At 48.2% G+C, this 258,964-nt stretch overlaps 8 protein-coding genes and 1 long non-coding RNA gene across 23 annotated transcripts; 3 read left to right on the plus strand and 6 right to left on the minus strand.

The window, feature by feature from the left end:
• Positions 1 to 7,219: 7,219 nt before the first annotated feature.
• SLC4A1 (solute carrier family 4 member 1 (Diego blood group)) lies at positions 7,220 to 21,862 on the minus strand. The gene is made up of 20 exons (XM_024553875.4): positions 21,696 to 21,862; positions 18,916 to 18,998; positions 18,704 to 18,794; positions 17,666 to 17,730; positions 16,656 to 16,836; positions 16,420 to 16,555; positions 15,871 to 15,994; positions 15,664 to 15,748; positions 15,330 to 15,514; positions 14,624 to 14,834; positions 14,174 to 14,386; positions 13,866 to 14,014; positions 13,550 to 13,744; positions 12,637 to 12,810; positions 12,128 to 12,217; positions 11,480 to 11,646; positions 10,706 to 10,959; positions 9,662 to 9,831; positions 9,394 to 9,570; positions 7,220 to 8,707 (listed from the first exon to the last, which is right to left on the minus strand). Exons 2-20 carry the CDS (start codon positions 18,928 to 18,930, stop codon positions 8,627 to 8,629), a joined length of 2,763 nt encoding a protein of 920 aa, XP_024409643.2. The 5' UTR covers positions 18,931 to 18,998; positions 21,696 to 21,862; the 3' UTR covers positions 7,220 to 8,626.
• An 18,983-nt stretch (positions 21,863 to 40,845) lies between these two features.
• On the plus strand, positions 40,846 to 49,750 carry RUNDC3A (RUN domain containing 3A). Of its 5 annotated transcripts, none has more exons than XM_053911467.2 (11): positions 40,846 to 41,206; positions 44,570 to 44,685; positions 45,030 to 45,178; positions 45,360 to 45,445; positions 46,231 to 46,320; positions 46,429 to 46,509; positions 46,671 to 46,836; positions 46,947 to 47,104; positions 47,804 to 47,941; positions 48,050 to 48,156; positions 49,169 to 49,750. In XM_053911467.2, the coding sequence occupies exons 1-11, from the start codon at positions 41,100 to 41,102 to the stop codon at positions 49,309 to 49,311; spliced, it is 1,341 nt and encodes a 446-aa protein (XP_053767442.1). In that variant the 5' UTR covers positions 40,846 to 41,099; the 3' UTR covers positions 49,312 to 49,750. The 5 variants fall into 5 exon arrangements, with proteins under 5 accessions (XP_053767442.1, XP_053767440.1, XP_053767441.1 ...); XM_053911465.2 differs by having other exon boundaries at positions 45,042 to 45,178; XM_053911466.2 differs by having other exon boundaries at positions 45,045 to 45,178.
• A 680-nt stretch (positions 49,751 to 50,430) lies between these two features.
• On the minus strand, positions 50,431 to 54,748 carry SLC25A39 (solute carrier family 25 member 39). 4 transcript variants are annotated; one of them, XM_053911473.1, is made up of 12 exons: positions 54,590 to 54,748; positions 53,616 to 53,715; positions 53,447 to 53,506; positions 53,279 to 53,323; positions 52,919 to 53,028; positions 52,489 to 52,556; positions 52,211 to 52,335; positions 51,858 to 52,031; positions 51,407 to 51,516; positions 51,152 to 51,233; positions 50,991 to 51,071; positions 50,431 to 50,898 (listed from the first exon to the last, which is right to left on the minus strand). In XM_053911473.1, the coding sequence occupies exons 2-12, from the start codon at positions 53,698 to 53,700 to the stop codon at positions 50,783 to 50,785; spliced, it is 1,056 nt and encodes a 351-aa protein (XP_053767448.1). In that variant the 5' UTR covers positions 53,701 to 53,715; positions 54,590 to 54,748; the 3' UTR covers positions 50,431 to 50,782. The 4 variants fall into 4 exon arrangements, with proteins under 4 accessions (XP_053767448.1, XP_053767446.1, XP_053767447.1 ...); XM_053911471.1 differs by having other exon boundaries at positions 52,919 to 53,052; XM_053911472.1 differs by having other exon boundaries at positions 53,447 to 53,524.
• A 4,712-nt stretch (positions 54,749 to 59,460) lies between these two features.
• LOC123479041 (uncharacterized) lies at positions 59,461 to 70,954 on the minus strand. The gene is made up of 4 exons (XR_006654501.2): positions 70,268 to 70,954; positions 69,505 to 69,794; positions 62,754 to 62,890; positions 59,461 to 61,927 (listed from the first exon to the last, which is right to left on the minus strand). It is a non-coding gene; the product is annotated as an uncharacterized lncRNA (long non-coding RNA).
• On the plus strand, positions 69,976 to 76,541 carry GRN (granulin precursor). 2 transcript variants are annotated; one of them, XM_045190004.3, is made up of 14 exons: positions 70,042 to 70,059; positions 72,196 to 72,293; positions 72,547 to 72,691; positions 72,811 to 72,936; positions 73,051 to 73,135; positions 73,591 to 73,703; positions 73,798 to 73,933; positions 74,054 to 74,148; positions 74,384 to 74,507; positions 74,789 to 74,886; positions 74,977 to 75,222; positions 75,450 to 75,683; positions 75,773 to 76,003; positions 76,090 to 76,541. In XM_045190004.3, the coding sequence occupies exons 3-14, from the start codon at positions 72,554 to 72,556 to the stop codon at positions 76,225 to 76,227; spliced, it is 1,764 nt and encodes a 587-aa protein (XP_045045939.2). In that variant the 5' UTR covers positions 70,042 to 70,059; positions 72,196 to 72,293; positions 72,547 to 72,553; the 3' UTR covers positions 76,228 to 76,541. The 2 variants fall into 2 exon arrangements, with proteins under 2 accessions (XP_024409644.2, XP_045045939.2); XM_024553876.3 differs by lacking the exon at positions 72,196 to 72,293 and having other exon boundaries at positions 69,976 to 70,059.
• Positions 76,542 to 76,641: 100 nt separating this feature from the next.
• On the minus strand, positions 76,642 to 86,652 carry FAM171A2 (family with sequence similarity 171 member A2). Of its 2 annotated transcripts, XM_053911982.1 has the most exons (8): positions 86,401 to 86,652; positions 82,696 to 82,923; positions 82,375 to 82,467; positions 79,964 to 80,122; positions 79,706 to 79,885; positions 79,495 to 79,611; positions 79,242 to 79,368; positions 76,642 to 78,648 (listed from the first exon to the last, which is right to left on the minus strand). In XM_053911982.1, the coding sequence occupies exons 1-8, from the start codon at positions 86,516 to 86,518 to the stop codon at positions 77,169 to 77,171; spliced, it is 2,502 nt and encodes an 833-aa protein (XP_053767957.1). In that variant the 5' UTR covers positions 86,519 to 86,652; the 3' UTR covers positions 76,642 to 77,168. The 2 variants fall into 2 exon arrangements, with proteins under 2 accessions (XP_053767957.1, XP_053767958.1); XM_053911983.2 differs by lacking the exon at positions 82,375 to 82,467 and having other exon boundaries at positions 76,652 to 78,648; positions 86,401 to 86,642.
• A 2,849-nt stretch (positions 86,653 to 89,501) lies between these two features.
• On the minus strand, positions 89,502 to 102,067 carry ITGA2B (integrin subunit alpha 2b). The gene is made up of 30 exons (XM_024553878.3): positions 101,791 to 102,067; positions 100,135 to 100,256; positions 99,949 to 100,046; positions 99,693 to 99,858; positions 99,369 to 99,418; positions 99,247 to 99,292; positions 99,022 to 99,150; positions 98,644 to 98,691; positions 98,459 to 98,502; positions 98,248 to 98,301; positions 98,054 to 98,106; positions 97,689 to 97,900; positions 95,590 to 95,772; positions 95,289 to 95,334; positions 95,103 to 95,207; positions 94,965 to 95,020; positions 94,720 to 94,871; positions 94,449 to 94,574; positions 94,008 to 94,075; positions 93,703 to 93,850; positions 93,061 to 93,150; positions 92,702 to 92,781; positions 92,344 to 92,424; positions 92,124 to 92,220; positions 91,872 to 92,024; positions 91,626 to 91,751; positions 91,254 to 91,367; positions 90,827 to 90,928; positions 90,510 to 90,626; positions 89,502 to 89,740 (listed from the first exon to the last, which is right to left on the minus strand). The coding sequence occupies exons 1-30, from the start codon at positions 101,979 to 101,981 to the stop codon at positions 89,684 to 89,686; spliced, it is 3,114 nt and encodes a 1,037-aa protein (XP_024409646.3). The 5' UTR covers positions 101,982 to 102,067; the 3' UTR covers positions 89,502 to 89,683.
• Positions 102,068 to 105,986: 3,919 nt separating this feature from the next.
• GPATCH8 (G-patch domain containing 8) lies at positions 105,987 to 179,067 on the minus strand. Of its 6 annotated transcripts, none has more exons than XM_045190011.2 (10): positions 178,859 to 178,880; positions 161,877 to 161,951; positions 155,944 to 155,961; positions 153,602 to 153,674; positions 138,365 to 138,409; positions 136,298 to 136,365; positions 135,542 to 135,628; positions 128,527 to 128,670; positions 114,782 to 114,912; positions 105,987 to 112,079 (listed from the first exon to the last, which is right to left on the minus strand). In XM_045190011.2, the coding sequence occupies exons 6-10, from the start codon at positions 136,322 to 136,324 to the stop codon at positions 108,188 to 108,190; spliced, it is 4,281 nt and encodes a 1,426-aa protein (XP_045045946.2). In that variant the 5' UTR covers positions 136,325 to 136,365; positions 138,365 to 138,409; positions 153,602 to 153,674; positions 155,944 to 155,961; positions 161,877 to 161,951; positions 178,859 to 178,880; the 3' UTR covers positions 105,987 to 108,187. The 6 variants fall into 6 exon arrangements, with proteins under 6 accessions (XP_045045946.2, XP_045045945.2, XP_045045944.2 ...); XM_045190010.2 differs by lacking the exon at positions 178,859 to 178,880 and adding an exon at positions 160,839 to 160,873 and having other exon boundaries at positions 161,877 to 161,957; XM_045190009.3 differs by lacking the exon at positions 138,365 to 138,409 and having other exon boundaries at positions 178,859 to 179,067.
• Positions 179,068 to 208,933: 29,866 nt separating this feature from the next.
• FZD2 (frizzled class receptor 2) lies at positions 208,934 to 212,092 on the plus strand. Its single transcript, XM_024553990.3, has one exon. It carries the CDS (start codon positions 209,293 to 209,295, stop codon positions 211,003 to 211,005), a length of 1,713 nt encoding a protein of 570 aa, XP_024409758.3. The 5' UTR covers positions 208,934 to 209,292; the 3' UTR covers positions 211,006 to 212,092.
• Positions 212,093 to 258,964: the final 46,872 nt, after the last annotated feature.

The following is a 258,964-nucleotide window of genomic DNA, read 5'->3' on the forward strand; positions in this document are numbered from 1 at the left end:
TGACTTCATCTGTGATTTACGAGTTATCTAAAAGTGGTTTGCTTAGTTTCCAAATATTTAGAAGTTTTCCAGGCATTTTTCTGATATTGATTTCTAATTTAATTCTGTTGTGAACATAGAGTACACTTCCTAGGATCTCATTTCTTTTACATTTGCTAAGGTTTGTTTTATGGCCCACAGTATGTTCTATTTTGATGAGTGATTCATGTGCAGTTGAAGAGAATGTGTATTTTGCTATTGTTGGTTGGAATGGTCTATGAATATAAAGTAGGCCAAGTAGGTTGATAGTGCTCTTCAGGTATTCTATAGTCTTAATAATTTTTTGTCTACTTGTTCTATGGATTATTGAGACAGTGACTGCAGTTTCCTGCTCATTGTGGATTTATCTATATATGTTTTCAGTTCCGTTAGTTTTGGCTTTATGCACTTGAAACTCTGTTAAAAGTGATATATGCCCTACTAAAAAATATATGTAAATTAGTGTTACATATAAATAAATCTGGAGGAGCATGCTGTAACTTATGAACAGCGGTTACTGGGGGGGCGTGGTTATTGGAGGCTTCTATTCTGTGTGTTAAATATTTCCATAATTGTAAGTGTTTCATAACATAAATACATCCTTTTTGAAACTTGAACATATAAAGATATGTTTTATAGGAAAGAGAGAGATGTTTGCATGCCTATGTATGTGTCCCCTCAGCCTGCAAAGCATTCTCTGGTTCATCTTGGAAAAGGTCAGCTGGACACTCTCTCCCTGTCCTGTTCTTGCCAAGCTCCCGGACCATGGTGCCCACCTCCTGCTTCTGCTTCCTTACCAGCCCTTCCTGCCTCACCTTCTGTCACCTGGCCTTGGGCCCAGGTGCCTGGGATAGAAACAACTTTCTCTTTAAAAAAAAAAAAAATTTATCCTCACCCGAGGACATGTTTTCATTGCTTTATAGGAGGGTGAGGAGAGAGAGGGAAAAAAGAGAGAGAAACATTGATTGCTTGCCTTCTACTATGCACCCCTATCAGGGATCGAACCCACAAACCAGGCATTTGCCCTGATAAGGAATTGAACCAGCGACCCTTCAGTCTACAGGATGACGCTCCAACCAACTGAGCTGCACCAGCCAGGGCTCGCTCTTTCTTTGTTTCTTTTAAAAAAGATTTTATTTATATTTATTTTTAGAGAGAGGGGAAGGGAGGGTGAAAGACAGGGAAAGAAACATCAATGTGAGATGTCTACCTCACTGGGGACCAACCAGGGACCAAACCTGCAATCCAGGCATGTGCCCTGACGCGGAATCGAACTAGCGACCTTTCACTTCGCAGCATGACGCCCAACCAACGGGGCCACATCGGTCAGGGCAAGAAACAACTTTCTGAAGTCACCGTGCAGCCTGCCAACCCAGCAGGCTTTCCACCACGTCGTTTGACTTCGCTGAGCAATTTCACCTACTTTATCCTCAGGATATTTCTTGGATGTTTTCCATTTCCCAAACCCTTATTCCCTCAAGTCATTCCCCTCTCTTGTCACTGGGCTGGCTCTTACTTTACCCTCAGGAGTCAAAGCAAATGTCTCTGTCTCCAGGAATCCTTGCCTAACCCTCTCCCCCTTCTGCTCCCACCACTCCCTGCAGAAGAGTAATTAGTCTTGTTGAACACCTGACTCCCATGCTGACTAGTGGTCCTATGACAATAGGGACTTATGTCCACCTGTCTGCTATTGACTCACTTACATGATGATTCCCATTTTGCCTCCTTGCAGCCAATCCCTCCTGTATACAGCTCCCAAGTGAATCACTTCACGTCCCTCCCCAGTTCAAGAACCTGCAATGTCTCCCCAGTGCCTACTAAATCAAGTCCAGACTCTGGCTCTTGAGTATATCTAATTACATCGACAGGAAAGATTTCTGTTCAGTGAGGCAGACAAAGTTAAGAGCAAGATGACAAAATGGGAGAACATTTTTGTGAGGCCTAAGATCAACAAAGGACAGCATCTTCCAGGATCTCTTGTAAATCAACATCCAAAAGGCATCAACCTCAATTAAAATACGACCAAATAATACGAAAAGACTGTATAAGAGTAAATCTGAAAGAATAATCAGCAATGCAGAGATGCTTAAACTCTTTAGTGATCAGAGAAATGCGAGTTAAACAATAATGAGATGATACCTGGGTCAGATTAGCAAAGATCAGACTTCTGGATAATGTCACTCATATGAGAATATAGGAATATGCTGCCCTGCCCAGGGGAGCATAGACTGGTACAGGCACTGTAGGAAAAGGTATGGCTGTATCTCGTCAAATTGAGACAGAAATATTTATATCCTATGACCTAGTAAATCTACTCCTGGATCCTAGGTGTATAACCCAAAGACATTCTCACCAGGTCCATATGAGGACGGCACTGCAGCATTGTTTGCGGGAGGGGAGCGGGGGCAGTGGGGCCACTCCCTGGAGGCGTGGAGAGGCCAAAGGTGGGGGATGCCCCACAGAGAACCACGCAGCAGTTAAAGCAACTCCACGTTCACAGAGCAACCTGGTTGGCTAAAGCCGTAGGGCTGGGGGAAAAGAGGACCAACAGAGTAAGGCCTACACCACAATGGTGATAATGTATAGAAATACACAGGAACGCACACATCACAAACCAACTGTGAGGAGACATTTTGAGAAATTTGATTATAAATTGAATATTAGATATTATACTAATTGTGTTGGGTGAGATGGTGGTATTGCAGTTAGGTAAAAAAATGTTCAGCATTGGAGGGGATGCATAGCTGAAAATTATACAGGTAAAATGGCATGATGTAAGGGAAGGACTTCAACATATTTAGTTCAGTGAAAAGAAAAATGAGAAAGATGAAACAAATACATAGTTTAGACAAAGATTTAAGCAAAACTTCAAGGTAAAATCTTGGTAATTATTGAGTCTGAGAGTTGAGTATATCGGGGTTTATTGTACTATTGTTTCTACTTTGGTGTATGTATTAAACTTTTATAATAAATTTCAAACAATATCAATGATAAATATTTTCAAGAACATGTTCACACAAGAAGATGAACATTAGAAGCCTTCTGGCCAAGATGGAGGTGAAGGTAGACACACTGTGCCTCCTCGCACAACCAAAAGAAGGACAACGAGTTTAAAAACAAAAAACAATGAGAACTGCCAGAAAATCCAACTGTATGGAAGTCTGATAACTGAGGAGATAAAGAAGAAACATTCATCCAGACCATAGGAGGGGTGGAGATGGGCAGCAGCGGGGAGAGGACTCATAGCAAGGCTGTGAGCAGTAGCCCCACATTTGCTTCAGATAAACTAGGAGGAACGACTGGGGAGTGAGACAGACTGCGAAACCCAGGGCCCCAGCCCAGGGAAATAAAGCCTCCAACCTCTGACTGGTAAAACCTGTCGGAGTTGTGGCGACGGGGGAAATGCCCAGCCTCACAGGAGAGTTCGTTGGAGAGAGCCACAGGGTCCTTGAACAGACACAAACTCACTCACCTGGGAATAAGCACCAGAAGGACCCAATTTGCTTGTGGATAGTGGCAGGAGTGACTGAAAGCCCCTGCAGAGCTGAGCAAGCAGCAATGTTCCCCCTCGACCCCTCTTCCACATGTAGCGTCACAGCGCAGCCACGAGGGTTGCCCTGCCCTGGCGAACGCCTAAGGCTCCGCCCCTTACTACGTAAAAGGTGCTCCAAGACAAAAAAACATGGCCCAAATGAAAGAAGAGATCAAAGCTCCAGAAAAAATACAACTAAGCAACGAAGAGATAGCTAAGCTACCAGATGCACAGTTCAAAACAGTGGTAATCAGGAGGCTCACAGAATTGGTTGACTATGGTCACAAAATAGAGGAAAATGTGAAGGCTATGAAAAGTGAAATAAAGGAAAGTATAGGGAACCAACAGTGACGGGAAGGAAACTGGGACTAAAATAAATGGTTTGGACCAGAAGGAAGAAATAAACATTCAACCACAACAGAATGAAGACACAGGAATTCAAAAAAAATGAGGAGAGGCTTAGGAACCTCCTGGATAACTTTAAATGTTCCAACATCTGAATCATAGGGGTGCCAGAAGGAGAAGAGGAAGAGGAAGAAATTGAAAACTAATTTGAAAAAATAATGAAAGAGAATTTCCCCAATCTGGCAAAGGAAATAGACTGCCAGGAAGTCCAGGAAACTCAGAGAGTCCCAAAGAAGTTGGACCCATGGAAGCACACACCAAGGCACATCATAATTACATTAGCCAAGATTAAAGAGAAGGGGAGAATCTTAAAAGCAGCAAGAGAAAAGGAGACAGTTACTCACAAAGGAGTTCCCATAAGACTATCAGCTGATTTCTCAAGAGACCTTACAGGCAAGAAGGGGCTGGAAAGAAGTATTCAAAGTCATGAAAGGCAAGGACCTACATCCAAGATGACTCTATGCAGCAAAGCTATCATTTAGAATGGAAGGGCAGATGAAGTGCTTCCCGGATAAGGTCAAGTTAAAGAAGTTCATCATCACCAAGCCCTTAATATATGAAATGTTAAAAGGACTTATCTAAGAAAAAGAAGATAAAAAATATGAACAGTAAAATGATAACAAATTCACAACTATCAGTAATGGAACCTAAAACAAACAAACAACTAGAACAAGAACAGAATCACAGAAATGGAGATCACATGGAGGGTTATCAGCGAGGGAGTGGGGGCGAATGGGAGAAAAGGTACAGGGAATAAGTAGCATATATGGTAGGTAAAAAAATAGACAGAGGGAGGGTCAGGATAGTATAGGAAATGCAGAAGCCAAAGAACTTATATGTACGACTCACGGACATGAACTAAGGGGGGAATGCAGGTGGGAGGGGGTGTGCAGGGCGGAGGGGAATAAAGGAGGGGGGGAAATGGGACAACTATAGTAGCATAATCAATAAAATATATTTAAAAAAAGAAGACGAACATTAAACATGTTTGAGTCATTGTCTATGGAGGGGTAGAAAATAGAAGTAGGGAATCAGGACAAAAGGGAAGGAAGGAAGGAAGAAAGGAAGGGAAGGAGGGAGGGAGGGACACATTCATGCTCAATGATAATTGCCCCAAACTGAGGAGAATCATAAACTTAACCCTCTGCACCTAAAGTCCAAAAGAAGAGGGATAATTTGATACCGTCTATAATTCTCCCACCGTGGTACGTTAGTTTTCTTCTGTCAAAGCCGGCGCACCACGCTTTCCTGCATAGATGTCCCCATGACAGTTACAGCACCTTGTGCCCTGCTTCAGTAACAGGAATGAACTTCTGTTCACCAAATGCCAGTCTTGGGCTAGGACCTTTAGGTGTCTAATCTCATTATCTGCGTTTTACAGATGTGGAAAACTGAGCTCAGAGAGGAGGTTCTTTGTCTGATTCCTACTAAACAAAGCTGGAATTACGAACCCCTTGGCCTCACATGCTTTGGCCTCCATATCACTTGGCCTCAGACACCCAGCTTGATTGTACCAAGCTGATCCAACAACTTCTTCATCATCATTATTATTTTTAAGAACTGCCTGTGGTCCGTTACATTGATGTGGGGTAATTTACTAACTGCTCTTCTATTTGTGAGAGTTTGCATTCTTTCTAGTATTTTGCTTTCATAGATAGTCCTGCAAAAACTTCAGGTTTAGAGCTTTCTGCTTCTGTTGAATTATTCCCTTACCAGGAGTGTGGTTACCTTGTGTTCACCTCGAAGGGTGGACCTCATTATGGCAGTTACTTTAGGCTGAGGGAGTTTCCATGAGAGGAAATGCAGGGAGAGGGGGCTGTGCATCTGTGCGGGGGGGGGGGGGGGGGGGGTGTGAGGGGGGCGGCAGGAAATGCAGCCGGAGTGAGGCCCCCCGGCCAGGAAGGAAGTCAGATCCTGATTGATTTCTGTGGTCTTCGCATTCTTCTACTGCTTTCCTGGTTCACGGTTGGGAATGGGGTACTGGCAAGCTCCAGACAGGGCTAGAGCCCTGGGATGCAGTGGGAAGCTGCTGTGTGTGGGAGGTGGGTGGCTGGGATTGCCTGGGGCTCCAGCAACTTCCAGTCCTTGGCCGCTGTCCTGGCCAGCCTGGGAGGGGTCAGCTGGGGATAGGCAGCAAGTAAATATAGATCCAGGGAAGGAAGCCAGGCAGGCCAGCCCTGCACCAACCTCTCGCTGGAAGGCTGGGGCGGGTGGGGAGGGAGTATGTCCTGGCATCTTCTGCACCAGTCCCGGTTGATACCTGGCCCAGCAGCTCCCTGGAATTGCTGAAAGAAGCTGGGGGTGGAGGGCGGGGGTTGTGGGGACAGAGTCTCCAAGGGGATTACAGTGGGGGTTAGTGGGAAGTTGGTCAAAAGATGCTGTTCCTGTGTTACTGACAGCCAATCACATTTCCTCTCCGCTGATCCCTCTCGGCGAAGTCGCCCAGCTTGAAGAGTCCAGGCTAAGGGACGGACTGTCAAAGGGATGTGTGGTCCACAGTCCAAAGGTCAGGGACGGGGCCTCTTTACAGTCCCTCTCCCGCCTCTGGGGCTCTTGCTTCTTCTGGAGAGGAGGGGTGTCTCGAGTGTAAATTTGTTTTCCCTTGCTCTCCGCCCCTCACTCTGGGCTGGCCCTCTCCATCCCTTGAGCTTGGGGGCCACTAGTCCTGCCCTCCCCAGCTCCAGAGCCACCCCCCAGCCTGGCTCTCCTTGCCCCTCACCCCCTGGGCTACAGCCCTGCACCAGCTCCACACCACACATACCATGTCCACCTGGTCCAGCCAAGACCCCTCGGATCCCTGACTCCAGGAGGGGAATTCCAGCAAGGTGGTCACTCTACCATATATGCATTTATTGGCAAAACCTGTTCCCAGGCATTGAGGGCAAGGGTGCTTGCAGGGTGGGGTGGGTGACTTCCTTTTCCAGTGTGCAAGGTACAGAGAAACGGAGGGGACAGAGACATCCCAGGCAGAAAAAACCAGCAGCTAACATTTATTGAGCTCTTCCCCTGGGGCCTGAGGCTAGGCTTTGTGTTAAGAGTCTTTACCAGTGCTGTCTCATTTAATCCTATGACAACCCTACAGATTGCTATCATTATCGTTCCCCTGTTACAGAAGTGGAGAAAGTGAAGTGGTGGGAGGCAGCTGTCAGCCGCCAGGGATGTACCCCCAGGCTTTCCATCAGGAGTCCAAAGCCTCCTTTCTTTTCTGTCATACCATGAATCTCAGTTTCAACCATCTCTTACTATTTCCAGTTCTTTCAACTCTTTATATTTATATTAAAGATTTTATTTATTTATTTTTAGAGAGAGGGGAAGGGAGAGACAGGGAGAGAAACACCAATGTGTGGTTGCCTCTTGTGCGCCCCCTACTGGGGACCTGGCCCACACCCCAGGCATGTGCCCTGACTGGTAATCAAACCCTTTGGTTTGCAGGCCGGTGTTCAATCCACTGAGCTACACCAGCCAGGGCATATTTTTGTTTAAAAAAAATAGATTTTGCCCATATTCTGCAGGACCCACTGTCTCCTACCCCAACTGGTAAATCTGGGTTTTCTTCAAGATTCAGCTTGGGTGGGGTTGGGGGCAGCGGGTCTCTAACGGTGGGTTTCAGTGTGTGTGAAGCCCAAGTACAAGTATAATGATAGCTCTGAGAAAATACACAATCAATAAATTACAAACTTCCCTCCCTCCTCCCACCCCCCATCCAAATCTAGAACGGACTGTGAGTTGTCCATCACTCCCCACTTCTGGGCAGGGTTTTGTCTCAGTCACCACTGTGTCCACAGGGTGGAGGGGCTCAGTGAATGTTTGTGGAGTGAATGAATGAATAAGTGCATGAATGAGAGCAGCGGGGAAGGGAGCAAGCATGTAGGAGTCCTGATTCCCATCCCTCGTTATCTCCTCCCCCACACCTTGTCCTCCCCAGGACTCCTTTCTCTGCTGCGGAGAAAAGGGTCCCTCGGTAGGTGGTGGGGCAGAGAAGGAGAAGGGACAGTCTGCAGGGGCATTGCTAAGCATGCAAAGGTGGATGACTGCAGTAGAGCAGAGATCTCTGGCCTGAGAATCAGGAGACCGGGTTCAAATCCCAGCTGTGTGGCTCAGGAGCTGTGTGACCTTGGGCAGGCTTGGAAAAGAATGATGGCTACAGCCTAATAGTCCTTTCAGAGTTTACGAAGCCCTTTGTTCACATTTACCTTTAGTCCTCAGTAACCACCCTGCAATGGGGGTGTTGTTATCAAGACGCCCATTTTACAGAAGAGGAAGCAGAGGCTGGAGAGGTTAAGGGACGTGCCCTAGGTCACACAGCAAGTGGGGAACTTGAACCCATCCTCCCAACTCCCTCCCTCACTAGTGCCCCTGTCTTTGTCCTGAGGAAGTGGGGCTCAGCTCTAAGTTTCCTAGCAGGGTATCCCCATGTGGCAGTGTGGCAGCAGGAGGCGCTATAACATGAATGCCCTAATGTGGGCTCTACTGGCCATTTCCAGCCAGAAAAGCCAGTCCACCCATTGTGGAAGGTTTCCTAGACACCCCATCCTTGCCCCACCCACAGCTTTGGGGCCTCAGCTGCTGCCCAGGAGGGACGTGGGAGTCCATGATTTGCCCCTGAACTTCTGTTTCCTGAGAGGGCAGAGCAGTGGAGTGGTGGCGACATCTGGGGCCCAGGCCCTCTGCTCACACGGGCATGGGCACCTCGTCATACTCGTCCCGACCTTCCTCCTCATCAAAGCTTGGCTTGGCATCGTCAGCATCCAGCTGGAGGGCGGGGTAGGAAGGAGAGAGGGTGAGTGGCCCAGGGGCCAGAGGAGCCCTACCCCAGCCCCAAGAGGTACCTCTGGAGTTAGGAAAGTGCCTGGCTTTCTTTGAACCTTGGACAAGTCCTGCTCAGCAGCCCCTAGGTTTGGTCAATGTGAGAGATTCCCAAAGGCTGGGGAGCCCCTGGGGATCTGATGCCCTCTGCAGGCATGGACCTGCAGAGTGCAGGCAGGGGACTCCTTCACCAAGGCCACCCCACAGGGACCTGCGTCACATCTTAGAAGAATTATACTGGAGGAGCGACTCTTCCAAAATGATTTGGAAGAGCACAGGACCAGCCACCCAGTGGCTGGGACAGCTCATGTGGAACAGTCCCTGTGTGCCTCTTAACCCCCTCACCAACCCTGCTGCGACCCCTTTTACAGGTGAGCAAACCCAAGGCACAGAAGAATGAGGCTGCTAGTTCCAGGTCTTACACTAGGACGCGGCAGAGTCAGGGTTTGATCCCAGGCCCCAGATCCAGACCTGAAACACACTGCTCTCTGCCTTCCTTAATTCCGAGACCCACCCCTTCTGATGCACCCTCCCTGTGCCAGCTCTGGAGTCCTGCCTCCCAGCTCCTGCTCTCTCTGCACCCTCCCTCCTACCCCAGGCCTTGAGGGTGGAGGTGGGGAGCAGCCACTCACACACTGGAGCTCCAGGTTCCTGAAGATGAGTGGCAGCAGGAGACGCCGCAGGGGCACTGTGAGGATGAGGATGAAGGGCAGGGCCAGGGAGGTGCTCTGGAAGGATTTCACCGCCCACAGCACTGCCAGGCAGATGATCTGGATGCCCGTGAACAAGTGCATGCGCCAGGTCTTCACCTGTGGGCCCAGGCTGGGGTCACCGCCTGCCCTACTCCGGCACCCAGCGCCCCCACTCCACCCAGGGCTGGGCAGCCGGAGGGCCCTGTACCCGCTTGACGTAGGGCACGTCCGGATGGTACTTAGGTGGCTTGAAGAGAAGCAAGATGCGGTCAAAGAGCTGGATGCCACTGAGGGATGTGACCCCCATGTAGAGGAAGATGCCAAACAGCACAGCCAGGGGGATGTGGGACAGGATGGGCCCCATGAGGATGGACAGGCCTGCAAGGAGAACCAGGAGCTTTCAGCCCCGTGCACCCTGGAGGACTGGCACCAGCGGGGTCCAGGGAATGAAACCACAGGTGCCACGTGGAACCCTGTCTGTGCGTCCTTTTAGCCAATACTACCTCCATTTTAGAGATGAGGAAACAGACAGGTGAAGCAACTTGCCTGCGGCCATACAGCTAGTCACCTGCAGAGCAGGGAGCCAGGCTCTGGCCTGCCTAACTTCAAAGCCTACTCCTTTAACCTAGGAGGGGACCCAGAGATCAGAAAAGCCCACATTTTTTCTCACCCCAGCCCAGAATGCCTCCGTCACCCGCCTCTAGCTAACGTCAGCTTTGCCTCCTATAAGAAACGTCCCTCCCCTCTCCATTGGCAATCACCAAGCTGCCCACACCAAGCCCAGCTTGCTGGGTTCTTGGCTTCTGTAGGTTCGGATCACCTTTGAGGCCCTCTGCCTTCTCCTCCCCTGGCCCCACACTATGCCTGGGGCCCTGCCCTTTGCATGGGTTGCAGAGTGGCTGAGCTAGGGAACCCCCAGGGCCATCTAATGAACCCTCTAATGGAGCAGAAAGGGAAACTGAGGCCCAGAGACAAGAAGGGATATCGAGTTAGCAGCAGGGCAGGGTGGGAACCCACAGGTCACTGAACTTCTGTCTAGAGAGTGCTTCAGTAACGGAGGAGGCCCTCCTTCCTCCCCATCTCAGTGCCTTGGGTGTTTCCTCTCCAATTCCATCATGTGAATAACACACTGGGGAGATGAGGGCAGCAGGCATATCAGGAGGGCTGGAGGGGGCTGGGTCCTAAGGGGCAGGTGCTGGAGGCCAGGGGCAGGGACAGAAAGTGGTAGAGAGTGTGGCCAGCCCTCACTCACCCACAAGCACAGAGACCAGGAGCCCGCTGATCCGCTGCTCCTTGACCTCCTGGATCTGGGATGCAGCCCCTGGAGCACTGGCCTTGCCCATGACGGTGAGGGCATTGGCATGGGTGACAGAACGCACAGTGGTGGCGCTGAGCCAGGGCATCCCGAAGATAGTGGCCACCCCGCCCATGCCAATGACCAGCAGCAGATCCAGGTGGAAGCCGGAGCCCTTGACCAGCTTGCGCTCTGGTTTGCTGATGATCAGCCTGGGGGTGTGGGGGTCAGGGGTAAGTAGGGCTCTCCCTCCCCCACCCACTCAGCTCCCCTCTTCCTTCTGCCTACTTGAGTTTCCTGGCACCTCAGTTTATCCCTCTGTGCCCATCTCCCTTGGAGTTCCTCGCTCCCTTCCTTCCCGCCCTGTCTAGAGAATCCAAACTTTAAGAGCAGACATGTCTTCAGACATCACCTAGAATGTCCACAGGCAGATTTACTCTGAAGCTGATGGAGTGTCGGCTTCAGGGAGCTTCACTGGTACGGGAAGAGCTTCCCTTCTGAGATCTGCCCCCTTATTCTGTAGTTTTCATTTTGTGTTTTCTTTTTAAAAAGTGATCCCCAAATTACACATTGTCAGGTCCCTGCCCCTGCCCATCCGTGATTCCTGCGAGTAGGGAAGGCCACACGTTCTGCTGGGACTAATTAGCCGCAGTCCTTGGTATCTTGCCTGCCTACAACCTGTCCCTTTCTCTGCCTCGGATTCTCCAGGCCCAGCCCTATGCTGGCTCTTACGTGGTGATCTGGGACTCGAGGAAGATGAGGATGAAGACCAGAAGTGCAGGCAGAGCGGAAGCGAACATCATCCAGATGGGGAAATGGGTATACAAGCCCAGTGGGTGGATGACCCAGCCCCGGGCGGAGGAGTTGGACACCTTGAGGCCCGTAGGCACGCTGAGTTTCTGCAGAAGGGGGATGCTGGTGAGAACCCTGGGGCAGGAGGATGGGAAAAGGGGGAGACAGAGTCCTGGACCCTTGGGAACTCACTTATATTGCACACCTACTTTGTACCCAGTCCCTACACTAAGCCTTTTACGTACATCTCATTCCCAACTTGATAGGTAAGAAGACAGTGTTGGAGAGGTTATGTGGCTTGATTTTTCTCACACAACTCTTTGGTGGCAGAGTGAGATTCATACTCAGATCTGCCTGGCACCAAAGCAGATTCTTTCCTGTTGCCCTGGGTTAAGGAATAAAGGGGGCAGACTGATGCAGGCCCTTGCTTCAGCTAGGGCATCCTGTAGGGCTGCGGGAAGAATGTGGGGCTTCCAAGGGAGGTGGGCAGGAGATGGCGGTAGTTCTAGCCAGCTTCAGCTTGGGGGAAGCTGTTCTGGGGAAGGAGCAAGCTGGAGACATGAAATGAGGGTGGAAGGAAAGGGTCACCTGGGTGTAGGTGTCCTTGATGAAGAAATCCACAACAACCATGATCAGGATGGAGATGGGAACCCCAAAGTCCCCGATGACCCGTCTCAGCTAAGGGCAGGTGGAAGAACCAGCAGTTAGTGCCCAGTGGCTCCCCACCTCCCACTGGCCCTCTCTTCTGCCCCATCTTCACCCAGGGGGCCCTACTCTTCCCAGGGGGTTTGTCAACATCTGATGCCCTGTTTTGCACCTCCTTGCTTCTTCCTTTGGACCTGCCCCACCCCTGGCCCCCAGTTTCTCTACCCCCTTCCAAGCACCATCTGTGGCCCCCTATTAGGCTCTCAGCCCGGGCATGCTGAGGAACTGAGACAGGCCTGCCTGAGAGTGAGATCCTGGGTGAGGAGGGGGCCAGGGAGGATCGGAATAGGGAAGGAGAATCTAGGGTAAGAAGGGAAGCTAATGGCATTGGGGGAGCTAGGGGTGCTTCAGGCTGCAGTGTAGGCAAGGGCAGGTGGAGACTACATGCTGACCTTCCCGGGGAAGTAGGAGCTGTTCTTGAACTTGCGCAGCACCATGGCAAAGAAGAAGGTGCCAGCCATAAGCACGAGGGAGAGGAGGGCTGTGTTGGGCAGGGCAGCCTGAGGTTTGGGCTCTGTCGTCACATTGCGGTCATAATCCTTTTGCAGTGGGTGGTCCTGGAAGATCTGCAGCAGAAAACCAAGGCATCCTGTTCCCTTCATCCACCCATCCTCTGTCTGTCATCCATCTATACATCCATCATCCATCCACCTATCTTCTTCCTCAACTGACGTGGCAACAGAGGCGCAATGGGATTCTACAGCTTGGTTTTCAGGAGTGAGGACTGGGCTAGGCTTGGGTGGGGTGGGCCGTGAAGGCAATGAGTGTGTGTGTGTGTGTGTGTGTGTGCGTGATCACCCAGGGCCTGGGACACATGAGAAGGCTGCAGCACAGGGCTTCAGGGACTTGGAAAGACCCACCAGCCAACAGAATCAGAGGCAGACAAAAAGTGTCCACCATTCCTCCATATAAAATGCAGACCCAATTTAAGGTGACAGCGCTGAGGGGGCAGGGTGTGTCATCCACAGGACCTGTGGTTCTTGGGGACATGAGCAGGAGAGGGAGCGGGACTTCAGCAGAGCCTCAGTAACCCCCGCTGCCGCAGCACGCGTGCGGTTCCCCGTTTTCTCCTCACACACATGCTTGCCCATCAGTCACTCGGCGTGTGGTTGTGAACATGGACGTGCGCACAGAGGGGCCTCTCGTGCACAGTCACACTGCCCAGTCATGGAAAAAATACCAGCAGCAGGTGTCAACATGTGTGTGGTCATGTCACACACCGTGAAAACACGGCCACACAAAAGCTGTGCACACATGTGTGCTCGGTCTCACACGGGCGCACCCCATGTTCGTTTGCACTCCCACCTTGACCAGCTTCACGAACGTCTCATAGATGAAGATGAGGGAGATGAGGAAGGAGAAGATCTCCTGGGTGTAGCGGGAGATGAAGCGGACTAGGAAGCTACCCTCGAAGGCCACCACCAGCACCACCAGCAGAATGAGCCAAAAGCCAATCCACACACGACCCACGAGGTACTCCAGGCCGTTCCTGTCGCAGAACTGCAGGTGTCAGAGGGAGCTGGGGTCAGATAGAAGGGCCTGGCTCTGTGTATCAGGTGGGGTGGGGTGGGGGGGCCCGGGGCCTAGTTACAGGGTCACAGAGGGGCTAGAACAGAGCTACCGAGAAGAAGGCTTCCTCAAACACGAGCAGAGGCCCTGAGAAGCCAACCACAAGCAGGGGCTGAGCCGCCAAAAGGGCAAAAAGGATGCCCTGAGCCGCGGTGGAGATGAGCAGCTCTGACACCCCCATCTGGTTCTGGGTCTTCTCTCCTGTGGGTAGAAGTCACAATGGGGTCAAGGTTGGAAGATTATTTCCGTGGGCCAGGAGAGCATGTCATGGGCAGAGTGGCCCAGAGAGGCCGGAAGTCAGGGCCCACATAGGGGCCAGAGGCTCCGAGGACAGGGTGGGGGGCACACAGAGGTACTGACCCAGAAGGCCGCCGAAGGTGATGGAAGGTGACAGGGCAGCAAAGTAGATGAAGATGACGGCAGCCAGGACCTGGGGGCTGAGGGCATCTGTGATGTCACTCAAATAGCGAGGGTAGCGGCGCTTTATGTCACGCACCAGGCCCCCGAAGAGCATGCCTGTTCGCTGCAGAGGGTCATCTGGGCCACCAGGTACCCCTGGACCCCCGTTTAAATCTGTAGTGAAGGACAGGAGCATGGTCATAGGGGGTAGCAGGGGGAGATGTGAGGAGAGGGGTGTTGAGGGGGTATCACCTGATGGGAATGGAGTGGCCGAGGGGGCTGGGTGGCATGAGGAAGGGAGAAGGGGCCTCAGGGTACTCAATGGGAAGAGGGGACCCAGGGGCTCAAGGGGGCGCAGGGGTCTGAGAGTCTGTGATGTTCAGACGGCCTCGGGCTGGGCAGGACGGGTACCTAGGCCCTTGTAGAAGCTGGGGTCTGGCTTGGCAGCGCTGGGCAGGTAGCGTCTTCGAAGCAGCTCCCTCTGCACAGGCACCAGACCGAGCAGGGTCTGCTCTGAGGGAGTGTCTGAGGGAGGCAGCACCAGGCTGCAGTCCAGGAAGCCCTCCAGCGAGTGCACCAGCTCTCCCCGACTCTGTGCCAGGTATGCGTCCATGCGGAACACCTGGGGGCCGGAAAGTGGGTCAGGGCGGCCTGCGCCTGCTGGGTGAAAGGACCCAGGAGTCCACAGCCAGGGCCCCCAAGCACCTCTCACCCAGATCCTTCGGGCTAGGAACTGCTTTTCTTGCCTACCTCCTTCACCTCCCGCTCTGGAAGGGTGTGGGGGAGGCAGACAAGGCCCTCAATGAGGAAAGGAGAAAGAACTAAAGCAAACCAGGTGGCTTACAGCAGACCAGGTGAAGCCAGAGCAGACTAGGCCATGCCAGGCCAGAATGGGCCAGGGAGACCCATGTGGACCGGAGAGGGCCCGATGAAGCCAGGCCAGATTGGGCAGGGCTGGGCTAGGTTACTCGGGGCAGGCGGGTCAGAAGCAGCTGTATTAGACTGAATGGGCCAAACTGGTGACGTTAAAGTGACCAGGGCCAGTCCAGACTGGAGAGTGGGTCTTAACTGCCACCCAGTTCCTGGGTCCCCCAAGCCCTCGCCGGCCCCTCCTTACCCTCTCTGACATGAGGGTCGCAGCAGCCCGGCCAAGCTGGTTGTAGTCAGTGTAAGGGGCCTCGGGCCCCAGCAACACAAGCAGGAAGCGAACAGGCACGGGCAGCTCCACCGCATCTTCCAGCTCCTTGGGCTCCTGCAGCCGCACGAAGCCCAGCACCGGCCGCTCCAGGAAGGCAGCTCGGCCTGTGGGATGGGGTGGGGGACATGATATAGTCCGGCTGGGCTGCGGGGGTACTGCTGGGGTCCAGGAATAGGGAGAGCCTGGCTGGGCCAGGACAGGAGGGGAAGCAGGGGGTGTAGAGGGGTGAGTGGGTAAGGGCACCACTGCTCACCCACTAGCACCAGGGTGGCCTCTGAGTCCGGAGGGACCTTTTCCAAAATTCCGGATGGAGAGCGGCCTTCTGTGCCCCCCTTTCCCTGTTGGAAGGAGGGTGGTAAGGGGAACATCCAGCCCCCTCCACCCCTCCCTGCTCTTGTTTCTAACCATGTTCAGGTGTAGGCTTCCCGCCTCTCCCCATACACCCCCCGTACGGCCTCACCTGTTCACAGAATAGCTGAGTTTCCAGCGAGGGTTGCTGGGGGAGCAGAGGCTCTGAGGGGTTCCCGGAACGCGTCAAGACCGTGGGCTTCACACCCCCCAGGGCCTCTAGGTCTCCAGCATGGCTGCAGGACACAGAGGGGACACGGGCTGAGTGAGTTGAGCTCATGGGCTATAAGCAGGGACCAGCTAGGACTTGCCAGGGACCAGACCGGAGAGTCCCCGGGGCAGGACAGTCAGCCTCTTCTGAAGGATGTAGTGGATGTAAGTGGGTGGCCTCTGTCTGGAATGACTAGATGGAGCCAGAAGAATGAATGGAGTGAAAGGCCTGGAGAGTCTGCCCTCCTGGGAGCCAGAGGTTCCCAAATATAAGCATGGACACAAGGCCACCCCTCAAGAGGTGTCAGAGGCAGGAGCTGTCCCGGAAGAAAAGTGGGCCCCAACCTGGTGGGTGGGGCAGCACTTGGGCTCTGAGGGAGAGCTTGGGGCAGGGGGGCCGAGGAGGCAGCCCCTTTGGGAGTAGACCCCAGGTCCGGGCAGGCAGGGGCACCTGTGTTTGAGCAGCAGGACCCGAAGCAGCTCCTCTCGGTCCTGAGGCCGGATCTGCTCCTCGTAGATAAACCTGTCCAGCAGCTGGTTGGCCACTCCAGCCAGGGAGGTCTCTGGCAGATCCAGGAGGACAGTCCCTGCAGGCCACGGAGGGGTGAGCTGGTCAGCTGGACCATGGTCCTCCTCCTCCCAGCAAGCCTCATGTGCGGGGGTTACAGGGGGGCCCAACAGGCTCACCCTTGGCGAAGGCTCTCTGCAGCTCCAGGAGGCTCCAGAAAGTGAGGTAAGACAGGTGTGGGCGGCCCCAGGCCCCGTTCCCCCCGAGGTTCTCCTCCAGCCGCACCCAGCGTGCTGCCTCCATCCACCGCAGCTCCTGGTTCTTCTCGTCCATCACCAGTTCCTGCAGCTCCACATAGACCTGTGGCCCCACAGACCCAAATTAGTCCATCGTCAGTCTCAGGGCAGGGCTGTGGGAGACTGGCAGCCCAGGGCACAGTGGGCACTCAGCAGACTCTGGGAGATGTTTGTAGGAGGCCCAGGATCCTGGAGCATTTGGGGGCAGATCCTGAGCTCAGGGGGCCTGCCCAGAGCTCCAGCCTGGAGTGTGAGTGAGACGGGAAGTGTGGGGAGATGTCTGAGGGTCCCAGAGGTATGGCCCACACTTCCGTCTCTGTCCCTCAGCCTCTCTGACTCCATTTCAGAGGCATTTGGAGAACCTCAGGACCACTTCAAAGTGAAAGGAGAGGGAAGTCTTTGGGTCACTGGGTCACCTCCTGCCTCTAAGACTGTTGAGTGAGAGTGTCATTCAGCTTGTTCTTAGGTTTCTTTGGAGCCAGGTGGCCACTCTCAAAGGCCTAGCTGAGGGCAGGCCAAATTTCCTAACCAGCAAGACAGTCTGGGGGCCCAGCAGGGACAAAGGGGGCCTGGGCAGAGGGGAGCATCATTTATTTCTGTGCTCCCCAGAAGCTCCTGACACCCCAGCCAGGGCCACAGGGCTTGCGGACTCAGACCTCCGGCAGCCACTTTCACTATGTCTGCAAACTCCGTCCTCCGTGAAAGGGGGCCCAGGTCTCTCTGCACAGTGGGGACTGTCCTCTTCCCTTCCACTGATTTCCCAGGACCCCCACTCCTTCTCAGACTGTTTGTGGCCTGTTTGAAGCTGTGCCCACCCCTTGATTCCCCTGGTAGAATGGTGGGTCCCCAGGGCAGTATAGGAAGAAGACTGGGGGGCGGCGGGGGGTCCTCACCTCGTGGGTGCCTGGATGCGTGGTGGTGTAGTAGTCTTCGGTGGTCTGTGGCTCAGTGAGGTGAGCTGGAAACCCAGGGGCTGGTTAGTGCTGCCAGGAGACAATCCTGCACCCCCCACCATCAGCCTCCGAAGCCAGCGCCGCCTAATGTCCTGCTGGGACCCTTGCACCCCCAACCCACCCCTACCGCTCAATGGCTGTGGCTCCCCATGCCTGTCCTTCACTCCACCTGGCTCTGTCACTCCGCACCTAGCACTGTGAGGACCCTGGGACCCATCCTCAGTGACGATCAGGAGGATGGTCTCCAAGGCGATTGGAGAGACCTCAGTGGCAATTTTCAGGGTTCTCTTAGGGTCTCCTCCCCCTCTTGCCACCTTCTGGGACCAGTTCCCTTCCTTCTCACCTGCCTCAACAGTCCTGCCAGCCCACAGCTTCTCCCACCTCCAAGCTGAGCTCTGGGCACCAGGGTGGGGTCTGCCCTTATATTGTCCACATGCCCCCCACCCCCCAGACCGCATTTCCCAGAGGGACCTCTTATCTTCAATACCAATTGCCTGCACTTAAGTCCTGTTGACAGTAAATAGGTACCTGCCTGGGGCTCCCCAACTAAGACCTTGGACAAGGGGAGGAAGGTTTCCTGATGTCTCTCTGCCCTGGGGGTCCCCAAGGCCCCTCATTTTTCAGGACCTTTGGACCCCCAAACAGAGCAATGTCCCCAGAACAAGGCCAGGGCCTGGCCTAGAAGCCAGCATTGGATGGGCATGGAGGCACGTGGGCTCCTGCCATTGTCCCAGACAGGCCTGGCTGCCCTCTCATAACTCTGAGGGGTATGGTGACTGTGACGGGTGACTGGTCCCCTCCTGTGATCATTTCAAACAAAACTCTGTTTATGCTTCAATCAGCCAGGATTGTAGGAAAACTGCCCTGGGGCCAGGGCAGTGGGAGAGAGTTCAGAGAAGCGGGGAGTACAGGTTCCCCAAATGTCCCTGCCTGGGGCTCAGCACCTCACCCCAGAAGAGAGAGGGCTATGCGGCTCACCTTCAGTCTCCTCCATCTGAGGCACAGGGATGTCTGGGACTTCATACTCCTCCTCCTCTAGAATCTCTTCTAGTCCCTCTTCGTAATCCTCCTGCAGGAAGTGGCCATCAGGGTGAGCCTGTGAAGGGCTCCCTGGGTCCCCATGAAGGTAGGAGTTCGGGGCCAGGTGCCCAGCACCCCCAGGGAGGAGCCCCGCAGATGCCAGAACTCACCTGGAAATCCCCCATGGTGCTGTCCCGATTGTCCAATTATTCACAGGGATCTGAGCCCCCAGCATAACCCGCACTGCGGGTCCCTGCAGGGGAGGCACAGGCTAAGTGAGGCGCAGAACATTTTGGGGTTTCCTGGTCCTCCCCAGAGAGGGCTACATTTGAGTGAAGGGGGAGCCCAGGTGTTGGGAGACAGTAGGGTCAGAGGAAGGTGGTATGGGTGGAGGGCATAACCCATCAAACTGGGAAAGGGAGGGCGCCCTGCTTTGGGGTGAGGGTAGGGCAAGTGACGGCCACGGGGGTGTCCCAGAGCCTGAGCGTGAGACAGCCCCCACTGCGCGAGGCTTGCCCCTGAAGATCCTGACCACATTTGTTTTCTCTCCCTCTTCTGTCCCTTCCCGCCCCCTCCCCCCAGGTTTCCCTGCCTCTGCCATCTTTCTTCTCTTTCTTCCTTCTCTGGCCTTGCTTCTGCCTGGGCCTCAGATCCCTGGAATTCTCAAGGGTGCTGAACTTTAGGCGGTAGAAGTCCCGCCCATGGGGCTTGGACTCTGGCCTGCAAGGGGTGGGGGGATGGTCAGAGGGGCCCCCAGGACCAGAGAACCCAGAGATTCAGGCTGCCTCTCTGCTACCGCCTGGCCAGACAGCCTTGGGCACGTGCAGACTCTGTCTGGGGCAGCGATTTTCAACCTTTTTCACTTCATGGCACATAAACTAATTCCTAAAATTCTGTGGCACACCAAAAATATATTTTTTGCCGATCTGACAAAAAAAAAATTAGGCATAATTCGGATTCACTCACAGCGACGGCTATTGTGCTGGCTGTTGTCCTTTTTTATTTGACAATCTAAGGGGAAAAGGTCAGTGCCCCTGACTAAGTAGTCAGGTGTCGCATGTCCTAAAAAGTCTTGCAGCACCCCAGTGTGCCATGGGCCAGCAGGTGAAAGTTGCTGCTCTAGGTCTCGGTCATTCCATCTATGTAACAAGAGGGCTTTCCTACCAGGGTTCTGAGAAGAGGGGAGAACGGAGGTGCCTTGTGCTCATCCAGGGCCCTAGAAGGTGCACCCATCACACCCAGCCGTCCTCCAGCCGCAGGCCTTGCTCTGCCTCACACTGATAAGAGCTTGTCCCTGGTCGCTGCTCTGCCTCAAGAAGCGCACCGAACACCTGGCTGGCCAGCCAGCTGGGGCAAGGCCAGATAAGGGTGGTGGGGCATCTGGAGCCCAGAAGGTGCAGCACAGCTGGAAGAGGCTTGGTGGGGAGGGGGGTGGTGACCAGATGACAGAGAGGGCCCCCCCGGGTGGCATAGCACCACCTTTCTGTAATCGCCCCGCACTACACCGAGCTGTGCCACCTTATCTCTCATAACCCCAACCACTCTGGGAAGCGGGCAATGTCATTAGCCCCGTTTTACAGGTTCAGAGAGGTTTACCTGCTTTGGGCCCTTAGTGGGTAGGTATCAGAGACAGAATTAAATCCTGGCCTCCCTGACTCTAGCTATACCTCTAACCAGTAGACTGAGTTGCCCCCAGAAGAGAAAACAGCTATTAGCTAGTTTAGTGTTAGTAAGAGCAAGGACTCTCTGGGTTCAAATCCCAGCCCTGCCATCTACTGTGTGACCGTGTGACCTAGGGCAAGTGACTCCACCTCTCTGTGCTTTAGTTTTCTCATCTATAACATGGGGTAGTAATAGCCCTGGCTGATGTGTCTCAGTGGATTGAGTGCCGGCCTGCTAGCCACGGGGTCGCCGGTTCAATTCCCAGTCAGGGCACTTGCCTGAGTGGTGGGCCCTGGTAGGGGGGCAGTGCATGGGAGACAGCAACACATTGATGTTTCTCTCCCTCTTTTTCTCCCTCCCTTCCCCTCTCTAAAAATAAATAAATAAAATCTTTTTTTTAAATGGGGTTTATAGACTGTTACAGCCCTGAGTCCGTGTGTATCTTTAAAGCATTTAAAACAGTGCCTACACATAGGAGCTGTGTCAACGTTTGCCGGCGTTTTTGTCATTGCTACTGGGTATTGAGATCAGACTTACTACCTTCATCCCCTTCTACTCTTCCAGTTCCCATAGAATTGGCCTAAGTGCTTTGAGACCCTCAGCGGGTGAGGGTGCTCCTCCTTTCCCTGCAAATGCTCCCTAGAGCGGGGACAATGGTCTCCCTGATAGACTCCCTGAGATGACCCAGTAGGAGAAGTGTCAGCTGACCACTTTTCTTTTTTGCAGATTTTATTTTTAGAAAGAGAGGAAAGGAGGGAGAATAACTGGGGACCTGGCCCACAAGCCAGCCATGTGCCCTGACTAGGAATTGAACTGGAGACCCTTTGGTTCGCAGCCCTGCGCTCAATCCACTGAGCCACACCAGCCAGGGCAACAACTTTTCTCCTAAGAGAGTGATGAGGTGGCCTGGGGATCCCCATACATAGGGGAAAGAGGGGCCTGGGGGGTGAGACCCGAGTCTGCAGGATCTGAGGGAGCCTGCCAGGGGCCCAGACACACATTTACACAACCGTCACACACACCTCTGCTGCCACGTGCCAGCCTCTTTTTCCTAATACCAGCTAGTTTTCTTAATATTGGCCGACCTGCTCATGCCAACTGCAGGTGCCAATGGGCCTGTGCCCTTAGGGGTGACAACACACACTGCAATGTTCTCACCACACCCACCTGCACCCCTTGGAGATCAGAGCACCTGGGCCCACTTGGGCAAAGGTTTAGGATGGGCAGCTGCAGACCCCTCACAACAAGCACCACAGGACCAGCCCCAGCCCCTCCCAGTCCCACTTACCTGCTCACGAGGCTTGGGGTCCCTCCAGGAACTCCTGCAGCTGCGGTGCCCTCTGAGACCAGCTGAGCTCACACCTGCTCCAACAGCGCCAGGTTCTCGCTCCTTTGCCCCAGGGGCAGCTTGCAAACCCCTGACTCATGCCCCCGCCTCCTAATCTGCCCGCCCCATGGGCCACAGGAGCCCCTTCTCACCCCTCCGCCCTGCTCCCACTGGGTGCCCAGTAAACAGAGTTATCTCTCACACACATCTGGACAGCTGTGAGTCTGGCCCACCCCACCCCAGCCGGCCAGCCCCGGACGCCTCCCTCCTGGCCCCCAGGATTCCCCTGGTCTTCCTTTGTGGACTAAGGTTTGATGGGTTCTCAGAACTCCTGGCTCCTGGCAAGTCTGGCTCCAGCCCATGGGTGCCGCTGTTCCGCCTCTGTCCATCCTCACTTTGGCCAGACCCCTCTGCTCTGGCCCCGAGCAGCACGGGCACTGTCTCCTCTCTCCTCTCTCAGTGCCCCCGCTCAGGACTCGCTCTTCCTCTGCAGCCTTGCCCATGGGGCACCTGCTCAGTGCTCACAGGGCCCAGGTGGGCCCCTCCCCGTCTTGCTCCAGACGAGGGTGCCCTGTCTGCCCCCTGCCCAAGACCCTGGCTGCTTTCAAAGAGCTGGCCCCTGGGAGTTAAGATGCTGCCATTCAGTCAACCTGAAACAATGTCAGGTCAACAAAACAACCTTCCCCACACAGGAGCGCGGAGCTCACAAAGCCTCAATGTCTGGGCACACTGGCTCCTCTGTCAGCTGCCTGCCCAGAGCAGCCCGCATTCTCGGCCCACGCTGTGCCCCTCCCCACACTCCCCCAGTGGGGCAGTCTCTGCTCCTGGGGGTACTAGGGCTGGTCACCTCTTCCTGGGCTTCGGTTGCTAAACAGGCACCGACTGAAAGAGGAGTTCAGATCGGCAAGAGAGAAGCGAGTTTGAAAGCAGAGAGCAAGGGGGTTTTGAGGACAATGCCCTGGGCAGTGGAGGCAGCAAATCACCCCAGCCCGGCCCTGCTGCTGACAGGCTGTGGGGCCCTGGGCAAGTGCCTGTCCCTCTCTGTTTTTTAGTGTCCTCATCTATGAAGTAAGAGGACGGTTCTATGGTTGCCAGCTTGGGGGTTCTCTGCTTTGGACCCCAAACATAGAAACTCAGAGACAGGGAGAAAGAGATGGGCATGTCCAGCAATTCTACAATCATTTCCTGCGTCTCCACCACAAGCCCGCACTGCCGAGCGCTGGCAGAGAGAAAAGGGTGGGGACTGACCGAAGCCTGGATCCTCTGCTTATGGGGCTTCTTTTCTGGACACTGGGCTGGGGGCTTCCCCTGGTGCTTCCAGCCTCCCCATTTTACAGAGGAGGAAACTGACACAGCAAAGAGGCAAAGTGGCTTCCCAGGGAGCCCCCCTGCACGGGGCATGTGCCCAGGAATGTACATGTGTTCTCTCTCGGAGCTCTCCAAATGCTTCTGAGGAAGGTGCTGTTTACTGTTGTTATTTTCCTCTCACGGGTGAGGACAGGAGGGCAGGAAGGTAGGTGACTCTCCCTAGGGCCCTGGGCTGGAGCAGCCTGAGCTGGAGCTCAGGGCTTCATTCTGCCTCACGCTAATCCCTGAGCTCCCTGCTCCAGGTTGGTGCTCACTCTCCCTGCTGGTGGAATCTCTGGGCTGCTTCCTGTGGCCTTTGGCAACGAATGCCAAGGGACAGCCCTTCCCTCCTGCCACAGCCCAGAGAGGGCCCAGGCGCCCCTCTGCCTGCCACAGGTACCCACTCTGGGTCACTCCTGCCCCTGCTCACGCCCCTTCTTCTGTTGCACCAAGGTGCCAGTGCCATTCCTCACGACTCTCCCCACCCCACACAGGTGCTCCCTCCCAATCTCCCCCAGCAGGCTCCTTCTCAATGTTCGGGGCTCAGATCAAATGTAGCCCCCCAAAACACCTTCTTTGACCAGCCATTTAAAGATAACTTCTAGCCACTCTATCACTGGAATATTAGGGGCAGGGGCGGGGGCGGGGGGGACAGGGAGGTTGTGTGTGAGAGAAAACCCAAAATCTTAGTGGCTTAAACAAGACCGAAGTTTATTTCCTTTTGATGTAAAAGTCTGGAGGTAGGAGGTCCCAGGCTGGTGATGGCACTCTGCAGGGTCAGCCACCCTACCCAGCTACCTCTGTCTTGTGGTACCTTCAGCAGCTGGCTCTCTCTTCGTGGCTCAGCATACTGCTTGAGCTTCAGCCATCACCTCTGCATTCCAGCCAGCAGGAAGGCTACTACCATTTCCCTGGGAGATGCCATCTCAGGTTCTCACTTAAGTCCTGCCTTTAGCTTCTAATGGGACCAACATCAGAAATGGTTGTTTGGGACAAGTTTCTGTGACCTTTCTGCAAATCACTAGGTAAGGCATGGGGTCCTCTGAGCCCCATGGATTCTGTTACATAGAATCCATGCAATAAATGCCTCCTGGAATTAAGCAATAGGACAAAGCCTGGAACTTCAGATGAGCTGATGGGTTTCTTTGTTTCGGACAGAGGAGGACTACTTCTCGTCAGGTTTTCCATTTTACCTTTGTTGCCAGGAAACTCAGAATTTGAAGTAAGTGCCCAGAGGCAGCCTCAGCCTCTGGAGAAGTGCTGTCGTGGATAGAAGTAGTGTGTGATTGGGAACCAGGGAGCCTGAACTTGAGCTTCAGCCAGCGCTCCGTGAGCAAGACATTTAAACTTCCCCCAACCTTAATCTCATGGTCGTACCCCCAAGGCTGTTAGAAGGATTACGTGAGCTAAGACATGGGAAAACTTTCTAATATTGACTAGATGGTGAAGAGATGGTCAGCCCTTAGCATACACATTCACAGGGAACACTCAGCTAACCAAGGCCAAACTGCAGCTTCTCCAGGAATTCTCTGATGAGAGTGAAGTAGTCAGAGAAGGCTTCAAGGAGGAGGCATCTTGAAAGACAAGTGGAATCACCTTCAGTGTAAACATTTGACAGTATTATCCCTGTCCCCTGCAGTGCTAACCCCTGAGGTCACTTCCAGTTTCCAACAAAGCCAGCCCTGTCCCCGTCTTTCCACCCTTTCGGGTGCTCTCTCACCGTCCCTCACTAGTCCCAGTCTATCAGCCTGTCAGCTGCTGTCCCAGCCAGAGAAGCACCATCCACGGGGGCTCACAGGTCTCCAGAGACCTCAAGGTTTCAAAATGAGGAGGAGTTTAGTCTAGAAAGATCCTCAGCCTGGGGCAGGGGGCTGAAATCTCTTCCCCATTAACTTAGCATCCGTACAGAAAGACTTAGTCACATGGCCCAAAAACCATCTTAATAACGTAAACCCACTTTACTGACAGACTGGTCTTGGTTAATCCTCACAATACTTGAAGAAAAAGGGACACAGAGCCCTGGCCGGGTCACTCAGTTTGTTGGAGCGTCGTCCTGTACACACACACACACACACACACACACACACACACACACTCACACACACAGATTGTGAGTTCATCAGGGGTGCATACGGGAGGCAACTGATTAGTGTTTCTCACATTGCTGTTTCTCTCTCTCACTCACTCTTTCTCCCCCCTCCCCCCACCTTTCCTCTCTCTCTAAAATCAATTAATATGTCCTTGGGCAAGGATTTTAAAGAAAAGAAAAGGGAACACAAAAGTGATGCAACACTGGAGGTCACACAGCTCATAAGCAGGGGTGCTGGCAAGCAAGCAGCCAAGGCACAAAGCTTGGGTGGGGGCAGGGAGGGAAAACTTCAAGGAAATGGCTCTTCCCAATCAGTGACAGCTGGAGGTCACACTGGCCAGAGGGAGCCAGGCCGCCTTGTGGGACTCTCAGCTGGGGCTTGGGCGGGGCCAGGAGCTGACCGGAAAACCCCAGCACGCTAGACTGCCAGAGGCCTGGGGCATGGGCTGGACAGGCTGGGACGGCCACCTCGCTCTCTACTACTCCCTGCCCCTGGGTGCGGGCCTGCACGCAGAGAGCTCTCCACCTGACAGGACCTGCGGGGAGGGCAGAGAACCTGCAGGGGTGGAGACGTGATCAGCGAGAGGACCCACACCTGGGGCCTCGGTGTGAGGAGGATCTGTGGAGAGAGGTCCCACGTCCCACTGTTGGTAGGGCTGCAGGGGACCACGCTCCTGTGCCAGGTGCCCACTGAGAGCACTCCCTCCCCCACGCCCAGCTGCTCCCGGTAGCCTTAGGGTAAAGTCCAAATTCCTCCTTCTCACCTACTTTCTGTCAATCCCTGGCCTCTGGGTTTGTGGCCTTGATCCCAGGTCCTGCCCTACTGGCCCTAGTGGCCACGCTCATCCTTCACCTGGTTAAACGTTTAAAATCGAGCCCACTCCCTCCTCCAGCCCAGCCACCTCCCCTGCAGCAGTTGACTTGCCACCCAGCGTGGCTTGCGGATTGCGGGGCTCCTCCCCACTCCCCGTCCTCCTCCCGTTCCCTATTCCTCCCTTCCCGAGGGCCTGTCTGGGACTTGGTCACCCTCTTCTTTCAGGTGTGGCTGGGGTTGACCTTGGATTGTCCAAGCTGTCACCCACCTGCTGGGAAGCTGGCCTTTCCTCTTCCCTCCCTTCTAGGCATGACCTTTTGAACCATGGCTCTTTGGGGGGTGCTCAGAGTGGGGGGTCAGCCCCAGGCAGTACCCCTTGGGGCCCAATGCCAGGAGCCATGGTGGTATAGGAGGGTGCACTCTGGCCCCGGAAGCAACAGGCACTCTGTGAGAGGAACCCCAGCATTCGGAGGGATCCCCCCAGCCACCCTCTCCTGCACACTCTATTTAAAACCAACGGAGTGCTGACAGAACACATATCACTACAGCTGTGATCCCGCATCAAACCTTCACAGTAATGCAACTGACCCTGGAAGAACGTGGGGGAGCCGGGGCACCGATCCCCCCAGGCACAAATCCTTGTATAACTTTTGACTCCCCAAAATGTAACTACGGTTGTCCCTCAGTGTCCACAGGGATTGGTTCCAGGACCTCTGCAGACCCCAAACTTTGTGGATAAAATAAACCACAGGATAACGCAGAACAACGCAGCCTTCCACATCCACAGGTCCCTAACTGGGGATCCAAAACACGGTTTTCCACAGTGGGTTCGATCCGAAGATGCGAAACCCGGGGCTGCGGGTGGCTGAGTGTGTAATTTATTGGGAAAAAATCTGTGAATAAGTGGACCCGCATGTTTCAAACCTGCACTGTTGAGGGCTTGCTGTAATTGCCTGGAGCGCCCCACTCCCTGGGCTGGGCCTGGCAGGTGATTCTGCAGGGAGGAGACTGGGGGAGGGGGGAGGGGGGTAAAGAAGTGACCCTTAGGAGTTTGAGCCTAATGGCGAGATAGCTGTTGGTTGCTGGAGGGGGAGGATGGGGGTCCCCTTCCCTCGGCCCTCTGTCCTGCCCCTGCTTGTCCCTCACAGGCACCCCCTCCCGGGATTTCTCTCTGACCCCTCCTCAGGACAGGTGGGTCTCCCTGTCAGTTTGAGCTGCCCCTCCCAGCCCAGCAGGGCCCTTCTCCCTGTACCAGTCCTGGAAGAGGGGATGGATGGGTCCCCTAGAAAAGGGCTGGGCCTGACCCCAAGGACAGCCCCTCCCTCGGGGCATAGCTCCATCCCTTCCTGGTCCCTCCTATCTGCTGAGCCAGATATATGGGGCCTTGGGGTGACAGCTGACGGCAGGGTCTGTCTCAGGGCTGGGCCTATGGGTGTGTCCCCCGCTGCGTGTGTGTGTGTGTGTGTGTGTGTGTGTGTGTGTGTGTGTGTGTGTGTGTGAGAGAGAGAGAGAGAGAGAGAGAGAGAGAGAGAGAGAGAGCGAGAGCTGAGGTTAAGCCAGAGGCTTTGGAGTTAAAGCAGCTGGGTCTGGCCTCTTTCTAGTCGTGTGACCTTGAGTAAGTCCCTGCTGTCTTTAAAGATTTATTTATTTATTTTTACAGAGAGAGGAAGGGAGGGAGAAAGAGAGGGAGAGAAACATCGATGCCGGAGAGAAACACTGGGAGGCACAGATCAGGGACTCAGAACCATGAACCCACACAACCCAGGCACGTGCCCTGACAAGGAATCGAACCAGTGACCTTTGGTTTTCAGAAAGACGCCTAAACAACTGAGCCACACAAATCGGGGCTCCCTGATGTCTTTAAAGTCACAGATTCCTCATCTATAAAACCAGTCTCCAAGAGCGGTTGCATCGTAGAATGAGATATTGTACAGGAAGCCCTCAGCTCAGCTCCAGGCACTTTAGTAACTAGTAGCCGTTGCCACAGTTAGGAGGAAACCCCAGTCAGCATGGGGGTCTCTTGAGGGAGACCTCCACATGCTGGACCCTGAGGTCTGATGCCACCAACAGGTAGGGGTAGGAGCCCAAATGCCTGGCTGATGGGGAAGGGAAGGAGCAAAGCCTCTGGGACCCCAAACCCCTGACCCTAGCTTCCCCTCCCTTGTGGATCATCCCAATCAGGGGACCTTGAGCTGCCCTCACCCAATTCCAACAGGAAAGTCGAGCTCTGAGGAGACCTCTGTCCCTCCTATGTGCCTCTGTTCCCTGAGGAGGAGGCCAACCAGACTCCAGCAGACTCAGCTCAAAAACTCAGCTGTCCCTCCAAGAGCCTTGGGGAGGGCAGGGAGTCCCCAAGTCCAGGCTCCCTTCCTACCACTCCTTGTTTCTTTTTGAAGAGACCCTGGTACAGCCAATCAGGAGCCGGAGCCTCAGCTCTGCCCCAGTACTGGTTACTTTCAATTGGTGCCTGGCCTGTGGTGCCAAGGGGCCGTCGGTGGGGTGGGGTGGTGAGTAGGGAGCAGTTTCTGCAGAGCCCCGGCCCTTATCTCAGGATCCAGGGCTGTCAGCTGGGAGACTTGGAAGGGAACAACATTAACCCATCTCGCCCTGGAAAAAAATACTGGGTCTGATATCTTTTGGATAACTGGAGGAAATGGGGTTTCCTAAGGCTCAACTTTGAGATGAAGGGGAGGTTAGTTCATTTATTCATTCAAGTAGGTCCACAACATTTATTTTGCACCTACTAATGTGTCAGACGGGCACTGTGCTAGGTGCTTGGGGATAGAGAAGCCCAAACCCCAGGCTGAAGGGTCTGGGAGCCTCGGAGTCTGGGGCAGAGCGCACAGGGGAGTTCTGGGACTGTGCAGAGGAAGGCAGTAGCCCACAACCGGTGGGGCAAGGGGGTGGTTCACATGCACCAAGTCACACATCATTTTGGCCAATAAACCCCAGGGTGAGCAGGGATTCCCTCCCGTGATTGAGCAAAGAAGTAAACAGATGCACTCAAAGCACTGTAGCAGGTGTATCCGTGAAGGATGGAGCCGGCAGCTTCGTGGACTCTGCCAACCCTTCTGCATCTGAGAAGGCCTGCAGGGCAGACGCCAAGAAGGACCGCCAGTGCCTGTAACATACAGGCACCCTCATCCTCCAGCCTCATCTGTGCGGCAAACCCCCAAACCTTGCATGACCTCACCAAGAGCGTGTCTTCTCACACCTGAGACTCGACTGCTGGAAGACATTGCTTAGATCAAAGGAAATAAGATTCCCAGGATGACAGTGGCTTCTGTGTCCTGGGGTAGCAAGAAAACCATCAAAGGTGTCAGGGGCGTGCTCCTGTCCTTCTGTCCCACAGCACAGCCTGAGCATCAGGAAGAGGAGGATGATTAGGCAAACCTGACATAAGACAGGTGTGGAAAGCGGCAGAGAGACACAGCAGGGTGTCCGGAGGGTCAAAGGTGCTTCTGACCAGGCACAGGCCTCTGCATAAGAAGTGGCATCCTTGTGCCGAAGGGGGCAGAACATCAAGGTAAAAAAGAGCCAGGACAGGAGCGGTCTCTCCACGTGGTGGTTCTATGGCCTCCCTCCTCATTGCAAAGAAGCCTCCGTTTGCCTGATACCCTGACACAGTACGTTTGGAAATCATTTTATCTGTGGATGTTTTAAGGTGTTTAAAGTGTTTCAAATGTTTGGGAAAATCAGCCGTGTTTTCATTGCGGCGTGTAACTGTAGCCACGTCTTCCCGGCCCAGGTGACTGATTCAGCACTCACCAAACGTGTGACCTTGGGCAAGTTACTTCACCTCTCCGGGCTTCAGCCTTCCCGGATGCAAACTAGGAGCCAGGTGACGATAATAGTAGATAATAGTAGCATCCTCGCGCATCGAGAGGGTTAGTGAAGGAATGCATGCACAGGAGCACGAGGCACGCGGAACGGTGCTCAGCGTAAATGCAACATTGAATGTTGCCTATTTTCATTGTCACGGTTTTGGTAATTCACGTTAAAAACGTTTGGAGGAATTTAATTTCTCAACATCCTAAGTGTTAACTTTTACGTGGGTGAATATTAGATGTTTATTGTTTCAAGTAATATCAGTTATTGAACAGATTCAGGAGGTTGATAAACTGAACAGGAAACCACGTACAGATAGAGGTAGAGGATTTCTCTCCATCAGTAAAGGCCTCTGCACTTGGAAAAATTCAATAAATAGCCTCTCCTCCCCCAGCTCCCGTTGTCTGTAGTGACCCTACCCAACCTCCAGGGGGCCCAGGCTATTGGAGGCAAATCCCTACCTGTCTTGAGCGTTCTGCCCTGCACCAGAACTCCACACACCACTTCTGGTCTTTCTCTAGTTTTCCCAAAATTCCCTCCCTCTCCCTCTACTTACTCACCCCCCCACCCCTGATGAGCTCAAGCCTACCCAATTAAAATAATCAATCTTCACTAAACCTGACAGCGATTACCCTGCTCTCCTCCTCACCGCTCAGCTCCTTAGTGGATAGCACTCTCTCCTCTTTCTCACCTTACATTCTCTCCTCTGCTCGACAAGCCCGCTCTCCCCCTATCTCCCCTTTCCACTAATAACCCATCCATTGCCAAATTTCTTGGACACTCCCCAGCTCCTCAGCTGGATTTCTCTGTTGCGTTTGACACAGGCAGCCTCTCCCTTCTCGGAAACGTCTGCTCTCAGTCCCACTGCTCTCTCTCTGAAGGGTTCTTCTCTATCTTCTTGGCTGGCTCACCTTCCTCCTATCGCCTCCCCCAGGTCGCTGCTCCCCCAAGTGTGTCTTTTCTGCACTATCTTCTCCCTCCAGGCCGCAGACTCTCATAACTTGGCCCTCTTCCAAGGTTCCCTATCTGAGCCCATGACGCCCCAGTCCCCCCATTGCCCGAGCCAGAAATGGGGAGTGACCGAAAAACTTCCACCTTATCTGGCCAATCGCTAAGGGGCCATCCATGCACTTCTCTGTAACTGAGAACCTTTGCAAAGCCCAAATCAGCGCCCGTCACTCCTGGCCAATGTTCCAATCCCATTGCTCTGTCTGATTTTGAGTTTCTTTCTCTTCATTCCCTCCACTTATATACTAACCTACATGTATGATTTGCACAGGACATGGCACATAGTAGGTGTTCAATAAATGTTTGTTGAATGTGTATGCTGAAAGGTAAAAGTTAGAAGATGAGGAAATATGCATCGCACCTTTGCAGTTCCCATGGCCAAAGCAAAGTGCAATCCTAAAAAGGAGTTACGTAGAGAAACAGCTCCAGAAATAGGCGTCAGAGTGTGCTTGGGATCGTTGTCACATACTGAGCCACGCCTGCGAGGGAGCCCCCATGCCTGAGAGAGTCAGTGGTGTGCTGCAAGCTGAAGAATTGCCAGAACTCACAGAAGGCTGGTACATAGTCAAGTTCTGACAACCCGGAGTGGAGAATCTTTGTTAAAAATACCCAGGGCTCTCAGTAACGGCCCCAGAAAGTAACACGTTAGTAGTAGGGCTATCATAGCCTTAAAGGCAAATGTAGACCTTACCTAACACCTAAAAAATAAGCCTCAAATGAATTAAGTTTAGTATGAATAAGTTGAGTAATCTCCTGTTAAAACAAAGTCCAGCACTTTGGAAAACAGTAGAATCCAGCACCTTGAGTCTTATGGCAAGTCAGGGAGAAAAGTTTGCAACCCACACCCCCCCAAAATGTTCTATTTTGTTATATTTTATAAAAGACTTGTGTTTAGAATATATAGAGACTCCTGCAACTCAGTGATGAAAAAGACAAACAGCACAATAGGAAAAATTGGGAAAAGACTTGAACACACACGTCACAAAAGAAAATACACAAATGGCTAATAAGCTCACGAAAAAGCTCAACATTACTAGTCATCCGAGAAGTGCGCAGGAAGTCTCCAGTGACATGTCATCACATACCCGTGAAATGGCTAAAATGCAAGAAGACTGACAACACCAAGTGTTGGAACGGAGGTGGGGCATCGGAAATCTGACACATTTGTACGCTGTGCAAATGGCATAAGTACTTTGGAAAAACAGTTTGGCAGGTTCTTGAAAGTTAGTCATACATTTGTCCTGGCGGGAGTGGCTCAGTTGGCGGAGCGCCATTCCACAAAGTGAAAGGTGGCAGGTTCGATTCTCTGGCAGGGCGCACACCTGGGTTTCAGCGGGTCCCCAGCTGGGGCACACTCAAGAGGCAACTGATCGATGTTTCTCTCCTTCTCTTTCTCCCTCCTTTCCCCTCTCTCTAAAAATGAATAAACAAAATCTTTTAAAAAATAAAATTAATCATATACTTGTCCTATGATTCATTGATTCACTCCTAGGTATTTATCTAAAGGAAATGAAATATATGTCCACAAAAACATTGAATGAGAGTGTTCATGGACATTTTTTTTATCACAGCCCCAAACTGGTCACAGCTCAAATGTGTACAATGGGAGAACGAATAGGCAAATGGTGGCACGCTTCTCATCAATAAAAATAAACGACTTACTTACACTTGCTACAATATCAATGAATCTCAAAAACACTACGCTGAATGAAAAAAGCCAAAGAGCATTTATGGTATAATGCCACAGATACGGAGTTTTTGAATGGAAAAAGCAATCTGTAGTTGTAAAACTCAGGTCACTGGTTGCCTCTGGTGCGGTGGGAACTGGTTGGGAAGAGGCGTAGGAGAGCTTCTTGGGGGGGGGGTGTGGGGCGGGTGGAAATGTCTCACTTCATGTGTGGGTACTCAAGTGCATGTATGTATTAAATTACTGAATAACATACTTAAAATAAAAACATTGCTATATGTAGATTATATCTCAAGGGGGAAGAACTATACTGAGGTACCACCACATACCCACTGGAATGGCTAAAACTGAAAAGAGTAAAAATACTGAATGTCGGCTGGCATGGGAAGCAAATGGACCTCTCGTACAGTGATGGGGGGCGTGTAAAATGGCACAGCCACTTTGGAAGTTTGGAAGTTTCTTATAAAGTTAAACACATACTTCTCATATTCCACTTCGAGGTATTAACAGCAATTCTAGTTCTGGGCATTTACCCACAAGAAATGAAAATATTTGATTACACAAAAATGTATACAATGCCATTTATAGTAGCTGTAGCCATAACGGTAAACAGAATGTACAAAACAAACACAATGCCTATCAACAAGGGGCTGGACGAGCAATGTGATGGACTATGACACAGCAGTAGTAAGTGACGAATTAACAATACACGGGACAACAGGGATGAGTTTCCAAGACATCGTGCTGACTAGAAGAAGCCAGACACAAAATAGCACAGCCCGTATGATTCCGATTCGATGGAATTCTTAAAAAGACTAGTCTACAGGGACAGGAAGCACACACGTGGTGGCCTGGGGTCGGAGGTGGGGCTGGGATTCACAGGGAAGAGGCACAAAGGAAGTTTTTGGTGCCAGGAATATTCCCTGTCTTGATTGCGGGTGGATACATTTGTCAAAACTCATTGACTTGTACAGTTAACATGGATGTATTTATTGTATATAAGTTGTATTTCAATAATGTTGATTTTTCAAAATGGAGGAGCCAATTGACAGAATCAAAATAAAAACATGGGAATAAAAAATAAATAGAATAGCCCTGGCTGGTGTGGCTCAGTGGACTGAGGGCCTGCAAACCATAGGGTCACTGGTTCGATTCCCAGTCGGGGCACATGCCTGGGTTGCGAGCCAGGTCCCCAGTTGGGAACACATGAGGGGCAACCACACATTGATGTTTGTCTCCCTCTCTTTCTCCTTCCCTTCCCCTCTCTCTAAACAAATAAACAAACCCTTTAAAAGATAAAATAAGTAGAATACCTGAATTGTCTACAACTATAAAAGAAATTGAATCAGTAGTCAAAGATATTCCCACAAAGCAAGTTCCGTGACCAGGTAGCTTCATCATTAAATTCAATTACACATTCAAGGAACAAATACTTGCAAATACTCACAAATTATTACAGGGTACAGAAAAGAGGGGATACTCCTTAGCTCATTTAACACCACACCTGGCATGGATGGTACAAAAAAAATAAATAACAGATCGAACTCACTCACAAACATACATTTTAAAACCCTAAATAAGTGAAACATCAGCAAACTGAACCCAGTAACATTTGAACAAGACAGTACATCGTGACCCAACTGGGCTTTCCCAGAAATGGAGTTTGATCGCACCAGAAAAATCATTTCATGTAATCCTCCACAGGAACATGAATAAAGAGTAAAAATCATATATTGATCTCAAAAACAGAAAAAGCATTTGATAAAATTTACCATCCATTATTAACACGTAGAGCAAACTAAGAATGGAGGAGAACATCTATAACCTGATAAGGGAAATCTATAAAAAACCTCTAGCGAACATCACACTTAACATTGAAATCTTTTCTTCTGAGGACAGAAACGGGACAAGGACGTTTGATTTGATGAGGAAGAGACAAACATGTTATTTGCAAATGAACTAATTGTATATAGCAAGAAAATCCAAAAGACGATGCAGATAAATTACTTCAATTTATAGAAATGTTTAATACATTGGCAAAATGAGCTTAAAATTAACAGCACAAACAACCCAATTAAAGAATGGTCAAAGGACTTCAATAGACGTTTCTGCAAAGGTATACGAATGGTCAACAAACACATCAAACAATGCTCAGTATCTTTAGTTGTTGGAGAAATGCAAATCAAAACCACAAAGAGATACTGCTTTGCATGTTCTAGGATGAATATTATAAAAAATAGAAAATTCCAAGTGTTGGTGAGGCCGTGGAGAAATCAGAACACTTGTAAACTACTGATAGGAATGTAAAATGGTTCAGCCACTGTAGAAACAGTTTGTCCCTTAAAATGTTAAACACAGAATTACCACATGACACAGCAATTCCAAAGAATTGAAACCATGGATCTAAACAGATACTCGTCCACAAGTGTTCACAGCAGTGTGATGGAGGTGACGAGAATGTTTCCGAAACAGAGAGCGGTGCTGGCTGCGTAATCCGGTGAGTGTAATTAACACCACTGAATTGCACACTTAAAAATGGTTAAAATGGTAAATTTGATGTTGTATAAATTTAAACACAATAAAAATCAATTGCTTAACTATATCAGCAACAATTAGAAAAATTTTTTTAACAAGACACCTTTTAAAATTGCACAACACATATAAATAACTGAGGCTAAATCCAACAAAACGTGTATAAGAGTTATTTGGAGAAAATGATAAAATTATGACAAATTTTAAAGACAGGGTAAATAAAAAGAGAGAGATACATACTGTATTGAAAGATTGGGGAGAAAATGCAGACAATTTTTTTTAAAAAGCAAAAAAAAAAAAACATTGGAAGACTCAGAATTATAAAGATGTCAATTCTATCCAAATTAAGCTCTAAATTCAATGCAATCATAATTGCAATATAAATCCTGTTAAGGTTAGTTTGTTTTTGTTGCACCGGTGAAGCTAATTCTAAAATTATTATGGCAATGCAAGGGGCCAAGAAAAAAAAGACACTTGTAAAGAAGATAAGATGGGAGGACCTGTCCTACCAGCCATCCAGGCATTATAACATTTTAATAATTCCACATCATTATTTGGTGCAGGAACAAACCAAGAGATCACTGGAGCAGAGGGCAGAGCCAAGAGACAGACGCACACGTGTATGGATACTTGATTTGAGAGAGACGACACTTCAAAGCCACAGGGGAAGTACTTTTAAAAAATAACAAACGGTGCTGGATCAAAATGAACTTGGACTCCCATCTTACACCACACACAAAATGTACTCCAGGTGAATTACAGACTTTAAAGAAAAATAACACCATAAAACTCTTGTAAGGTAATATAAGAAAATACACCACAACCTCAAGCTAGGAAAAGTTCCTTTTTTTCCAATTTTTCATTTATTGATTTTGAGAGAGAGAAATAGATTGCTTTGTTGCTCCACTTATTGATGCATTCATTGGTTGATTCTTGTATGTGCCCTGAGCAAAGATCGAACCCTCAACCTTGGAGAATTTGGACGACGCTCCAACCAGCTGAGCCACCCAGCCCTGGCAGGAAAGATTTCTTGAACAAGAGACAAAAACAGTGATATTTCATTATATTAAAATTAAGAATTTTTGTTCATGAAAAGATACCTTAAAGAGGACCAAATGGCAAGCCATAGAACGTGAGAAGATAATTTGTAGTACATATAAGTGACAAAAGATACAAAGCAATTAAAAAATAATCCAAGAGCCCTGGCCTGGGTAACTTGGTTGAAGCATCACCCCATATTCCAAAAGGCTGCGGGTTTGATCCCCGGGTTTGAACCTAGGCTTCGGTTTGATCCCCAACTGGGGTGAGTATGGGAGACAACTAGTCGATTTCCCTCTCTCTCTCTTTCTGCCTCTCTCTACCCAATTAATAAACATATCCTCAGGTGAGTTTTTAAAAAAGTCCAAGAGAAAATAAGCAAAATGCTTTGAATAGGAACTTCATAGTAGAGAAAACCCAAATGACCAACAAGCATGTGAAAAATACTCAATTTCGTCAACAAGCATGGAAATGTCAACTAAAATACAATGCGGAACAACAACGTTCAAGGTCAGGGAGAGGGGAAATGGAAGTGTACCTTTGTAAGATTCTAATCCTTCTTTCTTCCCCGAATGCATAGCCACGGACTGAACGTCAGGGGCTGTAACACTCTGTTCTAGGAAAACTGCCGCACCACCTGGCACAGCAGCGAAAGCAGGGCTTGCACTGGCTCACTCCACCACCGTCTGGTTTTCGCCAAGGGGCGGATTGATGAGTGCAATGGAGACACGACAGAGACCCCGACTGCATCCTCTGTGGGAGTCTGTAATCACTATATTCCCCACCCGGAAAGGGGCATGTCTGCTGATGCACTATCTTGGCAAGGGTAGGGAGATTTTCCACTTCTCCATTCCTACTCTAACAGGTCTTTTATAAAAAATAATTTTTTATCCTCACCTAAGGATATGTTCAGTGAAGAGAGAGAGGGAGAGAGAGATTCATCGGTTGCCCCCCATACATGCCCTGACTGGAGATCAAACCCACAACCTAGGCACGTGACCTGACCTGGACAATACCCCAACCAGCTGAGCAGCTTGGCCAGGGCTAACAGCTCTTATTTTAGGAAACCGGGGTGAGAGTTCTGCTGGCTGTTACGTACTATCCATCTATTCCAATTATGAACTCAGGGACCAGGGAAATACCCACCAGGTGGGGATGTGAGCCTCTCACTCCCACTGTGGGACAGGCTTGGGCAGGTGTCTTTTCATCACCTGGCCCCATTCTAGGACGTGTTCTTAATGGAATCCCCGGTCCCCTGGGATCGGCGTCAGCTCAGACCCTGCATCCAAAGGCTTGAAATGTCTGATCATCCCCTTTCTTCCATTCACAGTTACTCTGATAATGGCTGGGAGTACCTCTGGGGGAGGAGCAAAATAATCACTGTGAAATAAGCTTTGCAACTTTTTCCTGAGGGAAACTGGCCTCCCCTTGAATCAATGGGCTCTGCAACCAAAAAAAAAAAAAAGGTTTGGGTCTGGACACCGGGTGAGGGATCATGATTTTCCTTTGCAGCGGTGACATCAGCCTGCTGCTCACTCATCCTTGCTCACTTTTTTCCTGCTGTGTAAGTCAAGAAATACCCTCATTGTCAGTCCACCCACCTAGAAAGCCCACGGTCTGTAGGCGGTCACATGACATCCCAGCTTGCCGTTTGGCCTTCCTCCCATTACAGGAATTACGTCCACCTGGACTGTGGTGACTAAGTAGTGACTAAGTGCTGGGCCTGGCCTCAGCTCTGAGCCCCTGTCACACACCCACGGACTCTGGGAAGCCCGCTTCCACAGCAGCTTCTGCCACCACTGATTTGGGGCTGCGGAGGAGAGCCGCTGTTGAGCTGCACATGGGGCCCGGGGGCTCCGACAAACAAGTTTCTTATTGCTTTATTGGAGGAACTAGCTCGGGTCCTCAAGAGGAACACAGTTGGCTGGAGGCCCCTCTGCTCCTCTGTAATGATAATTTCATCCTGGTGCACCCACCCCTCGGAGCCCTCAGACCCCTTTCCCAAGGCTCTGCCAAGGAACTTCTGGTATCTCCACCTCATTCGCTCAAGTGCACGGTTTTCCCCAAACTTTGAAGATCTATTTGTATTGAAATGTCACATGCTGTATACAAGGTCTGTCCAGAAAGTATCCAGCCACACCTTATGAAAAATAGACATTTACTAAGGGAGATACAAGAAACATTCTACACAGGACAGTGACGCCTCGGTCCCCTTCAAAATACACACCTTGGGACCTCCCACAGTTCTCCCAATTACCATCAGCTGCCCCGTCTTATTTTCCTGAATCTCATTGATGGCATGAAATCTCTTTGCTTTCAAAGGTGATTTTAGTTTTGGGAAAAGCCAGACGTCACAGGGCACCAAATCTGGGCTCTAGGGGGACTGAGTCACCTGGGTGATTTGATGTTTCACCAAAAAACTGCACAAGACGTGATGCATGAGCCGGCGCATCGCTGTGATAAAGCTGCCCATCACCAGTTGCCCATAGCTTCGGCCTTCTGACTCACCCAGACAGTTTCTGCGGAGGGGTGTTCAAGCTTAATGCAAAATTCGATGCAGATTTGTCGCTCTACTCCTCAGTCATTTTGAAAGCGACGGCCACACAGTACACATGCTCACTCAACGGCATCTACCACCCCCACTGACTATACAGTGCAGTCATCATTGTTCACACATGTGCATTCCAGTCCTCTCTCCTTGGCTGCCAAGTTACGTGATGTCGGGCAAACTGTTCTCCTTATATTAATAATGGCTGGACTTTCCCCGGACAGACTGTGTGTGTGTGTGTGTGTGTGTATCCCCCACCCGAGGACATTTTTTCATGGCCTTTAGAGCAAGAGGAAGGGAGAGAGAGAAACATCAATGCTAGAGCGAACCATCGATTGGCTGCCTCCTGCATGTGCTCAGACTTCGGATCGTCGGTGTCCAGGGAACAGGACTGAACCCACGACCGAGAGAGAATCCTGTCCAGGCATTGAACCTGCAGCCCTTTAGTGATGGGACGATATTGCAACCAACTGAGCCACATCAGCCAAGGCTAAACTATATTTTTATTGCTGGTCATGCAGATGATAAAACTATAAAGAAAGTCAAGGAAATGATTATCACAAATCCAGGACAGTGGTTGTTATCTCTTGGTGGATGAACTAAGGTGAGATCTGGGAGAAACATAAGGAAGGCCCTGGGTGTTGACAATGTTCTTTCTCAGTCCTTGAGGTAATGACACAAGTGTTTGCTTTGTCAATATTTTTTAAACTGCATATTAGTGTTTTGTGTGTTCTTTTGCGCATAAGATAAATCTTGCAATTGGAAAGCAAAAGAACATCACGACTGCCGCTTGCCATGAGTTTGGAGGCAGGAGGATGCTAACAACGGCTTCTAGAGATGAGGCAAGAGGGAAAAGGCAAAAGAGGGACAGAAAAAACTAAGCCTGAGGTCCTGGGAGCCATGAATTGAGGTAGAGGCTCAGTGACATGAGAGAAGAGCCAGGAATCGGGACCTTCTCCCCAGCCCCCGGGGAGTCAGACAACAGTTGGGAGGTTCTCTGTAGGTCTTCCATCTCCACCTCCTCTGTTTGTGCTAACAGAGGGCCACGTCCTGCTGGTCATATTCAGATGTGGGTACAGGTCTGAATCAACGTGGAGATGTTGCCCATCCATTAGCAGAGTAGAGTGAATCCAGTCGTTAGACAGAGTTGGTGAATGGACGAGAGCTGAGCCTGGGACAGACATTCCTGAGCCCAGCCAGAGAAGAGTGGAGCCCCTCTAACCAACACAGAAAGGCTTTCTGTGGGAGCCCGGGATGGCAGGAGGTGAAAGAGAACAGGTTGAATTGGGGAATGGGGCACGATGGAGCCGGAATGTGAGAGAGCAACTGGGAGGCAAAGGGCAGCAGGGAAGCCAGACTGTGCCTCCATTCCCTGCCCCCTCCTGTGAAAGATGCAACTGCTTTTGCGGGAACCTCCTTAGCTTTGCAGAGAGGGTTGGTGGCACTGCCCAGCAACGTTGTCAGCAGGGAGCTTAACCAAAAGCCAGACGCCCCTAGGGTGGGGTTAGCGTGTGAGACTCAGAGGAGAAACAGTGCCTTGGCCGCACCCCCTCTAGTTGCTTTGACACTACCGTGGGCTCCAGTTCTATTGCCGGGAACCCACGCAGAGCCCAGGCCCTTAGCTGTCTGTCTACTCTCCACTCACTGTCCTGAGAGGTTCCAGGCGCTCGGCTCCCACGGCTGATTCAGGATTCTCATCCCCCACCCCGGAGCCGTAGACTCCACTGGCTGCCGCAGCGCAGTCGATCCTGGGCCCAGACAGATACGCAGTTTCTCTGACTGCTCCTTGGCCTCCTGAGTCAGCAGTGTAGGGCCACCTGCCCTCTCTGGACACAGACCTGGCCCTGGTCTTGCTAAGAAGGTGGGGGTTGTGCCGGGACGAGGGCACAGGAGGCGAGGACCTCCATCCCTCAGGCAGCTGGGGGGAATCTGAGCTAGACGCCACTGATCACAGGTCAGAAGCAGGAGAGTAGAGGTGTCGGAGCTCAGAGACTCAAGGCGATGGGTCCCGGGCTCTGGGTATGGGGGTAGAGCACAGCCCAGATGCCCCCTCTTAGTTCTTCCAATCCCTGTCTCTTGTGGGGACCCCCTCCACCCTCCCTGGGGCCCTGGTCCTCTTCCCTCCCCTCCAAATCCTGAACCCTCTGCGGATTGGTCCTCGGCTTGCTGGGGGCGGGGCCCCAGGGCTCTGACGTCACTGGCTGAGGTGGGGCGGGCGACTAGGGGAGGGGGTGACAGCCCCGGCTCAGCACCTCGGAGAGCTCCCTCCCCGGCCTTGTTTTGCTCCGGAATCACCACCTGGGGAGGGAGCCAAGGGGCCGGGCACCCAGCGCGGTGGCAGGGAGGATGGCCGTAGAGGGGACGAGGGGCCCCGACGGGCAGAGGGCCCAGCCGTGACCCGGCGGGGGCCGGGGGCCCGGGCACCAGGAGGGGCAAGGGGCGGCTGGCAGCGGCAGCAGTGGCTGCACATCTGGATGGAAGCGAGCTTTGTCCAGACCATCATGGCTCTGGGGTTGTCCTCAAAGAAAGCGTCTTCCCGCAATGTGGCCGTGGAGCGTAGGAACCTGATTACCGTGTGCAGGTGGGCTCCGTGGGCGGGTGGGGGTGGGGTGGTCGGGGAGAGGTGTGGGGTTGGGCTTTGGAAGCCTGGATGTGCGTGCCGGCGGGAGGATGCACAGCAGCCTCGGAGAAAAGGGAGGCGGCACAGGGTTAAGGGGAGCTCGTCCAAAGGCCCAGACCTGGGACGGGGTTTGAAGGTCTGTTCTCTACCCTTCTGGGCCAAGCTAGGCCTATGGCCAGCCTGGGGCCTGGAAGGTGAGGGGTGTTTAATTGGTACCGCAGCTTCCTGTGAGAACCAGGAAGTGACATTGTGCGTGAGGGGGAGGGGGGTGAAGGCTGGCTCCCGTGCGGGGAGCAGGCAGGCAGGGAGCAGGCAGGCAGGCAGCGGGCCTAGGAGAACTGATGGGGCAGGCGCATGATCACCCCGAGCACACCCTCGCTCCTCAACGGCCCAGCTTGTCTGGAGTGGTGAAGCAGGAGTGGTGGCCTCCTCTGTGACAGGGTCAACCTGACACGTGGGCAAAGACCCTGAACTCACCCAGTGCAGGGTGAGGGGCGCTGCCCCTGCCGTGGGAAGGACTGGGGGCCTGGCCAAAGAAACCTGGGTCTCCTTGGTTCCAGGGGAGGAGACTGGGAGGGCAGGCCCAAGTTAACATTCCCCCCTCCGCCCTGCAGAGGCTCACCCTCCCTTCCCTGCCCTGAAGCCAGGAACGGTCATTTGCTCAGCCTCTCCACTTCAGCACCCCCACACTCATCCCTCCCCCTAGGGTCCCCATGTCAGCTGCTTCTCCACCTGCAATCGCCCTGTCCCCCCACCATGCCACCTCTGAGGGCAGGGAGCTCCCAGTACACATCTCAGCTGTCTTCCCTTGCCAGCCCCGCCTGCCTGCACACTGGAATCAATGCCCACCTGATGCCCTGTCTAGTGTGTCTTATAGCTCCTTCCAGGTTCCTGGGCACACACCCAGCCACACTATAGTGGTGCCTGTCCCCCACCACTGGGTCCCTCGTGCCTAGCACAATGCGGCGCACGTCAGACCTCCGTAAAAATGCCCGAAATGTTACAGAAGGGAAGAGTGCAGAGTGCCGGCCACCGCCTCCGCCCCCACACCCCAACCCTGCCAGTGCGGTGTAGAACAAAGATTTCTGCCTTGGGCCCAGATGGCCCTAGGTTCAGGCTCTTACTTCCCCAGTTATTAGCTGTGCAACCTTGGCGAAGTTTCCTCCACATTCCGGGCCTTGGGTGCCTCATCATCCCCGTCACAGATGTACCAGCCTCGACAAGGAATGGTGATGACCTAATCCATGTGGGAGCCTGGCCCAGGGCCTGGCACACAGCATAGCCCTGCCCTGACGATGCCCCTCCTGTCCCTCTCCTCCCCCTTGACCTCCTAGTTTCCTCTTCTTTCTCTTGCCAGCCAGGGCAGCTGGACTGCTTGAGTATGTGGGGAAGGAGGGAACTCCCCTTGGCCTAGGCTGCAGAAGCGGAGGTTCTGGTGGATGGAAAGTGAACTTAGAGCTGCAGTGTGAGAGATTGGCTTTCGTCAGGGGGCGGGGGTTAGGGGGCATCACAAAGGCTCAGAAACCCCTCGGGTTTCAGCTGCCTCATCACTGTCACATGGTTCGCCTCCAGCTCCCACAACAGTTCCCTTTAGCAGGTTGAAGGCTCCCCTGGGCCATGGCCTCCCTGTCTCCATGGTAACCTGCAGCAGTCACTGCGCCTCCTAACGGGGAGCACACCATGGGGCTCCCCGGGGCGATGGCCAGCTCTGCAGCACCCCTGAGGACAAATGGCAGATGGCTGTCACACAGAAACCAGCTCCAGGCTCCCACTGTGGTCTGACCCAGATGACCAGAAGAAATCATCAGGGTGGGGGCGAGGGAGCTGCATAATGAAACCCAGATAATGTCCCAACCTTCCCATTCATGGCCCAGCTCCTCACCAGGACTGTACACACTCACCTTCTCCCAGTCCTGCCTGGGATTGGAACCAAAATTTAACAAGGCAAGTACTATTATTCCTGTTTGTGCCCCAGACAACAGGCCTCTGAGAGATTAAATGACTTGTCCAAAGCCACACAGGTATCACAAGGAAAGAGAACTGAGTCTACCAGACTGTCTCCCCCTAGTGCAGTCCCAACACTGGCCTGGTTCAGATCCCAGGCCAGACCAACTCTAAGCCCAAAGGGAAGGGAGGGAGGCCCTTGGACTCAGCTATGCCATTGGCCTGGGAGCCAGGGAGGCCAGTGCCCCACGGCTGGAGCCTGCATGCAGAGTGGAGGACAGAGGGCAGAAGGGGCAGGGGCTGCTCAAGTCCTTGGGAATTTGACAGCCACCAGGAAGCCACAAGATGCAGCGGAAAGAGCAAGGGCTTTGGAATCAGACATCTCTCCTTGCATCCTGAGAGCTGCAGTGATGCAACTCTGAACAAATCCGTCAGCCCCTTATCTGTGAAATGAGGATGATGGTGATAATAAGAGGAACGACCTCCCAGGGCTGTTGTAAGGATGGGAGATAATACATGCAAGGTATAGTGCTTGTCACGTGATGGGGCTCCATAAGCTTAGGGGAAAAAAGGCAGTTCCAAGCAACCCCCCGCATCTGCTCTGCCCCCCACGATAGGGCAGTAATGGGTTGACTTCTCCCTTTGTCTCTGAGAAGCCTGGTATCGGGACCCCCAAAGCCCCTTCCACAGATCTGCCACCAGTGCTCCCCCCACCCAATGTGTCCGTCAGACCCACACCCCGCACACCCCCAGCCCAGCTCTGCACCGCCTGGCTCTGGGCAGCTGGTGTGTAGGCGGCCAAGCTGGGAAGGAGAAGGGGGAAGGGGGGGCTCCGGTGTGCTGAGAGCCCACCTGGCCACCATCCATGCCCACACCCCATGTGCTTGATGCCAACTCACAGGCCCTGGCACAGGTGACCTTCCACCCCAGAAGGGATTGCAGGTTATTCCAGAGCAGAAGATGGCTCAGGGAATGGGTGCAAACCAGCTTCTCACTCCTGCCAAACCCCAACCCACACACAGAGAGGATGCAGCTCAGAGGGTGGGCAAGGGGGAGTGGCTCTAGAAGTGGGACTTTCTGCCTATTGTTTCAGGCCCTCTCATACTTGGTTCCCGAAGCTTCCTTTCTCTGGCTGTTACATTTCCTGCCACCCACTTTGTCAGTCTCCCACCTGCCACCTTAGCGCTCCCATGTCTCAGTGCCTCTGTGGTCACTATATTCTCACCTGTTTCCCACCCTCTTTCCCCCTGCCACCCCACTACCACCCATGCTCTTCATGACTTCTCTGCCCTTTGTCCCTGTCTTTGCCTGATGCCCTTCCCCTGCCACCATCACCCTGCCTTCTCACCAGACGCCCCACTACTCCCCTGCCCCACCCAGGTTCTCCGTGAAAACCCTGCTGGAAAAGTACACAGCGGAGCCCATTGACGACTCGTCCGAGGAGTTTGTGAACTTTGCAGCCATCTTGGAGCAGATCCTCAGCCACCGTTTCAAAGGTGGGCCCAGGTTCCTGCCCCTCACTGCACAGCCCTCCCGACCCCCACCTTCAGCTCCCAGCCCCCCCCCCCTCTGACCTACTCCGTGGCTTTCTGAACCCCTGGTCCCAATTCTGGGCCACGCACAGAAGCTCACGCACAGAGCTGGGAAGAAGGGAAGGGGTCTTCTGGACATGCAGTTATATGCTGGCGTGCCCTTTGTGTACATGTGTATGTGCGCACCCATGTTTGGGGTAGGCGCTATGTATGTATGTATGTATGTGGCTGCTTATACTATGTGCCCTATTACATGGACCCTCTCCAAACTCCCTTGTTTGCTGAGCCCCCTCCCTGCCCTGGCTCAGCCTGTGCCCCAGCAGGTCCCGTGAGCTGGTTCAGCTCAGATGGTCAGCGGGGCTTCTGGGACTATATCCGGCTGGCCTGCAGCAAAGTGCCCAACAACTGCGTGGGCAGCATCGAAAACATGGAGAACATCAGCACAGCCCGAGCCAAGGTGGGTGGCCTGCAGTGGGCCAGGGCCGCTGCTCCCCGCTCTGGATACAGGGGGACTGCCTACTTTTTGGTCCTTACCCCAGCCATGGGGACTGGGGAGAAGAGCCACAAACGGTCCAGACCCAATGGTGTGCGCCTGGGCCCCTTTCAGGGCTGCAAGTAAAGGTGAGTGTGCTTTCCAGGGCCGGGCATGGATCCGGGTAGCACTGATGGAGAAGCGCATGTCAGAGTACATCACCACAGCTCTGCGGGACACCCGGACCACCAGGTCAGGCCCCCCAGTCAGCTCAGGCCGCAGGTCCCAGTCAGTGTACATGTTCACTGCCTAAACATACTCCATCCTTGAGTTCCTGCAGCAACCTTCCCTAGCTGGACTACAATTCCCAGCATGCACTACTAGTTTTCCTCTCCTCCAGACTGTCTAGTCCAGACTTCTGTCCTGAAACACACCTTTGGCACCACCATCACCTCTTCCAAGTTACTCATTATCTTCCATCACTTCCCAGTACTGGTCTCATTCCCAGCTCTACATTTAGACACACATCTGGACAAGTCCCGACTGTGTATCATTTTATGTGTTGGCCTTGTTTCATGACTACAACACACAGCCTTTCCCGCCCCCGGACAGAGGCAGCAGTGTGTGCTTGCTGCCCACACGCAGAGTCCCCGCGTGCAGCTCTGTTCCCTGCACTGTGTCCGGAGGCAGCGCCACAGGCGGGATGGGCTGGGGGGGCGGGGGGCGGGGAGCGACGGACCGGTGTGTTCCTGGATTTTAAGGATCGGGATGACCCAGTACTGGGGGAAAGGGGTAGTTCAGAGGGTTGAGGGGAGTCTATTCTCAGGGGAAACATTCTAACAGGTGGGAGACACAGGTGCTGTTCCCAGTGGGCACTAGGCTGAGGGAGACACAAGACCCACACCTGGGGGATGAGCAAGAAGCAGATACCTCTTTCCTCTGGGAAAAATTTGTAATAAGCCAACAAAACAGGCCCTGAGGGATGGGGGCTCCCTGGGAGGACGCTGCACCATCAGTCCCCCCTCCCCTCCCTACAGACGTTTCTACGACTCGGGAGCCATCATGCTGCGGGAGGAAGCCACGGTCCTCACGGGGATGCTGATAGGGCTGAGCGCCATAGACTTCAGGTAGGGTCTGGGTGTCGGGGGCAGTGGCGGTGGTGGGGTGCCCCCCGCGAATGTCCACACCCCCATCCCCTCATACCCACCCTAACCCTATGGGTTCTCTGCCCCCAGCTTCTGTCTAAAGGGTGAAGTGCTGGACGGGAAGACCCCCGTGGTCATCGATTACACGCCCTACCTAAAGTTCACTCAGAGGTGAGAAGCCCGATTTTTGCGGTGGGTGCGGGCAGGCCCCCGCCCGGAGGGGCGGGGATGGCGGCAGGGAACTGGCTGGGCGGGCGCCGCAGCCCCCAGCCCGGCGGGGCCGCGTGGGACGCCGCGCGAGTCGGCCGGTGCCCACTGCTCCCTCCCGCCAGCTACGACTACCTGACTGATGAGGAGGAGAGGCACAGCGCCGAGAGCAGCACGAGCGAGGACAACTCGCCGGAGCACCCGTACTTGCCGCTCGTCACCGACGAGGACAGTTGGTACAGCAAGTGGCACAAGATGGAACAGAAGTTCCGCATCGTCTACGCGCAGAAGGTGCGCGCCGCGCGGCGCGGGTGACAGGCCGCTGGGAGGGAGAAGGGGGGCGGGCCGGCCGGCTGCGGGGACCCTGCTCACGCCGCCTGGGCTGAGCCCCGGCTCCGCAGGGCTACCTGGAGGAGCTCGTGCGTCTGCGCGAGTCGCAGCTGAAGGACCTGGAGGCGGAGAACCGGAGGCTCCAGCTGCAACTGGAGGAGGCGGCGGCGCAGAACCAGCGCGAGAAGCGGGAGCTGGAAGGCGTGATTCTGGAGCTGCAGGAGCAGCTGTGAGCGCGCCCCGCTGACTCCACCCTCGCCTTCCCTGATACCCGCACCCAACTCAACCAACCGCTAGTATCAAACCACTGCCCCATCACCCCTACCCTGAGGTCCTACCAGTGACCTTCAATCTGTAACATTATCTTCAATGAACATTCTGGGATCCCTCCAAAACCCACTCCCCACTTCATCCTCAACTACCCACCATCAGCGAGAACGGCCATCCAACATTACTCCGGGGACCCCAACATTACTCACAAGGACCTCTGTTACTCAGAGATCTCCAATGTGACTGAATTATTTCCCTCTGATCTGCTACTTAGTGTCATCACCCATGGTGACCCCTGACCTCACGCCGACATTTTCCCACCAAACCTTTCATCAGCCAATGACCTCCCAGCATGATGTCCCAAGCACTGCCCCCCCCAATTACATTTCTGGGGTCCTACACTATTCTCTACTGATTCCCACATCCTTTCACTCTCTAGCTCCAACGTGAGTGCACTAATCCCTGTCACCTCTCTGACCCCTCCCAGTACCCTCCACTGACTCCCAGAATCTGCCCCACTGATCCTCAGTACTGTCCCCATTTCTGCTACCCGGGTTTCAATCCTAACCCCTCCCCTCACCCCTTGCTGAGGCCCCCTTCCCTACTTCTGCTCCCTCTTCTAGCCAGCCTGACCCCCTCCCCCCCATCCCCATCCCAGGACAGGTCTGATCCCTGGTGACCACGCTCCCCTGGCCCAGGGTTCCAAGGAGCTCACCACCCCCCTGGTCAACCAATGGCCTTCCCTGGGAACGCTCAGTAGGGCGGAGGGTGTCAGCGACCCCAAGCTCTACCGGAGGTAAGCACAGCCAGGCCCCGCTTGGGCCCGAGTGAGGGCTCCTCCTAGGGGAGGTGGCCTGGGGGGCACTGGGCCTCTGCCCGGACACCTGCTCTCCGCTCTGCGCAGACACAGCTTCATGAGCACGGAGCCGCTGTCAGCCGAAGCCAGTCTGAGCTCAGACTCTCAGCGCCTGGGAGAAGGCAAGCAGGACGAGGAGCCCTGGGGCCCCATCGGTGAGCCCCCAATCCAGCACCCAGCCTCCCTGCAAGAAGGGCTCAGGCCAGGCTGTGGGGCTTGTAGTCAGGCCCTGGACATTGCCCTCAGCCCTTCTAGAGAGGTCAGAACGGCAGTTAAGAGCTTAGTTTGGGTGCCAGGCAGACCCTGGTGCAAACCCCAGCTGCGCCTCCTCTGGCTGTGGACCGTGGTCAATTATTCTCCTTGCTGGACCCTTCTCACCTGTAAGACGGGGGGGTGTGGATTAAGGTGATCACCAGTGTTGGCATGCAGTGAGGGCTTAATAGCTTTCTGGTATCATGACATTCTCGAGGGGTTCAAATTCCCAGGGAGTTCTTTGCCTAATTCGCTCATATCTCATGCACTCTGTGAACCGCTTGCCTGACCCTTGTTTCCCCCTTTTCTTTGGCTGCCAGGAAGCTCAGAGCCAAATTAGCGGCTCCCTTCACGCGAATGTCCAGGACTTCAACGCATGCGCTTTGCGTTACCCGCCCCGTGGCTTCACCTGGGTTTCCCACCCTAGTTTTCCTGGTGCCTGGATGTCCTGTCTTTTCTTCCCCCAAACCCTCCTGTACTGGATGACCCTAGATCTTAAGACAAGGCGGGCCTTGGACAAGTGACCCTGCCACACTGTTTGTGATTGTCCGTGTGTCTGTCTCCTCACCAGACTGTGAGCTCCTTGAGGGCAAGGACCGTGTCTCGTCCGTTCTCTGTATCCCCAGTGCTTGGAACAGAGCGAGTGCTCACTGTTGTGTTTAATAAACGGACAAAGAGAGGATGAACCTCAGGGGGAGACAGAGACAGAGACTGACGATTACAATAGTGTTCCCAGCTCTGCATGGCCTGGGCAGGCGCTCGTCAAGGTTAATTGAAATGCAAATGTTGCAGAAAGGAGGGAAGTCTCCTGGGGGGAGGGGAGACCTGAGGAGCTACCCCTTCCCAGCCTGAGCCCACATCCCACCACACACATGCAGACTGGTTGGCCTGGCCTCACCCCCCCTCTCTCCCCAGGGAAGGACCCCACGCCCTCCATGCTGGGCCTCTGCGGCTCCCTGGCCTCCATCCCCAGCTGCAAGTCCCTGGCGAGCTTCAAATCCAACGAGTGCCTGGTGAGCGACAGCCCTGAGGGCAGCCCCGCACTGAGCCCCAGCTGAAGTGCGGGTTGTGCCGGTCCCACCTGCCAGGGGCGCAGATGCCTGCTGCCTTTCCTCAAAGTGCCCCAGTCCAGGCCACCCTTCCAGAGAACGCTGCCCACCCAGCCGGGGGTCTTTTTCTTCTGGTTTTCACTTCCTGCCTGAGGAAGCCAGGGCTGCCAAGGGACGCAGGTCTGGCAGTCAGGTGGGGTCTTCAAGGCCACAGGGAACCTTTGGGGAAGCTTGTTCCATTCTTCTGGTGACTGATGCCTGGCTGGCTCGCTCCTGGGACTCCCCTGTACTGTCCCCCTCACCCGCCTCGGGAACTTGTGGCCCAGCCTCAGCACCTCCATCTCCCCTGCCTCTCTGTCCCTGTACTCATCCCCTGGAGTCACTTCTTTCTCAGCCCCCAGTGTAGGGGCTCTGAGGGAATCAGGCAAATAAAAACCAGAGGACTGAGGGAAGCTTGTCTGTGGGGGCCGGGACAGGGCCCTGTCCCAAGGTTAGCAGGACGTGGCAGAGCCCATGCTGGGGCCCATAAAGAATCGGCGTGTGCCCTGTGGGAACAGGGGGGTCAGAACACTTCAGGAGTGAATGACTTGTGTGTGAACTGTCCTGACTACTAGGTCCACCCAGAACTGGACCAAGACACATAAGTACGCCTTCATCCTGACAGTTCTTAAGAACTTGCTCAACTCCAGGTAGAGAAGAGACAACATCTTGGGGCGGCGGGGCGGTGTGTGTGTGTGGGGGGTGGTAAGATGGAGGAGGCAAGCCCTGCCAGGGCCTTTTCCCTTCCATTCGACCATCCCGAGTGATTCTGCTGTGGCCCAAAGTTGCTGACACTTCCATGAAGCCAAAGCCTGGCAGTGAACGACCCTCTGTCCTCTGCCATCACTAAGTGTGCCCTTGGGGAGAGAGGTCTCACCATCTTCCGCCCTGGCCCTAACATTGTCAGGATATTGCCTATTGAGCACCACCCCCAACTCTGGGTCCTCACAGAAGTGGCGTGGGGGTCTTCTACATGGGCATCGCCTGGGCAGCCAAAGCCCACACCAAGGTCCCTTCCAGGCCTCCTCTGGGCAGAGCGCTCCCAGCCCGCTTCCCCCAGCCCCACCGCCCCGGCAGTCACAGGCAGCAGAGAGTTCATCATCTTTACACTCAAGGAATAACAGGGGCAGGCCCGGCTACAACACACACACAGGGGTGTGGGCAAGAGGGGGGCAGGTAACAGATTTGGTCTTGATCTTGAAAGGGGAGGGTGGGACAGTGATGATCCCTGGGGCTTGAGGTGAGGACCAGCAGGAAGAAGGCTGTCCGAAGTGAGCATGGGTGTACCCAAAGGGGTGAGGCGCTACCTCCGGGGCTCAGAGTTGAGAGGGAAGAAATATGAGGCCCCTCACCTGAGGACAAGGCACTTGGCTCAGTCTCCTCCCACCCCACCCCGTCCATCCGTCTGTGCAGGAGACGGGCCCCCACACCCTGGCTCCTCTCACGGGCCCAGAGGCTGCTCCAGGTTGAGCCTCTGAAAGAAGCTTTTGCCCAGCTCGTAGGTGCTGATCATGATGGCACAGGACGGGGCGGCCTTGATGATCCTCGGGAGGAAGCCTGCAGCGGGAGGGCAAGGCTGGGGTCAGAGGGGGGCTCCCAGAGGGCCCGACTCCACCAGGGCCTGGGCACGCACACGGATGCTCGCTCACCTGCGAAAAGTCCCCTGGTGCCAGACTCAGCCCGGATCCTCCGCAGCAGCAGCCAGGTGGAGTCAGCGCGTGGGGGCGACACTGCAGACATAAGGCACGGCCCAGTAAGACCCGGCTTGGACCCCCACGTGCGCCCACCCCACACCAGCCAAACGCCTCACCTCTCACTGCCTCCACCGCTCCCAGCGCAACCTGGCGTTGAGTCTTCGCCACATCGAAGGGTAGAGTCAGGATGGCCGCCACCTGGTGGGGTGGGGGTAGGGTTCATCTCCATTCCCAGGCCCCCATCCCTTGCATCCAGCCAGGGACTGCCAGCCTTATCACCAGGGAGGGCAAGCTTGCTTCCTGACAGGCAGCTGATGCACTGCCATGCAAGGAAACCTCTGCCAGCCTCACCCCCAGCCCAGGCAACTCACCGTCCCTGAGATACCGCCAGCCACAAAGCTGATGCCCACTGACGTCTGGTCCTTTGGCCTGAGCCCACTCAGCCAGCTCTTCATCAGCTCATAGTTGAACCAATACAAGGCTTGTGGGCACAGGGTACACTTATTAGACATGGGGAAGGCAGAGGGGTGGGTCCACACTGCCTGTCTTCCACTGACCGATACCATGGCAACTGCTCCCTCCCAGTTAAAAGGCCTTCCTGCGACACACCAGTTTCTGTAACAGGCTCTCTGTAGGAATCATCTCATGAAAACCTGGGCAAGTACCCTGTTTGCTGAGCCCATTTCACGGATGAGATGGCCAGGGCTCAGAGAAGGTAAGTGACTTCATAATCAGTGGTACCACAGTTGGGACTTGGCTATAGACCTCTTGTGCATCACCCAAGGGCTCCCTTAACCCATCCCCTGCATCCCTGGTGCCTACCCGAAAAGGGCACATCCCGAAGAGCGGTGGGGCCCCAGCCCAGCCACAGTGAGCGCCAGCCACCCTGAGCCATGGCAGCTCGGACACAGGCACCCAACTCCCGGTATGACACATGCTGAGCCTGTAGCTTCGTCCGTACCAGCTCCAAGGGGCTGATCACAGTCACGGTGCCCACTGTGGGGAACAGTAGGGAGGGATCAGCTCACAGATCCTGCCCCAGGGTCTGAGATCCCGAGACATCTCCCTACCCCCAAGCAGGTGAAGAGTGAAGCTGGGAGGTAGGACTGAGCTTAGGTGGGGTGGGGAGGAGGGGGGCAGTCAAAGGGAGATCAAGGGCCCAGGGCAGTGCTCACAGCGGGCCAGGGCCCCAGCCACCATGGGCGCATAGAAGTCAGAGGTGAGGGCTCGACTACACAGGAAGGCCTTGAGTTGGTCGTAGGCAGTGAAGTAGATGGCGGTGGCTGGCACAGTCATCACCCTGGGGGGTGAACAGATGTCAGTTGGGACTCCCAAACCTCCCAGGCCTCCACCGCCCGGCCCGGCCCCGCCCCACCCCGCCCAGCCAGCCAGCAGGGGAGCTAGAGATCAGCAGGGCACAAGGGAAGACAGCCTGCAGGCCTGGGGCACTCACAGGGTGGCGGGGAGGCCGCTCCACAGGGTCCTGGTGCCCTCGTGTCTCACAATCTTCACAAAGGCGTCCTGGCCAAGAGGACAGCAGCCCAGGGCAGGAAGGATGAACACAAAAAAGGCCTGTGAGGGGCTGGCCCAGGCTGGGACCTAGCCCGATGCCCTCGCCTCTGCCCACAGCCCTGGAGCCTGCTGGGAGGAGGTGGCCCCGGGGGCCTTCACACATGCCATTCCCCATCTGGCTCCAGGGAGACTCCTGTTCACCTCCACAACCTCACTGAGGCACGACCTCTGCAGGGAACCCTTTCCCAAAGGGCACTGGCTGCCCCCACACGCTCTGTAGTATCTGTTCTGCCCTGGGACTACTACTGCCCAAGCAACCTGAATCCCTCAGGATGCTGCCAGACCCAGCTGAGGGCACAGCTGCTCCTCACCATGGTGCCAGTGAAGCGGGTGGGGTCCTGAAACCAGGTGGCACAGGGGGCGCCATTTGGGCACAAATACAGGGGCTCCAGCACTCCATTGCAGTACAGGAGGCACTTCCCTGTGGGTCGGAGAGAGGAGGGCACTGTGGAAGGGGGGGAAGCATGAGGATGCCGTGGCTCCGGAAGGCCAGCAGAGGCCTCGGGGTCCCTGGGCGAACCTTCTCGTGCAGGACAGACGGCTGGCTGATTGAAACCCGGAAGCCTGTCCGTCCGTCCTATTGAAGGCCGTGGGGTTCACAGGTGCTGGGGGGAGACTGGGACACTCCCTCCCCTGATCCTCACAGACTCCCTGTGGCTCGGGGCACTTACATTTGGTATAAGAGAGGCTCCAGAATCTGGTGGGAGGCGTCAGCTCTAAAATACAAGGCAGGCCCTCAAGTCAGGAGAGATTGGCACCTGACCCGGGAATCTTGTCCCTGTGAGACTGTTGTTTTGCCCCGGGGCCACCCTCTCCCGGCTCCAGGGTTGGACACTCACCGCTGGCCACTGAGGGGCGTTGAGACTGCAGACGAACCTTCACCACGTCCAGCGGGGTCACTGCGGGAGAGAGCGGGTCTGCAGGCTCCTTTTAAGACTCCACTCCTGACCCCTCCAGTCTCTGATCTGCCCCAGTCCCCAGCTGCCCACCCACCTCCCCAGGTCTTACTGAAGAGAGAGGTGACCACAGCCCCAGCGCCCGAGGCCACCATTTGTTGGAGGGGGCTAATGCCCCCAGGATGCTGATCAGCCATCTTGTAGCTCCAATTCTGAAAATAACAAAGCTCAGTCACAAACCAGAACCAGTGGCCGGGGGAAACTAAGGCAGGGCTCTTTCTGACTACTCTGTCCCCTCAGTCCTCACTCATTGAGTATCGTGAATTCAAGTGATCCTCCCAATAGCCTTTTACAGCAGGTACTGTCATCTCCACTTTGCCAATGGGGAGACTGTGGCTCAGAGAGATGAGGTGACCTTCCCAAGGTCACTTTGGGAGTAGTAAGGCAGGAAATGAGACAGTCACCGGTTGGTTAATGGGCAATAACGGCTCACTGCCATTTCCTCATCCGCACCACACAGGCCTACTGTTCATCTCCTCAGCGAGGGTGCCAGGTTTGGCCTCAGGGGCCCAAAGATCAAAACGCTTTAGGCATCCCTCTGCACCCCCACCCCCCATTCCAACACCCAGCCCTGAGACGGGCACATGCAAGCCCGGAGTCACCGAGCAGGGAGAGAGGTGGGACTGGGCAATGCGGGATATGTATAAACAAGTCCGCTGGCGCCTAAGGGTCCGTCCGCCTCTTCGGACGGCAGATCCGGCTCCCGGCCCTTCCCCGCACCCCCTCCCGGGCCGGGATTAGGACAAACTCTCTGCTCTCTCCCCCCAAAATTACATGCCGGGGAATTCGACCGAGAGAACAAGAAGTAGGAATAGGGAGGCAGGGTCTCTCCTCGCCGCTCGGCTACACTCCCTGCCCCTGCCGCGCGAGAAAGGAGCGCCCGGTGGAGCCGCCTTGGTCGACTCAACGGCCCGCAACTCCGCGCCCCCAGCCCACCCCTGGCTCAGGGTGCCCGAGAACCCCCAGACACCAGACCCCGGCTTCCGACCCTAGCCCGGCCCTCAGCCCCGGTTCCGCCCCACCCACCTGGCTCTAGATCGGTACTCGTGCGGCGCGGGGCCCGGGGCCGGGCGGGCCCATGAGGGCTCCGCGGCCGGTGCGGGGTCCGCGCGCGCTCGCTTAGCTGCAAGGCTGATTAGGAAGGCCGCAGAGCCCGTTCGGCCCCCGGAAAACGCGGCGAGGCCCCGCCCCCCAAGGGCCGACCGGTCGCACGCCCGGAGTGACGCCGGCCCCGCCCATTCGAGGCCAAGTCCCGGACCAGCCCACCCCTTTCCCCCGCGCGGCTGGTATCCCGCCGGGCCCGCGCGCCAAGGTCGCAGACCTCCACGTCGCGCGTGGCTTGTCGGCAGCACCGCATTGACGTGGAGTAGTTTCACAACTCCTACCGCACTAATTCCCCCCGCGGCGGAGCGCTGCACCGGGAACCCCAGCGCTCCCACTAACTTGCCAGCCTAGCAAGTGTAAATGCACTCCTTCCCCTTCCTCAGTGGTCTAGTCTGCGTGGCGGCGGCGGGTTGAATCAATTCCAAAGCCGCGGAAGGTCAGAGTGATGGCTAACATTTACCCGCCGGGCTGGGTTTTTACAACTTCACGGGGGCCGCATCAAACAGGAGTTATCCCCATTTTACAGATAATCGGACGGGACTCCGCTCCCAAACTACTTAACAAATCGTAGTGTGCGCGCGCGGGCGCGCGCGCTTGTACGCAGTGAGGTTGCAGGAGTCGTAGCCGGAGCTAGGCAGGCTGGACGAGGGGAAAGGCTGGCCTGGAAACCGGGAGCCCCGGGGTCAACCTGACTTAATCCGGGCTCGGTCCCACCTCCGCGTGACCTTGGGCATTTCCACACCGCTCTGGACCTCAGAGTCCTCCGCACAAGGGAGGATTAATAGGGGAGAATGGGACCGACATTTTTGTGTTGGCTACTCTCACACGGTTATTTCTTCTAAGCCTCAAAACTTTCGTTATTAGTTACCCCATTTAACAGAAGGCGAAAGCGAGGCTCAAAGTTAAGATCTCGGAATTGGAACCGGCCAGGTACTTTTCTCCTGCCTCCCTGCGTGACAGATGGGCTTAAATCCTACGCCGGCGTCTCTGATCCCTCTCCTCAGGGAGACACGTTTCTCTCCCGGGCAGCCCTGCCGCCAAGACCTCACTGATTATCTTGAAAACTTTTGTGCAGCCGTGATACTTGTTCGAACAGAAAAAAAAAAAAAAAGACATGGGGTGTGAGCCTGCGCCTTTAAGAAGGGTAGGCTGCGATTTTGACGTAACTCGCCTCCCCGCCCCTCTCCTAGACGCGATCCATTCCGGATCTAGAGCAGCCCAGCCTTTCCGCGCATGCTCGTCTAGCACGTGGACTCCATGGGGCCTACCGTGAGCTTTCCCTGAGAAAAGGCTTGCGACTTCCCACCGCTGGGAAACTTGAATCAGGGGGCGTGGAGAGTGCGATCTGTGACCGGTGAAGCTGGTCTACAGTGCCAGGGGGAAGGCGCCCTTTCCATTTCCTTTCCAAACCAAGCTGAGGTCTAAAACAACACAAAATCATGTTATAAACTGTTGGTTCAGGCGAAAACCCAGCTTCTAGTAAAGACCTTTACAACCTCAAAGTTATGATTTACCTGAACAGTTTCACAGCCATCAGCCAAGAGACTGCTCTCCCCATCATACAGAGGAGGAAACCGAGGTCCGTTCCTGTAATGGCGCAGGTGTGAAGCGGAACCCACGTTTCTAGCATGCAATTTTCCATTTACAAGTGAGAAAAACGGAGACCCCAAAGATCAAATAGCACCAAAGTCACCCAAAGAAAGAGCCAGAATTCAAACCCCACCTGCCTGAGTCTGGAGGAGCTCCCACCCCACCCCATTCTCAACCCAGCGCTCTGATCCCCGCAGAGCGACCTGCTCACCTGTTCCATCCAATCAGGCCTCGGGCCCCAAGAACTCCAAGAAATACAGGGCTGTGCGGGGCAGCACCGCTTACCCGCCTCAAGACCAGAGCAGTGGGAGGCAGGCACCTAGCTCTATTTCCCTCCTGCAGCAGCTGCGCCACCTCTAGCAAGTCTCTTAACGCCTCTAATAAGCCTTCGTTTCCCCACTCATACAACGAGGTGGGGATGCAATAATGCACCCACCTCACAGGAATGGTGTGAGGGTTTAACGAATTAATAATTGTAAAGTGCTTAGGCCATTGGCAAGCACTCAGTGACTATTATTATTATTATTATTGATTGCCTTCCAGCACCTGTGGCACAGAAAGTTCTGGAAAGGGCCTTTAGAGCAACCAGGTTCAGTTTCTGGTCCTATCTGTACCTCCAAATGCAAGCACGAATAGTTATAACTCCTTATAGCCCTTCCTCCCCAGAGCCAAGTTCACACAGCTGCAAAGCAGGAGAGCCAGGAATCAAACCTGGTGGCCTCTGAGTCTCAGCTTCCCCCACAGTGGAATGTGGGACTTGCATTTCATTTCTGGTTTTCTTCTTGCAATAGGATGCCTTTGAGATTTGTCACTACACCTCAGTTTCCTCGTCTGAAAGTAAAGGTGATGTCACCCATCCTGCATAACTTACAAACTCTTGATTAAGGTCATGTTTGTAAAAACTATGAAAAGAGTCAACAAACGATTCCGTGGCCCCTGTCAGGGACCCGGAGCCAAGCAGATCACAGTTCTTGCCTTTCCCCACAGGTAAATGCTTCGAGACTGAGAAACCTCGGGGCATTGTTGGCATGACCAAAGTCCAGTGCAGTGGTAGCAGTCTGGGCAGGCAGGCAAGGTTATCTGTGGGCAACGAGACACCATGAGCCAGTGGAGGCATCTCGCAAGGATGGTTGTGGTGGCTGCAGGGTGCGGCAGCAGCCTTGAGATGCCCACAAAGCTCTAGAGCCCTGGCTAGACCTTCCTGCCCAGAGGAGCCCTGAGGAGGAGACAGCCACTGTCCTGGCTGACCTGGCCACAGTTCCCACTGACCGCACACCCAGGGGTCCTTCCAGAGTCATCGCGTGGCCCCATGTAGCCATCGCTGCCTTCCTCATCAGATGGGAAAACAGAAACTCCTTTCAACTGTAAAGGGGGAGAAAATGGTACCAGCCCTGGGGTTGTAGTGGGAACTGATGGGCCAGTCCTTGCCCAGCACTGGGAGAGTGACGCAAACAGAAAGTGATTTACTGAGGCGGAATTCTTCCAGGGTGAGCCCTGGGGCCAGAGTGGTGTCCCCTCCAGCTTGCAACCTAGGGCTTAACAAGATCTTTATGGGGCTGAAGGGAAGCTCAGATCTCTCCTGCAGACCCGTCAACACCTTTGAGTTCACAACCAACACTGTCCCCACCTACAGCTGCCTTCCTGGAGGCAGGGCCAGGGGCTTGGGAACCACCGAGCCCAAGAGGAGAAATCCAAACTCCAGGCTTATAGCTAAATGCCAAGTCAGGTCTTTGTTTGGACCCTGAGGGCAGGCAGCGGGGGCGAGTTATAGAAGACCTTACTGGGACAGCGGACAAATTGAATGAGGCTGGTGCAGTAGACATTAATTAACCGATGTTAAACTTATCACCACACTGTGGTTTTGTAGGAAAATGTCCTTGTTCTTAGGAAATGCACACAGAAGTGTTTTAGGGGTGAATGTCTGCAACTTATTCTCAAGTGGTTCAGGAAAAAAAAAAAGATAATGCCAATGTAGCAAAGTGTGAACTGGTGAGTCAAGGTGAAGGGTGTATGGGTGTTCATCGCACCATTCTTGCCCTTTTTCTGAAGCCTTTAAAGTTTCCAGAACAAAAAGTTGGTGGGGAAAGGGATTTCCCCCATTGAAATAAACATGTAAAGGGTATGACGAAAGTAGATGGACGATTTGTCCATATGGAAAATACAATAATAATTAATAAATGATAATACAAGAATAAATTCTGTTCTGGGTACTCACAACTGTAAACCTACTTTTGCCCCACGCTGTATTACTTATAGAATCAGAAGAGCAACAAAACTGTCTTTTCTGAAGGTTAAAAAAATTACTAAATGTAATAGCCAGGGTCGACCTATCTAGGGAAAGGCCTTCCTACTTTTCCTTTGCCCATGGCCTGAGAAGGTGGGTTGGGGAGTTTCTGGACACCCAGGGCTTTGCTGGGGCACCCTGGGTGTGGTCTGAGGAGGTGGCTCTCAGAGGGGAAGGGTCCAGTTAAGATTTCTCAGAATTGACACCCCACCCTACCCCACTGCAGGCTGACTCCCAGAGCTCTGGGGACAGCTCTCTTCTGCTCTGCTTGGGGAGTGTAGATTAATCTACGTGCGTGGAAGGCAGTGTTTGGCTGTAACTACCAAAATTCCAACTGCCCAAATACTGTGACCCAGCCCGGCCATTCTCAGGTCATCCTCATTGACCTGTTGGCTTACACATGTGCGAGAGGCTATGGAGGAGGAACTGCACGACAGTCCCTTCATATGACGGAATACCACACCGTCTTGAAAGGGATGCAGATATCCACATCGTGATGTAAAACAATCTCGAAGGTAGAGTTAATTCAAAAAGCAGAGCGCTGGAGAAAGTGCCAGGCAGCTGTTCTCGACTGGAGCGCCGGCGCCCCCTAGGGGACAACTCGGAAATTAATGATGTCGTTGGTAGTGGTCAAAAGATTGGGACCCCTGGCATCTGACAGATGGCAGGACAGGGATGCTAAATATCCTATAACGTGTAGGACAGTTGGACACATCAAGGAATTGTCCCGTACACCGCTCAATTTCCCCCTGTATTTCTGGGCAATTACATAGTGAGAAACCTGTTCATGACCTGACCTGGAAGCTAGCTCTATTTCACCCACATCCCTCTGTTTCGAATGGTTTCAAAATACATTGAATTTTCCAGGAGTGAAACTGCCATGAAATCCTAGGGAACATTTATCTTTGTCTCCATTAAAACTTTATTGTCCAGTGGTGGGCTGGGCGGGGGAGGGCAAAGGGGGAAAATTTGGGACAACTATAATAGAATAAACAGGAATAGAAAATAAATAAATGAGCCCAGGCTGGTGTGGCTCAGTGGATTGAGCACCAGCCTGGGAACCAAAGGGTTGCAGGTTCAATTCCCAGTCTGGGTACAAGCCTGGGTTGCAGGCTGGGTCCCTAGTTGGGGACATGCAGGAGGCAACCAGTCAGTGTTCTCTCTCTCTTTTTCTCCCTCCCTCCTCTCTCTCTAAAAGTAAATAAATAAAATCTTAAAGAATGTATAAGCCAATAGGTGAATAAAAATAAGTTTAAAAAACCTTATCAAGGCTCCTTCACAATTTAAAAGCATTCTGTCCCCGTGACGCCCTGGCTCGTGTGACTGAGTTGCTAACGCAACACTCCAACACATTCCTATGCGCGCGGGTCTGGTTCTCAGCACCGGTGATTCACGTGCATTTGCAAGCTTCTGCTCCCACGTGGGGTTGAGCCTGAACTTTCACATCCAGAAATACTTGTTATTTTATTCAAAGTTACTTTCTTTTTATTTTCCTCTATATTACTTTATACAGTATATTGTGTATAAAATACTTCCTACAGTATATTATACGTATAAGTATTACATACTCACTATATGAAGTTTATATTGATTTCTAAAAATATTGTGCATAGGAAAATTATATTGTGTGTGAATTTCATTTCTGAAAATCTCTTAGAGGAAAGTTACAAAACATATGCGTTCCTTTGTAAGGACCGTGAGCTCAGCAAGCACTAGCTAGGGCCATGCAGCGTCCTTGCCTCTCCGGGGTGCGGGTTTTGCTTCTTAGTTTGACCGAGGCCGCCGGGAGTGTGTCGGCCACCTGAGCAGTGTGGCCGTGTCAAGGCTGAGTCCTGGTCATGGTGACCTGCACCGAGGAGGAGCCGTCCCAGCTGGGTCCAGACCAAACACGTGGCCTATCTCTCTGTCTGTCTCTGCCTTTTTCTCTCTTTTGATTTATTGAGCATTTCTCTTTCTTTTCTTTTTCGTTTTTGAGTGTTTTGTGTGTGCCAAATACTGTTGCTGACACTTGGACACAGCAGCGAACAAGCCACATAAGGTCCCTGCTCACGCTTTCTAGTGCAAGAAACACCAACAAAGGAGTAAATAAGACACTCTCACACAGCCACAACCTCTAAGAGGGCAACAGAATAGGTCACGTGACTGAGAAGGCCTGGGACAGCCTAGAGAAAGGGAGAACCAGTGGGTGGGGGAATTACTGCAGGAGATTAACCCAAGGTGAAGGCCAAGGGAGGGTGGAGCAGGCTGGGACGAAAGGAAGTACTCAGATGGGGCTTCGGATGCCACAGTAACTTACCCTGAAAGAATATTGTGATGGTTACAAACACGGGCTCTCGGCCAGACCTGGATTCAATTGCTGGCTTCACGCCTTTTTAACTGCCTGACCTCAGCCAAGTTACTTAACCTCTCTGAGGTTAAGCAAGCTCCATTCGTTGTAAGACAGGCGTAATCACGGTGCTTACCTGGCCAGGCTGTGTTAGAGATTACAGGAGCATTTAGCCCAGAACCTGGCACGATGTGAACCTTAAACTTTAGCAGAACCCCCTTTTTTAAACACAGAAATCAATTATACCAGCGACGATTCTAAGAGACTGAATCAGTCTCTTGCATTCAGTCTCCTGAAGTGCATTTAAGCACCGATTTCCCTGCTAACCGATTTTCTTGTTGGGAGAAATAGTCACCTCTCTGGGCCTTGGTTTCTTCATCTTTAAAGAAGAAGCCAGAATATTTCTGGTCTTACTTCCCTCTCAAGACTGCTGAGAGCTCTAGGTTTAGACAGATGGGAAGTTCGAAGGAGATTTGTGACAGGGGGAAAGGGTGTCCCGAGGGCAGTTTCTTCCTCTCCTCCCCCACTCCTGGCGGCTGCCTCCTCTGTTCCTCCTCAGGCTCCTGGAGGTCACACTGCCCTGACCTCTCTGTGCTGCATGGGGAGGGCAGTTTCTTCATCTACGCCCCGACCCAGTGCTTCAGAGCCAGGCCACCAGATTAACCAGAGGAACCCCTTTGAGGTCCTCATTAGAATTCCTCTCATTTCTGATGTGTCAGTTTGCAAGGTCTCTTCGCATCCGTCATCCATTGGAGCCTCACCTCACTGCGTGGAGGGCACGCGGGAGTTACTCCGCACCCGTCTCTCAGATGAGGAAGCTGACCCGTCCAAGTGATGAGGAGCAGCTATCTCTTGAGCTGTGGGGGGCCTGCATGACGAAGGGCCAGGAAAGTTCAAGGTGGGCTGAGCGGGCTGGGACGGAGGATGGAGCCGAGCTGTTGCCAGCATTTGGTGGAGGCTGGTGTTGTGAGCAAAAGCTCTGCGTGCTGATTGGCTTGGGCTCTTTTACTAGCACCACTGCTTAGTAGCTGGGAGACAAGACCATCGGCGTCTCCTGCATCTGGGAAATGGAGATGTCGTTATGAGGACTCACCAATGTGTGCAGAGTGGGCTTGCAACACAACGTGCTGATTCCGCTCATTGATGCCCTGGCTCAGATGATTAACTAGCAGTTCCCACAGCCTCTGCTGCCCTTCCCGTTCTGTCCACGGCCCAACCTGTCTGCGGCTGCCTTGACAAAAGCCGGGCTCCAACTTCTGGAGTCCACCAGCAAGGTATCCACCACTCAGGGTCACAGCTGCCCTCAGGGGGTTCTCAAGTTCAGAAAAGGTCACAGTACTTCATCTCAGACCTGGCCTGTGTGGCTCAGTTGGTTGGAGTGTCCTCCCATTGTCGGAAAGGTCGTGGGTTTGATCCCTGGTCGGGACTTAGGAGAAGGCAACCTATCAATGTGTTTCTCTCTCTCACTCCCCCCTCCTCTCTCTCTAAAAGCAATGAAAAAATATCCTTGAGTGAGGATAAAAAGCGAAAAACCAAAACAATGACTTCAGTAAGCCTAAGTCACCCAGCGGGAAAGAGGCAGAGCTGCAATCTGAGAGCAGCAGGCGACGGTGCGGACCCCAGCCCCCTGTCCAGGTTTCCAGGAAAGAGTTGATTCCCCTTCTCGGCCATCTGCCACCTGCCACCTGCTTGTCCCGGAGGCCACTCTGGCTTCCTGGAGACTCGCTGGGATCAATGTTTGCTCCCACTGGGAAGTTCTTCAGATCATCCACTGCTCTCAGAATGTAAGAAACCAAAACTTTGCCCTGGCCGGCGTGGCTCAGTTGGTTGGAGTATTGTCTCGTGGCCAAAGGGCTGTGGGTTTGATTCTGGGTCAGGGAACATACCTAGGTTGTGGGTTTAATCCAAGATCCAGGCACGTGCATTTCCTGGTCTGGTCCAGGTGTGTATGATCCCCAGGGGCATGCACGGGAGGCAACTGACTGATGCTTCTTGCTCACAGTTTCTCTTCCTTCCTCTCTCTCTAAAAAAGCAGTGAAAAAAATGCCCTCTAGTGAAGATAAAAAACAAACAAACAAACAAAAAAGAAACTTTAACCCAGTAATATGCTGTCCGTCTCCTGTAGAGGGCAGAGCAGATGATCTCACCTCTGGATGCGAGAAGTCAGCCTAACCCATCCTTCCCTGTGCACCCCCGCCCCCCCTCTCCCGCCCTGACCCTATGGCTGAGGGAGTGATTCTCCTTCTTCCACCTTTGCCCTCGTCTGGCTAAGGGCACCTGGCGGGTCTAGTGTGAGGGGTGCCCTGCACAGGAGTCTGCAACAGGCCAGGTGCAAATTGCCCCAGGTGGTCAGAATTCTGGGCATCAGGCCAGCAGAATGGGAAGTCACAAAGTCACACGGGGATCCAGGTGGGGCTGGGGGGCATATAGGCCAGGGCTAGGGAGGAGAGGGCAAGGTGGGCTGAGGGGCAGGTGGGCAATCTCCCCGGCTGAGGGGTGTGTGTGCGGTGGGTTGCTGGGAGACCCCAAGGGCAGGAACCACCAGAAGGGCGGCGTCTTCATTATCTGAGTGCCTGCTTGTCTCCGGTCCTGTGCTAGGGGCTCCGCGGGCATGAGCTCATTCCATGGAGGGGGGCCTCACAGCCGACGTCCTCAATGTACAGATCAGGACAACGAGGCAGGGAGGTCAAGTGAAACCACACAGCTTGTAAGAGGAGGGTTTTCTCACTAGCACCAGGTTACTCGCTGCCTAGGAAGTGGTTCAGCTGGATGATGGGCCCTCAGACCCGCACCTCAGATCTCTGCGGCTACAAATGCTTCCCAGGTGACTCCAGGGGGAAATCTGAGGCTGAGAACCCTGGGCCAGAGGACCCGTTAAGGCCCCTCCAGCCAGGGCCTCTGCAGAGCCAAGTAAACCGGACCCTCCCAGGCTTCTCTGACCTGCCTCAGCCTTCCCCACTCACCCCTCCCCGTTCCCTCCCCTCCCCTTCATTCTGCATCCCACAGCTGCATTTAAAGATACTATCCAAAGTCACTCTCCCTGCAGAGAGACACGGTTCCTGTCCCCAGGGCCAAGTGGAGTGGCAGCCGCTCACTGTAGACCCTGAACTTCCCAGCTGGCAGGGAGCAAGGCAGTGCTCACTAGCTGTGCAGATGAACACACTGAGGCCAAAGGCAAATCTAGAATTCTCATCCAGGCCCTGGCCAGGTAGCTCAGTTGGTTAGAGCATCATCCCAAAATGCTAAGGTTGTGGGTTCAATCTCTGGTCAGGGCACATAGAAGAATCAACCAATGAATGCATAAATAAGTGGAACAACAAATTGATGTTTCTCTCTCCCCCTCTAAAATCAATAAATAAAAAAATTAAAAAAAAGAATTCTCATCTGCACACCAATTTAGAGATGCGAGGGAAATTCACAGAAGAAGCTGTTACAGGGTTGGAAAGCGGATGTCTGGAGTTGGAAATGAGGGGACGAGAGTACTACTTCGTGTTCTAATTTGACTGAAATTTATTTGCATGTTACACTTTGGTAAAAATAGTAACTGATTACAAAGCAACAACAAGGAAGGTGGCCTGCCCAATAGCACTGGAAAAGCTCAGGCAGACGCTGGGACAGGAACTTGACTTTACCCAGTACCTCTGTTGCCAAACACCCCTCCACAGCCTCTGGCCAGGACCCTGACCTGTTTCTGACTCCCCCCACCTCCACCCCCACCGGACAGACCGGAGACCCACAGGCACCAGTCAGGGGCCAGTGACTAGGGCAGGCGCCTCAGGGACTGGGGCAACAATTGCTCACTGCGAGGTGACTCAGGCAGGAAGGGGAAGGAGTAAGTATATGGGAGGGAGAGGCTGTTTCTATGCCCCAACTCCAACCTTAGTCTTCGGGGCTGCCAGATTTAACAAATAAAAATACAAGATGTCCAGTTCAGCTTGAATTTGAGATACACAATGAATAATTTTTTAAAGATTTTATTTATTTCTAGAGAGAGGGGAAGGGAGGGAGGAAAAAAGGGAGAGAAACACTGATGTGTGGTTGCCGCCTCTTGCACACCCCCAACTGGGGAGCAGGCCCGCAACCCAGGCGTGTTCCCTGACTGGGAATCGAACCCGTGACCCTTTGATTCGCAGGCCGGCACTCAGTGCACTGAGCCACACCAGCCAGAGCACAATGAATAATTTTTAAGTGTAAGTGTGTCTCAAATATTGCACAAGATATTCTTATACTAAAGAAAATAGTTTCTAATCTGAAATTCAAATTTAATTGGGCATCCTATGTCTTACCTGACAACTCAAGATCTTAGGGGAAAGGCCCCCACTCGGAGGCAGCTGTCTCTTCTACGGGGGCAGAGCAATAGTTCTGAATGAAGAAAACCCTGAAGGGGCCATTGGAAGGAACAGAAGGAGGCTGAGAGAAGCGGAAGGAGGAACACAGACCACCACCTCTGAAAGCAACCCTGGGGCTGCCCTGGAGGCACCTCTTAGCCAGAGGGACACATCCACGGGCATTGCCACAGGCTCCTGAGTGGGACGTCCTGTCACTTGTGGTGCCTCAATCCAGCGCAGGGCTGGCATCTGAGGTCCAGTTCAGCTGGGGTTGCAGCAGGAATTGAAATGGACCAGGAAAACATATTTGCAAGTTCTTAAGCAAGCGGAGTGGGGGGCAGGGCGGCGGGTGTATGAAATGCAGAAGTCACAAAGGAAAAAGATTGCTAGAAAAGGAAAAGGATTGATTGCTAGATTTCAGATGACTTAACAATAGCATGACTTCTGACTACAAAAGTTATCACAAACACAGACAAAAGGCAAACGACATCTGCAACACACGTGATCCCCAGAAAGTAAAAGAGTTCCCACCCTTCAACAAGAAGAAGACAAACTCGGTAGAAAAATGAACAATGAATAATAAGAGAGTTTTATCTGTCAACTTGGTGGGTGTTTTTGGATGAGATTAACATTTTTTTAAAGATTTTATTTATTTATTTTTAGAGAGAGGGCAAGGGAGGGAGAGCAGGAGAGAAAGAGCAATATGTGGTTGCCTGTCTCGTGCCCTGTACTGGGGACCATGACCCGCAACCCAGGCATGTGCCCTGACTGGGAATCGAACCAGCAACCCTTTGGTTCACAGGTTGGTGCTCAATCCACTGAGCCACACCAGAGGGCGAGATTAACATTTAAATCAATGAATTTTAGCTAAAGCATATTGCCCACCATAATGTGGGTGGGCCCTTTCCAATTAGCTGAAGGCCTGGATAGTAGAAAAAGACGAGCACCTCCAAGCCAGAGAAAATTCTTCAGGCCTTTGTGCTTCATCTGCGCCGTCTGCTCTCCTGAGCCTCCAGCCTGCCGGTTTATACTGCAGATTTTGGACTTGCTAGCTTCCAAAATCATGTGAGCCAATTCATTTTCATAAATCTCTTTCCATATACACAGCAATTGGTTCCGTTTCCCCAGAGAGCCCTGCCTAACACAGATACAAACAGGCAGTTCATAGGAGACATATACAAGCAGAATAGCGTGTACACAGATACTCAACTTCCCTAGAGATCAAGGAGATGCAGATAAAATAACCAGGAACTGTCTTCTGTCATAAGATTGGCAAAAAAAAAAAAATTAAACTGGCATATCCAATGTTGGTGAGTGTATGGGAAATACATCCCTCCAAATACCACGACTGGGAGTGTAAAGTAGAAAAATGCTAAGGCATTTTGGCATTGACATTTCAAATGTGCAGCAAGGTTACATTCAGGGATTTAACTAACCCCCAGGTGTGCATTCAGGCACATAGTCACAAACATTCATTGCATGATTATTTGTAACTTAAAAAAAAGATTTTATTTATTTATTTTTAGAAAGAGGGGAAGTGAGAGAGAAAGAAAGGGAGAGAAACATCGATTGGCTGTCTCTCCCACGTCCCCACCCCACACCCCAGGCAAGTGCCCTGACCAGGAACCAAAATGGTGACCTTTTGGCCCACAGGCAGGCGCTCAATCCACTGAGTCACACTAGCCATGGTTAATTATTTGTAACTTTCAAAAGTTGGAAGCACATAAAAGCTCATTACAGGAGACTGGTTAAGTAAACTATGTAACATTTATAGGATGAAATGCTTGGCGACTGTCAAAAAGAAACTAATAAGTAACTGGAAAAACATCCCATGTTCATGTTAAGATGGTAACACCCCCCCCCCCCCCCGCCCCAACTGACCTACCAGTTCAGCGCACTACCTATCAAAATCTCAGCTGTCTTCTTTGCAGAAACTGATCCTAAAGTTCACATAGAAATTTGAGGGACTCAGGATAACCAAAAAAATATTGGAAAAGAAGTTGGAGGGCTCCCACTTCTCCCAATTTCAAAACTTGCTACAAAGTATGGTAATCAAGACAGTGTGGTACTGACTTTAGGGCAGACACACGGATTAGTGGGATAGAATTGAGAGTCCAGAAATAGATCCTCACAATTACAATCAACTGATTTTGTCAAAATTAAACATCACAAAGCCTGGCCAAAGGGAGCTGGGGGGGCTTAGAGAATAGGGCAAATGGGGATGGACCTTTGGATGTCAAATCTCTTTGTGACTCTGAACATTTGCTTCTTTTTTGCTACCCTGATCACAGAAGGATTCTCCCTCCTTAGAAGCAAAAAGCAGAGGGAAAGAGATCCTGAGCTGAGGGGTTTCTTGTGGAACAGGAAGAGTTTCTGCAGTCCTTGGGGGCGGAGGCTGTACTTTCTCCACAGAAGTGGAGGGTTACTGCACGCATTTTGACAAGCTGTTTAGTAAACGTATTTCACATTTCTCTGCTAGTGCTATCAGAGTGGTTACCTATGATTCCAAATTTTCTGAATGCTCAGGTTCATACCTTGACAACTAATTACTATCCTTTGAGTTCTGCCCACGTGGCCCATCAAGTCATCCAGGACTGTTTGTCCCTAAGGTCAATATCCCCAGGATACTGGGCTTCCAAGATATTCAGCCGGCTCTTTGCAATATTCGCTACGGAGCACTTTTAATCCTTGCTAAACTCAAAGTGACTGCTTCTAGAAATTTCCACACACACACACACACACACACACACACACACACACACACACACATCCCCTGATCCTTCTATAATCTATTGATGTTGGGAAATTAGATGACAAAACTTATCTAAAGTATATGCAACAAGAGAAAAGAGGTTTCATGTGAGAAGAACTTTGAGCTCTTTCATGGAGAAAGTTTATGGTCCTTTAGAGAGGGTTTCTCAACCTCAGCGCTACTGACGTTGGGAGCAGAAAAATCTGTTAGGGAGGTCTGTCCTGTGCTTTGTAGGGTGTTTAGAGGCATCGCTGGCCTCTGCCCACTAGACGCCAATATACTTCCCCTGAGTTGTGACAGCTCAGAATGTCTCCACACGCTGCCAAATGTCCCTGGTGGGCAAATCACTCCATTAAGAATTTTGTGATCCAGTCACCCCTCGGTATCCACGGGGAAATTGGCTCCAGAACCCCCCACGGACACCAAAATCCATGGATGCTCAAGTCCCTTATATAAAACGAGGTAGCGTTTGCATATAGCCTATGCACATTCTCCTGTATGCATTAAATATCTCGGATTACTTACGTAAATAGTTGTTACACTGTATTGTCTAGGGAATACTAAGAAAACTAAGTCTGTACATGTTCAGCACAGATGCAACCATTATAGGCCTAACTACATCGTACATGTTGGCAAAAAAGTAACATTTTAAGAAATATTTTTGATCTGCGGTTGGTCGAACCTGGAACTATGGAACCCACAGATAAAGATGGCCAGCTCGTTTCAGTACTCCAGGGTTCTTTTTTCTTCTGATTCAGTGTAGTTGTGACTAATAGGTTCACTTACTGGTTTGCCTGACACTTTATTGAAGCTGTGTATGTGCGTGCACGCACGTGGTTGATCAGTGGGAGCCTAACTTATACCCCCTTGCTTCAGGTAAATTTAATGCACGAATGTCACTGGCGTGCACCATGGTCCCAATTCTCAGCAGGAGCCTTATCCGCTGTCTGCTCCCTCACTAGCCCCAGGCTGAGCATCACTGCCACACAATTAACTCCTCCACCCTGTCCCCCCTTCCCTACCTGGACTTGGATTTCCCGGACCCCAGGCTCACCCTCAGCTCAAGCACTTTGCTTAGCTCTCCATCCCTTCCTCCGAGGCCCGGCACCAGGCTTTCTCCGGGTGCGCCTCCCATCACCCTCTGCCTGGGCCAGGCCCTTTCGCGCTGGGCAGTCTGGCTCCTATGTTCTGTGTAGTACATTTTTCTCTCCTCACCAGCCATGTAAATTCCTGGAAGGCAGCGCCGCCTGAAAGTACAAAGTCACTTCCACTTTGCACCCATTCCCTGCCCGGCCTTGTACCAGGCACCCAGCAGCTCCTCAAACCCCTCTACGCTGAACTTGGCATCCAATCCTTGCCCAAGGCTGCCCTTTCCATCTGGTTCCCTTATGCTCTTTCCAACACCGCCTGTCCCGCCACTTCCACCGGCATTAAAATCCTCCCAGACTCAACTTAAAAGGTGCCCCCAAGGTGGAATTAAATCTCTTCTTCCCACCTAGAGCTAAGCTACCACCTTTTTCCTACACACATCCACGCACTTGGCACACGACCATGTACCTTAAATTAGGATCTCTGAAGGCTATTTATCCTTGGCCTCACAACTCTCCTTCAACGCCAGAGTTTAATCTGAGTTTGTTGAATAGAATAGAAATAGGATGCACAAGTGTCCCAGATCCAGAAGCGGACATCCTGCAAAAGCTCTCGAACACACCCTCGGAGTGGCCGCTCCTGTGGCAGTCTCTGTCTCCGGGAAGGCGCGGCCCCACCTCCGGCCGACGATCAGGCGCCCTCACAAGGCACGGAGCAAGCCAGGGCATCCGTCACATGATTCTCCAATCACATGATCCCTAGAAATGGGGGTGGGGGGAGAGAGAGGCTGGGAGGGAGGAAAGTGAATTGAGTAGAAAAGCCTCACAATATTCCAGGCTGGCCCCGCCTCTACGTCGACGAGTAGCCAACGGGAGCGCGACAGCCCGAACGCCTGGCCAATGGAAGCTGAGGTGGGTGGGCCCTTGCGCTGCGAGGCCCCAGGTTGGTGAGCCGCCGAGCTGAGCAGCGGAGCAGCGGAGCAGCGGAGCAGCGGCTACCCGGCGAGCGCAGAGCGAGACGCAGGTAAGGGGATCGGTCGCATGGACCTCTCCCTTGTTCCTTCCCAAGGCTCCGGCCGCAGGCGTGTGGGACCTTGAGGTTCCCACGGAGTTGCATTCGGAAGGCTAGAGAAGACTCGCTTAGAGAACCTTCTTGGGCGTTTGCGATGCACTGGAGGGAGTTTTATGAAGGGTGGGAATAAACTGAATGGCAGTGACCCCTCTCCTTTTACCTTCTAGTATTCCCCGGAAGCTGCAGCCCCTTTTCCCGAAGCAGGGACCACTCCGCTTTTGAGCCGGCTCCGCAGCCCCTTCTGGTGGTAGTGGTGGTGGTGGTGGTGGTGGTGGTGTTGGTTGTAGTAGGGTAGGTAAGCAGTGCCCGCGGCGGCTGGGAGCAGGAGAGGCGCCCTCCCTGGTCCTGGAGCTCGGAGGGCTGCAAGTGGGACTTGAGACCCTGGCCTCCTCAAAGGACTTGGAAGTGGTTGTGTCTGGCTTTCCCTTACTTCCTCTCTTGCGGGGTGGGACAAGCCAACTTCCGCCTCTCCCAGCCACTTTTTTTCCTGCTCACGCGTCTCGCAGTTGGGTTGGTTCACCTTTTGGGAATCTCTTGCTTCTGACACTCAGAGTTTGAAGGTGCCACCTAGTGGCAGATGACAGAGCTGGGGGTTTGAAGAGGCTCCTGTCTTTCCCTCTGTTATGGCAGTGTGAATGGGGTGGGGTGGAGTGAGAGAAGCCGCCACTCAAAACCCTCGTTCAAGAGGAACTGGGTCCCCACCTCTTCCATCCCTGGTCCTGAGCGTGTGTGCTTGCGTGTATATTCAGTATATGCATACACTATACTTCCTAATCTCGGGATACCCGGGAAGGAAAATAAACATAAATAAGTCACTAGGGTGCTGAATAGTCTGAGCTACATACAGTCAGGCACCCTTCTGGCCTAAGCCAAGAAGTGGGTGAGGCCAGCTGTAGATGCCTTGCCTGGGAGCTGTGGGTGTGGAGAAATGAAAGGGGTGGAGGTCCGGGACCAGTCTTCTTCCCCCTTACCTGGCCTCCTGGGAATGGTCTTTGAGCTGTGGAGGGAGTGCTGAGACCGGGAGCAGCTTTTGAGGCTCCCTCAATCAGTGGTGGCAATTCTAGGAACTAGGAACCAGGTGCAGTACCCAAGTGCAGTTCTGCTGTCCATGTGTCTGCCCTGCCTGGTCCTCCTGCCCAGGAAATCCTTCTGTCCCCCTCCTCTGCTTGGGCCCTAGGCCTCTAGGCGCTTGGGGTGTGTGGTCCATTCCCAGTACTGTCCATTTTGCCGCATGTGAAATGAACCCGGTCTACTAGGCTTTGGAGCCATCAAAGCCTGTCATCTGCATGACTTGATATATAACATGAGTGTGTTAGTTAACCTCCCTGAGCCTCAGTGTGCTCCTTTGAAAGTAAAGGTAGTAATTACTACTTTGGATGGTGGTTACAAAGAAGGGAAATAACCTAGAGTGTTTAAACTGGCTGTCAGTAGGCTCAGCGAACATTACTGTTTTTGTCCCTCCGGGCAGGGTAACGTCTCCTGGGCCCACCCTGTTGACCTAGTGGGGCTGGCCGAGCTTGGAGGAAAGTTGTTTAGGATGTGAAACTGCACCCTCACCTCGCCCCAGACCAAGGCAGGTTTCTTCTGCTGACGCCACAGCGGCAGCTGAGCAGGCCCTTGTAGTTTCTCTTCACACGTACTGGGTTTCGGCTCCCGGACAGCGGGAGAGGCAGGGGAGGAGGGTGGTGTGTTTGGGGAGTCTGAAGGGCCCTGGTGCTATTAGGGGCCCTTCGGACATGGTGTCTCAAAGGCTGACCCTGCCTGTGTGTCCCTCTCCCTTGGTGGGGAGGGGACAGTCAGGGAGCAGATGGTGGCTGACCTCTGGGGAGGGCGGCCCTGACTCCGCTGACCACTTTACTTCCCTTTTCTCAACTTTCTCAACCTCGTGGTTTCCCATGTTGTCATGCGATGTCCCCTCTCCCACCGACAGACCTCAGCAGGGTGCAGGTGTGAGCACAGTATCAGGCGAGGAGGCACGCGGAGGGGCTAGCTGGGGAAGTGAAACCCTGGCTTTTGCTCAGAAGCGACTCCATCCTTGCACCCCAGCTGTCTCCTCTCACAGCTACTGATACCTCCCCCACCTCCTAGAGGTGGCTCCTGTTCCCACAGATCAGACCCACAAAACCCACAAATCTTCCTGACTCTCACGTGATCACATCTCTACACACTCGCCCACAGAGACTCAGGTACTAGGCCATGTGCTGGGGACACAGATTCACACATGCGCATGTCAGCATTCATGCTCATGGGTGTACGCACACCAGGGCACATGCGGCAGACACAAGACACGTAGAAGCTGACTGTCAGGCCCCACATCTTGCTCCCTCCCTGGACAAGGAGTTGTCGGGGAGGCCCAGGCAGCCTGGAGGGAGACTGGCCCCAGAATCAAGGGCAGCGTGGATTTCTGCTAGTTAACAAATGCCTCTTGGTATTTTGCAGGTGGGCCATGTGGACCCTAGTGAGCTTGGCGGCTGTAGTGACAGGGCTGGTGGCCGGAACGCAGTGCCCAGATGGTCAGCTCTGCCCTGCGGCCTGCTGCTTGGACCCAGGAGGAGCCAGCTACAGCTGCTGCAATCCTGTTCCAGTGAGTGCCCTCGGCCCAGGCCAGGGCTGGTGGGTGGGATTTCCCCAAAGGTCATTTGGGTGGGACAGAGGAAGGGGCCAGACTCTGGTCCTTTGGTTTATCCTCCCCTCTCTCCCCAGGACAAATGGCCGCCAGCACGTAGCAGACATCTGGGCAGACCCTGCCAGGTCGATGCCCATTGCTCTCCTGGCTACTCCTGCCTCCTCACTGTCTTGGGGACCTCCAGCTGCTGCCCCTTCCCAGAGGTGAGGGTAACATGAGCTCGAGGGAGGGCTCAGGTCTGTGTTTGCACGTTTCCTGCAGTCTTCTACCCCCAGGTCGAAGGGCCTAGCCAACACAGGTGTCTCTGTGTCCCACAGGCCGTGTCATGTGGGGATGGCCGCCACTGCTGCCCCCAGGGCTTCCACTGCAGTGCCGACGGGCAGTCCTGCTTCCGAGGATCAGGTGTAGTAGGGGTAGAGGTGGAGGGCAGGCAGATGGGCAGCATGTAGAGCTGCAGCACCCAGGGGCCCAGCTGGCTGGGTGGCCCTGATTCCTGCTCTTGTGCCCTCATTCCTGTGGGCAACTGGACAGAGGTCCAGCCCTGGAGCTAGGAGGGGAAGGAGAGAATGCAAGACCCCAGGCTTGGGCCAGGCATTGCAGGGGCGGGGAGAGGCCAAGCTGAGCTGGTTTAATGCCAACCTGGGCAATGGATGCCACTGCCCTGGCCGTACTGCTGAGGCAAGGCGTGGCTTGTGGGAGAGAGGTGTAAGAGGGCCTGGGAGAGCACTGAGCCTGGTGCCAGCCCCCTGTCCCCTGGAGCTGGGTCTGCAGGCCCTGGTGCCCGCAGCTCCTTGAGTGACGGGAGCAATGACCTTCGCTGACTGGGCTGATGGAATCCTGGGTCATCCCATCCACAGATGCCAACCCCGTGGGTGCCGTCCAGTGCCCCGATGGCCATTTTGAGTGCCCCAACTCCTCCACGTGCTGCACTATGCCTGATGGCTCCTGGGGGTGCTGCCCCATGCCCCAGGTACAGGTTTGGGAAGACGGGGGGCAGAGGGGCAGCAGGGGCAAATTAAGGGGCTGGAAGGGGCAAAGACAGAGTTAGGACCATCTCTTCTTAGGCTTCTTGCTGCGAAGACAAGGTGCACTGCTGCCCCCATGGCACCTCCTGTGACCTGGCTCATGCCCGCTGCCTCACAGCCACGGGCACCCGCCCCCTGGCAAAGAAGATCCCCGCACGAAGGACAAATAGAGCTGGTGAGGAGATGGGAAAGAATCGGGTTGGAGGTGGGGAGTGAGGAGAGGCCTTGGCTGGCTCTTAGCTGGGGGAAGTTCTCCTGTACCATGGCTGCCTCTCCCACCTCTCTCCCCTTCCAGGGATCATGTGCCCTGATGGACGGTCCCAGTGCCCTGATGGTTCCACCTGCTGTGAGCTGCCGAGTGGGCAGTATGGCTGCTGCCCGATGCCTAATGTGAGTGAGGGGCTACGGCCAGTTGAGCCATGTGCCCACAGCCACCTAGCCTGGACACCTACTTTGCAGGGACTACAGGGGAGTGAGGTTGGCTGACGGGTTGCTGGGAGCCTGCCTGCTCAGGACTTATGCTACCCCCTAGTGGGGGATTGGGGTAGTGCCAGCTGTCAGCCTGGCTGCTCCTGGTGCTCAATTGAGAGGGAAGTTCCAAAGACCGGCCCCTGCCTCCACCCAGGCCATCTGCTGCTCCGACCACCTGCACTGCTGCCCTGAGGACACCGTGTGTGACCTGGTCCTGAGTAAGTGCCTCTCCAAGGACAATGCTACGGACCTGCTCACCAAGCTGCCAGCACACACAGGTACCAGAGGCAGGCCACCGACTTCCACCTGCACCACGAGGAGGCTCTCCACCAGGCTAGTCCAGGAGCAGATGTGGGGGTGGGGGGCTGATGGCTGCATGGAGGGGCCAGGGCAGGTACAGCGCCCTTTCCTCCATGTTGGACCTTGCCTTGTGATCCCTGCCGGGGGCAGGGGGCCCTCCATCTGTGATATCGGGTTCCAGTTGTGGAGTCGGCAGAGGGTAGGCACGGAGAGGGTTCCCCGTGCTGCTGCTGACCTGCCCGCCTTGTTTGACTCACAGTGAAGGAGGTGAAGTGTGACATGGAGGTGAGCTGCCCGGACGACTACACCTGCTGCCGCCTCCAGTCAGGGGCATGGGGCTGCTGCCCTTTTGTCCAGGTGCCCAGGAGTGGTGGGTGGGCTGGGCTGAGCAGAGGGTGGCAGCCAGCTAGGCCCCTGTGCCTACTGTCCCCTCTCCACCCACCCTAGGCTGTGTGCTGTGAGGACCACGTACACTGCTGCCCAGCTGGGTTTAAGTGTAACACAGAGAAGGGTACCTGTGAAGAGGAAGCCCGCCGGCTGCCCTGGATGGAGCAGGCCCCAGCCCACCTCAGCCTACCGCACCCCCGAGCCATGGAGAGTGATGTGCCCTGTGACAACATCACCAGCTGCCCTTCCTCCTATACCTGCTGTCGACTCTCGTCTGGAGAATGGGGCTGCTGTCCCGTCCCAGAGGTGCATGGTTAGGAGGATGGGATTGGGGGGGACAGTGCCTCGGCCTGGGCAGGTGGGCAGACCCGTTACCGGGTCTTCTGCTCTCTGCCTCACCCACAGTGGCACCCCAGCTCTCAGATTTGTTCCCAGGTGGAGGAACTTAGCAGGAGAGGCAGAGTGGGGGTAGGTGTTCCATCCCACGGGGTATAGCTTCCTAGACCGCTCTTTCTGCTCCCACCCCGCCCCAGGCTGTCTGCTGCTCGGACCACCAGCACTGCTGCCCCAAGGGCTACACGTGCGTGGCTGGGGGGCAGTGTCAGAGGGGGAACGAGGTGATGGCTGGACTGGAGAAGATGCCTGCCCACCGCACTTCCTTGTCCCAACCCAGAGCCATGGGCTGTGACCAGCACACCAGCTGCCCCGTGGGGCAGACCTGCTGCCTGAGCCTGAGTGGGGGCTGGGCCTGCTGCCAGCTACCCCACGTGAGTACCCACCTGCCTGCCCCTGGAGAGGGGAGCTGAGTCCCGGGGGAATGAGGGGACAAGAGGATAATGCCACTCTATCCCTGCAGGCTGTGTGCTGTGAGGACCGCCAGCATTGCTGCCCGGCTGGGTACACCTGCAATGTGAAGGCCCGAACCTGTGAGAAGGAGGTGGATTCTGCCCACCATGCTGCCCACCTGACCCTCGGCCCTCCTGTGGGTGTGGGGAATGTGCAGTGTGGGGAGGGGCGCTTCTGCCACGATGGCCAGACCTGCTGCCGAGACAGCCTCGGGAGCTGGGCCTGCTGTCCCTTTCGCCAGGTTAGTGCCACCCCCTAACCTGGGGCTGGGTATGGGGCTAGGCCAGGCCATGCTTTGTCTAACTCTCATACCCTCTGACCATCCAGGGTGTCTGTTGTGCAGATCAGCGTCACTGCTGCCCTGCTGGCTTCCGCTGTGGGGGCAAGGGCTCCAAGTGTTTACGCAGGGAGACCCTGCGCTGGGACACTCCTTTGAGGGACCCGGCCCCCAGACCGCTGCTGTGAGGAGAGATTGAGGACTGAAGACACTCTGTAGCCCTCGGGACCCTGCTCGCAGGGTACCCACTGCTCAGGCCTCCCTAGCACCTCTCCCCCACCAAATTCTCCTAGACTGCCCCCCTTTCTGAGTCCTTCCATCATCCTGAGAGGCGGGGCCTCGATTTAAGGCCTTCCCTATAGATGGGGGACCGTGGCAAAGCCACATCACAAGCTGCCATCCCCTCCCCCAATCTCTGTAACCCTGTGGCCAGGTGCTCTCCCCTATCCACAGGTGTGTATGCGTGTGTATGTATGTGCTCCAATAAAGTTTGTACACTTTCTTAACAGTGTCTGATTTGGCCACCCTCCCCAGGGGAGCCCTGGGCAAGGGCCCCCACCCAGCACCCATGTTCCCTCCACCCCACAGAGACACACACAGAGTTAATCTCACCAGTTATATTTGCTGCCCCCCCACAGCGATCCCATCACATTACCTCCTGTTCCCCAGAGCCGCCCCAGCCACTGTGACTTGGTAGCTCAGGGGTGGGAGTCAGCAAGCAGCACCCCTCCCCTCCCAGGGGTCGACAGAGAATGCCCTCTCCCTTCCCAGCCCTCACAGTAGCAGCTGAGGCCTGTCTGCTCCCTCCTGCTTTCCCACAATAGAACTTTCTATGTACAGCCACGTTTATACAGGCACTGCTTCCCCCCACCCAGCCCTCCTCCCCAGGACCTCCCAATGGGGGTCTGACTCCTCCCGCCGCCCTCTTGGAGGCAGACATGGGGTTCCCCGAAGACGTTCATTACCTAGCACATACCATCGGACAGCTCCGTAGGCCCCAGGGCACCTTTCAAGGTCCTGGTCTAAGAGCGAGTACCCCCGCAACCTCCTGGGGCACGCACCCTGGGGACTGGCCCAGGCGGACGGGGCGGAGCCCGTCCGGGAGGCTGCGCCAGGCCGGGAGGGGGCGCTACTTGACGTTGAATACCATCAGCGGCCGCTCCTCCCGCCGCTGCCAGGGGCTCTTCTTGTCGCCCCCCTCGTCTCCCACCTCCGCCCCCAGCTCGTCCTCCGGGCTGGTGAGCGAGTCGCGACGCAGCTCGCTGGCGCTGCTGCGAGAACTGTCCCCGCGGCTGCGGCCCCGACCTCGGGGTACCGTGGCCGCCCGGCCCTCCGGCGCCGCCACCTCGTCCAGCAGCGGTGTCAGCGAGTTGTCCTCCGGGGAGCAGAGGCCCGTGCGGCTCTCGCTGCTGCTGGGCTCCGTGTCCTCGCTGAGCGCCAGGCGCGGGGGTGCGGGTGGCGGCGGTGGTGGCGGCGGCGGCGGGGGGACGGCCGTCAGGGCACGCTCCCGCTCCTCGCGTAGGGGCCGTCGGCGCGCAGGCCTCGCCTCGTGCACGTCGACGCCCGAGTCCAGGCTGGCATCCGTGCTCCGCCCGCCGCCGCCCGCCTGTAGGTCGATGTAGGAGTGGCGTACCTGCGAGTTGGAGCGGCCATCGAGGGACACAAACCAGGCGCGTGGGTGCGGCTTCACGCCCAGTTCGAGCAGCTTCTTCTCGGTCAGCGCCTGCAGCTCCCCATTGAGCTGTGCCATGGTGGACTCGTTGAACAGCACCGGGATGGTGACTGAGCCGCTGACCGGCGCCGAGCGCCCGCCCCCCCAGCCCTCGCCGCCGCCACCGCCGCTGCCCTCGCCTCCCGCGCCCGAGTGGCCCTGCATCAGTGGGCGCTGGGGGTCGGGCTGGGGAAAAGGGCGCGCCGGGCCGGGGGCCGTGCCCTCGGGCGGGACGGGCTCGTCGCCCGCCCCAGCGGCTCCGGCGTCGCCACCCAGGCGCACGTAGTGCGCGGGTATCACCAGGGTTGGCATGACGTTGCGGTAGACACTGTCCTTGAGGTGGTCGATGGAGCCGCAGAAGATGAGCTGCCCGGCCTGGCTGAGCGACGGCGGCCGCGCCAGCTGGTCCACCGACTGAGACAGCAGGAAGTCGGGGGTCTTGCTCTCGGCCGCCCCCTTGTGGCCCAGGTAGTGCTCGAAGGGCGGCGGCGGCGAGGATGGCTCTGGCAGGAACGCCGTGGCTCCAGAGGGTCCCCGCCGGTACTCCTCTAGGCTTGGCTCCAGCCCGCCAGGACCCTCCACGGAGCGGGCGCCCTTAAGCCCGGCGCCCTCACCCCCGCGGGCACCTGTAGGCTCGGCAGCCGGACGGCAGGCAGACCGCGGCTTGGCGCGGAAGAAGTCATCGCGGGAGGTAGCCAAGTCGCGGGAGCTGGAGAAGGCGGAATGGAGGGGGCCTGGAGGTGGAGCCTCGGGATCCCCCGACGGGGCGGGCTCCAGGGGTCCCCCACAGATGAGATGGAGCTGGGACATCGAGGTGGCCTGGTCCCGTTTGTTGCCGTCAGAGGGCCCGGAGAGCTGCAGCTTGCGGTGCTGTTGTCTGGGCTTCAGGCAACGCCTCCTGGAGAGGAGGGGGCAGACCGAGACCCTTAAAAGCGTAATGCCAGAGCAGCTCCCTAACTCCCGCAGCTCCCAGTCACCCCTCAACATGAGGGACTGACATAGTTGGAGGGGTCGGGACAATGCCTGGGACTCGGAAGGGAGGGAAGGAAGGAAGGGGAAAGGAACAGAAGAAAACCCCCCGGGAGAGGTTTGTGGGAATAGCTTGAATGTCTGCGGGAGGTCCAGCCAGCAGCTGTGCCCATTTGGGTCCCTCTCCAGTAAATTGCCTTCACATGTAGGAGGCGCAGCGAGAACCTGGGAGGAGCCCCTAAGCCTGAGGTCCTGCGGACGAGAGAGCTGGGCTGGTGGGAGCAGCTGCAGGTCATCTGGGGAGGGGTCTGGCCTGCAGCTACCACCTGCCCTCTCCCACTTCTCTCAAGCCACCAGTTTCAGTCTTTGCACGGGCATGTGCCGTGCTTTCCCGTCAGCCCTTGCGGGTCAGACTATGCCTTTATGCATTTTGGGGGCCCCAGCGCCCAACACGAGGCCAGGCACAGAGCAGGCCTTCATCTGCACAGGATGAGAGAAGGTGGGGGTCTGGGTGGCACTCACCGGCAATAGTAGATGAGCAGACACAACAGAATGAGCACCAGCAGGGCCAGGGCTGCCAGGATGGTGAGCAGGAAGATGGTATGGTAGGTGCCAATGTCCTGGATGCCCGACGTGATGGTGACCAACCCTGTGTCAGGCGAGGGCTTAGCGTTCCAGGTGTGGATGCCCTTCCTGCCTTTGAGAAGGAGTCCACTCTCCCAGCCTCTCCTTCCCCCACAGCCCCCTATTGTTCCTCCCAGCCCCACATTCTCACCAGCTGTGGGGGAAGCCATGGCAGCCGCCCAGTACCCCAGCTGCGGGGAGGTGAAGGTCCAGTAGAGCTGCCGGCCTTCCTTCCGGATCACACCAGTGCCATTGCGTACCCACAGCCCTGTGAGAGGCAGGGGTCGCGTCAGACTCAGTGTGTCCCCATCTAAAGATTCTCTGTCCCCAAACTCCAGGCCCAGCAACCCCGAGGCACTCACCACTCTTGGGATCGAACCTCCAGGCTGGAATGCTGGTGCCCACAGCAAGGGCACGAGGCTCTGAGGGCACAGGCAGTGACAGGTGAATGGGGCCTGAGAGTGGCACTTCTGTCCCATTGCCTGTCAGCAGGTGCACACTCACAGCAGCCAGGGGCATCAGCTCCAGCCAGGAGCCATTGCCTGGGGGAAGTAGACACAGGGCTGAGGGCTAAATCCTTTGTGGGGGAACATCCCTTCCATGCGTGGCCTCCGGCATACCTGAGCTGGAGGCCTCGGTGCCCAGGAAGGCAGGGAAAGCCCGCATTTCCTGCTGGGTGCTGGCAGGAGTGAGCGAGGCCCAGAGCTGGCTGTAGGTGGAGCTGACAGGCAGGCGGGCAGCCCGCCGCTGGAACTGCACCCAGGGCTGGGAGCGGGCACCTGGATGGAGAGAGGAGGAGCTGCAGTTGCTCGGGGACCAGAGCAGAAAGCAAGTATCTGAGGAGAGAGGGAGCCACTAGGTCAGGCCACTTGGGAGGCCACGGAAGGTGGTGGGTAACTTGGGGAGAGAAGTGGGAGTCATAGAATGTTAACTTGGAAGGGACATGGATCAGCATCTAGTCCTAGATGTGTGACCCTGAGCAAGTCACTAGCTCTCTGAAACAGTGTCCTTATTAACCTATAAAGGGATGAGGTTCCCCAAACAACTATTGCCGATCGTGTGGCTGGCACTATGTTAGGTGCTGGGGACATGAAAATGAGTAAGATGCAATTCACAATTCCCTGCCTTCAAGTTCACAGTCTAGTGTGGCGCAGTCTGTTAGGGTACCCATTAGCACTTTCTGCTGTGATGGAAGTGTTCTCTATCTGAGTTACCCGTTACGGTAACAGGCACACATGGCTATTAAGCACTTAAAATGTGACTAGTGTAGTGTGACCGAGGAACTGGGTTTATTTTTAATTTTTAAAAATATAATGAACTTTACATTTATTTACATTTAAATAGCTGCACATGGCTAGTGAGCTACTGCATTAGACGGCCTCGGCGGTGCGCGCACTTCGTACGTGCGTCGGCCTGTCTTGGGGTGGGGAGGGCATAAAACTGAACTCTGATACAATACGGTAACAGCTAGCACTCGTCAAGTTGTGACAGGCTGCATCCTGTTCTAAGCAGCACCTATACTAAAAGCGCTGCAATTAGGACAACAGCCCCCGACTCAGGTCCCTCTACCATCAACCCCATTGTATAGGTCCAGAAGCGGAGGCGGGAGAGTTCAGTGACTTGCCCAAGGTCCCAGCGCTGGAGGCTGACTGAAGCCCAGGCGCCTAGCCTGGTGCCAGGACACATTCTGGCACCCACCATTCCATCCTGCCTCGTCACCACAACAGAGGGTGCAGGGTGCCAGGGGGGTCTGGCCCTGTGGCACCTTGCAGGATGAGCAAGACAGCCAGGAAAGAAAGTGGGAAGGGACTCCCAGGAGGACTTCAGGGGAAAGGCCCGGGTGCCCCAGGCAGCGTGCTGGTCAGGGGCCTGCAGGTGACTGGGGTGGGCAGTGAGGCTGTGGCGGGCCAGGCCCCAGAAGCCTAGGCTTTACACCGAAGCAGCGGGGGCTTTGGGGGACTTAAAGCTAGGGGGCAAAGAAGGGTCCCTTTGGCATTTTAGAAACCTCCAAAGAAATTTTAGAAGCCTCTGGCTCAGGCCCAGAGAGATGGTGAGGAGCAAATGAGTAATTTGAGGACGGGGGGTCAAGCTAAGAATATTGACTGAGGAGGGGCTTCTCCCACTCCCAAACCCAGTGCAGCTCCCTGAGACTAGCCAGATGGGTCTCCCCTCTGTCAGACTTCATCAGCCAGGCTGCACCAGGCGCCCCTCCTGCCCCTGCATCCGGAAGACTCCCCCAGGCCTTCCTCTCCAGGGAAGGTGCCTTTGCTCCCTCTTCAGCTCCCAAGCCCATACAGGCCCCAGCTCCCTTCACCGAGTTCTCCCATCCTGCAGCACTCACTGGTTAGGGTTCTCTCAATATTGAGTGCAGCTGCCCTCTCCTCCGCTGTGCTGCCTGCTTTGTATTCAATAATTATTTCAGGGCTTGCGACGATCTGTCTGTGTGTCCTCCTACTTGACTGTGAACTCCACAGGCAGGGAGTGGGCCTTTTCTCCCTTACCATTGCTCCCCAGCGCCAGGCACAGGGCCAGGCACGGCAGTAAGTCTCAGCTGAATGAGACAGAGAGCTTGTGGTGTCACCGGGGCCACTGCAGGGTTGCTCCAGGCCTTGACCCCATCGGTGTTCAGTACCTTGGAATGACCCTCTCGTGTCTCCTAACATGGCCAGGCACCCAGGAGATGCACAACAAGGACCGGGAGACCCACTGAAGATAAAGGTGGCAGGGAGTGGGAGTTCAGATGGTAGGAGTAGAGGGAGAATAGAAACCACGAGAAACCCCAATCACAGTAAACATTTACTGACCACCTTCTGTGCTATTTTTTGTACATTTGGTAATACTTGATCCTTCCCTCAATTCGATGATGTAGCTACTATCAGTACCCACATCTTATATGGAAGGATGAACACGCCGAGGCCCAGAGGTTAAGCGGCTGGCCCAGGGGCACCCAGCTAGTGCGGAAGAGCATAGCTCTCAAGACCCAGGTCCGGGGTGAGGAAGAGGAGCTGAGGGGTAGCAGGGGGAGCCTTACCGGGAGAACCCAAGAGGATGTGCACCAGGTCCTCATAGAGAATGAGGGTGGCCGGCCGCTCGGGGAGCAGGTAGAGGCTGACTGACGCATACACTGTGGGAAGGGCGGCCTGTCAGCTCCAGAGAAAGCCCCTGCCCAGCCCCAGGCGGGGCACTCCCACCATTTGAATCCGAGTGACTTCACCCTCCCTCAGCCCCCTCTGCATACCCCAGCCCAGGCAGCAGCTGCTGGAAAGCCTGCCCCTCTGCCCCCAAGGACTATCTTGGGAAGGGGCTGATGGGGTCAGCTGCTGTCCCCCCCTCCACCTGCCCCTACACTCACGGGGCAGCTTGTCAACACGCCAGGGCACGGAGTTGGTGAGGAAGCCAGAGCGGGCAGCAGTGACCAGCACCCAGGTGCCCAAGCGGTAACTGAGGGGCAGTGTGGCCACGCCCTCCGAGTCCGTGGTGCCAGCGGCCAGCAGCATACGGTTCCCAAACACATCCACCGAGGCCCGGTCCAAAGGCACCAGCTCCCCGCTCACAAAAACCTGCACCTTGATCAGGATCTCTGTGGACAAGATGGGGTGAGGGGTGTGAGGATGCGGGGGAGGGGGGACAGAGAACTGAGGGGAGCCCCCAGGTCAGATGAGCAGACTGTGGGTTGGGAGCAGCTTTGTGTCCAAGGCTAGACAAGACATTATAAAAGCCAGCATTTACAGAGCCCTCCAACTTCACATCAGCCTCTGAGGTAGGTGGTACTAGTACCATCAAGTCTAACACGCTCACTTTTCCACATTTTCACATTTCTGAACTCAGGCTATGCCTACGGTCAATGATGTCATAATTATAATTCGCAGCATTTCTTATTGGTACGTGAAATAATGGTCCATCTTCCAGTCGATGTATTAGACTTGATAAAACATGCTCGTAGCCCATTTTACAGATAAAGAAACTGAGGCTCAAAGAATTTATATACTTGTACTGTAGTTAAGTGGGAGATCTGGGATCCAAACCTGGGAATCAACCTCTAGACCCAAATTTTTAACCACTGGACACTATGGGGCTTGTGTCTGGGAGTGGGGAGGGAAGGGAGACTTGAGAAAGAATGAGTAAGCCCCGGCTGGTGTGGCTCATGGATTGGGCCCCAGGCTGCAGACCAAAAGGTCACTGGTTCAATTTCCAGTCAGGGCACAGGCCTGGGTTGTGAGTCAGGTCCGCAGTAGAGGTCCATGAGAGGCAGCCACACATTCACGTTTCTCTCCCTCTCTTTCTCCCTCCCTTCCCTCTCTCTAAAAATAAATAAATAAATCTTTAAAAATAAGTGAAGAGCCAAGGGCTGCAAGTAGGAGAGGTCAGGATTCAGCCATTTGGAAGAGAGGATGGGGTGCAAAAAACATAAGGGGACAGTAGGGAATTGGTCATTCCCATCATTCAGCCCCTTCCCACAACCCTTTCCAAAAACCTGTGTCTCTTCAGCTTTAGGGACTCATCCAACCCTGAAGCCCAAGCAAGTGCCTCCTGACCCCTCCCCCTCACGGGTACTGCCAGCCCCCTCCCAGCTGGTCAGCTACAGTCAGTCACCATGGAGATGCCCTCTTTCCTCCCAAGAGATGGGCAGGGAGCTGGGGCCCTGGCAAGGGGAAAGAGATGGGGAGGGGAGTGACCCAGGCCCAAGGGAAACTGGTGTGCTGGAGGCTGGGAAGGGAAGTCCAAGCCAAATCTGCTTTGCTTTCCAGCCAAATCTGCCCCTGGTGCATAGGTGGTCTAGCCCGCATGAGCCTGCAGGTGTCCTGATCTCGGATGGGGTGATGGGGGGAGGAACCGGGCCCAGAGTTGTTCTCACAGCCTCTCGGATCCAGCGCACCATCTACTCCTTCCCACTAGCACAGCCCCTCCTTCAAAAGCATGCCTCATCCCCACCTTGTGCTACTCACAGAGGAGGTGTCATGTTTGGAAAGGTACAGGAACCTAAGTGGGGGCCCCAGGAGGCAGGTGAGGAGTGGGGTGGGTGCTGGATACAAGCCTAGGGAGTCCAGGCACAGAGGAAAGAGCTGGGAACTGAGGGGCTCAGGGCCACAGGGCACAGGGCGGTCAGGGGGCCTCACGGCTGGAGTCCAATACTCAACAGTGGCAGGTGTCTTATCTCAAGCTTCCAACCCCAGGGCCAGGGCCAGCGCCACGCCTGCCCCTGGCATCCCACCCAGCTGTTCCTGAACCCACCGCCCCATCCCCTCCCAGGCCAAAGCCCAGCTCTGCCGGGTGGGTGCACACACTCAACCCTTTCCAGCTCTCTTGTTCTCCCAGGAACTGGCAGCCTCCACCCCCGCCCCCAGTAAGAATTCTGAGAAGCTAGAGAGGGCTGGCTACTCCCTACCCCCACCCCAGGCGCGGAGCAGCTGGATGGAGCAGCTGGGAAGAGGGAACCCAGGCTCATGGACTGTGGTCATTTGAGGGAATGCCTTGGATTCAAGGGCCAGCTCCTTAGAAAAGGGCAGAGTCCAGGGGTCAAACGGGGTGGGCAGGTAAGGCCTGAAGGAGGCATAAGTGCCCAACGGAGGCGGGGAAGGTACAGGTGCCTAGTCGACTTCTTTCCCCTTTTCCCTCATCGGGGCTTCCAGCCAGCAGACTGGGAGAACCCCGATCCTGGCTCTATTCCAGCCAATTCCCTGGGCCCCCTTCTCTGGGACGCAGGACTTGAGAAAGGCTTTCTGAGAAACTAGGGCCCATTCCTAGCTGTCAAGGCTCCTGTTGTCCCCTAGAATGCAGGGAAGACTGAGGCCAGAGATCCTTCCCCGTGCCTCAAAGCCTGACATTCCGTACAGTATCCGCTTCCCCGGCCTCAGCCCAGCCTCATTCCAGGAGGAAATCCGACCCCCTCCCTTCATCCGGACCCCGCTTCCCTCATCAAGTGCCCCCACCCTGCTTTTCCTGCCAGCTTCTTGGTGGTGGGGTGGGGGGGAGCTGAGGAGTGGAGAACACCAGCTCAGGTTCAGACAGGGATGGGGCCCGGGGGGGCTGGAGAAGGGAGAGCAGTAGCTGGGTGGAGGGGCAGGAGGCTAGAAGTGGGGTGCAGGGCTGGAGTGGGTCGAGAACCCAAGCTAGGGAGGGAGTCATGGTCTAGCTCTTCCACCCTCTCCCGCAGCAGGAGCCGACCCCACCCCCCACCTCACACACCCACCTGGGCTCGGTGAGGCGCTGGGAGGGTCTCCTCCACTGCGATGGAGAGGTGACGTGAGGAGGGGGTGATCTGGGAGCAGACTGGGGGCAGGAGTGGCCGGAGACCTGCTGGACAGGCCCCAGGCACCTGCCCTCCCAGCCGGCGCTGCCCACAACCAGCTAACCAGTTCAGCATGGCTCCGCCACCACAGCCCTGCCATGCGCTGAGCTGGGAATCACAATGTACCCCTTTTTCAGAGCCCCCCCAACTGCAGCCCCTTCTTCATTGGCTGAGCAGCGTTTCTGAGGTGCACCCCAAAACCTGAACCTGAGGGGCCGGCTGGGGGCTGTCAGGCTCCAAGGCGGAGAAATCCCGTTCGAACAGTCAATCCGCCCACAGCCTCACCCACTCCCGCTTCTCCCCTCCCTCCGTCAGACCCAGCTCTAGGCGCCCAGCCCCCGTCCGGGCCCAGGGTGGCAGCCGATGCTGCGCCCCCACCCAACCGCGGTCTGGAGCGAGGAACCCGCAGGGGGCTGCGGAGCGGGCGCCCGCCCCAGCCCGCCCCTGGGCGGGTGTCTACGGTAGACAATGGCTCAGGCAGCAGCGCCTCGCGGATCAGGAGGGAGAAAAACAAGGCAGGAAGGGGCGGCGGCGCAGAGCCTGGGGACCCCCACCCTCCCCATTTGTGTCTCCCCGAGACCCCCTCCCCGGCGGCCCTCCTCTCCCCCGTAAGCGCCGAACCCAGGTCGCTTATCTCCCCCACCCAAATCCAGGGAATAGAATAGCCCCCAATTCACGAGCGCCGCCAAGAGGAGGCTGGCGGGCGGAGGCCCGGTGGGGGTGGGGGGCGCAGGCCCGCGATCGCTGCCCCCCGTGCCCGAGACTCACCCTGCGGGCTGGGGGGCTCCGGCGGCGACTTGCCGGGAGCCCGGGAGGCGCCGCCGAGCAGCAGCCCCAGCAGCGGTAGTAGCCGCGCGAGGACGCTGGGGCCACTCGGCGGCGGCATCGCGGGGCTCGGCCCAGCCCTAGCGGCCCATGGCTTCCGCCCGGCCCCGCTGCGCCGACCCCGCTCAGCCCCAGCTCCGCGCCGTGCCGCTCGGGCTCCCGCTCTGGCTGCGGCGGCCGCTCGGTGCGATTGTCTCCGCCCGGAGCCGCGCCAGCGCCCCCTGCAGGCGGCATCCCACCCCCGCGGGCCTCCGGGCACCGCCCCCTCACCGCCTCACTCGGCCCGCAGCCCACTGGCCCTGCCAGAGCTCAGCCCACCCCGCAGCCACCAGCCTGCACTCCCAGATTCAGAGCTGCGAGGGAGTGTGGCGAGGCGAGTCCAATCGCCACGGTGCATGGAGTTCTAGAGTCCCCGAAATTTGGTGCAAAATTGGGGGGTGGTGGGAAATGGCTGTTGTTTGCAATATACTCAGAGAGGTGGGTACTGTCATAAGGGTCTGCAAAAAGTGTAAGAACTGCCCTGCTTTACTGCTCCCTTTTCTCCGCACAAACAGTAGCGCATTGCTGGGGAGATAAGGCGCAGGCCCCTGGGAATCAGTCCCGGTTCTTGTCTAGCTCTTGCATCTTGTTAAGCTACGAGCAAGTTACTTAGCTTTCCTTTGAAGTGAGAATTGTAATATCTACCTCGTGGGGGCTGTCGTAACGATTAAATGAGATAGTGATGTAAAGGGTGTAACACATCCCTGACCAGGTGCTATTGTTGGCCCAGGTAACAAGATCCATTGGTGGGTTATCATTTGGTTAGGAAGTCCTGGAGGTGGAAACAGCCTGTCTTCCCCACTGAGAATCACCGGTTGGTCGGACTGGTTCTGGTTCACGAATGATAATCTGAATATTTTCCTTCTTCCTCAGCCATTAAACCCCACGTTCGAAGATAGTTATTGGTCTGCCCTCTAGTCCCAGCCAAGCTCTTTCCTTCCAGTTTCCGGTTGTCAGAATCACTCTGCTTCTGGGTGGCCAAATCCTCATCTAATCTGGTGTCCCTCTCCTGGTTCTCGCTGGCTTGTTACCTTTTCTTTCTCAAAATGCAGTGCCCTGGAGGAGATTGGATACCTAGGGCAAGGACCTCAGCAATGCAGGCTTCTCTTCCCGTGCTTCTCTCCTGGCTGAGTCTTCTGAAATAAGGGAACCTTGTTTTCAGGTTATGGATCCAAACCAGCAAACTTCCTTCCTTCCTTCCTTCCTTCCTTCCATCTTCCATTCTGCCTTTCCTCCTTTCCTTTCTTCTATCCCTCCTCCCCGCATAAATTTCCACCTCACCAGATTTCCCAGTCCTGTTCTTACGTAACCAAAATTCTGGAACCTCAACACAGGCTTTAGCACTCATCCCTGGTGAATTTCATCTTGTTGGTTACAGCCCAATTTTACAATCTGTCAAGGCTGTCGGATCTGCTTCAGTCACCCGCTGTCCTGGAGCCCCCTCTCGGCCAGCAGCCATCCACAGGATGAAGGAACTCGTGACCGTGCTGAGCAGCCCAAGGCTAGGATGGAGCCTTGGGACACCCCCCTAGAGATATCCTTCAGCTTTATCAAAATTGTTCAGTTTTCAATCCAAGTCTCTTCCATCCAGCTGACGTCTATGTCTCGTGTACAAGGACAAATGCCAAATGCTTTGCTGGATGAAGACAAATTGTCTGGGGTTGTCCAACTGTAATGGTGGTGGTGGGGGGGGTTGGCTGGTGTTCAAGGATCATGGCTTAATCTTTTCCTAAATGTTCAGTCATCCGACTAGAAACCTGTTCTGGGACTTGCCATGTATGGGTATCAAATTGTTCTGTTCAGAATTTACCTTTTCCCCCTTTGGTTAGCAGCTCTTGCGAGGCAAGCCTGCCCCTTAATGGCTTTCCCCGACACTTAGCATCAAGTCCAAAGTCCTCCCCTTGGTCACAGGCTCTGCCTGCCTGCACTGCCCCCCAACCTCATCTTCTGGACTCCTCACTGGTCTCTGGCCCATGGGCCTCCTAGCTTCTACGTGAACACGTCAAGCCTGCTCCCACTTCAGGGCCTTTTCACGGACTGCTCTGTCTGTCCAGAACGCTAGGTCCCCGCAGCCGCTCACTCATTCATTCATTTCTCTGCGCACCTCATCAGAGAGGCCTTGCCTGACCACTGCCTAAAATGTCAGCCCACTGCTGACAGCCGCATAATTCTGTCACTGGCTCCCTACCTTCATTTTTATTCCCACCACTGACCACCGCTGACTATACACTCATTTATTGTTTAACTCTTTGCTCCTGGGTGGATGGAGACTCCATGAGGGCAGGGACTTTTGTTGTTGTTGTTGTGCTCACTGTTTCATCCCAGCACTGGAACGGTACCGGACGCATGGTAGCTGCTCAATGTATATCGAACCCATGTGTCAACAAATCTCTCAGGACCCCCCGCCCCCTCCTGACTCCAGTCTCAGGGGGCAGAGGATTGTCTCCTGCTCCTAGTCCTCCTGGGAGCTCCCTGCCGGTGCCCTCTTTCCTCACTGAAGGACCCTCCTCCTCGGTGGGGAAGAAGGAATAAAAGGAACAGTGACCCCTCCCTGACACTGTCTTCCTCCGGATGGGGGCTTAGCAGCCTCCCTCGGCCCCTCCTCACTCTGAACACAGCTTTAAAGGCCTTTTTAAAAAAGTTTTTATGGGAGTGGGGAGAGTGTGTTCTTTTCTTGATGTTTATCTTTTCAAAATCATTTTTAAAAATACTCTTTAAAGTTGCCCTCAGGGGACCCTGCCTGCCTTCTCTGCCACCCCCCAGGCCATTCTCAGACACCTCTATCCCCCCAGTCTCACCTGGAGGCTCTGTCACCCTTTCCCTCTGGCTCCACCCCCACTTTCTACTCCCTGACACTCCCCAAAGACAGTAATTTTTCATCTTTGCCCTGGCAGAAATGCTCTCTGCTCACATTTCTACCAGCCCCAGATCCCTCCTCCAAATATCACCCTGGTCCCCCCTCCTCTGCTGACCCAGAGAGGAAGCAGCACACTGGGGTTGGGGCTGCCTCTTTATTAGACAGTAGGAAAAGGGGCGGCCCAGCTCTGGTGGGAGGGGGAGGGCATCAGGAGGCCTCCGTGGAACAGCTCCAACCCATGGGTAACGAGGGTGGGGGACACACAGAGAAGAGGAGGCACGCAGGCATCACGCACAGCCTTCCTGCTGGGACAGGTCATGGGCTGGACCATCACTCCTCCTCTTCATCCTCTTCCAGGGGTGGCCGATTCCGCTTGAAGAAGCCGACCTGGGGGGGCAGGGGCCCAGGGACAGGTTATGAAAACGATCCTTAGGCCCCCGAGCAGCGCTGGAAGAGGCGAGCCTGCTAGAAAGCAGCCAGCCAGGCGGTCCTCTCCCGGAGGGCACAAAACACGGACCCCACGGTCTGCACAAATGAAGAAAGCCTTTCCCCAGTTAGAGATAATACACATAGCATTTTTTTCGAACACGTTTTGCTTTTTCTTCCCTGGACTTTTGTTAAATAGTGATGATTATGTCTCTCTATGACTTAAGTGTATGATGATATATATTTGGTTCTTGTAAGTCTAATGTGTGGTTTTCCCTAAAAGCACCATGCTTCCCAGGAATTGGGCACTGGAGCGAGTTTGGGAGCAGCCCACTTGCTCTCCAGGCACAGAGGAGGGAGTGACCCACCAGGGCCACGTAAGGAGCAGGGAGCAGGGTCTCCCACCTCAGTCGGGGCAAAGAACAGAGCAGGGAGGAAGTGAACCCCGTCCCCAGGGCAGCCAGGGAGTTCCTGAAGGCAGGACTCATTCCCTGTGACTCCTCCTTTCAGGGGGGATGGGCATAAAGGACTTAGAATTCCAGGTGCCACTTCTCCCAGGGTTCTGTGCTTGGAAGGGGTCCTCTGGAGAAGGACAGTCTACTGGTGCAGATGTAGGCCAGATGGGCCCTGGGTCACCCACTTGGGCCACTGTCTCTCTCTGCCTCCCTGTGAGGGTGGGCAGGGCCAAGTCTGTGCCCGCCTAGGGACCCCATCCTCCTCCACGCCGTACCTTCCACATGGCCAAGACCAGGAGTGTGAGCAGCAGCAGGCCACCCAGCACGCCCACCAGCACCCACCAGATGGGAATGCTCCTCTCCTCCAAAGCCCGAAGCAGCTGTGTCTGCACCTGCGGACAGAGACGCGAATGTCCTCCGTCACCTTGACAGTTCCCTTTCCCCCAAACTCAAACCTGTGGGATGGGGACACCAAGCCAAGCCACCTACCAGTCTCACCCTTTAGACCCAGGGAGGCCTGCCCCCATTCTGCTGGACACGCGTGGGAGGAGCAATGGGATTCATCACCTTGACAACATTCTTCCACACTCACCAGAGCTTCCCCACTGGGCAGGCTGAGGGCAGGCACAGCGTAGGGAAGGGAGGTGACATTGAACCAGGCGTGGGACTGCAGTACAAACTGATCCAGTGGCCTCTGGATGGGGTGCGCGGGGTGGGGAGAAAGGGATTCACATAGGCCTATTAGTTGCAGGAGTCCCAGCCCCAGGCTTACCCCTGGGGAGCCCTGATCCTGGCTTAAACCTGTCCCTTCCAAAGCAAACTCCCCCTGCCAATAAACAATCAATCAATCAATCAATTAATTAATTAATTAAAAACAAACAAAAAAGAAAACGAAGTAAACCTGGCCTTCTCTCTCTTCTCCCTCCCCACAGCCCTGCCTCCGCCTCTTCCACTGCAAGCTCAGTCCTCGCCTCCAGGAGGCCCCGCCCCTGGGCCCCGCCCTTCACGTCGCATCCCACCTGGCGGAGGCTGGGCAGCCACAGGAAGGCCTGCACAGTGACCATGGCCCGCTGCCCACGCGCCATCTCCTGCAGCTCACATTGCACCACGGTAAAGGGCACCGAGTCGCAGCTCTGAGGGGATGTGCTATTAGTCCCCAGCCCCTCCATACCCATCACCCCCTCATGCCAAGGACCCCACACAGAGGGAGAGGGGGAAGCCCAGGGAGGGGGGACAGTAAAGACCAGCACAATCCTTAAAATACACTTGGACCAAAGTGGCTAACCAGAGGTCCGCATCACCCTTCTGGCCCCTCCCCCTGCCTCCCAGCCCCTCTACCCCGGGCCCCGCCCGGGAAGAGAGACCCCACACAGACCACAGAGCCTGCTCACCACAAGAACTGGATCCCGAAGCCACCCTGGCTGCTTGGGCCCTGGCAGGGAAGCCTGCCTGCGCTCCCGCTTGTGATGGCCTGGGTGAATGGGGGAGGGGGAAGGGGTGGGCAGCCCCAAGTCCAGCTGGGAAGGCAAAGAAGCTGTCAGGTCGTATGCTCTGCCCATCTCCCTGCCCTCCCAGAGAGACCCCGTTTGACAGGCCAGGGACTCACCCGCAGCTCTTTCTTCCACCCAGGCTCTCACCTTGAGGGGGTTGGGAGAGGGCTGTGGGGTGCACTGAAGACCCCCCTGAAGCTGTACATCCAGGATGTAGAGCAGGTCGGTCGGCTGGGATTGGCCAGGGAGGCAGAGGGTGAGGTAGAGGCCATTCACGGTACCAGGGCCATTGTTGTAGAGCTGGAGGTGGTGGCAGCAGCATATCAGGTGGCTCAGGGCCTAGACTGTAGCTCCTGGGACCCTCCCACTCCAGGCTGGGGCCCGGGGTCCCCACCCTACCTCATAGGTGTGCTCCACTTTGGGGCCCCAGCTGTCCGAGCTGTTCTCTCTGTTGCCTTCTTCTGCTGCCATCACCAGGAAGGCTGGAAAGGAGCTCCTGCAGGGGTCCAAGCTCCCGAAGTAAGCTTGATCTGCTGACTTGCCTGTGGGGGTTCTCCCAGGACCCCTTGAATTAAGGGTCTCTGCCTGCCTTCTCCCTTATCAATCCCAGGCACCTCACCCTCGAAGCTCCACATGGGCGTCCGCCCGGACCGGCACATCCAGCTGCACAATCTCGCTGTTCGGATTCTGACTGTTCTTGCTAGAGGGGAGGGGGTGAGGAGAGGCCGGTCAGGGACACCAGCCCCGTGAACGTCAGGCCTCGGGGCACAGCGAGGATTTCAGAGGGCTCAGAAAGAGCTAACTCCACACACAGTGCACCCCACAAGAGTTCCGCCTGGAAAAGAACTTCTTGGGCTCCAAGACTCAGAAACAGGAAGGAAGGGACCAGGAAAGTCTGAAGAGCAGGGACCCCAGAAGACTCTTCCGTGTGGAGCACACCCGAGTGTCCCTGCATCTAGTGCTCCCCTGCCCAGTACCTCCTGATCTGCAGCCAGAAGGACACATGCTCCCCAGCCTCTTCCAGGTTCTCCACACTGACCAACATGGTGATTCCTATCTGAGACACCGGGAGAGCCAAAGTCACTGCCCAAGTGCTTACTCTGAACATTGAACGAGGCCTCCAGGCCTCATCCTTCAAGGCCACCGTCGTTATCTCCATCTTACTCAGAAGCCCACTCAGAGAGGGAAGTTCACTCACCCACGAACACACAGCTAGGGAGTGTGAGGACCAGGATTCCAGCCCAGGGCTTTCTGACTCTAAACCCGGCCCCTAAAACCTGGCTGTCTATGAGACCATCTGGGAGGCAACCTGGCACCCAGGACTTGGTGGCCTCACCCGGACATTCTTCATGGGGTTGCCCAGCTCACACAGCACGACCTTGGTCTCATTCTCCTTCTTCTGGTTACAGATAAGCCTCTCAAAACCCTTGGAGGGGGTAGTTTCAAGAAAGAAGATGGTTACAGAGCAGCCCGTGTATATTTAAGCTTCTCGGGGAGTCTGGGAGAGACTGCTGTGCCGGGCTGGGCGCAGGGTTCTTGGGGCTGGGAATTCGAGGCGCTGTCACCCTCATTTACGTATTACTCTAGCTCTCTATTACTTGTTATGGTGTTTGGAAGTAAAAAACACAAAACATTCCACAGACTGTAATCCCATTGTTATAAACTACATCAACAAACTAACTAACTAAATAAATATGTACGATGCCTACCTAAGTATCTGAAGATGCTGAGAAAAAAAGCGGAAAGGAAACCCACCAAATGTTAACAGGTTCCTGTTAACATCTAGTTGCTGAGCCATTTTGGACTTGGGTTTTATAATAAAGTTCTTAAGTTTGGGGCCATTTGCAAGCACTCCTCTTCCAATTTTTTAAAAAATACAGCTTTTACAGCAAAGCATAAGAAAAGTAGGGGCTCTCAGTGCATGAGAAGGCTCCCACACCTCTCACAGCCCCAGTAATGTCCCCTGGGGGGGCCTCACCTCGACATCGCTGAGAGCCCTCATGTAGTGGGCACCGGGGGGCAGGTGCACGGCCAACTCAGCGTCATAGGCCCCCTCCCCCTCGTTGGCTGCGTCCATCTTTAGCTCCAGCACATTATCGGCTCCAATGAGGAGCGGGGAGCCCGTCCTGTGGGGAGAAAGGAGGAAGAGGCCTGGTCCAGGCCCAGAGTCTGGGAGGAGGACAGGGCTGAGGACAGCGTATTGGTGTGTGACATCCCAGGTTGGGAGGAGGTGACATCAGAGACAACTGGGCCAGGGGAGGGTGGCATGGGAGGCCTCCTCACACGCTGGCAGCGAGCTGAAGCTGGGGCACACACAGGTCGTCTTCCCCGCAGTCCAGGATGATGCGGGTCTACAGAGGGCACATCGAGGAATGTGGGTGAGTGGGGGGCACGTGAAGGTAGGGGATTAGAAGATCTGAGAATGCAAGGAGTGTGGAGATGACATCAGGGTTTGGGGCTTTGCGGCAAGGTTTGGGACAATGTCATGGTGTAGGTGGTGACATCCGGGTTTATGGGTTTATATCTGAGTTTAGAGGTGACATCAATACTTAGGGTTTAGGGGACACTGAGGTTTTGGGGTTTTCATTAGAGTTTAGAGTGACAGCAGAGATTAGAGGTGACATTGAGGTTTTGGGGTTCACATTACAACTTGGATACTAACCCTAACCCTGCCTTTCTGGTAGGGGTCCTTCACCTCCCTGGCCTCTTCCTGCCCACCCTTACCTGCTCCTGGACAAGGGTGTCTCCATGCAGCACAAGAGCAGGGGCTAGTCCATCCTTTGCAGGTGGCAGGGACACGTTGACGCTGAGCACGATGGGGCTCAGCTTGTCCCGGAAGTCGGCCTCATCCTAAGGAGGGGACAAGAGCCAGGCTATCTTGCTGTTGTGCACCCTAGTACTGACCACCCCTAGACCCGCAGTGCCCAGCCCATACCCCAGGGCTGAATGGAGAAACTCGCACACCCAGCCCTGCCCATCCCCAGCCCGGGCGTACACGGAGGAAGGCCTTGATGTTGTGGCAGATGGGGCTGTGCCTCCCCCCCAGGTCTAGGTGCAGGGTGGCGCCCGCCTGTTGAGAGTTCAGCAGCAGCACCCGCCGGCCCTGGCGGGGCTTCTGCCGGTCCAGCTGCAGCTCGGCATTTAGGCCTGACAGGGCAAGCAGGGAGCGTCAGGGTGCTCCTGGCCAGACTCCAAGGGAGCCGAGGTCCACCTCCCTCCTGTGCCCACCGTGCCACTCACTTAGCTGCTGAGGAATATTGTGTCCCGTGGCTCCTACACACATCTGGATTCCAAAGCTGCAAAGATGCGAGTGGGGCTCAGGGGTTAGGGCCCCTGACGCCCCAGATCCTGTCTGGCCCATGTCCTTGGTCTCCTCACCAGCTCACTGATGTCTTGGTCTGCGGCAGGACACAATCCTTCACAGCAGGATTCAGCGAATCTTGTACCATCAGCTGGACAGTGGCCATCACCACTGGCTGAGCTCTGGTGGGATGGGGGGGCTTGCCAATGTGGCCCCTTCCGGCCTGTTCTCCTCCCCAGCCTGCCCGTGGACCCAGTGCTCACCTGTACACAGCCACCTTGTCAGCCCCGTATGCTCCCACCAATAAGTCTATGGGTATTGGGAGGGGTCAGAATCGCTAATTAGAGAGGGCACGATGTGGTCATCTTCCCTGGAGCTCCCCAAACCATTCCCCCCCGTTGGAGGTTTGACCTGGCCCTCCCAGGCATTCCAGCCCCACGGACAGGTCAGAGCTCTCAGTGGGACACCCGGTCAGGCATGACACAGGCCCCTGGCCGTGTCTCCTAGCTTCCCCAGCTATCGCTCAAGGGCCCTTCTTATTTAGCTGGGGGCAGTCCAGGGCACCTGGGTATCCATTGTCATCGATGTCTGTGGCACCTCGCAGGGAGAAGCCGAAGCCAGAGCCTGTGGGGAAGGGGCTGTCCAGGACCTGGGAGGGGCGAGAGCTAAGCCCCTCACTCTGGCCCAGGAACACCAGCACTTGGCCCCGACCACTGGGACCCCCATAGGGGGCAGCCACTGCAACATCTAGGGGGAAGACAAAAGGAGAGTCACTGTTTGTTTTCCAATCTCTCCAGGTGGCCTTTTACACCATGGATGCTCAGCGCCACATCAGGGCTTGTCATCACTAACACCTTTGAAGATCCCTCTTAAAAATGTGTATTCATCATAATCTTATTCATTTGTAAGAGTTTTCTGCATGTGACAGGAATCAAGACCTTCGATCTATATTTTGTAACTGTCTTTTCTTTGTCTTCTGTGCAGTCTTTTCTTTAAAAATCTTCATTGATTTTTTCTGACCAAGTTACCCAGAATTTACCCAAATCAAACACCCTGACTACAGTTGTGTCCCCAGGTCCTGGGCCTCCACTCTCGTCTGATCTTTGGCTTCCTCATCTTTTTTGTTTTTTTTAAATTTATTTTTAGAGGGAGGGGAATGGAGGGAGAAAGAGAGGAAAAGTAACATCAACGTGAGAGAGAAACATTAGTTGCTTCTTGCGCGTACCCAACTGGGGACCTGGCCCGAAACCCAGGCATGTGCCCTGACCAGGAATTGAACCGGCAAACTTTCATTCTCTGGGACAACACCCCACCCACACCGGTTCCCTGAGCCACACCGGTCAGTGCTGGCTTCTTCATTTCCACTGATTTCCTGAACAGTTGATCACCCTTGCCACACCCCCAGCCATCTTGCCCCACTGCCAGTTTTGGGCAAGCCTGACCAGACCCCGCCAGAGCGGGCACCATGAACCTGACCTCCAGCCTTCACTAGGGACTGTCCAGCAGCCCTATGGAGTCAGAGTAGGGATCTGCTCAGCTCCTTCTCCCAGTCTGCTCAGCACCTTTCACACAGTCTCCATTCTGTCAGGCTCCCAGCACCCCCACTTCCTTCACAAAGAAAAGCAGCCCAATGGTCGAGCTATAATTTCACACCTTCCCCCCCTTCCTTCATCTGATCTTGGGATAGGTGTCCCTCCTTTACCCTGCCACTGGACTTAGCATCCTACCCCCCACCCCCAAATCCCTCAGGCATTGAAGAGACCCTCCTCCAACTCATCCCTCCACCCCCCATTTTCCCACAAGATCACTCATTTTCCCTCACATTCAACCTACTCCATATTCTTTGCAATTAAAATAACCTCCCCTTGACCCTCATCTTCTTTCAGTAATCACCTTTTCTCTTTCACAGACCACTTTAAAGAGCTGTCTACGCTGGCTGCCTCTAGTTCTTCACTTCCGTTTATCTTTCTCCATGCGTTCTGGCTTCTGTCCCTACACAGCCCTGAATCGGTCCTTGTCGCTGTCACCAATGACCTCCTTGTTGTTAAAGACCATGGATATTTCTCCAGCCCCATCGTACCTTTCAGAAATATCTGGAGTCGTTAAACTCCTTCCTTCTGCTTAGAGCACTCACTTCCTTTGAGTTTTGAGACATAAAATCTGTTTTCTTTCCTACCCCGCTGGATACTCCTGTCCTCTTTCCAGACTCACTTCCTCCGTGAGTCCCCTAAATGCTCTTGCCCACAGGGCTCTGCCCTGGGCCTCTCCTCACTTCACAGGCTCCCATGGGCTCTGCCACCCTCCCCCAGCCCCTATCTCCCACTCAGGCCTCCTGGGTAGAAGTGGGGGAAGCTACACCCAACTGCTCAGGACTGCCTGATGTGGGGAAGTCCTCCAAGATCAAATAGGTCCAGAGCTGGGCTGCTGATGTCACCTCCCCAGACCTGCTGCCTAGTCTGAGTTCCAGGCAGTAAAGGGCACCACACCCCACTGAACTCCTCTGTCACCCACAATTCCTCTGCATGGCTAATGCAAATAGATTCTAACTGGTCTCCTTTAGCTTTCTCTGCTTAAAGCTCTTCCTGGCTCCTGCTGCCCTCAGATCAAATCCATGGTCCTTATTGCGGTCTCTCCGCAGCAGGGGAGCTCCTCTCTTCCCTTACCATTGTAGCCATCCCGGTTGAGATCGCCCAGGGGTGCGATGGCTGAGCCAAATCGCCCATAGAGCTGTGTGCCAGTCAGTAGGAGGCTGGGGGTGCCCAGCGCCTGGGAGCCCCGAGGCTGCAGGAACAAGTACACACGCCCCACCTCGGCCAGCTTGCGGTCAGAGCGGCTGTCCATGTACAGCGGCGCCCCCACCAGCAGGTCGTGCCTCCTGCAGGCCAGACGCCTGGTTAGTGGGATGGGCTAGGGGGGTTGCTGAGGGCTAGGGCCACATGTCACCCATCCTCACCCTCCCAACTCTTGAGAGTGAGGGCTAGGAAAGGAGGAGATTCAACTGGGTGGAGCTGGGGCGCACCCTCCTCACCCGTCCCCGTTGACGTCAGTGACGGCCACCGAGTGCCCGAAATACGAAGCCACCTGCAGAAAGACAAGGCGCACCTTAATTCCCACCTCCAGACCCACCACCCTGTCTTAGACATCAACCCCCCGCATCCCCGTGGAACATTCTAGGGGCCCAATCCTTCAGCCCGGGCCACCCCATCAGGAGCCGGCTCTCACCTGCTCTCCTTGCAGCCGGTGCAGCGTTCCGTAGTTGGAGTGCAAAATTTCCACCTGCGCGGACAACGCACGTGAGCGCGCCGTTCTTGTCCCCCCAGGCAGCCGCTCGCTCCGGGTGAAAAAGGGCAGAGGCGTGGCGGGGCGGGTGGTCAGACTTAAGAGGAGGGTCAGGGGCTACAGAATGCCGAATGGCAGGGCAGGTGGCACTCACGGCTCCCAGGGTCCAGCTCCAGGTGGGGGCACCGAGGACATACTCTGAGGAGAACGGAACGAGGTTCTTAGAGCCTTCCTGCCTCCCGCCCACCATTCCGCACCCAGGAGAGATTTCAGTGCGCGGCTTGGAGGTGCTCCTCCCGGGCTGGGCTCCCCAACCCCTGTTCTAAGTGGATTTCTTGCCTGTAGTGTTGGGATTCCCGTCGAACTCGCCAACGGCCACCGAATACCCTGCAGACACAGCGCAAATTAGTTTTTCTGCGAGAGCGAAGCAAGGAGGGGGCGGAGGGCGAAGAAGGAGACTAGAACATCACCCAGTTTAAACCCTGCGTTACGTAGACAGCAAAGCGAAGGCCATCGAGAGGCCAAGATCTGCGGGAAAGGCGGGGTAGGGCCCGTGGGAGTTGGGCAGTCTGTGGGAGAAGCTGCGCGAGCAGAGGATGACGGCGCCTTGGGTGCTGGGGCCGGCCGGCCGCAGTTGGCATGGGGGCGCTCCAGCAGAGGGCGGGGGCGGGCGGTGTGAGAGTGCCGGGAAGCCTCTGAGGGCGGTTCCGGGGTTACCCCGGTAGCCGTCGAAGTACTCTGGATGGCTGGAGTCGAAGGTGAAGCGTTGGGTGCGCACATGCCACAAGAGGGTGCCCGGGCGGTAACTCGAGAAGATGTCTGCTATTGGAGCCTGCGCCAGGAGACCTAGGGTGCGAGGGTCCGTGGGTGTGGAGGCCCAGACTCCTGGGGTCTCCCCAGGCCTAGTGTAGAGGGGAGGGAGGTGTAGGGATGGGCACGTACCTAAGAAAAAATAGCCGCCAGGGGCCCCAAGCACCAGCTCTCCAGCCTGAAAAGGAAGCCCTGGAGGTGAGCGGGGACCCTGTTTGGGAGCCGCCCTCAAGACGTGTCGGATCGCTACTTGCCTCGGTGACTACGGAGCTGAAGCCGGCTTCACAGTAGCGCCGGTCTTCCCCTAGAGGAGTCACGGAGGAGGGTCAGGGAAGAGGCGGACCCAGAAGCGTACCCTGAGCCCGGGGAGGGGCGGGGGGCGGGGACAGAGGCGGGGCCGGGGGGGGCTGCATAGGGGCGTGGCCTTGAATCCGCCTGCGGCCGCGTTGTTGCTAGGAGCTGGGGACTCGAGCAGCGGGATAGAAAGCAGGGCCAGCGGACTCTGGGGGAAGGTTCAGGAAAAGGGCCCGGCTCTGTGGCCGCGAGTGGGCGGAGCCAAAACGGAGAGCGGAGCTCACAGTATCTATACGCCAAGTAAACCCGGCTCATGGTGTTGGACCGACAAGGCGAGAACTCTGCGCGGCGGGCGTTCTGGAGCTGAGCTAAGAAGCAGCCACCTACGGGTGTCTTCTCCGCCTCCTCGGTCTCTTCTAGGGCGTTCCAGTGCTGCCAGGGGGCGCAGGCCTGCGGCAGGGCCCCAGAAAAGTGAGAAAGAGGCGGGACTTGGGTCTCTGCCCGCTACTGCTCCCTAAGTGCCCGTCTGGCAGTGCCCACCACAATGTTGTCGTTCCAGCTGACGACCGACGCCCCCAGTCCTTGCCCGGCCTTGAAGGTTTGGAAAGTTTGGGAGCCTACTTTTCGGGTCTCATCATCTGGAGGGCACAAGACAGGGCGGGGTGTTGAAGCCCGGCTGTCCACGCTCCCTCTAACCCCTCCTTTCCCCCATGGCCTGGTACTCACTAAGGTCGAAGGGCAGGGAGGAACACTGGCCGCCCTCAGCTCTCCAGGGGCACATGAACACGCCGCCCATCTCCTCTTGGTTGCGACCCAGGGTCCGCGGGGCGCCCACCACGATGGCCATGCTGCGTAGGAAAGCTGCGTGAGCACCGCGCCCCATGCCGGTGCTGGGAGCATTACCCTAACGGGCAGAGTGCCTCGGGCGACACGGTATCGTAGTTCCTCAGAGAGACTTCACAGACCCTGTAGGCCAACCTTTTCATTTTACGGCCCATGAAACCGAGACTCCCAGCGAGGGTAAATCACATGCCCAAAGAAACCCAGCGAGTTAGGGGAAAGCTGGAACTATAACCGTTTGGTTCGATATGAATATGAGAAAGACCTCCCAAGCTCTGTACCCATCTACACTCCCCATTGCCCCCACCTCCAAAAGCCAGGGGTTTACATGACCCATAGGACGTTGAACTGTTATCAGATGTGTTCTTGAGAGCTAGTTCTAATTAAGAATTAGAGAAGCTAGTGGGCAACTCTGACGTGGAAGGTAGGGTGCTGATACTGCTGAGGACCCTAGGAGATTTAGGTTCGAACCACAGCTCTGCCATATGTAAATTGGGGACAATACCAACTAATCACTGATGTCAGGATAAGTAAATGCACAAGGGAAATTCAGCGTGGCACCAAAACTTCATAGCAACTGCTCAGAAAGTGCAGAGATTATATATACATATAAAATTTATATATATTATTTGGCATGCAGGATGTTTGTTAAGTAGTACCCATGAGACCAATATCTGTGGTAAGGAGGGGAAAGAAGCAAGAAAGGCTAGAGGGGGAGTCAAGTTTAGATTCAAGTCCAGTGACAGTCACGGGCCGCACAAACACCGTGGAAGCCCCGGAGCTAGAAGGACCCTTCAGAACTCTTCAGAATTGATGTGAGAGGGTGGGACCCTTACACCTCTCTCCTCCCTCCATAGTCCTCATTGATCAATTAGTGCTAGGTCACATTGGGAAGGGGACTTGATTTTGGGGGAGGTGGCTTTCTTCAGCAGAGGAAATCCACCATGGGGCTGATACTTAAGAGCTGTCTGCCACTGCCATTCCCCGAAGCTGGGGAGCGCCCTGTCCGCCTCTGTAAGTACCTAGCTCAGCGTAGTTACTACGAAGAGGAGGAGCAGGACTCTAATCTTGGCAGTCTGATCTCATGGCCTGATCTCTCCTAACCACTAATGCTCTATTGCTTCTTTTCAAATATCTAGAATTTTGATGGAGATGAGGGAAATGGAGTGGAAAAGCAAGGTGGGTAGACAATTTTACAGTTTTGCAAGTCAATTTAAGACATGTGTGCTCCTCTCTGTATTTTGGGGGAATGAGGGTGGAATGGGTCATACAACTGACCCATGAAGGAAAAATAAGATATTAACTTTTACTTTGCCTTTTTTGTTGTTGTAGCTGCACTGCCTATCTCCCCATTGGTGTGCTTCTCTGATACCCTCCCCGGAGCAGGTCCCTCCCCAGTCGTCTTAACAAGAACTTAGCCCAAATAGGCCCTAGAAGTCACTTTACTCAACCTCTATCACAAGTGGGGGACTTGAGGCTCACAGAAGTAGTAACAGTGGGGGAATCCTCTCTTCCAACACTCAAACTTCCCCCAGGGCTTACCTGCTATGGCTGTCTTTGCAGAAGTCCAATGAAAACCCAAAGTGGCTGCCATTGGGGCCTGTGTAGAAGGTGAGCCGCTCTGGGTCCAAGTTTAAGGCCGAGGCTGGAGGGGCAGCACCAGGTCCCAAGAGCATCTGCACCCACTCTAGAAGCCAGAGGGCATGAAGTGGACACAAGGCTCTGGCCATCATCCTTCTCCCACAACCTGCTTGACAGGAATGGTCTAACCCCTTCCTCTTCCTTTCGGTTTCCACCACAGGAAGTCTTTTCTTATCGAACTTTAACCCACTTACTGAGCAGCAGGCAAAGCAAAGGACTATAGGCCCTGGACCCATATGGTTTCTCCCACTGTCAGGAAGGGAAGAGGGTGAGGCCACCCGGGGGGTGGGTGCTGATGGCTGAAAGCCGTGACTCCTCCCTTTTCCTGAGTAGTTTATCACCAGGTCTCAGTTCTGCCTCTCAACTATGTCTCTGGAATCTTCACACCATGTCCACTACCACCATGCTAGCCTAAGCCATCAATACATTCTGCTAGGGGTAGTTAAAACCATGAACTAACTGGTACATACACCTCCACTCTAGCCCACAGTTCTGTAGTTCCTCCCCCCACACAGCTGCCTGCACTATGTGGCACATTGTCACTTGGCCAGAGGTGGGGGAAGGAGTAAGGAAGCTGCTGCCTTCTGATAAAACCTGAACTGTGTATCATTTGGAATAAGGCACCTATCCACTTCTTCCTTTTATGGCCTTGGGCAGCTTCAGTCAGTCATATTAGTGCAGCAGCTTCCTCCTCCATCTCGTGCCAAGTCTTACTGTGGTCACAGCTGTCAGCCAGGGCTGGGAAAGGGGTGGTGAATGGATCGTGGTCCAAGGGGAAGAGAGATGGGGCTGGAGTGGAGTCAGTCCAGGGTTTTCTGGCTCACAGGCTTTGCGATTATGGACCTCACTGTTTCTGGTGACAGAGCTCTTATCCAAACATCAAGAATTGATTCTACTGGGGTCACTGCCAAGGGGAAGCCTCCCTTGACTCTTCAGGCTGGGGCCCTGAGTTTAACTCACTGTTTGGTCATGGCCTATTCACTGGATTGTGTCCATGAATCCCCGGAGAGCAAGGTCCTTTCCGCAGCCTGGGGCCTAGCCAAGAATCCAGCACGTAACAGCTATTGCTGAGACACACTGAATGGAAGTGCACACTGAGCATGGGAGACGCAAACACGGGCTCCCACAGTGGAAAGAGAAGGGGTAGTTTTGAGCAGACAGGCAAGGTCATTTTCCGTGGATGAGAGGAAGTCTTATTGACACAGCATGCCTTCCCCAAAAAGCAGGTCTCAAGAAGGAAAGGTGAGACCTGCTAGGGGCACAGGAACATAGCCACATCCTTCTTTTGCTCAGTTTTCTCATGAGGCTTAACCATCTTATCCTGCCCAAACCCTGCGCCATCCTGGGATCCCTTCAGCTCCTCCCTTCCTCTAATTCACCACCTCAGCACACAGCTCAAAATCCTATTCCTTAAGGAACTTTTAAACTTCAAGGCCTCCTTCATGGCTGATTTCACAGTGCTAGATCCGGGGAGGTATGTAACGCATCTATTAGGAGGAGGACCTAACTTAACTCAGTCTTATAAAATGGTGTTTTACCTTCCAACTTCCCACTGCCTCAACGGGGTGGTATTGTAATTACTAGGGTATACTGCCTAGCCCCAAATTAACTCACATTTCATTAATACTTTTAATAAGTACTTATTCTGCTCAAGGCACTGATGTCTCATCAAGGATCTTTAAAAAAAACTTAGTCCAGAGGAAGTTAGGACATGAACACATGCCTGTGGCAGAGCAATAGTAAAGCATGCCTTGGAAGGGGTAGAGATGATGTCTAGCCAAAATCGTTTGTATTTTGTGCTCCTCAAAACCACCCTATGAAATAGGTACTAACATGCCCAATCCATAAATCCCCCAACTGTGGCTCAGAGTATTCGGTAATCGCTCGAGTTTACACAGCCAACGGGTGGATTCAAACATGTTTGTGCTTGAACTCATGTTCTTAACCATTATACTGTTACCTTCTGTCAGAGAATGAAGGGGGTTGAGGCAGTCTCTACAGAGTGGCAGAACAGAGATCAATTATGGGGAAGGGCACGTAGTCGACTCAGGACAGGGTGGACTGGGGCACTGAAGTGGAATGGAAGCTGGGGTCAAATAACTGGAGGTCCTTGAGTGCTTTATACAGGAATTTGAACTTTAATCTGTAGGAGACAAAGAATCATAAACACTTCTAAAGCCAGAGTGTAAGAGATACATTGATGAGTTGTGCTCCAATTTGGACAATTACACTGGCGGTCTGTGGATAGAAGGAACTGGAAAAAGCAGGACTTAGTGGGAAGACCAGAGGAACTGCAGCCCTCTTGGTTAAAGGCGGTGAGGCAGGAATGAGAGACAACAGCAGAGATTACACCATCAGTAAGATCAGTAACTGGACATGGTGGGGAAGCATCAAGTAATTTGAAGCTTTGGTGCCGTGCTGGCTGGCAGGCCCGTGGTACCAGCAACTAAAACTGGAAACAGGTGGAGCACCCGAATTGGGAAGCCAAAGGAGCTTGGTATGCTGTACGGATTCTGCTCCCCTGAGTGTTCCTTTAGTCTGAGCTGGGTCAACTCCCGTCTCAGATGGCAGGCGGAGGGCGGCTACGGACACACTGCTGCCGCCTTTCTGTCCTGTCAGCAGCCTGAGGCCCAGAATCCCCCAGTGAATTCAAAGTTCTGCTAAGGCTTCATTAATTCAACAATTACTGAATTTTTACTGCGTGCCTGGCACTGATGTAGATACAAAGAAAAAATCTTTTATCATCTTTGGTTTCTTTTCTAAGTCCTGATGCATAATCTTCAGTCAGTGGTGTTTTACTTTGTTCCTTTCTTGAGCATATAATCAAAATGTTTACTATGTGTTCAACTCCGTAAAACACTCTCAGGGATTAAGAAAGAAAAGGGACGGGGCGGGGGGGGGGGGGGCAGGGCGCCGATGCTGTAAGAATCAGTTCCTGTCCTCTCAGAACTTACAATTTTATTGGGAAGCAGTGCATACAAAATGAACTGCAGTCAGATTCTGAGAAGCCAGTAAGATATGGGACAGTGAATTATATCCTAGAGTCAGGGAGGTCAGCCAGGAAATGCTGCAAAAATTCAGACGTGAGTTTGAGAAGGGGAAGGGGAAGGTGTCTCTGGCAAATAAGAGTGGAAATGCTTGACAACAACTGGATTAGACATTGAGAGTGCAGGAGAGCGAGTGCATCCACGTTTTGAGTCCAGGTGGCGGAGGCAGGCAGCTGCCCGTGGGGCACACTCTACAGGCCAGTCTGCTGCTTTCACGGGCACCTTGCCTGCTCAGGAAATTTAATTCCTTTCTTTCTGGGAAGGAATTTTGCTACTTTAGGAAAATAGGCAGATCTCAGCATCCAACCCAAGGTTCAAGTTGAATAGCTTCTCTTCAGTTAAGGGGAGAACACAGCTATTATGAGTAGTTAAGAAACAGACATTGTACTAGTCCTTCCTGAAAGGCTGAGGAAGAGAAACGAATTTATTACTATAAATCTATGGTTAGCTCTGGATGCTAAACTTTCCCTTTTGTGAAAACTGTTTTGATTCAGTAAATACAGACTTTTATCAGCTCAGTCAGAAGGAGTATTTCCTTTTAATATTCTACTAACTATTAGCTCTCAAGCATTCTATTATTATTGAAAGGTTGAGAATAATTCAAAACTGGTTCTGGTATACAGAACTTCATCTGGAAGGCAAAGGCCAGGCAGATAACTCTTGTAATCCCATTGCCCTAAAGTTTACCCCAAATCCTAAAAGTCAAAGGCAGAAATTCCAAACCCATTTATTTAGTGAGCGCTTACATTCTACTATACACATATTACACTTCTATGATGAGGTAAAGGTAGAAAAAGAAAATTCTTATGGGAAAGAGTGGAAAGAAGGGGCACATTCCAAGGATGAGAAACTTTACACCACTTCTTCCCACAACATCATCTTTCCCCTCTACCTGGGCAGCCTGAGCTCTGAGAAGCACAATTCCAAACATCATCAGCTGGTTCACAAGAGTCTCTTCCTCGATCACTTCAAATGAGATGTTATTTGTAACCCGTAAATCCATCCCTTCCCAACTTGAATGGATGGGGCAACAATCACAAGAGACTCTACTAAGTTTCCACAAATCATTGGTTTATTAGAAAGTTCCTTTCCCTAATTTTACAGCATATATATCTCTATCATATGCGATAAAGTTAAATACAATCTTTTATGCTTATAAGGAAGGATAGGCTACTGTTTTTCTTTCTTTAAGTTTTAAAATCACTATTCTGGAAGTTAACGAAAACTGCCCCCAGGAAGGTAGAGGCAGCCGGAGTATGGCTCAATCTACAAGCTAATGGGAAGCAGCACAAAAATGTTAATACTGTATTATTTAAATTATTTACATGGGCTGACAGCAAAGAAAAATTAGTCCCTTCACTTCAAAGACATGATTTCATTTTTCCAGTGCTAGTTATCAAAAAAGTGATGCTGCTGAATCACACGTGGAGCACTGAAAAGGTAGGAGGGTCAGTCAAGACCCTTGTTTGCCCAGCACTTGCTTCCATAAACTCAAAACCTTTTTCTTTTTGGGAATTCGAGAAATAAAACAGCAGGGTTTGTTTTCCCTGTAGGTGAAAACCCAACCATTCTAGTCACAGCAATGGGTGGGAATCTCCAAACAGGGAACTGCTAACTACACCAAAGATGAGACCTGGATTATTAGGTCTGGGCGCCTGGGTGAAAGGCAAGAGGAAGAGGAAGTGAGGTGGTACTTCCTCTGGTACGTGCCATAATGTCACGGAAGAGGAAAAAAGGAATCTTCACTGCTTAAATTAAGCTGGGCTGAAGGCATGAAAACTACGAAGCAAAAGAATCTGCTATATCTACAAACGTGCTCACCTCCCACCAAAAGAAGGAAGAAAACTGTCTCAACTCTATCATCCCCGGTCCACTTCTACTTGTTTCTAGCCAACCCAAAAGGCACATTAAAAAAAAATTATCAGAGGAGGCTAAGTACTAGGAAGGCAAATGGACTGCCTGGAACAAGGCACCCAGGAAACCTCTAATCACTCTGAATCTGCTTTCAAATAAAGCTCTTGAACTTCTTCCTCCTCTGTGGGGCCCACCTGGTTCTCTGTATAAAACAGCAGAGCACATGAGGGAGACTGTCATAACTGAGTATCCTCCCAACACCCCCAGCTGACTGATGCCCATTAGTTAAAAAATCCCAGTGCTGGGCGGCACCATTTAATGCAAATTAGTGAACATTTTGTCCCCGCAAATGTGTTAAACAATGTTCCTTTCTTGTTTTAACATTTTTATAGTTCATAACTTCAAAAAAATACATGAGCTTGATAAAATATACATGCTTAGTCATTTTTGCATCTAGCAGAAAACAAATACTTTATTTTTTGTTTTCATTTTATAACCTTTAGTTTCTTAATCTGACTAGGGCAAACATATTTACACAAAGCCACCAGAACAAGGATCACTTAAAGAGCTGGATGTAAAAAATATTATTGCAGTATACTACAAATATGGAACCTTTTTTATGAGCTACAAAAAGCAGCATTTACTTTTAGAGTTCAGTGCAATTTTTTTTTTACATTAAAAAAATCCTATAAATTAAGAAGGAAACATCAACACGACAGAAGAAAATACACCCTTCAGACACACGAGCTCCTCTCTGGGGAAGCACATGGGTGACTCTATGTTCCGCACAGCCTGTAATCACGACAGGATCTTCTTTTCTGGGATAAGCTGATGTCTCTCCTGGAATGAGGGGCACTGGGACAACAGTGCCAAACGTGTGGCTCTGTGTGTGGGAAGTGGATTGAATAACAAACAGCCTGAGGAGCATCTGATTCCAGGTCAGAATCCCTTTCCAACTCACCCAGATAACACAAAGTCACCAACGGATGGTCAAAGATAACGGGAAGGCAGGACCAGAAGGACAACCCGCTGGCCAGAGAGGAGGAAAATGGTTTAAAATTTGTAGAAGGGAAGAGCGGAGGTTAAAAAGTGGAGAGAGGAGGGGAGTATCTCAACCTGACGGTTTGGAGATGTTGCTGCAGAGGGGTGGGTAGCGCTTACTGGTGTTCCCTAGCTTAGAAACACAGGAGGAGGGACAAAAGGGAAAAACAAATCCCTGATAGTGAACCCAAAGCAAACCTCGAATCTAAAACCAGCCCTGCGAGCCAAAACTCGACTCTTTGGCTATCAGACACTGCCCATCCCAGCTTCTACTTGCTGGCATCAATGGCTCAACACCCCCAAGGAAAGACTTGTGGGCCACTTTCCCTGGTCCTACCTGGGCTTTCACCCCCAACTCATGTGCCATGGCTGGGAGGGTGCTGCAGGTCTTGACCTGAGAAGATGGGGTGAAGTAGTGGGTGAAGGTGGAGAGCAGTAGCAGCTGCTGCAGCAGGCCGTGGGGCAAGCAAGGTAGGGTAGAGGGCAGCATGTGGGACAGGGTGGAAGGTGAAGGGTCCAGGATGAATGGCTGAGGCAGGAATGATGTGGATGGGATGGCTAGCGAGAAAGGTGGCAGGGTGGCCAGGGATGATTGAGTGAGTGAGGTGGGACAAAGAAATGGGGGTCAAGTGTGGCTGGGGAATATGATGTACTTGGGCAAGCGGCTGGGGATGAGGGTGGGGGTGAATGCCAATGGCGGCAGCAGCTGCTGCAGCATGATGTTGTAGGATAGCATGCTGAACAGTCGTGATGGAGGTGGCAGAGGCTGTGGCCGGCTGCTGAATATGGATGGGCTGCAGGGCTGGAGTGGCTGGGGCCAGGGCAGCAGAAGCTGGGAAGGCCTTTACTTGCTTGGCCAGAAGCTGTTGCTGGATGTGTTGCTGTGCAGCCTGCTGGAGCTTGCTGTACTTCTCCATCTCCTCAGGGGTGAAGGTGATGGGCTGGCTCTCCAGCGGAGCCAGGGAAGCGTCCTCAGCCCCATCCGCTGACTCAATACTAGGCTCCCCACTGGGAGGTGCATAACTGGGGAAGTGCTCAAGTTCTGGCACGATAGGCAGCAAGCTAGATTCCACAGGGCCTGGTTGACCGCCACTATCCAAGGACTCTAGGGTGTCCCCGTCACTGGGGTCAGGGAGGTAGTTATGGGACATGGTCGGGTCCCCAGAATAGCAATCAGAGGGCACTGGGGTGCCGAGTGGAGCCACAGGGTGATCAGCAGTACCTTCTTCAGACTTTGGCTCTTCTGGAGGTGGCTCTGATAAGGGGCCAGCTGTTTCCCCTGGGGGGTACTGATGTCCAAATGGGGCATCGCTATTCCCTGGAGGCCCTTCTTCCGTCTCTGATTGTTCTTGCTCTTCTCCCCTTTCTAAGCCAGACTCTTCACATTTCTTAGTGTTGGGCTTTCGAGTGGCTGGGAGCTTCCCTATCAGTGGAAGGACAGGCTTATTGCCAAGAGAGGGAGGGAGCTTGGGCCCAAAGTAACCTTGTGGGGGGTCCTTAAGCTTGAGCCCAGCTTTATTAGGAGTGGCCAGCACCTCCTCACTCACACTGGGTTTTCTCTCCACTTTCCTTGACTGGATCTTCTCCAGTAGCAGTTTGGCAGTCAGGGAATTCTTATCTTCAGGGCTGCAGTCACCCTCTGACGCCCTTGCTGCACCAACATTGCTATTTTGAGATGGTGGGCCTGTCCCTTTACCATCACTTCCTCTGCCATCTTCCTTCTTCTCAGGACCCTCTCCCCGGCCTGACCGAAAGTAATGAGGAGACTGGGAGCGGTAGATTTTTGAGCGAATGAAGTCTCGACGACCAGAACGCCTCTCCTCAGGGCTCTCGTGACCCCAGGACCCCTTCCTGGAGCCTGACCTCTGGGAAGGGCTTCTGGTGCTGCGGCTGCGGTCCCGGCTGTAGCTCCGGCTGCGCTGCCAGCTGTGGGCCGTGGTGCTGCGGCTTCTCCGCTTGCTCTTGCTCCGGCTGCGGCTGCCGCTGCTGCTGCGGCTGCGGCCCCGGGACCGCGAGCGCTCCCTGGTGTGGCTCCGGGAGCGGCTCCGGGACTGGCTGCAACTGAGGCTGTAGTCATCCTCCGAGGAAGAGTACTTGTGCCGTTTGGACCGGTGCTTGGAGTTGGTGTAGTCCGAGTCGTCAGAGTCGTGCGAGCGCTTGGAGTGCCTCCGGGACCGCTCGCTGTAGTCGCTGTAGCTGTCATCGGAGTAACTGTGCTGCCGGCTGTAGCAGCTCTGGTCGGAGGAAGCCTCCGAGCTACTGGAGTAAGAACGCCGAGAGGAGCGGTGTGAGGAATGATGCCGGTCAGACCGCGAGCGGCTAAGGGACTGCTCGCTGCCCGAGTCCTCCTCCTCCTCCTCCTCCTCACTGTACTGGGACGGGGACTTCTGGTGCAGCCGGCGCGAAGAAACGTCATCGCTATCCTCATCTCCACTGCTGGGCCGACTCCGGTGGCTGGACCGGCTGCTCCGCTTGGCGCCTGCTCTTCGCTGGCAGGACGAAGCTGGAGGTTCGCCTTTGTGTTTCCTCCCACCATGATCTTGGGAGCTCCCTCCACCTCCACCTTCGTCTTTCTTGCCACTGCTCCCTTCTTCACCCGGGAGGGACCTCCGCTGGGAATCATCTTGAGCTCGCCGCCGTCGTCTTGGGGGCGCAGGGCTACCACTGCCAGGGGGTTCCGGTTTGGGTCCCCGTTCAGAATCCGCCTGGGCCGACTTGTTCTTCTTTCGTTTTCGTTTCTTGCGCTTCTTAGACTTCTCCCCAGACTCAGCCTTAGAGCTTTTCTCTTCTGGATCAGCCTTGTGTTTCCGTTTGTGTTTGTTGGATTTTTTGTGCTTCTTCTTCTTTTTGTGTCGGTGGGACTTGCCGGATCGTTCCTTCTTGCTAGGAAGGCTTCTGCCTGTGTCTTCTGTTTCTGACCCATGGCTGCCACCAGGCTCCTGTTTATTCTGGCTGAGACAGGCAGACCCTGAGGCAGGTGCATCCACTCTGTCTCCTGAGGAATGTTCTATGTTTTCTCCACCTTCCTTGTTTTTATTTGGCTCACCAGGATCAAGGCCTTGGAGATGGTCCTTTGAGGAACCTCCTATGTCTTTTGGTTTTTCTGTCCCTTTAGCTCTGGCATCTTTGTTCCTTGAAAGTTTGAAGTCGAAGTATAAAGGGTTACAACTGTATGAAATGGAGGGTTCTGCCTTGGTAAAAATCAGTAGTTCTGACGGCCACTGGAGGGCGGTGCTTTCGTCTTTGCTCAAAACTGGAAAGAAGGGACCGGTAGGATGTTTGGGCCCCTCCTGGCTTTCTTTCCCTGCTGAGGTGGTCTGAGCGGGTTCTTTACCAGGGTTGGACTCACACGTCTGGATGTCTGAAGCCTTCTGACTCTGACTCTCTGAACTCTGCTCACTTACGTCCCCTCCCGAGGCCTTCTTTGTTTCAGCTTTGCTTCCAGGTTCTGAGGGCTCAGCCATACCAGTTTCTGTCTGCTGCTGGGACACTTCACTAACTGCCTTTTCTGCTCCTTGGCTTGCTGCCACCTTGATGAAGCCTTTAGGCTTGGGAGAATTGCTTTTTTTGCTCTCCAGGGCATTCTTTGGGTGAGTACTATTATCACCTTCCATTTGTTCACTGGCTCTCATAAAGAGTAGGAAGGGAAAATTAGGTTTTACTTTGCAGTGTGCTGGGGGGATGTAGTGATAATACTCTGGCTCTGTAGCCCCAGCTCCTTCTTCTCGCTTCATTCTTTTTAACTTAGATAATGTGGAGGCAAGGGACCCTCCATCCTGAGGGTCTTCGTCCTCTTTTTTACCGTCGAGATTACCACCACCATCCGAGTCTCCCACCTTCTGTAGTACTTGGTCAGAACCCTTCTCATCAGCTTTTGTTCCATCTTCAGGGGTCCCTTCCTCTGCGAGGTCCTTGAAAACTGATGCTATTGATTCGAGTTTGACAGGAGCCTTCTTGGCAAAAGAAAACGACACTCCCAATTTTTGCAATGGGGTACCCAGGTTATTCTTAATGCCAAAGCTGACGCCTTGGGAGACTAAGCCAGGAGCCTGTGCCAGTCCAGTGGTATTGGTGATCTGTACCGCAGTGAAAGGGCCTCCTTTATCTGTGGGGAATTCAGATCCCATGCCACAAGTGGTGGTGGTACTGATGCCACTGTTTGTTACTGATTCATCTTTATCATCATCTCCACCTTCTTCATCTACAGCCACTGTAGTTGGTCTGAACATAGGACCACTTCCAGGTGCACTACACAGTGGTTTAGAAAAATAAAAAACAAAACAACAGGTTTAGGAGTACATTTCATTAGTTCTTATTAAATACTTACCTCATGTTCTATCACCCATTCCCAGGCAGGTCTGAAGGACACCAACTGGCGGTCACTCCTCAGCCTTGTGCTAATGAAGGGAACGCCCTCAGTGTGGTCAGGCAACGTCTCACACTGTCAACCTATCAAGCTCCATTTTCAAAACTAGACAGGTACTGCTACTTTTTCCTAAGGTGTCTAAATTAAAATGCCCTATCATTACCATATGGTACAGTCTACCCATCCTGTATCCATGCTCATTTCTTACCGCATCACCCTAACCATCAGTATGCTGTCGAACGTAGTGCTGAAAATCTGTTCACAAAGGTTCTCTACTCAGCTAAAGCCCCCAAAACAAACAACCCCCCCAAACCCCTCTAATTTCCTCTGCTTTCAAATTTCATATTTTTATTTTAAAGGTATCATTTTTTAAATTGTTATTCTATTACAGTTGTCACAATTTCCCCTCAAATTTCATTTTTAAAAATACACATATTCTCCGTGTTTAGCATAGGCGGAAATCTCTACCGCGCCTCTCTCTGGCTGTCTGTGACCAGTATGTCTGTCTGAGAGACCGAGTCTGTGCCCGTCTCCTAGGCACCACACCCAAGCATTTGTTTTGGTTTTGTGATTCTTACTAGGCATTCCATTCAATGATCATGATACTACCAAGGACCTTCTCAGCTTTGAAAAAAGGAACACTAAGGAGCCTCAAAGCCAGTGTTTTCATCTCCTGTTACACCTGAAATTTATATAGCGTGTGAACTGTAAAGGTATCTATCTGTCAAGGCAAACTGAAGAACGAAGAGGATTAGATATCTTTATGGTTGAAGTCCTCATTACCTGAACTCTAGCTACTAGCTGCCTTAAACTCAGGAATCAAATATATTTGGACACTGTGGCTGTGGCATCCCTTGCTCTCTCAACTCCTGCTATTGGAAGATGGGAACCCAAGATACTTACACTGTGTCATGAAACCTACCCCACAGCAAAGAAACCATCAAATCAAATAAAAAGGGGACTTATTTTGATCTTTTGCCTAGTCTTTGCCACGTTACTTCAGTAATACTTACTAGGGGTTATACATTACTCTTAGGACAATGAAACAACTGATGAGGGTTCAAAACCTTTCATTCTCCCCAGAGATTACTCGGTCATCTTTTAACTGTTTGTTTATAAAACAGAACTAAAAATCATCTCTGAAGAAAAACATGTATTAAAATATGTCCTGAACTAGATAGTGGCCTTTTATATACTTTTTAAAGACGTACCCTTGCAACACGCCCACGAGGAATGTGCTTACTACATAGAGAGACGCCAAAGAAGGAATCTATAGACAGTCTAAGCCAACATGAGAGCTGACAGGTTAATTCTGTTTCAAAACTTAGACCTTATATGTTCTTTCCCTTCCTTCTGCCTCTAAAAACACAAGAGAAGTTAATAGGCAAAAAAGGATCAAGAGGCAAAAATAAACCTAGGAAGTCCAGGAACCTGGAAACCCTGACTCCAACTGGGCTATAAACTTTCAGTTCCCTCCTTTGGTCCTGGCCAGCCATTAAAAATGTACTTTCTTTTTTTCAATCCTCACCTCAGGATGTGTTTATTGATTTTAGAGAGAGAGAGGAAGGTAGAGAGAAGGAAACATTGATGTGATAGAGAAATATCGATTGGTTGCCTTTCACACACACTCCAACTGGGGACCGAACCTGCAACCTTTTGGTGTGCAGGATGAAGCTCCAACCAGCTGAGCCACCCCGCCAGGGCGGGCCTAGTTCTTCTGACTGGAGTGTATACCTCATGAATCCTCAGATGCTCAAAGACTGGGTCCCCAAAGTCTAGTTGCTTGGAAATTCAGCCCTAGGTGGAATAAATTCCACCTAAGCCAAAGTATCAGCCCCAAATTGTTAGTTGAGAACCATGAAGGAATATCAAAAAGAACATTCAAGAAGGCAGGAACCTTAGAGAATTCCCTGGGTTTCAGGGTGGTTAGTACTAACTGTATAGTCCTTAAAAGGCTTGAATACTTGAATCTGTGTCCCCGTACTTTTTACCTATAAAATACTATAATATATGTGCTTTTCTACATAAGAACATTGGAGATAGGAACAATTAACAGCTCCATAATTTATTAAACATCTTCTATGTGCTAAGCATTCTTACAAGCCCTTTTTTATGTAATAACTCAACCACTCTTCACAAAAGCTCTAAGTAGTAGACTTTTATTACCATCTCCATCTTATAGATAAGATAGCATAGAGATTAGATAATTTAAGGTTACACAGATTGTAGGATGTCGCCTCAGAAAAAGCATATTCTTTTTTAATTTTTTAATTTTTAGAGAGAAAAAGGGAGAAAAGAGGAGAGAAACATCAATGCATGGTTGCCTCTCGTGCGCCCTCTATTGGGGACCTGGCCCATAACCCAGGCATGTCCCTGACTGGGAATGACACTCAATCCACTGAGCCACACCAGCCAGGGCCAGAGGAGCCTATTATTAATCAGTGTATTATACCCCAAGTGTAGATATGCTTTAAGGTTGAAAGAAGGATATTTTAAAAACTTAAAGATCACTATTCTTAAATTATAATCTTAAATCTTAAGGATTACAATTATCTGTAGACCCTCTGAGAGAAAATCTCCTCACCATTCAGCTTGTTTTCTTTGCTCTGCCAACTCATGGAGGCGCCGAAGAGCTTTTTCCTGTTTCTTCTCATCCTTGCGGGATCTTGAAGAAACATTTCGAGCAAACTCTCTCTGCTTGAGATCTTTCAATCTCTGGGGTAACAAAAGAAGGGAACAGAGGGGTGGGTGACTTAGAATAACTTGGGGATACTGAAAGCAAGGCTTTTAAAATTTACCCTCAATCAATGGTTATAACAGTGCTAGCGTAGAATACATCGTTATGTTCTCTTCTGGTGATTGAAAACACAATGGCTGATCACTTTGGGTAAACACTCGGAGTATGTGCCTTTCTAATTAGGATAGCATACCATATGCTTTATTGGGCAAACTCAAACGATGTCAGAAGCAACAAGCAAATTTTAAAATACGAGGAGGAGAGAAAAGGGGCTATTTAATCACTTGCTGTTCCAGGATGCAAAACTAGACAAACAGAACATGAGATAAATTGTAATAACACAAGCCAAACAGAAAGGGGCTAAGCTAGTACAGAAAATTACCCAGGCATTAAGATCTTAAAAAGCAATGTACAGCTTACATGGGGAAGTTATTTGAATCATGACTAACAAATAGAAAGCATAACTTTTGTTCCACCATAAGAAGGTGCTATTATTTCTTTGCAGCATGAACAGTTCTCCTGTGACTAACCAACAAACCGTCTTCCAATGCTGGCGTGTTCAGAGCTCACCAGTCTGACCACAGTTCACCTGGTCAGTCTGCTGAAATGAGACAGTAGTACGTATAGCTTTCCACTGCTTCCTGGCCCTGAGAGGGGCATCCAGGGGATGAGGAGGGAGAACAGAGATAAGTCAAAGAATTTATTCCTTAAAAACCCTAGTAAAACAATGGGTCTTTTATTGTCAGAAGCTATTACATAAATTTCCTTAAAACAAAAGAACGGTAACAAAAAGAATAGTACTACGACACACTACTGACAGGGTCCAGACACACCTATCTGCAATGAAGACAGAAGTGAAAGTATTTTCAACATACTACATAATACAAAAAACAAACAAACCAAACCAAAATACACACATTAGCCTATGTTTTTACAACAGCATTGGGAAAAAGAATTTGACCCAATATAAAGTGGACATTGCTTTGTGGAAGGGTATAATGTTCAACAGACAGAGGAATTTTCTTATCTAGTATTTATGAAATGTGTTTTGAGTATTTTTGAATTGGGAGGGGAAAGGGTGGAAAGACACACACAAAAAAAGATATACAGCTAGAGACACTAGTAGAAAAACTCACTCTTGTGATCTGGGCTCCCAAATTAGAAGGATTTGCTTTCAATACATCAGCTGAAAATGTCACATCACAAAGAAAAAAAAGTAAAAATAAAACGAGAGTGGAAGAGAAAAAAAATAAAGCAAGCATTACTACACAAGCTCTCTTAGTGAATCTAAGAAATGAGATTATTTCTCATTACACTACACAATCAGGGACAAAGCCATCAACCCTAAAAGGGCTGGGGAAGAAGCTCCTGTACGACATATATATGTGAACATACACACAGACCGACAGTGATAATCCCGCCTAGATAAATGGAAGCACTGCATTTTTTTTTCAGGCAAAATGGTTATAGAACTTTAGGAAAGACCACTACTGTCTGAAAGCCGTTCGTCTTATTTTCATTTACCTTGATTTTGGGGATGCTCAAGTAACCAACAGCTAGCAAAATTGTTTTATGGAGGCTTACTGCAGCAGAATTATAATTTTTTTAAAAAAATTTATTTTAAAGTATTTTATTTATTCACCTTTAGAGAGAGGGGAAGGGAGGGAGAAGAGTGGGAGAGAAACCAAGTGGGGACCTGGCCTGCAACCCAGGCATGTGTCCTGACTGGGAATCGAACTGGCAATCTTTTAGTTCACAGGCTGGCACTCAATCCATTGAGCCACACCAGCCAGGGCAAAAAAAAAAAAAAAACACAAAACAAAAAAGGTTTTATGTATTTTTAGAGAGAGGGAAAGGGAGGGAGAAAGAGAGGGAGAGAAGTATTAATCAGTTGTCTTTCCAGGAAGGGCCAGAATTATAATTTTTATAAAAACCACTTTAAGATGGGAGATCAACTATTTTAAATAAACATGGATTCTAATTTCCTCCTTCTGAAGAGAATGAAACGGAGTCAGAGAGCCTGTCAGGACTATTGCATGATTATGGGAGGCCACGAAGCTAGTCTTACTTTTTTTTTTTTAGTTCTGCCCCAATCACCTAACAGGCTCTCTAGCCAAGATTTAAATAGAATGTATGTTTTTCTCACATCTGCTGTCTTCTCTCAGCCACGCAATAAGCCTGGAAAATCTCCCTGTGTCCAGTCATTTCCTTCCCTCTTACAAATATTTCATCAATTTTAGGAGTATTTCCCAAACTACAGGACACTGTCTAAAGAATGAGCATTTTATCAAAGTCTGGAGTTTCCAGAATAAGTCAGAGATTAAGCTTTCCAATCACTCAGCAAGCCACTTGGTGCGAACTTGGAGTTGAAAGGGATAAGACTGTGTCCACATCATCCTGAAGATAATCTACGTCAAATTCCTACCACCACACAACAGGAGGTAGGGAGTAAAAAAAAAAAAAGAGATGCTGTCAACAAAACAAATCCAAATTACAGCCCCTTCTATGCAGTTATCCTGGTTCTATACAGGGTGTAGGCAAATACCTATAACACCTTTACTAACTTTACCTGTTAACACCTTTACTAACTCTTTCAGATAAGAGCATTCCCATGATAAAAATGAATTCCTAACTCAAAGCCTCTCCTTTCTACTCAAGGTCAAACTAAATTACCCTTGCAATGTCTCTACTGATTTCTCATAAGATAGGATTTTCTTCTTTTTGAACTGTCTAATCAGCACTTTGTGCGAGAACTCATCTAGCAAACATGGTATTTTGCTGACTATACTTATGTATAAAGTTTCAGATTGGAAAACATGGATTCAAATCCATTAATCACTAGCCAAATGGTTTCACCTCTTTGCGCTCCAGTTCCCTCTTTAGAAAAAGAGGGCTATCTAGCAATAGATTCATGAGATCAGAGTCAAAATAAATGTAAAGCACTCAGAATGGCAGAGCTGTTCCATACTGCCCCCCACACCTTCACGTGCAAAAGGCCTAGGCTTACCTTTGTACCAAACCCTGCAGGGCGCGCAGCAGTACCAAGACTGTAAAACGTGTAAACGGTTGGTGAATAATTTGGCTTACACATTGGATCCTTGACTTTCCCCCATATGAATTTTTATCATTTATAGAAAAATTGGGTTAGGAAATATTTTCATATCTCTACTAGGGACATATTCAAGTTATGTCATAATACAGTTTACCTAGCTATCACTGCTCTCAAACAGTAACAAGTCATTCTTTAGATAAATCAAAGTCTAAAAGGCCCCTTCCTTCTAGACAGAATTGGGCCAGATGCCAAAAAAGATCCTGACCAGGAACTTCTCAATTTCCTACTAAAAAGTAATTTTTATAAAAGGTGTCAGACCCTAATTCAGAGTCAGGTTTTCTGAAGTTCTCTGTTTTATTCCAAAAGGCTACCCAACCTGGCTCATTTGCCACTGAGTATCAGCATGAAATTCCCTCGGATTTGTACTTCTACTTTCCCCTTAAGTTCTAAAGAGAAACACAACTTTAGACGTCTTCTAGGCGAGACTAGAGAAGAAACACACTTGTCCATTAGAGAAGAGACAGAATGCATGCAAGAAGAACAAAATTACAGATGTGCCAACAATCCAAAACTCTTTTCAAAGGCTGAGCAAATTCCATGTCATACACAAAAATTCCAGCTAGACTCCAAACTGAGATAGGGTCTTATCTGAATGGTGTAATTAATCACTTAAGCTTATTCCAAAGCCAATAATATATGTTCTTATCCCTGAAAATTATAAAGTATGCTAATAAATTTACTTATTTATTGAGATATTAATAAAAAGTTAAGCCAAATAACATTTTAGTTGGAAAATATTTGATTCACTAAAAAGGACACTAAACCCCATTCAAGTTGAAAAGGTTTCAAGATCCTGTTTTCCTGAGAAACCAAGAGTATGTTTCCAAAAAGATAAACATTTGTGGCATAGAACACAAAGGAAGAAACATTTCTCACTAATTCTGAATCACGTGGTAGCTGGGGTTTCCATTAAATCTCTCAAAAGACCAGCAGAGGGAAGGCCTTAATAAACAAGCCATAGTACCCACCCACATAAACCGCGGCTATTTGGGTTAAAGACCACTTCGAATGTAAATGACATCCTGTTCTTAAACCACAGTTAAATGGCACTGCATTGGCAGGAAAAAAACGTCTACTCCAGAAACAAACTCCTGCTCCACTATGCAACTGTGAACAAATTAAATCAGGAAAATGAATCTGGTACGTCTTCCCCAGGTTTTTAATGGGGATGATAAATCTACCCAGATCATCAATAATGTGAAGGGTCAATAGAAAAAAATGGCACTGTTTAAGCTGAAAATGAATGATAGACATTTCTATATAGCTTCCCCTAACAAAATCCTAAGGGTCTGGATCTAATAAAATATTTTGTTATCCTCTGGTGCTATTCTTCTCTCCTCTATCAAAATAAAATTTGATGCTACAACTTTGTTGAGTATACTTTACTAGGATAAACCTTTCTCAAGTATTTTGTATCTATTATCTCAATTTAAGAAACAAAAACTATTGTTTCCATGTGAAAAAAATAGGAAGAACATAAGCAGAATATTTCCTATTGCCATTAAAAATCTTACATTCTAATATTGACTCAACTCTAAAGATAAAACCTAATTTTGTCTCTTTAGGGTCAAAAGATTACCCATGGTCTCTTTCTCTTACTAGACAGCAACCCCGCTGTCCCAGAACAGGGACTTCCTTTATAACTAATCTTGCAATACAAACACCGTTGTCTATAGCATGAGAGATGCTCAATGAACATTTATCAAATGTTTCGGGGGAAAGAGGAGGGTCATCAAGGAACCTGCATAAAGGACCAATGGACAAAGACAAGCGGGGGAAAGGATGGAATGTGGGAGGTGGGGGTAGGTAGGGCAGGGGGAGAGTAATAGGGGGAAAATGGGGACAACTGTAATTAAACAACAATAAAAAAAATCTGCACACAAAGAAACCCAAAAAAACATTCACCCAACTGGTTTCAGTTATAAAATGAGTTGTTGGGAGAGGCAACACATACACATGCTTTTATGTGTTATTTCTTGGTTACGAACAGAGATGAGAAATAATGAGTAACGAAGGGGTGGTTGTATGTATCCCAATCTCTTTTTCTGGCTAAATATAACCTGACCTTTTCTGAACCTCAACCACTCCCTTATCTCTACGTTAACAATCCTGCACACCCCAAATCCATGGCCTCATCTCCCCAGTTTCCTACTTTGCTCTTAAAACATTAATGCGGATTTCCTTTCCTAAACCAGAGTAATCATACTGTAGTTGTTACTTGGCCAAGTTACCCTGATTCAAGTCTGTTTGATGCTTCTGGATGAGATCATCCAGGACATCACCATGTTTGATGAGGGAGGAAAAGACCAGGAGAACAATTCTCAGCATTAAAAGTACTCAAGAGAAGAGAGATCATAGTTAAATGACTAAGGAAGTCCAAGTTACAGCATAGTAGATATAAATTCTTTCTTTTAGCACATGAATATCAGTAAGTAATAAAAATAGATTTTATTCTGTAACACAAAAACCCAATTGTTTGGTAACATGAAAAACTAAACACTAATGCTGATTATAAATACTGGAAAAAATCAGAGAGAAAGACGGAAGTATACATTCTTTTTGTTGGGTAAGAGTAGTACTAGTTCGTCATCTATGACAATACTTACCTTTTATGCCCAATTATTTTGTAACACAATACATATTAACATCACTTGGTAAATATCAAATTAATGTCATAAAAAATCACTGTGTAATTCTTGCTCTGTTATGTTAAAATACTCAGCAAAAGGCCTTACAAGTATGGTATATTCTTTAAATACCAGAAGTGCCTGCTTTAAGGTATTTTACACACACACACACACACACACACACACACTCTCATGTATAGACATTCACCATCACCCCTAAAATTTAAGGTGGAAAATGAAGTTTTAAAAATAATTTTATTGAAATATAATGCACATGCCACAAATTCACAAATTTAAAGTGTAAAATTTGGTGGGCACAGTACATTCATAGAGTTATGCAGCCATCACCACCGTCTACTTTTAGAACATTTCTATTTCCCCCAAAGAAACCCAATAGCCATTACAGTCACTCCCCATTTCCCCTCTCCATCCAGTCCCTAGAAACCCACCTATGTTCTCTCTAGATTCGCTTGTTCTGGACTCTTCCTATCAATGAAAACATCCAACACGGGGGTCTTTGTGACTGGCTTCCTTCACACAGCACAGTGTTTTCAAGGTCTGTGCATGGTGTATTTATCGGTCAGCCATTCTTTTTTATTGCTGAATAAAACCCCACTGTAGGGACATATTGCCTTGTTTATCTTTTTATCAGTTGATGAATATCTAGGTCGCTTCCACTTTTATTAGGAATAATGCAGCTGTGGACAATCTTGTAAAGTTTTTGTGTGGACATATATTTTCATTCCTATTGGGTATAAACCGGTCATATGGTAACACTGTATTTAACATTTTGAGGAACTGCCAAACAGTTTTCCAGAGGGGTTACATAATTTACAACCCCATTAGCAATGCAGGAGAGTTTCAATTTCCTCATATTCTCTCCAACGTCTGTTAATGCGTCTAATTTTAGCCACCCTAGTACGATTGGTGTGAAATGGTATGGACAGGTGTCAAATGGTATGCCGTTGTGATTTTGTGGATGAGTTTTAGGTGAGTCTTCCAGGTCATAGCTGGAGGCAAAGGTTTGCCCTCTATGTAACATTTGATAGATTGTAAGAGTTGCTTGGGCCCAAAGCAAATGCACAGGAGCATCCCAGTTCAGAGGTCTTTTCAGCATTGCCATTCACAAACTTTATTCCTTAAGTTGCTTTAACTTTTAAAATCACCACTACAGTGCAATACTGTGATAAATATGAGTAGACAGCAGGTCCTTGAATAATGTTGTTTCATTATAATATTGATAAGAAAAAAAAAGGAAGAAAAAGTGACTCCTGGCTAGGGCCACTGCCTGTAGTTTGCACATGCCCCCATGTCTGCGTGGACTTTCCTCTAGGTACTCCCGTTCCCTCCTGCATGCCTAAGACGGGTTGGTGTTTCTACACACTGTCCCAGCTGAGTGAGTGTGGGGGGGTGTGGGTGCACACTGCGATGGAAGGGCATCCTGTCCAGAGTGGGTGCCAACCTTGCTCCCTGAGCTACCAGGAGAGGCTATGACCATCTTCAAACCCAGGCTGGAAAATAATTACCTTGTTTTTATTAATCTTTCTTAAATGTTTGTATAGCTCACACTTATTTCAATGTTTAATATTAGAACTGTTTGGGGTATTTCTTTAGAAGCTTGGTGATATTTCTGTGACCAGAAATGTGCTGTAGGAACTTAGCTTGTTTGTATCAATCAGCCTATGGTAAAACTGGTTTCATTACATGTTGTTTTGCTTCAAGTTACAGTTTCCAAGAGCCTACTGACAATTTCAATAAGTGAGGACTTACTTTACGGGGGCAGAAAAGGGCCTGAAAACCGCAGAACATAAGTAAGGTAAAATCATTGTTACTCAAATTTGGATTGTGTGCCAAGATGAAGAGTCAGAAATAACAGTGAGAATACAGAGTTTACCAGCAACCTCAGCTCCCAAGAGGTCTGTTTAGGGTTACCTCTGCTCACAAGCAAGATAACTTTCCTAAATAGACGCAGTTTTCCAAGTTTATCGAGGTTGTGGTAGCTGGGTGTAAGAAGTCTATTCCCAACAAAGCAGAGGTGTTAAGTAGGTAAGATTGAACAGGTGAAAAACCTTAAAACACGCTCAACTTTTAGGAGATGTGGCCAAAGGATGTCAATTCTCTTATTTAGCAAACAAGTCCCAAGGAAAACGGCATCCATACTGGTACAAGGTACCAATGAACCTAAAACTTTCATCTCTGATACAGGTTATTAAAATAAAGCTATAATGTGTTCAAGTTGTAAGATGTATACCCCTCTTCACAATTGCTTAACTTTTCAAAGCATACCTCTTCAGAGGTAAATTGTACTGTTTAAGCCAACATTCATGAAGTTTTGGGATTTGTAAGTACTTTACAATCTTCTTAACCTATTTCACATCTTTAAAATAAGTTACGGTTTTCTAAGGATAAACATTCCATAAAGACCCAAAATATAGAGTACCTATGGAATATCTTCATGTATATGATTTTAGTGGTTTCGCTTCTTAGAAGGGTCATTTAAAAAAAAAATTAGCCCTAAAATGATCTTCTCTCACCTTGGTTTTTTAATTTATTGAGTTCTGTGTTTCCCCCCACTGAATATCAGAGTAGCACTGAAATAGGAACCCAGTCCACATTTTAAAAAATCTGCAGTGGCTTGCCAGAGGTCCAGGTGGTTTGAGGTGCCAAGCATACAGAGGATCAAATGCAGTAAATTATCTTGAGAGGCAAAAATCCAACCATTAAACAATGAAACTTAAGTGCAAAGTGACCACTCCACACTTGAATGAAATCCTTAAGTGATCCATCTTTCCATCACCATGGAATTTCTCAGAAAACACTTAAAGTCAGAACTTACTTCATTTTTGAGTAATAAGGAAAACACTAAAATTTCTGTTCCTTGGTAAGATACATTACTGGGTACTGAAATAGTCAACTAAAAGTAAGTAATGCTATCAAAAAGTAATTCTAACAGTGTAGACAAAGTTAACTAAATCATATAATAATAGATTCTATTCTGCACAATTTAGAATGGGCAAGTTACTGATGGTTGCTACAGGTTTAATCTGTTTTAGTTCAGCTATTTAAAGCTCAGGAAACCATTGCTTTTACAGCTAAAACAAACCTTGGTATTAAATGAGTCTTGTCTTTTCTAAAAATGTAAAAAAGTCAGAGGTTTTCATACTAAATCTATTTGCAGAAAGAAGGGGGAATCTGAAAGCATTCTTCCCTCTGATCAAGATATCGATTCTACAGGTAACAGAATTTCTCAAAGCTGCGTTACAATACCAGATTTTGATAACTGGATCCGATTACCACAGATGATTTTGAAATTGCAAGGAAGTTGGACCCAGTAAGGCAACTTTTCAGTGTGTTACTACCCCAGTATCAATTAGAACCTGTGGGAGTCTGTGTTTTGGCAGGCAACGTGATGAGTCAACACGGGTTGACACGAGAAAAGATGAAGTGGAAACATCAGTTAATTGGAGAGTTAGTGCATATGCATGCCTTTTAAGAGATGGGAACTATTCAGCTTTAGCCAACTGTTACTAATGTTCAGATATTTTAATTTTTCAAGATGAACCAAAGCCTGAATTACATAAAATCTCATTTTTAAAAACTGAGAACTGAAATTAAAGGGGAAACACTTAACATCATAAAGTCCACACAAAAAAGAGTTGTGGGACAATTTGGTTTACGTACTAGAGCCTGGTGGGTGAGGAGGCCCCTAGTGGCATAACTAAAAAGAGTAAGATTAGAGAAATCCTGAGTAGGTAACAAGGCACCAAGAAAGAAAAACAAAAACAACAAAAATAAGGCTCTGACTGTTACTGGGCTGCTACAAATTTACCTCTGGGGAAAAAAATGTTTTCTGGAGTTTAAAATTTAGGACATCTAAAAAGCTTTAAAAAATAAAAAGAACTTAAAAAAAATATCCTCACTCAAGGACATGTTTATTGGTTTTAGAGAGAGAGGAAGGGAGAGGGAGAGAAACTCCAATGTGAGAAACGTCAATCAATTACCTCCTGCATGCGCCCTGACCAGGGATGGAACCCACAACCTTTTGGTGGTTGGGACGTTGCTCCAACCAACTGAGCCACCTGGCCAGGGCAGCAGACATATTTTAAAAGACACCCAAAGAAACAGGGAGGAAGCAATGGAAAAATGTGTAGCTTCAAATTCAACTGTAACTTACAACTAAGTCTACAAAGGTGAAGATGGACACTAACATTTATTGAGCACTCAGGCATATCAGAAACAACTTACAATATAAAAAGGAATCAATGGGTTATCTCTTGAGGAATGATGAGGCATACCTTTAAAGATCTCAAAATGTATTGAAATGATTACTTAAAAAAAGATTTTATTTATTTATTTTAGAGAGGTGAAGGGAGGGAGGGAGGGAGAGAGAGAGAGAGAAACATCAGTGTGTGGTTGCTTGTCGTGTGGCCCCTACTGGGACCTGGCCCGCAACCCAGGCATGTGCCCTGACTAGGAATCGAACTGGGGACCCTTTGATTGGCAGGCCCACACTCAATCCATTGAGCCACACCAGCCAGGGCTGAAATGATTACTTTAAAACAAGGGTTAAACTGCTGAAAAAAGCCAAAATGTCAAATGAGCTTTTTCATCTTTGAAGATCAAACTGGGTCTTGATATTTGTGTATTAATGATTTGCTTCACAAAATATCTTAGAAAATTTAAGGAAAAACTAGTGGATAGTGAGAGAGAGAAAAAATCACCACAAATGACGGTGACTCGGTATCTCCTTTTTTGAGAGATTGTTTGTGTTTAATGAAGATAAGTGCATGTTCAGAATCCTGCCTATACTAGTAGTTTACCAAATGTAATAGATTATTCCTCTGGAAAATTTTAATAGTGAACATTTGATGGAAGATGCAAACTAGGGGTTACTAACATAGGGTTGAATGTACTTACCTATCATCTCAGATTCATAATAATCCTGTGTGCCTTCCTGGAAGACAAGACAGGGTGTCTTTATGATTTTAGAGCATAAATTTGGAAAATGGTAGGTCCATTTGTATGATAAGTTCATGTCCATCAAAGAGGAATAAAAAATGGGACCTACCTCCTCTTAGGGGTTACTTAGCTATGTTGTACCATGGTCAATAAAAGGCTCCTTAGAAATTCTAAGTGAAGGGAAGTGTGTAACTGTACAAAAAGTTAGTGGTGTGCATTTTTCTGTCTATAAATTTATAGTATTCTGTCTCAAGATTCTACCATTTGCATTAAGAGAGCAGTATAAAGAAAGATGAAAAAGCCTCTATGGAAACCAAATAAAAAAAAATATGCCTCCAAAAACAAAGTAACAAACTTGTACTACACTGGTTCTAACACTTAAGAGGGGCTTTTGATCAAGGTGGAAAAATAAGCTAACGTGCATTCACGTTAATTATACCAGCTAGAAGTTCTTTTTCCAGACCAGGGATCACAGATATATTCTCTATTAATGAATAAGGTAGTCCATGAATCCTCTATAGGAAAACCTAATTTTGCATTTTCATTTTCATGATAATCTAAAAAAAATAAATAAATGAATATTTAAGATAATCTAGATTAACACTATAAATGTTTACAACATAACTGGGGAGTTAAAATGATAGTGATTTGTTTATACCAAGCAAAGACCAAATGATATCACAACATCATATGTATGTGAAAGTTTTCAGTTGTCCTAATAGTACAGGGGTTTCAACCTCAGCATTACTGATTGACATTTTGGGCCAAGTAACGTGTTTGCAAGGAGCTTTCTGTGCACTGTGAATTGTTTAACAGCACCCCTGGCCCCCCACACTAGATGCCAGTAGCTACATCCCCCTATAGTTGTGATAATCAAAAATGTCTCCAGACATTGCCAAGTATCTCCCGGGGGACAAAATCTCCCCAAAGTGGTGAGAGAATTGGGTCAAACTGAAGTGCACAGGAGAAAAAAATACCAAATTCAAATGAACCAGAGCTGTAACAATTTCTACCTCTCTCAAGTTGAAAGAAACATCACTAAAACATTGTCTTCCATCACATTAATGTCAATGTGAACTTTATTAGTTCTGTATTTAACTGTGAATCTGTTTTGCTTAGATTTTTTCCCACCTTAAAAAGCAAGTGTACACATTATCCAAATTTGAATTACACTCGTCCTGGTTTATTCTTTTCTAATTAAAACTTTACTCAAGAGACTTCTCATCAACTAAAAATGTAACCTTTCTAAATGTCTGTTTGGTCCCTAGAGTTTCTTCTGGAGTCTTAAACTAATCACAGAGCTTAACTGAACAAATTTTCAAGAACCCAAAAAGGTGAGTATATACTTAGATATAAAATGTCTTTGATAATTCCATAAAAAATAACCTGAAAATATGAATTATATATACACTGAAAAGCTGGAAAAGTTACTGAATAAGTATTATTCACTGTTGCATTCTTCTTTCTTGGCAAATAATCCTCTGAAGGGGTAAGGTAATTGCCAATATATCTTGTCCACATACATCACAGGTGACAAACACAAGGCCTGCGGGCCAAATCCGGCCCTCCACCTTGTTCCTACCTGGTGGCAGCGCCGAGCTCTCACTTAATTGTTATGGAGCAGTTACATTTATACAGTCCTAAAATTACATTCGGCCCTTTGAAGGCAACAGAGAGGCTGATATGGCCCCAGGTGAAAAATGAGTTTGACACCCCTGATATATATGATCTCTCAATTTCTCTTTTTCAAATCAGGCAGAACGGACAATGTACTAAAATAATGTATAAAAAGTTGAAAAGCTGTCTTCAATAGAACTCTAGAAGTGAAAGAATCTTACATTGGTTAGGTGTGGATGAATGCGGAAGGGATTACTGTATAAAGTATTATACTACAACCAGCCTGGAAATTACCCCTGTGGCAGGAAAAGTAAAGCTTAGTCCAAGTCTTCCTTTTTCCGATGCTCTGAAATCTTTCATTGGTTGAAAAATAAAGCAAAGCGAAGGTTTAAAAAGAGTGTTGGTTTAACAGGACCAGCTTAAGATAGCATTTCAGCAATGCCCATAGATCTTGTAAGTTTAACAAATACACCTTTTTTTTGGTGTATCTGTTAGGACTTTATATCCCACAAAGACCTAATGAGTTCACTCAAGGTCAAATGGCTCAAAATTCTTTAAAAAGCCAGAACTGTACGATAGATTCAAAGATTAATTTCTTCCTTCTAAAATCCCTCAGAGGAGTTATTGTTGCCTTCTTTATGCCAGTAACTAGTTAGGTACAACACCCCCCCCCCCAAATTAATGAAGAAAAAAAAGACTGTGAAGAATGTGTAATTCATTTTTCAGCAAGTTCTTCAACATTTGGCATCGGAGTTCTTTTGTTAAAGTTAAGATAGCATATAATTTTATTTTCCTTCTCAAGATTTATCTACTTTCCAAGGGTGTAACAAGATTTATCGACTTACTGATAGGAAAGAGTAGCTAATAAAGTATGAGTTTTTCCATACAGAAGATGAAACAACCAGTCTGGGATAACTGTCAAAGTTTAACATGTTCAGAAAGGGGGAGGAAGAGAAACAGAGTTCCTGGTGATCCTCAGTTGAATTACCAAATCAAATACAAATTGAGAAACCACTAAAACCAAAAATTTTATGTAAGATTTATGGATCTCACAATTCTCCACTCTACATAAAATGCTGGAAGGTGAGGTAAAGGGGATGGTCTATGGCAGGACTTCTGTCACTGAAAAAAAGTCAAGTAAATCAGATGACTTCACATAAAAACCTGCAGATACAAGAAACCAAAATCATCGAGTTTTTTTGGATCCACTCGAAATTCAATAGTTATAACAACAAATAAAGTATCTTTTTGTTTGTGAGCAAATAACTATTCCTCACCTGCTTGTGTGCATGATCATAGGAGTTGATATGGTTGTCAAATTCCTGATGTTTCTGATACTGCTTATCACAGAGTTCACAGTAAAAGTTGGCTCTGAGGTCTTCCAGTGCTTTGGCAATTGCCTTCTCTTTATCAACATAATCCTGTAAGAAACCACAAAATGAAAACAAAAAAATGAACTTGATAGAATTTTAAGTGAATGTCGTAAAAAAGTAGTCTGACCTGAAGAGAGGTTACATAAAAACACGCACCTAGACACACTTTAGTGAAACTACAGGGGCCAAAGACAGTGAAATCATAAAACTACCCAGAAAAAAAAATCACCCAGAATCAGATTGAGAGCAGATTGAAAAGCAACAACAGAAGGTGGAAGACAGTGTGCTTCAGTGTGCTAAAGGATACATTTTCGTTTGTATACCAAATAAAAGTATTTTTCACAAATGATGAAATGAAGGCACTTCCATAAAAACCAAAAAAAATAGTAAGAAGAAAAAAGAAGAAAAGTCCAACTACATGCTGATTCCAAGCAATCCCCCTAAAATATGAGGGCTCAGGAAGTTTAAAGTTAAAAAGATAAAGACAGAGAAAGATATGCCAGGCAAATACCCGGAGAAAGCAGGAGTAACATTAATATTCAACTTTTTAGACATTACTGCAGCCCGTCACACAGTTATTTGAGATTACTCTCCAAATAAGCTGCATTGCTAATTTCAAAATGTCAACATGGATATATGTCGGTTATTCACTGGTTTAATGAGGTTCTGGCACAAAACTGTAGGACTGACCCAAGAGATGGTCCAATATGTCTCAGCAGTTCCACTTAAAAACTAGACATCAAAATACATTTTAAAACAAGTTCAATATATTCATTTGATGTTAAGTAGAACAATGAGAAAGGGAAATGATAAATGATTTACATATTTGCTAGTTTTTTACAGCAGCGTAGATGCACCATTCTCACAATGAGTAGCTCCGTTTAGTTAAAAGACTTAACGAGAAGTCTCATTTCAAAGGCTTCTAAAATTGGCCTTTCTTCTACTCAGTATTGTAACTTTTGGAACACTTTCAAAGCAGCTTTAGCATCTACCATCTCTCTTACCATTTCTCATATGAGCTACTTTGTCAGCAACCAATGATTGCTATATTTTGTAGAATGCCAGTAAACTATCTTAGATAAATTTATTAAAACTAAAAAGGGAATGTATAGCACATTATGTATAGCACACTTTTTGCCGTATTAAATCATTATGATAATTTCCTCTAAATATCCTGGGCAGTTTCACATTGTCTGGCTGTTAAACAACTTGTTGGTATTTTTCCTCATTGGTGCTGGTTTTCCCCCAAGATAGAAATCAGAAAGCTCACTTTCCCAACCTCCCTTAAAACTAGGATGCAGGCATGTGATCCATCCTCTTCCGGTCAGAGGCATCTACATGAGACTTTGATTCAAAAGTGAGCAGTATGAAGTAGCAGGTACCAAGTAGAATCAATCTAGCACTGGTTGGTGACTGCTGAAGCTATCTTAATCCTATCTTGGTTTTTACTTAATTCTACATGATAATCTTTTTGATAGTGTTTCTACAGATTTAGAAGATTTACTCTTCCAAAAGAAGAGATTAAAACACTGGATTAAAAAAACACAACACAACCTAATTAAATTTTGATCATAAGAGATTCATTAGCCCTGGCCAGGTGGCTCAGTCAGTTAGGAGCATCGTCCTGTGCACCAAAAGGGTGTGGATTCAATTCCCAATCGAGGCATAGACAAGAGGCAGCTGATCAATGTTTTTCACACTGATGTCTGTTTCTCTCTCTCCTCCTCTCCATTCTCCTCTCTAGTATCAATAAACATACCCTCAGGTGAGGACTGAGAATTTAAAAAAGAGAGATTCCTCATTGTATCTCAGGCCTTTCAATGGAAATCACGTGTCTTCTTCCTAAAGTACTTCTCCAGAAATTAAAAAATGTTTTTAATTATATTTTATTGTTTATGTTATTACAGTTGTCCCAATTTTTCTCCCTTCCCCCATAATCCCTCAGGCAATCCCCACAATGTTGTCCATGACCATGGGTCATGCATATATGTTCTTTGGCTACTCTATTCCCTATGCTGTACTGTACATCCCCATGACTATTCTGTAACTACCAATTTATACTTCTTAATCTCTTCAGCTTTTTCACCCATCCCCCCCATATGGCAACCATCAAAACATTCTTCATATCTATGATTCTGTTTCTGTTCTCCTTGACATTTTGACTATGATGTGTCTTTGGAGTGGGCCTCTTTGGTTTCATCTTTAGGACTCTCTGCAGTTCCTGGCCTTCTATGTCTATTTCCCTCACCAGCTTAGGGAAGTTTTCTTTTCTTTTTTTTTCAAATAGGTTTCCAATTTCTTGTTCTTTCTCTTCTCCTTTTAGCACCCCCATGAGGTATGCTTGAAGTTGTCCCAGAGGCACCTTAACACTATCCTCATTTTTCTGGATTCTTTTTTGTTCTTGCTGTTCTGATTGGTTGTTTTTTGCTTCCTTATGTTCTAAATCGCTGATTTGAATCTCAGCTTTATCAACTCTACTGTTGGTTCTGTGTAAATTGTTCTTTATTTCAATTAGTGTACCCTCGATCCTGACTGGATCTCTTTTATGCTGCTGAGGTTCTCACTAAGTTCCTTGAGCATCCTTATCACCAGTGTCTTGAACTCTGCATCTAGTAGATTACTTGCCTCCATTTTGTTTAGTTCTTTTTCTGGAGTTTTGTTCTATTCTTTCATTTGGGCCACATGTCTTTGTCTCCTTATTTTGGCAGCCTCCCTGAGTTTGTTTCTATGTATTAGGTACAGCTGTTATGTCCCCCAAGCTTGATAGGGTAGCCTAATGTAGTAGGTGTCCTGTAGGGTTCAGTGGCATAGCCTTCCCTATTACCCAAGCTGGGTACTTAAGAGGCACCCACCGTGTGGGCTATGCACTCTGTCCTGTTGTAGTTGAGCTTTGATTGCTGTTCGGCACGTCCCAGGTCAGCCACTGCCTGTGTTCCGTCCAGGGCCATACGGCATAAACTACAAAGTGATTTGCACACAGCTGCTACTTATGCTGGGCCTGGGGCAACTTAGTGAGCAGTATAGGGCTTGCTGAAGCCAGGGGCTGCTTGTTTGAGAATTTAGGAAAATCTGAAGCATGGGTCGGGGCAAGCCATTTGTATAGAAAAGCCACTGAAACGCTTGGGCAGTCCTGAAAGCTGGGTGGGGTAGGGCCTCAGGGAATCACTAGAGTGGGGTAAACAGTGTGAGCCCAGATGATGGGAGTGTGGTGCCCACCTGCAGGCTGTATATGGAGAGGGCACAAAAAGGAACAATGGCCTCTACCAGCCCTTCTGTCTGGAGAACCCCCCTGCTCTCACCCTGATACAGGACAATTCAGTTCCGTTCCATCTGTCTCTGATGCCTTTCAATCTGCTGCCCTGGTGCTGGAGCTCAGAGGGAGTGAGTGCGAGTAAATCTGTGCAGAGGCCCTTTAAAACAAACTGCCTAGGATTCCAGCAGTTTCTGTTTTCCATAGCTTCAATCCCTGCTGGTTTTTATAGCCAAAAGTTATGGAGATTTAACTTCCTGGCACTGGAACTCTGGGCTGGGACCCCTTGCTCCTGGTATATCCCTACTGACTTTTATCTGCCACATGGGTGTGGGACCAGCCCATTCCATGTCCCCTCCCGTCCTACCAGTCAAGATGTGGTTTATTCTTTAATTCTACAGTTGTAGGATTTCCATTCAGCTCAATTTCTCATGGTTCCAAATGACTGTTCTATAGTTTAGTTGTAACTTTGATATGGTTGCGTGAGGAGGGGAACTGTGATTACCTACACAACCATTTTGGCCAGAAGTCTCATAGAAATTTCTTTTGGGAGTCTTTTAGAAGCAAACTAACGCATTTATGTAAAAGTTTACCCATTTTTATCTTTACTCGTAGGACTTTTGGCTGGGTGTACAATTCTAGGTTGATGGTTGTTTGCTCTGAGCATTCAAGATTCCAGTAAAAGATTACTGAGCTTGAGTCCAGTAAAAGTCTTTTTACTTCGGTATTTTATAGTCTTACCAGAATGTATCTATGTGTAGTTTTTTTTTTTTTTTTTTAATTATTAGGCTCCCTGAATCTGTGAGTTGCACCTTCCATCCATTCTGGAATCTTCCCTTTGAACACTGTCTCTACCCTATTCTTTTTCTTTCTGGAACTCTGCCTATTCTTTGTTATCTAACTCTTAACAACTCATATATTTTCCATTTCTTTCTTGCCCCCCACCTCCACTTTTTGCTACATTGTGGATATTTCTTCAGTTGCATTATAATTTAATATTCTGCCTTGTATAACCTGCTATTAAAGCCTCTCATTGAGTTTTTATATGGCCTCTTGCCCTTTACTCATAATCCTTTTTATTTCTTTAAATACATTAAATTTGCTTCTAATATTGTATTTTTCCTTTCTCACTGGGCAATTTAATCCATTCCTGCAACTTTAAAATTATCAGTACACAGACACTTCCCAAACTTGTATCTCTTACTGATACCAATTCCCCTCTTGTAGTCCAGATTTGAACATTTTGGTGGCTATATTCATTGGGTATGACAAATTTCCACAGGTGACGACATGACAATCAAAACTGCGAACCACACAAGGAAACAAACTGCTCTGAGATGTCAGGAGAAGAAACAAAAGATAAAAACACACATCGTCCGGCAGAACTGACACCTGCGTGAGTGTGGTGGGTAGGGTAATAACATGGGTGTAATAATTTATAGTTTTAATTTGAACATTTCACCTATAGTATCATATGGTGTGCTTAAGTGTTATTGTTATGTTACAGAATTACACACTTACAATTTTGTAATAAAAAAGGGGTGTTATTTGTGTTGGACCCTGAATAACAAGTATTACAAATAATAGAAAATTTGAAAAGAATTATAAAATAAGAACATTTAGAATGTTTAAAAAGAAAAAAAGGCAAAAATAGCAAAAGGTAAAAGCAGAGCATTATTAAAAAGCAAAAAGCAAAACAAGGCAAATTGCAAAAAGAATCAAAGAGCTATTTTAGGAATTTTAAAAAGGCACTGGTTATCAATAAATCTGTTTTTAAAAACGTCACTGATATGTAATGTAATGAAACAGTATTCTTAAGTGTTAATTGTAGAATACAGGTGGTGGGTATATGGGTATTCACTGTATAGTTCTCTCACTTTTTCTGTATGCTCAACAACTTTCATAATAAAATGTTGGGGAAAATATTACTAACATGAAAAACAAGAAAACAGTAAGTACAGGAGAGAATCTTCTATACTATCTTCTAAAAGCTTTGTTTATTCCTTCTACAATTAAATCTTTAATCCATTTGCAATCGATTATTGTATGGTATGAGGCAGGGAGTACAAATCTATTATTTCCCACACGGGCAGACAATTGTCTCAAAACCTTTTATTGAAAAGTTCGCTCTTTTCCTCACTTATCTGTAATATGACCTTTGTCTTATCCGGTGGCCAAGTATAGAAGGGGTCTGGGTCTGGGCTCTCCTTTTTGTTCCAGTGATACTTGTGTCAGTATCACTTTATCGAACTTGCCATACATAGCTCTGCAATAAACTCTGAGAGCTGGTAAGGCCAAGTCTTTCTATCTCATGCTTTGAGACTGCTGTGACTATGCCTGGCCCTTTATACTTCCATAAAAATTTTGGAATAAGCTTGTCAAATTCCATACAAAATCATGTTGGGATTTTGACTTGATTGCATTAAATATACAGAAAATTTGGTGGAAAACAGATTTCTTTATAATATTAAGTCTTCTAATACATGAACAAATTATTAAAAATCTTTTTATTCACTATTCTTTAATGACTCTCAATAATGTTTTTAAATAAGTCTTACTCATCATGTAATCTTCATTTTGGAACTTGATCTATAGAGACACAAATTTAAATTTATTATTTTGCATGTAGCATCCTGCTAAACTGTTATTTGTATAATTTATCTGTATATTGTTTTAGATACCTGTTTACATAATCGTACCTACAAACAGAAACAGTTTTGTCTCTTCCTTCCGCCTGTTACATAATCTTGGTTTGTTTGTTTCTGTCTGTCCACCTTACTGTGCTTAGGGCCTCCAGCACATTTAATAGAAACAATGACAGCAGGCACTCTTGTTATGTCTCTTCATCTCAAAACAAGGGCTTTCACCTTAAAAAAAAATTTTTTTTTAAAGATTTTATTTACTTTATTTTTTAGAGAGGGGTGAGGAGTGGAAAAGAGAGGGAGAAAAACATCAATGTGTGGTTGCCTCTCGCGTGCTGCCAATTGGGGACCTGGCCAACAACCCAGGCATGTGCCCTAGACTGGGAATCGAACCAGTGACCTTTTGATTCGCAGGCCGGCACTCAACCACTGAGCCACAGCAGCCAGGGCTCAACTTTTTAATATTAAGTATGATGTCTCCTACATGGTTTTTGAAGGCATTCAGTCTGGTTAAGGAAAGTCCTTTCTTTATCAGGTTGGATAAGACTATTCATCGTGAATGAATGCTGAGTTTTATATAATGCCTTACTTTTTTCATCTATTGAGATAATCATATTTTTCCCCTTTAATCTCTCACTCTTTTAAAAAATATTTATTTATTTTTAGAGAGAGGGGAAGGGAGAGAGAAAGAGGGAGAGAAACATCAATGTGTGGCTGCCTCTCGAGCACTCCCTACTGGGGACCTGGTCCGCAACCTAGGCGTGTGCCCTGACTAGTAATGGAAACAGCGACCTCTTGGTGTGCAGGCTGGCACTCAATCCACTGAACCACACCAACCGGGGGCTAACGTGGGTATTATCATCTCTATAGTTTGCACAGAAGCAATAAATAAGAAAGTTCAGAAGCTTGAGATCTACTACTAATCACAACCAAATGTTAAACAGATGCTGTTAACAGAGAGATCTTTTTCACTGAAAATATCTCAGTGTGAGCACCCCATATACAAAGAAAGGCTTCATTTAAGTACCTTGTACTTCTGTCTCAATTCTTCCGTGTCTTCTTTTTCCACTTCTAGGACACGGCGCCGTTCGGTAGCATCTTCAGCATAATCGAGCTTAACAAAAATAGATATAATTAATCTTAATTCCTTAAGTACCCCCAATTAGCTGTTTAAAAAGTCACTTGCACAATTACAGTACTGTATGAAAATAAAACACTGTATTTGCTCAGCAACCTCTTGCTTTTCTGTTACCCCACAGAGAAAACAACATGAAGGAAAGTTCATTAATCCTTTCATGCTGGTGGTTCCCAACAGGCACATTTTTTGATGATGACAGACTTTAATTCAACGTTCAATGCCAAAGAATTAAGAGTAAATGGAGAAAACATTTGAGGCGATGAAAAGAAGAAAACACTGATGACAGCTGTGCACATCTCTATAGGGACAAAGCTTCTAGCACAACACGTTTTATAAGTTAAGCAACACTGACTAGTGAAACAAGTAGGGTCCAGACCCTACTTTAAGCTTTATCTTGCCTTGTGGCATAACCTTGGGCAAACCACTCAATTTCTTTATGCCTCAGTTAAAACAGTTATTATTTGCCATCTATCTGCCTCAAAGGCAGCACTAAATAAAAATGTAAAATATATTTTTAAATTTCCAAAGAAAATATTGAAACTACATTCTATCTAATAAATGTATTCTTGCATTGGCATCTGAGTTTGGAGTTAATATCTATTTTAAATACCCCATAAAACAAGTGAGATAATCAAATCAATTTACCTCCATTTCCATGCGACCCATGCCCATGACGTCATACTTGACAACAATCGGAATGGGATCAGTTCTCCCTGTAACAGGAACACATAATCAGGGTAAGATGCAAACCTAAGCCGACAGCTCACTTTACACATTAGGTTTGGGTGGTTAGAGATCTTGCCTTGGAGTGCAGAGACCAGAAAGCTACAGTGAACCAAACACAAGCCATTCTCACAGCTTACAGCCAAACCTACCTCTCCCAGTTTAAGCCCAACTACCCACCTTGACTGTCTTTCCGGAGAGGACAATTCCAGGAATATGGCAAAATTAAGTAAGTAATGCAAAGCATTTCTAAGCTATGGCACCAGGAGGTTTATAATAACTTTTCATCAAGAAATCACTTCACTCTTACTGTCCACTGACATCCTCCCATACATACTTTTAAAATGGGTAACAAACATCTCACCTCATCTGACATACTTAAATCTGAAAAGCATAGTTTCAAACAGGATACAGGAAAACTCTGTAACTACAACTCAGTATGTTCAGTATCATTTTGTTTTCAAAAGATGCTTTATAGTTAAGTGGGTTATGAAAAACTTAAATAAAAAGCAACAGTTAGTTGCCCTTAGAAACAAAGAATGGTGTTTCTTTTGAACTGGTGCTCTGAGGTCCCATTTTCCAGAGTGGATTTAACACTGACTGTAGGAATCGGTAAGCTGTGAAAAGGACTAGTTGCGAAGAAAATTGACTTTAAACTAATCAATCTATGCTGGAGATTTTAAAAAATGTATATTTAATCCACTCATAACCAGCCAAACAAAGCAAAATGGGGCAGACAAGCACTTTACTACCACAGCTGTTTTACATCACAACTTGCGCTGTTTATTGTGATGTAAGCCCACTGATAGGAGGACTCACCTTATCCGATGTACACCTTTAGTGAAAAAACACAATGTTTACTTCCCTCATCACTTCACGCAGGCTGGTGTAAACAATTGTTTTTGGTTTTTTTTGTTTTTGTTATACACACATATATATTATACCTTTGGGCTAAAAGTTAAGCTTTGTCAGGATAAATCTGAGGTATCACCAAAACCAAATTAAAAATAACAACAAATGCCATGATCATAACTAGGTTTGGTCCTGGAGAAAAAAGAAGAAACTTTTCAACGTGACCGGCAACCACTCATATCTGTAGTTGCTCTGTATTTGTGGGATTACTTCTCATCTTTAAAAAATAATGAAAAACTAATTCAGAAGTTTACTTATCACCAATATCCCAATATTTTATAAACAATAAATAAGGATATAATTAGGAATAGTTATTATAGTGAAAAAAAATTTAAGTAAATAAAGAACATCTCATGCCAGAAAAAAAAAATACAGCCTTCTTTTAGGTACCATCAAAGACTGCCAGTTAAACAAAATGAAAATGCATTACCACCTTATGCCCAATGGTATAATAAATAAGCAGTGACTGCAATCTTTAGCAAAAGGACCAAATTAAGACAGGTTATAAAAATGACTTCCTAGGTGCAATATCACTTTCATAACGTCTCAATCAGGGATTTACTGGTAAAAACAAATGGTCCAATGAAAGAATTGAAAAATAATGACAAAGGAATTTACTTTTTTTGTTGTTTTGGTATCTTTTTTTGGTCTATCAGAATTTGTTATGCAAGAATTAAGAAAGTTTTGGTACAAATTCATTACCTCTGTAAACCCCTGTTTATAAACGCTGCATTAGTACTTTTGCCTTCTAAGGCAGTCAAAGTTTGTTTTAATTTATTTAAAAATTGCAGTAGCAAGTGCTAGTGCCCATTACATTGTGGGGAAATCAAGTTTTTGACAGTATTAGAATTTAATGTTTTAACTGATTTTTTTTTTTTGTAGTTCTAACACAAACAGATACATCCCTCCTTAACATTACCCTTTAATGAACGAGGATCAGACAAGTTGCATAAGGAAAGGAAAGGAAAATGAAAAAAGACCAAGCAGAAGGATGAAGGCTACAACAGAGAAAGTAAGCCTAACATATTGGTGCACTGATGACAAAAGGAGTAATTCAGTCTGAAAATAAAAAATTACCACTGCTAAGTTTACCATCACCACAACAAGTCCAGGATCATAATGCTGTAAAAAAGAAACACCATCTGTTAGGCAGAAACCATTAGGGTAGGAAACAGGCCTTCTAGCAGGCAGACAGGATTGGGTAAAGTAACAGTTGGACTTTGTCCCTCCCCCAATTTCAGCTGGGGCCGAGGAAGGGCACCCTGTGCCACAGCAGTTATTTTCATACTGGTTGGACCAGGGTGTGAGATTTTCGTACTGCTACTCGAGAATATAAACAACACTCTCTTCAATAATGCAGGGGATGGGAGACAGTGTTAGTTCAAAATGAGAGAGCTAGCTCTAGCTTCCAATCAGTATTCAGGGCCCAACGTGGGATTTTTCCTTAAAGAAATAACATGAAAGACAGATCGACCAGACAGTGATCAAATTATTTGCCTCACGGAAAGAACTCTAAGAGGATTTCAGGGGCAGGAGGGGAGTCATCAAGACCTTCCTAAAAACACACACAGTAAGTAAAAGGTCTGGAAAATAACCACAGATCTTCAGGGCCTGGAAAACCAGGTGCATTTGAGTTCTGTTAAGAATGAATAAAACTCTTGAATTAGCTTTCCTTAGAACTCTGTCATCTTTTAATGAATGAAGCCTTCTTTCAAAGCCTGCATATAACAAAGCCAAGCTTTGAACCAGACCAGGAACTCCAGAGAAAGTGGCATCAAAAGGCCTGTCACAACTAAGTTAGTCCATTCATAGGTAACTAACAAAAAATAAACAGTTTGGCTTTAAAAACAATCTGCAAGTTGACATTACTGCCCAGGCCAAGTAGTAATTTCTTTCCATTATTAAAGAGGTTCCAGATCAAGGAATAATCTCAAACGAGAGAAAAGACACCAAACAATACAAACAGGAAGAAGTTGGAGCATTAAAAAAGTATTCCCACCCTGGCTGGTGTGGCTCGGTGGATTGAGTGCCAGCCTGTGAACCAAGAGGTCTCTAGTTCAATTCCCAGTCAGGGCTCATACTTGGGATGCAGACCCGGTCCCTGGTTGGGGGTGTGCAAGAGGCAACCAATGGATGTCTCTCTCCTGCACTAATGTTTCTTTCTCTCCCTCTCCCCACCTCTCTCTAAAAATAAATAAATGAAGTGTTTAAAAAAAAGATTTTAAAAATCCCTTCAATTTATTCATTTGTGATCAATGATAAATCCTATCACAAAAATACCACTGTGAAACATCTGAAGAGTAACTTACAGTGATGAATTTCCAAAAGGTAGGTAGTAACAGAATGTTTGCCAATAGGGTACTTTCTAGAAAACTTAACTTCTTTTTCAAATAAATTGAACTCTATCCAGGTTCCCTATTTCTTGGTTTCTTTTAAAGGGAGCAAATATTTCTTAAAATTAATTAAGAATTTTTTGTTTATTTCACTCCAAAAAGGCAACTTCAACCAAAACACTAACTACTTTCCTGAAAAATAAAAAAATTGTTCTCCTCAGCCAAAGAACGGCTGTACTTTGCATGCATAACGCACTCCCGTGTATAATGTGCACCCATGGTTTGCTGTGCGTTACACACGGGATTATTGCATCCATTATTATACCTGTGTATAATGCAAACCCTCATTTTTCCCTCAAAAATTTGGGCAAAAAAGTGCCCATTATACACAGCAAAATACAGCAGATACTATGACTATGATTGGGCCAACTAAAGAAGGGAAAGGAAAAAAGGAAACATATCAAATATGTAATGTGCCAATAGTGAAATCATGTGATAAGGGAAAAAAACTGATATTCATACTTTAAAGTAAAAACTTTAAATACAGACACATATCAAATTATGTTGTACACCTTAAACTAATAATGTACGTTAATTATACCTCAATAAAAAATTTTTTGAAGAGAAACTTCAAGTAATGTTTCACTGACCAAAAGAACTGTACTTTCTCTACTGTAAGAGGCAGTTTTACTTCTACAATGACAAAAATGCTAGGTTGTTCATACATGCATCTCTTGTGAAAATGTGAAGGTATTACAACATCGTAAGTGGAGAATAAGGCCAAATATAAAAATCCATTGATTGCCTACAGTCACCCTGTTTCTGAGAACAATCCCTCATGAATTAGTTTCGATTTAAATCAGTTCAGGATATACCAATCTACAAAACTGGCCCAAAGAACTAGACGGTAGAGTAATACCTTTTTTTTGAGAAATACTTCGTTTAGAGACAAAATCCAGGAATAGAACAATTGGGGAAAACATATTAAAGAACAACCAAAATCTGGTAATCACCTACACTTCAGAAACGGAAGGCACATGACTTCTCATAGAAATAAATTAGAAATGAAGAAGCTTCCAAAGTGACCAACAGATGTAAGAACATTAATTTATCTCTACTGCCTTTCCCCTTACCGAGATTCATCCAACAATACATATTTACTACAAATATTTACTGAGTTGCTACTACATATCAGGCACTGTTGGAAGGCACTGGGCATATGGCAATGATCAAAACAAAGGCCTACATTCCAGGAATTATCCATAATTAGGAAAAAGAATCTTACCACTTTAAACTTCTGGCATGAGGAGGGAAAAACAGAACATTGGTGGAGCCAAAGCTTAAAAATGTCTGAAGTTGCTCTTTAAAGATGTCTAAAATTGTTTTTAAAGGTTAATCTTAATGAAGCAAAAGTAAATATTAAAGCCACCAAAAAGTTAAAAAGTTTACTTCCAAAAGGGCGTTAAACTGATAAAGGCCAAGAACCTGACATAACATCTTTAAATCTATTTCTTACTTTAAGCAACTCAAATACACATGTGAAAATCAAGAATAATACAAAATTACTGTTTTTGTATTTTGAATGACTATTTTCTGATTTGCAAAGCTATCCAACATAGGTTTCTATAGTAAGCTATATGTAGGGCACTTAAATATAATTTCATTTATTAAAATGATGATTACAGCCTTGTCGGTATGGCTCAGTTAGTTGGAGCGTTACCCTGTAACTGAAAGGTTGAGGGTTTGATTGGTCATGGCACAAGCCTAGGTTGCGGGTTTGATCCCCAATCTGGGCAAGCACAGGAGGCAGCAATAGATGCTTCTCTCTCACACAGATGTTTCTCTCTCACCCCCCTTCCTCTCTAAAATGAAAAAATGTCCTCAGGTGAGGATTAAAAAAATTTTTTTTTAAACAATGATTACATACCATTTTGAGAAAGTTACTTAGTAAAAAATGGTACATCTATTTCCAAATCAAAGCTTCACTTTTGCAAACTTCTCCTGAAACTGATAGCATAAAAACAATAATTACTTTTAGCATCATTGAGGTATTTTTTCTTAGTAACTGTAACACGATATATGCTACCTTTCAGTAAACACTAACTGGAAACATCAAGCACATTAATTATTCCCTATAGTTTCTAGTTAAGGGGGAAAAAAAAAGACTTCCAATTCAAAACAGAATTCAAATTCTCCAGTCCTACAGAAATTAACTATATTCTTGCCATAGCCTGTTTAGCCATCTTATACAACAACCAGATTAATTTGATTTCCAAATATAGATATTTTGTAAGGGTACAGTTTAACTGTGGACTAAAGGAATCTCTATCCTTCCATCTTTCCAAAGTATTAGAGCTGGCTTCCTAGAATAAGGAAGTTCAATAGGAAGTTATACTTTTATTCTAGGTAATACTGTTTTGGCTAAAAATTATATCAATTCACTGTAGTCTGCAGTTATGCTAAAATGAATTTATTTTTTAAATGGAAAAACCAACTTAATCAATACAATTTCAGGGCAAGTAATCCAAACCATGAGACTTAGGGGAGAAGAAAAACAATGTTAGGTCTGGTGTTTAATGTTTCTCTTCCTCTCTTTTTCCCTCCCTTCCTCGCTCTCTAAAAATAAATAAATATTTTTTAAAATTTAAAAAATATTTGGAGTTATGTATACAGTAGACAGTTCTGTGGTATTATAATAATAGAATAATCCAATGCTTCCTTGGAGTTGTTTTCTGTTATTATTTGTTAAGTTTTCCATCATAACACTGAGAATTTTTACTATTCCATGATCACTCTGTAACTCAAAAAAAGACTTTCCAGCTTCATTTAAACTGTTCCTCCTTTACTTTCCACAATAACCCTTTCCTCAATTCATTTTAAGTATTTTCTTTCTATATACTTGTATTTCTAGGGGGTCCCTAAAAAAGCTGGGATATGAAATCTTAGTTCTCTAGTAAGATAATCTCTAAATACTTGCGTGACTTTTGACAATCAGAGCCCTTCTTGACAGCCTCCCCTTAATAATGGAGGCGTTAGCCTCACTTCCAGGACTGTCATGCAGATAGAAAGAGGCAGCACACAGAAGGTGCTTTGTAAACCATAAATCACTATACAGGAAGTTGTTAAACTCTAACCCAGACATCTCCTTAAGACTTCAAAAAATTAAAAAATTAACTTCTTTTCCTTTCCTTTCCAGTTTTGGCATTTTTGAAAATAAATACCTTAAAATGAAAGATACTCTAAAACAGAAGCTGTGATAATTTCTAATGTTCTATGTAAAATTTGGTGATAATGAAACAACCCTATGGACAGATGGAGGGAATTATTATCCAAGATCAATAACCAAGTACTATCCAAAAATCCTTCCCATATATCATTCCATTAACAAAATGAGAACTAGTGAGTCTGAAAAGGCAATGTTACATAAATATTAAACCCAAGCCAGGAGAATGAACTTCAAAAGGCATAATTTTATTAAGAACTTCTCCAAATTAAATATATAGTACAAATCATCTAAGAAAATAAGCCTAAACAAAACAAAACAAATTAAACATTGTCAAAATGCTTACTATTTTACTATATTATCATCACCTGGAAGAGGACCATAGACCTATGTATGTAAATAGGAAGTATTAAGTGTGGTAGGTCAAATTTGTACTAGATGAAGTCTATGTGGAATGTCACAGTAAATTCAGAAAGTCAAACAGTGAAATCTCGAAAATCCCCTTATTTCCTTTCAAGTCTCTGCTAAGAGCCCAGAGATTTTAGGTGACCCCTGGAAATTTTCTTTGTTACTTCTATAGTCTATGATTCCAAATAGCTTTGAAAGCACTTGTCTCTTCTTAGTTCCAAATTTATCAAATATTAGTTAACTAGTGAATTTTTATATATTTAATTATTTCCACCTGATTAGACTACTCTGCTTACAAAGAGATCACTAACACCATACACTCTATATTGCTCATTTTTAAAGTTTCTTGAACACTCTACTTTCTTAACTAAGAAACAGTTTCTACATAAACCAGCTTCATTTTAATCATCCAAATTAGCCTATAACAAGGTAGGAAAAATGTAAATCAAGCTAAGGATAAGACTATTAAAAATAATAAATAGTATTAAACTAATTCAGACCAAAAATCACTAACATATTTTAGATGAGTAAAAGAACCAACTGTCAACCCTACTTGCTATAATAAAGGTAATTTTCTTAAAAGTCTATTTTATTCATGTGGTTAAAGCAAATTATGTGGGAAGCCTGCTTAAAATGTTAATTTCCTGAGTCCCACTCTAGACCTGCTGAGTTGTGCTAGCTGGGAATCTACATTTTTAACAAGCACCCAAGGTGATTCTGCTGCTTCAAGAATGGAAAAAGCAGTGGAGCAGAGGTCAAAAGACTTGTGTTATAAACACAGCTTCTACCTCAGTGGTTTTGATCATGAATAAATACTGAAGTTTCTCAATTTATTAAGTGGTGTCATCTCCCACTCTACATATTGGGGAGGAAAGTGAGATAGTATATAGATATAAAACTTAAATATATATATCATGTTTAATTCCCAAAACCACCCCCAGATCTTTTAAAAATATGGATATACCTGAGGGTATAGCAAGGCCACACTGCTTACTAGCAGCAGAGCTCAAATTTAAACCCAGATCAAATTTCTAATGCGGTCATAAAGTGGTAACCTGTGGGTCAAATACAGGTTTTCTTTTGTTTATCCCAGAATACCTTAAACTTTGAACCAATATTTATCAATTGGAAATTTTCACCAAAAAAAAAATCTGACTTTTGGTTTCAAGAAGCTCTGACAACACTCAAAAGACTATACACGTATTCCTACAGGACAACAATGAGCAGGAGCTCGCTCACACTCCTTTCCACCGTCTCACACTCAGTGGGCTTCAACTGTGTATGTTACCACCTGGCCCCAACAGGTATTTGATTTGCAACTCCTATTCTAAAGTCTATTTCTTTGTCCCTTCCTTCTGAGTTCCCACTGGATTGTCTCTGTAACTCATTTGGTAGCCAGATTTTGTTTCCAAACGCTGTTCACAATGCCATCATACCCTACAAACCAAGTACTTTAACACAAAAATAAATGAGAATACCAACTCTCAAGGAACTTAAAGCAATTTGTCAATTAAATATTCAGATTGGCTCTGACCAGTGTGGCTCAACTGGTTGGGGATCACCCTGCAAAACAAAAGGTCACCGGTTCAGTTCCTGGTCAGGGCACATGCCTGATTTGCAGGTTCAAGTCCCGGGTTGGCCAGGGTGCATATAAGACAACTAATGAATGTTTCTCTCTCACATCAATGCTTCTCTACCTCTCTTTCTCCCTTTCCCCCCTCTCTAAAAATAAATAAATAAATTCTTAAATAAATATTTAGATTGATCACATAATTTTAAGTATGGAAGGAACACATAAAAATATAAAACATGGTCTCTAGCCTCAAGAAAACTTCAAAGTTTTACAGTAGTTAAAAAAGCAAGACTTGGGGACTAGCAAGTAATCCTGAAGGGCAGGAATGATGTCCTATCTACTCTGCTTATGGCTTATGATATTTACAGCTGATATAGCTAAAATATATTATTAGCTCAATAAATATTTGTTGTCTTGTTGATTGAACCTTATAGATAGGATGAGATACGAAACAATATTAACACCCCGTTCTTATTTTTTTAACTTTTGAAATATTTTAATAAACACTACGAGAGAACAAAAGCTGAGTAAGGGAAATTCAAGCCCAAAAATAAACCCACCTTACACAGTACAATATCACATCCTGCCACAGATAATTTCAGCCCTGAGTCGGCACGCCCCGTTTCCCAGTCTATCTAGTGACAAGATATCTGCCCTTAGCCCCAAGAACTGGCACTCTTTGTAAAAATCTTGCAGGGGTCAAAATAATTTTAAATGTTACCAAAAATATCCTGAAGAGATTAGGCTTAAATATTAAAAGATGTTGGAGCTCTAAAATAAAGAACTGAAAGTTAGCAGTAAGCCAGTAAACACTAAGAACTGACCAAGTCATGAGCCTAGAAATTCTATGCAGTGACTAGTCTACGCTGGGCGACATTATCGGTTTCACGAGAGCAACAGGGCTTTCTTCGGTGGTTATTTATAGCAAAGGCTCGGTACAATTAAAAAAACCTGTCATGAGTTACCTCAATATGCCATAAATGTGGCTATATTCTAGGTCAAATCATGTGGTTGTTACAGAAAGTTATGTAGAAGAAACCAGCACAATGCCTGTACATTGTTGAATCTGACACTACAAAATAAAGAGCCATTTATAAGACAATTAAACTTGGCCCTTAAGGTTGCAACAGAATAAGAGATTCATGCATTTTGAAGGGTGAAGACACTACTAGACATTCAAAACAGATGGGTTTTGCACGGCAATGGGAATTTAACACTACTGAAATGTACACTTAAAAAATGGCTAAGATGGTAATTTTACATTCTTTTTTATAACTAAAAAGAAAATAAAAAATGGGCTTCAAATTTCTCTTGTATTTTAAATGAAAAATGAATTTATGAGTTTATTAAGTGCTTAGCTATATCTGTTGCCATGGATGGGATGGAGGTAAACTATGGATAAAACCTAATTCCTCTTTTCTTAAATTCACTCCCTGCCTGACTGCAGGTTCTATCTAGATATACCTTAAAGTCCCTGATGCTTACAACGAAAAATTCTGGGATTCAAACAGATTGGCTAGTCCCTAAGAAATGTCCCAAAATTCTGCTTCCTGTGTGCCTGAAGAGTAACATTAACAATGATCCCAGGCATCTCTGAATAGGAAAAAGACATTTCAAGTAGCAGGGAAAGATTGTATTTTTCATGTTGTTTGCAATGAGTTCTTGTGCCACTGGGAAAACAAATTTAATGGTAATCAAATCCTTTTATATCCCCAAAAGAATAGGTTATTACTAATAAACATTAATTGGAAATACATTTATTAAACATCTCTTTTGTGTCACCACTGAGTGGAATTTGTAGAAGTATAACTTAAAAAACAAAGGCTATACACTCTGGTTTCTCATCAGATTGTGTAAATCTTTCACCTTAGAAAGGAAAGGTTTTAAACACTAAAACGTCCTGCCTCATACCCCATCCTTGTGTTCTCTTTACTAAGTGTATAAACTGTTTTTCACATTTTGGTAGGCATTTTAATGAAAAATTTTTTTAGCATTTTTAAATAAAATAGATTTTCTTATAAAACACACTTTTTACTTTATGTTTCTTTCATTTTACATTTGGTCCTACTTTAAAATAACTGTATTTCTATATGGAAGAATGAGAAGATTCTATAAATCTATTAACAAAGTTATGATGTACTTGTTTGTTTCCTTATTCTCACAGTCTGAGATTTTCTTACTCGTTAACTTACTTAAGAAATAAATTAAAATTCTGTGTGTTCTATTTTCTATGAAGCCTCCATTGTACCTTTTTAAAAAAAATTTTGAGAGAGAGGGGAAGGGATGGAGAAAGAGAGGGAGAGAAACATTATTGTGTGGTTGCCTCTCCCCTGCCCCCCACTGGGCATCTGGCCCGCAACCCAGGCGTGTGCCCTGAATGTGAATCGAACCAGTGACCCTTTGGTTCACAGGTCAGCACTCAATTCACTGAGCTACGCCAGCCAGGGCACCCCCCGCTGTACCTTCAACTTCACAATTTTGATGTCATTATACTGCATTATATTTATTTGTTACATTTATCTCCCTAATAGACATGAGCCTCTGGAAGGCAGAGAGTATGTATATACATCCTTGAACTCTTTTTAAAAATATATATATTTTTAGAGACATAAGAAGGAAGGGAAAAAGAGAGGGAGAGAAACGTCAATTGGTAGCCTCTCACACACACCCCAACCAGGAACCAAACCTGCAACCCAGGCATGTACCCTGACCAGGAGTTGAACCGATGACCTTTCACTGTGTGGTATGACATCTAACCAACTGAACCACACCAGTCAGGGCATCCTCAAACTCTTAAGACTTAATACAGATCTGGTACATTCGAAGGATTCAGTAAATGTATGCAGGTAAAAAAAAAAAAAAAAGCAAAAGCAATAACAGAGATACATGTAAAAATGAAGAGCAATTATAATAATTTAGGAGTTTATAGTCTAATGAAGGTTAAGTGACATGTAAACACAAATTATACAAGGCAGAACATTAAAAATGCCATAAGAAACATAAAGTATAAGAAAAAATAGGGGAGGGAATTACAGTATTTTTTTTTTCCCTAGAGACCAATTACCAACCATCCCTAAAAATGAGGCCAAGGTTCTTACCATTCAATCTAGCCTCAAGTTTCCAGTAAATATATACAAATCTATATTAATCATGAAGAAGCTATATGATCACTTCAAGTGCCCTAAGGTAAAAATATCACATTTTCTCCAATTTGGGGGGCCAGAATAACTACTGTATATTTCAATTCTGAATTACCTGCATTTCTCAACACCATCACACCCTTCTAGAAGAAGACAGAGTTTATATCCATCACAGAATTATTAATTATAGCATAGGTTTTGACACCATTATTCCACCCCTTATTTAAGTACTTGGGCAGAATATTGCTCAGAATGTCAATTTCCTCATCTGTAAAATAGGGATGATACCTACCACAGAGGACTCAAGTTAGATAATCCATGTGCAAACACTAAGTAAACATTCAATAACTTCTTACAAAGGATTAACACTAAACCAAAGAAATCAAGGGCTTACTAGTTATATGCATAAATTGCACAAGGGAGACCCCCCCCCAAAAAAAAACCCCCAGAATTATCTTGTGGAGGGAGGGCTGCTTGTAGTACAGGTTTCCCCCGTTAGCTTAGTGCTCTAGGAACCCATCAGTATTACTGTGCCAGCTGGTGTTGTTGTGAGAGGCTGATTTAGGCTTCAGTGAATTTTGGGGAAGACTATTTCAATGCATTTGCCCATTTCACATTGGGCGACTGACGAGTGCACCTGTCCACACCACACTGAGCACTCAGCAGTTTCTGACTAGAAACAGCACGACCCCTGTGCCCCTCCCAACCTATTCACCTGATTTCGCCCCCAGCGACTTTTTTTGTTTCCCCGAGTGAAATGAAAGTCCTCAAAGAGAAATGTTTTGCCAATATGGAAGAGGTGAAACAAAAAACAGCAGAAGCACTAAAAGGTATCAAAACTGACAAGTTCAAACACTGTTTTGAGCGGTGGAAAAAATGTCTCGATAGGTGTACTGCATCAAATGGAGAGAACTTTGAAGGTGACTGATTTTTTAACATGTAAGAATAAATAAAAAAAATATATAAAGAAATACTGTTTTGGGGGGGGTCCCACCTCATACAGTGTGCTTCATAGTTGATTTGTGTTATCATCCTTTATATTTATACCTTCCTTTCCATTTCCATTGCTATCACTCTATTCTAGGCCCTCAACTCATACTCAAACAACTTCCCAAATGGTTTTCCATCTTCATTTTCAGATATATTTTGACTAGACTAGTATTTAACTTCTACTGCAAATGCCCTGTTGGTATACTAAAAAGAACGGATCACAAATCAGAGAATTTGGGACTGGTTTCAGCATTATCACTAGTGTATATTGGAACCTTAAACCTAAACTCCTTCATCTGTAAAATGAATTTTGATTAAATTATCTTTAACATCTCCTGGCTGGGTAGCTCAGGTGGTTAGAGCATTGACCCGATAAATCAAGGTTGTGGGTTTGATCCTCAGTCAGGGCACATACAAGAATCAAGCAATAAATGCATAATTAAGTGGAACAACAAATTGGTGTCTTTTTCTAAAATCAATTAATAGAAAATTAAAAAACTGAATAAAGTCTATAACTCTCCTCTAATCAAAAACTGCCCTTGGCTTACAAAAAATAAAGTTCCAAATTGGAAGAGCATTAGTCTTCCATACTCAGTATAGTAGTTAACAGCATGGATTTTGGAGTCAGAAAAACCAAAATTTGAATTTTTTTAAAAAGTATATTTTATTGATTATGCTGTTACAGTTGTCCCCATTTTTTTCCCTTTGTCTTCCTCCCCCTAGTGCCCCTTTCCCTCCAGCAATGCCTGCCCCCCCCCTTAGTTCATGTCCATGGTCCTGTGTGTAAGTTCTTTGGCTTCTCCATTTCCTATGCTATCCTTAACTTGCCCCTGTCTATTTTGTTCCTACCATTTACGCTTCTTGATCCCTGCACCCTTTCCCCCCCTTTCTTCCCCTTCCCCATCCCAGTTGATAACCCTCCAAATGATACCCATACCTATGATTCGGTTCCTGTTCTGGTTGTTTGCTTAGTTTCTTTTTGTTTTTATGTTTTTAGATTCAGTTGTTGATAGTTGTTATTTTAATGTTCATAGTATTGATCTTCTTTTTCTTAAATAAGTCCCTTTAACATTTCATATAAGAAGGGCTTGGTGATACTGTATTCCTTTAGCTTTACCTTGTCTGGGAAGCACTTTATCTGCCCTCCCATTCTAAATGATAGCTTTGATGGACAGAGTAATCTACGTTGTAGGTCCTTGCTTTTCATCACTTTGAATACTTTTTGCCTGTCCTTTCTTGCCTGAAAAGTTTCTTTTGAGAAATCAGCTGACAGTCTAATGGGAACTCCCCTGAAGGCAACTCTCTGCTTTTCTCTTGCTGCTTGTAAGAATTCTCTCTTTATCTTTAACCTTTGGCATTTTAATTATGATGTGCCTTGGTGTGGGCCTCTTTGGGTCCAAGTTGATCGGGACTCTCTGTGCTTCCTGGACTTGCATGTCTATTTCCTTTACCAAATTAGGGAAGTTTTCTTTCATTATTTTTTCAAATAGATTTCCAATTTCTTGCTCTTTCTCTTCTCCTTCTGACACCTCTATGATGCAAATGTTGGACATCTTGAAGTTGTCCCAGAGGCTGCTTACATGACCCTCATTTTTCTGGATCCTTTTTTTTTCTCGTTATTCTGATCGGTTGCTTTTTGCTTCCTTACATTCAAAATTATTGATTTAATTCTTGGCTTCATCCACTCTACTGTTGTTTCCCTGTAAATTGTTCTTTATTTCAATTAGTGAATCCTTTGTTTCTGACTGAATTTTTTTTTATGCTGCTGAGGTCCTCACTAAGTTCTTTGAGCACCCTCATAACCAGTGTTTTGAACTCTGCATCTGATAGATTGCTTTTCTCCATTTCATTTAGCTCTTTTTCTGGAGTTTTGAGCTGTTCTTTCATTTGGGCCATGTTTCTTTGTCTCCTCGTTTTAGCAGCCTCCCTGTCTTTATTTCTATGTATGAGGTAGAGCTGCTTTGACTCCATGTCTTGGTAGTGGACCCTAATGTAGTAGGTGTCCTATAGAGTCCAGTAGCACAGCCTCCCCTCTCACCCTAGCTGGGTACTTGAGGTACACTCTTCATATGGGCTGAGTACACCCTCATCTTGTAGTTGAGCTTTGCTTGCTGTTGGTAGATCAATGGGAAGGATGTACCCTGGCCAGTCAGCTGCAAGGACTGGCTGTGACCACTTACCACCACCATCTGCCCTCTGTGGAGGATCAGATGTGCAGGAGCAGGGTGGCGGTGCTATGAAATGGTTTATAACTGTCCAGTGAGTGCTCTGGCTCTGGGGTTTCCTGGGTGGTTCAGGCCAAGGTCAGCTCCCACCTGTGTCTTGCCCAGGCTGCCCTGCCTGAGCTATAAAGCAAGATGAGAAGGCTGCTACTTGTACTGGGCTTGGAGATTCCCAGGCAAAGACAAGGTGTGAAACTAATCTGGCTGGTGCTAGTGCCCTGTCTGGAGCTCACTGAGGCCAGCTGCTGCCTGTTTGAGAGGATTTAGGAAGATGTGAAGCATGAGACAAGACCAGTTATTCATATGGAAAAGCAGTTTGGGTGGGACGGAGTCTCTAAGGATCTCCAAGGTGGTTCAACCTGTTACCCAGGTTGAGAGAGTCTCAAATATGGCACCAGCCTGCCAGCTCTGTAGCTCTGCAGGGGGAAGACTCAGAAAAGGGACAATAGCTTCTGCCTGCCTTGATGCCAGATGCTTCAGCCTCTCCTAGTACGCCACTGGTACCCTTTAAGCTGCCACCCCGGTGTTGGAGCTTGGAGGGAGTGAGTCTGAGCAGGTGAGTCCATGTGTGGGTTTCTTAAGAGGAAATGCTTGGGGCTCCAGAAGTTTCTTCCACTGACTCAATCCCTACTGGTTTTTGTAGCCAGAAGTTGTGGGAACTTATCTTCCTGGCACTGGAACCCTTGGCTGGGGGACCTGGTGTGGGACTGTGACTCCTCACTCCCAAGATATCCCTCCCGAATTTTTATCCACCACACGTGGGTGAGGGACCAGACTGTTCCGCATCTGCGCCCCTCCTACCAGTCCGGATGGATGTGGTTTCTTTAATTCTGTATTTGTCAGACTTCCATTTAACTCGATTTCTGACATTTCTGAGTGATGGTTGTTCATTTTTAGATGTAATTCTGATGTGGTTGTGCAAAGGGGTGAGCCATGTCTGCCTACGCTGCCAACTTAAAATTTGAGTTCTGATACTGTTATTTACTGATTGTTTATTCTTGGGAAAACTTACTAAACTTCTCTAAACCTGTTTCTTTTTCTGCAAAATGGGAACAGTAATTATCTCACATATTTGTTGTAAGAATTAAATGAGATCTGTTAAGTGCTTACTACATAGTAAATACCCAGTAAGTACTAGATTTGTGCCTATTCAAACCAACTTCCCATTACTGCCTTCTAGTTATGGTTTCCAAACTACTCCCGGAGACATAGAACTCTACTTCAACCAAAATAACTATGGTAGCCCCTCCCTTTTATATGTTAAGGTTCAACATTAAAAAAAATAGTTTGGAAGGTTCTTCTGCCAAAAATTAAATGTATAAAATCCACTGCCCTATGGGCAATTCTCTGATCCAGCCAGCCACGCTGACTCTTTGCCAAATATAATTACCTTGTATTTGGTAATACCTATTATTCTTCCCTCCTTAACACTATACTGTGAAGTCTTCCCTAGTTAAGGGGACTCCTCTGAGCCCTTTAACACACACTTGAGTTAAGACGTCCCATTCAAATTATGAAAATTCATTTCCAAAAAGTCAACAGTAGCACACCTCTCCCTAAAGATTCCTCAACAATGAGACCCTCCATAACCGGATGCAGAAGTATTGAACAACGATTCCCATCATTTCTGAGGTAGTGTTCACTTCACATCTGCAAAGAATAAACACTAGCTTTTGACTATGAGGGAGAAAAAAAGTGAAGGAAGTTGGCTGGTTTCCAACCAGCAAGAACTTGGAAGGAGAAATATTACTATTTTGTTTTTACCCAAATGATTAGTATATTAAAAGAAACATAAATGCAACGGAAACTCCATGCCATACATTTCCCACAGGCTCATCTGAACCTGAGAAATGGCCTTTCTGCTTAGAGAGCCACAGGAAACCTCTGCTTCCACTTTATGTTTCATGTGAAATGTGTTAATTTCTCTCTCTACTACTATGCAGAATCTGACTGCAGAGAAAAAGAGCCAAGGCAAGAACCAGTTTTGGGGAGAATGTGTGTGTGGGGGGATGGGGGCAATAGCGCAAAAATTAAACTCTGCTGTTGAATGGTTCCCATATTTTAATACTGAAGCCACAATGGAATACCACTAAATGACACAAAGGATACCCTGCTACTATGTATTTCTTTTATTCCACCCACCCATCACCTCCATCAAAAAAAATTTAAAACAGGTTGAGCCATAGACAATATCTTTGAACAGAAAGTATTCATGACACAGAAGCTTAATCTTACAAATTATTAGTTTAATAGTAACTTAAAATACACGTATAGGAAAAACAGACTATTCTAGGAGGGGGAAGACAGATGGTAAAAAAACCAAACACTTTTTTAAAGAAGGACAACAAATATATTCAGGCATAAGATCTGCATCAGAAACATTGTTTTCTTTCTTTCTTTCTTTTTGTACATTTAAAAAACTTACCCTGAAGAGATTTTCCCAATCCCTGGCCCAGCTTCCACCCATGTTTCTGGAGTAAGCGATGTCCAATATTATCCTGACAGACAGAACAGAGAGACAAACCAAAAATATTCCAATAATATATTCTTCCCTTCCTAGTGACATATAAACAGGTGATGAGCAAGAGATAAGTCTACATATATGCATGCAAAAAAGGTGCTAATAGTAGGGTAAATGTATCCAATAAAGGGACATTAATGTAAAAAGAAATGCTGGCTAGTATTTTATATGGAAAGAATATAGAGGGTCCTTTCTGATGGTGTGCTGGGCAACTTTTGTACATAACATTTTAAAAAGGAGAAAAAGGGGAAGGGGAAAAGAAGGAAGAATACATTTATGAAGTTTTAAACTAACATTAAAAAAGCATAAAAATCAAGGTACTTATACAATCATATCCACCACCTAGACAGCACCACTTTAAGATTTTTTTAAAAAGAAGATCTACATTGTGTTTAGTTATTTTGTTTATGTGTCAGGCTTTCATGATACAAAGTAAGTTGTAAGTGTAAGACTGCCCCACCACTAGAAATGAAAACACAATCAGAGCAAAATCCAGGCTAGACTTGATTGGTTTTTAAATATATATAAAATATAAATATTTAACTAGCATGCAGCCAATATTAAACTGAAAAAACAGTGAGGTTAGTAAAACAAGAAATTAAATTGATTAAACAGAAAAATAAAATGAGCTCAAGCACAGACTGAGTGATGCATTTCAACATGTAATCTAACAAAAATGCTAAAATGTTAGAATGAAACAGGCCTAGCAATAAGTTAACAGTAAAGAACCATTAGTGCATGTAGGGGGAAAAAACCAATATACATAATGTCTCATCTTCCTAGGAGCACAGTGGAAAAGGTATTTCAATGTAAATTGCATGAAAAGACACCAGAAACAACAATTAAATGTCAGCTTTTGTGTAAGGGGTCACAATCTTAGAAACCTCTGCATACCTTTGTCCCATTCTTTGCTTTTTTACAAATACTGTCCAGTATAGAGACAAAGCTAAAACAGCCATTAACTGTATCAGATAAAATGATGCTACTTATCCAAAGGAAGGCACTTAAAAATTATAAGCACAAAGTGTTCTATATGTATTAAAATTTATTTTACAGTGCTAATCAGGTATCACCATTTGAAAATAATTTTGTATTTCCCAAAATCAATGTCAAAGCTAACAAAACCATAAAACTCTGTATAAAAATCAAACATCTCATATGAAACTGTTTTTCATCTTTTATTTAACTCCATACCAATGATAAAATGCTCTTTGGAGTTATAGAGGAAGGAAAAAAGTTATTTTACTGTTACCTTCTCTGACAGAAAGTTAAAAGTGGAAGATTAACCTTCCCCAATGTTGTTTTTGTTTTGTTTTTAAAGGACAATTTTCTTCTACAAGTTTATGACAGCATACAAACTGGAAAACTGAGCTGAGTAGCTGGTTACTTCATTGATGGGGGGAAAAGAGATCAGGAGACTTTTTAAAAAATAAAAATGAAGAAAAAGATAATGGAAAACTTGTTTCTAAAACAAAAGATACTACTGTATTAAATATATGTATGTATGTGAGTATATGTATATACACCTACATACACACACATGCACACACAGTATCATTACAGTACAAAAAAGGTCACTAGAAATTCTTTGCTAGGAACGGGAAGAATCAGAAAATGCTGTGATTATGTGTGATGCCAGGTGATGACTTCCATGTTACTATACATCGCAAATACTTGATCTAAGTCTGCTGCCTCGATTTCCCTTCTCTCCTCTCCAATGAATTGTCAGGAAAAGCATCCCCTTAACCAGTATTTAAGTACTGAGTACTTAAATATTTATAAATAACCTCATTGTAAAAAATAAATAAACAAATAATAAAAGTCTTAATGCAAGCAATGCTAGCAGAAAATGAAAAGGTGAAGAGGCCTTTATTACACTACTATGAAAATAAACTTACCTGTATATACAATCCTTATTTTATATCATAACTCCTACAACTGAGTAACCACAGACAGGACAAAGAAAGCAGAATGACTCTAACATTATGTGGTTGGTTAAATTATTGTTTAATCTTTTAATAAACCACTGTTATAACTACTTGGCACAGAGATTTATGGTATTAAACCATGCTGACAAAAATTGCTGTCCCCTTTTTTATTTAAGCAAACTCAGTCTTTGGCTAAGTGGAGATGAGACATTATGCTGACTGTGTTATATTATGAATGCACTAAAATAAACAGACAGATGAAGCAGTATGCTATTTCCAAAAGCAGTGCAAGTGGAGTGAAAGCATTTCCATACGAACCTGGCTTTAAAAACTGGGCTGTCAAAAGAACAGTTAAATGTAACACAAAGTAAGAAACTGTCCATTCACTAATGGTCGTTTTTTTTTTTTTTTTTTTGTCTTGTTTTCAATTCACTGCTTGCAATTAATGTATTTACTAAAGAGTGAAAGCATAAGTAAATTCACGAGTCAAGACCAGCTGAGAGGTTCAAGAGCAGCGTGTTGTGACTGACAACAGTGAAAGGAAAGCAAATGTTATAGGGAGAGGGAGAAAAAGAAAAATTTAGAGTTATACACATTAGCACCACTTTTACAAAACCACTCAAGATGGCTGTCACCTTCTCAAAAAAGCTACTGATACAAATGGCAGTGGCCTTTCTCTACTAAAACTTTAGGTGAAAACTGTTCTTTAATTAAATCTACTTTCCCAAGTATGAATTGGGAATGAATTGTCAGGAACTATATGAAAATTATTAACATGCCATTCTACGTCCTTGTGATGACAATAAAGACAACAGAAACAACAGACATAAATCCCAGAACGTCTTGTTCGCCGACTCCTAGACTAAGTGAATGGCTAACAGGGAAAATCTGGACCCTTCCTACCATCCCAGACTACCTGCTTTTGGAGGAATAAAGCCAGCTCTGTGACTCTGTGGAAAGGGGTAGTATTCAATACTGCCCCTTTTCCTACTAAAAAAGAAAAGAAGTTTTACAAACACTTGTCAGAAATCCAATAGGTTAAGGATAATGGATATCACAAGGAAGGCACACCAAATTACCTTATACAAAGTAGAGCAAAGCAGACTTGTCTACCTCTGCAATGAGCAAAATGTTCATTAAATGTTCGCTGTGAAGAATAAGGAATTCAATCTCCAGTCTGTGAAAATAATTAATCTACTTCTCTCTGTTGAGGGTTGTGGTTTTGTCAATTATTTTCACTAATATTATTTATAGCCCAAATAGGTAATCTAGACATAACAAGAGCAACGAGCACTAAATTAACTTCTAAAATAGTAATAATTACTACTTCAGTCACTGTAATAGTTGACTAAATTATCTTTCAGTTTTTCATTTTTTAAAAGATTTTATTTACTTATTTTTAGAGAGATGGAGATCAAACTCAGAACCCAGACGTGTGCCCTGACTGGGAATCTAAACGGCAAGGCTTCGCTTTGCAGGACAACGCCCAACCAACTGAGCCACACTGGGCAAGGCTTCAGTTTTTTACTTTTAAACAGACTATAAAATCTGGTGTTTAATTATAATCTTGTAGGACCAAAAATAAATAGAAATTTTTTTCTTTTTAAACGCAGTCTGGTTTATGATTGACTGAGGCGCTCAAGAGCCTGATTTAAATGCACATGGAAGAACTACAGGAAAATACTAGTTGTAAAATAATAAAGCAACTGAATTTTTACCCAAGGATGGTAGGCAAAACGCTGGTTTTCCAAAACCTGTTAGTTACTGTCTATGCTCCAAAGCATAGCTTTACCGTCTAAAACTCCAGAGTGGTGGCAGGGTGGCACTTTCTTTGGTTAGGCAGGAAGTTCTTCCTAATTCTGGTGAAACTATGAAGTTGAGCTGAAAACCCAAACTATTTTTACCTAAGTTACCTCAGTTAGCTTTTAAAATATTTTCTTCTAGGTCAAAAGTTAAATGTATAATAAAATGTTACATTTTTATCCTTTGTTTCCCTCTAATATATGTATGAAAATATAATTTTAAGTAAGATTTTTAAAAGAATGTATATTATGAACAACTACCAACCTGCTGAAAACACACCACCAGCAAAAAATTTTTAAATTAAAAAAATTATTAAAAACATTATTGTTTTACTCCTTCCTCAACATTTCTATTTATTAAATATCAGGTAGAAAACTGCCAGGAAATTTTGCTCTGCTGCATAAAGCTGTATACCATTCAGAGTAACAACAATCATTTTGGCAACAGCACCACCAATCTGTATAATGCGAGTCTGTCAAAAACACAGGTAAAAATTTACTTTATTGTATGGGGTTCATTCAAAGTTTTAGAATAGCAATCATGTCTCAAGAGAAACTGTACTACAATTATGTCAATGACTGAATTAAATATTAATTCCACATTGAATTTTCAGTTGACAGCCACATTCAATTTATACCATTTAGTCTATATTCAAGTGACAAAAATGGTTAAGTCTCTTGAGTGGATTGTAAGCTTTGCTGATTGTGTATTAAAGACTCTATAAGCAAAAACCAAATGCTACTAAGGTGAACCCATGCAAACAAGTTGTAAAAATTCCCAAAACAAAAAATCTATATAGCTCACTACAGATGACACAATGAAGACTAGAGAGAAAACCATATAGTAATGCTACACCATTCAGCTCCAAGAAGCACATTATTTATAGTGCAGTCCACATATGGTCACTGCTAAACGTCAAATCAGCAGTCTTACAGAGTTACGGTTTGGAACTAGTGGAGTCCACAGATCTAAACAGATAGGTTACAGGACAAAACCCAATTACACATAGACTTCTAAGTCCTTAGTGAACAAAGTGAACATCAGCAACTGGAGTTTGAAAACTTCCATTAATTTTTAAAACCTGCTTGGTCAACCTGACAACTATAAAGACAGGATTTTAATCAGTCAGGTAGAACAAAGACCAACTATTAGTTGATGGGTAGTTTTGCTTCCAACTGCAAGAATGACAACATAGTTTAAGTCTATGACGCAGGCATTTTGCTTCATGTATACCTTATAATCACTCATCTGATTTCTCGTCTTGTTTCTTTGGTAAAGGTCACATAGAACTAAATGAATCACACCAATCAATTCTTAGAACTATGGTGCAATCCTAGACTGGGTGATCTATGGCTTTAGATTAAGTTTTGTTTTCTAAATATTTTATCTTTAAGTATGTGAAGGTCATAATTATTACATTTGGGATCTAAAAATCTCATAAAGCAATAACTTAAAGTTCAAGTTCTATAAAGTTTTTTGTAATAAGGGTAAAATGTTAACACTTTCCACCTTCTCTTTAAGTCATATATTCAAATTGTCTAGGGATTCTTTCATAATTTTCTTAGAATGGTATTTTATTCATGACCAGAAATTTTACTGAAAGATATTTGGTTAGTTAAAATATATCTTTGTAACAAAGACTATGAAATACTTTACAAATGCTAGATTTTTAAATGTTTTCAACATTTCCTTTAAAATACCTGTATCATCTCGCTAACAAATGTAAGCTTCCGAAATTTACTAAAAGCATAATGCATTCTTGCATCCCATTTACCATCTTGCTGGTTTGCAACAAATTTACCCTATTACAAAACAAAAAGACCTTAATCCTATACTCACAATAACCTTTCAAACAGGCAAATTCTTGGCACAAACCTGTGCAGAGACTTCCACGGTTACCAGCTGCTGCAGATTACCTTTGTTAAATAAAAAAAAAATGACTAGACCTTTAGCTCCTGCAATGATCTGTAGACTCCCAAAGCTGCATATTTCCAGCCACTTTTGAGTTGCATGCTGTAGCAAAACAGTCAGCACCTCTCATAGATATTGCTGCAGAGAAAGATTTTAATTCAGCAGAGACTCTTTCTGTGTGTCTGAAGCAACTATTTCCCACCTTAGAACAAAACGGCTCAATAGAGCCAGCCAGTCATAAAACTAATATACACCTACTTGGTGGGCATTCCTTAGGTTATACGACACTTCTTTATTGGGGGGGTGGGGGAAGAGTGGGGATACTGTACTACCTACTTTAATGCCAATCATTTTAAGAGTGTCTTTAAAAACTTTAAATTTATCCCCAAATTTGGTAACAGAAATAAAATTCCCCCTATCTTGTATATCCCACCTCTATCTAACATAATGTAAGCTATGAAGCTCCTCCTCCTATCTAACTACCACAGCACAAATAATGCATATATTTATATATTTCAGGAGTAAATTTATAAGTATAATTTAGTAATATATATATCTCTAAGCATACACTTATTTAAAAATTAAATACACAGTCTGAGTGCCTTATCACTTGCTATTTTAAGAGGGGAAGGTAATACTATTCAATAAATGAGACACAGAGCAATTCCACTGCTACTCATTGACATTACTCAAAAATGATTATTCCGTCAGACTGTCTTCTGATAGTGTTCTCCCTATGACATGTGCTGGAAAAAATCCTGGACAGTGTGAGAGGAAAAAAAACATTAGTCTCACATGCCAAAGGAATGTTCCAAAAACCCCTTAAAATTAGCCCTCAAAAAAGGCATAAAATGTTATATATATTTTAATTTAGTGCTTTTTAAAAATCTTTGTTGACTATAGTGATAATAAATACTAGGGCACAAACTTAGTCTAACTACATTTCCTGTAACTATAAAGTCAGAGTACCCACAGAATTATAGCCTGTGTAAGAATATTAAACTGTGTACCTTGTAGAATATGGTACTTGGACCTTGCTTCTGACAATTCTGTTCTTAAACATTGATCACCCAAAAAACCATTTAAATTAAATTAGAAAAATGAAATTATTTTTCAAGTACAAGATACTGAGCTAGTTAGTTAGCCTAGAGACTTCATTGTAAAATTCTGCTTTGTGATAATTCCCAAGATGATACAGCACAAAGCAAAAACTTCAGTGATTTTTTTTGACTGAGCAAAATGGGCTTGGCACTTATCCTTAAGTCAAAACAAGACTGGGCTTTCAGTACATCAGATGTGAATTCTCCCTCTGCAGCATTATCACATGCGTCATCAATTACTGCCATGCCTAAGTCTAGCATCATGCCAGCACGTTAAGACAGAAGGTACTATATGCAGTGTTCACTGGACCAGAAGAACAGAAATAAGAAGGGAAAGTGGGGGAGAAAGAAACCCTAGAGAAGAAATTAAAAAAAAAAGGCAGACCGTGCAATACAAACCAGATCATGGCTGCTTAGCTAATATGGGCCAACTGCTGTGGAAGAAAAATGTCGAACACCCCAAGTTGTGTAAATTTCTGTAAACATCTAAACACACACACAAACACACAATACCAACCTAATTAGGAACATAAATATATGTTGATCCTTTACTATATTACAGTTGTGAAAATAAAAGCTAAAGTTAAAATATCTGTGCTCTCTAAATTGCCTTATTTTCCTGAGAGGGGAAGAAGCTAGTGTTTCTTAAAAGGAGAGAAGGGACGTCTTGACTGTTATAAAGATTACAATTCCCTGTTTGATCATTTTTCACTCAAACGCAAATAACTCACTAAAATCCTTATTAAATTAAGTGTGTACACTTAAGCACAAATATTAAATACTGACAATACTGACAAGTTTAGACATTTTAACAACGGACTGAGTAATCTGAAAATAAAGGGGTTTTCAAAATAAAAACAATGTTCAAAAATGAAGATTAAAAAAAAATTAAGTCAGAAAATAAATCTCCTTTTAGTATTGCTTTGTATCAATATCCAAAACTAAACTGTGTAAAGAGATAGAAAGAAAGAATTAACTTTTGACAAAACCCAGACATCTCTTAAGCTACTGAAACCAAATTTACAATGTTTCACAAGAGTCTGGTAAATCAAATGTGTTAGTCCTTAACTATTCCTAATGGAACATTATAAGAATGTGCTGCCCAGGAAAAGTGAAGCTTTTAAAGGATCAAAATACATTTTACTCCTTTATTCAATTTATAAAAACACTAAACTTTTAACCTGCTATCTGTAACAGAATGGGCCAAAATGGTATTTCTTTATCAAAATTCTAAATTTCTAGATTTTTCAGACTAATATCCCAACATAGTAAATATTAGATTATACCCCAAACTCTATTTGATTACTGTCAGGCATGCAAGAAAATCGCTCTAGACTGTACTGTAAGTTGTAAGTTTAACTTCATTCACATCAAGTGTCACACGAACACTACCTAACTAACTAGCTATGACCCAAAACTAAGCAGTGATCATCTTACCGATTCAATAGGCTTGTCAAGTGATGCTTGTTCAATTTCCAAATGTCCTTCTTCATACTGATCAAAGTGATTACCCTGAAAAAATAAGACTACAGTTATTTTTTCAAAAGCAATCAAACAAGGGGCTATTTTTAATTTTTCACACTTTTGTAATAGACAACCAAAACTGTGCCACAAATTCAGACTTCTAAAAAATCTTAACAATTTATTAATAGTCTAGTAATGTGACCTCTTCTTAAGACAAACACTGAAATTACTAACTAAAACACTACCAAACATTGGGATATTAGCCTTCTTAGATCAACTATATTAGGAAGACTCCAGAATCTTAAAAACAAAGGGCTGTATTTGTTTTACTTTTCATAAACAATCTTGTACTAAAGAATAATGTCATAGTAATAAGAAGAATGCAAATAAAATTTATAATACTGTTCAATGTTAGTAACACTGCTTTTAACTGAAACTGCTAAAACATTCCATTTTAAATCATCAAAATTTAACCCCCAAGATTAAAGGAATTCAAAAACACAATCTCTCGACACAGTACCCCCAATGGAGCTATTAGTCAAATGATTTGCCAAGGGAGATAAGCATGCCTGTACAATGCCGTACCTGACCATAACCAGGCAAGCTATTACTGCAACTAGAATAAATCAAAAACGGTTCAATTGAAGATAGGTGTAGTCAACTAGAAGTTCTCTCTAATTGCGATTTTTTCCTGATCTCCCTGCTCCACTAAATGGAAGAACTAGTAATTTGGCTTTAAATCACAATATCAATTTTCTGGTTCCCTACTTCTTACAAAGTAAAGGGCATGAGGATTTGAGTCCTGAATTAACTAACCTGAATCAAAAGACTAGACTTCAGTGTAGCCTAAATTAATTTAGTGTGGAGTGGTATGACAATGTGAATGTTAACCTAACAAAAAGATACTTTGCTTTTTCAAGGTAAACTTTTAGTTGAATAAATAAACTTTAACCATAAAGAGCTATAACATAACTTGCCATAAGTATATGCTTACTTCTTTCACAAAGATATCATAAATGTATGCTTACTTCTCTCATCGGTCTATGAAGTCCTTTAGGACAAGAACTGAGTCTTGTTTACCTCTTACAACCCCAAGATTTAATACAGTGGCTAAACATAGAGAACAGTTACAGGCTAAAACTGTGTGGTAGTGATGAAAAGTTCTGGAACCACATAGTGCTGATGCTAATGATCCTGAAATACTGTCAGTGTACTTACTGCCACTAAACTGTACACTTTAAAATAGTTAAAATGGAAAATTTTATGTGCATTTTACCACTATAAAAATACTAAAAATAAAAGTGTGGTAAATCTTTCCAAAAGAAGAAAGGAATAACAGGACAGAAATGGGTTTTTCAAAGACTAAAAAAGCAAATCTTAAAAAATAAAATAGGAGTTAAGAGAAGGGATTCCAATACGGAAGAAAAGCAATCATCAACAAACACTAAAAAATTGAAAAAAATAACTATCAATCCTGAAAATCTGTATTAATTTAATCTCCAACATTTTGTTAAGTAATCTTTTTAAAAATAACACCTGCCTCTTCTCATTTTCACTTCTGCAACATTTAAAAGATTAAGTTACTTAAGAGGCATTAACTGCAAACTACTTCTAAATTCCTACATGATAAACATTCAATATTTAACTTAAACCTCATAATACTACAGAACACCAATGTCCACCCAAATCTCGTAATTCTCTTTTCACTCTGCAGCTCTATATAATTTTTTTAAAGATTTTATTTTTCATTTTTGGAGAGAAGGGAAGAAGGGAGGGAGAAAGAAAGGGAGAGAAACAACAATGTGAAAGAGAAAGATCAATCAGTTGCCTCTTGTAAGACCTGGCCTTCAACCCAGGCATGTGCCCTGACAGGGATCTATATGATTTAATGATAAAAGAACCTCTTCCTACCAATAATTGGGTACTATTTTTAAAGTAATTAAGCCTTTAAAATATTTAATTTAGGGCAACCATGCTTTAAATTAAAAAAATATTGTCTAAAAATTTATAACTATCTAAGATGATTTAACCTCTAGCACCAGCTTCATACGTATTCTAGAGCTGTCTATGCATGTTTTTAATTTTATTTTGATGTGCAGATCTATACATTTTAACACATATATAGATTCATTTAGCCACCATAATCTATTTACAGAAAGGATTTAAACTTTTTTAATGCTTAGCCCTGGCTGGTGGGTGTGGCTCAGTGGGTTGAGCACCAGTGTATGAACCAAAGGGTCACAGGTTGGATTCCCAGTCAGGGCACAAGCCTGGGTATTGGCCCAGGTCCCCAGCTGGGGGCGTGTGAGAGGCAGCCAACTGATGTTTCCCCGCAATATTAGTGTTTCTCTCCCTCTCACCTTCTTTTCGAAAATAAATAAATGAAATCTTTTATTAAAAACTTAGTTACTTAATCGTAAGTAAAGAAGCCCAAATTCCAAATCCAAACTGCAGTTATTTCAAAGTTCATGCTCTTTCTCTCATGCTACTTTGTGACTTTCTTTTTTTCCAGGAAGAAAAGGCAACAGGGAACACTGGGAGAAGAATATCACATTTTCCATAGCTATTACAAATTTAAAATGCAGATGATATTCACTGTAGCATCTCTTACACACACACACACACACGTAGAAACAAATATACAAGAGGGGAAGAGTTTAAGACTATTTGATTAATGCAACTCTTAGGAGTCATCAAAAAAGTTTTAAAAATATATAAAAATATGTTAATTTTAAGTAAAATACAAGGGGAAAATAAAAAAGTAGTTCACTGATTATGACTTCTAAGACTATGTGGACAAGAACTAAGCAAGAGGCACTCTGCAAATGTAACAGGAACTGATAAATGTATCTGAAGAAAAATATCTAATACACACCTAAAGTTTAGTTTTTAAAACAATGTAAGTATCTGTTGATTTTAGCGATAGCTGACTTTAACAGCCTGAGAAATATTCCACAAATAACCATAACTAACTTAGTGAATTGAGAGATTACTTCTCACTTAAGAGTATTTGTTTGATCTGAATAAACAAACCAACATTTGAGAAGTATATACACTAGTTTATACTGTTTACTTTTTAAAAAACATACCCTTTTAAACACTATGGAACCACAACACCTGGTAACAAAGAATAACACCTACCAACAAACAACAACAAAAAAGGTATTTTTCAAACAAGAAAAATGATCACATCTTCCATCATTTCAGTTCTTTAAACCAGTTACCAATTTGAACTCCTGATTTTATTGCTCTTTTGCTGTATGACCGCATACAAATCGTTATATTTCTTATCCATTGTGTATTCATTTATAAACTGAAGGATTTGAACTAAACACTCTTTTATATTATTTCTTGGTCTAAAATTCCATGAATTTGCAGATTTAAACTGAATTAAAATTGCCCTACAGAAAATGGCTAATTGACTAAAATATGTTAATACAAAAACATAAATACCTCCCTGACTGGGGAGCTCAGTTGATTGGAGTGCCATTCCAATACACAAAAATTGCACATTCATCCATGGTCAGGGTACATAAAGAGCAACCAATGAATGCATAAATAAGTGGGACAACAAACCAATGTTTCTCTCTCTCTCATCAATAAATAAAAATTTTAAAAAATAAATAAATACCATCAATTCCCACAAAAGCAGATAAAGCATAAAACATTTTTCATATGCCACCAAAATAAATGTAGCCTCATCTAATTACATGAAAACCAAGTAAAAGCAAACAAAAAACTAGGCAACTTTGTGTTTGGTGATGATTTTTTAGATCAATATCAAAGGCATGATCCATGAAAGAGATTGATAAACTGGACTTAAAACTTCTGTTTTTCCATAGACACTGTTAAGAGAAAGAGAAGACAAGCCGCAGACTGGGAGGTAATATTTGCAAAAGACAGATCTGATAAAAGACTATTATCCAAAATATACAAAGAACTCTTAAGTCATTCAACATCGATGATCGGTTGGTTGCCTTCTGCCCACATCATGGACCTAACCCGCAAGCTAGGTATGTGCCCTGACCGGAAAAGAATCTGCAACCTTTCAGTGGGTGGGATGATGCTGCAACTGAGCCACACTGGCCAGGGCTAACGTCTATATATTTTTAAAAAGTAAACAACAAAAAGGGAAGGTTAATAAATTGAGTAAACCCAGTCAGTATTTCTAAAGCATTTCTCCCAAACCATATGTCCATTTAAAAACTTTACTATAAAGCTGTAAAACTGATAACAACATCTAAGAAACAAAACAAAGGTAGTAGGGCTTTCTTTCACTTTTTACTTTCTTATGATGTAACCTGAACTATTTATTTATTTATAGAGGAGAGGGAGGGGAGGGAGAGAAATATCCATATGAGAAACATCAATTGGTTGCCTTCCATATGCATTCCAACCTGCAACCCCAGCACGTGCCCTGACCAGGAATTGAACCCGTGACCTTCTGCTTTTCAAGACACTACCCAACCAACTGAGCCACACAGAGCAGGCCAGGACTGATGTGACCTGAACAATATCTACTTTTATATTTGCTTTTAATAACACATTTTAATGAAGGGAGGCACAATATTCTAAAAAAAATTGAAGACATTGTTAGCATAAAGTTTCCTCTCTTGTGACCAGAATATTGGACTAGGTAACACATCTAGATATAAGATTAAAGTTCTACTTAGAAGTTCAGTCTAACAAAATATCTGGAGAGGAGTATTTTACAAAAACACCCTTAAAAGGCATAATTTGTGAACAGTGCAAATAACCTTTAAAAGGACTCAAAAAATAGGGGGCAAGAGCAAGGCTGTGGAAGTAGTCTTTACAGTAGTTAACTTAAAAAAAAAAAATCTTGTGCGAACCAGCCTCTTTAATTTACATAAAAGGACATGTTAGTCTGACCCAACACATAATATTCACTAATTTTCTGCCATCTACTAGAACTTTGTTGGCAGGAGACATGAAGATGAAGAAAGAGTGCCTAGACTTAAGGAACATGCCTCCTGGAGGAAGACACAGGTAGCAGATGATTACAAGGTAAGTACCATGACAGAGGTACGAATGAAGAGCTGGGGAAGCACAGACTGGAAGTGTCAGGCAAGACTTCAAAGTGAAAGTGAACTGGAGCTTAGCCGGGTGCAAGGGAGAAGTATGGGTGGAAGAGTATAAGGCTGGCTTTACCAGGCACAGGGTTCTTTCTCTGATCTATCATTTACTCTGCCACTTAGTAGAGTGGCGTAAGATTTGTTTTTTACAACTGTTAGGATTTTTTTTTAAAGGGGGGGGTACTGAATATATGGAAAACAAAGGGAGAAATTCATGGAGAAGAACAAAGACAGTGGAAATTTAAAGGGAACTGCCTTAAAGATTAGATAGTTCCTCAAAGAAAGAGGACTGTATTTGTTGGCCATTAAAGTGGTGAAAGGAGATACACGAAAGTGTTTCTTTAACAAAAGAATTAAGCATCCTTGGTTATCACAAAAGACACAGAGAAACTACTACAGATTAGAGACAAAGAATAACTAAATGCAATCAATGTGGAATCCTAGATGAGATCCTGGAACAGAAAAAGGGCATTAGAAGAAATGCCCTTTTAGTTAATATTATTGTACTAAACTTTATTTCCCAGTTTTGATAATTATATTATGGTTATTGTGTTGATACTGTACTAGGGGAAGTTAGGTGAGCGGTATACCAAAATTCTATACTATTTTTGCAACTATACTATAAATCTAAAATTACTTTAAAATAAAATCAAAAAACAAAAACCTTTTAGTTATGGGATAATCTCCACTCACATTATTAATAGAAAAACCAAAGTGCTGAAAAATGTGTTTGCATGCTACCTTTTGGAAAGGAAAGAATGCCTGATTATATATTATGTATCTCTGAAAGAACAAAATGTGATTAGAAACAGTGGTTGTTTTTGAGAAGGTTAAATGCTTTACTTTTCACTCTGAAACCATGTGTCTCTTTTGAATGCTGTACTATAGTGTAATCATCTAGAAGAGAAAAAAAGAAATAAAAAGAGGAAGGAAGGAATAACTATAAAATGTGATTTCAAACACCTAGAGCACAAAGTATAGAAGTAGTGGGGGTAACAAGTAATAAATATTTTATTTCTTGCCTCTCTCCCCTCCTCCCAATTTTTTTTAAGTCATTCCGATGAACTTAGACCTAAGGAGATCATTCCTTCCAAAAATAGTAATGCATCTGATTATCTAAAGGCCTCAGCAGGGATTTGAAGAGAAGTATTTTTTTCTCCTTTACCCTTCTTTCAAAACCTCATTTACATCCCTCAACTCCCATTAGAGCTAGGATGATCATATAAATAAATCATACAAATCAGGGCACTTTGAGAGAAAAACGAGTGGTAACAGTAACTATGCCAGGACAAAAGCCATAAACTAGAACATATGGTTAGTCTAGTAAAAACTCACAGATTCCACCGTAGAGCATTCCTAAAACTGAGCCCTATCTTTTTGCACCTGGCTCTACTAAACTGCATATTGTAGACATTCCTGACTCTCTCTACTCCAGATCTCTCCAACCAATATTTATCTTTTGTACTGTATTTACCATTACTTCTTTAGAGATGAGAGATGACCTAATGTCACTAAGTGGATCTATTAATCATAGTCCTACATCACAACTCAAGTAACATACTTGCTTATAATCTGGACTTTCTAAATTTAAAACATATGATGCTGATATCACCTGCCATGGACACACACACAAAAAAAATGTAGGTATGTACAGCAGATAGAGCCATACTGGATAGCTTCCATCTATGAATAAAACCAGTCCTCCTCTGTCACCAAATGAATGAGAGACCTCGTCTCTGTCCTCTTCTCCTTTACTCATTCCAAACAGGCTAAGTGTACTATTATCGTAAACAATTCAGAAAAGTGTCTCTGGAGGGAAAACCTACCCAAGAAGGAATGGACATTCTGGGAGATTATTGTTGTCATTTTATTTGGATAGTTAAAATTTATTTCAATTTAGAAAGTGGACAGGAACACCACTGTGGTCAATTCCTCAAAAACCCCAATTTTTCACTATTGTTTTCATAATTATATAGTCTTATTAATAACAACTTCCAGTATATTATTATAAAAACCAAAGACCTCTGAAGCCAGAGAAATCATCATTACCATCTGTCCGTTGCATAACCTTGGGCAAAAAATCAAACCTCACACTAGGCCTAGCCCTGTTTCCCCAGCTGTAAAATCTAGATGATTACACTATAGTATTACTGCATAGGTTGTGGGGTTTAAAGAGGTACAAAGTAATGAATTATTATTTTAAAGATTTTATTTTTTAGAGAGAGGAGAAGGGAGGGAGAAAGTGAGGGAGAGAAATACCAGTCAACTGCCTTTTCCATGCTCCCAACTGGGGACCTGGCCCACAACCCAGGCATGTGCCCTGACTGGGAATTGAACCAACAACCTTTCAGTTTGCAGTCTGGCATTAAAACCACTGAGCCACACCAGCCAGGGCAAATTATTATTCTAAAGCACTGGTGAGGCCAGTCAATAACCCAGAAGAATAAATTCAGGTATTAAATTTAATTATTACATGTAAATTAGTAGAAAAAGTAACTGGCTGGCAATCTCAGCAAATAACTTCAGAACTGGAAAACACACTGGGTCATGGGTATGAGCACAGCACACGCTCGTCTAAAAATACACACACACCTGCTCGACACGTCAAATTTTCTGGATAATTTGACCAGAAGAAAGGATTGGTTTTCAAAAAAGCACTACACTGGAAAATTAGTAATTTTTAAAAACCCCACAGGAAGAATCAACCTTTTTTCAGTAATAAAAGGAAACACAGCAAACAATTCTTGAGGCATTCAAAAACGATAGGGAGACAATAGTTCAAATTCCTCTGGAGCCCAGAGTAATGCATATTATTTCTTACACCACTGGCTGGTATGACAGATCTCTAGGCAGATATTTAGCAAAACTTCTGTACAAGTCCACACAGAACCAAGTGTATGTATGTACACTTGTATCACACAAAAGGAAATTCACAACTAAAAGATGACTGCTATAATAGTACATAATATACGATAAAGTGAGATTGTAACTATAATACAACCTCCATACTTGAAATATTCCTCAATTGGCTTCATAGGATATCACAGAAATAGCTCAACCTAGATAACCCACAGCACGGCAGGAAGCTGAGCCTCCAGTCTGGGCATCCTTCTCTGCCTCTCCAAAGCCTACGTACTTGTCTTTACTTAACCATTAAGTCAAGTATCTTGGCAATTCTAGGTGCCAGATCCTGACTTGATGCTGGAAAAAAACAAAACAAAACAAGACTCTCATTCAAAGAGTTCTAAGTCCAGTGAGATGAGATAAATTACAAGCAAGTATACATAATAGGATAGGCAAAACGGCACAGTGGTTAAAGGCTGAAACTGGCCCAAACTACCTTTTCAACTAGCTATGTGAATAGGATTAAGTTTTTCATTTGTAAAATGGGTAAAATGGAACCTACCTTACTGGGGGATTACATGAGATAATAGTGCACAACACAGCTCCTAATAGAGTACACACTCTGTATTGTTAGCTAGTAAAAAGCGCTATTACTGAAATACGGCCAAAGTGCTGTGGGAATACAGAAAATGAAGAAACTAACTCTGTTTAGGGAAGATGTCAGCAATAACATCGAACTGAGTCATGAAAAATAAGTAGTAAGAATTCCAGACAGGTAAGAACCTAGATGAAGATAAGAATTAGACTAACTGATCCAGATAGCAGAAACTGCAGGATGGCAGGACGAGGGGAAGAGAGAAATAGACCTGTTAACAAGGGCACAGATGCTTAAGAGTCTTCTCATTAGCCAAGCTAGTGAGTTTGGATCTTGAGAACATCAGGAACCACAGAAAGAGTCTCATTTTAGGAGAGATCAAAGTTCAAATCTGAGTTTACTAACTTTGTGGCCTTGATTTCTCCAAGCCTACTTACTCATCTATAAAATGAGGGATACCACCACCTGGTTTGGAAGGTTATTTCAATTAAATACTTCCAAATGCCTGAGCATGGGGCCTGGCATGAAACACATACTCAACAAAAAGTAGCTGACAATATCATCACTAGATATCACAGCAGTCAACTTTTGATGTCAATATTAGTCAAGGATAAATTTATAGTACCCTAATTTGACAGTCTCCAGGAAGTACCATTCTCCTCTCCTGGTTACTTTTTTTACTAGAACAAATGAACAAAATAGACTGATTTTACCTCTTTTCTATCCTTTTATGATGCAATGCTAACAAATAGGCGCACAACAAATGTTTGGGAAATGGAATGGAATTGTTTGGAAGACCTATATAGAGCAAAAAGGTTGACAAGAAGCCATTAAGCAAGCGATTAAACTGAGATGTTTTGGGAAAACTATGTAATATTTAATGATAAGCATATTAACTATGTCCTAACAGTTAGTTAATTGGTGAAAAATACTGCCAGGCATTAAAGACAGACAATGCTTTACATTCTGTAGACAATACCAGCTCTCATCTCCTGGAAAAGAAGCCAGTGTATATACCGGGGCAGAAAGAACACTACAAAAGAAATCACAAGATTAAAGTTCAAAACCCAGCTCTATACTAGGTAAAATAATTTATTGGGACTCAGCTTCTTCATCTATAAAATAAGAGTTACTACCTGTTCTATTTACCTCACTGAATTAGTGGAAGAGTTAGACAAGAACATACATAAGGGCACTTATTAAACCATAACAGCACAGAACGACAGTATTACCATTCTAACATCCAGGTTAGTTGATTTTACAGTATCCTGGTGTCTCAGTTCCTTAACATCCTTTTTTCTAATGACCTTTTCCCTTCTACCTTAGCCATCTCACTCTCACAGTCATTACCAACATTCTCAAGCCTTCCATAATCTCTACTGCAAACACTGTGCTCTCCAACCACCACCTTCTATCTTTCCAGTTTGCTTCCTCAAATGACTCCAATTCTTAAAACCCACTGGAACCTACAATCCACGGATCCAACTTTTCACTCCACAAGCGATCCCGAGACCCGAAGGTCCTCACTTATCTTCCAGCTAAGCTTAAAATCACATAATCACTCCCCTGTATACATCTTCCCCCTTGTCCCCACTCTGCTTAACGGGAGACTGGCTTTCACAGCTTTAACTGTGTGTTTGGCACATCCAACGCAATTGTACCTGAATGACTAATCTTCCTCGAAGGAAAACTGCTTTGATGTCTACCCCCATTTAAATACCTTAAATAGCTAGTACATTCCTGTTTAAGGCATTAAAATAAAACTTACTTTTGTAGCCCTAGCTTTCACTTTTTCTCTATTACCAACAATTTATTCATTGTCCTAAAAAAAAACCAAACCCAATTTTGCTTGTTCCACTGCTATACTTTTGCCCTGGCTATTTCCTCCAACCGAATGCCTCCCATTCTTTTCCATTGCAAGGATGCACTCCCATCATCTTTCAAAATCAGCTTAAATGCTTATTTCTTCATAAAGCCATGCCCAATTAACGCACTTTAAGGGCTCTCCCCTTTCCTTAAGAGTTTTGCATTTACTGACTATACTAGTCATCTGATAATCACGCTGGCCTTATGAGTAATAAACTAAATATTGTTATTTTTTGTTACCTCTCCATCTAGAACAAAAGATCCTTGAAAAAAACTTCTTAACCAACTTCTCCCACAGACATACACATACTCACTAGTACAACTACTATTCAAATAGTTTTAACGATCTTTTTAAAAATTAGTTTATCTGTAGAAAATAATCCCAAGATCAATATATCTTTTGGTATCTCTTCTGCAGATGATACCCTAAAATATTATTAAACCAATTATATTTTCAACCACTTTTCCTTTATCGTTTAAGATACTTCACACTACTCATAGCAACAAGGAAAATTACTGATCCCACAGCATATAATCCACAAGCATCAGCCTCTGTAGCTTCTTCTGTAGTCGAGACGTAGGGTATGAAATTCGTTTCTTGGTTTTTGATCAGTACTGCCTACCAAGTGGGTGAAAAATGGTACATGAGACCCGAGTACTGACTTTTCTAACAATCATTTAAAATGTCAGCCACAAAACATGATCAATGACTTTTTTTCTATTTCAACTTTTTTTTTTTTTAACTTCACACAAGGACATGTTTTCATTGCTTCTAGAGAGAGAAGGTAGGGGGTGGGGGAGAGAGACAGACAGAGACGGACATCCATTGGTTGCCTCCAATTCACGCTCCAGTACATGCCCTGACCAGGGACTTACAGTACAACCAACTGAGCCACTCTGGCCAGAGCTCTATTTCAACTTTAAACCTGTAGAGCTGTTTTTTATTTTTATTCTATAAAACACAGAGTTAAATTGAAATTCCTCTTTGAAATCAACATAACTGCCAGAGAGTGGCAAGGATGACAATAAATAATTGATACCTGGTGAGATGAGACCAAATGTACTATTACAAAGATAGTTTCTGGTTGCTTGAGTGACACACAATGAAAGATTTATCTGACTTCAACGTCATCAGTAAAAGTAAGAAGTAAGGCAAATAACAGGAAATTCATGTTTCAGCCCTAGTTTTAATTTCTTACTATCTACACCACTTACTACAACATTATGTGCTATTAACCTACGTTCAACGCCAAAGCAACTTTAGCTATTTTTCTTCAATACAACCCTAAATTAGGTAAAAAATACTAAATGTATTTGTTAAATCCCAAAGAAATCATTTAGTGTGAGCATGACAATACACTACTTTGTCTTTCAGATTGAGCATTTTTTAATTTTTTGCATTGACTTACACAATATGCATTAAGCACACTTGATTAGGCTTCCACAGTTAAAGGGACAATTCACGTCTTATAGCTGGAAAATCATTACAACATCTTCTGGTATTCACTGCAATATCAAATCAATGACTTCTTTCAGTATTTGTGGTGGTCATTTGTAATTCCTTTGGTAATTACCATGAGTCAGCTTTCACTTAATACTAAATGGCAATGCTAATATGAAAAGAGAATTAATGCCAGACATACAAACAAGCAAAAGTGCCAAGTTGTTTCAGGGAAAGAATTTTAATAGAATTCAAGAACTGGATGTCTACCTCAAGCTGGAATCCATTTTCATTAATAAAATATTAGAAACGTATTAAATCACAAGAACAAAGATGAAACCTCTACATGGATTTCAAATCCATAATTCAAGATCTCATGAACTTCTGCTTTCCTTTTCAGAAAATGGTGATTTTGACCACATGAAGAAAACTGTCCTTTTATTCATTTTATCATGTACCCAAATAGATAGAAATTACATGGAATGTGCCTCAGCTATGAAGCTGCACAATCAAGATAGGATAGCTAATTACATATGTGTTGTTTTTTTATTTTATTTATTTTTTTCATACTTTTTTTTTTTAATGCAAGTCACAAATTTTAGTTCTGGTTATGTACCTTATCATAAAGACCCCCAAAAATGTGATAAAAGAATCTCTCTGCAGTACATGCATAAATTACAAAGGGAGACTACAACAGGACATCTATTTTCCTGTAATGTTGATAGCACTGGAACAGCCCTGTGATAATCAGACTAAGAGTCCATATATTTGTTCGGATCTGTTTCTTCCCAATCTCCCAAGCCTGCTGTGAAAACAAATAAGCGTACCATCACATGAACCCTATGAGCAGTCACTGGCATTCCCATTCTCCCTTTAATGCAACTTGTTAATGTCTTTCTCTGTGATGTTATTCCTTGATATATCGCATGTTTTTAAGTGCCTTTTACCTTAAATATATAACTGTACCCTTCAAATCACCACCAGGGAGCCTTACCTTATGCTAACCTTATTTGGTCACTCTTGAACACCTGAGATTATAGTAACCAATAATTTTGAATTTATTAACAATTAAAACACCTTCAGTATTTTGAAATCTGTACATCCTTGGATCCAATACTTCCCACCTACCGTAGTATGTATGTGAAAGAGAACAGTAATGATTTTGCATAAGTTTCATTTTCCCGAGCAACGCTGACACTGATTTTCCTTGCTAGTAGCATCAATGGGAGATCCAGAAGAGAGAGATTAGAACACCTTCATGTGTCATCTCTAGCATGCCTGCATTAGAATGCCAACTCAATATTACACAGTACCATACAGAAAACACAGTAATATGCTTCTGTGACCTAAGTATTTTTAAACCGTCAACATCCTCATTTAGTGGTCTCAAGTAAGATTTATCTGAAGGTCACATCCTAGTATCATACACGAAACACAAGGAAGAATCCTACAAACATCTTACATAAAAGTAATACATGACTTGCTTATTGCTATTTACCATTATGATTACTTATATAGATTACAGAAAACTCTTGAGTAATTTTTATTATGACCTTTATTGATAATATTTCTCTCATTATCACTTTATCACTATTATCGTAGCCCCTTTCATTAGAAATCTAATGCAGAATGCATCCAGAACAAGATATAACAAGAGGCTCCTTTATATCACCAGTCTGCTGCAGGTACACAAACTGAAGAACACTTCTTCACCAGGATTCAGCTGCATCACCATTAATAGCTGCGCAATCACTAAATGCTGAGCTGTGTATTTAATACCTTATAGTTGTATGTCACTGCACAAATAAAATTTTCTTTAGTGAATCTATTACTCAAAGTGCTGAATATGTCTACATCTTAAATTTTAGTATGTATTTTCCATTACTTTGTGTAACATTTCAACCTGTGAACAAATATGACTTAATCTGGTAAATGTAAGCCAAAGTCATGTCTCATTCAGAAACTGAGGACAGATTCTGCAAGGAGTAGTTAAAAGTCACAAAGTATTAAAAAAAGCAAACAAACCATGAGCCTAGATCACAAAGATTTGCAAAGATAAAATACCACTTAAAAAGGTTACACAAAAGAATGTATCAACTAAAACAACAGTTAACAATATATCCTGTGTAACAGTATCATTGTCAGAGCCTCCCCAGAAGCCCTTGGGAAACCAACAAGAAACAGATCTGAACAAAACAGAACAGAGTAAAAACTAACTGTACCACTACTCTAAAAGCTTATTTATTCTTTGTGACCTACACATTTTTCCTCCATAGTTGACGACTCAATTAATTATATAAAATACATAATTGCCAGCAGAGATAATGGTCCTGAGCACAGGTTCAAGAGTTAAAAAGCCCAAGTCTGAATCCAGGGTCTGCCATTTACCAACTTCGTGTACTCGGTCAAGTTTTTTAACTCTCTGTGCTTCAGTTCCCCCATTAGAAAATGTAACAGTACCTATCTCAGCTACGTGGAGATTTGAGACAATACACATAAAGCCTGTAGAATAGTACCTGTTCATTATTATAATAAAGTTACCAAAAAACTTTTAAAACCTGTATGTTTATTAACCAATGCCAACCTGATATATTTAATTTTTAAAAAAGCTTAAATGTATATCCCTGATAATGATTACTCTTTATATTCATAAGTGCTTCAAGTAGCATACCACAGTTAGGCTCCTCACTATACTATACAAAACACCTTTGAAACTTTCTAACAGTGAACCCACTTCTGACTCCATACCAAGTTCAAGAGACAACTTGATGTTGTCTCCGAAATTTGTACTTGATGATAAATTGGCAAAGAAAACGACAGCCACCTAGAACTTACCAGAGAAGATGCATGGAAAAATGTCCAATACTGTACGACCTCTTTAAAGCAACAGGATCTATGTACTGTGTTTTGGAAACCTACTCTGGATTTGTTTTCAAGTATACTGAGTGACTTCACCTTGTTTATCACTTAAAATCTTAAAAGGTGGCCACATTTCATTTTGCATACCTTGACCTTGAAAAATGTTTGATATACTACATGCAGAGACATCCTATTACATTTTCTCTCCAATAACTTAAGTCAAAGGACATCATGAATGAAAATCAACCTATACTTTTCCCTTTAGTAAGACATCCAGAAAAATACTACTTTATTTTTCTGAATGCCTTTTTAGAAATGTTAGCACAATAACTTATAAAAGTTTTAACATCTTACAATTGTCTAAAAGGTTTCATTCCCAATACCCTACTTACCCATCCATAACACTAGGACACCTTTAAAAAAAACAAACAAAAAGCCATTTCCCTGGCTGATTCCATACAGCAGTAATTGGTTATTCCAACATAAAAGGAGAAAAGAAACTTAAATACACACACACACACACACACACACACAGTGTCTTCAAAGAACTACCCAACAACTGAAAACAGGTTTTACATAAGCCCAACAATAGCATCAGAAAAGAAAGTCATCTCACTTGAAAAGGTAGAGGCTTTCTCAATTTTTTCAGGTGACAGCATTCATACTCTGCTACCCAGTTTTCAACATCTTCTTTCAAGACCCTGCCAAGTCCTGCTTTTGTTCGTTTAAGCCTGCTGAAATTCTGTGGTTGACAACCATTTTCCCCCAAAACTTAATTGCTCACGTTATCTATTTTCAATTTTACTAGGTCACCTTGAAATTCTCTCCTCCGAAAGCAGTTGAGAATTTTAGTTATCCACATGTCTCTTTAAAAATTACCAATAGACCCCATACATCTTGCAGCCTCCCCGTGTTTTATGGTGCTCGCTCGAGAACAATTTTTCTCAGGGAGCAAACTGCAAACATGAACTGCTTCAAACTTCCCTGGACCTGCATTACATCCTTAAACACCTTGAGATCCCGTCCTGTGCTGCAGCTCGCTGCACAGCAGGCGCGTGATCACAAGGCTTTTCTACGGCCCCCAGGATCTCTCACTGCTGCGAAACTTCTCTAAGAGCCCGATGCACGAGACTGTTCAGTGTTGGCTTATCCTGTCTTCTTACCAACCCAGCCGTCTCGGGCAATGCAAACCCTTCAAACTGCCTTCCGAAACGTATCTAGAATATTCCCGCATTACTTTGAGGAAGATCTGCAGCAGGATAGAAACTAGAGTTCTGAGGTTCATCCCCTGACCCAAATTGCTGTTGCCAGGATATGCGGTAGTAATGCGGTGGTTTCTTTGAGACTCGGAGGATGTATTTTATCCTAGAAATAGCCAATCTCCACTAAATCCCCTTTAACTGCCGAGACTTCTGCGGTAACAATGCTCAACGGGAATTAACACCCGAAAGACGAGGTATTCTAATTTGCCTTTATTTTTTCCTCAATAATGCTTGCAGTTACAAAGCCATTTTTTAAAATTTGCGACTGAAGAGCGAAAAATCAAGCTTTTGCCACTAGTTATCACAGGCTTGGAAAGTCCATAACCATTCTGTGTTTCTTACGAATCTTCTTTCGAGATAATATTTGGGGCGAAGCTCGCTTCGAGGGTAGGAACTTACTCTTTTTCAAGCCCAATTAACGGCCTAATACTAACGACAAAACACTGAGGCTCCGAGAAATTTCAATGTTTGACTAACCAAAAAGGCATCTAACAACTAGAGCATTCTTTTCCGGGTAAAGAATTGGGAAAACAGACAATGAAAGGAATTTATTAGAGGGAGGTAGAGGAAGGACCGCACCGCCCCCCAAAAGTCTTGCAAGCAAAACTCGGGGGTCCGGAGGCCACGGTCCAGCGACACTCGCCCCAACCCTCTTGTCTGTCCCCGGGGAGCCAGCCCTGCGCCTCCACCGGCCGGGCAGACCCGGGGGAGCACGGCCCCCACCGGCGGCCAGGCCGGGGTGCCGAAACCCGAAGCCCAAGTAGGCCGAAGCCGCACGCCCGGCGGCCTGAGTCGAAGAGGTAAGAGAACATGGGGTAGGAAGGGATGCGGCCTCGCCTCCAGCCGGGAGGCCCCTGGAGGAATCGGAGGCGGCGAGGAGCGAGCCGGTTCGTAAGCCAGAGCAGAATCTGGACGGCTAGAGAGCCGGACAGGGGAGGAGGAGGTCTCGGCTCGGCCAGCGCCTTCCCCGGATCCTCGGCGCCGCCCGTGTTTACCTGAAAGTCTCGGTCCTCGTTGAAGCGGGAGAAGCGGTCCGCCATTTTGCCGCCTACACTCCTCTCGGAACGACGCTCCCGGGTTCGCTCCTTCCCTCCCGCGACACCCGCTTCCTCGCTCCCCTCCCCTGTCCCCCGCCTCCTCCCACGCCCACCCAGCGCGCAGGCGGGGAGGGAAGAAGCGAGACGCCGCGTCCGGACCGGAGCCCCGGAGGCGCACGCGCCTTTCGGCCCCAGAGGCGGAACCCTGGCCTCTCCCCGCCAGCGCCGCGCGCCGCCCAGGGCGACCCGGCTCCCGCGCGTGCGCACTCGCGCCGGAGCGCAGCAAGCGCTTCCGGAGAGAGAAGAGGTGGGTACGGGGCGCGCGGGTGCGGGTGTTTTCCACCCGATCCCGTCCCTGGGTATTTCTTTTATGGTCCTCTTTCTTCCCTGTGTTCGCGGAAGCCCCTGCTCTGCTTTTTCGTCAAATGAGCAGCATCGTGTAGGGGCTGCAAGCGCGGATTTTGGAGTGACCGCTGAGTTTCGAATCTCGGTTCCCCTTGAGGGTTAAAACGGTGAACGAGACAGGAAAAATAACTTCTTCCATAGAGCTTCCAGTCCAATGAATATCAGATAAATAATAAAATAATTACATGATTGCTACATAAAGTAAAACCACGTGCAGTGATAAGAGGTACCTCTAAAACGACCTTTTTTTCTACCTGAGGGAACAGCAAGGGGCCCATGCTTTGGGGCAGAGGAAACATTAAAACCAAAGACCCAATGACCGCTAAAAACTTGGCATCCTCAAGCGGTCATTCGAGAGAAGTTACTTCTCTCGAGACCAAAGTTGATCCAAATGAATCAAAGCTGTCTGGGCTGCAGTTTCCTTTTTATAAAATAAGGAACTAGAACTTGGTAATCTCTACTGCCTGTGCCTAGCACTCATTTTGTATGGGTTATGAATCAAAAGTTTTCCATTTTTGGACCTTCCTGAGGACCCCACCCAGCCGTCTTGTTCCCTTAGCCAAAATACATAAAACACAGGAGGGGTAGCAGGACTTCCCTGCTTTGGAAAAGAGTAGTTAACAGAAATCACACAATGGAAAAATGGCTCTCCCCTACCCTGAGAGAGTCAAATGAAATGTAATTTTTTGGAGGAAGGGTGTATATGTTCTATTTTGTTACCCTTTGCCTCACCCAAGCCCAAGTCCAAGCAGAATCGTCAGTTCTAAGTGGCGGAAAGAGCTCCCTACCTAAAGAGAGGCGGAACACAGAATTTATACATTGTAAAGAGACTTGAGGGTAAACGTGGGAGATTGAATGATGTGGCTACACATGACACAATTACCCGTTCTCCCTCTACCAGCCCCACTAAAATGACAGTAAAAGACTAAGAAAGACAATCCTGGCTGTGTGGCTCAGTGGATTGAGTGCTAGCCTGGGAACCAAAGGGTCACTGGTTCAATTCCCAGTCAGGGCACATGCCTGGGTTGTGGGCCAGGTACCCATTGGAGGGCATGTGAGAGGCAACCACACACTGATGTTTTCCCCCCTCTCTTTCTCCCTCCCTTTTCCTCTGTCTAAAAACAAGTAACATCTTTAAAAATATATATATAAGAAGGGCATAAATTCACATAGACAAAGAGACCTGACGAAGGGACAATAGCAGAGGAGACATGTCAACGTTTTGGGAGCTGGAGAGCATAGATAAATGGAAATGGCTTTAGTAGGATGGAGAAAGCAAAGTTTTGGAGTGAGGAAACCAGGAAACCAGTTGAACAATGCTGAGGTGTACCAGAAGGGCTCAGGAATTGGAATTATCAGGTACCACTGAAGGTGAGCGTGTAGATGGGCTGAAAACAGGAGGATTGGTTACAAGGCAGTTGAGAGAGCAGTTAAACTCCAAATCCTTTTCCCACCAAGTGGAGGGTTCTCCTTTGGGAAGGCTAAGCCAGAGGGACTAATATATCTCACACAGCTAAGGAAGGAGATGCCATGCTGAAAATGAAGATTTGATAACAACCAACATTATGGTCAAAGAGCGGGGCTTCTCCAGCAAGAGACCCCAGGATCCCTCTCTGGGAAATGGCTTACGGGGAAAAACATGTACCTAAAAATTAAAGCAAAGAGTGTGGTCTCCCCCATATAATGGTCATGTTCCTGCCCAAATAGCCCACAGAAGGGTCCCTCATTCAGGAATCCCCATCTACACAAAGATTCCACTCAGCTGTTTGTTATGTAGGAGTGGCTAGCCAAAGATTACCAGACATTTGGAGGAAACCCGTAACAAGAAAGATAAAGATACCCCCCACCCCAAAACAAAACAAACAGAAAAAGGAATTCAGAGGAACCAGAGATAATGGAAGCAGCAAAAGAAAAACCATCCAAAAATTACAATCAGTATTCATGAAGCTATAAGACCACATCAGGAAACAAGGAACCACATCAGGGGGCACGGGGTGCCAAAAAAAGAAAAAAGAATATCCAGATATTAAGAAGTAACTTTTGGAAGTTAAAATTTCTCAAGCAGAAATGAAAAATTCAATAGAAAAGTTACAAAATAAAATTGTGGAAATCTCCCAAAGAACAGTAAAAATGTGGACCAGGCCACCTTCACTTTCTCCTTAATTGTTGCAATAGCTAGTAAGTGTTCTGCTTCCGCCATGACCCCTTACACTCAAGAAAGAAGCTATGGTGACCATGTAGAAAGGTCAGTCAGGTCACATCAGTCCCCTGCTCCAGGCCTCCCTGTCATTCACGGGGTAACATCCACCTACCACGACCTCACCTTTCAGACCTCATTTTCTTTTCTTTTTCAGGCCTCATTTTCCTCTCTGCCCTCTGCTTCCCACCCTCTCTGGACACACTGACCTCCTTACTTTACCTTCGTCTTATGGGCCTGTTCCTGCATCAGCCCGTCCCGCTCAGTGGCTCATGTACATACTGTTCTTTCTGCCTATCGTTCTTTCCCAGATATCCACCTTGTTGCCCCTTCATCTGCTAGTCTTTATTCAAGTGTCAGTTTCTAAGTAAGATCTTCCCTGATCACCCTACTTAAAATGACAGTCCTGCGTTCTGAGTTCCCTAGCCTTTTCCCCTAACTTTACTTTTATAGTACTTATTGCTTTCTAAAATGTAATAAAAACTCCATGAGAACAGGGATTTTTCTCCATTTTTGTTCCCCTCTATATCTCCAGCACCTGGAATAAGGAATGGCACCTAGTAGGCACTAAATAAGAATTTGTTGAATGGATGAGAGGGAAAATGGGAAATAACAGATAAGAAAATGTGAGGATCAATCCGATATGTGAGTAGTAGGATTTCCAGAAAGCATGGGGGAAATGGAAGGAAGAGCATACTGAAGAAACAATGTGGAACATTTTCTAGTACTAAGGGCCTGAGTTTCCAAATTGAGAGGGCCCGGCACAAGGAATTAAAAATAACTTGCTGCCAGGTACAGCATTGTGAAATTTCAGGACACGTGAGCCAAAAAGAAGGTCCTGAAGGTTTCTAAAGAGGAAAAATAGGTCACGAATAAAGAACCGGGAAATTGGAGCGATGTTGGACTTCTCCAAAACACCAGAGGGGAGGAGAATGAGGAATAATGCCCTGAAAATCCTAAGAAGGGATGGCTTCCAACCTAGAAATCTATATCCAGTCAACCATTCATAGACTGTGAAAGAGAAAAATGATATTTTTGACCTGCAAGCGCTCAAAAAAAAATATTTCCCATGAACTCTTTCTCTAGAAGCCACTAGAGGATGTTCTACAGCAAAACAAAGGAGAGAGACAAGAAAAAGGGAGACTGGAGATCCAGAAAGCGGAGACACAACCTGACAAAAAGGCAAAGAGAATTCCCAGGGTGACTGGCAGAGACGCTGCAGGATAGCGACTGTGCAGCAGGCCTCAAATAGTCCGGTCCAGACGGGAACAGAAGGACACGGGAGGACAGAGGCCCCAGGAAGGCTGTTGGCAAGCCAAAAAACCCTGATGGAGTATCTAGTGGGTTTGAAAGAGATTCACACTTCTCTAAGATGTGTATGTGGGTGGAGGGGGCGTCAGTGATACGAATATAGAAAACTAAGCAAACGAAAAACAAAAGATCATTAACTTCATGAAGGAAAACTGTATGAAAACCGCGATCTATACTAAGCCTACTAGACAACGTGGTTTAACTGTGAATAATAGTTATAATCACAGTGACGTACAGATCAAATATTGATCTGGTAGAAATGTTTTATAAAAGTGTACTGTGGGGGTGTGGGAGAGGGAGAATCTAAATCTCCTTTCATAATAGGAATTCAATAGATAATGTCTACATTTTTTAAAAACATTTATTTAGTTGTTTTTAGAGAGAGGGGAAGGGAAGGAGAGAGGGAGATAAACATCACTGTGTGAGAAATACATTGATCTGTTGCTTTGTGTGACCCCAACTGGGGACCCAGCCCGCAACCCAGGCATGTGCCCTGACTGGGAATTGAACCCGTGACCCTTCCATTCACAGGCCAGCACTCAATTCACTGAACCACACCAGCCAGGGCAGTCTACATGTTTTTTTTTTAATCAAATATTGGGGGTATATGGAGACAACTGTACTTGAACAACAATACAAAAATAAATAAAAATTTTTAAAAATCAAATATTAGTATGAACATATTCAATATTATTTAGAAATAAGAAATACCTGGAAATAAGTATGATAAAAATAAGGAAGAGTGAGCTAAAAAACGTTGAAAGTGGTTGGCTCCAAATAACAAGAATTGGCAATGAGAAGAACTAGGGAAAGAATATAGAACTGCCATTTTTCTTCCAGACGTCCCCACCCGTCACCCTCACCCAAAGTCAGACTCTTGGCAGCCAAACGGCAGGAGCAGGACCGCCTCTGAATCTCCAGCCTGCAAAAGTGTCGGGTCGGTGAGCATGGACCTACGGCTGTGCAAGAGACGAGAAATATTTTTCCTCTACCCTTTTAAATTCTTGACTGGGGCCCCTGTAACAAAAGACAGATTAACAAGGGGAAAAAGCATGCCAATTTCCTTAATAGAAGTTTTAAGTGATATGGGAGCCTTCACAAGGAAATGAAGTTCTGAAGAAATGATCAAACCTGAGTAGTTGTATGCTAGGCTGGGTAAAGAGGGGGAAGGTGTGGAAAGATATGACAAGACAAGGACCACGAGCTAAGCACAGTGAACTGGGGAAAGTTAGTGAGTCCTGTTCATTCAGCGTTCCTGTCTGTGTTCATTAGTTTTCAGAGATAAGGACGCCCCTTTCTCCCTGGTAGGGGGAAGGCACCTCTCACATGAAGGTTTTCTGACCTGCTTCAGGGGAAGGTCAGACAGTCCTTCCTGCACATGCCACCTTTTAAATTACTTCATCTTGAAATATGCCATGTGTCACGCCACCGTAGTTGGAGGGAACGTGTTCTCCCCCCATCAGCTGGAACCTGCACGTCTTGGAAGGCACGAAGGGTGGCTTTTTTATTTTTCTCTTTTGAACATTGTCAGGGGTGGGGAGGTAACTTGCTTACCTGCAGAATCAGACTTTCGTTGCTTTCTCCTCATGGAGAGAGGCAGTTTGGCTGGTGAAACCAAGAGCTGTGTCTGTTTGGGCTTCGTGGACCTAGCTCTGTCTCCTGGGGAGTCCAGGGTACAATGCAAAGGAGAGCTGGCCCCTGGTAGCCGTGTGCAGTGAGGGGGCTGTCCTTGGGCTCCTCCTGGGGTCCCCTCCCCATGCTCCATCAGGGAAAAGTAAGAACACCTCATATGTTCATCTCAAACTTTCTCTGATAATCCCAACAATACTGCGAAATAGCTATCACTGTTATCAGAGCCATTTTGTGCAAGAGAACAGGGAGTCTCAGGCCGGTGACGTCACTTGGCCAAAGTCACTCAGATAGCAAGTGAAGAGCTGGAGCCAGAACCCTGTGTGCTTCCCATCTCCTCACTGCCTCTCTTACACTAGCAACAGTGGCATTTATTAAACGTTTAGCATGTATATGCAGTGTGTGGGTGTTACTTTATTTAATGAGGAAATAATCCAAACACCTGATAGAATGATTATCCTCATTGAGCAGATGAAGCAAAAAGGCTCAGAGAGGTCAAATAAATGGTTCATGGTCACATAGCTAATAAGATTCAAATATGGTCTGGCCATCCCTGCTCACCCAGCAGAAAGAGAGGAACTTAAGTGTGTGAATTGGAGTAGAATGAAGGAGTGGGCAGAAAGAAGCCTAGACATTCAGAATGCCCAGTCATGAAAATGCAATTCAGAGTGAGGCAGCATAGTAAGAAACTAGGAACATTCCTGGGGAAACTGAGGCAAGAAATTAAATAAGGCCAAACCGTTTGAGTAACTTACAGCCAGCTGAAGAATCACAAGAACTTATCTCCCCTAATCAAGGACACTTGAGAGTGCATGGTTTATGCCTCTGCTCCCTAACGAAAGAACACGTAGCTTAAATCTTCCTGGTCTGGGAAATTCAGGACAGAGACCCAATTAATGTCATTTGTTCCAGCTAAACCCAAGGACAGATGAAGTCAGGGGAATAAATAACAGAAAACCCATTCAAATCCAGACAGACTCAAGATAAAAGTAAAACATCATAGCGGACCAAAGAATATTCCCCAAACCCCCTATGTGCTCATTTTGATGCATCAGCATATTAAAAATATGGGAAGCTAATAAATATTCTGCTAAAACCCTCCCCGAAGATTCTCACTCACAGAAATAAAGATAAAAAGCCCTCAGAACAAAGACACAGCCCAGGCTCACCCTGGAGCACACACGTGCCCCTTCTCACACATGAACTTTTTATTTCCTCCTAAACTCTAACCGTCTCAGGGAGACTTGCAGCCAGGGGAGCAGTGGGCAGCAGCTCAACCTGGGCTTGCCCCATGAGGCTGTGCCCAGGGCCACCTTTTGAGGCTCTGACTGCCGGGTGAGCTAACAGCAGCCCTGCCTTAGCTCACTCCATTCCTATAACGTCTCTAGAGAGCCAAAGCAGCCCTGCCTAGGCTCCCTCCTGTTACTTCTTCCACCCTAAGCCCTTCCTCTGTCTCACTGTCCCCAGCTTTAATAAACATACTCTCAAAATCACCTGGACTCGTGTTGTGAAATCTTTCCCACACCAAGTCAAGAACCCACACGCTCCAGGCTGGCCTGAGGCAGATCCGCTGCAGGCCGGTGCCTGTTTGGTAACGAGGGAAAAAGAGAAAACCTTGCTGGCCATAGGGCTCCCCGGTGGTTGGTGGCCACTATGCTAGACCAGCTTCCTGGAGTGCATTCTTCAGCATATTCTTTCCTTTATTCATCAAATATTTATCATGTGCCTGGTTTGAAGCAGCCCTGCTGTAAGTGCTGGAGAGTATGACAAGACAGGTCGCTCCCTGAGGAGCGTGGGGGACCAGAAACAATAGCCAAGTAAACAAATGACATTATTTCAGATGTGGCCAGGTGCTGGAAAGGTGATCTGATTGAGGGTGACGTGATAAAGAGGAACTGGTGAGGCTACTTTAAAGTCAGCAACAATCCGGTGACACCTCTAAAAGAGGTGACATTTGAGCTGAGAGCAGGGTGCTATAAACTGGGGCAGATGGTGCCAGGCAGGGGCCCAGGCGTATTGCACAGGACTCTGCACTCAGAACTCTATGCTTGTTTTAATGCCCACTCTCTTCTTTTTCATCCTTCTCCTGGCGCGCATTGTCATATACAAAGTTTAAGGTCATTGTAACCAATTCAAAAAATAAAAACAACAAAAAATATTTTGAGCTGAGAATGGTTAGGAGAGTGGATTGAAAGAGCGGGCTTTTGGGTCTGGCCAGGTGGCTCCCTTGGGTGGAGTGTCCTCCCAGACACTGAAAGTTTGTGGGTTTGAACCTAGGTCAGGGCACGTAAGGGGGCGACCAGTCAATGTTTCTCTCTCACATCCATGTTTCTCTCTCTCCCTGCCTCCTTCCCTCTCTCCCTTCTTCTCGCTCTAAAATCAATAAACACAATATCAGGGAAGGTTTTTTTAAAAAGTTTTTAAAAAAAGGCAGGGGGGAGAGCATTTCAGCAGGTGGTACAAAAAGGGCAAAGAAACAACACTGGACCGGAAACTGGACTTTGGTAGGGGTTGCCTAGAGCGAGGCCAAGTGAAAGAGGGGACAGGGAGAGGATTGGAGAAGAGTTTGTGTACTGTACTCTATTTTGGGCATTGGGGACTAAAAGGAGGTCCAACTTGAGGCAACCCCATTCCTTTGTGCTCTGTTAGCTCCCCGCTGAACCCAGCAAGCGCACACAGCTCTCAAGGCTGCAATGAGAATGCGTGTGCTGCCACCTGCCGTCGTGCGGAGGCAATGCAATGGACTTCGGGACTCCTCACCTGCGCCAAGCACAGCTCAGAAATGGGGTTTCCAGGAGGAAAGTTCCCTCTCCCAGCAGCCTGCAGCTATGGGAAGGAGGTCCGCTGGGGCCAATAGAGGTTTAGTGCAGCAGTGTTGGGAGAAGGGATCTTAACCTGCACCCCCAAATGCCTGGTCAGACACCAGAAGGTGCTTCACACCTACTGAACCCAAACCTCCCCCATCCTCACTGAACCCTCTGATTTGCCAGGATTTGGAGCCACTGTTTGGGGCTATCCCCACCTCCCATGAGCTGACCCATCTAGTGTAGGAGACAAGAAATCAATCCTTAAGTTACTGATGAGTTAACAATGCAAGAGAAGTCTCCAGCTGCTGCCAGTGAATGAGAGACAATTCGTTTTAGTTCTGGGGCAGAAAAACTCAAAAGGGGCAGGAAGAGGGAGGACTAGTGGAAAAGCTGGAATTGGAGGAAGTCCTTGGAGAATGGCTCTGATTGGGGAGCTGGGAAGGGAGAATAAATGCCAAGCAGAGGGAATGAGGAGGGTGATAGAACTTCCATTTCCTGAAATGATGGGCTAAGTTATTCAGACCATCTTTCCCACCTAAAACAACTACAAATGCCATATAAAAGACTTTTTAAATCTCTTTAACAATATCACAGGTTTGTGGCAAGAGAGTTATGAATCTCCAGGGCAAAGCCTAAGGGAAAGTAGATCCCAGAAAAGCATTGGAAGATAGAGCGGAAGAAATGGCCCAGAATGCAGAAAAGAGGGGGGAAAGGAGAAAAGAGATTGAGAAACACTGAAAAGGTCTAACATAGTTTAGTCAGAATTCTAAAGGAAACGACAAGAGAATGTGACAACAGGAAGATTTGAAAAATAATGGCTGAGAATTTTCCAGTACGGATGAGGCATCAATCCACAGGTTCTAGAAGCCCAAAGAATCCCAAGCAGGATAAATAAAATAGAATCCACAGGTAGATACATCACAATGAAAATTCATAATGCCAAATATAGAAAGAAAATCTTCACAACAGCCTTCTCAACAGCAATAATAGAAACCAGGAGACAGTGGAATGATATCTTGAATGTGCTGGGGGGAAAAAAAACAAACTTCTAAGACGTAGAGTTGAAGAGTAAATTTTCAAACAAGTAAAAACTAAGAAAGTTTGCCATCTGCAGTGCCTCAATAAAGGAAATTCTAAAGGATGCAATTCAGACAGAAAGAAAGCGATCCCAGATGAAAGGCCTGAGATGCGAGAAGGGATGAGGGGACAAATGCACACAGCAGCCTTGTTTATAATGGCCAGAAAGTGGAAGGGACCGAAGTGTCCAATAACGGGTGGATGGACAGACAAAATGAGGTCTATCCATACGGTGCTGTTATTCAGCCATAAATAGGGGTGAGGAACTGATACACGCTATGACACAGATGAACCGCAACAACATTATGTTAAATGAAAGAAGCCAGACACATAAGGCCACATATTGTATGATTCCATTTACGCAAAATGCAGAACAGGCAAATCCATAGAGACTGAAGGTAGATAGATGAGTGGCTGCCAGAGACTAGGGGGAGAAAGCCATGCGAGTGACTGCTAATGAGTAAGGGATTTCTTTTTGAGCTGATAAAAATGTTATGGAATTAAATAGTGGTAATGGTTGTACAACCTTGTGAACATACTAAAGACTATTGAATTGTACGCTTAAAGTGGCAAATTTATCAATAAAAATAATTTTAAAAAGAAGGGAGGAATAAAGATATGTACATAAATCTAAACAAGCATTGACTATGGAAACAATAATAATAATAATAATAATAATAATAATATCCAGTGAGGTTAACAAAAGAGAATTAAAATGTACAACATAAATGATTGATGAAGGGAAAGTCGTCTATGGGTCAGACTAAGGAGCTCACCATTGGTGCGAAGAGCAATGGAGAGTCACTGAAAAGTTTTCAGGAGTGATGGCACGCTCATTCCAGCTGCTGTGCAAAGTGGATTGAAAGGGGACATGAAAGTAGCAGAGAGCTACTCTAGAGATGTCCCTGAAACACAGTGAGGAGTGGTGGGCAGACAGGAGAAGAACAAATGGAGGAGATGGGGTGTGGGGACGTGAGAAGGGAGGAGAGGCAGAGGCCCAGGCACTTGCCAAGATCCTCAAAGAGCTGGGGACTGAGCCAAGGCTGACACCAGACCAGGGTCTTTTCACCACACTGTTTGAGGTGTGCTGCCCCCCAAGTGGAAATAAGATAAGAACCAGATAGTCTAAAGCCAGGAGGACCACATTTGGTACCCTCAGCCTGCATGTGACAGTTGAAACTACAAGAGGCCAAGTTCTTTTGGGAAAGAGTAGGACGGAAAGATGGGAACTTTGGCATATATGTGAACTAGCATGTAGAAGCAGAACCAGCAAGAAGCAGAGTGGGAGGGTTTCTTGCAGAGCCATTAACATACCACCAGCTTTACCATTGCCTGACCCTGAGCTCTACCTGACCTCTCTGAGTCTTAGCATCTTTGGCAAGCAGACTTTTAAGATGCTCCCATCTCCTGGTGTTCCCTTCCCTGTATCGTGGGCAGAACCCACAGCTTGCTTCTAACTTTATAGAATATGGCAAAGCAGAGGGGATATCACTCCCAACTCTGGAGTGAGTTGCTGGCTTGGTGTCGCAAGTGGCTATGTTAGGTGTGATGGTCAGTGTTAAGTGTCAACTTGGCTAGGCTATAATCCCCAGTTACTCGATCACACCCTTATCTAGGCGTTGCTGTGGAAGTATTTTGTGGGCATGGTTAATATCTATAATCAGTTGACTTTATTTTTTTTAAGTTTATTTTATTCTCATTTGGGAGAGGGGGGTGGGGGAGAGAGAGAGAGAGAGAGATCAATGTGAGAGAGAAATACCGATTGGCTGCCTGCTGCAGGCACCCCAACTGGGGATTGAGAATCGAGCCTGCAGCCCAGGCATGTGCCCTGACTGGGAACCAAACCAGCGATCTTTGTGTTATGGGATGACCCTCCAACCAACTGAGCCATCATGGCCAGGTACGATCAGTTGACTTTAAGTGAAGGAGATTATTCTCAGTAATGTGGGTAAAGGTCATACTTGCCAGCTGTTACAAGTGTGTAAGGCAATTTCTTGGAATAAATATCTTCACACACACACACACACCCCTGGTACTTTTGCTCCAGAGGACCCTGACTGATACATGGAGAAAGCCCAGGTGGAGAGGAACAGCCTTCAGCTAGCAGCCAGCAAGAAGCTGAGCCTATCAGACCCTGGAGGAAATACATTCTGCCAATAATCTGATTAAATCCGGAAACATTTCTTCTCCAGCCAGATGTCCAGATAAGAACACCTTGATTGCAGCCACGTGAGAACTTGAGCAGAGGACGGCGCTGAGCCATGCCTGGGCTTCTTTTTCCTCTTTCCCAGTTTTCTGGAGAAATAATTGACATACATACATGAATAAGTTTAAGCCATACAGCGTAATGGTTTGATTGACATATATTGTGAAATGATTACCACTAGAGTTTCAGCTAACATCCGTCTTGCCATACAGATACAATATAAAGAAAAGAAAGAAAACCATTTTCTCTCCGTGCTGGGAATGACTGGACTTCTAACTTACAGAAACTGTGAGATAACAAATGTGTGTTGTTTTAAGCCGTTAAATCTGTGGCCATGTGTTACGTAGCCATAGGAAACAAATACACCTGCCCATCTGTGAAAGGTCGTCATCTTGTTTACAGAGCCATTACGGGACGTCGGTGAGATCACCCAGTAGTGTGCTCGGCACAGTGCCTGCCACGGACTTAGTGCCCAAAGAAATCAGCAAGGGTCAACCCTGATTTTAAAAATGTATCATTGGCTAGTATTCGGTGAGTCAGAAACAGATCTAGAAAGGTCTAGGTTCGTGGAGCGCCCGGACCCACGTTTCATCTAAGGGGGAAGTGGCCTTGATTATCCCAGAGAAGCGGCAGGTGGCGCGATGGTTCAGTGCACACGCTCCGGAGCCAGAGGGCGCAGTTGAGTCTGGCTCTGGCTTCTGTCCGCTGCGTCACGTTAGGCAGGTGATGTAAACTGTACCTCAGTTCCTCAACCACACAATAATAGTACCTGGCACATAATAGGGATACATAAGCATTAACCACTACTACTATTATTATTATTATTGTTATTACTATTACTTTTGTTATTATTTGCCTCTACTCACAGCATTATAACTCCAGAGGATTGTGGTGTAAAATTAATATAGTACACATGTATCTACGCCAACTGAGCAAAACAAAGATGATCCAATCGGCCATTACACTTCAGGGACTGCTCATTTGACATAAACTTCCTACATTCTTGTCAAGGGACTTTAATTGTGTGATCTTCTCAGAACCGTCTAGAGATGAAGAAGGTCTGTATCTGGCACAGAACTTTTCCTGCTCAGAATTTGGTCAACCCCTCCCTTAAACTACAGCACCACTCACTTTTGCTGCTGCCCCAGGTCTCCAAATCCAGCAGAGGGCGCTGTAGCTTCAAAATGTAGCTCTCAGACCATTCTCTCGAGGAGACCCACCCCTAGCTAAGCGAGGGAGGAAGGGTACTGCCAAAGGCCATTTGTCCCAGCCAGTCTCTTTCTCCACGCACTCAACAAACTCCTCTATCACCCTGTGCTGCCTGGTTTTCCAAACTTCACCCTGCTCTGTAAGGCCTTTTGTGACGTTTCCAGGGCTTTAGACCTCCTGACTTTGAACCCCAGAAGCTTCATTTCAGCCACGAATCATCACAGCCTTATGCAGCTCTGTTACTGTTTCCAAAGTCCATGGCAGCACATCTGTAAACCTGGAGCTTCCTGCCAGCCACACCCACGACTTTTCTCCCTCAGTCCTGTTCCAACTTCTCCAGACAAAACTTGCTAACTCTGCCCAGCTTATTTCACCTTCATCTAGAGCAGAGCAAAGAACTATTTCTTTCATTCTGTCTTTTGGTAATTTGGGGGGGCCAAGGTTAGAATCACACAGAGATGAAAACATGCTAACCTTTACTGAGCACCTACTGTGTGCCAGCTGTTCTTCTAAGCACTTCACATAATCCTCACAACAACCCTCTGGCGCTTGTTAGATGGATTTTTACCCATGAGACAGTTAAGGTACAGAGTGGTTAAGGGATCTATCTAAGGACACAGCTAGTAGTTGAGCTAGTATTGAAGCTCAAGCAGCCTGGTTTCAATAACTGGGCTTTTTTAACAAGATGCAATCCGGACTTTTAGGGTAGACCTGGGCCTCCATCCCTGATCTCAATACAATGTTCTCTGATATGGTGGCCACCAGCCATGTGGCCACTGAGCACGGGACTGAGCCAAACTGAGCTGTGCCGAAAGTGTAAAATACACACTAAATTCCAAATGCTTAATTTGAACATAAGATTTTGGCTATATTGGGTTAAATCACATATATTTATTAGAATTAATTTCACCTATTTCATTTTACTTTTTAAAAATGTGGCTACTAGGCCCCATGCTGGTGTGGTTCGGTGGATTGAGTGCTGGCCTGAGAACCAAAGGGTCATGGGTTTGATTCCTAGTCAGGGCACATGCCTGGGTTGTGGGCCAGGTCCCCAGTAGAGGGCCTGTGATAGGCAACCACACATTGATGTTTCCCTCCCTCTCTTTCTCCTTTCCTTCCGCTCTCTCTAAAAATAAATTTTAAAAAAATCTTTAAAATGTGGCTACTAGAATATTTTAAATGGCATAAGTGGCTCACCTTCTATTTCTGTGGGGCAGAGTCCTAGGAGCTCTCTCTCAGCCCAGTGAAAAGATAGATGGGATCTCAAATAATTCTGAAACAAGGGAAAATGTGGTTTGTGTCCTGAGAAGTGAGAATAAAGTGGCGTAGGAAGCCAGGGATGTTTCCCCATGGAAGCAACTTCAAGTCAGACTTCCAAAGGTCTGTGGGGCTTGGCTCTGGAGAGAAAAGCAATGGGGACAGCAGAGGCCAAAACCGCAAAGAGGGAACCCCCAAGTCAACCAGAGAGGCTAGGGCACCTAGTGTTCCCAGGATAAGTAGGGGGAGCCAAGGCCGGTAGACCTCTAAAGGGGGGGACTTTGCATGTGGGGCCAAAGGCCCTCAGCAGGATGGAGCTCCACACACCCAAGGTTGGGAAAGGGCCTGGAAGGACTGGGGAAATTGCCAGCAAGAGGCTCCAGCAGGGATGGGAGAGGGGGCGGAAGTGAGTGGCAGGCCGTGCCTCCTCCTTCCTCCACCCCAATTTCTCTCCCCTTCCCAGGTCCTCCTTCCTTGCCGCTCCAGGAGGGGAGTGCAGTGAGCAAACTCCTTTAAGGAGGCTGGCTTGTGGGAGGATGGCTCTTGAGGAGAATTTCCTGCCTTTGGCTCACAACTGCTTCCTGCCCAGAGCTCCAACACTTGACCCCCATTAAATTCCTTCCTCCCAGGGGAGGTAGGTGGCCACGAGGGCCTCACAGGCTTTGCAGGTCCAGAGACCCAAGCACTTGAGCAGCTGAAGAAGGCAGGATCCCAGGCGTCCAGATACCCAGCAGCCGCCAGCCCTTCTGAGGACCTGGAATCCAGGCAGAACAGGGAAACTCTCCTTAGACAGGTCTTAGAGGCAAGAGGAGCGCAACCCTGTGTCTCTCCCCGGGGCAAGGACCTCACTTTCCTTTTGGCCCGTTTAGGCCCCTGGGCCCCTCAGCTCTGGGTGGAAAGTCACATCCCTTCTTCATTTATGGGGCATTTTTTCTTTCCAAACAGAGGTTAGGGATTTCTGAAGGGAAAGGGGGGCTATGTGCAAATTCCACAGGAAACAAAGCTGAGCAATTCCTTCTCTAGAACTACCTGGGGCCTCCATCCCATCTCAGTTTCCTCCCTGGTTCTGGTGTGAGGTTCTCAGGATGTGAGTTTTGAGAGCCCATTGTTGGTTAGTAAAGGGGTCAGATACTTGTTTCTTATTCCATGCCCCCCTCCACATTTGCCTGGGTAGTGTAATATTAATACTGAAAATGGGAGAGGGCTACCCGAAAAAACCCAGTTCATCTCAGCTCAACCATGAACCTCCTGTTCTGCCTGTAGGTTGCCCTTGTCCTAGTCCTTTCATAAACCAGGAAGACCCCTAGGAGATGCCCCCCTGTCCCCCCCCCAACACCACTGTCCCAACCAGGAATCCCCAACTCCTCCAAAAAGGGGAGACTCCCTTAGTCCCGTAACCTTGCCTCACCCCTGACCACCAGCTGAACCAGCGCTGGGCGTCTCATCTCACCCCCCACATACACTTTAAAGCTCAGACAAAACCCAATTAGAGTATGAGCTCTTCTCTTCCAGGTATGCTCACCCTCCTCCATGGGGAAAGGAAATCCAGGTGGGTGTAGAGAAGTGAGCAGACCTAGAAGGATATCCCCACTCCTTGCAGGCCTGGGAAACCCCACTGTGCCTAGGGCTCCCTCTAGTGGTGACAGAAAAAGCCTACCAGAGACTTGGACGGAAAGGAGGAAACAATTAGGGACAAAGGGCTTAGAGACCTCTCCCCTCTCCCTCTCTCACTTGTACCCCGACCTCTTCTCTGCAGAGACCAGACACCAAGGGCTGGATTGTAGGAACCTAAAAGAGGTCCTGAGATTCTGTCTCTAAGTTTTCATTTTCCAGTTTGCAACATCCAAATTACAGCATCAAGGGTCGGGCAGGCCAGGGAGAAGTGAGTGCTGACTTTACTGAGACAGAACCTCCTCCCCTCCCTCACCACCCATGCCCTATACCACCAACTCGCCTTCTCCTGGTGCTCAAATCTCTAAAACCTTCTCTTCCTTCCATCTCTCCCCTCCTACTGACCCAAAGCTAAGCCTAATTTTGAGTGGGGGTGGAGAGGGGGAGCAAGTGGGAAGAGCAGAGGGAAGGGGCAGTGTGGGTTGAGGAGGGGGTCCTCCAGCCTAGGACATCCCAGCCTCACCCCACCCCCACCCTTGGTTTGGCCCCTCCGGATGCTTCAGTCTTTGGACAATTCCAACGAAGCCAACATACTGGTTTGAGAGCTAGGGATGGGGCAGGGAGAAGGGGACTGGAGGGGGCAGGGGAGCCCAGGCCCAGAGGCTGGGTTTCAGAGGTGAGGGCGCTTGTCCCCCTCAACCCCGTGGGTTGCAAAGAATTGCTAATTGCAACTAAACGAGGCCTCGGTGTGGGGGAAGGGGCAGTCTCTCGGCTGTCAGGGGCTACCGCCTCTTTGAGTGCCCGGGCAAGGCCAGGCCAGCCTGCTCTTCTCATGTAAAGCAGCTTTTTGTCTGGGGGAGCCAGGGCTGGGGCCAGGGGCTGGGGAAGGGGCCCAAGCCATTAGCAAGCTTCTTGTTCCCCAGAAAGGGAGAAGGGTGCCGAGGCCTCCTCGGAGTGAGGACAACTCCCTCCTCCATTCTCAAGCTTTTTATGGTGGGGCTTGATGGGGTGCTTCCCAGCAGGAGGGAGTGGGCCCGGGATCCCAGCACCCCCATGCCGGGCTGTGGGAAAAAACTGAGCACAAAGAAGGGGGCTGGCCCAGCTGAGCTGGGAGACGGGGCAGCTCCGATCCAGTGATGCCCTGAGCTAGAAATACCCATCTCCAGAGCCCCTTGTCCCCAGGGAACGGCCCCAGTGGCCACGTGTACCTTATCTGCTCAGCTGGGCCCCCTTTCAGGCTTCCTCATCCACTCTGCCAACCTCCGAACCTTTTGTACTATGGAGAGTGGGAAGGGGCTTGAGCATCTAAGTTGGCTTCCTGCTCAGCTGAGCCCAGCCAGGCAGGAGAAGGAATCAAACTTCAGGAGAAAGCCTCTAAACGCAAGAAGAATGCTTTCAGACCCTGGGGCCACATAACTTTTTAAAGACCAGAGAGTCTTGCCTTCTCATTTGGATGCTGCATTTTATGAGTTTCTGTAAACTTGGACAAGAAATTACATAACCTCTTGAGCCTTAGTTTTCTCATCTATGAAATGGGGGCAATGGCATCATGCTCTTAAAGTCCCTGTGAAGATATAAAGAGATGCAAATCACCCCACGGGGCAGTCCCTGGTTCTCAGTATCTTTCCCTGGGAACATCCACCCTTTTACACACACACTCACGCACGCACACGCACACACTCCAGGGATAAGTGGGGACGATGGCACTTTGCATTCCTCTAGCACGTTACAGTTTCCAGAATGCATGCGGCTCTTCACAATATGCTAAGTGGAACGGATTTTTTTCTTCTGGTGAAATCAAAATTCAAAGGGGATCCCTGGCTGGTGTGGCTCAGTGGATTGAGTACCAGACTGTGAACCAAAGGGTCGCTGGTTCGATTCCCAGTCAGGGCACATGTCTGGGTTGTGAGACAGGTCCCCAGTGGGCAGTGCATGAGAGGCAACCACACACTAATGTTTCGCTATTTTCCCCTCTCTAAAAATAAATAAATAAGATAGTTTTAAAAAATTCAGAGGGGAAGTCAGAGCCTCTGGCTCTTCCGCCAGTGCTCATCCCACCCTATCTGGTGGCCTGAGAGAGCCCATCTCTCAGATTAAACAATGCAGGCCAGGGCCAGAGTGAAACCAGTGCTGGCCGCCATAGTCCAGGCACCGCTCAGGGTTTCTCATTTGCGCAGCTTTCTTGTCTCGGTAGCCACCTGGGCCATTCCCCTAAATTGACGCTTGTGTGAAAACTTTAGGACCATGTGACTCCCCTCATTCTGTTCCACATTGGGGTCCCCGAAAAGCAGAGGGCTGGCTGGAGGTGTCCACTCCCTACCCACCCTGGGAACCTCTGAGAGGAAACCTTCTCTCAGGGAGGCAGCAAGGAGACACAGGTGAAATAGCCGGGCAAGTCAGTTCGTTCCCTCCTCCCTTTTCCACTAGCAGTTTGCTAGTTTGTCTGGGAGTGTCTCCTCCCCTTCCGATTCCCCTCTATTTGGGGGACTCCATGGTACCTCCTCATCCCAGTATGTCACCCTGGCTGGTCCCCTTGGCCAGGTGGACAGGGCTGACCACCCCTCCCACTCCCCCGCCCCTTCCCGCCTGCCAGACACCCAGGGGCTCCTGATCCCAGAGGGCCTTTGGCCAAGGGGGTGCTGGCTTTGGGCCAGTGCCTTTCTCACAGCCTGGCTCCCTCCCCACAGGCCCCTAATCCATCTCACCCAGCAGGAAGCCAGTAAGCTGCCTTTTCAGCAGCCTTCCCCAGCCCGCTGCGGGCTCTGTGCCTTTCTATACCACCCTTGGCAGGAGCTGTGTTATACAAGCTGGAGAGAACAGCCCCCGCAAAGAGGTCATCGTGCCGAAGGCAGCTTCCAGCTCCAGCAGCCTCTCCTCCCTGGTCACCTCCCCAGGGTTTCCCCTTCTAATACACTGCCTGGCCATCCATGGGCACTAACAGCCCTGGCTAACTCAGATCAAAGCCCTAAGCTGGGTCCCGAGGTGGGGGTAGGGATTCTAGAGGGACAGCAGGCAGGAGGCCAGAGTCCGGGGAAGTGTGGCAGGCAGGAGGGGGCCCCTCTGGCTCTGTGCCTTCGGTCCTTTTGGCTGGTCTCTCCATCTTTTCTCTCACTCCAGCCCCTGCCCCCACTCCTCAGAGCTCATTCACAGCCTTCTCAGACTCACTGATGCAGCCCAGACTGAGGACTAGAGGAGCCTGGCTCCTGCAGGGGCGACAGACCCTTCCTGGCCCACCACAACCGACCACTTCAGATGGGCAGAGAGAGAGAAGCCAAGGAGTGGGGGTGGGGAGGGGACTGACTGGGTTCTTTCTCTCCTGCTGGGTTATATTTGGGTGACTGCTCGTCACTCCTGGGCTGGGGAACTCTCATCTTAGATTATTTTAGGACAGGCTTGCCTTCACCCCGATAATCCCACAGTCCCTGCAAGGACACTTTTACTGGTTCTGATTTTTGGCTTAGAAAATGTGGTCCTTCTATGGCCTAGCTCCTACTCTGTCCTCAGTCCTTCCCTCCCCTCCCTCTCCAGGAAAAGAGTACCCCCACCTAGGCCCCTTCTCCCCAGCCCTGCCTCTTAGTCTCCACTCCAGGAAGCCAGCCTGTTGCTGGCTTGGAGCGGTTAGAGGAGAATTGGGGGTGCCTCTGGGAGGTCTGTTTGTAGTTCAGATTCTTCTCATTCCAGGCTCAGCAGGCTCTCTCTAAGGGAAGGGCTTGGGATGGAGGGGGGAATCCTTGGGGCACCAGCTGCTGGGAAGGAAAGCTTCCTGGAGAGAGGAGAGAAGTGTGTTTTCTTCTCCCTGTGACTCCCATCCACGAGGTAGGACCTGCCTCTCCCAGTTCCATTCTTGGGGTCCCCCCAGAAGCAGCCTCAACATCGAGTCCCCTCCCAATAAAAGCAGATATTCAGAGGGCTCAACTAAGGTCTTTATCTCTTTTTTTTTTTGCCTCCTAGGAGTCAGCTTCTCTCCTTTTGGGATGCTTAGAGATGTTTGGAAGAGTTGGGGTGGGGGGGTCAAAAGAGAGATGCCTGGAGAGTGATGGGTCAGACCCAGCTGTAAACGGGCCTTGTTGCTCTGTCCCCCAAACTGAAGTCCCCTGGTAGATTTTGATTTTAACCCAGCGTTTGCATATTTATCCCTCTGTACTGCCAGCTCTGAGACCATGGAATTCCTCACTGCTCAATCCGAGTGACCAAGCCCTAGGGAAAAGCTTCCTGGACCCCTAGGGTTTTAGAAGTGTGATATCTGTCCCAGTTTCCCTGGAAAACCTCCTCTCCAGCCGCCTCTACCTGTGCTAAAGAGCGGAGGAAAAACCAATACAAGACTATTTTGAGTGGCCATGAAGCAAAGCGACTGTTCCCTTACTACTTCATCTGACCCTTCCAGCCCTTTGAGGGGCAAGACGGGCACCCGCACCTTAGAGACACAGGGTCTGAGCTTCGAAGAGCATGAGGGACCTGTCCAGGGGAATGCAGTGAGGAAACAGGGAGCCGAGGTGCAGACCCCCACCTGTGGAGGCCAGTGCTCTGCCCCAGCACACAGCCTCATAGACAGCTCATAGACAGGGGTCCGGCACAAATAACGCCCCCAATTTTTATTTTTATTGCAAAATCATAATCGTCACTCTGTAACATAACACTATCACACTCAAGTACACCACAGGACATTTTAGGTGAAATGTTCAAATGAAAACTATAAATTATTACACCCATATTATTTCCCTACCCTCTACACTCAAGCAGGCCAGACGCTGTAAGTAGGTGCCTCCCTGCTATGCCTGTGCTTAGGGCTCTGGGTGACCTCTGGTTAACATTCTGCTTCCAGGTTACAGTAGCATGTACCACCCTAAGCTTCCCTTCCCAAAGTTAATTGCCCCTACAAATCCATTTACGAATTCAGTTCTCACTTCAAAGGGAACAAGACAGATTTAGTGGACCCATTCTGCAGATGGAGAAACTGATACTCAGAGAAGCGAAATGACTCACCGAAGGTCACAGAGCTAGTAAGTCCCGAGGCTAGGCCCCGAGCACTTAGATCCCCTTGGTCCACTTCAGGGGTTCTCCCCATGATGCTAAATTTGATTTTCCCTTCACACCTTCTCATACTGGCAATTAAATATGGCTTTAAGGACCCGGATAATCTTGGCAAAATGGGAGGCTTGAAACTTGGAGCTTAGGAATCTGGATTGCTCATTTCTCCTCCTCAGAGTTTAGCTTCTCCCGTTCCTAAGTGTGGGTTCCAGAGGAGGGGAAAGCAATTAGGTCAAGGGAGTCAGTCAGGCTGGGTGTCCAGGGAAGGGTGCTTAGGACTCTCTAGACTACCCAGCCTAGGGAGTTGTTCAGTCCCTGCCCTACTTGTAGAGGGCACCGATTCACTCAACAAATGTTTACTGAGCACCCATTATATACCACTATATACACCTACTATCTAGGCACTAGGGTGTGCACGAAAACTAAGACACAGCCTCTGCCCTCAAGAGACTATCTCGTTGAGGGTGGGGGTTGTTAGACGTACATAAATAACACATACCAAATGCTAAATGCTAGAAGCATGAACCCAGACAAAGGAGGGTGGGAACGGGATCAGGGAAGCACCGCAAAGAAGGGGCCTTAAAAGATTTACAATGGTGGGAGGGCATTCTATAAAAGCCCCACTGGGGCCCTAGCTGGTATGGCTCAGTGGATTGAGTGCCAGCCTATGAATCAAAGGGTCGCTGGTTCGATTCCCAGTGAGGGCACATGCCTGGGTTGTGGGCCAGGCCCTCAGTAGGGGGCGAGCAAGAGGCAACCACACATTGATGTTTCTCTCCCTCTCTTTCTCCCTTCCCCTTTCTCTAAAAATAAATAAATAAAATCTTTTAAAAGAGAGAGAAAGGCCGACTGGGCCAAAGACATGGAGAATGAAAGTACCGAGTGTCCTGCTCTGTCTAGTTCATGGGTAAAGTCAGGGTTTGGAGCAAGAAGGAAAAACCATTCTAGGTGCTTTTTGCAGAAGGATGTTTAATTACTTAATGAAGGTGCTATGGACTAAATTGTGCCCCCCTACCCATTCATATGGTGAAGCTCTAATCCTCAATTTGAGTGTATTTGGAGACAGGGCTTTTAGGAGGTAATTAAGGTTAAATGAGGCCATAATGGTAGAGTCCTGATCCCATAGGTCTGGTGGCTTTACAAGAAGAGGAAGAGAAAAAGATTTCTCTTTCTATCAGCCCCCCCCCACCACCACCACCAAGGAAAGGCGGTGTGAACACATGGGGAGAAGGCAGCTGTCTGCACTCCAGGAAGAGCGCCCTCACCCTGGACTTTCGGCCCCCAGAACGGAGGCAGTAAATGTCTGCTGTGTAGGCCACTCAGTCTATGGTATTTTTCCCCGCAGCCTGAGCAGACTGAGCCAACAGGGAGTCGGGTGCTTGCAAAACCATTGGATGGATCCAAGGAGGAGACTTTATAATGAAGCCGCAGAAATGACCCTCCAGGAGGAGCTACCACCTCTGCCACGATCGGTAGTGAGAATCAGGAGGCTGCTGCTGGGACTAAGGTCAAGGATGTAACCCTGAAGTCCCGTAGGAACCAGTAGCATCACAGAGACTGAACACTGGGTGCTGCTGCCGGGGAAAACCCTATTCCAGGACCTCATCTACTGGCAGAAATAGCCAGAGCAGCAAGAATGTGGCCTCACCTCCCTTCCACCTTCCAAGTCTCAAATCAATAATGCCTTTTTCCTCTAGAGTTCCAGCTGCTAGAGAGGCTGAGAGACGAGGTATTGGGAGCTCCAACTTCTGCAGTAGAGGAAGGTACCTAGGAGGAAGTGGGAGGGACGCAGTCCTTCTTGTCCACCACAGTGTAGCGAGTGCGGAGGTTCGTGCTGGAAAGGTATGATGGGGTTTGAGTTTGAAGGGCAGTTGAGCGAATCTGGAGCAGGGGACAGAGAGGACTGGGCAGCTGCCAGGATTAACCAGAGCTCTGAAAGCTAATTAAGGGGTCTGGAAAGCACATAGTCATAGCGTGTATGTAAGAATCACCGGTGTGGCTCAGTGGGTTGAGTGCTGGCCTGTGACCCCAGAGGGTCACCAGTTCTATTCCCAGTCAGGGCACGTGCCTGGGGGCCAGGTCCTCAGTTGGAGGCATGCAAGAGGCAACCAATGGATGTTTCTCTCCCTCTCTTTCTCCCTCACTTCCCATCTTTCTAAAAATAAATAAATAAAGTCTTTTAGAAAGAATCACTTGGGGATTATAAATTCCGATCATTGGGAGGGCCCAGGAGTTTGTCTCCACAACAGGTGAGCCCTGCCCAGCACCCCTTCTCCCACGGCTCTGATGCTTGAGCCCTGTTCTTAAGAACACGGTCCTGGGGTAGGAATTCACTTAGTGCTTTGAGCTCTGAAATGGTTTGATTTGTGGAGGACACATGCCACACTGGCCCCTTCTTCTCCTTCCTGAGAGCTAGTCCTGAAGTTTGGATGCTCGGAGCCTGAAAAATACCAGTGAGGTAGGGGTGCAGGGGAAGGGGGCTGTGCCTGCAACCCGGGAGTCCAGGGATTTAACCCCCCACACGTCCACTGAGGACTAGGAGTTTAGTCGGCAACACGTAGGAGCACTGCCCTCGGGCGAGGCCCACCTTCTTCTCTAGGCGGGCCCTAGCACTGGCCTGGGGGGGTCCCTTTGATGATTGCACAGTTCCCACTGGAGCCCACCTTAAATGTAGAGGGGTTTAGGGGTGTGACAGGGAAGGAGCAGGGTGAATGAGAAACAGAGGACAGGGGAGGGACAGAGGAGAGAGAGGGCACTCCAGTCCAAATGGCCTGGAGTCCCCGATGGAGCCCAGGGTTGTCTATAGCGCACACTAAATTTCAGCGCAAGATAACCTATTAAAATAGATGTTCATTTTCTTTCTCAGTCATTTCCTTGGCTCCTTCTCTCTCTATTCCTGGCTCCCAACCCCCAGTTCTGAGGGAACAGCCATAGACAATGAAGAGGTCCTGGCCTCCTCTCCATACCCCAGCCACACATCTCTGGGGAAGGGGGTCTCTCCAAGTCAGAGCAAGGCTGAGACAGTGAGGCCAGGCTGCCTGGGCAGAGGGGCTTTCCTCCTTCCCAGGGGTTTCCTCTCACACCCAGCTCCTGAAACCCAGGGCCCCCGTTAGAAGCATCTGCAGCCCAGCTTAGCCAGGGTCCCCCAGGCCTTGCTCCTCTGGGCTGATTCTCCCAGGACAAAAACAGGCTTTCAGCCTGGGGGAGGGAGTTGGCCTCCCCACCCCCCATTAACACCACAAAGTCCAGGGAAGAAGGGGGAGTGGGCAGGGCTGGGGGGGGGGTTGGTTATAGAGCCAGGTCGTTGCTAGTAAATCAAAGTTGGTTTCCCAGATGGAGCTGCAGCCGCTTTGATTTCTCAAGTCGCCCCCCCCTCCCCCTCAGCCTCCCCTTACCCCCAGCTCCATGGTTTCAATTCCTCCCTGAAAAGCAGTGGGGCCTCCTTTCAAACCAGCCCAGCTCCTCCAACTCCCAACAACAGCTTAAGTTACAGGAAAGAGAAAGGGGAGGGGGTGAGGTAGCCCAGCCTAGAGGAAAAGGAGAGAACTTCTGGGAGAAGCAAGGGGGATAAGGGAGAGTGGGAAGAAAGAGGGAGAGAGGGGAAGGGAGGGAGATAGATGGGGAGAAAGGCCACGTTGGGAGATGGGGTGCAGCCAGAAGTGGAAGCCTGTGCCCTGCTGGAGCAGGAGGGGAGTCCCAGCTGGAAAGCAAACCTGTCCCAGCCCCCCTTTCCCAGTGAGCGCTCCCACACTCATCACTCCTGAGGGCTCCTCCACATCTACAAGTCTATGATCCAAGCTCTCCCATTCCTCTCCTCTTGGCAGGACATTCTAGAAGGTTCCAGGAGACAAAATATTTGACTGATTCCCAGGCATGTTTATTTCTTGGACCAAGAAGGCACCGTCACCCCTATGAACCTCACTAACCAAACTCAGCACTGATTTTTCAACTTTGTTTTCTCCCGTCTGCACTGAGCAGCCCACACCTTGCTTTTGCTCGGCCCAGACCTGGGCTAATTAAAGTCTTTAATTAATAGATCATCTGTTATATCACTTTAATCCTTTTATGGCTCATTTTGGCATCCAGAGACCTTGGGGAAGGGTGCTGGAGAGAGAACAATCGTACTCTGCTAACTCTCCCTGCCCCTCTGTCCTCAGAGCCAGGGGCAGCCTCGGAACTTGGCAGGGGGTGGGGTGAGGTGCAGTGAAGGGGACCTACAGTGGGCAGGAAGTGGGGGCTTTGGAAGTCCTAGAGCTGATTTTCCTGTGGCCAATTCTAAGGGCCTGTTTCCAGAAAGCTAAATAAAGGATGGGGTTCAGGGAGAGGGAATCTGGTGTCTCACCCAAAGGTGGATTCCAGGTCTTGGTGACCAGGCTCAAGGAGAGAACAGGAAAGGGAAGATTCTCACAAAGCAGAGAAATACCCTGTGGGTTGGGGGTGGGGGTAGCCAAGTAGATTCTCTGAACGCTCAAGCCTGTTTTCCACAAAGTACCTAAGACCTACCCCGTTGAGAATAGACTGTTTTGCTATTGAAAGAATAAAACCTTTGAGGATTTCCAAGTATCTGAAATAATGTTCTCTTCCTCACTTCTCCCCATGCCAAACAGATTCGCATACCCCTCCCCCTTCAGAAGGGAGGGTCCTTAGTGCTTTGGGAAGGAAAGAATCCCGACCCGTTACTGAGGGAACAAAGAGGGGACCCATAACTCTACTAAGGATTTCTCTGGAAGAAAGGGGTTCAACAAGGAAGAAGCGAGGGGACAAGGGCACACGCAATTACCTAAACTCATCCCCTTGGCAAAGTGAAAGGCCAGAGACAAGAGGATTTTTGCATAAGAGTAGAGAGCCTGGGGCAGGAGCCCCAGATTCCTGAGCACACCTGTGCTGGATATTGCCAACGGGTTGTCACCGTAGTCATCTGTAACACACAGGTCTTTCACTTGTCCGGGTGACATCTAACAGGGACAGTCTCAATGTCCAAACACATTCTCACAGTCTCCCACATCAATCAACATTATGATTCTCTTACACAGCCGAGGGAGTGGAAGCTAAGGAAGGAAAAATGACTTGCCTCAGGGCACTCAGCAGGTGTGGGCGGAGCCTGCAGCCTGGACGTTCCGAGCCTCAGACCAGGTTTCTTTTTGTTCTGCTCCTGCGGACCCTCTTGTGGAATGGAGTCTGTGGCATCTCTACAGTGGGCACTGAACAGTTATCCTGGAAATCGGATTTGTAAGCCCAGAGATGACAGTAGTGTCCCAGGATTTGGGGGAGAAGTGGCAGTGGCACCGTGCACTGGGGATACCCAGGCTCCCAGCCCACAGTGGGAGCCCAAGACCAACCAGAAATGTTTCTCAGGGAGGAACAGCTGCCTGAGTTGCCAGAAAACTGCTGTGCCCGCTACGCTCTAAGCCCCGTGAAGCTGGAGCCTAGGTCTCTGCTGACTGTCTGCTCTGCATATGGTAGGTGATCAGTAATTTACTGGATAAAAATAATTGCTATTATTTACCAAACTTTCAGCTTAGGATCAGATCAAGCAAGTGCTATACACTATATCATTTAATTCTCACAACTGAAACGAGGTAAATAAAAATTCTGACTTGAGGTTCGCAGACCAGGAATAACAAGCCTTGTGACATTCTATTCTGGCCCTACCACTCCACTTATTTCACCCACCGTGCCCTCGCACGTGCTGTTCCCTCTGTCTGGAATGCCTTTCCCTATCCTGAGATGATCGGTTCATATTTCTATACCTTACACATAGGATCTGATATTTGCTGGCCTCTCTTTCCCCCATCCTGCTTTACTCCTCATTTCAACCACATAGGCCTCTGCTACCCTCCCCCACTCAGAGTCCCACCCCCACTTGGAGTCCCACCCCCACCATGCTTTCCTAGTACCATGGCCTTTCTCTTCGCAGCACTAAAACCGGTGGCAACTTTACATCCATTCAAATGACCAGTGATCGTGTGATGAATGTTTCTCCCACTAGAATATAAGCTCCACAGAACAGGGGTTGGATCTGGCCGTCAACATGTATTTGTTAAGTGCATAAAAGCACACAATTCTTATAGACATCAGGGGCTGTGTGGTGCACGGGACAGAACACAGTTTCAAGAGCCAAGCAGGCCTGGCTTTAAATCTTAGTTCTGCCACTTATTATGTGACCTCAAGAAAGTGGCCAAATATCACCTAAGGTCAAATTCTTCATCCATAGCCCTGCCTGGTGTGGCTCAGTGGGTTGGGCATCCTCCCACAAACTGAAAGGTCATCACTTTGATTCCAGTCAGGGCAGATGCCTGGGCTGTGGGGCCAGTTGCCCTGTTGCGGAGAGTGTTGGAGAGGCAACCCATCAATGTTTCTCTCCCTCTCTTCCTCCCTTCCCCTTGCTCTAAAAAAATAAATAAATAAAATCTTTTAAAAAATCCATCCTCCATAAACAAAATGCCATACCTACTTTGTAGGCGTACACATAATGTATGTGCAGTACTTAGTAGGAGTTCAAGAAGTGGTAGCAGTTACCCTAGGTACCGAAGGATGCTGCTGTTTGAATAGTAATTTATGTAATGTCTTGTTTTGAAAGGTATTTGTTGATTATTATGACATTTATCTTTTTCATTCAGAAATTATGTTGGATGTGTAGTCTCTTATCTTAAAAATCTGTTGGGTTATTCCCACTTCACAGATGGGGAAACCTTCAAAGAAGTGAAGTGACTGTTCCAAGGCCACCCTGCTAGGGATAGTTAGGGAACAGGTCCGGGTCAATCCAATGCTCAAGCTAATTAAAAAAGAAAAATCAGAACTAAGTGCTACATCTAGCAAATGACATCATGAAACATTTCAATGGAGAGTGTGTTAGTTTCCTTCAGTTACAGATCTGTTTCATCGGAGGGCTGGTGGAATGGAAAGTGCTGTGGGTAGGCCTGTAGACTGAAGATGCAGGTTCTGGTCCTGTTCCCCCTCAAGCCCCTCACATGAAGGACAAGAGTAATCATGAGATATCTTAGTTCCTTATTTCATGTAAAAATGCTAGATACATGTGAGATAGTCATAGAATCACTTTCAAACACTCGAAGGGCAGGGATGCTGCCATTTTTCTTTCTATTCCCTACAACCTACCACTGTGGTTTGAAATCAGAAAGCCCCATAAAAGTGTGCTGAAGGAATGAAAGGTAGACTGAGTGAATGAAACAATGTCTTACTTCTTTTTTCCAGCTCCGGCTCCCCCTTTGCCTTGGGAGTGGCTGGGGAAGGATGTCATTCAAGCCCGGCCTTAGGGCAGGAAAACAAGTCTGTTATGGAAGGAAATTGAAGATGCTGCATTTCCATTGGAGATTTGCTCTCAATTTCCTACGCGGAGTATAGGAGCTATCTTACTCATTTTTGTTTTCACCGCTCAGCTCTGAGGCTTGGCACCAGCTCTCAAGATGCCCTGGAGGAGATAAAGTAGGAGAGGAAGTCTGAAGGAGCAGCACCTCAGGCTTAGCTTGGGCCAGGTGGAGCGGGAGAGCACAACTTTCTCATCCCCAGATGGCTCCCAAACCAAAGTGGACTATCCTGGTTTTGGAGGAAAACTTTTTTCCTAAAGTAACAGGAAGGCAACTTCTCCAGGAGAGATAAGGAGCATTGTCACACTGTGAAGACCCTGAAAAATCTGTACTGCATATCACTCAATCAAGAAAAAAAAATCAAATCCTGTCAAATCTGGATCGGTTGCATGTATCCACTCAGAATTTTCTTTCTTTCTCCCTACTCTTTCTTTCTTTTTTTCCTTACCTTTCTTGTTGTTTTGTTTTTAAGTCAATCCTTTTCTAGATTGGTGCACGAAACAGCTCACCAGGCTGGGAGGAATTGGCCCATACAGAGAAGCAAAGGGGTTTTCTAAACTCAATTTTCTTTCTTCTTTTTAAGTGACCCCCCTTCCCTCGGGAGAGACAATAGAAATAATTGATCCATCATCCAGTATCAGGCCCCAGAGATTTACATGCAAATCCCCCCTCTCCTCCCCAGACCCCCCACCCCTTATATTTAAAATCCTAGAAGGGAAAAAAAGAAGAAAGCCCTTTTAAACCAGCAGGAACCCTGCTGGCCCCTCACCCCAAACCAGGTGAGAGATAGGAGGGGGTGATAATACATAACTCCCAGCCTCTTCCCTCACCACTCACACCACCCCTTTCTGGTGTGGAATCACTTAAGATTTGGGTAAAACGCTCCTCTCTCCCAGGAGACGATATCTGGAAGCTTTTTAGGGGGCGGAGGCAGAGCTGGGGAGAGAAGAGTAAAATTCCCCCAAACGGCCTAAGAAAGTCATCTCTTCACTCAAAACTGCCCGTCATCCTCCACCCCCCACCATTAACCTTCGATTAAGACCTCCTCGTTATGGCAACTAAACTTTACTTTGCATAATTAAGATTTGCCTCGGAAGAAGGGGGAGGGAGAAGGCGTAGCTCCCGGCCATTCTCCTTCACCTCACCTCCTCCCACCCCCGCCCCAACCCTCCAGCTCTGGGCCTCTAAGTTCCTGAGTTTTCTCACTTTGAGGTGCCACCAAACACAAAGAACCATAATGGGCTCCTTTGTGCTCGCTACGGGGCAATTACGCCCTGGAGTCCAGGCCCCTTTAAGAGCCTCTTAAAGAGACAGGCTCTCATTTTTCAGAGGGGTATAGGGGAGGGGCCAGGCAAACTCCGAGGGTTCTACATATAGAGTGAAATGAAACTTTTGTCTGGACTCCATGAGAAGGGGCTAAGATCAAAGTCTTTGTTACCTGTTAGCTTTTTTAAAAGTGTCTCTTTAAAAAAATCTATTTTTGACTTGAGATTCTTCACTTGATCTGAGAAATTGGACTGGAATAGGTGGGGTTCGAGGAGCAAGGGCGGAGGCAAGGATTTAAAGAGGCCCTACCCTGGAGAGCGCCTTGGCCCCCCCCCCCCCCCCCCCCCGGAAGGAAAGTGATCCAGGTCGTAGCAGTTGGGGTCCGCCGCAGTGCAGGGCAATGAGTGTCTACGGATTTCGTCTCAGCAACTCGGGAGAAATCCCGTACTGGGCAAACAGCCCTTAATATAATAACAGTATGTCTCTTTAAAAAGCAAAAGGAGGGGGGGAAAGTTTTGTTGGCATCTGGTTTCTGATCTCATTATATTGTGGTCGACCAATCCAGCCCTCGGGGCTGGTCCTCGGGTTTAAATCTGATTGGCCGAGAGCACATTTTGGGATGGTGCTTAGAGCTCGACGGGGCGGTTTCAAGGTTCCCTTTTTTGGGGGGCTGAGGAGAGGGCGGGGCCGCCGGCGGGGGCCCCCTTGAAACCGACTAATTGGGATCGGAGAGGCCGAGGTGAGGGCTGGAGGAAGGCACAAAGGAGACGCTGGGCGGAGAAGGGAGGGGAGAGGCGAGAGGAGGAGGAAGAAGAGGAGAGAGAGCAAGCTGCGCGGGTGTCTTGTGTCTTCGGCTGCTCAGTCCGATTGAGGCGAGCTAGCGGGCAGGCGCGCCGCCCCCTCCCCCGCCTGGCCTCCCCAACTCTGCGGCCGCGAGCAAAGTTTGCAAAGAGGCGCGGGAGGCGGCAGCCGCGGTGAGGCGGCGGCAGGGAAGGCGCGCGGTCTCTGGACTGGGGGCGGGGGCGGGGGGCCGCCCGGGAGCTGGGTGGGGGGCGGCGGCCAGCATGCGGCCCCGCAGCGCCCTGCCCCGCAGCGCCCTGCCCCGCCTGCTGCTGCCGCTGCTGCTGCTGCCCGCTGCGGGACCGGCCCAGTTCCACGGAGAGAAGGGTATCTCCATTCCAGACCACGGCTTCTGCCAGCCCATCTCCATCCCGCTGTGCACGGACATTGCCTACAACCAGACCATTATGCCCAACCTTCTGGGCCACACGAACCAGGAGGACGCGGGCCTGGAGGTGCACCAGTTCTACCCGTTGGTAAAAGTGCAGTGCTCGCCCGAACTGCGCTTCTTCTTGTGCTCCATGTACGCGCCCGTGTGCACAGTGCTGGAGCAGGCCATCCCGCCGTGCCGCTCCATTTGCGAGCGCGCACGTCAGGGCTGCGAGGCACTCATGAACAAGTTCGGCTTCCAGTGGCCAGAACGTCTGCGCTGCGAGCACTTCCCGCGCCACGGTGCGGAGCAGATCTGCGTGGGCCAGAACCACTCGGAGGACGGCGCGCCGGCGCTACTCACCACTGCGCCGCCACCCGGCCTGCAGCCGGGTGCTGGGGGTACCCCCGGCGGCCCGGGCGGCGGAGGCTCGCCCCCGCGCTACGCCACGTTGGAACACCCGTTTCATTGCCCGCGTGTGCTCAAGGTGCCGTCCTATCTCAGCTACAAGTTCCTGGGCGAGCGCGATTGCGCGGCGCCGTGCGAGCCAGCGCGGCCCGACGGCTCCATGTTCTTCTCACAGGAGGAGACGCGTTTCGCGCGCCTCTGGATCCTCACCTGGTCAGTGCTGTGCTGCGCCTCCACTTTCTTCACCGTTACTACATACCTGGTAGACATGCAGCGCTTCCGCTACCCCGAGCGGCCCATCATCTTTCTGTCCGGCTGCTACACTATGGTGTCCGTGGCTTATATCGCGGGCTTCGTGCTCCAGGAACGCGTGGTGTGCAACGAGCGCTTCTCCGAGGACGGCTACCGCACGGTGGTTCAGGGCACCAAGAAGGAGGGCTGCACCATCCTCTTTATGATGCTCTACTTCTTCAGCATGGCCAGCTCCATCTGGTGGGTCATCCTGTCGCTCACCTGGTTCCTGGCGGCGGGCATGAAGTGGGGCCACGAGGCCATCGAGGCCAACTCGCAGTACTTTCATCTGGCCGCGTGGGCCGTGCCGGCGGTCAAGACAATCACTATCCTGGCCATGGGCCAGATTGACGGCGACCTGCTGAGCGGCGTGTGCTTCGTGGGCCTCAATAGCCTGGACCCGCTGCGGGGCTTCGTGCTGGCGCCGCTCTTCGTGTACCTGTTCATCGGCACGTCCTTCCTTCTGGCCGGCTTCGTGTCACTGTTCCGCATCCGCACCATCATGAAGCATGACGGCACCAAGACCGAGAAGCTGGAGCGGCTCATGGTGCGCATCGGCGTCTTCTCGGTGCTCTACACGGTGCCCGCCACCATCGTCATCGCCTGCTACTTCTACGAGCAGGCGTTCCGAGAGCACTGGGAGCGCTCGTGGGTGAGCCAGCACTGCAAGAGCCTGGCCATCCCGTGCCCAGCGCACTACACGCCGCGCATGTCCCCCGACTTCACCGTCTACATGATCAAATACCTCATGACGCTCATCGTGGGCATCACGTCGGGCTTCTGGATCTGGTCCGGCAAGACGCTGCACTCGTGGAGGAAGTTCTACACGCGTCTCACCAACAGCCGGCACGGGGAGACCACCGTGTGAGGGGGTGTCCCCAGGCCCGGGCCGCACCGCGCTTTCCTCCGCCCCGGGTGGGGGGGCTCCTACAGACTCCTTATTTTATTTTTTTAAATAAAGAACAATCGAAACCATTTCTATTTTAGGTCACTTTTTAAAGATAACTGCCCAACACCCCCACCAGGTTTGTAATTAAAACTGTAAATAGTCTTTGTAAATCTAATTATATATTTTCTATTTAAAAGAAAAAAGGAAGGAAAAAAAAAAAGCGACGGGCCCCAGGGCTGAGGACTGCGGGGGAGGGGGAGTTGAGGAGGTTGTTGCCTTTCTTCAGCGCCCTTTCAAACACCACCTCCCACTTTGGTTAGGAGGTTTGGTGGTTCGGCAGGGCTGAACCCGCTGGAGGAGGTGTTGGCTGGTTTGTTACTTTGAACCTCTAAAGCCAAATTGGTGAGCCTTTTCTCTGGCGCTGGGCCTGGGGAAGCTGGTGGATATTTTTTAACAAGACGTGGATTCTTGTCTTATTTCCCTTCCCCCCTTTCTCTCCGCACTTGTCTCCTTCCCTCGATCTTTGTTAGAACCTTCCCAACGGAGATGAAGACGTGAAAAAGCAAAAAAACCAAACCAGCGCGTGGGGTGGTGAGCAGAGGGCGGAGAGCATAGGCCCACGTTGGCCCACTGCCCCGCAGACAGGAAGATCTTTCGCCTCCTCAACTTTTCTCTGTTCAACTCGCTGCCCCAAGCGCCGGGAGTAGGCCGAAAGTGCTTTGTGAAGTGTGTTCTGAAAGGAATCTCCCTCCCCCACACACTACCTTGAATACCGATCCTGACCCCTTCCACATTTTTAGGGGGGAGTATTATTAGCATGCAAGTGTTGGGGTTTGGTGATGCCCTGTATCCTTCCCCTAATTTCCTCCGAAGATTGCACCCCAATCCCACCCCCTCAACCGAATATCTTCTCTGGCATTCAGGTTAGCAGTTTGCGGGATGGTTTGCGCATTGCGTGTGGGTTTTTGTTGTTTAGGGCTATTTTTTTTCTCTCGAAAAACAATAAAAAAATGGGTTGGGTTGGAGGGAGGGGGCAGATGGGTTGGTTGTTGGGGTGTTTAGTTTTCCTCTGACAAAAGACTGGTTTATTTTCAAACTTGTCCAGAAAGGGGGGTGGGGTGGGGAAAGGTGGGTTCGTTGCGTTGGAAGAGGGCTCTGGGCAGGCTCTTTGTGACTGTGGGGGCGGGGCTGAGTGTTTACATGACATTCTATATCACAAGATTGATAGAATGTTTATAACAGATGTTTCTTATCTTCCTCCTACCCCCCACGAATAAAAGTCAAGACTTTTTCTTAAAGTATCTTTGACACTGGTATGAGAATTGCAGTTTCCAATACACATCATCTCCCTCAACTATTTGGGATATTTTAGAATTTTAATTCTAAAGAATTGATTTGAGGACCAGAGGGGTGGGTGGGACACCTATGCCACAGAACTCAATTTTTCACCATTTCCTGTTTTCTTGATAATAGTGCAAATTAAAAGCTAATAATCATAATAATAAAGTGCATTTAATTATCTTCTAGAGATCTAGCCCTTTAATTGTATTTTAACAGGGTTGTAACATTTTATTAGTTTAACCAAACCACACCTCCTTCACTCTCCCCCCCAGTTGTTCCTTTGGGGATGGGGTAAGAGAAGAGGTCCGCTGCTCCAGACCTTGCTTTCTTAGCTCAGTGGTGATGGGGGAAATGGTGCCTTACCACCCTTTGCCGGCAGCCTTTGGGACAAGGGAGAAAGTAAGTCAGAACCTCTACTTCCAAGTGTTTGCGTGTGTTAGTTTATGTTGGGGGAGGGGATCTGGAAATGTTTGGTGGTAATTGAAGTCGTATGTGGGGCTTTGTTTGCAATTGTATGAAGTCTGAGGGTTTCAGCAGAGCCCCTTTCCCAAAATATATAACCTTCCCCCAGATTGTTTGTTCTGGTGGCCAACATTATACGTTTAAAACTAGCCTTTCCTCAAATGATGATACGTGTGAAGTCCCAACCTAAGATTCCCTCAACTGTTAAAAGTGGGCGGGTAAAGTGTCCCAAGGCTTAGGCTTCGTTTGTTGTAGGATTCTATTAGAAAGGAATCCCGCCAGGGCTGCAGGAAAGAGTTAAATTACAAACAAGTTGTGAGTGCCTCTCCTGGAAAGAATGGGGAGAGCCTGTGAACGGGGGGTGTGGGGTGTAGATTTTCCAGGGGCTGGATAGAACCTAGTGGGAAGAGGAGTGCCGGTCTCAGAGATTTGGGGAGGAACCCCCACCTCTAAGGCCCCAGCACCCCAGCTCTGTGCTTTCAGGTCCATTTGTCAGTGGCCCCCGTGCTGTCAGCGGCTGGAGATGGCAGAGGAGCAGCAATAATCTCTTCCCCGAGTGGTGGTGGGAGGGTGAGAATTTTGGTGAAGATTGTTCTCAACCCCCACCCCTTAAAGTCTCCCACCACCAGAGGGGAAGTGGGCCCAAGAAAACTGGAGGGAGTTTTAGGGTGGTGGCAGAAGGATAGATGATAATTGCCTGTGGGACAGGAAGGGCCTTCTACATGTCCTCCCCCCTCTCCAAAGGGTACCTAGCCTAGGGCTGAATGGCCTTACAGAGAGTAGCAGGGAGCCCTCTCCGTGGCTGCTTTCACTGTGCTAATGAAACAGCTCTTCAAGGAGGGGAGGTGGGTGTTAGTTAGTCCATGGTGGGGGGATTTAGGAGAGAAAGTACCCAGAGCTCACCCACCCGAGCTCACTGCCACACCTGGAGATGCGTCTCTCCTCTCTTGTACGGAAAACTCAGTTAAACATACGGACTTGGAAGTCTGCTTCTGCAGATCTCTAGGTCGCCCTATGAGTAAGTGGATTGGTACCTCCCTTTGGAAGAGGGAAGCTTTGGTGGAGGGTCAAGGGCCCAGAAGGAAAACCCCTCGCCTGAGGCCCTGGGCCTGGCACAGGTCTCAGACCAAAGCTGCTCTCCACCCGACCTGTCCTCACCCCACCTGCACAGGAGCAAGGCTGCTGGTTCCCAAGATTCAGGATACCTCTCCTCCAGTCTGCCCCCTCATTGATCAGACTTTGGCTTTTCCTCCCGCCCTCCTCAGACTCCCCTCCTGAAAAAACAGTTCCATTAGTTACAAACTCTTTGTCCTTTAGGAGCCAATCCCAGAAACGGACAGTAAGGTTTTCCAAAACAAAATTCTTCTGAATGTCCCCAAAGAGTGAGGATCAGTAGGGTCTGGAGCTGCTGACATCTGGATTATTTCAAAAGCCTCTTCAAGAGGGTGTTGGGGACCCCTGATCTGGGCTGGGTTCAGGAAATGGGGTCTGTCCCAGGGTGTCCGAGGCCTGTGTCTGGCTAGGGGAGACCAGCCCAAGCCCCTGCCACCTCCCAGGCATTGCCCCTCAGATAATCTCACTGCTCATTGTAGGAGGCCCTTTCCTATTCCGGACTCAACTGACTCTCCTCTAAATGGGCTTTACACTGGGGACCACTGACTCCTCTGAGAAGCTGAAAACCCTTTGGACATCCCGGGAGAAAATGCTCAGACTCCCATGAATGTACAATTTTGCATTTAACTTTTGGGGGTTTCTGGACCCTCTAGCTGTGCCCCCCCATTCCATGCCCTGCCCCCCAAGCTAGTTTTCCAATGCCTGGCTTGGTTAGTTTCCAGTCCTGATTACAGGGTGTCTTCACTTCTCCAAGGGGCAGCTTTTACTTTCTCAGACTCTAGTGTCCCCCGTCTTGAATCACCCCTGCCATGGAAAAGGTGTGGCGAAGGGAAAACCATCCAGTCTACAAAACCAGGAACACCCCACACAGATTATTCACTCAGTCCTGTTCCTCTTGCAGGGAACACGTTCTCTAGATGCAGCAGGGGAATGAATGTATAATACCTTTGTAGTTGAGAGAAAAAAGTAGGAGAAAGCCAGAAACATACAGACCAGCCATGTGTAGGGTACAGGCTTCGGCAGAGTACAGTGCCTGGCTCTGAAGCCCAGCTGTCACCTCTGAAAAGGCCACAGTAACTGTCCTGCAAGGTTGTTGTGAGGATTAGATCAGATGGTGCGTGTACAGAGCCAGCACATAGTAGAAGCTCAACAAATAGTAGCACTCTTCCAGTTACTTAGGATAAATTCCTAACAATACAGTAGAATCCTTGGATCAAAGGATGTGCATTTCCTGAGGATTTTTTAACCTATTGTTACTGGCAGTTTTAGCAGAATAGAATGATGGTTTGTGCTCCCAGTTTTTCTACCTAACTCAGGGTGTCACCTCACATTCTGGAGGTTCCTCAGGGCGATGGTGGATGGTGATTTTTCTCCCTCTCTCCTCTGATTAGGACAGAAATGTCTTACCCGCCTGAGTGAGCAGGGCACGCAGGTGGGCGGGCTCTCTCTCCAGCTGGCTTTGAAGCTGGCTAATTAGGGCTAGGGCTGTCACAGCTGGCTTCCCCAGTGCCTCCCCCTCCCCCTGCTCTGCCCCATCCTCAGACTCACAGCCTGAGTGCCCCTCCCTGGCTGCCTAGCCTTCCACTGCAGACTTTCTGCTTTTCCAGGACACATGGGAAAGGCTGAGATTTGAGGCCTGGGGAAAGGACAAGATGGGACTTGGGACATGAAACAAGCTCCGAGACCATTGACTGGTTTAGAGAGGACCGCCCATGGCCCTGGGCCCCCTCCTTATTCCTAATGAAGCCTGGAGAGGAGCCGGCCTGGGCTGGGGGCTGAGCCCTGGGTCCTTTGTTTGAAAGCCAAGCTTTCTGAAGGCTCCAGCCTCCCAACCTGGCCCTTGTAATTAGCCCCAATCAGAGTGTTTACGTCGGGGCCTCGTGCGGAACTCAGAGCCCCGTGATTTCATTCCAGACCTGGGGGAAAAGGGGAGGGGAAGGGATTTGTGTGGGGACAGGAAAAAGGAGGATGGGGATGAGGAAGACCTGGGGTGAGGGGAGGGGTGGAGGGCGGGGCGGGGGGGGGCGGGACAACCACTCTCCATTTGTCCATTGCAGGGGTCAGGACCCCTTCCAGGTTAGCTGGTGCCCTGGCATCCTGACCCTGGCCCGGCCTGCATGCCTTCTAGACAGGCTCTGTGGGTGGGTGGGCTTGTGCCAATCGGAAATGGCTTGGATATAATTAACCCAGCTAATCACCAGCCTTCGCCCGCCCGGTGCAGGGGAGGGGAGAGCCCCGAGCCAGGGCTCCCCCAGAAAGCTCCAGCTTCTCTATTCTTCTTCCTCTGACTGGGGCCTAGGACGTGCCAGGCTCTGCAGCTGATTAAAATGGTGGAGTCACAGGGTGGGCAGGGAAGTAAGGGTGCTTCATTTTCATCTCTGGCATCACCCTCAAGAGGAAATGTGGCAGGAGGGAGTGGGCCTGAAGTGGCCATGATGGAGTGTGGGGTGGGAGGTGACAACAGGAATTGTGGGAGGGAGGGAGGGAGAGGATTCCCAGCCACTGCTCCCAGGTGTCAATGGGTGTGTCCCAGACTCAAAGGGCATTTCCCTCTAGGTCTAGGCTTCCCAGGGAATTCTCTGGGGAGGAAAGGGGCTTTTAGGGAATTCTGAATTCCCTAAAAAGGGTTTAGTGTCCTCTGGGTGGGGAGGGGGGCAGAGCGTGGGGTCTAAGCTTCTAACACTCTTGCTTAAAATGCTGCAAGGCTTCCAAGGAGTGTTCCTCCTCACTCAGCACATAAAGCTTTCCAAGATCTGGATCTGGCTTCTAGCTCCCTAGACTCACTTCCTAGCATCCTTCCCCACACTCCTATGTGCCAGCCTCCGGAACTCTTAAGTTTCCAGAGCAACCATGTTCCATGACTCGGCACACACTGTTCCTGCGGCCCTAACGCCCTTTCCTTCCACTAGCCCGGACATTAGCTACTACTGTCACAGAACTGACCTGAGGTCAGGTGGCCCCTCTGTAGACAGCCATATCCTAGGCCAATCTTGTTCCCACATTGTGCTCTGTCTGGTCACCGCATACCCCACTATTTGTTAGTTATCCACCTCCTTTCTTAACTGTGAGTCTGTACTTGATCCTTTACCTCTGTCTCCCTGAGCCCAGCAATATGCCTGGCACATAGTAGGTACCCAAGATCACAGGCTCTGGATGGAGCCAGACCACCAGGCTTGAATCCTGTCTCAGCCCCTCTCTAGCTATTGACTTTGGGCAAGATAATTAACCCCTCTGTGCATTATCTGTAAATGGGAAAAGTAATTATACTTACCTTGCAAGACTGGTTTAAGGATTAAACAAATTTAAGTAAAATATTTAAAGCCGTGGCTGGCACATAGTAAGTGCTTAACAAATGCTAGTTAAGCTTAATCTTTTATGTGTTGGATCTGTAGATGTATATTTAGTGCTTACCACAACTCAGGAACTTGCTAAGCTGTAGAGATGCACAAATTCAACCCCTGCCCACAATCAATTGCATCTAGTTTATGGAATGAATGAATGGATAAGTATTAGGTGTGGTACCTTCTGAGTTTGTTTGGTATGTGTTCTGTTAAACAAGCTTGCTATGTAAGTGTTTGAGATTGTGTCCAGGCTCAAACAGGGAGTCATGATGTATCTATTTGGATAGTGTAAAACAAGGAATGAAATTGGGGATGATCCCTTATAAACTTGAAATGTAATCTGGTGTTTGGAGCATGTGGGGAAAATTGTGCTGGAAGCCTCCTGCTCAATCTTCACTGCTAGTGAGGATGTTAAAGAATATTTTTTTTCTACAAGGCAGAATAATTACTCTCATGCAAATATACAATGAACACATCACATTTTTCATTCAACTCATTCATTAATGTAGACACCAGTGAGAAGGTCAAAGAGAACACAAAGAATAGAAACATAGCTAGACCATCGAGAATGCTGAAGTAAATTCGCTTAATGTAAAACCAGGTAATACCCACTGGACAGTAGTAGTTAATTGCATCTCCACCAGATACAGTTTATATTTTTATGAGCGAAAATCATTTTAATTATCAGTTGTCTGGATTTTAAAATAACTGAGCAATGATAAAACTCAGAGATAACCTGCAGGGACACAGTCTTCTTTTTGACCTTTTTAAATTCTTGAAAACTTTTCCACGATAAGTTCTGAACTCAGATACTTCGAGATGACAAGTGTCATCCACCCCTTCTGATCTAAGAGCTTGAGTACCAATAGGAAGCTCCATTGTAGCCAGAGAAAGCTGGAAATATTCCAGCCCCACCCCCCTCCCCGAGGCTGGCACAGCCTCGGTCCACCGTTCTTCCCCATCCTTAACTCTCTGGTTCCTTTCTCCCTTGTCTTCATCTTTTCTTTCTTTTATTTTTTAAAGATTTTTATTCACTTATTTTTAGAGAGGGGAAGAGAGAAAGAAAGAGAGCAAGAGAAACATCGATGTGTTGTTGCCTCTCTCACACCCCCAGCTGGGGACCTATCCCTCAACCCAGGCATGTGCCCTGACTGGGAATTGAACCGGAGACCCTTTGGTTTGCAAGCTGGTGCTCAAGCCACCAAGCCACACCAGCCAGGGCTGTCTCCCTCTTTTCCATCCCACCACTTAGATCCATTCTAATTGTACAGCCAACCTCTTCACCCCCTACACAGTAGCCATCATTTATTGGTACTTTCTGCATGCTAGACACTGTGCTAAGCACTGTACATGAATAATAGCATTTAACATTCAAAAGAACTATGAAATGAGTTCTGTCTCTACCTCAGATTACAGCATATTAAAGTAACTGAAGTTCATGGAGGCAGCTGTTCCAAGGACATCTAGCTCACTAGTCAGAGGGGAACAAAAGCAATCATACTGTTAACCACAATCCCAGAACTTCAGATGGCGTCATTTCTCAGGCCAACTGTAATAAGTGGTGGCGGCTTCCTGGAGTACGGTGTTCAGATGGGTTCTGAGGCATCCTCTTGGTTTAGTGAGAGCTAGTGCTGGAATCCCCTAGTGATGCCTGTCATGGTCACAGAATCAAAAAGAATGCAAAGGTTGGCAAGCACACTAGATATTTGTCAGGCTAGCTTTATTTTATATTGTCTCCTGCATCATTTCCTGGACTTTTTTTTTTAATTTTTTTTTCTTTTTTAAGATTTTATTTATTTTTAGAGAGAGAGGAAGGGAGGGAGAAAGAGAAGGAAACATCAATGCGTGGTTGCCTCTTGCACGCCCCCTACTGGGGACCTGGCCCACAACCCAGGCATATGCCCTGACTGGGAATTGAACCGGTGACCTTTGGTTCGCAGTCTGGCATTCAAACCACTGAGCCATAGCAGCCAGGGCTTTTTTTACATTCTTGATGGCAGCCTCTCCCTTTAAGGTCTGAGCCCAGAGCCCTCAGGGTCTGAACCTTAATGCCAATTTTAGAGAATTTTGCTACTCAAAGTGTGCTTCCATCTGCTTTCTGCCCTGCTCCACCGACCCCAACAGTCCCATCACCTCATGCTTGTTAGAGAAGCAGAATCTTGAATCTGACTTCGTGCCTACTGAATCAGAAGCTGCAATTTAACAAGATTCCCAGAGCATTTGCCTGTACATGCAAGTGTGAGAAGCACTGGTCCAGGAGACTTCTTTCTCACCGGTACCCATTCCTACCTCAGCAGCCAGAATCATCTTTCCAAGAGGCTGCTGTTTTAGGCCCAGGTCTGAATAGTCCCGATAGGCCCTAACACTTAACCCGGCAGGACCAGGTGGGTTTACAGAGTATTTCAATTGAGACATGGAGTCTTTAAGACATCCTCCCCAACACTGATAAAACCTTGCAAGATTCTCTGACTTTTCCCACTAGGAGTGTGAGCGCCTCTGGGGCTGCTGGCCACGTTGCTATAGCCCAGTACCACATCTTTTCCTGTTTTCTGAGTCTCTACAGAGTCTCCCAGGAGCCTCAAGAATCCAGCCCAAAGTATCCACCCTAGCCTTGGAGACCTTTGCCCTTCTCACAGGGGCCGGGGTGGGGGGTAGGTGAGGGAGTTGGGTGGAGCTGGACAGCACAGAGGTGTGAAGGAGAAACAGTTGTTGACTCTGGGAGCAATAGCTTCTCATTTAATCACGATTCACCTCGTATTGTTGAGAACTGTTCTGTGCCTGGCCCTGGGGATACAGCAATGGATGGAGCATGGTCTCCACTCTTGAAGAAAGGGGATGTGTAAGCAGATAATTGTAATATCATGTGATACGAGAGGCAGACACTGGGATTGTCAGGGACAAGATGAGGGCATTCTATACAGAGGGGACACCATGGGCAAAGTCATGAAAGAAGATGGTTTGACTAGAGAACAGTGAGGAGAGCGTGCTTGAGACATGGAATGAGAGTGAAGGAGAGCAGCAGGGCTGATCTAAGTAAGGATTTGGGCTGATCCCCAGCAAAAATTAAATCTCACGCTGGCTGGGCCTGCAGCACGTGTCTGAGCCAGACCTGCCTGCTTTCAACACCGGATCTCATTTCTTTAGTGGCTTGAGCCAGTCGGAATCAGGAGACATTTGCACACGCACACACACACACACACACACAAACACCAAAGGACATGTGAAAGCCAAGCGTTAGTGGGTTTTGGATCTATGCCCTCTCTCCAATCAACGACTGACTGGATTCCATCCCCACCAACACCTCCTTCCCGTTCACACCAGTAGGAGCAGGAACCGTTAGTGAAGTTTAACTTCCTGGGAAATAATTCTAGGGCAGGACTTTGGGTCTCCCTAACTTGAGACATGGCTAGAGATGGGGGGGGAAGCTTGGCTACGTGTATGTACCAGATCTGACTGTGCCTCTGTGCGTGTATGGATGGATAGACACGTGAGTGAGCACACAGACTCCTCCAGAGAGGTGTGTGAATGGGTTGCCTTGAAGTCTCAGGAGATAGAATCCCAGTTCCTTGTCAGAGAAAGAGGGACAGACTGTCCCATGCATGCCCCTCTGGGATTCATATGAGAAACTTCCTCAAGGCTCAGAAAATGAGGTGGCCTTAATATATTACTTCAAATTCTTTGACCTTTCCTATTGAGAGGTAGGTCTGTGTCATCTCCCCTTGGATCTGGGCTACTTTGACCAGTGGAATACGGTGGAAGTGATGCTCTGTGACTTCCACGTCTGGGTCATGACAGCCCATGCAGCAGCTTCAACCTTGTTCACTGGAACCCTTGCCCTTCCGGCTGCCTGAACTGCCATAGAAGAGGTCAAACTACCCTTACCAGGCCACCATGCTAGACAGGCCACATGTAGGTGCTCTGGTTAATAGTTTTAGCTGAGTCCAGGCTTTCAGCCATCCCTGTGAACACACCAACATGTGGGTGAAACCATCCTGAATCCTCCAGTCCAGGCCATCCATTAGCTGAATCCTCAGATATCCTCCATCTTGCCTGTGGAACAAAAGGATATCACCCCATCAAGCCCCATCCAAATCCCTGACCCATAAAATTGTGGGCTACAATAAACTGGTTGTTGTTTTAAGCTACTGAATTTTAGGATATGTTGTGATCAGCAATAGACAACCGAAACAAGTGGAACTAGGAATAATTACGTTCAGTAAGGACTTACTATGTATCTGGCACTGTTCTAAATTGTTGACCTGTATTAACTCATTTATTCCAAAGAAGAGGATGCAGCAGCTAGAGCAGGGAAGTATTTTTTTTTCTAGGAAACAGCTTAAAAGTGCGATCACTTGAAAACAGGCAATCTAACACCAGAGCCCACGCCCTAAACCCTTACCTTCAACTGTAGAACAATAGAGAGTAAAAGGATCTTTTTAAAAATATATATTTTATTTATTTATTTTTAGAGAGAAGGGAAGGCAGGGAGAAAGAGAGGGATGTGTGATCGGCTGTCTATCTTCTACCTCTCACACGCCCCCAACTGGGGACCTGGCACACAACCCAGGCATGTGCCCTGACTCGGAATTGAACCTGTGACCTTTCGGTTCACAGGCCAGCACTCAACCCACTGAGTCTCACCAGCCAGGGCTAAATGTTTGTTATTTTTTTTTTGAACAGTTCATATTTGTGCGTGTATGTGTGTGTGTATTAAATGTTTGTTATTTAAAACTACTAAGTTTTAGGGTAATTCTTCATATGGCAATAGATAGCTAATACATGGCATATCGAGGAAATTTGGGGGTATAAATAATGTATACATAAGTAAGAAATAGATATAAGAAGACCCTTTTCTCAATCCATTTATCCATTGTTCACTGGTTCTTTCAACATGCTTTTATCTGCTTTGCCCCAAGGGTACGAAGACTGATGATACCATTTCTGCCACTGAGGAGCTTTCAGTCTAGTGGGAGATGCAAACTTGTAAATGGATTAATAACATTTTAGTGAAAACTGCTAAAGGGGGAAGGTTCAAGGTGCCGGGGCAGCACAAAAGAGGAATAAAGTCATTCTGCCTGGAGGTATGACTAAAGCTTCACAGAGAGGATATTCAACCTGGGTTTGGAAGAATGAGTAGGAGTTTGCCAGGCAGATAATGGGAGGAAGGGCGTTCCAGGTGGGAAGAGCTGCATGCACATAGACTGAGAGCTAAGAAAGCCTGATATGTTTGGGGACTTACAGGTCATCCCATGTGGTTGGACCTCAGAGTACTAGGTTGCAGGGGAGGCTGTCAAGGCAGGTTGACCATGCAGTCAAGGCGCTTTGGGCTTTTATCCCACAGAAAATAAAGAGGAGGTGGGTTTTAAGCTAATGAGTGTATGGTAAGGTTTGTATTTTAGAAAGAACTCTGGAGGCAATATGGAGGTTCGCTGGGGACAGGAGGCAGAAGTCAAAGAGTTTGGGTAGTGTGGTTAGCATCCGCTAATTCTGATCCAAGGAAGGATGATCAGACCTGGACCAAGCATTTGTCTGCCACATCAGAAAGAAGGTGAAGGAAGAGGGAGCTTGAGGTAGCGTCCAGCAGGGATGATTGAGTGGATGATAAGCCATTTACCAGTGGAAGAAATTTTTTTTATAAATGCAGATGTGGGAGTGAATAATCTATTAGTCAGGATCATGTAGGTTATGCTACAGTAACAGGTAATCTCAAAATCTCACTGGCTTAACAAAACAATGCTTTGTTTTCTCACTCATACTACAAATCCCATGTGGACAGGAGGGGTCTCTACTCATGCTGCCACCCAGGGGTCCAAGCTGACAGAGGCTCCACCGTCTGGGAGCTGCGCCATTTAGAACACACGGCTGCTTCAGTCACCTCCTCAGTTACACAGGAAGAGACGAGAGAGACGCTAGAGTACTGTGTGTGGACTTTTTATACCCCATCCCAGTGGTGATGCACATCTCTTCCACTCACAGTTCATTGGCCAGAACCAGCCTCGTGGCCTGTCCTAACTACAGAGGGTTGGCAAGTGCCAGGGTGCCATGGCGTGCTTAGTGGACATGATTGTCTCTGCCACAAGGAGGAGTAAACTCAGTTCTGAACACATTTACTTTGAGGCGGAGATATCCAGTGGGCAGTTGGAAATGTTCAGATGAGAGTTGGGAATGTGAGATGTAGGTCGGGAACTTGAGCCCTAATCTGGTCCTTGCCTTCTGGGGGATTTACACTCCAGACAGGGAGAGAAACAGACACAAACGGCTACTATCTACGAGATGTCAGGTTACGTGCATTTGGTTACGAGCAAGTGCCATGAAAAGAAAGATGGAGGAGCAGTGAATCCCATGAGAGTGGGTAGAAGTCCCATAAGCAAAGAGTAGTGATAGCGGACCTCTCAGCGGACTGGCACACCTAACAGGCACACCTATACAGGTACAGAAAACACGGAAGTGGTGAAGGATGGTGGATTTGGGGAGAGGACACAAGGCAAAGGAGGTAAGTCTAGAGGGGCAGGTGGGCCGGGGGCGGACAGTGGAAAATCAGCGCAGACTTCGGGAAGGGACAGGTAGATGTGTGAAGAATGCATGGGTAACTTTTCTCCATTACTTTCCTACCAGATTCCATGCACATATGCATATATACACATACACACACACCTGTTCCTGCCCAGACCCCAGTTCTATACCTCAGCCCTCGACTCTGTGTGATTTACCGCTGTTACCAACTAGGCAATTTACCTAAATTTCTGACCGTGCGTGATTCCTTCCTTCCTTTCTTTCTTCCTTCTTCCTTCCTCCCTCCCTTTCTTTCTACTTCCTTTTTTTCTTCTTTCTCCTTTCTTATTGAGATGTAACAGAGTAAAATGCATGAAGTGTATTTTAAGTACAGGGTAGTGGATTTTTCACATGTGTCTACATTCCTGTGAACACTACTTAGATGAAGACACAGGGCATTTGCTCCCTGCCATTTTCCAGTGAACACTGCCCTAGAGGTAGCCACTGTTCTGACTTCTATCACTATCAATTAATCTTGCCTGTTCTAGAGCTTCTAGAAATGGGATAATATAATACGCCCTCTTCTGTATCTTAATGTCTATGAGATCCGTCCACAGGGATGAGTCCTGGCCACCTCCTGAGCTGCTCCACTTTTAAACCAACTTCTCTTCCTTCTCTTCCTCTCTTTCTTTCCTCCACCAGGCACAGGTGCTCGGGAAACAGCAGTGAGCGAGGTGGCTAAACCCCAGCTTTCTGGACCACGGAAGACTTCCTGGAGGACACATCTAAGCTGAGCTCTGAAAAATAGTGTTGGGTGTAGTCGCCTGTGTGAAAACTGCAAGACAAGAGAGCAGATGATGCTTCCCAGGAATTGCAAGACGTTCCAAGTTCCGCTCCGCTGGAGCGCAGAGTGCAAAGTGGGAAGACATGAGGCTGCAGGGCGAGGCAGGGCAGGTGGTGAAGGACTTTGTAAGCTCCATTAAGGTGTTCAGACTCCATCCTAGGGGCCCTGGGCCATCATGGAGGGGTTTCCAGTAGAAAAGTGACTCAGTGAGGATTTGGGTTATTTTATATATCATTAAATTTGATGTTGAGTCCATTTTAAGAGATGTTTTAGTTTTTAGAAAGGTATACACGTGATACAAAGGAGCACGTAGTGAATCACAGCCTCCCTGGTCCTCCTGCCCTGCCCACCAGCTCCCGTACTTGTGGCTTGTAGAATGATGACTCCGGTGCTTGCTGCAGCAGCAAAAAGACTAAAAAAAAAATGGCAACACAGAATGATCACGCAGGCTGCAGCGTGGAAAGCAGCATGGTAGTGAAGCAAGAGTGGAAACAGGAAACTTCTTAGGAAGCCAGTGAGCATTCCAGGTAAGACAGGATGGCAGCCACATGTGGGAGAAGATGTCAGTGTCGTCAAGGAAGCAGAAACAGTAGAACCTGGGCACCGATTAGACCTGGGGTGTGAAAGAGAAAGAGGTTAAAGATGACATCCCAGGGAGGACAGTGCCCTTTGGTGGGCCAAGGGGGAACTAGAGTTGAGAGAACGTGGTGGATGGTCTGCAAAACTAGCCACCAGCAAAGCCTTCCCTGTCCTTTCATCTGTTTCTCTCTCTTTTTGAATCTGGGTGGCCTTGGGACTTGCTTTAACGAATAGGATGCAACAAAATGGATGTCCTACAGTTCAGGTCTGGGCCTAAAGAGGCCTGGCACAGCTTCCACTTTTGCCCTCTTGGAAGCCAGCCACCATGTAGAGAAGCAAGAGAGGCAACGTAGAAAGAGAGGGAGAGAGACATGCTCTGGGGGACAAGAGACTCTGAACAGAAAGAGGGGCCCAGCCAGCCCCCAGCTCTTCCAGCCATACCCTGGGAGGCTCTGGACATGCTAGTAAAGCATCTTGAATGCTCCAGGACCCGTGGAGCTGCCCAGGCTTCAGCCAAACCCCACAGGGAGCCGAGGCAAGCTGTCCACACCAAACACTGCCCAAACTGTAGAATCAGGAGCGAGTGAAAGACTGTTCTTATTTTAGGCCGCTCAGGTTTGGGGTGGATTGTCACTCAACACACAAGCAAAAGAGAGAGGGAGAAGTGAAGAGGACACGCTGTAAGTTCAGTTTCTTGCGCATCTCTACCTTAGAGATCCATACCACGGACTGCCGCGTTTCTGGTTTTCAATTCTAAAATCCCCAGTATCTCTGCTAAACACCTGCATCTTTGTAATCCAGAGCCGCTTCCGTCTGGGAGGTTCAGGTGTCCCTGTCTGTTGTTTTTCCAGTGCCCACATCAAGCTCTGAAATCCGATTGCTAGTGGGTTTCTATTTCCTTGAGTCAGCCTAGGGTCGGTTGGTTCCAATTCTACTTTCTGTCTTAGGGAAGGAATTTTTAAAATTTCTTTCTGACCTCATACCCCCGGGGAAAATGTTATTTCTTTGAATTCCTCAGTTTCTAATTCAGGACTAAAGATAAAGTAGCTGTTCGCTAAGTGCTAAATGAATAACTAATAAGGTTCACTTGGAGAAAATCCTAAATTGAGTCCAATTCCTAAGTTCCTGCTGCCAGCCACAACCCTTCAGTTTCTGTATTAGTGCGAGGAGAAGGTCTCACTTCACCCTCTCTCTCCAACTGCTGAACTGGTCCCGTAGCTGGGGGTGGAGTGTAGGGTGGAGATGCATAGTAATGATGAGTTAAAGAGCCTAGCCACCATCAGAGAGCCATCCCCTCTGGGCCTCCATGGAGAAAGCAGGGCCCATGAGGAAGTGAGTGATGTGACATGGGCAGGGGATTGACGAGGACGAAGACCAGAAAGGTCTGTCTGTATTCTTCTGCAGGGGCCTGAGGGTGGGGGCGCGGGTGTGTCTTTGCTATGTGTGCATGAAGGAACTGGGGTAACGACCCCGTGCTTGCTGTCTCAGTGACCCTCTTCTCCCCTAACACAGGACTGCCATCGAGGAGAATTCAGCCAGTTGGGAGAATCTGCTGTTATTTGACTCTATGTCTAGTGTTCTGAGTCTCCCCACAAAATGGGGTTCCCTAGGCCAGGGACCACCCCCCTTCCTCAGAATTGCCCCTCCAGAGCCAGGAGCCCTAGGGACGCTCCTTGAAGTTCCTATTGACCACTCTTTGCGATCTTCCCAGAGTCCATTTCTCCCCTGTGCCCCCCAAACCAGCTCTACTCACAGTGGAATCTAAGAAGGGACTCAGGAGAGACTAGTCCAGCCTTCTCATATTCAAGATGAGGAAACCAAGGCCCAGGTCAGGGAAGTCACTTGTCCAAAGTCCCCAGCTGGTTCATGAAGCCAGAACCCACATTTCTAAAGTCCCAAGTAGGTGCCCTCTGCTGCTTACACAGCCTACTGCAGGGCTCAGCCTCACCCACCTCCCTGTGCTCTTCCCAGCGCCTCTCTAACACGTGCCCATGGTAGAGGCACTGCCAGTGGGGGGACGGGCCACCAGCAGGCAGCCTTTCCTGGTGAGTGTGGGATGTTCAGCATTTCTGAGCACCAGAGGCTGGTGTGTGTGTGTTTACACACGCCCATCCACTTCCCAGCACCGTCAAGAGGTGCCCCGTAACGCAACTGCCCACACTGGGGCACCGAGACACAGGAACACAGACAGCCACACACACCTACGCTCCCCACCAGTCCCCCCTCAGAGGGACCCCGGGCACACACCCAGGCCCCAGGACTCCTCATCTGGCCCCAGCCCTCTGTGTCCCACAAAACTAGCCTAACTAGTGGCACCTGGGCAAGCACATCTGAGTGCCCCATTCTGGCCCTTGATCCAGAGGTGGGAAGGAAAAGACAGGTTCGCAGCTGTCATTGCCACAGCACACCTTCGTCCACTCAGGGCTCCTGCCACCGGGCCCCCAGTGTCTCTCCCTGAGTGGGTAATGGGAGGGTGAGGACCCCACTTACTTTCTTCCTGTTCTATTGCCACCCCTCTCCCCCTCCTTGATGAGAATCTGTATGAATGGAGCTCCTGCCAGGCTGTAGGTTCCGTCTGAGACACAGCTGGATCTCTTAAAACACAAGGGGAGATGTTTATCTTTCCTCCCACTTCTGTCCTGTCACCTCCTCCCGGGCACTGCCAGCCAAGGGCACTGCCTGGTGAGACAAATTAGGTAAGACTGAACTGGGCCCCTGGTTCCGCTAAGAGTGTGAGCTGTGCTGGTAGAAGGCTGGGCAGCAGAGCAGCGGCAGGGGGGTTGGCGGGTGGGGGGGAGGCAAGTAGGGCAGGAACTCAGATGTCTATCCAGAGTTTGCTCACCTTTACCCTTCTACTCTCCTCCCCATCCACACTACCCTCAGCCCCAGCCCCAGGCCCAGGCCCAGCCCCAGCCCCAGCCATTCCAGTGTCCCCCACCTCTGGAAAAGCTGAATTGGGATTCGATCCCTAGGCAGTTGCCGGAGTTCCAGGAGTTCCGGAGCAGCTGTCCCAGGCTTGGGGGGGAGGGGGCCAGGAATGCTGGAGCTGAGGCCTGGGCCGCCCCAGACAGAGTCGGCTCTGAATTCTGGGAATGTTTGTGCAGCTGGAGCCCATTAGGGGAGGGAGCCAGGGCTGCTTATTAATCCCAGCCTTGTTCCCCGGGAGGGGCCCGGACCCTGCACAGGACTGGAGGGGGCCGGGGCTCTACTACAGGAGGCCAGGCCGCAGCCCTCAGCCCCCTGCTTGGTTGAGTCTCAGACAGGAGCTTGGAGATCATGGGGCCCTGCACCTCGCTTGCATGGTGCACGCGTGTGTGGGGAGGCGGGGGTGTGGGCACATGTCAGGGGCCCATAGAGGCATGGTGAGGTTTGACAGAAGTGCTCCTACCTAGGGAGACAGGAGGCACAGTGGGTCTGAGAGGGGACCCCGGGATCTCACCTGTCTCCACCCCCCGCTCCTGCTGGCACCCTAGCTAGCAGGAGAAGAGAAGGAGGGGATGGGTTCCTGTTGCCTCAAGTGTTTGAATACGCGCACAGAGCAGGCTGAGGAGTGAGCTGGAAGCCACCACATAGGTCACATCCTGCAGCAACAACAAGGGGCTCCATTAACAGGGACTCTCCTGTGAGGAGCACCCCTGAGCTAGTACAGTGCCCCACATGCAGAAACTCTGGGAGCCTGGGTTGGCTCCCAGCTGGCACTGCTGTAGGGTGTGATACCAAGGGTGGTGCCTGCAGCCGAAATAAAGGCCTGGCGTGGTGTTTCAGCTCCACTGCCTAGCTGTGGGGCCTTGGACACATTTCTTAGCCTCTTGAACCTTTCTTCCTTTACCCACAAATCGGGATGGGGTCTGTCCCACGCACCTTACAGGGTTGTTGTGCTGATCATGTTCCTTTGTCTGTCTGTGTATCCATCCATCCATCCCACAGACTTGAATGGCTACTAGATGCCATCAGCTCTGCTGGGTACTGGGTCCAAGAAAGTGAATAAGGACCGTGACCATCAGGATGTGATCCTTAACAGGAGAGGGTGGGCGGAGCCGGGTGGGGTTAGTCATGCACAGGTACAGTATAATGTGGAAAGTGCTCTGACTCTGTGTCGTGGAGAGTGGAGGAGGAACCACTGCCAGGCGTCCTGTTACATACGTGTTCTTGGGGTGACCTCTGTAGAGGCGCCCAGTATCCTGTAAGGCCCAGAGCAGTGTGGGAGGAGGCTGCAGGAGGTCCTCAGGGACAGAGCCGAGGTCCCCTTGTTCTTCCTGCACTTGCTCAGGCCCTGCCTACCACGTCTCTGGCTGGGGACTGGGGCTGCTGGGTGCTCAGGGAGATAATACCAAAGAGGTTCCAGAATGAACTCCGCCAGGACTTTGGGAGCTTGGGAGCTGTGACAAAAATCCCAATGCCCTCTCTGGGCGGCAGGGAGGAAGGTTCTACTAGACTAATTCCTTAGAGAGAGAGAGCTTTGATGCCTTTGCTCAACTCTTCAGGGAGAGGGTGAGGAGGGCTAGGGCAAGGGAGAGAGTGAAGGTCAGGGAGGAGCAGGGGCCTGGGGAACTTTGGAGAGGGGTCACCTGCCCCAGCCATTCCCAGAGGCCTTGGCCAAGGGAGGGCAGAAAGGCCTCTCCTCCCATCCTCATTCCCCACGAGACTCCCTTGCTTCACAGGGTGTCTCGCTTAGGTGGGGTGAGCTCCCTTCAAAACTTCAGAGAATTTCCTAGGAGGACCGGAACCACAGAACACCACAGCTGGTAATGACTGTGAGAAAAAGTCTGGAATCTTGGGATGGGCAAGGCCAAGGAACAGCTGTCCGAGGATTCTCAAGTCGCGCCCCACAGTGCCACTAGCCATTTCCGGCACAGTCTCCAAACTGAGTGCTCCTTGTCCAACCAAGGGCCTCGCTGCCCTTAGGTTCTTGGCCCCCCGGCTCAGGGACTAACACCAGCGCTGTCTCTGTTGAAGAGAATCGTGGCAGTGAGAAGGAGGCCCACAAAAATTTTGGAGGCTCAGTTCTTGCTTTTACGGAACCCCAGTCTAATAAGGGAGATGGCTGCTGCCCCAGGGAGCTCCTATTCCTGTGGAAGGGAGACATCATTCGTCCTCTAGAAACGCCTTGTCTGATGGTAGAGACACAGCTTCTGTCCTTGGGAGGCCCTCCCTCTGATGGCAGATGCAGGACATGGACGCGCATGCGCACACACACTCCTAAGACCCCAAAAACGTGACCACGGAGTGAATACGAGATGACCGAATGCACGGAGTGTCAAGAGTAGTGGAATGAGTGACGGGGACAGACGCTCGGAGTTAGCTAAAGAAAGCTCCGGGAGGAAGCCCCCAGGTAGCGAAGCGGACTCCAGCCAAGGTCGGGGAGAGCACTGATCTGCACACAGATGCCCTGACTCTCTCCCCCTCTGGGAAAAGGTTGTAAAATGTCCAGACTACACGAGTTGATCACTAAGATCCCTTCCAGCTCTAACAGCCTAGACTTCCTGGCCCCAGCCCTCTCACCCCTGCTTCCTCTCCCTCAGAGCCTCCCCCACCCCTGCCCTTTCTTCGGCCTTCCATTTGGTCTCTCCTGGGGCAGGTGGTCCAGCCAGCTGCTTGGCCTCTGTGGCGAGGAGATCCCACCCACGGTGTGGAATGGTGTTCCGTGGGGATGGGCTGTGACCTGAGGAGCTGACAGCTGGGTTTGGGGCTCAGGCTGGGGGCAGTGGGGTGAGAACATGGCTTGTGGCAGCTTTTTCCAGTACCCTCAAGAAGGAGAGGTTTGTGAGGAGGGAGAGAAGGGTTCAGTGGGTGTCATGGGTTAGGGCTGTGGTGGGTCTGGGTCCCTTGTGGAGGTTTGGGAGGGGCTGTCAGGGAAGAACGGGTTGAACTCCACTTCCCCTGTGCTGGGGGACCCTGGGGCTAGAGGTGGGCCAGGCTGGACGGTGGCTGCAGCTGCTGGGTGTGCTTGTTGTGAGAGAGCTGGGGGTGGGGTGGGGTGGGAGGCGTGTGGATTGGACAGGACAGCTGGGTCTGCCAGGAAGCCTCGCCTGACACCCCTCCAGAGACACTTCCCCTCCTCCACCCTACACACATGGGCTGAGGGGGGGGTACTCTCCACCCACCCAGAACAAGAGGCCAGACAGAGACTGGGAAGAGATTAGAGAGGGGGTTGTGCCTAAGGAGCCATGTTATTTTCATCTCTGTGCCTTTTCATCAGAAAGGCTGACATGGAAGACACTTGGGTCATGTGGAACACCCAGCAATGGGTGACGGCTGGGTGACTGAATAAAGGACTCAGTTCCGGTTGTCACTGATTCAGCCTGGAGCACTTCCAACCAATCTTTTGCCCTCTGTACCCCTGGTTCTGAAACTTTAGCAGGGCCTGAGACTCACCTGGGGGGCTTGTTAAAAGCATATTGCCATGAAGGCCACCTCACGTCAGAGACCGTGATTCAGTAGGTCAAGGGTGAAGGTCGAGAACTTGACTTTCCAACAAGTTCTCAGGTGGTGCAGCTGTACCTCGTCCACAGGCCACAGTTTGAGTTGCACCCTACCCCTTCTTTCTCTTCTTCTCGCTCAGCTGTCTCATCCCTCTCCCAACCCCTGCCTGTCCCCAACCCCCCAACCCACAGCACAGGGCACCCCAGCTGTTGAGGCCTGAGCACATGGCTGGGTGGCAGAGGGCCAGGGTCAGATTCTCCAGGAGGAGAGGGTGTGAAGCTGGGCTCAGCCTGGCTGTTTGTCTGACCCAGGCCCTGGCAACCCACTGAGGTGATTCTCCTATCTTCTTTCTTCCCTCCTCCCCAGTGCAGGGACCTTCAACCTGTGGGGGGCCCTGGGGATTCATAAGTGGACTAGGCATCATCTGTAGAAACTTCCCACTGTCTCCCAGGTCTGTGTGCTGTTGTTCTTCAAATACGTGTGGATGGTGTTGCGGTGAAAAAAAACATAAAATCCTTTAAAAGTCTTAATAAAGTTACACTTTCTTTACTTTAAAAATTACAAAATATATTGGCGTTTTGTCAAGCTGAATGATCCTTAACGCGGCCTGTGAGAGTGTGTGTGGCTTGGTCTAAGCTACTGCTCCAGCCTCATCTGAGCTCCCTCTCTGTCCTCGCCGCAGAGGCCTTACTTCAAGTACACAAATGGACTTCACTCCCTCTGGCCTCAGGGCCCGTGCACACGCTGTCCTCTCTGCCTACAACAATCCAGTAATGTGTCTCTGTTCACACCCACCCCTCTACTCTTTGGCCTTGGAAACTGTTATTTTTCCCTCACACCTAAGCTAATCTCTTTCTTAGTGAATCTTTTCTGCCTGTCTGACCATATTAATTCTGCCATGAGAGGCTCTCACTTTGTGTGTGTGTGTGTCCTCTCTCCGCTGCCCTCAATGTTGTTTTAATTGTACATTATATACATGGCTTTGATCAATTCTGATTCCCCGTCAGTCTGAAGTTTCAGTGAGGCAGAGCCCATTTATTTCTACCACTTATTGGCCACCTTTCAATAAAAAGTAGTTCATTTGTTATTGTATTTTTTCCATTAACATTTATCCCCCACACCCTCTTCCACCTCCACCTACCCACCCCCCAGCGATCACTGCACTGTCATGCCCACCTTTGCCCCTCTAGAGCCGGCCACGGTGCTGCTAACTGATGCAGTCAGTTTGCCAGTGACACATAGAAGATCCAGGGGCTTGCAGCCAACCCGTCACCGGAAGACAAAAGTTAAGAACCACCGTACACATGGATAACTGCTCCTTGGGGCTTCTGACCACCTGTTCTCATAGGCAGACCCTGGCTTTGGCTCCTACAGTGGAGGTGAGAGAGAAGCAAGTTACTTGCAGGCAGCCAGAATCATAGGAGTGGGGAGGAAGAAGGAAAATTGGGGGGAGAAGGGCAGATGAGAGAGGGGAGGGAAGAAAGTGAGGAGAAGAGATGGAAAGGAGGAAAAAGGGTCTGAAGACGAGAAAGAGGACAAAGCCCCCTTAGGACAAAGTGAAAGGAAGAGAATTTCCAGAGATCAGGAAGGGGTCATAGGGTGGGGTCAAAGGGTGTCATTTGACTGCTTTGCTTGTGACCTCCTCCAGCAGCTCAGCCACCTTCTTCTCTCTTCCCCCGTCCCCAGCTCCCGCCCCCTCTGCCCCAGGAACTGGGCTCGTTTATTTTCCTTGGGCAGGCTTCCTGAAAGGGGAGCCTGGTTTTCCTGACACATGAAAAGTGTCTCAGACTGCCGTCTGACCCTTCCTGCAGAGCCCCAGCCCCAGGGAGTTTGTCTGACATGCAGTCACACACGTGGACGCATGCACATATCCTGGCACATGGCACACACATGCACCCAGGGGCCCCAGGGGGAGTCTGGGAACTGTGTGACCACAAATGTGTCTGCATACGGGCACCCCTCACAGGTAGATAAGATGCAAGGCATGTACACCCAAAGCATACCCCCACACGAGAACCTGGTACCCATGCTTGTATGCTCAACACGTAACCTCACTGGTTTACACATGAAACATTATTTCACACACTCAGCTATGCCCCTTTCCCTTATTCACTGTACCATTGGTGGGAAGAAGAATTAGAGTGATGGACACGTGGTGTGACTGGTGGTGTGAGTGGCTGGCGTGGCCCAGAGCCAGATGCAGCGTCTCCCTGAGTCAGAGGAGGAGCTGGCCAGAGAGACCACCCACTGTGCTGGTGTGGGTCCTCCCCCTGCTTGTGGGTGGGAGGTGGGAGATCTGTGTCCTCAGGGCCCCCCCATCTGTACTTCCAATTGGGAGGGAGCTCTCTCCCGTACACACACTTCGTTTGCCTACCCTCATTACCCAGCCTCCAAACTCACTCTACGGGGCCCAGGGTTTCTGCGCTCTGAGACCAGCCTTCTCAAGGAGTGGAAAGCTCAGGGGCTGCTCTGCTCCCTCCCCAGTTACGGGACTGTGCAATGATAATAATCTTAGCCTCTACTGCATACTGCTTGCCAGGTATTTCCTGCACAATATCTTATTGAATACTTCCAGCAAACCTTTGAAGAGACTTGTACCCTTCTGCTAGGGGTGGGAAATTGAGGCGTTAGAGGGTAAAGAAACTTGCCTCATTCACAGAGCTAATATGGTCAAGAGCTGAAATTTGGTCTGAGGTCTATCTGCCACCCAAGGCCATGGTCTTAAACACTATACCATATCACCCCAACTTCACTTGCTGTAAAGATACCCACCTCAAAATCTTTCTGGGAAGAAACTGAGCTAAGTTTTGTAAAATGGCCTAATACAGTGCCTAGAACACAGGGGGCATTTGCAAACCCAGTTTTCTCTTCTCTGGGTTCCTGTGTGGAGAAAAGGGGGGGTACACAGCACTTCCCTGACATGTGGGTGGGGGGCTCAGCAGCAAGGAGTGAAGTAGGCAGGGTAAGCAAAAAAGCAAAAGATGAACACCACCCCCACCTCCGCCTGGACTCCAACCGACACCACTTTAACCTCTGGAGCTGGGTCCTAATGGGAAGCCAAAGAAAGAGTGATCATCACCCAGACCCCCAACACTCACCCACACCAACCCACCCACTATTGGGGCAATGAAGCTGGGAAGGACAGGGAACTTCCCCACCCACTGCCTGTCCTCCTTCTCTCTGAGACCCCCCCCCCCCCCCCCCCGCCCCGGAAAAAGGAGGCATTCGCAGACTCCCAGACAGAAGGAGGAAGGGGAGGGGTGGGGTGGAAGGGGAGGAGGGACCGCCACACACTGAAGCCTTTGTGGGACTCCCAAGCGTGGAGGTGGAAACACTTCATATATCAAGTATGTTTGTCCCTCCCTTGGGAAGGTTGGGCAAGAGGGAGGGAGGACAGGGTGGAGGCTGGGCCATCGGCAAAGGCCTGAAATAGGAAACGCCAGTGTGTAACCTGAGTCAGTGGAGAGGGGGCTGCCCAGAACCTTGCTTAAGGAACTGACCTGTTCTTGGCTTCTGGGATTCCCACTCAGAGGCGTCGACTTCCTTTCTCCAGGCCCCTGCTCACTTTGCAGAAACACACACCCCAGTCACTTCTTCCAGACGGACGCCGTGCTCTTCCTACCAGGCTCCACGGTTCCCTTCCTTGCACCCCACTCCTGCTCATGCCCTAGCCTGCCCCTTGGTCTTCCTCCCCCCACTCCCCAACTATAAGTCCTGGCCCCTTCCAAACCCTGTCCTTTTGAGCCTATGAGACCCCTGGCTGCCATCTCTTCTGGATCTCTTCCTGGAACTCACATTCTCTTCAGTCTTGGCCCTGCCTCCGTCTCCCAAAACTGTTCAGGGTCCCAGCTCAGTCTTCTCTAAGTCTTAACAGTTTCCCTGTGTCTGTTCTGGACGCATGGCCCTGACCCAGCCAGTGTGGTAACAGGGATGCTGGGGTTGCACCGGGAGCCACTGTCTCAGTAACCTGGTAATGAATAGCACTGCGATAGTTTTGCAAAAGTTACTAGTATTCATTTGCTTATTCAAGAGGTATTTACAAAGGGCCTACTAAATGCCAGATTCTCTGCTAGATGCTGGACGACTTCATGGAGCTCACAGTTGGTAAGTATCAGCCTCAGGCTCTAGGCAAGAGGGCCCCCTGTTCTGGGAGCCTCTAGATGTTCCCCACCCCACACAGCAAAGACTCCATGGGATGTGGCCCCCTCCACTCTCCCTCCCAGTACCATGCTCTGGGCTCCTGGCCGAGGGTGGTGTGGAGCCATATTGGAGTCTGAGCAAAAAAGAAATCAGTAATAGTGATCCTGTCTTTCTCACAAATTTCGATATTTTGCTTATTATGGATCTTTTGCATTAATTTTTACTCTTAAAATATGGCATTAGAATATGATTTATCTATATTTCTAAGTTTTTTGGCATCCCTAAAATTTTGCACCTGACATGAGGGTCTCACTGGTCCCCAGATTCCCCTTCTAAAGTGTCCCCACGCTGTGTCCAAGGACTGCAGAGCTCTTCCCCCATCTGTCCTCCCAAGGGCAGGCCAAGCACAGGTGTGCAACCCTCAGGGCTGAGGGGTAGTAATCAAGGGGTGGCCATTTTGGGGATAGGCAGGGCTTGCACACATGGGCTGGGGAGCCAGCCTCACCTGAGCAGAGCAGAAAGGAACTGTTGGTGGCAAGAGAAAGGGGGTATGTGAGAGGATGGGGCAGCGCTGCCTCGTTCCAGGGCAAAACTCCCAAGTCATTATGAAAGTAGATGTGTCAACATAAGAGGCTGGGATATATCTTATTTAACATTTCTTCACTTGATTTATAACTTTTTTAAATATTTACAAATTTTGTTTGTGGCCTTCTGTTTGTGTTCTTGTCCTAAGCCCTGCAATGTTCAGGGCAGGCCTGCTCGCAGGGATGGTGAGTGGGAAGGCAGAAGGTACCAGGAGGGAGTAGGCAAGTCAGATCTGCTCACTGCCGTTGAATCCCCGCCTGGGTGCCTTCGCCCCTGCTCTTCCCACTGCCCGCCCCTACCCATCCCTCATGCCCTTCTCTTCCATGCATAAAGTCTTCAGGGGTCCCTGCTGCCCTTGGTGGCCTCTCCTTTCTCCAAACAGGGATGTGTACCGCCAGCACCACGCCCTGGCCCTCACCCGCACTGCCTGGCGTCAGCCCTCCAGAAACTATTTTCTGCTGTTTTCTAACTTGTAGCGTGTGTGTGTGTGTGTGTGCACCCCCACGCCCAAGGAGCCGCAGTATCAGTGTTTTAATAGCACTGATGATGTATTACTTTATTCTTTAAGTTTCCTGCAGTGCTGGGCTTGGAAAAGAATGGGTTTGAAATTAGCCAGAGACCTGGGGTTGGTGCTGGCCCTGCCTCGTATTAGTTATAGGATCTCGAGCAAGTTAACCTCTGTGAGTCTCAGATTTCTCCTGTATAAAACAAGATAATAAGGCCTACTTGGCAGGGTGTTATGAACCTGAGAGGTAATATATATAAAGGGCCTGACAAAGTAAGCAGTCAATAAAATGTGAACTATAATAATTATATTATCACACATACTATATTAATACAGAGTTTACATTTATTATGTGCCTGCTATTATATTGTTAATATAACAGTTATAATTATGTATCATTAAAGGCATTACATAAATTAAATGATTGAATGGGACAATCAGGAGGCCTGAGAAACCTAAGGGAAGGGAAATGGAGCCTTTCCGACTGGAGGCGTTTCTGACCGGGACAGACAGAGGAGGCCTGAAACTGCACGGCTTTGGTAAGGGGATCCTGGGAACCCGTGGTTCCTCCCTCGGCACTTGGCATAGGAGCGAGCAGTACAGGGCTCAGAATTAATCCTTCCACGTGGCTGAAGCCACTTGACCCTGGGTACTTCATTTAGCTACACCAGCCATACCCTTGGCACAGCCCTGCCTCACTAGCAGAGGCAGCTGTGCACCAGGCACCCCCTCCATCTGCTGCAGAGTTGGCCAGTATTCCCAAGTGGTTCCCCTGACCCAGCATACCCCCGCAGTGCCTGCCTCGCAGAAACCACGGGAACCAAGGGCTGGGGGAACAGGCGACACTAGATCCCAGCTCCCAGGACCACCCACCCTGACCTCCTCCCCTATGATTATTAAAAACATATTCCTAGGGATTAGCAACTATGCCAGGGATGTTGATCACTACCCCTCACCCAATCAATGGTTTTAATCACTGGCTGCAGCCACATTAACATTACTAACTAATGAGCAGTCTGCTAAGGCAGGGTGGACATTGGGTGAGGGGTTAGGATGGAGAGGGAGGCACTTCCTGTAGGACTGAGCCAAGGGGCCACCCTGGGAGAGAGTGACTTAAAACTACATCCCCCATAATCAGGAGACCAGCTTCTTAGGACATTGAAGACACTGGTTTGAGGATGGGGAGCTTGTGTCCAGGTATTCTGAATTAGCACGCCCTGGGGGAACCCTCAGTTGGGTTCCCTGTGGGAGAGTCCACAGAGCGGGGCCCCCACCCGTGCCTGGCCGAGTTTCTAAACTGAAGGCCCCTGTAAAGACCTAGCTCCTGGCTCTGAGTGTGTGCAAGAGTGGAGGAGATTCAGACTCAGAGCCTTGCCCACTGCCCTGTGGCAGGGAGGACAGCTTACGTCCACTCCTAGTCTTATCTCCATCTCTCCCAGGTGAGCTCCCACTTTCAGCAAGCAACTGTAAAGCACCAGCCAATGAAGGAGGCTAAAAGGTGTCCATGGTGCCTACAAGTTCCTTTTGTCTGGGAACTTGAGAGAGCTTGGGAACTTAAGAAGGCAGGAAGGGCATAGCCCAGGAAGATAACAGGAGGAAAAAAACAGAGGCAGATGAGTTGGTGGAGGGAGAGGTGAAGGGTTCAGGACAGCCTGGAGACCGCTCTGGCTCTTAGGGACCCCTAAGAAAGAAGGAAGTCAGCCCAGAGAGGACTTTGTCTTTGAAGAGCACTGTTGGCCTCTGTTGCATTCAACAGCTGATTACCACAGACCTGGCTCTATTATCTGTCCTTTCTCTTTCCATCTATCTTTTGCTCTATCACTTCTTTCTCTCTATTTCTCTCCCCTTCCCTGTGTCTCTTTCCTTCCTTGGTCCCGGCTCTAGCAAATGGCTAAGGCCTGAAGTTGGCTTTCTCTTTACCCAGTACAGATTCCCCCCCATACGCCTGGAGATTCCTGGGAGCTCTGCCTCCACCCAAGCCAACAGCTCTGCATTGTTACTATCTGCCCCCATGAAAGTAGCTTCTCCATCCACCTCGCTTGGACAGAACATTTCTTCTCAATGTGCACACCCCGTGCTAGGCACTGGAGAATGCGTTAGAGGAGGAAGGGAACCCACTAGAACTTGCAGGATCAGAAGTAAGGAAAGTACATTTCCAGACTAAAATGGACCCTAACGTGGGTGTGAATAGCTGAGTACACATTCAGCCAATCAGATTTCAGAAAGGAAGGAAGGGCTGTCCTGAAGAAGGGGGTGTAGAAGGAGCTGGGGTCCAGCCCAGCACAGAGGGGCAAAGATTGGGAGCTGGAGAGTGGAGAGTGGTCTGCCTGGACTGAGCCCATGGGCTCCAAGATGAGGGCTGGTGTGGGGGAAGGGAGATGTGGCTAACGCTTGACCCCTGAAGCCAAACTAAAAGGTGCGGCATAAATGTGCGGGGAATGGAGGCCCCTCTGTGGGGCCCTGGGCAAAGGGAAGGGCAGTCTCCCTTTTTGCGCCCCTATGTGCCAGGTAGAAGCAGGCTTGGGAGAGATAATGTCCTGGGGTAGTTGTCATGGAAACTGTCCTGTCACCTTCCCCCCAGGCCAACTTGATGTCTCTAAAGCCCAAGGGCCCCAGCAGCCCCTCCTGCCCCACCCTGCGCAGCCGGTGGCAGCAGAACTGTCTCTGAAATAAACACCATATAAGAACAACAACCCCCAGAAACTCCAAAGGGGCTTTGATGTTGGGGCCAAAGGTTTTGACTAAACAAACTGGAAGCGATTTAGGCCAGAGAATGCTGGCGGCAGAGCGCCGAGGCGGCTGCACTGGGGAATTGAGTCAGGCCGCCAGGAGCTAGTAGGGGACTCTATCCTCCCCACGCCTCAACCAGCCACCCTGGGACTGCAGACACTCGTCCAGAGAGGAGAGGGTGTGTGCATCTCCCCGGCTTCCCTTCTTCCTTCTGCCAGAGGGGCTGGGCCATGTAAGGACACCACGTCCACCCAGAGAATGCTGGGCTGTGAAGCCCACTGGTGGGCAAGCCGTGTGTCCCCTTCTCTCCCCCTTTAAGCCTCCAGAGCACACATCGACTGCCCCCACTTCCACCAAGTTCTCCACCCCAGCCGGTCCTTACTTCAAATGTCTTTACAAACAACAACTAGATTGAGTAGCTCAGTTGGTTAGAACGCTGTCCCCATACACCAAGGTTATGAGTTCAATCCCTGGTCAGGGCTCTTACAAGAATAAACCAATAAATGCAAAAGTGGGTAGAACAACAAATTGATGTTTCTCTCTCTCTTTCTCCCTCTAAATCAATTTTTTAAAGAAGGAAAAATGAATAACTAACTCTGGGAGTGAATCTCACCCCAGTGTGGAACATTCTCAGCCCCACAACCACCACCTTGTGGGGCTGAGAATGAGAGTGAAAGTTGAATCCTTGGAACATCATTAACTCCCTCCCTAGAGGGAGGCTCCCGAGAAGGCAGGAGCTGTGTCGTGTTCATCGCCGCCACCCAGCAGAGCGCCTGATGCAGAGGGATGTCAGGGTGTGTTTACTGAATGAACAAATGAACGATCATTTGGGGGAACCATGGAGGGTTAAAGTCCTTACTTTATCATAAACCTCAGTTTCCTCTGCAGAAAGCTAGTACCCACTGACAAGTGGTTTTATATTTGCACATATACACAAATACATTGACACAAAACATACGTAAAGTGAGCGCCGAGCCCACAGTTGACCGTGCAACAGGTACACAATGGCTGGCTTAAGTGTTGTCATGATTTAGGCTACTTCCCAGCTGGTCTGTATCTTATTTGTAGCAAAAAAAAAAAAAAAAAAAAAAAAGATCCTACATTTGGAAACGTGCACAGAGCAGCTTAGGAGAAAGGGGTCTGACTCTCCTTCCAGGGAGGCCATTCAGGCAGGAAGGCAGCAGCAGCTCCGCCCCTGCCCAGCCTCAGGAGTGTGCAGAAAGCCGAACCCCTCTGGAAGTGTGTGGCGCCTTTCTCTGTTAGAGAGGTGGAGGGGCCCCCTAAAAGAGACCCTTGCTCTGCAAGAAGGTCTCCCTTTGCTCTCCCTTCTGACTGTGCTCTGGCTGTTTCTATCCGTCATATCCTCTCCATGAAGGCCATCTGCCTTCCTGTCTTTTATTTTTTAAATCTTAATTATTGTTTTACATTTAATCACCAAGTCTTGAGTAATAAGATCCTGAAAGAGCTGGTGAGGTCTCCCCGGCTGGACTGCCTCACACAAAGGAACAAAACAAACAACAAAACAAGGGAGCCACTCCCGGTGGCCCAGACACGTGCTCACACTCTTTCTTACACACACACACACACACACACACGTGCATATGCACACGCACAGAGTTCCATACACTAACTGAGAGGTACCAGGACCATGGCGTGTCACACACAGGCACACACTTAGATGCACACACTGTTTCAAAACACAAGCTGCTACACACACACACACTCAGTACTAACAAAGAAAGCGGGCGCGCACAAACTCACAGGAGGCCTGATGACTGCACTTCCAGCTTCACCTCCCAACCCAAGCCCAAAAATCTGTCTCCAATTATCTGGCCCGTGTTGGGAGCAACAGGAAATCCAGAGCTGCCTCTGTCTTCTGGGGGAGATGCCAGGATTGCAGCCATTTCTCCATCATTGGAAAACAAAAGCCTCCTGGCCTTGCCTCCTTCTCCCTGCTTCCAAGTAAGCTGGACCTAGCCAGGGTGTGGGTGTGGGTGGGGGTGGGTGGCCGGTGTAAACCGAGCCTAGGAACAGCTTGACGGGCCTGGGAAACGGGCCAGGGGGTCTCGGCGCCCAGAGCGTGTGCCTTTTCCACTTTCCCCCAAGCACTGAACGGGGCAGTTGCTTAGGTCGGGGATAGAGGCCTACACTGGAGACCTCAGAATCATTACTGACCCTAGACACCAGCCTCATGGGGTGACAATGCAGCATAGTGGGACAACCACCAGACTTATAATCAGAAGACCTGGGCTGGGGTCCCCAGTCTGCAGTGAGCCAGCTGCCAGGGAGTTCAGTTCTCAGAGAGAACCTCACTTAGAAATCGGGAGCCATATTAGTGACGCGCCTTACAGGATGGTGCTGAGTGGTGAGCTGGTCCATGCACCTATGTCACTGGGAAAAACAACCACACAGGTGTCATTATTGACTACAGGATAGTGTCCCCAGCTGTGTAAGTGGCTAATGTCCCCACAAAATAGGAACCTCTCCTCTCTCCTCTAGATGCACCTAGCTTTCTCACAGAAGAGAAAATACTATTTCAAGAAACCTGGGTCCGCTTCTTCATCCCACTTCCCTTATGAGATGGAGCAGTTCCCACCATCTTGCAGCCTCCCCACTCGCCTGCACAGCGCACTCCCCACCACACACACTGCCTGTGTTCCTCCTGTTATCTGAAGACCACGGAAGTGGCTTGGGGTAGCGGGCAGACCACTAGACTCGGTGGTCTTTCGTGTTTTTAAGGACATTCAACCCAAGGGCAGCTTCCCTGAACTCAGCCCCACATTAACTTCCCTAGACAATGGACGCCCTCCACTTGGCTTTGTTTAGAGAGTGTTAGGAACTGTAACCATATACATATGATGGCTCCCACAAGGGCTTGGAGGAATGAGCTTCTGAAGGAATCACGTGCCACAATCCCAATCAGTCTCAAAGTTCTTCAGACTTGGTAGGATGTGCAGTTGGGGACGTATTGCCCTGTGAAATAGTCTGTCGTTGTTTTAGTGTAAGTTCCTCCCCCAGACTGGGAGTTCCCAGAGGCCACACTCTGCCGCTGCCACCAGACAGGGAGTTCTGGGTCACTCTCTGGACACTCCCGGCAGGCCCTGGCCAAAGCAGGCAGGGAGAGCAGGGCGGTGGCCAGCGCTGGAGCTGCACCCTGGAACCATTCATTCAGCAGCTTCTTCAGCCTCTGGACTGAGAAACCTGTTGGAGATCCGGACTTCAGTGAGCACTCAAAATAGATGGAACCCCAGCCAACTGAGTAAGATGGCAAAGGAAGATTCTGCCCCACCCTACTGCCTCCTTATATTGTGAAAGATCTGATGGAGCAATGTCCTGGATGGGAAGCAGAGTGATAGGGAGAAACCAGAGCGAGTAGGAGGAGAGGGGAATGAGAAGAAAGAGGTGTGCGAGTGAGCGCCACAACGTCAAGGAACAGCCCTGAACAGGGGGAGAGCATAAAGAGAGGGCCCCTTAGGGGGGCTGCTTGGTTGTCACTAACTCCAGAACTGGGATCTGGGCCCCCACAGCAGCCAGCAGAGCCCAGCTCTCTGGCGGGGTCAGGAGCTGAGACAGCTCCCTCTTCTCTTTTGGAAAGCACAGAGAGGGTACTCTTCTCCTTTCCCGCTCCCACCACCTGACCTTGTAACCTGTGGGATTCTCATGTGGGGTCAAGGGGCGCAGAACGGCCCAGTTCAGCAATTAAGAGGCCCCAACTCGGCTGGCCCACCCCGGCCCTCAGAGGATTGCTCAGAGGGTCCACCCACAGCGCGAGTGGCCCTCCTTTGAAGGCCCGGCCGCGAGGTTCAGCTTTCCAGACTGCCGCGCAGTGAGTCACGGTCTAACAATGCGATCCGGCAAGTGCTGCAGCTCGGCCGGGCCTGCCTGCCGCGTCCTGCCGCCTGGGTTCTCCCTGGGCGTTCCTCCGCGCTCTCAAAATGTGGAGGTCGGTCGGTGGCTTTTCTGGGCACTCCCCACCGCCCCCAGATCCAGCCATTACTTTCAGTGCAGCTGATCTAACGGGGGCGCCCAGCCAAAGAGATGGGTCAGACGTGGAAAATGTCGGGAATACGGGCCACTCTTCCAGCATTTGAGTCCGGACTCTCAGGGAGTTAAGAACTGGGGCAGGGGGAAAGGGGGGATCTCTGTGGCAAAGAAGGCTGGATGGGTATGGTACTTGGCAATAAAGATTAAGGGTATATACTAAAAACCATTGAATGGTACACTTTAAAAGAGTGAACTTTATGGTATGTATTATATATATATATATATATATATATATATAAAGCTGGCTTTTTTTTTTTTTAATGAGTGCCTGAGTGGGAGGTAGGTGAGTCTGTCCCCAGAGGGAGGTAATTAATGCTTGCTATGTAGAGTGGGTGAGGGGATGGATGAAGTGGTGAGAAGGATCTGTCTGCCTCCAGGTTCAAGTGGATCTGAATTTGTCAGCCCTACAATGAGCCTTCAATTTGCATGCTGGATGCCCTGAAACACCACCACTCAAGGGACCCCTTCTACCAACTCAGCTTGGCAACAAGCTGGAGATCCACCCATGGCAAACATAACCTCATCTGGGGCACACTATGTCCTCGTTCTTTTGTTCTTCTGCTCTTACTCTCACTTTTAATTTATGCCGTGTTACATCTTGTGTATTCTTTTAAGCCTCTGTAAACCCATTGCACAATGGACAGGATGGAAACGTTTTAAAAATGTAACTTGCAAAACGCTCTCATGTACTTTTTTTTTTCATTTGGTACTCTGAACAGCCCGCATGGAAGATGGAAACGATGAAGCTATTTCTATTTTTAGGCTGAGAGAGATTAAGGGACTCGGTCAAGGTCGTATGGCTTTTGAATGGAGGAGTAAGAACTAAAACCCGGGTGTTTGAATTCCAAGGTACCATTCTTGCCTCACCCGAAGAGAGCCCTGAAGAAGGGCCAGGTTGTCTTGCTCCAGCATTGCCGGTGCACACATTGCCACCCAGCAGTGCGGATGGGCCTTCCAACAGAGCAGCGTCTGTGCCCATCTGCGGATGCAGAGAAGACCAGGGCCGCGGGGGAAGGAGAGAAATGGCTTTCCATGTCCCCTCCCAAGTACGCAAAGTGAACAAACACTCCTCTTGTCAGTCAGTTAGATACACAACCAAGTCACTTTCCCTCAGAAAAGGAGCAAACAGGTTCCTTTTCCCCACAGCCTGAAGCACAGGTTCCCACTGTTCCCTGCAGGGTTTGCATAGGGGACAGGGGGTGCAGTGGTCTCCTGACTTTAGCCGAGTGACTCTGAGTTGAGAGAAGACCTCTGAAGAGATGGCTACAGTGGTCTTGGTGACAAGCCCCAAACTTTTTCTCATACTCAAAGTGGGAACGGCTGCTGCGAGGAGATGCTCCTCAGACTTCGGAGCGCCCCACAAACAAGGATGGACCCACTGTAGGCGACACAAAGATGGGTCCCGCCCAGCTCTGCTTTCTAGAGCGTGGTCTGGGCGGCAGTGGGAATGGGGATGCAAGACAGAGCAGATCTGCGTCACAGAGAAGCAAAAGCGATGTCTGGGGAGCGCGGAGAGGTTATATCCTGCTGCGGGATCTGCCCAGGAGTCTTTAGGAGCTTTGAGAAGGACTCAGAAAGATATGTAAACGTTATTTTCTTTCTTCTTTTTAAAAACGGATTACCCTAGTGTTTAAACAAAGGGTACAGTGGGAAGAGGGAGAGAAGTAGACATCAGTGATGGAAGGGCTGAGGGAAGGGGAGCGAAGAGGAAGGTGTTCCAGGCACAGGAGGCCCAGCGCGAACAAAGGCATGGGGCGGAGTGTGGGCACACTTGAGAAGCGTTGAGTAATTCAGTTTCGCTGGAGCATGAGGTAGTGGAAGAAAGAACTGAAAAGGTAGACGGGAGCTGTATCACCACAGAGGCCCTTAAATTCCAAGCTAAGGAATTTGCACTTCATTTAGGAGGCCACAGGGAACCTCCACAGTGACTGGATTAGAAGTGTGCTTTAGGAGGAAAACTCCAGCAGCCTTCCACGGGGTGAACGGGGGTCCCATTATAAGATACTAGAGAATGATGCAGGCCTTCACAGGGATGCTGTCTTGGGAACTGTTAGGCAGGAAGATATTCAGAATTCCCAAGTGTTGATTCCCCCCCACCCCCCACTGTATACCGAGGAGATATACAAGCATGAACAAGGAGGAAAGCCGTGAGTTCTAGACCAGCTGATTCATAGCATAGGGAGAAAGCAAGTGAAGGGGCAGTTAGCCTACCCAGGGGTCAAGGGCTCTGGGACTGCCAAGGAAGGGGGCTTTGAGGAATGGCTCAGAAGGTTCCCACATAGGAGAGAACTTAAAAATGCTAACTCATGTCTTCCCTACTTTAATCTAATCATACTGCATTTCCCACTTAGCTGGCACCCAGTCCAAGGAAGGTTCGGCCAGACAGGAAGCAAACAACATCCACTGAACACAAACAAGGGCCCCATCTGCGCTGTGTCCACCTTCCTAACACCCTGGAGGGGTTAGGGTAAGAACATGAAGCACTGACTGGCTCATTGGCCCTGGTGTGCCTGAGAAGCCCGACACTTGGGGGTAACTCTGACCTCAACACACGCACCCCACCTGTCAGCTTTGCTTAATTGGGTTACAGGAATTAGTCTGGAGAAACAGAGGAAAGACAAGAAACCACATTCTCCTCACTCCTAAGCCTTTAAAGAAGAGGTCAAGCGAGAGGTCACCCATGCTTGACCTGGTGAGGATGGCCAAGCGAGGGTAAGGGCTTCTTGGGGGAACGCCAAGGCTAGCCCAGGCAGGAAGACTGTGAGAGTCAGACCAGGGATGGATGGAGGAGGATGCCCTGACATGGTGCCCAGGGGGCACCTGCTAATTAATTACTTACAGATTTCGGGGATGAATCTCAGAAGTCAGGGGACACTCACATGAGGAGAAATGCAGTGAAAACGGCAGTGAGAAATCACCTTCCAGCTACGGGATAGGCAAAGACGAAAAGGCTCGGTAAGATTCCGTGTCAGCGAGGGTGTAGGAGACAGACCTCTGCATGCCCCGCCGCACAGCCGTATGGGTGGCCTCTGTGCAAGACGCCTGAGCAGTATTGATCAGCACAGACAAATGTGTGCAATTTGCAGGCAAGAGATTTCACTTCTGGAAATTTATTCTGCAGATGTGTACACGTGCACAGTGGCCTATGTACAGTGTTTTTATTTGCAGATGTGCTTGTAACTGTTCGATATAAAAAAGAATAGGGGACTGGTAAATTGATTGTGATTTAACCATGCAGTTAAATATTTATGAACTATGATATGGACTGATCAGCAGGATAAATTACCTCGAAGAACTAGAGGGAGAAAAATAGTGTGTTTAGTATAGTGCCATTTGTGTGAACAGTAGAAACAACGTGTGCGTGTGTGCATGCTACCATTTGTGCGGGGAAAATAACATATTTGCTTATATAACCATAGAATATCTCTAGAATGAAACACTAGAAAACCTTCTGGGTTTGCCCCTAGGTTGGCAAACTGGGTAGCAGAGGAGCAGGTAGATTGTATACTCATTTGTACCTTTAAAGTTTTATACCGTATACAAGTAGTATTGACTAAGAAGACTTTTTTAATATAAAGAAATTAAAGAGAAATGTCAGGAAGGACAGCGCGGTTCCTGTGTGCTGGTCTGCAGCACCCCCTGCTGTTCATGAGCGCAAACTGCGCAAAGTGAGTGTAGACTGAAAGCAGGAGATTCTTTGAGGGAACCCTGGGGCCTCTTAAAGACAGGAAAGGAGAGCGGACGATGTTGGAGCTGGAGGAGACTTAGAAAGAACAGGATGTGCCCTGTGGCATCTGAGTGTAACAGAAGGGGCACCGGGAACGGGCAGACTGGGGTTTGAGTCTTGACTCTGACCTTGTGGGCTGTGTGCTCTTGGACACACGATCCTCTTAATAAGTCTCAGTTCTTGCCCTATAAATTGGGCTAATAATGTCTACCCTTAGGGTTGTTGTGAAGATCAAATAAGGTCCGAAATGTGAACAGTGCTTTAGAATTGGAAAAGTGCTGTAAAAATGTTGGGGGATTATTTTTAACTAGCTTCCCTCATTTTATGAGGTCATAGGCAGAATAGGACAGTGGTGAAGGCAGGGACTCCACAGCCAGAGCTGCCAGAGTCTGAAGCCCAGCTCCACAACCCACTGGCTGGAGTAATCCAGGGTAAATTGCTTAATTTGGAGACCTTTGGGTTTTTTTCTTCTGTGAAATAGGGTTAATAACATTTTCACAGGGTTCTGGTGACAGTTAAGTGAATAAATACATGTAAAACCTTCGGCATAGTGACGCACACTTTAAATGCCATGTAAACATCTGCTAGTATTAATTTCTCATAATATAACCAATGCGTCTGTACCTTATATAGGTGCTTGATAAATGTTAACAAGCCTTACCATTTTATAGGTGAATAAATTGAAGCTGGGAGAGGCATGTGACTTGCCTGAGCCACCAAACTGAGTAGTAAGGATTCCACTTGCTAAGCACCCTAGGCACCTCCTGGACACAAGCACTCTGGAGAAGAGGGCATTCCCAGGTGAGGGTGTAGTTCTTCATTCCTGTGACCGGAATTAAAGCTGGACTAGATGGGGGATGGAGGAAGGGGAGACCAGGAGGAAGGGGAGACCAGGACGATGATGTGGAGAAGAACAGGGCTTGTGGGGAGACAAAGGGCGTACTGTGTCAGGGTCTATAAGAATTTAGCAAAGAGATGGGGCACTAATAGGAAGCTGAGTGGGAATTAGGGGTACAGGACACTAGAAGAACTTTAGGGGAGAGGATCAAGGATGGGAGATTTTCAGCCAAGTTCTGGGGAGGGTAGGAACGGAGAAGATGATGCTAATTGTCATCCTCACTATGAGCGCATAGTATATTTCCCGAGAAAGGCAATATGGTGCAGTGGGAAGAGCACTAGCAAGTACATATTGAGCATTTACTACGTGCCAGGCTAGAGACCAAACAGACAGTGAGTTTAAACAGACTGCTGTTTGCTAAGTGGGTGCCCTTAGACAGATGGCTAAGCCTTCTGAGTCTCTGTTTCTACAACAAGCATAGTAATACTTACCTGGCAGGATTCTCATGAAAAATGAAGACAGGCAATAATAAATGTGAAATATGCGTACACGTAAGGGTGTCCAACCTGTGGCCCTTGGGCCGCATGGGGCCCAGGATGGCTATGAATGTGGCCCAACACAAAATCGTAAATTTACTTAAAACCCTTTTTTTGCTCATCAGTTTTGCTAGTATTTGTGTATTTAATGTGTGGCCCAAGACAACTCTTCTTCCAGTGTGGCCCAGAGACACCAAAATGTTGGCCACCCCTGGCTGGTAACTGGTATACTGTGGGCACTCACGCATCTTAGCTGAGCCAGGTGCAGTGAGAGATACAAGATGCCTGAGATGGGAGCCCTATTGCCAAAAGGCTTGGTGTCTGGTTAGAGAAATAGGACAGATGGATAAAAGATTTTTAAAACAAAAGAACATGAGAAATGTTGAGAATCAAAGAGGCAAAAGAATTTGCTAATGGTCACACTTAGCAGGTGGAAGAATCAAAATTCAAACCCAGAACTCTGACCACAAAATCCACATAAAGGGACTAACATTAGAAATATTAGGCTAGGAAAATCTGTGTTTTACTCACACTCATTTGTTCATTCAATTAATATTTATTGAGTGTTTACTATGTACTAGGCATTGTACCAAGTGCTACCTGGGCTGCTGTGAACAAAACAGACACGATCCCTGCCCTAATGTGGCTTTATGGCTTGGAAGGCCGCACAATTTTAAAATAAATCACAGCCAAATAAATTCTATGAAGGAAACAAAAAGAGAGGGTGCTCTGACAGAGAATAATGCAGGACCTAAGTAGATTGGGGAGTCATCAAAAGCCTCTCTGAGAAAGCTGAAGCCTGGACTTCCAGTCAAGATGGCGGCATAGGCAGACATGGGTTGCCTCTTTGCACAACCACATCAGAATTACAACTAAAATATAAAACAAGCATCATTCAGAACCGTCAGAAATCGAGTTGAATGGAGTCTGACAAATACGGAATTAAGGAAACCACATCCATCCAGACTGATAGGAGGGACACAGACGCAGAACAGTCTGGTCCCTCACCCATGTGTGGTGGCTAAAAATTCAGAAAGGATATCCTGGGAGTGAGGAGTCTCAGCCCCACACCAGGTCCCCCAGCCCAGGGTGCCAGTGCCAGGAAGATAAGTCCCCACAACTTCTGGCTGCAGAAACCAGAGTGATTGAGTCAGTGGAAGAAACTGCTGGAGCCCCAAGCAGTTCCTCTTAGAGAACCCACATACAGACTCACCTACTCAGACTCACTCCCTCTGAGCTCCAGCATAGGTAGCAGCTTGAAAGTCTCCAGGATGAAACTGAAGTGTCTGGCATCAAGGCGAGTAGAGGCCATTGTCCTTTTTCTAAACTCTCTCCCCCACAGAGCTGGCGGACTGTTGCCATACATGAGGCCCCATCAACCTGGCTAACACTGTTTGACCCACCTTGGAAGTCCCCAGTGACTCCACCCCACCCAATTTATAGGCTCACCCAAGCTGCTTTTCCATATGAATGGCTGGTCTTGGCTCATGCTTCACAGCTTCCTAAATCCTCTCAAACAAGCAACAGCTGGCCTTAGTGAGCCCCAGGCCTTGGCACTAGCAGCAGCCAATCTAGATTCACAGCTTGGCTTTGCCTGGGAATCTCCAAGCCCAGCACAAATAGCAGCCTTCTCAATTGCTTTATAGCTTAGGCAGGGTGGCCCCAGGCAAAACACAAGTGGGGGGCTGACCTTGGCCTGTACCACCCGGGAAACCCCAGGGCCATCACACCTAGTGGACAGTTACAGACCACACTGTAGCACTACCATCCTGCCCCAACCCAGCTGATCCTCCAAAGAGGGTGGAGGTTGGTGGTAAGTGGTCACAGCCAATCCTTGCAGCTGACTGGCCTGGGGAAATCTCTCCCACTGATCTGCCCATAGCAAGCAAGGCTCAATTACAAGAGGAGGGTGTACTCAGCCCACATGAAGGGTGTACCTTGAGTACCCAGCTAGGGTGATAGGGGAGGCGGTGCACCTGGACCATACAGGACACCTACTACATTAGGGCACACTACCAAGACATAGAGTCAAGCCATTTCTACCTAATACATAGAAACAAATACAGGGAGGCTGTCAAAATGAGGAGACAAAAAAACATGACCCAAATGAAAGAACAGCTCAAAACTCCAGAGAAAGAGCTAAATGAAATGTAGATAAGCAATGTATTAGATGCAGAGTTCAAAACCCTGGTTATAAGGATGCTCAAGGAACTTAATGAGGATCTCAACAGCATAAAAAAGATCAACTCAAAAATGACACATTCACTAATTGAAATAAAGAACAATTTACAGGGAAACAACAGTAGAGTGGATAAAGCTGAGAAATCAATTATAGGGAACATAAGCAAGCAAAAAAAAAACCAAAATAAAATAAATCCAACAACAATCAGAACAACAATAACAAAGAATCCAAAAAAAATGAGGGTCATATAATCAGCCTTTGGGACAACTTCAAGAGGTCTAACATTCGTATCATAGGGGTGCCAGAAGGATAAGAGAAAGAGCAAGAAATCGGAAATCTATCTGAATAAATAATGAAGGAAAACATCCCTAATTTGGTAAAGGAAATAGATACGCAAGTCCAGGAAACAGAGAGATTCCCAAACAAGATGGATGCAAAGAGGCCCACTCCAAGACATGTCAAAATTAAAATGCCAAAGTTTAAAGATAAAGAGAGAATCTAAAAGCAGCAAAAGAAAAGCAGTTAGTTACCTACAGGGGAGTTTCCATAAGATTGTCAGCTGATTTCTCCAAAGAAACTTCGCAGGCTAGAAGGGATTGGCAAGGAATATTCAAAGTCATGAAAAGCAGGAACCTATATCCGAGATTGCTCTACCCAGCAAAGCTATTGTTTAGAATCAAAGGGCAAATAAAGAGCTTCCCAGACATGAAAAAACTAAAGGAGTTCATCATCACCAAACCACAATTATATGAAATATAATTATGGGACTTAAAGGGACTTATTTAAGAAAAAGATGAAGATCCAAACTATGAACAATAAAACGGCAAAAATACATATCTATCAACAATTGAATCTTAAAAACAAACTAAGCAAATAAGAAGAACAGAGAATCACGGATACAGAGAGCGTTCTGATGGTTGCCAGATGGGAGGGGATGTGGGAGAATGGATGAAGAGGTGAGGGGATTAAGAAGTACAAATAGGTAGTTACAGAATAGCCGTCGGGATATACAGTACAGTATAGGAAATGGAGTAGCCAAAGAACATATATGTATGACCCATGGACATGAACAATGGTGGGGGGATTGCTTGACAGAGTTGGGGTTGCTGGGTGGAGAGGGGACAAAGGTGGGAAAATCAGGACAACTGTAATAGCATAATCAATAAAATATAAAAAAATAAAAGTTAGTAAACAGTTTTGGAAAAACTGAAGCCTGAAGAATGAGGAGGATTGGTGTGTGTACAAAGGAGACAGAGTCCTGAGCAAGGGGAATATTCCAGGTTAAAGAAATAGAAAGCCTTAATGAAGAAACTAAAGATCATGTGAAGGAGCTTTATGAAGGTGAAAGGTGCCGAGGTCAGGCTGGAGGAGTGACACAGGCCGCACCACGCATATCCACGTACACTGCATTAAAAGCTTCAGATTTGATCCTAAGCTCAATGGGAAACCAATGAAGGGTTTTTAAGAAGGGAAGTGACATGATTCCACTGATGCCTGAGAAAGGTCATTCTGGGCTGCAGTATGGAACTGGATTGATATGGCAATGGTTTGAGGTGGCAGCAAACTGCAGTCATCCCAGAAGGCCGATGATGGCTTGGACGGGGATGGATGGAAGTACGGGGTCGGGCAAAAGTAGGTTTACAGGTGTGGGCGTGCAAGACACAGTTTATTCTTGTATTATTATTTATTCATTATTGGGTGACTTTCCCTATGAACAACTGTAAACCTACTTTTCCCCACCCTGTACATCTTAGGAGTAGCAGTGTGAGGTCTTGATGCCATAGTGGATATAAGGATGATAAGGAGAGTTGGTTGTCAAGGTTGACCCCAAGGCCAGGAAATGCCATTTCTATGATGAGACAGACTGAGGAAAGAGCAGATTTGGGGCAGCATGGGGTAGTTCGGGCATTAATAGCAACGGGAACAAAGAGAGGCTGTAATGTCAATTTGAGAATATTCAATTCTATTATAAAAGATAAATAAGTTAGTAGTTTGCAAAACACAAGTGAAACTTTTAAAGGGGTGACCTGGCTGGTGTGGCTCAGTGGATTGAGCATCGGCCTGTGAATGGAAAGGTCACTGGTTTGATTCCTGGCCAGGGCACATGCTTGGGTTGCAGGCCAGGTTCCCAGTTGGGGGCATGCAGGAGGCAACCAGTTGATGTTTCCCTCCCTTTATCCCTCCCTCTAAAAATAAATAAATAAAATATTTTTTTTAAAAAAGGAACTTTTAAAGATGTTTTAAGTATAGACTAGTAAGCAAAATGTTCGGCACAGGCAGAGGTCATAGGATATGTTAAGTAGTTAGCAAGTAGAACATGTGTGTGTTAAATACAGATATGAAGAACCAATAGGTGCCTTATTTTCACAAGGCACCTGGGTACCAAAGTCATGGCGCACTACATACAAGAAAGGTACAAAATATTCATGATATCCTGAACGTGCTTAAGATGCACGAGGCACCAGATATACCAAAGGCACTAATATTCAGGATAAATTAAATATGTATGAGCACTCAGTATTCATGAGTTTTTACTTCGATTCTTTGGTGATACCTATTCTGGCTCCCTGTATACTCTGTCAAAGATATACAAATATACTTATGTCTATTCAGCAGGCTAATTAGCGAGTTATAGCAGTGGCCCAGCAAACTTGTTCCTACACCTGTCTGAAAAATCAAGTGTATGTCATTGGCTTAGTGCACCTTCCATCCATGGGTCCCCTTGCTTGAGTATCACCTCTGGTCCTTGCAATATCATCAGCAGGAAAGGCTGCTGCAGCAGAGGGAGATACAGAACATATGAACATCACATACCCCAAATTCAAGGAGTAGGACCCTTTACTCTGCTGCCCCCCTAATTTAGGTGGTGAAGTAGTCCCATCCCTTTTCCCTTGTTTCTTGCTGTATGAAATTGATCATAATAAACCATGTAATTTGGGCACTTCCCAATTAGGACCATACCTGTCTCAGGGTGTGGGTTCCTTATACTTTGACAGTGGTTTTATTAATATCTTATCTTTTGCCTGGTCAGGGGTGTCTTCAGGGCTCACAGAAATAATCATGAGAACACGTTCCTGGTATGTATCCCTATGCTGTTAATGAGTGTGTGAAGGGCATAAGGATGAAAAGCTGGGTTTGAGCCCCAGCTCAACCATTTGCTGTGTGGCCTCAGGCAAATTATGTGGTCTCATTGGGCCTCATTTTTAAAAATTTATCTGGAAAATGAGAAAATTGGACTTTCGAATCCCAAACTTCCTTCCAGCATTAAGATATTTATTTTTAAGAATTAGGAAAAATCCCCAAGAACAAAAATGTTGTTAGAGACCAAGGCTAAGATCATCTACACCCTTATATTCCCAGTTACTATGCGTGGATGCAAAAGTTGGACAGTGAAGAAGACTGATAGGAAAAAAAATTGATTCACTGGAAATAAGATGCTGGAGGAGAGCTCTATAATACCCTGCACCACCAGAAAGACAAACAAGTGGGCCGTAGAGCAAATTAAGCCTGAAACATCGCTGGAGACCAAAATGACAAAACAAAAGCTTATCCTAGTTTACATCATGAGAAGGCAGGTTCTTTGGAAAAGACAGTAATGCTGGGAAAATCAAAGGCAGCAGGAAAAGAGGAAGAAAATAGGAGATGGACTGACTCCATAAAAGAAGCCACAAACATGAGTCACAGGAGCTGAGAGGGGCTGTTGAGGACAAGACACTGTGGACGTCACTCGTTCACAGGGTCACCAGGAGTCATAGCTGACTCAATAGTAGGTAAGACAACACACCCAACGCTGCAATACACACCCCCCAGGGTACTCTCTTACAGAGCACCCGGGACTGGGTTTCTGTTACTATTGGCTGGATGACAATGTCATCTAGGAGGTCGGGCTGTTAAAGGATCATCTAATAAAAATAGTTTTTGATGTTAGTATTTTAATATTCCCTTGAAGGAAAAGTCTTATAGACATTCTACAAAGTGTCAGCCCATTTGACCACAACTTGGTCATTATCATTACTTATTACCTCTTCAAATTCTTTATTAGACAGTTAAACGACGATAATGACTTAATAGTTTATGACAAACTCTAACCGTGACATCATGAAAACTTCATAAGCAGGTAGGACAGATGCTATCATATTTTCAGAAAAAATACAAAAAACCACTTTTTAACAGATGAGGAAGTTTGTTTATTTATTTATTTATTTATTTATTTTTATTTCAGGGAGAGGGAAACAGAGGGAAAAAGAAAGGGAGAGAAACATCGACCAGTTTTCTCTCACATGCCTGGACTGGGAACAGAACCCACGACCTAGGCGTGCAACCTAAGCATATGTCCTGACCGGGAATGGAACTGGCAACCTTTGCATTGTGGGATGATGCCCAACCCACTGAGCCACACCAGTCAGGGCCAGATGAGGATATTTAGTAGGACTAAATGTCTTGCCTAGTCACAAAGGTCATAAGAGCTGCTACTTGGTGTAGCTGCACCATGAACCCATGCCTTCCGCTTCCACATCCAGGGCCTCTGTCCTATGAGAACACAGACCCAGGACTGGATCACCCCAGAGGTCGCCTGTCTTTCCGCAGCTGTGGCAGGAAGTTGGGCTGGGTATGCCCACCTGAGTCAGATTTGCTGAAATACCCCAACCCTGCCGTGCTATACTTAAAAGCTCATCTGGCCTTTGTCCTACTTTAAAATGTGAATGTCTTCTGAGGGAAAGCCAATCCATGTGTTTCTGATTTGTTTACACTTAATGTCTCCAAATAGTGCTCTCCTTGAGCTTCATACCTTTCCTAGAAGACAGGAAATGTCTTTGAGATGCCAAGTGTGTGTAGACTGGGAAGAGACGGAGCTCTCAGGCACCCACTGGGACCCTCCCCATTAGGAAAATAATGTCTCCCATCTTTACAGTGGAGCCGACGCCCAGCTTCCACTCCATTTACCAGCTCCAGCTCCAGCCAAGATGACAGTTGTAATACCCAGAACAGCCATCATGGGACTCCTTCCAGAACATAGGACACAATAAAGCAAAGAATGCACTTGATCCTTAATAGCTTGGCCAGGGCATAATGTGAGGTCACATGTGAGAGAAGCAATGATTCTTTGTTGCTTCATGACTGTCCTAAGCATATACCTCAGCAGGAGACCTCAGATGTTCCCTCTAAGCAAATATGTAATAATGTAAGTAAAAATATGAACTGGAGTAACATGATGGGTATCCCTTAATGGAGAGAATATATGAAGAACATATAGCACAGTGGACCTGCTGTGTAGTCAGGCAAACCTGGGTTCAAAGCTTTGGTCTGACATTAAGCCTAGGGACTTTAGGCAAGTTACTTAACCTCTGTGAATATCATCAGTAAACCCCAACCCCAAAAATTGTCTCAAGAATTAAACAAGATAATGTGTATGGCAGGACAATTACTAGGCACTTAATAAATGGCAGCTAGTAGCATTATAGTATCTGAAAGTAATATGCCATATGTTGAATTCCCTCTTTATTCCCATTTAAATCGTGCTCGAGGCTCCTGACACCCTGCTGAGTTCAATATGGAAGTTTTGGTAACGATCAATCGAAAATAATTTAATGAGAATGTGGTGGTGTAAAGCTAGTGCCAGATGCTATAAGGGTGGACTGGAGAAAAGAAAAAAAAGTAGGTTTACAAGGTTGTTGAAGAGAAGTAACACAAGTCACAGATACTTGAGAAAAATTACAAAGCAACTTAGCATCAGATTAACAGAATCCAAGTTGAGTCTTGGGCTACTGGGGATGCAGAATTGAGCTTGGGAGGACACACGCAGGCATGCTGGAGGATGGCCTTAATCAGGTAAGCCTTCTCTATGATTCTTTTTTTTTTTAAAGATTTTATTTATTTATTTTTTAGAGAGGGGAAGGGAGGGAGAAAGAGGGACAGAAACATCAATATGTGGTTGACTCTCGTGCACCCCCAACTGTGGACCAGGCCTACAACCCAGGCACGTGCCCTGACAGGGAATTGAACCAGAGACCTTTTGGTTTGCAGGCTGGTGCTCCGTCCTCTGAGCCACACCCACCAGGGCTGTATTCTAATTTTGTGAGAAAGAAAAATCATAAACAAAGCTTTCAGGAAACAATTTTAATTATATATTGTTATCTGAGCCCAGTCTGATCTCATCTATAGCCCCAGTGCTATATAATAATTATGAGAGTTCAGAATCTATTCTGAGAGCACTATAGGAGGCTGAATCAAAACATTTATGTTATGGTTACCATAAATCTACTATTGGGTATTTTATTCTGTTCTAATTACATAAACAGTTGCTAATGCATATATGGTATATAACAACTTCCATTTAACCAACATATGGAATGCATTGGAATACTTCATATCTTGTTCATTCTGAATAAGTGGGAGTTCAATGAATCGCTCTCTCTTCTGAGGAATTCAATAAGTTTTTATTTCTGGCGGTTCATTAACATTACTCAATCTTTGAATGAAAGCCTAGAGATTATCATTTCTAGGTGATAGATGGGGAGGTGGAATCAGAACAATGTAGAGGAACTTTACAGTTCCTTCCAACTAATGACTAGTCACACCCTCTATTTTACAAATGAGAAAAGTAAAACCCAGAGAAGACAAGGGCCAGAAATTTGGAGATTATCTGGACAAGAGCTGGAATAAAACACAAGGCCACTTGATCCTCAGTTTATTTTCTAACGGAAACCTCCCAACAGATTTCCCTCTTGGTTCCCAATATTTAAGAGGAGCTGCACATGAAAAGCCAAACTTGTTTAGGGTTTACCTTCGTGATAGGTGGTTCCTGTCTGTTCCCAACCCCAGCCGAGGGCCTAAGTTCAACCCAACTATAGAATCTAATGAGAGTGGTCTGGGAGAGAGTTCTCAAATGAATAGAGATGCATGACCCCTCCTCAGTGCTGACAATGAAGTGCAGTCGAAATGGGGAGCAGCAGTACTCAGTGAGGCCAGTTTTAATTATTAAAAATTGTATCATCACAATGTTCAAGGAGTTGGCCTACAAACTAGCTCATATTAGAAAGTTAAAGAGTCCTATGTATCATCAGTAGAGCAAGGAAGAAAGGAATTAAAAACGTGGTGTGGGGTGGGTGTGCGGTGGTTGGGACTGAGAACTCCAGGCTGGTGCGGTCTCTTAAGGAATGATATTATAGGTAGAGGGAGCAGGTTAAGGAAGGAAAGCCAGAAAGAGCACTATTGCCAAGAACTGTTCTCAATCAACATTCTGGAAACCACAGCCATACTTCTCTTCTTTGGGGATCCTATAAAATGAGACCATAAAGATTCATTGAGCCAACGAGGCTGTGGCTGCACATGGGTGCGGGTGGTTGGGAATAAGGGTCAAGAGGCTCACAGAGGGATCCAGAGGTCTGCTTCACTGAAGTGGAAAAGCCATTGTAGCGGTTTTCACAAGATATCTGGCAGGATGAGTTGCCACAGAAGCCAACTAAACTAGCTGAGAGTAGGCATAAGGTGCGCAGAGAGAGAGAGAGAGAGGGAGAGAGAGTTTTAATTCAAGAGGTGTTGCTGAGTTGTAAAAGAAACCGCCAGCCCTAAGTCATAAGCTCACCTCTCAATCTGAGGCAAGTGTCAGTCCCGGGTTCTCTTGTTCTCTGAGAATGAAGGTCTTGCCTCTGGAGAACGAAGCTATTGAACATCTCTGTTCCCTTTTGCTGGATGCGTAAGTTCCTTGGGCAGTTGTAGGAAGGCAAGAACATTTTGGGTCTGCCTCTTTGTAGCTTAAATAACACATAGGTTGAATTTTGTGACCCCAAAATTCTTCTGATAGAATTGGGGCAAGCAGTTGGACCTAAAAGCTAAGCAAAGGTTAAGAACAAAGATAAGGGCAAGTTAAAAGCAGGGTCCTCTCCCAGGGAGTTTGTGGCAGCTGACAGTCTAGAACTTTCTGTGTAAAGGGCCAGATAATAAATATTTCTGACTTGTAGGCCATGGAGTCCTTGTCACAGACACTTCTGCCATTGTGGAACAAAAGCAACCACAGACAATACATAAATGAATGAGTGTGCTCAATGCTCCAGTA

This window comes from Desmodus rotundus, chromosome 9 (assembly GCF_022682495.2).
Source record: "Desmodus rotundus isolate HL8 chromosome 9, HLdesRot8A.1, whole genome shotgun sequence".
NCBI classification, from domain to species: Eukaryota; Metazoa; Chordata; class Mammalia; order Chiroptera; family Phyllostomidae; genus Desmodus; species Desmodus rotundus.

Coding starts and splice junctions, on each gene's coding strand:
- SLC4A1 (XM_024553875.4), bottom strand. Junction 15,995..16,419: donor GTCCTGCTGCTCAAACACAG/GTGCCCCTGCCT, acceptor TGTGTCCTGCAG/CCATGCTGGAGACCTAGAGG. Junction 12,218..12,636: donor GCTCCTACTTCCCCGGGAAG/GTCAGCATGTAG, acceptor ACCTGCCCTTAG/CTGAGACGGGTCATCGGGGA.
- RUNDC3A (XM_053911467.2), top strand. CDS start 41,100: ATGGAAGCGAGCTTTGTCCAGACCATCATGGCTCTGGGGTTGTCCTCA. Junction 46,837..46,946: donor GCATCGTCTACGCGCAGAAG/GTGCGCGCCGCG, acceptor CCGGCTCCGCAG/GGCTACCTGGAGGAGCTCGT. Junction 47,942..48,049: donor GACCCCAAGCTCTACCGGAG/GTAAGCACAGCC, acceptor CGCTCTGCGCAG/ACACAGCTTCATGAGCACGG.
- SLC25A39 (XM_053911470.1), bottom strand. CDS start 53,700: ATGGCTGATCAGCATCCTGGGGGCATTAGCCCCCTCCAACAAATGGTG. Junction 53,053..53,278: donor GAGCCTCTCTTATACCAAAT/GTAAGTGCCCCG, acceptor CCCCTTCCACAG/TGCCCTCCTCTCTCCGACCC. Junction 52,336..52,488: donor AGCGGCCTCCCCGCCACCCT/GTGAGTGCCCCA, acceptor TTCACCCCCCAG/GGTGATGACTGTGCCAGCCA.
- GRN (XM_024553876.3), top strand. CDS start 72,554: ATGTGGACCCTAGTGAGCTTGGCGGCTGTAGTGACAGGGCTGGTGGCC. Junction 72,692..72,810: donor GCTGCTGCAATCCTGTTCCA/GTGAGTGCCCTC, acceptor CTCTCTCCCCAG/GACAAATGGCCGCCAGCACG. Junction 73,136..73,590: donor GTCCTGCTTCCGAGGATCAG/GTGTAGTAGGGG, acceptor TCCCATCCACAG/ATGCCAACCCCGTGGGTGCC.
- FAM171A2 (XM_053911982.1), bottom strand. CDS start 86,518: ATGCCGCCGCCGAGTGGCCCCAGCGTCCTCGCGCGGCTACTACCGCTG. Junction 80,123..82,374: donor CATCCTCTTGGGTTCTCCCG/GTAAGGCTCCCC, acceptor CTCTCCATCCAG/GTGCCCGCTCCCAGCCCTGG. Junction 79,886..79,963: donor CACCGAGGCCTCCAGCTCAG/GTATGCCGGAGG, acceptor TACTTCCCCCAG/GCAATGGCTCCTGGCTGGAG.
- ITGA2B (XM_024553878.3), bottom strand. CDS start 101,981: ATGATGGCCAGAGCCTTGTGTCCACTTCATGCCCTCTGGCTTCTAGAG. Junction 98,692..99,021: donor GTACTTCGACGGCTACCGGG/GTAACCCCGGAA, acceptor CTGTGTCTGCAG/GGTATTCGGTGGCCGTTGGC. Junction 92,425..92,701: donor TTCTGGCTGCAGATCAGGAG/GTACTGGGCAGG, acceptor CCTCCCCTCTAG/CAAGAACAGTCAGAATCCGA.
- GPATCH8 (XM_024553597.3), bottom strand. CDS start 178,903: ATGGCGGACCGCTTCTCCCGCTTCAACGAGGACCGAGACTTTCAG. Junction 128,671..135,541: donor AATTGAGACAGAAGTACAAG/GTACTTAAATGA, acceptor GGTTTCTTACAG/GATTATGTTGATAAAGAGAA. Junction 114,913..128,526: donor ATGATCATGCACACAAGCAG/GTGAGGAATAGT, acceptor TTGTTACCCCAG/AGATTGAAAGATCTCAAGCA.
- FZD2 (XM_024553990.3), top strand. CDS start 209,293: ATGCGGCCCCGCAGCGCCCTGCCCCGCAGCGCCCTGCCCCGCCTGCTG.